This window comes from Pelecanus crispus, chromosome 2 (assembly GCF_030463565.1).
Source record: "Pelecanus crispus isolate bPelCri1 chromosome 2, bPelCri1.pri, whole genome shotgun sequence".
Classification (NCBI taxonomy): domain Eukaryota; kingdom Metazoa; phylum Chordata; class Aves; order Pelecaniformes; family Pelecanidae; genus Pelecanus; species Pelecanus crispus.
In genome coordinates, this window is record NC_134644.1 from 51,431,894 (window position 1) to 51,720,251 (window position 288,358).

The 288,358-nt window shown below is 40.6% G+C and overlaps 1 protein-coding gene across 1 annotated transcript; it reads right to left on the reverse strand.

Annotated features, from left to right (window-relative positions):
- Nucleotides 1–6,890: 6,890 nt before the first annotated feature.
- MYRIP (myosin VIIA and Rab interacting protein) lies at nucleotides 6,891–232,021 on the reverse strand. Its single transcript, XM_075705727.1, is given in 19 exon segments — nucleotides 6,891–6,923; nucleotides 7,622–7,740; nucleotides 8,569–8,629; nucleotides 8,725–8,829; nucleotides 10,533–10,694; nucleotides 15,360–15,554; nucleotides 20,855–20,917; nucleotides 28,120–28,141; nucleotides 28,143–28,213; nucleotides 29,422–29,655; nucleotides 37,809–38,458; nucleotides 43,204–43,381; nucleotides 56,040–56,189; nucleotides 57,782–57,862; nucleotides 58,184–58,281; nucleotides 58,902–58,982; nucleotides 60,653–60,789; nucleotides 131,830–132,051; nucleotides 231,912–232,021. Coding segments are annotated over 19 exon segments (2,772 nt in total).
- Between the last annotated feature and the right edge of the window lie 56,337 nt (nucleotides 232,022–288,358).

The window sequence follows — 288,358 nt, forward strand, 5'->3', positions numbered from 1 at the left end:
GGCCATACAGAGGGCCACACAGAAAGTCAGCAGCAAGCTCAGGGCAAGGACTTGCATGTCCTGTGAAGCCGTGCCAGGGGCTTTCACTGTTGGTGAGAAAACACTCAAGTTGCAAGAGTTACCTCAGCAGATGGCTCACTGCATAGCCTTTGCCTTCAAACAGGAATACCCAGGACATCCCCAGCATCAGTGTTTCACAGAACTTAGTCATGAAATGGCTCTGATGGACAGGAACACACTGTTACAGTTGACACCTTCCTTCACCTTGACAGCTTTAACTCATATGTGTTCCCCGTGTTCGCTTTTCTCCTCACAGCCTTCCTACCGCCGCTCCATCATGTGGCATCCGATCTCGTGGACACCACGTGCCCAGTGGTCACCCAAGCACTTAAAGCTGGTCACTGTCTACGTGCTGGTGCTCTTGGTATCGCTCAGCTTTGCTTCAGGACAGAGCAGGCCATTTAAACACCAGATAGACAACAGAAGTAAGTCTGAGTCTCACCTGATGTAATGCGATGGCCTCCCATATGGTGACCCCACGGTCTCTGGTGCACTGAGGGATCAGGGTTGGGCTGTCAGGCAAAGTTCAGCAGCAAATCCATGTCAGTGTTTCTATGGTAAAATAGGGGTGTGGGGTCCTGTACTTCCATTTACACTTGTAAGAGCACATACAGAACTTAATCTCCTTCTCACAGCCCTTAATTAGCCAGGGGAAATAGTGTAATTTTTGATAAATACCAGAGGAGACACTAATGTATGAAAGACTGACAAAGAAAATGTAAGGCAGTATACCTTGAATATGTAAGTATCAAATTTTCAGCTGTGTTCTGTAGACCTGGGGTAGTTCACAACTACTTCTATAGAGTAACAAGGAAGCAAGGGCCAGAAGCTTAAGTTCACTTTACAGATATCTTCATTTCTGTCTGGAACCACAACTTGTCTGAAAGGCAAAATACAAGTGATGGAAGTGGCTCCTTTCAGAGACTCTGTGAGGAACTGAGGCTGGCCAGGTGAGGGACAATACCATATGTCCCAAGTAAAAGCTAACACACTGTCCCAAAGATTTTTGAGAAAATCTTTATCAGGAAATCTCATCTTCCGTCAAGGGGCAAAGGTGGATAATTGTACATGGAGTGGGAGAGAGGTGGGTGTGGGGAGTAAGGCACATGGGCTCTCCATGGCACACCTTCCCCCTTTCAGAAAGAATTAGGGATGTGGGGTTTTTAGTACCCAGGTGAAAAAAAATGAAATCACCTGCATTTTGGTGGGCAGGAGGGGTGTTAAATACTGTGTGGAAACACTTACAGAGAAGTTCACAGCCAAAGTGGATTTTTTATTTTCTCTCTTCAAGCATCAAAATGCACAGGGAAAAATCCTACTGCCTTGCCCGAGACTTTCATATGACTTGTATGATATATAACACACTTAAATTGAAATTTATTCCTGTTCTTGACATTCATCTGGCTTTGGAATGATTTGGCATTTCCTTTGGGTGGCATCATCTCCAGTGCTTTGTAGAGTTTCCCTGTTGCTGTATCTTAGTCTTTTAATACAACTACATCCCTCTCCACACCTGCTCTAAAACTTGACTAGACTAGAAAAATAAGTCATGTGTACTTCAGATGCATTAAAAGAAAAAAGTCACCCATGAAAACAACTTCCTAAGTGAAGAAGAATTAGTTTTTTATGTTTACCTCTCACATAGGAACCCCCTCTGTAATCCAGTGGCTTTGTTGGTCTGTAGAGATACCGTACCTGGTGCATACAGCAGAAATGGAGGCTGGACAGTAGGACCTTCAGGACTTTAGCTAAGAGAGGACAGTTTAAAAGTGGTGGTACAGGGAGCGACTATGGTCTTCCTGGATGTAGGCTGCATCGTAACCTTTTCCAGGGTTCGGATCAGTTTTAAAGTACGCTGTGCCCTCCTGAATTGATGGGTAGTTGGAATTGCAGGTTGCAGCCCAGATGGATGAAAATTAATTTTGCATCTGAACCCTCTTCCTTTGGGCTCTACACATGGCAGGTGACCCTCAAAGGAACTAGAAAGTTGTGTGTCTGGCTGCAGCCTTTCCCCTTGTGTTTTTTTCCTGGGCTACAAATAAGCCATATAACACCCTCAAGATGTTCAGGAAATGCTGCCTTTAAGTACAGTGGTAGATGCTTCATTGGCTGCTTTGAATTCCAGGTCCTGAGATTGATCCTTTTTGGTACGTGGGCCGTGGTGTTCGCCCCATTGGTCGGTTCGGGAAGAGGCAGCTGAGAAGCGGCCGTGGCAGCCTGAGGCCTGTGAGCAGGCACCTGGATTTCATCTTGAACGCTTTGTGGGAGCAAAAAGTGTTGGACACACAAGACCATGACTGGTGATCCCCATTCCCCGAGGCGGTGACCCACGCTCTGCTCTTTGAATTCCACCCTCCCCTGCACCTCTGACCTCCAGTTCTGCTTTTGCCTAGCAATCCCACGCTGCTCTTCTTTCTGCTCCTTGTGCACGTTCCTTCAAAAAGAAACATATACAGGTGCAGGTAAAAGACAATGCATGGACACTAGCACCGAGTGCAACCATAGCTTATAAAAATGTTTCTTTGTCTTACCTCCCCACCAATCCCTTGATGCTGTTCACTGTAACGTTAGGTTTATCCGAAAACCACACAGCTTTTGTGCTGGGATTTAAACTCTGCAGTGCTAAGCATATCATGAAGCCTTCCTGTCACATTTCAAAGTCAATGGCTGTTGATATGTAAAAATAAAAAGCAATGGTTGGAAGAAAGAAAAAAGGCTCTCACTAATTTTTAATGTACTGGCATTAATGGCATGAAATGCTGGTGCTCTGTGCGTAGTTTTTATATAGATTCTTAACATCCACTCATAGGAATGTAGCCCTGAACTACCCACTGCCTCTTTATGATTCTTCCTGTATGGCTGGAGAGATAAATTAATGAACAAAAAGGAGCTCCTATCAAAGATAAGTATTTTTTCCCTGTTGAAGAAAAAAAAAAAAATTGCCTAATTAAACTCTTCAGAGTAGTTTTGTGCCTACTGCATGTAATCATGCACCATTATCCAAAAGGGGTAAGAGCCTAAACTAGCCGATTCCCTTTAAAACAACGTTGTCGTTTGTAAGTACATTAGCTGATCAAGCTAAAGTCACTCTGTGAGGATCACAAGCAATGTACCATCTACTGCATTAGTCCACATCAATAAGCCTGGGGCTGTGGCTCAATACTCATGTTTGCCATGGTAATTAACTCTGTTATATTCATAAGAAGTAAGATTTACAATATGTTTAATCTTGATTAATAACTATTTCCAGCAGTAATATTCAAATGCAGTTTAATCTATGGTTTATATCTCAAAAAGGTAGTTTACAATTTAGCTAATAACTGACAGTTAAATCCAGGCCATGAGTCATTCTGCAAAAGACAAATTAGAATGAACTTGCATTTCTAGTTGTGCTTTGTTAAAATTACTACTAAAAGTTAATACTGATTGAATTAATCACTGCAGATAATTTAACCCTTTTTTTCCTCTTTGCGAATGGTTTGTCAGCAAGGAGTGGAATTTTATTATAATAAGGTATATAATACTCCTGTTTATAATACAACATATAACACCCAAAGTGCTACTTAAAACATGCCAGTTTAAATGAATGCTCTCATGGTGGAGAAAATATGCTGATAAAGAAGTATTTTGATCAGCATTCATGCAGTATGAGACTTTGGACTAAGATTATCAGCAGGGTTCTTCCTCAGTTTGTCATTTTGTAGCGATCCCAGTGAGAGTTACAGAAATTCTGCCTGAGAAATTCTGTTTGAGCTGGTATTTTGCCCAATGGACTTGACAGCTTGGAGAAGACTAACCATCAAATGTTCATAAGAGGATCCCTCCCACCCCAGCCCCAGTGGAAAAAGTCTGAACCGAGTGCATTAAAGCGTATCCCTCAGCTAACCAAGGTGACTGCAGAGTTGCAAGTCTCCTGGGTTTAACGGGGGACGGGTCGTTTGTGGACAGGTAGTACCTGAGCTCTGCGTGCGGCAGCGTGTTCTGCTCGCCTCCTGGCCGAAGTGCACATAAATCCAAACAACAGAGAAGAACTTTTGGTTTTTCTTTATGAATCAAGTCCTTGAAAAGGCATTCTTTTCATAAATCGCTTTTACTCTTTTATAATTTCTCTTGACAATAATTCTCGGTGAGTATGCAGATAACAACAACAAGGCAAGCTTAATATTCACTCAGACTTAATCAAATAGATCATATAGTCTTCATTTTACCCATTAAAATATTTTCATTTATAAAAATTAATCTAAATATAAATATTAACACTAAAGATTGAAATCACTTGATGACAAAATAATTCTTTGTGTGCTATAACGTATACTTTTATGATTTTTTTTTAAAACAGTAAATTATATCTTTGCACGTATTTGGCACAATAAACATTTGTAAAAATTCAAATGCCTTATAGCAGGTGGGATTTTTTTTTCTTTTTTTTTTTTTTTTTTTGCAATGCCTACACAGTACACATTTTTCTGTCAAAGAAGACTGAATATTTTAACATTGTAACACGATAATAGTTGCTTTTCATGCCTCTTAAGGAAAACAATCTATTCCAAACTTTGTTGGCTTGTTTAAATCACACTAACAGAACAAAAGCCAAAGAGTTATTCTATTAAAATTAGTAATTTCTGTATTGATATTACATACACAATATTAGTTATTATTTATTAGACGAATATGTAGACCAACCAGCATTAATGACATTTCATAACACGCATACCTGCATAAACCAGAACCTGGGAATGTATTGTATACATACACGAGAACAGTCAAGGAAGGGGGAGGAGACTGGATAACAACAAAAATTACTAGGCATCCTACTCTGTTTAATCTCCTTTACTGGATCGCATATATAAATAAAATCTGTTTTATATATATATTTATCTATTAAACAGAGTGGGCCAAATTCTGCCCTCACATCTGTGCAAACTAATTCCAGAGAACTAGTATTGTGTGAGAGTAAAAGAAGGCATAATTTCACGCAGAATAAACACATCGGGTCAGATCTCGGGCAGATGGAAATTTCCTTGAAAGGATGGAGTGATGCTTATGTATTCTAGGTGGGAAGATGGTTGTGTTCATTCCAAGGGTTCCTTACATGCAGCTGGACATCAGTTTACTGACAAGCTCGATGTCAAACGTGGGTGGCTGATTTGCAACTGGCACTGTTTTTCCAACCATCCCATCCAGCCATTCCTTACCTTCCCCACCTGCCGCCCTAAATCCAGCCTAGCCAGGAAATTTACCCAATTTTGCTCATATTTGCCCAGCCATAGACATTTCATGGCCTGGCGCCCCAGGGGACTGCTTTCCTGCCCCACGGCAGGCGATGTGCAGCACTCTGCTAGCGGGTGTTCGCTGGGAGCACAGGGAAAGGAGCAGCTCTCCCCCTTCCCTGCTACCCACTGCTCTCGGGAGAGCTCACCGCTCCTTAATGCTGAGGGGGAACTTGCCAGCCCATGCCCTCCTTCATAGCACGTTTCACATCAATCCAGTCTGCATTTGGGTACCTGCTTCTGCACTTTGCGTGGAAGAGAAGGGATTCACTGGCTTATCACCTCCTCTAACTACCTCCTTTCTATTCTTCAGAGCAAAATGTACCACAAATCCTCCCTAAAAAAGGTGAGAGGCACACCCCGTAAGCAGCATCTTCCCTCCTGGGCATCTGCTCAAGGGCCTTCCAGTTTGGCTCACCTTTCAAAGGTCTCAAGAAGTGAAAGAAAAAATTTTACTATTCACAATCCAGTTCAGAGTGGTCTAATGGTAGTGGGGTGCACATGGCAGCAGTGACAGACCCCAGCTACTCCATGCTGGCTACAGACTAGTAAAGGAAGAGATGTCTGGGCTCCGCTTTCCCCCTCCTCGGAAAAGCCAGGAAGCTGCAGAAGGAAATCTCTTACAGGCTGCAGCCACCCCACTACCACCAGCCAGTCAGCAGAGATCTCATCCACAATGCTTTTACTTTCTTTTTCCAATCTTAAAGATTTGGTCAGAATTTATTCTGAACTACAGCATGGTTGGACACCACCAAGCAGACAATGCTACCAAGAAGAACGAGACATACAAAGGTGTGGGTTTCACAGCAGCGTTCAGATATTTCCAGGCGCCAGGATTGTAACTCAGGAGACATCTGGTCCACGTGTGCTGCCACCAATTCACGGTTCAACACGACATCCACGTTTCCCCTGCTGCCAAGAGCAAGATACCTAGCTCTGGAGCTAGAACATTAACTCTGCCAAATGTACCCTCAGTGAACAGAGGAGTCTGCACATCGCCTCTCCTCCTACAAACCCTGTCAAAACTTCCACTGACTCACTGGGAGCAGAGCTAGGTACGCCGATTCTCCACCCCCACCATGCAGCAGAAAAGCAGCACACACTGCACAGAGTTGTTCTTATTGCTCAACAAGATGGATGCCTACGTGAATAGTAAGAGGCCAGCAAATATGGATCACAGGTCTGCCTTGTTCTTTCTTTTTGTATGAAATATTGTGATCGACTGAGTCTACAAAAACATACTGCAGTTTAAAGACGACATACTTTAGTACAATCAATGGGGAGAAAAAGTGCATCTTAAAATGTGGAGCCTTGCTTTTGAAACTCAGCATCCTTTCTAGAGTCTTGTGAGAACTTTAAGGCAGAGTTTCCTTTAGCAGACCACAATGCTGAAGACTTGGACAGCTTTCTCAGTGAGGTATCCAAACGAAGCCCTATAACTGAGGCATTGTGGGTTCTTGAGGGTCCATTTTCAGCTGGACATACACAATGGCTGTTAAGTAAAGGCACTCTAGTGTACAGCCTTAGGCAGTGTGTTATTGGCAGTAGGGAAGCGTAAGTTTAGTACATCACAGCAGATCCTATAGCAGGTTCCTAGAACAGAGAGGGACAGGAAAGAAAAAAAACATGAGCAAAACACAAAACAAGCTTGCTGAAGCTTCTAGGGAGCCAGGTCCTTCCCCTTCTCAACTCCCTGCCTATTTTGCACATATCTAGTGTCAGACTGCTTCAGGAGAGTCAGCTTTTTTCCTTTTCCTTCTACAGCTGCTCTAGAAGAAATGATTGACAGCTGTATGGTGAAGCCTATTTGTTCAAACCCTGCAGAGCCAATCCATGGCCGATCTACCCCTTAAATTCCACTTAGGTAACCTTTGAACATTTCTCAAAAATTAGTGAGATTCAAGGTGACTCTCACCTGCCGAGTTACAGTGTGCAGCTGGTTCTGTAAGGGTCTGGTTCAGAAGTCTGAATTGCAGGGGACCACTAATTTTTTTTTTTTTTTTTCCCTCCAAATAAGGGTAGCACATTCCTGGAGACCTGACAGCCAGAATACATTCACACAAGCTGACATTCAGGACTGCACAGCTGCTATACTATGGCATATAGACAGATGGCTTCCAAGGACACTGGTCATATTTGTTCAGAGCTGCCTCAGCAGTCTCTATTCTTTTTCCTCAAACTATTAAGAGGAGTTTTGTGAAGATGCTGAAATATAGGTGCCTACACAGATATTGCTATCTCTCTATTTACTGCTTTTAACGGCAGTTTAAAAACATTTGTTATGAGTTTACCATTAAGTCCTTGGCAGTGCTTTTCCTCTCTTTAATTCTTTGTGTTAGAGATCCTTGAAGCATGAAGTTTCTGTTAAACGTTCTGACAGTGGTAATTGGAGAACCATCTATTTTTTCACCTGGGAAAAATACAAAAAGGGAGATTTTTCACATAACAGATTGAAGTAGATGTAACAACACTCCTGAAGAGTCACAGCTTCTAGAGAGATAAAACTTCTCCTAAGACATATGAGGAAAGCTGGATTTAATTTAAATGAAAAACAGCAGGCTGTGATAGCCCAGATTTATTAAAGTCTGAGGCCATGTCAATCAGTGGAATTACACAAGAGTAAAACAAGAGTAATGCAAGAGTAATGCAAGGTGAAACAGGCCCTAGCACTGTCAGAGATAATGCACTATGGGGTTAAAAAAAAAAGAGAAAAGATGAAAGAAAAAAGGCATTTTATTTTATAAAGCCAATTCACAGCCATACCCTAACATAGCAGGAACATCACTGAGCCACATCATATGGAATGAAATCAGCAGATACAGGCTTTAAGAAAGCAACGGTGGGTTGTGGGGGCTGGCAACTGGCTTTTGGTAGTTAAACACTGTGACTGCTTGGGCCTCACAGCCTAATCCCAGGCGTGCCAGGGTAGCAGTGTCCCTGCTGCAGGACAAATATTCAGCATTTATCATTTGCTTTTCCCAGCCTTCTGCTTCTGCTCCTACTAATTTGCCACTGTCACAACTTCCACGGAAAGAGAAAGTGGTGATGCTTTTTAATGTGACAAATAGGTATTTTCTGTAATGCAAGTACAATGGGAAATGAGGAGGGTGGACATATTTAGGCTTTCTCTGTTCGTTTTATAACTTAATCTTTCCCCTACTTTGCTGAACTGTACATTATATTGAAGCTTATAAAGAGAGACTCTCTCTCTGTACGGTGTGTAACAACTTAAGAGCACCTTTTATTGGTGGAGCTGGAAGTTTTCTCCTCTGCTGTCTTGATGTGTCTATTGTATGCATCTGTAAACAACACACATGCGTTACTCAACTCCATTACAGAAAAAGAGGTAAGATTTCCCCAATGTATTTTTGAATACTACATAATATTCTGGCACCTGGTTTGTTTGCTTTTGATCCCGTTTCCTTGTCAGGCGAACACATGGAGCCACGTTCAAGCCTGCAACAGTGAGAGCTGATATTCTGCTCTCAATATCTGAAATCTTCAAAGAAAATAAGAGAGAGAGACAGACAGATGGGGAGGGGGACAAAAAGAAGTTTTAAAATTACTGTGGAAGCCACTACTAAAATATATCCCTCCCCCAGTCAAATTCTCTTTAATCAAAAAATATAAACAGATGGCTAACTTCTTCAGCAATTCTGACACTTTCCTGTATTCTTTAGTCCTGATGTTAAAAGGGGCTTAATTTATTAGTAAAGATAGAGTAAAAGAACAATCCAACCTACCATGTGACTCCAAGGAAGAGGCATTTTATTCCTTTTGAGGAAAAAAAGAAAGGAGGAGAGAAAACCTCCATCTGCCATCTCCCAGTTACCTTTAGCTGCATAATTCCAAGTTCATTCAAGCTGAGTTTTTCAAAGGCTACATTCAAAGAATGACCTTGTGGGACATATTTCCTAATTCAAAATTAATTTCATGCACATGCAAAGTACATCCTCTGCCACAAAATCTAAACATTTGATCTTAAATATTTATAATTTAAGTGTATATGTATGTTAAACACAAACACACATAAATGCAGGTACACACTATATAAAAACACTCAATGGAAAACAAATTGCTAGGAAAAACAAAAGTCCAAGAAAGCAAACATCTGGGGGGAAAGCAGGCTGATGTTGAGACTAGCAGAAACAAACGCTGCCAAAAGGGAAAGAAGTGTCAGAGAAGTCAGAAATATAACCTGACTCCTGATGCACAATGACACCTGAAACTGTTTGCTCTGCGGAAGACCTTCAGTTGGCCTCTTTGCCATCCTCCTTGCACAGCTTAGGCTTCTCTCCTCCTCACATCTCACCCCCATTAACATATTTACTGTAAAATAATGACCGAAGCCAACAAAACGTCACTGCCAGATTGTCATCTAGTGCAGCAGTGGACTTCTGACATCAGAGAGATGTCAGACTCTCAGATCTTTGCTCAGTCCTAAATCAAGCTTGCTACTGCTGAGTAAAATAACTAGGTACTTCCCATTAAAGCCTGGCACAGGCAGGTCAGAGTGCCTTGCTTGGTCAGTGAAATCATTGGCAGTGAGTTGCTAGCAGTGCTGTCCCCTTGAGGTCTGGCAGCGTTACCTCGTTCAGCTTTTACCACCAGATCACAATGTTCTCTTCTGAGCCCCTGACTTTCTGGAGCCCACCAGAGAGACACTAGATTGCAGCCCACAAGAGCAATTGCCTTTTGGCTGGGACGTGCGTGGCTAAATCCCAAGGCAGGCTTGCAAGTGCTAGGCTCTGTGCTTGGCTCAGCATCTGGCTGCTCTTGGCCTTTTTCGGTAGAATGGTACCGACACTGGCTTCTTTTAGAAAGTGCTTTACAATCTGCTGATTAGATAAACTGCCTAAGACTGTATTTGCAGTCTGACCACAGCCATGTATGTGACACAGAGTGTCCATGTGAGCTGCGCGGCAGCAAGGAGCAGGTTCAGTAGTAGGATTGCAGTAACAGGCTGTTGCACTCCCATGCCCGAAATCAAGTTGGGGGAAGAAACAAATACAGTACATCTGGCTGGGCTGAGTTACGCATCTCAGTTAAGCTTTGCTCAGCTCCTGTGATGCAGTCAGCATCCTTGGATCATCAGTCCACTGCGGTACAAAAGAATATCGAAAGTAAGCGTGCGCGGACAAAAGGCAAGCGCTAGGCAAGGCAGTGTGAAACCTGCAGGTAGGGAGGAGCCACTGTCCTCACCTGAAGCTCTGCATGATGAACTTGGGCGGCTGCTGTGGCCACCTGATCCTCCAGATCGGCCAGCTCAGATTCTGCTGTAACACTGTTGATCTTGCGTGCGGCGTCCTCCAGGTTGGTCAGCTGCCCCTCCAGCCCGTACACTGTTCCGGCTGTCAAGTACACCTGCAGTGCCAAGGCAGGGAGAGGGGTCAGTGATTTCCATTTTGTGGGCACGGAGTTTTGAGCAGACTGCATCTTCCATGATGCCTTTGAGCCTCCCTCCTTGCTAACCCACTACAGGGAGACTTACCTGGCAGAGGAAAGTCATGGGGGAATAATCTGAAAACACACATCCACAAAGAGAAGGGAGGCGTGAGGTGGCTGAACTCCGAATTTCATAGGTGCTACAATGGTATTCCAAACCAGATTTGTTCCAGATTCACCAGCAAAAAAAAAACCAAACCCTGAAAAGTTTGCTTTTTTATTTTTGATATTCAATTGCATAACAAACCCCCTGAAGTCTACAAGGGGAAGCCAACAGATCACACCTCATATAAAGCTGTGTTTATTGAAACACGCCTAATGCCTTCTGGCAATCAAAACTCTGCAAAAATAACTGTTCAGCAGCATATGGTTATTAACTTCTTATAGAGTAACTGTGCTTACATGTACAAGACAGTTTTCCATCACATCCTGCTCTCACTCAAATATACAGCAGCCAAAACCTTCCCAACTCCTGGTTCTTTGGAGTGAATCTGTGGAGGGTCGATAGACTTATCTGGGCCACATAAGAGAGCATAACAGACTTTACCATTTAGAGATCTTCCCTAAAACCAAACAACTTTTAATATTTTTACCCACCTATGATACCTCTGATAACTGCAGGTAAAGGTTTCATTTCCCATTCAGCTCCTTGGAGCAATAATTCATGATACACTGTGTTTTATGTGTTTATTTTACTTCACAAAGAAATCTAAGGTATACGACTGGATGGAAGTCTCTGGTTTATAGAAAAGGGTCATTTTCAAGCATTAGCTTTTGACATCAGTGCTTAAAATTGTGCAGAGTCATGTGAAAATACTGCACCTTCTGCCTGTTTACGAGGTAGCCAAGAGACTGTTTCCATGAGGCTGGTAACAGCACAGTGGAAATGAAATATATATTCTGATTTTCCCCATTGGCAGCCTCACTCACTCTAATAGCAGTAAAGACTGTGGTGCTGCAAAACTAGCATGAATTAAACATTTCTGTGGCTGACTTCATGGTTCAAGGAGCAAGCAAACAGGATCTGATCCTTGAGTAGATATGTTCACTTCATACCTGTTTTCCACTCAGGTCATTCTATCTGCCCACAATTCCTAGATTATGCAGTCCTTTGACATAACAGTTATTCAAATAATTTCTGGCCATGCTGTGACTTTATGGATCAAAAGTGGTGGACAATGACTAGATTAAAATGTAAGTGTTTACTTTTCATTATTTTTTATTTTATTATTGTTTCTTAATTGCTTGCAATAGTTTTTTTTTTCCTTTGTATCAGTTGTTTCAAAGCATAAATATATATATTTTTTTCATGTATGTGACTTTGCTAAGAAACAAATTCTCTACATCTTGTATGAACTGCATCTTCTAAGACCACAGTCTAACTGCAGGCATGAAATCTTTGAAAAATGTACCTAGAACAAATAAGTGATCTCATTTAACATCTTTGCTGAAGTACTTGGAGACACAGGTGGACCATAAAGTTAACATGCTGATTTAAATAGAAATGCTCCTGCTTTTGTGGGTTTTAATTATTCTTTCCATTCATTTAAATGATACATCTTTGTGGTGCAATATGCCACAGCCACTTCTTATTAAAAGGTGATTTTTTTTTTATTTCCCCATCATGTCTAAAAACTCAGAGAAAGAAGAAAAAGGAACATTATGAACACAAACATCTTTAGAAATGTAAAGAAAAGATGCATTTAAATGCTGTGCCAAAATTCTCTGCACAGTAAGTTGTACTCTTCAAGAGGGGGAAAAAAATCTAAAGAAAATAGGACTGACAAAAATGTGGGAAGGGAAGATCATCAATGTTTTTGTCCTACATTTAAGTTTTACTTTTATTGAACGTTTTCCAGATAGATCTAAATAAAAGATTTTTCTAAAGAATATTCTCTTTACCTGAACAATTGTTGTGCTTCCAAACAGCAGTGGGATACCTGTAGGTTTCCACTATGTTGTGCCTTTATGCATACATTCACGTTCAAATTGTGGAGACATTATACTACCATTTAGGTACGCACAGCTTCCACTAAAACCCACCCGACCTCATGCTGGTACAGGTAGCCCTACATTCTCCCCACTGATGCATGCACAGTCCCCAAAATGCTACAGAGAGCAAAAATTAACAAAATATCTATATATAACCAGATCCTCTTCCAAAATTTGCTGCAAAGAGGATGTGCTGCATGCAGATATGCCCCCAGCTGCACTGGGAAAAGTTACGGATTCTTGGATTTCTAAAGGCTCTTTAACTCTGCTATGGAGCGTGGTGGTGAAATCTTGAAACCATGAAGTTTTGCCACCTACTTCAAAACCTGTGTGGGGCAGAGAAAGATGTAGTGTGGGGACACGGCAAGGCTGAGCTGGGTACCTTATGAATATGCAGGGGAATTAAGAGAAGCTAAATCAGGGATATGCTGCAAGGAGGGCAACGCCACAGCAAGAAATGCTCTGCCTCAGCGCCCAGTCTCTGCTCAATGAGAAACGCTCGGCCCAAATGAATGACTAGGGGCCATGGCACCACAGATGCCGAAGCTCCACAAGGACAGGAGAGATTGGCAGAGTGTAATTGGGGAAAAAAAACACACCTCGGATAGTTTACAACACAGTTCTCCACAGAAAAAATGTGGGAGGAACTCTCCACAAATTGCTCTTTGTCCTTCTAAGGAATTTCTTAGTTTTTCTAAAGACATGGTCCAGTTTGGACTTGGATTTTCCTTCTGTATTCACTATCCCGACAAATGCATTCTGCGGTGCATGGAGCTAGGATGCTTCAGTATTTCACAGGGGAAAAAAGTCTCCATCAACCTACTTCTATTATTCTGAAAAAAATTAATCAAACTAAACTTGAAGTTGTTGCGGGAGTGCATGTGTTGCGTAAGAATGAAATGGATGCCATGGTAGGTGGCATGAGGAGGGCACTTTGCTCGCCACAGGCTCAGGTTATACCCTTCTCCGGGCACTAGAGCAGCAGCTGCTGTGGGAAGCCTTTACCATTCTGCAGAGGGCAATAGCTGAGCGGCCACACGTCCAGCATCTCCTGGACACATCCTCCTGTCCTGCCCTCCCAGCCGCACTGGGGAGGACTCCCAAGCCTATATTGCTTTTTTGTTTTGAGTTCCCCCGCCCCAGAGAGGAGCTGGGAGCACAGCCGCTGTGTGGAGAGCTCCATGGCAGGGCAGGCTCAGGTGGCTGTGATGCCCCATGATGGAGGGCAGGAGATGATGGAGGATGGATGATGGAGGACAGTGTGTGGAAGCAAGGAGGAGCAGGAACACCTCAGCTGGCACAGCGGGATGCCTGGGAAGGCTGAGCAGAGGTGGGAAGGAGAGGTTCGGAGGTCTGGTTATGATCAGGAGCTGGTTGGGGAGGAGTGAAGGTGCTCTGGGGTGGGTTGGAGGGCATCCTGTTGGTGTGGGCAGGGGGAAAGCTCTGAGATGGAAAAGGTTTTGGAGCAGATGATGTTAGGAGGGGTAGGATCTAGCTTGGGAACCTCCGAACCGAAGGAGGGCTGGGAGTTTTGAGCTCAGAAAAGGTATGGTGAGAGCAACCAGGGAGCTGCGGGACTGGTGGGAGGGCTCTGGAGTAGGACAGGCCCAGTGCCAGGACTGGCTGTTATTGCCATGGATTCTCTGCCCCTCAGTCCCTAGCCTGGGGCTGCTGTGGAAGTGCATTTCTGTGGAGGAAACTCATTTTATCCCCCAAGAAGAGATTCTGTCTGAAAATTTTCTGGGGCTAAAGAAAACAAGGATCTCTTTTCTTGAATTGATCAGGATGTTATAATGGGACAGCCCAGATTCCAATGAGATCTTTAAGAGCCCCTAATGAAGGGAAAAATCACTGAAATATAATCAGTTAAATGTGGGAAGAAGAGCAAATCGAAAGTTACAAGTGTACCAACTCCATTAAGTGGATGCATAAAAATTTCCAATGAGTAGTTACTTCCCTCTGTGATTCAGCATTACACTTTTCCTTGCAAATGACAGGTACTCATGAAAACGATGGGTGATTCGGACATGGCCAAACAGAAATGTTTGTTTAATTTGGCTTCTCTAGCCTCCTCTTTTTACCAGTGCAGCAGGCAGCTCTGGCTCCCTGGGTGCTCAGCGCAGTATGCTGGGGAAGTGTGGGTAGAGGAAGAGCTCCTCCACTTTTTCTCCATGTGCCTGGGGACATGCTTTCCCCTGCCCATCTTTACAATAACGAGGCTGTGCTGGGATTTGGAGACATGTGGTTTCAGCAAGGTATGGCGCAGCTGCGCAGCCACAGAGGTTTAGAGGGCTTAAGTTAACTTTTGAGGTAGGGATTCTAAAATTAGTTGTAAAACCCAACACATCCAATTCGCCCCCCTCCCCAAAATGTTTTAAAGCACACATTAAAAAAAATCCCTCAGCAACACAGCTGAGTACTCCTTTGAAATAGGATTTTTTGTTCTGTTTGTGTATTTGTTTAATAATCCAGAATTAATTCTGAACATCCACTCATGCTGCCTACACCCTTTCCCTTTCCAGTTGGCACACACACACATATGTACACTCACTCACTCACGTGACACTTCCACATACTGATTTATGTTCTTACGCTTTCTTCCAGCGTGGTGAGCTGCTCATCGAGCCTGACGGGGTCCGTCCCCAGCGGGAACGTCCCTCTTCCTCTGTCCTGAACATCAGCTGGGAAATCGCAGGGATCAGTGGATTCTGCTATCAGTTCTTCAGTGGCATTGATGACTTTCAGGACCTCTGTAGATATGTTGCAGAGAGAGACAGCAGAGTACTTCTGTTTTGTTACAAGAGTAGACAGAGAAAACAACAGCATTAAATTAGCACAGTGGGGTAATATGTAAAATCACCTTGCTAATAGCTGCAGCTATAGCCATGCTAAAACAATATACCTGGCTAACTGCTGTGAACAGACACAAGAACTGCGTGATGAAATTGGAATCTGCTTCTCTTTTTCTCCATCCCTTTTTCACATATGCACACTGCTAGAGTACGCAAAATAACACACACGCAATTCCTCCACAACATGATTTCTACTGGAGGGATGGTCCAAATTGTGTCACAGAGGAGCACACAAATATCCAGCTTTAAAATCCAAGTGAGCTAGATAAGGCTATTTTTGCAATAGCATTTTCAACAGGTTTTAAAACACAATCTTCCTCTTTGGGTAATGGTAAACAGATGTGGAATGTCTTCATTTCCACAGGAGCTATCGCATTGCAGCTGCAAACACAGGAGAGCAATCTTCAGCAGTCCTATCAGGATGGCAGTTTACGAAGATGTTTGCTATAGATTATAAGATAGCCCCAAAAAACAAAGGTTGAGCCTATAAGCATGTAATCACTTGTATCCTGTTTTTTTTTTTTTAAATTTAAATTTACCTTTAATATTTATAAAATAAATTACATCAAATATCAAGGAAAAGCATGCAGTTTTATCCCCCCCTTTTTTTTACACAACTGTAAGCCTTTTTATCAGTGTTCCTGATTAACTATCCTGATTCTGATGATTCTCACAGAGCTCTAGGCTTCAGGACAACTCCTTTGATGGCAATAAAATTTCACCTGACATACCATCAAGCTCAACATCCAAACCATATAGCTTGGAGATGGAGCCAAAGCTTGTTGAATCCAATACAAATACTGTCACTGAATTTAGTGTTGCATTGCCAAAAAGAAAGTGTGGGAGGTTTAGACCTAAATTTATTTCATTCCTCACACCTGCAAATACTTATGCATGTGAATTAGGGACCCACCCATCTGTAAATTTTTCCACAAACAAAATATCCAAGGATCAGAACTGAGGAAACAGTCTTTGGATTCTATATAGTAAATTCTATAGTACAGAAGAGTATACCTGATTAAAAATGTCTCTGTGTTATGCAAACGTTGTATTAATCAGTATGTCAGCTGGCCTCCTAGGCAGGATATAGGAGAAATAACATCCCTTTGCTTCACACAAACTCTGGTGGGTTTAACTGGAAAACCTCTTTTATTATCTATTTCCTGTAATTAGCTGTTCATTTTTATGTTAGATAAGACTTTTACTGAAAAACTACTTTTTTAGCAGTGTGTACTCAATTGTTGTATATCAATACATTAAGACATCTTTAGCACTGTTATGTCTCCGAATTACAAAAAATAATTAGATACATGAGATTAAAGAGAAGGAGAACAAAGCAAATACAGTATGCTACAGCACAGAGATCTTTAGCTTGTTAGGGCAGCCAACACAGTCCTGAACAAGTAGGCCTAGGACTCTCTAACTGGGAACAAATACTTGAACCCCATAAATAGCCTACTGTTTTTTCCATTTATTTTCACAAGTGCCAATTAGGTTAAAAACAGATCAATAATTTTATAGGACAGAAGAGGAAATCAATGTTACTTTGTTTTATTATTTGCTTTTACAAGTACCTAATTCTTATTCTATTCTGTGAGTAGTGAGCAAAAAAGGATAAAGGCCAGACACTACATTTTCTTCATCATCTTCACTGATGTATGTTCTCCATTTCAAGAACTGTAGCCTCACTTCAGTGTTCATTATTTCTTAAATTTTTTATTATCCTTTGTAGCTAATGATGGATTTCCAAAAAAGATTAAATTAAATTAGAAAAAGGTGTTCTTATACCAGAATATGAGAATCCATATTGGCATTTATTACAGACCAATTACTGCAAAACAGGGTTTTTGGTTTTTGTTTTCCTGGTAAAGTGTTCTGTGATAGGAAGCTTTAGGAAATCAAGATTTTCAGTAAAATACCCTAGCGTCTCGATATGTAATGGATAGGGCAAGAAAAGTTCAACTAAAAGGAAATGTGATTTCTAGCTTTTCTAGAATTTTGAGGTAAGTTTAGTGGCAGCTGCTGTTTGACTTTTAAAACCAAAGATTTGCCTCACATTAAATGTTGCACAAGGCAGCTAGATGGATGTTCATAAAGTGTTTGCATCAATGAACATATCTTGATCCTAGCCTGCAGGTATCTAGCCAGACATAGGAGTTGCAACATCAAAGATTTTCTTTAAGCTTGTGAAACATCTGCTTTTATAGTATAACAAGGATACAGCACTAGAGTTTAAACACCGTAAAGAAATGCATGGCAAGCAAAAGTGGTTTTCCTTACAGTATATCTGAAGAGTTGATCTCCCAAAACCTAAGAGCACAAGCGATATTTCAATGTATTTAAATCTAAACTTTGTGAAGGTTTTCTCCTAAAGGATATTTAGAACTCAGCTTTCCCCTGCGCTGCGTTTCACAGAGAAGTAAGAGGAGATTAATGTCTGCCCGAGGGAGACATAAAATCAACATGTGGAGAGTTTGGGGTTTCTCAATTAATGTTTTTGCATACATTTCTACCTCTTTTTTGAGCAGCTGTCAAAAGCTGTTCAAACAGCTGATGTTCTAAAACAGCCAGTTTGCAAACCTAGTGGGTTACTCTAGATATAATTATTTAATGTATAAAAGGGAAAAAAAAGAAAAAAGAAAAAAAAGAAAAAAGAAAAAAAGGGGTGGGGGGGAAGACAAAGTGTCCTGGAGTTTTAGTGCTTCACAACCCTCTCCCCTCCCCAACCACCCACATCAAACTTAGGAGTTACGAGGTTCTATAAGTCACCTAAATTCACAGACACACGCACACCAAGATCATCCTGGTAGGTAGACATTTCAAATTGCTATAAAGATCTCCTGGCTGTCTAATTTATCTTGCCCTTGCAGGAAAGGTCATTGTTAACACCTACAAGTGATTCAGAGAGACAGCTATCATGCCATGATGAAGTCTCTCCCATCTGTCTTGTCAAGCAAGTCAAACAACTAATATGGATGTGATAGACGCAGAAAGCAATCTCTATTACAAATATTTAGCACAGAAAAGCTAAGGGCAACCATTCTTCTCAAAACACTGGGATGCATTCTGATTTCGACTGTGCTTCCCTGCTTCTGGATTAACACTACCCCTCCCAAATGAAATTATAGAATCATAGAATTGTCTAGGTTGGAAAAGACCTTTAAGATCATCCAGGCCAACCATTAACCTACACTACCAAGTCCACACTAAACCAATCAAGGGTAGACTAGACTAAACCATGTCCCGAAGTGCCACATCTACCCGTTTTTTGAACACTTCCAGGGATGTTGACTCCACCACCTCTCTGGGATCAATGCAGCTGATCAAAATTTGAATGTCTGTACTGGTTATGAGAATCTAATTTTTTACTGAATTTCAGATTAAGAGGTTAATGAAACGAAGAAAACATGCATTTATCCTCCTTATGATAATTAATGTCCATGCTCACAAATACATTAAAGACACAGTCAAAAGGAGATGCTCAATTTCTCAAGTTCTTTGTGGAAGAATTTTCAACCAAAACCAAAACCCAAACCTGCCTCCTCATCTCCCCACCCCATGGGAGTTGATTGTACAGCTTTGAGAAGGCCCTGAAAAGCCCACCAACAGTCCATTTCCTTCACAGGCAAGGAAGATCTGGGACGCTGGCCAAGTCACAGTGTGGGAGGAACAGAGCCATCAATGCCGAACCATCAATGGCAGTCGTCAACCCTGACCTTCAAAAGATCTTTTGGCCTAAAAGTGAGCCCTAACCACTCATTACCACAAAGACTGGGAAAGCAAGCTAAAATTCACCTTGATATTTGATGGAAGACAAGTATACTATGATAAACTATGGTATTAAGGAATTACTCTGCTGTGCAAATTTAAGACTTCCTTCCTTGACCTTAACATCAATATCTTCATTTATGGGCACTCATTTAGAAAAAGAAAGCTAAATTATCTTACAGAATGAGCTATTATTCTACTGAAATTCTCCAAAGTATGACACAGAGAAATACAGTCTGTCTTTTTGATGGTGGTAGGTAATTCTGAATATTAGATTTTTAATAACAAATTCAATCCACTGTCCTAATGTAGTTACAGATGTTGTTCCTAATAACACCTGTAACTAATTCTAAACTTGTAATGCCTCATTTCCAGAGACAAGTTGTCTATAATCATGAGAAAAGAAGTGATTTTCCAAGAGGTGAAATATTATGGTCCAAGTTGGAAATGGAAATATTTAAATCTTAAAATCTGCACAGGATTCTGTAAGAGTATCTATAATGGACACAGGCTGATGACATTGCACAAATGGAAAAATATTTTTTCTTTAAAATAATCCCTGATATTTTTACTAAAGAAAACCAAAATGATTAAAAGGTGATTAAAATTCATAGCACAAAATTTAACTTTGAGAGTAAGGAAAAAGAAGTTGTTGAGAGGAGGAGTTTTTGCTGAATTAAGCATCAACTTTTGACACAAAAAAGTGATTCTTATTTTATGACTGAGAGAATGCTACAGAATTAATTTGCTTACCACTATATATGACATACTAAAAATAGCACGTATTGTAAAATACAAGATAAGTATATATTTGCTCAGGGAATAAAATGAAAGTCTGGTTTAGTATCTGATTCTCATAAGCTGAGACTCAAATAGCACAGAATATGAAGCCTCTTTCCATCTAGATCAATGATAAGCAATAGACACTATCAGCAATGTGAGAAAGTGCCTACTCACTATGTACAATCTGTATAATGAATTAAGGGTTTTGTTTATTTTTTTAAATTGGGAGCTTAGAAAGGTTTTGAAAACCACTATGGTCAGAAACTGCTAAAAATCTTATTGCTGAAATGAAATTCTAAATTTTTTTCCTTCCAGATTTATTAGTATAGATGAGTACCTGACAATAGGAAGATCATACACCTTATCTTTGTCTTCTGTTCTTCTTTACTTGATAAAACCAAATTCTCATCACAAAGCCAAATAAAAGAGTCAGTCTGCTCCATGTCTACTTCATGCTCATCACTCCCATCATAACACTGGGCTAGCTGTGATTATAAAATAATTTTCTGCAATGATTATTGATTTTGGCCAAAAGGTCTGATTTTTCAGGCCTGATATTTCCAGGAAAACATTTTGAGTTTGGGAATTTTGCTTGGGAAATGTGGAAACCCTCAATGTCACTTTATAGCATCTCTTACTATGTAAGAGATGTAAGAAGACACAGACAAAACAAAGTATTCTCACCTGCTGCAATACAGTGGATAAAAACTGCAACTTTACATGAAGATCAAAAGCCTTTTGTTTTTCCTAGATAGTGGGAAAGGGGTTAAATAAAAAGTCAGAAAAGTTATGTTAACAGCTACAGAGGTTAACATTTATATAGGTTCAGATTTAAAGAGAACTTTAGGATGAACAGCAAGGACAAAGAAACTAGCAAATATAAAATACCATAAAATTTAGATTTTACATTTATTGCTAAAATATTTAAAATAAAGCAATACCTACTTTTTTTTTTTGTGGGATTTAGAATAAGAGATCTCATTAAGACAGATACTGCAAATGACACATCATTTTTTATAAAATTAAACAGATGGGAAATACTGATTTCCGCCATCACAAAAAAAGCAGCACTAGCAATAGAAAAATAATTTTGCAGCAGTGTTAAGAAAAAGAAAAGCCAGCAATCTTCAGTCTTTGGGTCTACATGATTGCAATTTTGACACTGTGAGTGTTTCTAGTTACAAAAAGGTCTGTACCTCACTTATGCCACAGTCAGATGCTCATGTCAGCAACACCTGGGCTGAGTTAAGACATCTTGTGCCAAATCGCTTCCTACTGTTTGCTGCTGTCCCTCTCCTGGACTTCACTGTCCCCAAATGAACATGTAAAGTCCTTCATACTGCCACCCTCCAGTGTCAAGTCAGTAGGCTTACCTTAATCCCCCTAATTTACTCAGGTCTATTTAAACTAAACTGACTGCTTTTGCCTTGAAGTAATGACACAACCACAGTTACCCTGTTGGCTGTGCTGTGACAGAAGTACCATCCAGCTGAGGAGCAGCATTTGCTCGAAACTCTTCTAGCTAGATCTGAAAGAGCTCACCTGTCACTGCCAAGTCTCTGGGCTGCTTACAAAAGAACACAAGAAAATAGTAACTCTTTTGTTACAGTCTATTTTCCCCCCATTTTGTTCCAGCAGCTTACATTAATCTTCACTGATTTTCTATAACTGTATCTGTAAAATGGCTTTTACATTGTCTTCCTAAGCAAATAAATCTTTGGTGATCAGACAACTGAAGGAGATGCACATTGCACGCACGCTGGACAGAGCTGGCTTGGGCATGTATGCACATAAGGATCAAATCTGAGACTGTGAGAATCTTGTTTACACAGGTGCTGCATTCCCCATGTGAAGCCAGCTGAAATCTCACCTATTCTGCACTTCTCCAGGTAGATTCAACAGGGCTTTGGTTTAGTTGCTTTAACACAGGCAGACAAGGTGCAGTTTGAAACAGCTTGAAGTATCTGAGGATTTTCAAACAACGCTGTCAGATATCACACGGACCTGGGAGATGCACGTTTCCTCTGGACTAGCAGGTTAAGGCCCTGTGGCCCTGGTACGCTAGGGCATCTCAGATGGACTATCTATATCCATACTTATGTAACTGTATTGAGCCCAGAAAGTGCCAGAAGTAGAGGAACACAAACATCACTGCCCACTTTTGATAACTTTTTAAAAATAAGTGTTTATGGTCTCAAAGCAACTATTCTGCTTGAGACTGAAGACTCAGATTTTGACAAAATAAACTTAGGATCAATTTAATTTTCCATACTAAAGACCAATAAATAATAGTAAATACATGGCAGAAATCTCTTGAATGGGATTTTTTTCCAGCAAACTACTTAACCCTCAGTTTAAAACTGAACATATATTTGACTGCTTTGTTGAACTGAGCACTTAAAACTTTGGAACCATTAGCCCAATGTGAAGATTAAAGTCTCATACCTCTTTTAGAAGAAGCCGCTGTTTCACCTTCCTTAACCAAAATCTTTTTTTCTCTGAAAATCCTATGCATAGATTGTCTGCAGTTCATAAACCTTAAAGATTACTTTTTGCAATGTTGCCCACACTCAGTTTTCAATCCTGGACTTTGGAAGACTGCCCAGATAATTAGCATCATAATAAAAGCCATGATCCACCAAACCATAAGAATTATTCTGAGCATCTTGCATACAAAAATGTGAAACAACAGACACACAAATATCTTCTGAGTTGGTAACCCATGAAGATGTTATTGTATTACGCTGTTCAGTTTTATTAGCATAGTAGTAGCAATGTAGTAAAGCTACTATACTTATGCTATTACATTTTCTTGCTTAAGTGAGCCATAGGGTTCTGGCTCCTTTAGAAACTTTTACTCAGTCATTTCTAAAGTCTTCAGGCATATGAAGCTGGATGGCAGTTTCCTATTAAACCTTACCTGGACCAACACATCAACCAAAATACCCGGGAGTTCCTCAGCAATGTTGTCAGTTCAGGAAGTTGCAAGATAACGATCACAAAACCTACTGCATCATCTTCTGTGAGGACGGTGCATGCTCCAGCACAAATGATTTACAGAAACCCAGCCACCAGGAGGACACAGGCTCTCTCTCGTTATTATAGCACTACTGTTACAACATCGCAGCCATCCCTACCGTCATGCTTTGACAGGTCTGTGATACACAGGAGGGATTCACTGCCATGTGCACGTCCAATGCCATTCTTCAGCTCCATCAAGGCTGCGAGCATATTTCTCTCCAGCGACCAAGCCCCATGAGCCTTCCCTTGCCTGACCTCCCTCACTGAGCCCTGGCCACCCTCTCCATGACCAGCCCAGGCATAACCACCAGCATACACCACACCAGGGAGCTGGCGGTCTCTTCTCCTGCAGTAACATGCACCCACATCCACAGCTACTGGCTCTTCCTTTTGCTAATGAGAGGTGCCAGGCAGATTTTCTAACAAGTGTCAATCTCATTATACCAGTAGTCAAAAAGTGCTAATTTACCTGGTGAATAATGTAAGATGTACTGTCTTGAAACAAAGAATATAGGCCTCTGGCACAAATACACATGAAGATCATGCTTTTAGCACATACTTTCCCCAAAATAAAGCTTTATAATACCTAAGATGAATAAAATATTTCCAGAGAATGAAGGCATAAATATTTTATGGAAAGAGTATTTATGCTGTTATTCATACTGTCAAGAAACTTGGGAGGTTTCACTTAAGGAACAGGATCCCACTGTGCTACTTAACAAACTTACTAACAGGTTGTCATTCAGAAAAGAGTTATTGTGTGCCTAGTCATGTAATAACGTCAACAGAAAACAGCAGGATTTAAATAAAGCTACTAAGCCTCAGTTGTAAGATTCTCTGAGCAGAAGTAAATGCATAAAGGGATTGAAAGAAATTCCTGAAGCACACAGCACATTGCATCAAGCTAACGCAAAGAAGAGAGAAACTCAGTTGCTACTGAAGTTTAACTCATTTGCTCATTTGCATATCTAAAGCAAGGAGGAATACAAAGTAGGAGACAAAAAGAGAAACACAAGCATGGTTTTAACAGCTATTTCAGTTTTTATGCTATGTGGGGCAATTTGCAAAAATGGCAGGGGCTATTCTGTTTTTTAAACGGTATCTCTATAGTTTCTGATAAAGTGGTCACAGTGATAGACTGCATTCAAAATGCAGTCTCATTAGGCACTGCTGAAATTGCCTTCTAGAATGTAATTCTGGGCTATACCATGAAATATAGACCCAGCCTATTCATCTTCATGAAAGCATTAAAAGAGAAGGAGAAAGGATAGAGGAGAGCAAGAGCTAAATACAACCCATTTACCATGCTTGCCACTCTCAGGATCAGTATCATTAAGATACTTGCAAGGGGATTTACATTTTGCTTTTTCTTTCAGTATTTCATTAGGGTTTAGTGGGGGTGAAGCATAAAAAAAAAAAAGAGCAAGGCAGAAAGAACTGTGCAAATGACTGTGCTAGTACAAGATGCTTCACTAACACAACAGTGGCACAACGTGATTTTTGGTTTGTTCACACCTGAAGTCTAGAGGGGCTGAAGACTAACTCTAGCCTGAGCATAGAGGACTCCATGGCCTTTCATTGCACTGCTGAGATAAGCAGTCTTTTCAGGGGTCTGCATATCCCTGAAAAACCATGAACTACTACTGTAGCTTAATAAGCACAAAATATTGTCTATAAAAACAAGCCTGCTGTAGCATTATGTTTGTTTTAGAGAACTATGAATCTCCACAAGCCCATTTTAGGCAATCACAGACTCAGAAATGTTGAAAATGATTGTGCTGAAGGTATAAGAGGATTTAAGTCTAAGGCATAAAATTAACTTGTGTTAATTAATACCCACCTAAATCCTCAAGTATCCCACATGAACTAAAATAACTCACAAGTCATCATTTTCAAACTTGTATCTTAAAGGCAGTCATACAACTCAAGAGCTTAGCTTGAGGTGAGAACTGAGAACACATAAATGCCCAATGTCAGCTAACTCCCCACTCAAGACATGCCAATTCTTGCCATTGCTACAGATCTGAATATACTGAACACCCTTTTAAAAGCATCAGCTCGACATGTGATTATATGAGATTCCCAGCTTCCATTAAAAACCGAAGTCCAGATTTTGAAAGGTGCAGACATGTGGAAGTCAGATTTTCATGAATGCCAGGTATTTAATTTCCTGTGAGTCAATAAGCAATACGTGTTTTTTTGAATCTTATTCTACAGTCAAGTGTACTGTAACTAGAAATTCCCTGTGATTTAAGGTTGCTAACGTGTTCGAGAATAGGCTTGAGAATAGAAGACTACAGGCTAAGACAGACAAGCAACATGGCTAAAATATAAGCAAGATGGCTAAAATGCAGTATTTAATTTGTGTTCAGGAGCTCAAAGCAGATTGTAGGCACTTAAGCTCTCATTTCAGTTGCCCAGAATTAGTGCTTCTGTATACCTAATTTGAAACTTGACGCCCAGATCAGAAGTCTGGGTCTCTGGCCGAGAATGTTAAGTGCCAGTCTGAAAGATCTGTAATTCCCTACATATGCATTCTCCAAAAATCAGGCTTCTTAGAGACAGCATATTGGGACATCTGGCTTTTAAGGCACCAGAAATTACTGGTTTCCTGAAAATACATTTTCTATGCTTGTCTCCATTGAGACACACCATATATTAATCTTAAAGTTTGAGACACACCATCTATTAATCTTAAAGTTATTGCATGTTTTATGAGTTTAGCTAGGTCTTTGTATTTTAGGTTACCATAGCCACAATTGGTATTATACACTGTCATCTTCAGTATTTCATTGTAAGATGTTGGCTAGCCACCTTTCCAAAGAGAAAGCACGCATCAGAAGATTTTAAATCACCTTTAAGGACAACTGTCAAGAATAAGAATGAAAGCAGCCTGCTTGTTTCTCAACAGCTGGAGCAAGTTTCGCTATCAATTCCGCTGAAGTCATGACCATGAATAGTACTGGGATATTTTGGTTTCTTTATTATAGACAGAAAGAATATATACTGCAACCATGAATGACAGACTTTTTTTTCATCCAAAACCAATAAAGAATTAGGAACTCCAAGCATTCCCATTTTACTGAACATGGTATGTCTTTTATTTTTTTAAACTTAAGGAAATTTTACTGAGGGGAAAAAAAAATTAATCTTTGCATTATTTGAAATAACTGACATACAAATGTTAAAGAAATAATAAAATCAGAGGAGGAAAAAACAACTAATATTACTTTGTAGAAGCATGCAGATGAGTAAGAACACCACAAAACATACACCTGCCATTTTCTGTGCTCAGTTCACCATATAGGAACATTTCAGAAAGTCTTATTCACAGCCTTTAATTCTGGACTTTAATTGCATCATGTTATACCCTAGCCAGCCTATATACCCTGTTGAATGATTTGATATTGCTGATTTGTCTTTGTAAACCAAAGACAAGCTAAACTGAATGCTGCTAACAAGCACTGGCAATAGAGCTTTTATTTGATTTCCTTAGAAAGGCTGTGTGTACATCATTTGCATACATGATGATGAAGGTACTTACACTGCTGTGTAGTCCATGGCTAAATAACTCAGAATCAGAGACTCACAGAATACTTCAGTTTGGAAAGGACCTCTGGATATCGCCTGGTCAAACCCTTCTGCTCAAAGCAGGGTCAACTAGATCAGGTTTGCCCAGGGGTGTGTCCAGTCAAATTTTGATTATCTCCAAGGATGTAGACTCTAGTATCTCTCTGGGAAACCTAATCCAGCATTTGACCACCTTCACAGTGAAAAAGCTTTTATGTTTAGATGGAATTTCTTGTATTTCAGTTTGTGCCCACTGCTTCTTGTCCTGTCACTGGGCACGGGTGAGAAGAGTCTGATTGTCACTTCTTTATTTCCCACCTCAAACACCCCCCAGCATCCCCATGAGGTATTTATACACATTGAAGAGATCCTCCCCAAGCCTTCTCTTCTGTAGGCTAGATAATTCTAGCGCTGTCAGCCTCTCCTCATATGACAGATGTCCCAATCTTTTAATCATTTCTGTGGCCGCTCACTAGACTTACTTCAGCATGTCCATGTGTCTCTTGTACTGGGGAGCCCAGAACAGGACGCAGCACTCCAGAAGTGGCCTCAGCAGTATTGAATAGAGGTGAATAATCACCTCCCTTTGTCTGTTGGATGCTGGTGGCCGCCTTTTCTTTTTCTTTTCTTTTTCTTTTCTTTTTCTTTTCTTTTCCTTTTCTTTTCCTTTTCTTTTCCTTTTCTTTTCCTTTTCTTTTCCTTTTCTTTTGTGCATGTGCACATTGCTGGCTTATGTTCAACTTGGTATCCACCAGGACCCCTATGTCATTTTCTGCCAAGCTGTTTCCCAGCCAGATAGCCTCCAGCTGGTATGGGCACATGGGGTAAGTGCAGGACTTTGCATTTCCCTTTGTTGAGCTTCATGAGGTTCTGTCAGCCCATTTTTCCAGCCTGTCAAGATCTTCTGAATGACAACAGAACCATCTCATGTATCAACTGCTCCTCCAAATTTAGGGTACACCCTGTCTCATTGTCTCTGTCAATAGTGAAAATGTTAAACAGTACTGGTCCCAGTATTGACCGCTGGGGTACACCACTACTGACTGGCCTACAGCTAGGTTTCGAGCCTCTGATTGCAACCCTTTTGGCCTAGCAATTCAGGCAATTTTCAGTCCACCTCACTGTCTTACTTGCTCAATTTGTCTGTGAGGATGTTATGTAAGACAGTGTTGAAAGCCTTGTTAAAATCGAAATAAACAATATTCAGTGCTCTGAATGCCTCAGATTACCATGATCTTTCAAAGATGAACACGAATGGCCTCACAATGACATGGGCCAGCTCCCTCAGCTCTTGTGAGTACATCCCCATTGGGTGCCATGCACCTGTGTATGTCCCATTTGCTGAAATATTTGCTAACCTGATCCTCCTCCACCAAGGGTCTCTTCTCTGCTCCAGACTTTCCCATAGGTCTCAGGGGCCTGGGATTCTTGAGGGCAAATCTTACCCGTAAACTGAGGTGAAAACAATGTTGTGCAACTTAGCCTTTTCCATGTCCTGTATCACCAGGCTACTGCTGTAGTGAGCTCCGCTTTCCCTCATCTGTCTTTTGCTGCTGATGTATCTGTAGAAGCCTTTCTTATTTCCCTTTGTGTCCCTCACCAGGTTCAACTCCAGGTAGGCACTGGCTTTCCTGACACCATTCCTGCACACTTGGACAGTGTCCTATTGTCCACCTGGGCCACTTGATCCTGCTTCCACTTCCTGGTGTATTAGTTCTTCATAGCATTTGAACAAAACACCTTTCAAATGATGAAGAATAGATTTCCTTTAGAGACTTGTCCACACCCCCTGTCAAAGCTGAGCTGCTGTGCAGACAAGACCCCAAGAGGTGAGTCCAGACACAAAGCAAGCAAGAATGAGCCTAAGTGGATGTAAGGGATAAGAGTGCTTGACTGGCAAGGGGCAGTGCTGGGCTTCCACAGCACAAAAATTCAAGCACACCACATGATCTGAAGAGAAATTCAGAGGTAGAAAGGGAAGAGGGCAGGTGGTAAGTCCTGTGGAGTGAAAATGAAATCAGACATCTCATTGTAAGGGTGAAATGGCACAAATGGAAGATCTCATACATTATCAGAACTGACACTGGATTTCAGTTTCACTACAATGTGTTACTACTCACAGAGGCCTATTAGCTGACAGAGGAACAGTGTTGGAAAGCTTTAAAGCAGCACAAAATGTTCCAATAGAGAGGCAAAAGAAAAGCCTATGACATCAGAATGAACTGCATGATACTAAAAACAGGGGAGCAGGGACTGAAAAAAACATTTAAACCAACTGGTTAGCAAGGGGGAAAAAAGGAGAAAAAGCTATGTTTTTAAATAAAAAACATAAAAGCTGATTCTCAGTCAGCATAAACTGACATAATTCCATTAATATCAGTCACAGGTTTATTACACAAGCTAAGTTCACTGCTTTGAATTGATGCTGTAGGCTCACAGGAAGGAACACACACCTTAATTGAAGTTTTACTTGCGCAAGGGTTGCAGGCTCAGACCCAGTGTAAAGAATCATAAATCGTTTAGGTTGGAAAAGACCTTTAAGATCATCCAGTCCAACCATTAACCTAACACTACCAAGAAACGACCTCAGATTTTTTTAAGCAACTATGTTTAATTTTCTAACCAAAAGTTTCTCTTTCTGCTTTACAATGACCACTTACCTTCTTTAACTCTTCCTGAATAGTTCTGCCATTTTCCTCTGAGGACAAACTCTCCTTTTGGTTTTCAGGGTCTGTTCTAGGTTCTGACTCTTGTTCTTCACCAGAAGATGTTTCCTTGTCACTCATTTTAGCAGCGAGCTGAAATAACCTGGATTTAAGCTCCTCTTCCATAAGGTCAGGCTTGATGTTATGATCCTCACTGCTTATATCTGTTTCTGACAAATCATCAAAATCCTACAAAGAAATTAGAAGAACAGTATAATTACTGTATAGGTACAGAAAGGAAAACAAATAGCTTCCTAGAAAAGTATAGGTATGATCACTCTGCAGGGAAGCTAGAAAGAAAGCACAATAAGTGGGCTGATAAAAAAAATACCATGTCTTTACAGAGGGACGCCAGTAAACCCACACCTGTTGGATTATAGTTATCATTCCTGCTTACTTTTATATTATGTAAAAAGAAACTATCAAAATCATTATGTATCTGTGCGCACCTAATGAAATAAAAGCCTAAATGGCATTTCCCATTCCCAGCACTGCACTGCCATCACTCTCGGGCATGATGCAGGTAAAGAAAGTGAAGTGTGGGAATGAAATAACTTGTGACCTGGCAGTTGTGTCCAGGTTTCGGTTGAAAGCTGCGCTTGAGTTCCCTGACTGCTGGTCTTGAGCATTATCTGTGTTTTTTTTAAAGACTACTGGAAACGAGTTTTGAAAAATCTCTCTTTTATTACAAGATGGTGCTTAAGATTTTCAGCTTTCCTAGTGACTATTTACATAGGTGAGTCCTCTACAGTGACAATTATTTTCCAAGCACCAACCTCCATGGAACAAGTTCAATCTTTAGGAAAACGTTCTTTTCTTACTCTTGGATCCTTAAAGGTGGGAAGTACTCAGAGGCTCAGTTAAGTACGGTGGGTGTTACAGACTCAACTGTGACAAGTGCCTTACTTTGGAGGCTGAACAGAAGAAAAGCAAAATCCTTTTGCAGGTCTGTTTAGCTGGGTGCCTGCACAAATTTAATAATGTGGAAAGGGGGCTTTTTTTTTTTGTCAGCCCTTGCAGGAGATTTCCTGAAAACATCTGATGGTTATGCCAAAAACTAATGTCCAGATACATACCAACTTATTTTCTGGATCTGTGCTGTCTGATAAAGACCCAATTTCCCCTGATTTCCACTACAGTCCATCTCTCAGAGCAACTCACTCCACCTATAGTGTTAATGTCCTTCTAGAAATGCTCTTCTCTCCCTGCTGACTGCTAAGAGAGAGCTTGGAATAATTAGACACTTTGTTTAGTGCTTCAGTCAAGTGCATAAAGTAAGGTGGAATTAGGTGGTTTTAAAAGCGATGAAGTCTTTGAAATGGAGCATAATCGTGACAAAATCACCTGGAAGGAAGCTATAAAGAATGCAGCCTGGGACCCAGAAGCAGTAGGCACATTGCAGCGGGGTCTAAGAGGATGATCTGGAGCAATTCTTAGATGGGAAATCATTGCTATTTGCCTTACTTTCTCCTACCAGACACTGCTGCAGAGACTAAAAGCTGTGTTCTCTCCACCATTCATTTGGAAATACATAAACAGGAAATTTGCTTTGCACAGCTACTCTCTCTGGAGCCGCAGAAGCAGTATTTATGGATAGATCAATTACCTCCAGTTCTCACGGGAAACGTTAACTCTGACAACTCTTTCACAAACCCTACCTGCCAAACTCCTCTTAATGGATTGACACATCATGTTTATAATGTCATTCCTCATCTCTCATACCGTAAACTGTACTGTAGCATCTAGCACTTTTACAGCTTTCTGGACAATTTTTGTTTGCAGTTACCTGTGAGTCAATTACACAACTAAATTATTGCTTTCTAGCTCATCTTCAGGATGCAGAAGGTCCTTTTAGAAAATCAGGATTTGAAAATACATGACTAGCTACAATAGAAGGGGAACCACGGGCTTATGCTGAAATTTGTTCTTTTCCCAAACAATCAGCTTTTGCAGAATCAAAAGCCTTTTCTGCCAAATGAATTTCCAAGCTGTTCTGAATAAGACTGAGAACAAGATATCAAATCAGTGTGTTTCCACTTTAGTTTTATAATATGTTATGATATGCTTTCATATACATTTAGAAGACTGGTGTCATTTCACCTTTTTAATTAAAAATCTGTATTTATCATAATGGTGCTTCCTCAAACTGTAACCAGAGATTTTTTTTCAGACATATCCTGCATGCCATTCAACAACTCATTACTACCCTTGCCCAACAATATGCTAATGAAAAATACTCACATATCGCTAAACTACTATAAAAAAATCTGAAAGTTGTTGCTGAGTCAATCAGTTCATCAATTTGTACCCAGGAGAGAAACAATCATAGTTTATGGGATTTACAGGATAGAAAGCATGGCTAAGCTGCGCACTCATATTTTAGGAGAATACAGTTTAGTGGAGATACATCTCATTAACCTTGAGCTATTTACAGTTAGGTATCGAAGCTAATTACTAGAATCCCTCTTTACTTGAGTTACCTCCATTTATTTAATAGAACCCTCCAAAAACCTATTCTCGTCTACAAAAACATGTGGTTTAGGATTACAAGGCTTGCTAGTGAGCTCTGCCAGCTCTGCACCAGGGGTGTGGGCTTCCTCTAGCAGTGTCTAGGCAGGAAGAGTACAGTTTACCCTGGGGTCGAGCCTGCAAGGAAGAGAAGAAAATCCTATTCTATGCAGACATTTGAGCAGATCAAGCCTGTAGAGACAAAAGCTTGCTATTCTTGTTTAAATAAGCTGACAAATATGTGTGTAAAATCTAGTGGAGCAGTGAGGGAGGCTGGCAGTCCAGACGGGCAAGTGTTCCCATGTTTCCACCTCATTGCTGTACCATGAAGTACTGACAGTCTTCATTGTGCAGCAAGACATGCGTGAACCCTCTGGGGGCTTCTTACATAGAACTGCTTAGCTCTAACTGCTTAGCAGCTATATTGGAGTAGCAATACACACACCCTTGTGGAAAGCAGCACCAGTTAACTTAAAGAATCCATGGTGACAACAGCAGAATCACAACTCCTCTTGATCCTGAAAAAATACCAGTCTTCCTAGGATCACACAAGGCAGCACCTTTTAGGTTGATCTCTACTGCCTCTATCCAAAGCTCAGCGAAATCCCATAGAGCCCTCCAGCTGACTTCCCATGTATTTCAGAGGAAGGCCTGGCAGGACAATGTTGCTAAGTTGCCCAGCTTCAGCAGGAGAAAAAATTGAGGATGTAGTTTTATGAAGCAAGGTGAGCTAACATAAAACCCTAGTGCCACTGAAAAAGAGTCATCCTGCACCTTCCTGTCCTTTACTCAGTTGTAATGAGTTGTGTAGGCTCGGCAAAGAGGTCCAAATGTGTGCCAGAGATGACACGGGAGAGATATTGGACCATGCTGGAGGAAGGTGGAGGGAAGGCAGGAAGGCAGACAGGAAGGAGGCATTCCTGTTTTGGCAGCAGCAAGCTGCTATGTTCCCTTAGCCACACATTACTGAAATGTTCCCAATTCTAGCTTATGCTTTAACACATATAAAAGAATTTTCCTAACTCATTAGCTGGGAAATGTAAAGAGCTTTTTGCTACATTTGCCAGCACAGGTGAAATCCAGGAGCTGCCTTGGCATCCCTAGGGTTATATTCCACGTTAGCTAAATTTGTGTTACAAATACACATCCCTTCTTGGGGGAGGACTCGCCTTGAGGGTACTGATATTATTACAGCTGCATTCAGGTATGTCTATTATCCTCCTTTTTGCTTTCCAACCTGCTTACAATGAGCAGGTGGAGTATTTACATTTGCAAGAGCTCTTAGTTCCTTTTTACACGCAGAGATAATGATATCCTATAACGCTACACTTTGTGGTGTTTGTTACTGGTAGGCTGCTTGGCTTGTGTGTTGAGCTTTTCAGATGGTGGCAGTGAACTATTTGCGAGGAGATAATATCTCTTTCATGGATTAACAGATTAAAAAAATGCATTAGAAGCCATGACAACAATAAAAAATAATAAATAGATTGAAAGGTACTATTATTGTTATTTATTTAATAGATGCTATCTTAAACTTCATTATTCTTTACTGTTCACACTTTGGCTCTATCTGGTAAGCTTAATGACATATTTGTGTTCATATAAATCATTGTGTAAATTCCCATTTGCATCTTTCAGCAGCATATAATACTAACATCTGCAAACAAGAATTGAAGGGCCACCGCTTTACCTGAAAACAGCTTCAGTGAGGGGCTGGCAGACTAACACAGCCACAAACCCAGTCTCACTAAAAGAAAATCAAGCGTTTCTAATGCAAGCGTTAAGTCCTTCAGCAGACAATGAACTAGGAAATACACCCTTCCTCATACACACTGTCCAAATCTTTGCGTGCAAATGGCTTATAATTCAATGTAATCCTAGCGAACAACAAAAAGCCCCAAAATAAAGCAAGCAAGCAAAGTACAGGCTTGGAGGCTCCAGAACCAAATCCATGTTAGGGTATAAACTCTTGAAAGAAAGCTCCATTCATATAGGAAATAAAAAATCAGAAACCACAGTTTTTAGGAGAAGACACAAATGGTGAGGTTTGCAGACAGTTTCTCAGCGAGAGCCCATGTAATTTCAGGGCAGCTATTTTCAATAAATACATCCCAAGTGCCATGCTGTGGGGACTGGCACTCTGACAGCACTCACCCCATACCTGGCTGCAGGGCAGGAGGGCACAGGTGAGGTCTCCTGATCAAAGAAGCAAATGAGGACACTTTCTTCACTTGAAGCAAGTAAGCAACTCCACTTCCCATCAGAAATATAAGAATTGCAGCTACACTAAGCAACATCTCCTCCTCTCAAAATGATAATGAAAGCCAATGTATCCATATTATTAATAATAACAACAGAAATTATTAATAATATTATTAATAATAATGAAAGCAGACAGAAATTGGTGGTTTGAGTGGCAATTTCTTGGAAAAAGTTACAATTTGAAAAATAATTATCCTTAAAAGCAAGGTTGCACTTCCCAATTCAGGTTTCCTCAGGAATATAACTCTTCTGTACTACATAAGCAATTGGGTTATCAGAAATTTATTACAGTAGAACATCAGTTTTATCAGGACAGTTTTTATGTCCCTCTGTACTTGCTTAATGACCGTGTTTACAGCACTTCTACAGGCAACCCAGTGAAGCAGGTTGTTCTTTTACCTGTCATAAAGTGACAAAAATTCTCCCCAAATACAGTATATCTTGATACCTGTTTTCAGGTTTCCCTTTTTAAGTCACTCCAGACTTCATACAATGAATTCTCTCTCAGTCACAAAGTCAGTGTTCCAGTGTTGAGTCTAAAGTCAGTTTTGACTGACTTTTGAATGCCACAGCATTATCCTAATCTAGGTACTGGATCTTGATTAAAAAAATACCTAATTTTTAATAGAAATGCAGTTGTGAGTTATGAAATGACTGCAATTGTTCCAGAATGTTACTGCTTACAATTCTCTAGACTTGGAGCAGGGAGAGAGGAAAGGGCCTGCTTCCATTTCACTGTGAGTCTCAGAGCAGCAAACCAGAAAATGACCTGTACTATTCGAAAACTAAAAAAGAAAACCCAACTTAACATAATGGTTAACAAATTATCATGTTATTATTACAATGCAGTGAAATAAGGTTATTATTACAATGCAATAAAATCAGGAAAAAGTACGTTTCTTCACTGCCATTTACATATGGTCAGTTGTTCAGTGTCTAATGTCTAGATGCAACATGGTTTAGAAAGGCATTTTGTATGGTTTCTGTAAATTCTGTATAACCTCAGCATGTGAAAATCTGACTGATTTAAGACCCCACAATGAAGCTTCCTTAAGTTTACACTGTCTGCAGTTCTCCATGCACCTACACTATCATTTTGTACAAACTGTTTACATGTAGGGTGCACTCTGCTGCAGCCTCAACCATTTTACCAAGATCAATACATTACTTTGGGGATTACATGAAACCCTGACATCCCTTTAATCTCATTTTTCTAAGCAATATAAATTATGTCTGGCTAATTTATTTTCATACCTCAAATCATATTCCTTATGCTCATGACCATTGTAATTGCTTCCTAGAATTGTTTAGCGGTGCAACATCCTTGCTATAAATTATAGTAGCCAATCCATTCGTGCTCCCAGCAGTGCTTGTGTACCAGAGGCTGCAGTAACAGTTCTCCAAATGTGGGCACCAGCTGTCAAATCAGCCACCAGTGTGTGTGTGTCCAAACACAAACTAAATGTATGCAAACCCACCCATACATAAACCTCCTAGTGAGAATTTCATTGCTTTGAAAACAGTAGCGTGATCTGGAGGCAGTGTGCCTCTGCCTGCCCCACTGTGGCTGAGGGAGCAAGAGAGCAGGAACAGTGTCTTTTAGCCTAAAGGGGAAACACAAAAGGGAGAACGGGTCAGAATCCCAAACCTTGCATTTGAGCGCAACGGAGAGGTAGAAGCAGCACTTAAGAGACAAAGCAACTCACAAGAGAGTTGGCAAGAACTATCACTTTCTGCACCAGCTTGCACTTTGAAGCATGCACTAAGCTGCTGAAGGATGCCATCACATTATGTCTGGAAGCACCCTGCCTTTCTGACCTCCACTGGATGCATGTGGGGGAGGTTTATATCAGATCTTAGGTAAAATGTCTTCACTGAAAGGGTTTTCAAGCTTTGGAACAGGTTGCCCAGGGAAGTGGTTGAGTCACCATCTCTGGAGGTATTTAAAAGACCTGTAGATGTGGTGCTTGGGGACATGCTTTAGTGGTGGACTTGGCAGTATTAGGTTTATGGTTGGACTCAATGATCTTAAAAGGTCTTTTCCAACCTAAATGATTCTATGATTCTATAACATCTCCAGGATCTTCCCTGTGAGCTCTGATTCTCTATACTCCATGGAGCAGTCGTAACTAGAAAGCCACAATATGAATACGGACACACATAGAACGTGCACAAATACACAAAGCCAGAAAGGGAAACAGAGAAATCTGTGTACAAAATATGGTCTTTGTGCAGTCCCTGGAAAGTCCTGTAATTCTGCCTGATGTTCTTAGAAGTCATTAATGGCCACTGATGTGTTGTTAGAGCACATTATCATACATAAATCCCCTTTAACAACTGTAGATATAAATGTATGAGGACATGAGTACAAATGAATCGGTACAAAACACCCACACCTGTCTCCTAAAAGCATATGGAATAGATACAGAGTTAACAATAGTTTACCCAGCATTAAAAACCTGCTCAAATCCTAGCATCCTAATCTTGATTTATGATCAGCTGTACTGATGTCTTTCTATGGGAAGTAAAGGCTAGTAGCATAAGCAAAGAAAAACAATTCCAAGCATCCTAAAATTTCTCAGATGGCTTTAAAGACTGGATCAGGTTGCTTGCAGTCAGAGGCATAGGGAGAAGACAGCACTTAGCTCCTTGCTTCAAGCTTACCATTACTGCAGCAATGATGCAGCTACAGGATTTGAGAGGGGTAGGACATGGGAAATGGAACAGGGTAAGGGGTCAGTATTCTCCTCATCCAGCTGAGTCATCAGTTAGAAGTGTGCTTGTATTGCTAAAAAAGTTTTGGGGGACAAATGGATTTCTTACATAATATCAGTCCCAGGCCTGGACAAACTCCAAACAGACTTCTTTGCTTTCTGGCTACCCCACACTGGTTGTTTAAAAGAAATGTTTGTGCTTTGCTGTCTTCAAGTTGTATGATCAGTTTTCCAAGTTTGAGCTGTTAAGTTCTGTTTGGTTTGGTTTTCTTTTTTTTAATCCAATGACAAATTATTTAAATGGAAGTAGTTTGTAAACATTTACCCTAACACACCAGAACTCATAATCAAGCGACTAATTAAAAGCAGACATCACTTGGACCATATTTCAAAACCAGCCCTTTCTGAATTTCTGCTGCTCATTAGCTTTATCCCTTATCAGGACATTTGCAAACAGCACACAGAAGATTCCCAGGCATACGAGTAATTTCTTATTCCAAGAACAAAGGAGTTAAAAAAAAAAAAACCACAACACAACAGAACAGGTGATTACTCAATACTTGTTAGCTGTTGGCAAATCCTGACTTTTTTTTTTTTTTTTAAAGAGCACTGTATTTTACAGCCTTAACAATGTCACTGGTCAGATGGAAGTGGCATATTTGAGAAAGAGGCAAAGCCTCTTCATGGTGTATGTAACACTTTACCTTTGCTTCTTCTCAGTTATGAGGCATGAGGAGGATAAATCTTGCAAGAACGTTCCACCTCCCACTCACAATTCACATGTTATTGCCAGTATAGCTTAATTAGCTTTGCCCACATCTTTTTGAGATTGCACTCAGTAAGCTCAAACACAATTACCTGACTTAAATTCATCTGGTTGGTTTTTGTGCGATTTTTTCCTTCACATAATTCTTCAGAAATTGCTTTGCTCTTCCTCCATCTTCTTGATCTCTTTTCTAAATCATAATGGACTTCTTCAGTCTCACTGCTGTCTGAATACGCCAAGCTGGTTGCCTGTGGATTGAAATTTACATCCAGCTCTCCGTGGAAATGTTTTTTTTCCATTCTGGGCATATCACTTTGAGTTCTGCTTTGTAACCAGAGAAGTTTGCTAGGTCCTTTAGCTTCCTGGGAAGAGTTTACTGAAGATGTTTCAGAATCGGAGAGCAGTGTCTCAGTATTGGTGTATAACCCAGAGGAAGGGGAGGTCACTGCCTGATACTGATCATTGCCATAAACCCATTCAGTACCATATTGGGAATTGGTATAATAGAAATCGTCTGGTAATTGCCGAGGTCTCCGACGCAGCTTGTTCAAGGCCACATTCCAGTCGTAGTCATCCTCGCTGTCTGAGCCCATCTCATCATAGGCAGACACAACGCTGGATTCGTTCTCCAAAGCTTCGAATACTTGACTCTTTGGTTTGGCAAGCATTCGAGGACGAGGCAAAGTGACATTCTGCAAAGCTACCCAGTTTCCATCAGTGCTTTGAAAAACAGAAGGTGGATCTGTGAAAACAAAACAATTATCGCTACGTGATCACAGTGTGAAAGGCTCATTTTACTTGCCCAGTGTGTGATCAACAGGCCACAAATTGGAGGGTTCAACAAAACTAATGAACAAATGCAAGTGTTGATGCTACATTCTCTCATGTTGTGAGCCATGCTGCTGTACTTCTAATCAGAAGCCACCACTTAAAGTCACGGTGATGACTATTTAAAATGTGAGAGTACTCAGACCAAGGCCTTTTTCTAAAAGAATTATTAGGAAGGGCTGAGAGAACATCAGTACACAGACATGTATGAATCCTGTGTTTTGTAAATGTCTTTGATTCTGTGTGCAGTTCTGGTCCCCCATCTTGAGAAGTAAAGATTGAAAAAGGATCAGAGAAGAGCAACAAAGGTTGCACAAGGCTCTGAAACAGCTTCCATTCAAGGAATGATTAAGTAAGCCACAGCTCTGCCATCTGGAGGAGAGAACACTGAGAGGATACATGCTAAAAGAGATGGGGGAATCTCTTCCAACCTACCTACTAGAGGGCATCAAGTGAAACTAGTGAAATCAAGGTTCAAAACAAACAAAAGAAAGAAGTGGGATGCAATGGGTACCAGACCTGTGGAGCTTCTTGCCTAAGGGTGTTATGGATGCTAGAAATTAATCTGGGATAAACCAGAGACAGCTATGGACAGGGAAGAGAAATCCACTGAGGTTTACTAAACACAGAAAAACATTTCTAGCTGAGGTAGTCATTAAGCTGAAAGTTCTGGAGGTTCAGAGCCTACTCAGAGGCAGCATGAAAAATACTTGCTTTCTCCTAATCTTTCCTAGGCTCTTGTTTATGGTTATGGTTGCTGCTGTTGTTGTATCTTAGACTGAATGAGCTTTTTTGTCTGACCCAAGCACTGCTGCTCTTGTATTCTTACACTTTTTCAGAGTATGTTTTACAACTCTGACAGAAAAAAAAAAAAGCCACAAATATGGTCAAAAAGTGCTGTATAACTCACAGAATTGCATTTCTTCTAAATTTAGATTCCATTTCCAATCAAACCTGAAAAGTCCCTTCATAGGAAATGTGAATGTGTGATTACTCTACCTCTCACAGCAGCTGAATAAATATATAATGTCATGGATTTACACAGTAATCTCAGCTTACTGAATGAACTTTTCAGCCTTACAGATTCCTTCTGTGGGTTCAAATTTGCCATTTCCAGAAAACTGTAGAAATACTTATTATAAACTATTAGTTTTCTAAAACTGTAAACAGAACATCACTATTTAAAAATGAAAGTAGTACAGTCTGGATAGTGTTGTAGATGATACTCCAGCATCTTGCATTACATGATTACAAACACTTAGAGCTCAAGAAGATGACTTTTTCCCTGGAATTATTCATAAAGAACATAAGTATGCAGTAAGAAGGTGTGCTCAGTTTTGAAAAAAAAAGTCTGTGGTACACTACCACCAACAAAACACCCCTACAAAAAAGAAACAACAATTAAATGGTAATTAAACTTAGGAGCTATGCAAGATTTAGAACAGTTTTTGTGTTTGTTACTCATTTGAGTCCTTTTGGCTTGTTTTTACTTCCTAAATCTCATGCCAATTCAGAGTACTTTAGAAAATACATCATTGAAGTAATTCTTAGTCCTGCTTAAAAAGAAATCAAAATAGTAATAGTTTTCTTGTAGCAGTGACCAGCCGAGGATATAACTGAAGTCAGGTTTATAGGGAGAACTAAAAACTATTGTAACAGCTGATTTTGGAGAAAAAAAAGAATACAAGCTACCAACCATAAGGAACTTTGTTCACTTTTTCCAACTATGCTCACTAATCTAAGTATAGGGTTCTCTTGAGAGAAAGAGGACATTTCCTTAAAAACACTGTTCCTTCAAACAAAGCAAACAGCTCTGCAAGATATAAATCTCCAACAGGAATTGAATTCAGCTGCACCACATTACACAAACATAATGCAGTGGAATGCCACTATATACTTTTTTCTCTCCCAAACCATATGGTTTCGTTTAGCATACCTTGTTTTGTTTAGCAACAACACATAAGAATCTGCCAAACATCCTCAGTTAACTGAAGTAAAGGGCAGGATAGTAGTTGATTACATCTTAGAGGGTAAGCAGAGTGGAAAGGAAAGCCACTTATATTCAGAAAGCTGAATTCAGTTCTATCCCAGCTTCAAGTAATATCAAATGCTCCCTTCCCGATTTTCCAAAACAAGGTCACTTACTTGAAAGAATGGATGTTGCACACAATTCTTTGGGTATACACTATAATTTATCCATGTGAAAATGAAAATAGATTTAAGAAGTCTCATTGTGAAACTATTGGTAAAGGGGAAAAAAGCACTAATTCATGATTTGGCTCTCGAGTCATCATTTAAACCAGTGCAAACTGTAATCAAAATAAATTGTGAACTGCTTTCTGGCTACATGACTAAAAAGCCCACTGATTTTACCACTCCAAACTCTTGGTTGAGATTTCTTTTGTTTTCTGTATCGTAACACAGAGCTGCTTACTACTGTATAGGTGAGATCATATTTACACAAATTAGCACAATCAGGTATTTACTATAAGCTCAATAGGCACCACAATTTCATCACAAATGTGGTTCTTAGATGAAAGAAGCAGAAAAAAAATCCTCTGAGTAGAGCACCTGAAAGGAAACTGGGTCAATTTGTCATTCTGCTATGGTTAAGCAATTGTTAAGTACTAAATTGCTGAACAGCTGAATTCAATAGGATTGAAGTGGGTTCTTAAATTTAAGCACCCAATTAACTACTTTACTGAAAATAGGCCTTCCACTAAAATGCCCAGGAGAACAACACTTCTGACAGGGGTTTGAATGAGCAGTTCAGAAAGTAATTCATACTTAGTTTTATTACTACTTTACTATTACTTTCTTTCTGGGGGGAGAAGGGGTATTGACACTGCCTAATTTTCAGTCTCCCAGGTTATCAACTGGCATTACAGATAAACGAATTGAATTGATGGGCAGCCCCCATCCCTGGTCCCCACTACACCCAAACACATATTTTGGCTGCTTCTGCTTGCCAGCATCTAGCGAGCCAGCTGTGGGAGTTACAGCACCAGTAAACTCACCCTACAAAAGAGAAGTTTTCTGCTTGTTTAGCTTCATGATTTGCTACAGGGGTCGGATGGGCTCTACAGCTGTCACAAGAAAAGGAGTGTCCTGGTTTCAGCTGGGATAGAGTTAACTTTCTTCCTAGTAGCTGTCATAATGCTGTGTTTTGCATTTAGCATGAGAATAATGCTGATAACACACTGATGTTTTAGTTATTGCTATGTAGTGCTTACACTAGTCAAGGACTTTTCAACCTCTTATGCCCTGCCAGCAAGAAGCTGGCAGGGGGCACAGCCAGGATAGTTGACCCAAACTCACCAAAGGGATATTCCATACCATATGATGTCATGCTCAGTATATAAGCTGGGAGGAGTTGGCTGGGGGGCAGTGATTGCTGCTCGGGGACTGGCTGGGCATCGGTTAGCAGGTGGTGAGCAATAGCATGATGCATCACTTGTTTTGTAATATTATTACTATTGTTATTATTAATACTACTACTATTGTTTCTTTATTTTATTTTAATGATTAAACTGTCCTCATCTCAACCCATGAGTTTTCTCACCTACTCTTCCGATTCACTCCCCCATCCCACTGGGGCAGGGGGAGTGAGCGAGCGGCTGCGTGGTGCTTATTTGCTAGCTAGGGTTAAACCACGACAAGCAGGAACAAGCAGACTCTGTCATGAGAGGACAACAGCAGCAGATATGTTAGCTTTGCTTTTCCCTGCCACCTAGAGCCAGGGACTACTGCTGCAGTGAGCAGTTCAGCCCTTCCCCTTGTGCAGCTGTAGGAATGAAAACTAACCAACTCTTCTGTGTAGCAGTTGCCTGGTGCTACACTCTTGTAGCCTCATGAACACTACAGCCAGAACAAGAGAGGCAGTGGAAATGGGACCCCCCAAGAGCAGGAACCACCTTCTTCAATGACAGCCTGTACTTATGTCATCTTGAAGTAAGCAGGGAATTGCATTCTATCCCAGGCTGCTGATTCAGGAATGGGGCTGACTTGGGAAGCTACTCACTGTCCATATTCACATTCATACCTAATGCATGGAAAAACAGAGGACATGGATCTAGGGAAACTGCTGGTCTGTGAAGTCCCTACTCATACAGCTTCCTCAAACTTGTGTGGAAGCAGCAGTTAGTAGGGTTGTACAGAACGCTGTATTGGTGAATTCAATGGAGTTGATAATAAAGGTGCAAGGGGGAATTGTAAATGTGAATTATTTCACTGGTTCGCCACACAACCTCATGAACAGTTAACTTGCGCAACAGAAGGGAGGCTATGGGCAGCTGCAAACTCCTTCAACTGGAGGAGAGATAGCCAGGTAACAAAGCAGGGCACTTATGTTTTAGAAGCTCTGAAATATATCCAAATTAGGTGCCTGATGTTTCCTAGAAGTCCAAAATCAACTCCCCAAAGGCCCACATTTTGAATCTTTTCTTGGGGGGGGAGAGGGGGAGAAGGTAAGAGAAGCAATAACACAGCCCAATGAAATCGTGACACTCAGTATCACCAAATAGACATTTTTATGTGTGACCCTTGCAAGCACAGAGGTCAGCATAAATTTCCTTTAGAAGATCCTTGTTTTAAGTCGTATTTATTCCATATGTGAGTGAGAGCCAAAAAAAGAATCATATTCGTACTAGAAATATTTACTTGTTTCATTTAGCCTGTCCACACTTTTCCAGCTGGGTAATGCAGAGAGCTTGCGTTCCTTCTGTTTCCTGAAATGTCCTTTTTGCTGCCTCCAAAGAGCCTCAGTCACAGATGATACAGGGTCAAGTCCTTTACTGGGCATATCTTCACTAGCCAGGGAGAATGCAGACTGAGACCTCTGTGGGAATAAAAATCACAAGAGCATAATTTAAAAATAGAAATACTTAATTATCAAACCCTTTACTGTAATTAGTACGAGTATTCAGTTACCCATGGAAGTGTGGAATCTGCTAGCATCCAGAAATGGAATTTAACGTGTTCAAAAGAATTGTTTCAGTGCTAGATTGCTTATTTATGTGCATTTCTGATGCTATGCAAGGAGGCAGGAAATTGTTTATACTACCACGAACCAGATGGAAAGAAATAATTACGGTGAAGTTGTTAGGAATGTGCTTGGTGAGGACTGGTATCTAACTGCTTCGACTCAAACTAGCCAGAAAGTGATCCCATTGTGGTGAGACATGATGATCTATTGTTGGCTCAACAGGCCATCTGGTGTAACAATTTGCAGAAGTTAAAAATTAAAAAAAAGGAAACAAACAGCCTGTTCCCCAGAAATAGATGTGCAACACAACTGATTTTAATGCAGAATTCTTTTGCTTGCTAGGACATACATACCACACAATATGCTGGGCAGTTCTATGCAGTCTTGCTAATGAAGTCAACATAGCCTACAACTGCATATCTCGTTGTTTCCAGGAGGGTCACACTTCAAGTCACAATGAGGTAAAAAACACTGTTGTGATCGTTAATGAGCCCTGAGTACTAGTGAGGGGAAGGCACTTTCCTTTGGATCTACATAAATAGATCAGACATTTTAGTTTTGACTTAGGCACTGGGGTCAGTTACAGAAGTCACATTTAAATTCAGCCAGATTTAAAAAAAACTGTGAAAGTTGGTAGTGTCCTGCTGATTTCAGGAGAACTCACTCTTACATATCAAATCACATATGTAATTCTAGAAACAAGGCTACAGCAGCTTGAGTGAAGCTTTAACATCTGGCTGACACTATTTTGCTGCAGCACAATTTTTTTTTTAATTAATAACTTTGCTTTTGATGACAGTATGTGCTTAGGCAGCTTGAACGGCAAAAGAGATCACTTTTTCAAATGACAATTAGCTTTCTTCCCATAACTTTTTACCACTCAAAACCTCTGTCTTGACCTTTATAACAGAGTTGGTAAAAGACTGCCTGTATATGCCAGGGTTTTGTTAAGAAGTACGCTTTCAAGTGGCTCAGCTTCTTTACACAGGCCAAACTGGCACTCTCAAATCTTTGTACAAATTACAAATAATTAACTAAAACTTTTAATCTCGAAAGGGCCAGTCTTTGTCTGCATCAGAGCTCTGCTTTGCACTGGTGCAGATGAGGTAAAGGGTAACTTGACTTTCAGCTATTTTCAAGTCCCTTCAATTCCCAGGACAGCATAAGCATTGCTGGGAGTCCTGTGGCTTGAAAGCAACACTTACACCACTTTTCTGGCTGCACCTCCTTCCATCTGAAATGCTCCTGTGTGGGACCCGGGTACCATGCCAGAAGATTTAATTACTTGCAAATCTTCCCGTGTCCTTGGCTCAGCAGTGTGATTTCATAACAGATTCAGTAAAAAGAAACACAACTGACCACCAGGGTTTAGTTTGGCTTCTAAACTCTGGAGAAAAAGCCAGAATTATTGCCCTAGAATCAAATATTTTCTGTAACTGCAATGACCGCATAACTTGGTTAGTCCTGTCCACGCAAAGACACAGGTCCTAACATGATGTGTTGGAGTGTTCCCTTTCAAATTCAGTGACATGAACTACTAAAAATAAGCTCATAGTACTGTATAATTTTATTATAGGGAATCTTTCAGATGAGTCACTTTCACAAACCAGCTATATTCAAGTATATATTTAAGCTGTTTCAAACCTCAAACTAGATCTTCAACTGATCAAGATCACCTGAATCCTCCTTAACTCCCTAACCCTGTAAAAGGGTTAATAAATTAACACAATACAGACAGGTACATAAATTGCTTTGCTATAGGAATTTGCTCATTAACTTTTATTTCATCCTGCCAGGATATATGGAGAATATAAACAATTCTGTCACAAATTCGCAGCCTGAACTATGACAAGTTTCAACTGTGCTGTGGCTCACTTCACTTCATTGTAAAGCAAGAACTACCAAACTTCCCATTCATACAATAAATTAGGTCCAGTTCACATCTGCCATATTCTCTGACAGCTTTGTGTTACAGCTGTTACGTACTGAAAGCAGCAAGGTGTGGCTGTCACTGTTTTCACAGTACCAAGAATATTCCCTCAGGGCACATTCTTTTTCCATGTATATGGCAAACACAGACAGATAAGAAATGCTGAAGAACCCAGAAGAAGGAATATCCTACAGTTGAATCACTACTAGCTATTTTGCCTTATTACTTAAAGAACTGAATCTTAAGAAGAAAAAAACAATCACGAAAAACTCAAGTAGTCTGTTTAATAATAACCTGGGCTCAGATAATGAAAGTAACATGTTTTTTCTTATTATGTAAAATCTGTAGGTTTGACAACTTTTCTGGTGTTTTGTTTAAATGGCAGCTTCTCACCTGCCCACTCGCTGTTTCATAAACATCACAGTAAAGGCTGCATCGCAGTGATGGCAGTGTCTGCACTTAGCTCTCGACTAACCTGAGACCCGCCAGCAGCTTAGCCCTGGCAATGCACAACTTGGCACGGGCTGTGAAACCCACTGAAGGAGCTCAGCAAATCCTGCCCTCAGACCTGTGCTTCTGCAGCAACGCTGCTACTAGCACTGCCTGAGCAATTTAAAGGTAGCTCAGGTGCATCTACAATACAGGGCAGATATATCTTTCAGAAGGACTAGAAGATACACAACGGTTTGAAGGATTTAAAAAGAAGATAAGCATGAAGGGCCTGATAGACAAAAAGCACCGAAAAACAAGGAAGCACAGAAAAGAAAGTAGACACAGTCCCATGTGGTATAGCAGCCTAGGATCTCAAATAAGCTTATCCAAACAAGCTTATCTAAAACAAGCTGGTTCTTTTAAAGTGTGCAGAAGCTTTTGAGTCAGGTCAGGGGGAAACTGCTCTCCACAGTTTCTGCCAACTCTCTGAGGAGAGCATGAAATTGGTATTATGCAGGAACTACTGCTAATTCCCAGGAAAACCCTTCCACATGCAGCAAGGGAAAAAGGTTTTGGTGCCTCCAAAGCTTGGCTTGAGGCCATCCTCATCCTTTTTTTACACTTCATGTGCATTTTTGATAAAATCGGTCTTGGACTGCTCTGCTAGAGGTACCACCTTTTCTCACTGAAGATGGTTCAATGTCACAGAAGGCTGAAGGAGAGAAAAGTAATGCCAAGCTAAAATAGCTTGACTGCACCTCTGCATTCAGATCCTGAAAAAGGACAAAATTATGCTACTGGAAGAGACTGTTGAACTAGCACTCTTCACTACTGTAGTTCTTGTATCTGGAGAGATTTAAAATTATCAAGAAGTGACAGCATTCGAGTAAGTTCCAATTAAGAAGAATACATAAAAGTAGGGGATTAGGTTATTTCTTGTTCTGAAAGTTAGTTTTAGATAGGGATGGAAGGACAGATAGTATAATTGTGTTTTACTCAGACAGGTATGGGTGGAAAGAAAGTGTAAATTCATCCCTGATAGCAGTTCAAATCACTGGTAACACTGATAACGATACAAAAAAGGAATGTCAATAGCCAAGCCTGGTGTTGGAATAGGACAGAAGCATATCCTGGCATGAGAACAAATCAGTCTACGTTGGCATTAACATGGCCGTTTTTTTCAGAGCACAAAAGCAAACGTTTGTCCACAAGTTTATCTCCAATCAGTTACTGGCCTGACTGATGACTCTATCTGAAAAGCAAATGACTCAAGACTTCCTTTTGTTGCTTTTGCAATTAAGAGCACACTAGAAAGTTAGTTAGTTGTTGCAAGGTTACACAGCAAAAGCTCTAATCTTGGCTGGCACCACTAACTCAACAGCTCTACAGCTGTAGCATGGGCTACAAACCTACGTACGTGCCTGCCCATGCTGCTGACTTTGCTGCCATGCTTACCTGTGGCAGGCAGCAGAAGTACACATTGCTGTGCTGCATTCATGCCTCCCTTCCTCACAGAGGTAACAGCCCATTTGTAGATCCACAGAGGACATTTTTTCCTTGTGGACATTTACATAGGAAGCAAAACACTGAACATAAGGCAACAGGATTAAGAAGCCTACCTGGGGGCTGGTACTCCATGTAGTTTCCCTCTGCATGGATGCAGGGAAGTCCTGGAGGTAAGGCCAGCTACCCTGATAGGCTCTTGGATCGGTTCGCATTGGCACAAGGGATATTTACCAACCAAATGGAGGAGTCATGGCCCTGAATCTTTACCAATTGCCTACAAACTTGGACAGCAACAAGATCTCAGGGCAGTAGAACCAATCCAGTCCATTTTCCAAAAGTATCCAAATAATACACCAGCCTAAGTACGATTTTCAAAAGGAGGCAGGAATGTAGGAGCTTTGGTCCTGATTTATAAAGATACAAGAGGTCAAGAATATGCTTCGATCCCAGCTAAAGCTACCGGCACCTTTTCTAACGAGAAGTTCTGGTTCCTCAGCAAAAACCCCTGTCAGCCAGGTGCTATTTCAGGTATATTTATTTGTGATTAATTACAAGGCTGCCCTGTATGCTTGCAGTCAGACACTAAGGTACTGCCAACTGTTAGTTTCTGCAATAAATTAGTACATCAGCAGATGGCATTGCAACCCAACAGGTCATTTGCTATGTTCACTGCACACACTCCTCGGAGGCATGTGCTGCATACCAGATTGCTGTGCAGTACAGCATAGATAGCAAAATATAGTTACAGTACTGACAAGCATTTCCAAACACTTCAGTTAGATGAGTTCCCCACCAAATCCTGCCTACTGGCATCTGCTGTGAGACGTTTGTTTCAAAAAGAAATTCCAAACACATTATTATTTTCTTTTTTTTTTTTTTTTTTTTTTTTTACCCCTCTTCAGGGGATTTCTGCTGCATAATGTCTGGATGGAGAAAACTCAGCCTTCATCTTGTACTGGGCTAGCACTAAAAGGAATCATTTCTGTATGTACAGTCCTGTTTCATTGCTGGCCTTCAAAAAAAAAAAAAAAGACAATGTGGTTTCTGAAGATTAAAGAAGGAAGGAGTGAATAAAAAGTAATCGCATACAATGTCTCCTATTACTTAATAAATATAAATATTCCATCTGCTGTCTATAACAATTTACAAGTTCATGCTTCTGAGCACCGAATAAATAAAAACAAGTAATGAAAAGCAAGAACAAGTTTCTATAAAACATGCTTGTGAATATTGAGTCTAATGTTGATAATCTATGGATTCTTTACCTTGAATAACTCTCTTAAATGTATGCATATTGTTTAGAGAGACAATATAAATATTTTGCTCTACATTCTTCTTCAGAAGATGAAAGAGTATGGTAATTCCTCTTTCTTCTAAAGAGAAGCCAAAGTGGTAATTCAAAATAGATCCCAAAAGCAACTGACTGAACTCTACAAAGGGTATCCTAGATCACACATGTTCTTCTCCTCACTTCCCTCCTATTTCACCCTATTTCTTCGGTCTGGTTTAACTTTGATGATTACCTTGTTTATTCAGGGAAGCAGCCTAGAATTGACAGCACAAACACAGATGACTTGGACGCAACCTCAACCGCCCCCTCTCCTAACGCACAAATTCTACAGCTGTGCCAGCTAGCAGTGCAGCAAAACCCCTTGCCTGCTTCTCATCTGGGCTCTATGAAAACAACCAACGCACAGACAGAACCAGCAGGTCCCACCCACCTGAGCAAATACAGTAGCAATCCCTAAGCATCAACAGCTAATGCATCCTTTGGTAAGTCAACTCCCACACCGGGAAGGAGACAGTATGAGCTTGCGAAGGGTGCCACTCTGCCACAGCCTATTTATCCCTGGGAAGAGATTTTCTCTCTGCTCAAATGTATGCAGTCCAGACATTTAGCAGTGGGAGTGAAATACCAAGGGTTTCAAGCATCTGTTCCTTAGTTAATCTTGTATGTGGCAAAGTATCTGTTAACAACCCTACGGCTTCTGAAAAGGGGCAAGAACAGGCAGATGAATGGGAGATTTTCACACTCAATTGAAAGAAAACTCCCTTCTTTGTGCCCTGACCTAAACCCTCCTTAGCATATCCCAGCTAGCAGGGCAAATCCTTGAATAACAGACTGGGAAAAAGCAAAGATGACTACTCCCGCTCCTGCAAAAGCCTTCAAGCTTCCAGGGTCTGCCCAAGCTGGCTTGTTCACTGGTGACACAGACATAGCCCAGCTGCACTTCAGGTGGGTTTGCCATCCTTCTACCAGCCTCTCAGGCAGCTGATCCCCTTAAAAGCACTGTTCCTTAAAAGTAGGACAAAGATAACGCTCAGTTAATCAGGAATGGGTCCGTCAACAGTACAAATTGCACAGCTGTGTAATAATATGTAGAGCCACATTAGGATGTGCATTTATTTTGGTTCAGTTTGGATTAGCTGACCTTGAGGATCTGGAGATGGGTTGCAAGAGAGAGAGGCAGGAGGTTATTCCCCAACAAACCCATTGCTGCTGAGCATGCAAGTAGCTCTACGCATCACCACGCAGAAGTATAATCCACAGTCTTTCAGGGACTTTCCCTCCCCGCCCCCCAAATAATAAGCAGGCCCCACATGTGAAAATGCTATTGCTTTGGATGCAAGGGATTTGCAAGGAATTTGTAAGCTAGTGATAAGTGATACTGAAATATTGGTCCCAGAAGATGAGTATAAACATCCTTTTATTGTACTTATGGGGCTAACAATTTAGGAAAGTGTTAGGAGCGTAAGATAGCATGGTTCAATCGTTGTAATGGATTTATGTGAACTGTTACGTGCTTTGACAGGAATAGAGGGAAGATGTACCAATGCGACTGTAATCTAAGCAGTGCCTTTACAGGTACCCTTGTTTGTTTAGCTGTTACTATTTCGCACATGTTCCCCCATGGCCCATTCTTTTTCCCTCCTCCCGAACTTGAAATATTCTATTACATTTCTTTAAAAATTAAACAACAAAAACTGGGGAGATGCTTCCCAGTTGCGCAACACCTTTCATTTGAAGATGCTGAGAGCTCAGTTAGTATCCTGTGATGACAATATTACTATATTATTTACAGATGAGAAAGCTGACCAATTGCAAAGGCCAGATCCCTGTTCTGGTGTAGGGCAATATATTTCTAAGTTGCTACTAGTGTACCCTACTGGGAGAATGCATGTGTATAAAGGGGTAGGGGAAAGAGGTGAACTGGCATTTTCATCTCAAGTCTAACTGCAGCCTCACACATAAACTCACCTTTTTTTCAAGAGAATACTCTTTAATGAACATGATTACTCTATTTTCATTAATTTCTAGGTTGCTCAGTGCCCCATGCAACCTTTCATGTCCCATTCTGACCCTCATATACAAAGCTGCACTCAGTAGTGCACTCGCCCATCAGAGCGAATCACTGCATCTCCTACTCAAACACCCATTTGACAGAGGAAGCCTCAAGCATTCTGTGTTTATTTGCTTCTTGCTGTGACAATATACACCCTGATTTCACCTAAAAATAAAGTAAGATTTTTCAGGCAGCCTATCTCTGAGCATCACAGGTTTTAAGTTAGACCTCAAAGCCTTGTGATGCCCAGCAGTGTATTAGGATAGCATCTTTAAAACAAAATAAAGCTGAAGGAACAACATATGATCTGCATTCTACGGAAAATAACTTTATAGAATGACCATCCTTCTCTGTCCTCTCCCCTACTCCCTTTCATGCTTTAAATCCTATCCTGGCTTGCTGGCAGTAAGTGTAATTCAACTGCATTTAGCCCTGCATGGGCTTGATCATATATCTAGCACCCAAAACTGTCTTGGATGTTTGTCAAGTGCATGAATAGTACTATGAAACGAAGAATCAGTAATCTTCTGCTAGTGATACATCTCAAACAGATTTAAACTACACAAACAACTTTAAAAGGACAATGCTGTCATGTTTAGTCTTGTGCTGATTATTTAACCACCTGAAACCTTAAAAAGTGGTACTAATTGCTGAGTCAGAATTGCAAAAGCAGTTGTATCCTATCCTGCTGCTGCAGTGGAAGGAGGGAAATCAATCAGATTATTATGGACAGGGCCATCTTGATCTGAAATGCATGAAGTATCATATAGCCAGGTAACTCCAGATCACTTTTGCACTGAGACTACAATTTTACACCTGCAAACTCAGCAGATGACAGCAAGATTTGTAACCTGCACAGTACTTAGAGAAAGTTGGAACATCTCATAATAAATATGAATTTAAAAAAGACCCATTATTTTCTAAAGTACCAAGTGCTTTTCCATCTCAAAGTGCACTGTTCTTTCCCAGTCTGTGCAGAGAAGATGGTGCTGCAGTTGGCTGCTTCTGGAAGGAAACAAGACAGTAAATAACCCATCAGGATCCAGCTGACAGGCTTCTGGATAAATGCTCACCTGCCACATTGGAAGTAGGTCCCAGCAACACACTCTGTGCACCCTTCTGATTACAGCTCATGTACAAAAGCTAAAAGCTCCATCTTCCCTATAACATGACATATTTATTAATTACATATAAATATGATGTTTCTGATACAGAGTTGTTGACAGGTAAGAACTGATGTCAGCTGGCATCAACTTCCTACAGTGCTATGCTTCCCTCATCTGAAGCAGCTCTCCCACTGTGTTGTGTGATTCCTAAACAGGATTCCTCCTCAAAAAGGTTTTCTTCAAATATTTGTTTGGGACAAACCTACAAAGGTATAGAGCACCTGCAAAACCTCCAGGGATTTCCTAAGCAATGTTGGACCTCAGGCTTGTGGAACCTCTTTAGAACAAATCAAAGGGAAAAAAAAACCCACAAAAAAAAAAAAAAAAAAAAAACACAAAACTGTCAATACACCGTGGACCTTATAATTAGCTTAACCAGTAAATTTCTGCTTCCCTTGAGGTGCATCATAATGTGTATTTAATGATATCCTCCTTTTCCCTATATCCCTAGCTGTTTTATATGCTATAAATTATGGATGAGTTTCTGTTTATATATGCAATCTTTTAGCTGTAAAATAAAGACCACTAATACAGCACTTAGAACACACCAGGATGCCTGCACTCCATCAATGTTTAAATGGGTAAAATATGCCAACTGGTTGTTTGCTCTCACTGGCAGTGATGTATGGGAGGGAAATGGACTGAGAGAGCAGAGAAGCATCCGCCCATTGCTCTAAGCTCCTCCTATCCCAACATCATACAGCCTTTGCTCATTGGTAATGAGAAACAGATGGTGCCATCCATCTCTTTTTATGAGATGGGGAAATAAAACATTCAGCCTTGTATCGCTATTTTTAGCATGGGCAACGGATCTCAAAGATCTAAGAGGAAAAAAAGGAAAAGACAGTATCTATAGCTACTACCACACCATTGTACTGAATTTAAAGAATCAATAATATATTTCAGGGAGATACCGTGTGTGTGTGTGTATGTTCCTTAATACGAAGATCAATAGATTTTGCTCCAATGAAGCAGGTCTCATGAAGTTGGTCTCTTGGCACTGTGCTGTCCCCAGCTTACACAGCTCAGGTTCTCTGCATACAGCATTTACTTCATACTACAAAGAGGCATGAGCAGGGAGGTAATGCAGGGCTTCCAGAGCCCACTGTTTCTGGCTGATAGGGATGAGCTACACACAAATAGCTGCGACTAAAAGAAAAATCACTTGGCAGGTATAACCACACAGTTATATCTGGGGTTATTACAGCTCCCCCTACCCCCCCGTAAGCAAGTGACTTTGGTAATAAAATGCAATGCAATAATAAACATGGGTTTCTAAAGGCCAGTGTTACAGCATGCAACTGCCCTAAGTAACTGAATGTTACTAGCTTTATTGTGCAAGTGAAACCACATGTATTATCTTCTACACAAAAGACAAATAAAAATATTTGCTCTAAGATAAATTTCCAGTTTTAAATTAGGAAATCCTAACTGCCTTAACATTTACTATCCTTACCTCCCTTTCCTCTGCATGTCTGTCTTTCTGTCAATTATGTTTCTTTTTCCTTTTTATTTAATCTATCCTGCTTCTGCTTGCTTCAAATACTAATTTGTTTGCCAGGTAACAAATAAAGTGTTAAACAGAGGAAGCTCTACATAATCCTTATTGGAAAACAGGTTCATGTACATAACTCTAAACTAGTAACAGCCAACTTGGGTAGCTTTGATAGAAAACTATGCACACTTTTTTTTTTTTTTTCTTCCCTTGGGGTTGTTGTGGACAGAGTCTGTCTACAAAAACCTTGGTTACACTAGGAACATCTGCCCTAATAAATCTGTTGCAAAAGCCTCCTTGTTAGCTGTAGCATGTACTAGTAAGAAAGGGGTTTTACTGTTTCAGGCAGATCTCTGCTCAAGCTCTCCTCAACACACACAGCTCAACGGTAGGATGTGTACACAAATCAAGAGTTTGGCTTTTTTTGGTCAGCATAATGTCATCAGTTAGGAAATACGAAAACTTCACTTACTGCAGTGGAGCCCATGAAGATTTGCTGTTACAAGCTTGGACTCAAAAGTTCCAAAATCCACCTGGGAGGGAGTAAGGAGGTTTGTCTGGAAAGGGCATATGGCCGTAGGGCCTCTCTGCCAGCTTCCATAGAAGCTAGGTTTTGTTTTGGAAAGAAAAATATACCATAATTCTTTTGGCAGAAAAGGTAACTTGCTCAAATGATATACAGATGAGAAACTCATGCAGTTTAGTCCTCCAAATTTGCTGACAGATGCATGCTTACCATTTGTAGCTGAATGAAAGCAAAGTTGAATGGAAAGCAAGCTCAGGAAAAGGAATTCTGGTTGTTCCACCGCTGCTGATGAGAATCAAGCAGTCTGTAACTGCTCCACGTTTGCTCTGCACAAATTGCTTTTCAGTACGCTTTCCAGCCTTTGTTAGAGCTTCTATGACTTTATTTCTGTTAGCCTAATAGGCTAACATAACTGCAACTACATTAGCCACAGCAGCAACTGGAGCTATGCTACCTTTCCAAGGGTGTCTAGTTATACTAGGAAAATTCTCATCTATTCAAAGCAAAGAAAAAATAAAGACATGCACACTTAAAAGGACAAAAAAACCTCAATAAAACAACCCTTGCAAAGCAAAAGGCAGAAACTGAATTTATGGGAGGGGTGAGAGAATCCAGACCAGATGGCCAAATTCATTTGTGTCCCTTAACACACTGTGGGAAGACAATTGGACCAAACGGTGACAAATGTGGTGAAAGACCCCGTAAAAAGTCCTTATAAAGCACTGTACACATCTGGATCTCTAGTACTGAGTGATGGCTGCAGAACTTTTGAAGCTGTTCGTTGCGGCTTTTCTCACCTTAGCGTGACATTTCTGCTACTCCAGTTTTTCCCACAAAGTCTACTATTTCTCAAACCAATGAGCCTCCCTCTGGCAAAAATCTGGGGCTCAAACTTGTTAGTTCAGAACAGAATTTCAAAATCTGTTGAGTACAAGCTTAATTCTCCAAATGCAGAACAACAGGATTCTGGTGTAGTAACTGAAGATTTGAACACCATGTTCCCCTAGGTCCTGTCCTTAAACTCCAGAAAGAAAACTTAGTTGAGTCAGACACAAAATTAACTCTCCCTCTGCTGGCTCTTATGTTCCACAAGCAAGTTGCCTAGGAGCTACAGAGCAAAGTGCTTAAACACGCTCACCCTGACTTGCGATCACTTGCTTAACAGCAGCAGCTTAAAGGCATTACTCCTTCAATTTAGAAATAGGTGGGGGGGCGAGAATGTGAGTCTGCATCTCAGCAATTCTGGCCCACTGTCTTATATTCTGGAATAAATCTATTTTCACTGGCAGTGTAAGCTAGCAAACTTAGCTGGGGACTAAGGCACAGCACATGTTCAATTTTGGTGGCTCTACCCAGTGGAGGAGAGGTGGTTACTGGCACAGTAGCAGGACACTTGGGAGCAGCAGCTTAAACCACTGTATCAAAATGCACTGCAATTCATCTGTTACTGTCCTCACTCTCCGATTGTGAAACAGCCTATCCAAGCCTATAGCTTATTTTCACTTCTTTTCGCTTGCCGCACCTCTTAAAATGTTACTAATGCAGCTTGTCAGATTTTCTTCAGCTTTATAGCAGGAGCTAAAGGCATTGTGCTGAGAAACAAGTGAAAGAACGAGGAAATACTCTTTAGTGTTAAGACATAAATGGTCCTCTACAGCTGGGTTTACTTTTTTGTTGTTTGTGGTGGCTGTTTTCTTTAAGATGGCTACCGAGAAAAAAAAAATTACAGAAATCTAACATTGCACAGAAGAAAATATAACATTCACCAAAATTCCAAATAAAAGCTAAGTGAGCATAAAAACTGTTTTAAGGAATAAACACCCAGGCATTGAGACCTGTCAGCATTCAAATCAAGCAGTAAGATTGCTTGTATTACAAACTTAGTCCTCCCCAATACACTCACCAATACAACATAATGTCTGTGATGTACTTCCATGGCCCATGATGTGCTAGTAAAGCATGCAACTAATGGAGATTTTCCAGACACAGGTTTAATGCTTGCTCTCTGCAAGTCTCTACATACCATTCCAGGCAGTAAGTATACTTATCCATGGTTTCAATCTTCCAGTTTTGTGCAGCAGAAAACATCAGTAGTTGTGCTAAGTCACTCACCCATAAGGTGTAGGACCCCCTGCGGCTCCCTGGAAAAGTCAGCATACTCTGATCTGAGACAGCAACAGATGCCAGGCCACTGCTCCTGGATGGTGGCCATTCAAAGTCAGCCTCAGCCTGCTCAGTTTTGTTTTTCTGCTTCTTTATAATCTGTAAGGCAGGGGGACAAGGGGTGGGAGAGGAGAATAAAAGGGTGCTTGGAAAATACTGTCTGAGCTGTATGGAGAAAAACTACATTAACCCTATCTCAAGGCAAACTGCCTAGGAAGAACATTTGAGTTTCCCTTTGCTTTTGCTCCAGTTCATGCGAGGATGATTCTGACAACTTGCATGCATTTCTCCTCATCTGAAGTCACTCTGCTCACAAATGCATAAGCATCGATACAATAAATCATAATCAATGCCTGTAGGAACATCAGAGATGAATTAAATAAACATGAAAACCCGTTCCTACAGTAACACTTTAACCATCAGCAACATCTAAGTGTAAAGTATTTTCTCAAACAAGAATTTTTGCGAAGAAACATAAAATACTGGGTATAAGGGGAATTTCAAAGGCTCCCATGACATCTAGACACATTTCTACTGAAAACAGAGGTCTTAGGTGTCTAGGCACTATTTTTGTTTTTGAAAATCTACACCATCTTAAGAGAGACAGAAGATCATATAGACTACCTGTCTCCCTACACTGACAGATTATATCCTGCTACACTTCATTTCCACAACTTTTCTGATTCCGATTTAAAGTATCTACAGAGTATTATTCTATGGCATAAAAGATCTTGTTAAGCAGCTTTTGACAAAAGTGGTGGCAATTCAAGCTTGCCTGAGACAGGCTCTGGACTATCAAAGATCCAATAAGCAGAATTAATCTTCTAACATCCCTATTAAAAACCAAGGCAGATTATTTTCCATTGAGCTACTGCTCTTCTGGCTTTTCTTGATAGCCTTATAAAAAACACATTCTTCTTCAGGTGTATGATCCATACATTGTTAAATGTCACATCCCATATACAGACGTGGTAATTAGCTTAGTTCACATGAGTGACAAGGGAGACTAACTTAGCAGAGTGGCTACTTTACTGATCACAGGAGCCAGCATTCTGTTCATGCTCGTCTTGCCTTGCTCCAGACTGTCCAGACAAACTCAAAGGGTATTTGTTCCCACTAGCCCTCCATTTCTGTGACCGTGCCAACCGTGAGCTTTGCAGGGAAAAGAACAAGCTTTCCAGAAAAAGCCACTTAAATTAGACACGCAGAGAGTTCTGTGATTTTTTTGGATGTCTTTCTCACAACGTCATTAACAGAATTCTATTTTAATGATCAATGTTTTCTTTGTATGTGTTGCAGATGCAGGGTTCAGTAGAGTTGGTATGGTCAAGAGCCACACTTTACGTTGGAAAACTTTATGCCTTTTGGGAAGTGAAGTACAGATGTACAATTCCATTGAGCAGGTATCTCCTCTTCCAAACAAGGATATCACAGACCTGAGGGAGTGATACCTCCAAGCTCTAAGGCTGTAGCCATCAGTTTAAGCACTGCATTAAGCTTATTTATAAATTGGTCTCTCTGTCAGATGTAGCTGATTAAGCCCATATGATGATGGTTGAAGTTGTAACTTGTCATTTACTCTTCTTTCTACATTGGTGTCATCCTTTTTGCTGTTAGCAGAGTCAAAGCTCACCAGACTAAAGGTTTGTGTTTTGGCTATTATACAAGCTAGGGAAAAACGCATCCCATACCTTCTGCACGATGGTTGTGGCTAGCTCTTCTATGAGGTCCTCCTTGTGCTCCTGCAAGTAACAAGCCTCGTTCTGCTTGTCCTGCATGAAAATGGATATCTGTAGTTGCTAAAATCACACAAAAACAGCCTTTCCATAGAAATGGTATAGGTCAGAAAATGGGTAATATGCCGTATTGGCACTGTGGGAAGAAATTACAGGTACTTACAATGAATGCCACCTTCTGAAATGCAACATGCAAGTTCATAAAACCCACACCCAACTCTTTAGGTATGGCATGAGATAGTCACTACTTCTGTATGTTTTCTTTGGTATCTACTTGGTTTTGTACCACTACCCAAATTAAAAGAAACACAATTGTTCTATTTAAATTAATACTTCTTTTTTTTTTTTAAATTTTACCAGGCTATCACTGTAGGTCTCTGCCTTAGAAATAGCTTCTTCCACTGCTTCCTCTGCAACACGTAAGGCCACAGCAAGGGTATCCATCATGCTGTGTCCTAGGTGAAGAATAAGAAAAACCACCATGTTCTTTATAGGTGTACATTTTGCATAATGAGCTCCAAAATTCAGACTCATATTCGGGACATATATTCAAATCTTAGGTTGTTCATGACAAAGTTCATTTCCTCAATCCATAATTATGCACAGTAAAATAAACACCTTAAGACAGAGAAAGTTGTCTCAATCTCTATGTTACTTCTTAAATGTAAATATTAAATACAATAAATCACAGTATTTTTATGTTTCTTATTTTAGAATCCAGCAAAATAGTTAGGAGGAAATCATAGGAAGAAAATTTGTAAACTTCCTATTAACACCAACAGAATATAAGAAAGAGAATTAAAAAAATATAAAAGCATAGGAAAGGAAATGGGAGAGAAGTAAAAAAAAAAAAAAGAACCTTACGAAAATCACACTAGAATAAGCCTGTATTAGCTGTAATACTGAAACAAGATATCCCAGCATGGTACAGAAAGGATTTTTAGTATCTTGCTAAATGTTTCAGCTAAAAGATTGTTGGATCTGTGAACAAGACTTACCAGCACTCTAGGCTATCTGCCCTGTAATTCAAAGTGTAAGGACTGTGTTTTAATCAAACAAGTTTTTAGCAGCATACCTTCTGTCTGTCGGTAGAATGTAGAGTCACTGCCACAAATGCTTCCTTCATTTTCAAAGCTTCCTTCAAAAAAACCTCCTTCTGCTCAAAAAAGACAGTACCATGCGTTAGTATAAGAAGTACCCATTAACAGCAGAGGCATTATTAGATTAGAATATTCACTCAAGATACCGTGGCACTACATACAAAGAGGGATAACCAGAAAATTCCTCCTACCTTTTGTATAAACCATGACTGCAGCAGCTTTTGTACAAAACATGACTGCTTTTACACAAAAGACACCTCATTCATTTTGGATGGAGAAAACTATTCATACAGTAAAAGAGAGAGTAAAAGAAGCTACTAGATATAAAACTTACATGGTAGGAATTAAGTACTGGGAATTTGCCTTTAGTGTGACATTTGGGGTTGAAATAGATTCTACATTTTAAAGGGCAATGCTGTATAAATAAGGCAAAACCCAGACACATATACTAGTATTTATCTTCAAAGGGAACAAAAGGTTTACCTAACAGTCACACGGAGAGTAGAAGAAAGTTAGCAATGACATTTAGACTCAAAGGCCTTCCTTAGAAAGGTCTCACAGAGAGTGCACATGCCACTGCAACTCATCATTACACTGTTCACACCTCCATTCAAGGACAAATTCAGTGAGACTATGGCTTAAGTAAATGCAACACATCATAGTAAAGTTCTGAAGGATCCATCCCCACAATTTTTAATTCCATTGTCTCACGTCTGCCCTCACTGACATGGATTTTCTTGTCTTTATACATATTTGTTCTCAACTGTTAGGGAATCTTCTCTAGAAAAATTAATTTGATACAGAGAAAACAAAAAGACTAATAAATCAGAATTTAATGCATAGGTTGCTTCTCCCTAGAAGCTTTTATGCCAATATTCATAAGAAACACCTAAAATTTTCATTCAGGACTAGAGAGTCCACTTGCCATCCTATATAACTCAGAAAAAGACAAAGTAAAGACTATAGAAAAATTACAGTCTCTGTATAAATTTCAAAAGAATTACCTTAGGAAAGTATCTGGTCCAATAAATCCAAAGACATTGCAAACATTCAACTAGCTGTGTTTTGAGTAATTTGCTAAAGTTACCAGTATGACACCAAATGCTACTTCTAACCCATTTTGTATCTCCAATTACTCTTATGGGGCGATGGATTGTAACACCATAGTTAATGGAGAATTGTGTCTTTTCATTTAAAAGGGTGATGCCAATATTTAATCAGCATTTCTTAACCATTTACAAACATCAATACAAAAATAAGATGTGGCCAGTTTCAGATCCTTACACATGCAAAACTTTAAGTGAGGACAATCTAAGTTTTGATCAACTTGGATACTGAATGTATCCCATGTTAACCAAATTGTGCTTCAAACACTATGGAAATGTGCTCCAAGGCCAAGTGTTGAATGTAAAATTATTTTCTCATTCATTGACTACTCAGAACTGTGATAAATTTTGGAACATGGGCTAGAATACAAACTGCAATTTACTTTACAGACTGAAGATAACAGTTGTTCTGTATCACTGGCATAATTAAGATTAAACATTCTTTGAATTCTTAAACAGCTCTCTAGACACTTCATGTCTTTTTTCTCTCCACTGAGGTATTTCTTTTTAAAAAAAAAGCCTTAAAAAATCTTTTTTTGAAATAATCTCAGAATTTCCATTGTCTCAGCTTGTGTGTTAAAGTAGATAAACTAAAAAGAAATCAACACAGCTGTTCTTACCTGTTACATCAGGACAAACTCCGCTCTCCAGTCTATGCTTCTTGTATAAGTTCTTCAGGACTTTGGCACTTCCAAAACACTTAAACCGGCTTTTGACATTATTATAGTACCAATCCAGAGACTGGGTCCTTAGGAGCCTAAAACAGAAAAATAAACTACAGATTTGGAATGATTCTACAATAAACAAACGTAAACAGTTTACCATCCTTTTTTATAAAAAAGGATCTTTTAGGCCTCAGAGCATAAACATATTCATTTCTGAATACTACTTTACTGCTTGTACTTTGCAAGTGTCAGGTACACTGAGCGGGGAAAAAAAAAAGTAACTCACAAGCAAATATCTGCTTCACATTACTCAAGGTTTTATTTGGTTTTGCTACTACCAGAAGAGGTGCTCTGCCCTTTTACATTATAACGCCAACACTACAGCCTTTTGAAAAATACAAACAAGCCTTGGAACAGCACAGGAAGGTTTTAAAAATAGCCTTTATTTACGCAGATTTACAGATAATGTAAGAAGATTAGCCCATTAATGCACCACATAAAATAACACTTTCATAAAAATAGATCACTGATTTATTTGGGAAAACCAATAGAGTAGACAAAGCCTAATCAGAGGACTTCAAAGTAGAATGAGCAAAGAACAGTCGGCAGACAACCTTTTTGGGGGGGGAAAGACTCACAACTGCAGTTTGCTTTCCTACTTTCAACAGTAAGCATCACTGATGTCAATAATTCACCCTTACAGAATTGTCCCCAGAGCACATAAACTTTTATAAAGCCATGAGATACTGTCAAGCTCTGTATTCTTTTCCGCATGGCAGAGGGCTCTTGCTCCACCTGTTACTTCAGCAGTGGGTGATAGACAACCTACACCATATTCCTCAGCAACACAACCACAAGTTACTGCAGGATAACCCACAGTGAACCCATACATTGCCTACCGAAGGTGTCACTGGAAAGGGGGATCCTAGGGGCCCACCTATAAATTAAAGCTGACTTACCCCAAAGCCTCCAGGAAGGAGAAATAAGTCTGAGCTAGTGAACATGAACTAATTCCGAGTGTTTGCTTCCCTATCTGAGCTCATTTGTTCCTTTGCACCAAGATTTTAGAAACCAAAAGGCTGAGGTTAGTGCCTGGTGTCAATATATGAACCCCTAAAGAAATGATCTTACTATCAGGAGTGCTGGACTCTCAGCACTTCCAGACTTGAAGACATTCAGATGATTTAATTCCATTTTTTAAACCTGGGGTTGTGGGTGAAAAGCAAAAGATGATGAAAGCCCTGCTGTAACCTTCAGATTTTCCTTCAGGGACTCCAGACTTTTCTTTATAAAGTGAAAAGCAAGTGACAATCTACAATTTTTGTTTAACATACACCATTTCATAAGCAAATAAAATCTCACCTATTGAGAGACTAGCAATGTAGTTCTTACTTGGCACTGAACCTCGGGAGATACTTGATAACAAATAAATACGGTGAGCCTGGGGTTTCACCTAAGTGCTTCTAGTACAGCTCCAGATATCCTGAGTTTCAATATATTGCTAAAAAGGAATATCTACTTCCCGTAAAGCAGAACATCATGATATAGTCCACTTCTCTGTCACCACTGGAAAGTGTTTAGTAGCAAACACCAGCAGTGGGAAATTAAAAATAAAAATCAATGAAGCCTATCATATTCAAACTGTGAACTCTTTAAAGTTACGTTAGTTGCTCTACTGAAGACAAAAACTGAAGAAAACACACATACTGGAAGAGAAGCATATTTTTTTCTGTATGCTGTGTCAGTGATTAGATGCAGGAGAGATGTTTACAGATAATTTAAGAGTATTAGCCCTTTACTATCTGTTTGCACAGTAATATCCCAAGCCTAACTATGGTTCCCTGGAGGCTGATTAGTTCCAATATTCACCACTCTACAAATATCACTAATATGTGACAAGGACAAAAATCCTTTTTTTTTTTTGAAAATGTCCTTACACATGGTGCACAGATGACTGACATCTGATCAAGCACAAGTGGCTGGTGATAGAGCATGAGCAATGGGAAGCATACCTAGGTCTGGCTGTGAAGTACAGGATTTCTGAGTTCCTGTAATGCTGCCACCAAGAAATCTGTCCTGATGCCTGTCCAAGTCCTGACCCGCTGACCAGGGCTTGGCTGCTGACACAGTGATGAATCTGTGAACAGAGGCAAACTTTTCTCCCAAACCTGCAATTCTTTGGCATTTTTAGAACCTGCCTTATTTCGTGGGCTGGAACCATTTGCTCTCATGGAAACTGCTTCAGAAAGGAACAAACACTATGTCTTCTGCTTGCTGAATTTGATTCGCTTTTGTCCACTGACTTTCTACAGGTGCTGCGAGTGTAAGATTTCAGTCAATAGCATGGAGTCACAATCATTATGATGGATAAAACTAAGTCTGCATGACTGGGTTACAAGCAGCTTAGCAGGAGGTATTGGCTAGGAAGGATGCTCTTCTGCCCAGTGAACACATTATTCTCCACACTGTCCGCAAGATAGCACTGTCACCGCTGGTGGACTCACAGTACTGTGAGTCCTCAAATACATTGCTTTAGGGCTTTCAAGATCCTTACCAACTACCTTAGCACGTTTACCAAGCAACCTCAGCACCACTAGCTCAAAATGCTAAACTTGTCATCTTGAAAGCCAAGTAGACCCAGTTCTTAATATTCAGACTGAGTGACAAGGTACCAAAAGCAGAAAGCCACCTATCTCATTGGACAAACTGTGTGAGTTAAGATAGTCAGTTATGAATGCTGACCTGGCAACTTGGGAAAAATGAGAGATGGGACCCACTGCAAGCCTGCTTCCCCATCTTTTTCCCCATATTACCATGGTTTTCTGGTTCTGATCAATACCGTTTCTGTAAAAACAGAAACCTAACAGCACTGATTTTTTTAATGAGGCGAGACGTTGCTTTGCAACTCGCACAATTTTAGAGACAGGCTTTGTATTTGTAATGATAACATTTTCCGTATGTGAACTTTGGAAGAGTCAAAATGACAGATTATACATCTCAAAGCAACAATGAAAGAAGAGATGCTTGCCTCTTTGTACTAACTAATCTGGTGTAAACACAAGGATTGGGATTTTTTAAAAAAATTTCCTCATTGCTGCAGGATTAACACTTTGTGAGTAATCTAATAATCTCATGCTTCTCTCCTGTGTTGGAGAGCTACCAACAACTCCAAATCTACGCCTCTGCCCTGCACACATTTTATAGCAGATTACAATGCCTCCTCTAAAGCTTTTCAGCCTCTTAACTTTCAAATAAGTCACAATGTCCCTGCTGATTCCTCCAGGGGAGAAAGGATAGAAGAGCATAGTTCTCTTATACATACTAAAATAAAGGACCCACTCAAACCAGATATAAGAGCATTTTTGCCTTATTTCAAAATCCTTTAATGTTGACCTGTATTTTAAAGCCATATTCTGCAAAAGCAGTCCATGAGTCCAGAATAATGAAAGACTATGACAGTGCTAGCATTGAATTGTTAAAATGAAACAGTTCCCTTATTACCTCTAATAGAAAGTATGCAAGTTCTCTCTGTGAAATGAAAGTTCACACTTAAAGGATATTGGTTGTATGCATTTTAAAGCAGCAGGAACGGTTGACGCCATTTCTCCCTCTTTCCATGCCGTAAAGACTGCTATGTCTTTATTGCTAAATAGCCTTAAACGCTAAGGACATTATTTATGCTATATAATATTGCCATGGAGTTGAGTTACATTTTGATGTGCTTTTGGCAGAGGGGAATACTGTGATTTTAAAATTCTGCCTTATTAGAAAGCGTGAAAGCTAGGCAGACAGTTTTCATTTAATAACATTAAAACTTGCACAAGTATTATAAAGCCCCAGTCATTTTTTTAATGCAGCAATGTGTTTGCCTTAATCAAGTAGCACCATAAGAGCAATAGATAAGCCCATTAAAATCTTTACAAGCAGTTTTCAGTACACTTCTCACTTGCAGCAACCAAATACTCAATTTTTAGCCTTCTGAGAAAAAGAAGTAAACCAGCTGTGCTGGGGAGTGGGGACATGAACCATCCCTCTCATTATTAGTGATGATTACAAGGAGATCATGTGAAAGACACCACTCATGCATGATGACAAGTATTCACTATTCAGTACAGAGGAGGCTGTTTAGTGACTGATTTACCACTTGAATTTTTTTTTCTTCTAAAAAGTTGTGAGGTTTTTCTTGGTCTAAAGTCAACATAAAGCTTCTGCAATAAATTTTCTTCAAAAGGTAGTACCAACTTAATGTTTGTGACCTTAATCTCTACTCATACCGCAAGCTGAACTACAAGGAAGCATTTTATAACAACATCTTTTCCATGAACTTTGTTTTCTCCCACAAGAACAACTTGTCACTTACAGAAGCTAGACTGCAGCTCAGTAAGTCAGGAGGCGCTTCTGGAAATCTGAACTTACATTATTTAAATATCAGAGTGAATACATAATCACTTGGAGTTTCCTTGCTGTTGACTTGCATTGGAAACTGAAGACTCCTTTTCAGCTTTCCACTGCTACCTTAGCGCACCTTCCATAGCTTTGTGCCAACAGCCAGGCCAGTAAACTCTTCTAGCCCCTCAATCTGACTCCAAAATCAGAGCCACAAGCTTCACCTGCACATCAACAACTCTTTGTACAAATGGTTATGCCAGACAATTCGCATTTCTGAGCTCACCTCCATAAATATATATTGTGAAATGTTAGACATGAGTTTCATGCCATCCGTGCTAGAGCCTCTTATGTTCACTCGAGGTGGAGGCATGCCCTGGTGCCCCAGCTGCCAGCTGAGCCTCTTGAGGCTGATTCCCCTCCCCTCATCCATAACCTTTGCCATCTTTCTACTGGAATGATGGGAACCATGCTATAAGCTAAATGACACTATCTATTGCCTCTCTGCAGCCCCACTGATTCTGTCAATGGTCCACAATGTGTTAAGATACTGGAAATCTGATTTTATGACCCTTAAGTACATAATAGTGTAATAATCAGAGTAATAGCTTGAAATATAATGTTTATACTTCCTTTTGACAGGAAAAGGTGCTTCTTCAAATACTCATTTATTCTTTTTAAATGTGTTAAACTCATTCCCACCCCCCCCCAATTAGTCCAGCATTACCACTGCATTTACTAGTAGCAGACTTATGAGTTGGTTGCAACTTTCATTGTAAACTCAATTTTTCAGGGTTTTATAACTTAGTTGCGAGATGTTCCCCATGGTTCTTACTTTGTAAAACAGGAAATAATAAAAAGGACCCAGTAGCAGACCCACTAAAGTAATGTCCATCATAAAAAAGGTCTTCATTAAACAGCTGCTTAATATTCTTGAATGGGCATCAGCACTACTTAGCCCTGAAATGCAGACATTAAGCAGCAATTTCTCAGACAACTGATGATCAGCTAACAACCAATCAAGCTCACTAGAAACCAAATAAAACAGTTGCTGAAAATAACTTTTTATCTGGGGAAAAAAAGAAGAAGAAAAAAAAAAAGGCTTTGGAAATAGTTACCCTGTGCTTCTCCTACTGAGCCCATGTCCTAGTTTAACATCCAACCTCAGGTCACTCGAGATCTGCATTTGGCAATTGACTAGCTTAACTCAGGAAGAGAGCTGCTTTACAATTCTTGGACCTTTTCACTTTTGTGGATGTGACAATTTTTTTAAATTAAGTAATGAAAATTTAAAAAGCCAAACAAACCCACCTCTGAAATACAGGACTATCCACAGATCAGAACTGCTGCTCTGTGGGAGACTCCAAAACACAACGCAACCACACCAAACTGAAGAAATATTAGAAGTTTAAATTTTCAGTGGAAAAGCAACATTGATGCTTAGTTTTCAGTCTTTCAAAGCACTCCCAAGGCTCCTTGAACTGCCCGGAGGCTCAGCATGAGTGAAAAGATGGAGGGGTTGGGAGCCAGGGGAAGCCTGCCTGCTGAGCTGCGCCAGAGCTGGGACACCGGTGGACAGGACCCCTCCAAAGCCCAACCTTCTTAGCCACGCTGCTGGGCAGGAGGCAGAGGCATGCTGCAGTTAAATATTCTTGTCTTTAACCACGATCCTCCCCCACAGGCAGGTGACCGGTGCTGTAGGATGGACACCCTTGAAGCCCTGTCCCTCCTGAGATGCTGGACATCCATCACCCTCCGGCTGCAGTGGCGCCATGTTAATGCATCAGTCCTCTGGGAAGCTCCAGCTAATCCAGATTATGCCGTCTCAGGCACACTGTCTGTCACAGGCCCCCTTGACATGGGCTCTCTTTCCCTGTGCTGGCCTCACACAGAATACGAAGCTCAAGGCCCCTGTTTCCATTTCTCAGGCACTGAGTGGCCTCAGCCTGGTGCCCAAAGAAACAATTAAGATTTAGCCTGTCACTTCTTATTTACTCAGTTTTAGAGTAAAATTGCTTCAAACTCAGCATCCTGAAATATTCCTTCTCTGCCAATAGCAATATTTGCTTTTTCCCCTGGGCTGATATTTTAGAGCTTGTAATATACTGTTCTTCATAAATTGTTGAATTAAAGTATTTCCGTTCCTTTCAGTTTCAGTGAAATCAAACATACTTCCAGGTTCAAGAATGCAACTTCACCTTCATTCCCTTCAGGATGAATCATTACTATAGCACACAAACACTGTACACATCAATATCCTGCCAACACTCAGTTTGCTAAAAATCAGACTTTAAAAAAAAAAAAAAAATTTTGAGGTAGTTCAGCGCCCTGAAGCCCTGAACAGGAACTTCTGTACATCAGCCTTTGGCCAAGCTCGTGTCATTCCAAGATGGGACTTATATTTCCCTGATTCTTTTGCACATATCCCCTGCCTGTGAAAGGCAGTTGTTCACACCTCAAGAACAACAGCTCCTAAACATTCAGCCCAAAAGGCCACTGTTAACTCTTTGTGACGCTTCCTTCCCAAGCTTTAAGTTGAAATCCTCTAACGGCATTCTGCGGATCACCTATCACTTAAGAAGCGTTGCTCCAGAAAACTTCTTCCTCCAGTTGCCCACAGCAGAGGGTTGCACCTAGATTACACTGTGACATGTGAAAGCACAGCACACTGGCCTGTGCAGGTGCATCACAGGAAAGGCTACAGCAGCGCACAACAAATGCTACCCTCAGCGGTCAGCAAAATCCAAGTAACAGCAGAGGAGAGACCATCTCCAGTCAAAGCATCTACCCCAAAATGAAAACTGTCCAACCCAGCGAAGACATCATCTGTCTTTCCCACAAGTGGAACAAAACAACTCCCCATGTCCCTCACAGTGAAATCATGACTTTCCTGTGCCAGGAGAAATGAACCTGGCGCAGTAATCGCACTGCAGTCTACAGTATGTCAATTATTCAGAGAGCTCAACCTACAGTATTCTACTATATAAGGCATTTCCTAAAAATATGCATCCTCTCAGCCATTCACTGAGAAATTCAATGCCCTAGTTTTGGCCTTTAAATGCCAACATGGAGCAACACACAAGAAATAACAAATTAAAGTTAGCACAGAGGAAAACAAGGAATTTCTTTTTTCTCAAAAGACAGCTGTATGTGCCACCCCCAAATTTGCTTACTCTGTCTCCTTTACCTTTGAAACCAGCAGTTGCCAAGTTAGATGTAGGAGGAAGACAGAGTAGGTTTTATACAGAAAACCTAGATATACTTTCTGAAAGGAAGAAAGCTAACAAGTTTACCTGATCCTGATTATTGAGGGAAGTATTAAAGCATCTACCACCTGGGCCCTTTAAACCAAGCCTCAGTGACTTTCCAAAGGGAGATGCCAAGGATTGCTCACTGCAGCACGTGCCAAAGCACAAGAATCACTTGCTGCATTATGCAGCAGGCCACAGTAAGTGATTGTAACCCTCCATTAAAATATTTTACTGGCTCATAAAAATAAGATCATGAGCCATACTACTTCAAATAAAAGGTTCACCTAGCCTCTTGCTCTGTCTCTGGCCATCAGCATGTGCTAGGGAAGAGATGACAGGAAAGGTGCAAGTGTGGAGTGACCCTGCCTCCGACACACTCTGTACTTGTCAGCTCAGGACTCCGCGTTTGACATTACAACAGACCATCCTCAAAGGACACTCTTTGACAGACTCATCTTCCATGAATTTGGCTATACCTAACCTAAATCTAGGTGTACTTTTGGCCTCCTCAAAGCTCTCTGATGATAGAGTCCACAGCTACAAGCTACAGATGCATTTGTGACCCACGCTCCCAGTGGTAGCTTGATTATCTAATCTACACTAAAATAAACCCTGAAATTGTTGATCTTTAAACATATAATTTAATTATTAGAAAGTATATGTATGTAAGAAATCAGGAGTAAAACATCTGCCTCAGCCTTTTTGAAAACAAGAATGGAGAAGGTACAGGTGTCCCTCTCAAGAAAATAACAGACTAACTGATGCTTTATTGAAAAAAAGAAATAAAGAAAAAAGAAAGATCAGTTGCAATTTGTAACCCCTTGTCCTGGTTTTGGCTGCGATAGAGTTAATTTTCTTCCTAGGAGCAGGCATAGTGCTGTGTTTTGGATTTAGTAGGAGAAGAATGTTGATAACACGCATGTTTTTAGTTGTTGCTAAGTACTGCTTATGCTAGTCCAGGACTTTTCAGCTTCCCATGCTCTGCCAGGTGCACAAGAAACTGGGAGGGGGCACAGCCAGAACAGTTGATCCAAACTGACCAAAGGGCTATTCCATACCATATGATGTCATGCTCAGTATAGAAACTGGGAGGGGTTGGCCAGGGAGCAGTGATCGCTGCTCGGGAACTGTCTGGGTATCGGTCGGTGGGTGGTGAGCAACTGCATTGTGCATCACTTGCTTTGTATATTATTATTGTTATTATCATTATTATATTGTTATCATTATCATTACTATTTTACTTTATTTCAATTATTAAATTGTTCTTATCTCAACCCAGGAGTGTTTCTCACTCTCACTTCTCTGATTCTCTCCCCCATCCCATCGGGGTAGGGGGAGTGAGCGAGCGGCTGCGTGGTGCTTAGTTGCTGGCTGGGGCTAAACCACGACACCCCTATACCAGCAAAGCAACATTCCTTGGAGATCACATCTAGACTGCAAATAAACATTTGCATACATTTGCGGACAGACATTACATGGAATGATTAAACATTGGCCATAATGCAGTGACAAATAACTTGGTGGGTATGGATCGGGTCTGCTCAGTGGTATATTGGGATCTTCCAGAACCAACAAGTTGAGCCAAAGTCAAGCCCATGAAACACAAGAGGTCTAGACCTGAGGTGAACACACCTGTAAACTCGGCTGATGTACCACTGATGGCTCCTGTAACCCAGTCAGAGAATTTACACCCTCAGACTCTCCCTGAGAAATGCCAGACCTGACATACTACCTTTGGTTCAGATTTATACCCTTTTGCCATTTATACCCACCCATGCTGCCATCTAACAATAGATTTTCACTTACCCAGCACTATGTGCATAATCCTCCATCACATCCTCCTTCCTTTTTGGCAGTCATCTGCACACTTAACATACTTTTCCTATGAAGCTATTTGGGTCTTCTCTGAATTTTATTGTCTTCCAGTTACATATCCCAGAATTATAGAGGTTCCTTTGACAGAGGCTGTCGTGGTTTAGCCCCAGCCAGCAACTAAGCACCACGCAGCTGCTCGCTCACTCCCCCTGCCCCAGTGGGATGAGGGAGAGAATCAGAGGAGTAAGAGTGAGAAACACTCCTGGGTTGAGATAAGAACAGTTTAATAGTTGAAAGAAAGTAAAATAGTAATGATAATAATAACAATAGAATAATAATAGTAATAATAATATATAAAGCAAGTGATGCACAATGCAGTTGCTCACCACCCGCTGACCGATACCCAGACAGTTCCCGAGCAGCGATCGCTGCTCCCCGGCCAACCCCTCCCAGTTTATATACTGAGCATGATGTCATATGGTATGGAATAGCCCTTTGGTCAGTTTGGATCAACTGTTCTGGCTGTGCCCCCTCCCAGTTTCTTGTGCACCTGGCAGAGTATGGGAAGCTGAAAAGTCCTTGACTAGCATAAGCAGTACTTAGCAACAACTAAAACATCAGTGTGTTATCAGCATTCTTCTCATACTAAATCCAAACCACAGCACTATACCATCTACTAGGAATAAAATTAACTCTATCCCAGCCAAAACCAGGACAGAGGCTTACTGCAACAAGACACATCCCTTTTAAGATTTCTACAAAGGATAAGATTTGAACAAATGGTGGCTGGACGTAGGTCAGGTTCAGTGGTTTTTGCACATCATCCCGAGTTAATCTTCTCATATGAAAATGGTCAGGCTAAAAAAGTTTTCTGGCTTGACCTGGGCACAAAGCCTTCATTCTGGTTTGTGAATGAAGGCTATGAGTGAGTTTGGTGAGCATCATTGTCAGGTCTGTTCCCCACAGAGAATGTGTCCTGCAGCAGGTGAGGAAAACTCTGAGACAATAGTGGGTATAACTGGAGTTATGGTTTGACCCTCCAGTAGGAAAACACACATAAGAGTGGAACATGTCAGCATTTAACTGAGCTATTTTGCCCTGTATTTTCCCTGTGAGGCTGTATGTCAGGAACCCCTGGCTCACGAATGAATGCATATTTGGCATATTAACCCAACCCGCTGCCCCCAGGAAACATGTTGTGTTTTAGGGTAACTCAAGTGAAAATATGGATTTTGCAGCAGTTATAAAAGTAAATTTTTAAAAAGAAGAGGGTTTTCAAACCCAGTGCTCCACTGTAATTTAGCTGACTGTAAACACCAGGGGTGAAATCACAACTGCAGAGAGTTAACAGCAGTTAAAGCAATGACCTAAGAAGGGGCAGGACCTCTCTTCAGGCATCTACCAGCAGTAAAAGTTGTGAGCAGCCTTATCCAATACAGCTCCTGACAGTATCTCAGCAAGAGCTAATAAGCTTTTGCCATAACAACATATTTATAAGGATGTTTGCCATGTCTTACAGCCATTAGTGAATATTCTTTCTCCATTTTTGCTTTGTGAGGTGAGCCTCAGTTGACTGATGCTTATTTATGCAGAGCTGACTTCTGGAACCTAAAAGTTCAAAAGGCTGCATTGCAGGGGAGATTGCAGTACAAGTTACTGCTGCTTCAAGCCACTTTGGCAGATCCTTAGGCCATGAAAAAAATGGGATCACATAGGTGCTCCCCTTGCCCCCACACATGATGAGCAATACCTAGATGACCCCCAGCAGATATACAGCCAGCCTGTTCTTGTGATGGCCGATGCCGCAGAGCTCCCCCGGCCATCCACTCCGGTGTTTTCCTATCCTGATGTTGAAAGGTTTTCTTAACATTTAAGCTGAATTGCCCTTGTTTCTATTTAAACAAGACAGTTTAAGAAGTTTCCTCTTTTCCTTTTGCTTTTTTTTTAAAGGCTAAATAATCCTGTTTCATCCCAGATCATGTTTTCTAGCCATCTGATCATTTCCACTGTTTTTTTTCTGGGGCAAGGAAAAAAAGACTCAGGTAGTCTATATCTTTGTTTAAATACAGATCCCAGAGCTGGTAATTTGAGGGCTTACCAGTACTCTTTCAAGAAAGCCAGATGTAACTGTTGGGATACAACTTAGCACAGCGCAGACCCTGTAGATGAGATCTCACCAAAAGCACCAGATACGCCATGGTGATATTGAATATGGGCAACACAATGCTGTGAGTCACACATCTGTCAAAGTCTTGCTGAGACTCGCAGCATAGAAACTGCCAACTCTTCAAAAAGAGCCTGTCGAGCTAAGTCAACGGTATTTCACTCCACCTTTTCTTTAAACCGAGAATTTCATGGATGCCACTTTCAGAAATGAGGTTTACAGTATATCTCCTTGCTAGCGGGCAGATATACCAATGGGCTAAAATGTCACTTTTGTGTGAGAAATCTAGACACTCAGCTGTTACACCTTCTTATCAACCAGAAAATAACTCTCTCGGATAAGACAATCATGAAGCCTGTCATTCACCTTATGGTCCTATCTGTACCAATTCTACCCCACCTGCACAAAAAGCCCATCTCTCTCCATTTTACTTCTGCTTTCATTTCTAGGTTGGTGTGTAACAAGCCCCAGACTTTACTGCAGCCAGCGTGGATCATTCAGTGGCCAAAAATGGTTGGTAGTCCTCATCTCAATGGTGTAAATGGAACCCAAAAACTTGTCACCCTCTTTTCTCAGCCCTTCTAGGTGCTTCATTTAATGCCTGGAAATCACTTCCCCACCACACTGCCAAGTATTTTCCCCTCAAGCCTTTCATTAAAATGCCTATCTTTACACAGCTGATTAATACAACCTGTCAACCTAGATGAAAATGAAATGAGCAGCTATTGGATATTTGAAATCAAATCAAAACAAGTCCAAATCCAAATGCCTGTGTAAAAGCTGGAGCACTTGGACATTGCCGAACTGGAATGTTCCACATGTTCACTTTAAAGTGCTTTGTATGAAGATATTTTAAGTCACAGGATATGTTTATGACATTTGCATATGATCTATAGGATTTATTTTATGATGTAAAAATCATAAATACACAAATAAAAATATCACCACTGAAACAAATCTTTCCCCCTTAAGCAAAAGTAAATATTTTTATCTGAATACCTTTTTCCCCAGAATTTTCACTTCATGTAAAATTTGGGGTTTTTTTTTTTTGTATCTTAATTTGCAGTAAAATACATTTTCAGTATCTCAGTATTGTCCAAAGGGAAGAAATTCCATATCCTGGTCATCTGGTACTAGACAGTTTTTCAGGCAAATCGTTAAGAATTAATTGATACTGTATCATCAGTAAATTTATGATACTCACATGCACACAACATGCTGAAGCAAAATACAAATAAACATGAATCAAAGCAAGTTGTTATAGCTACACTGAACATGGATATACTGTCTTTTACTGTCATATTTGTTTCTACTTGCTACAATACCTCAATGTAATTTTTTTTTCAGATTTCTGAAAGACGACAGGCAAAAAGAAGAAAAATCCACACTGACAGTACCTCAAAATGAATACATCCTGCTGTTTTTCTTAAGAAACAACAACAGCAAGAGATATTCATAAATTCTCAATTGGAGAGGCATTCATTTCCTGCTGTGCTATTACTACGAGTTTATCCTTTGCACCTACCCACTGAAGCGAAGGAAAATTCATATAGAAACCTCATGTAAATAAACTTCAGAATGCAGAGAGCAACATCAAAACACTCTCAGGAACATTTGGTCATTGAACTTTGCGTTCCTGTTAATGAAACAAAAGTATTTGCAGTCAAAATACAACTGAACATAAATGGCTATGAATAAATGCACTGTTCACCCACATGAGAAATGTTTTCCATTACCACAGCAGATACCAAATGAAACAACAGAACATAAAGCCACTTTGATCAGTTATTCAAATTACCTAAGTGAAGGCTTTTCTTTCTGGAAACTTCATTTTTAATCCACAGATTCTTGAAAAACAGCTGAACAACAAAAAAAAGTGAGGTTGATGAAGCATAAAAATTTCACAAAAGAGATACAAACTCTGCTACATCAGAAAAAAATACCAGAGGATAAACCATGCAAATTAATTCTGTAATCCTGATTAGAAAAATACGCAAGGCTTTTAATATAAAGCTCAAGAACGTCAAAAAGACAACAATCCTCTGCTTTAAGGTCTCTTTCTGTTCTTCTATCGGGAGAAAGCTGTGAACAAACAGCTGCAAAATGCCAGTAAAGATGAGAAGAATCATCACCACGTACAATCAAAGAGAAAGTTGGGCTCATTTCAAGATTATTTAAAAAAAGAACGGGAAAAAAAAAAAGAAAAAGGAATTCAAACAAGCCAAAACCCTTAAAACTTTGCTGGGGAGCGAAGAGATGCGACTTCAGTTCCCATCTTTCATACTGGTTATCTCACCCTGTAAGCCCAACTTCTGCTAAACTAGGCTGCACCGCTTTCTTCTGGGAGCCGTGCACACAGCAACTCCACCACCCCCTTTCTGAGATGACACGTATTTGTAGCTTTGCGACTCCACAAGCCACAGAACAGCTTAAGAAACACGTTGTTCAGCCGGAGGCACCGAAGTGTTATCTAGCAGAAGTATGACACCTCCAAATCCAAGTCCCATGCATCCCTAGCTGGGAGGTGTAAGGAAAGTATTTCCTTGCCACCCACCCACCCGTCATGGTAGGAGGAGGAGTGAGACAGAGTGATGCTGTACTCCCCAGACAGCAAACTACCCGGACATGGTTTGGACATTTATCCCGCAGTTAAAGCAAGACTGCTTTGAATTACAGTGCAAAATGGGCTAGATGGGGAATAGCTGGCCAGCCCCAGAAGGTTGGCTCAGTCAACCACTGCACCTCAGCAGCTCTTCCCAGCACGGACCAAGGGCAAATAAGGACTGGGTGGGGGTATCTGATGCTGTGCAACATTACCCTCTGCTGCTGTGTGCAAGCGAGCCTCCTAAGTTCCTTACCATTCTATTTCTGCTTTTGCAGAAAACGAGTGTTCTGTATGTTGTACTACTTGTGAGCGGAGCTCTCTTTGATTAAGCCTTTAAAACACATAGGGCATGCTTTTTTTTCCCTCCTTTTTTTCATAATTTGTTTTTTCAAACCACTTTTATAGGCACTGCATTTAAAATGCACATTTTTTGCCTGGTGGGTTTTTCCCTGTTGCACAGGAAATATTTTTAGTTGGAAGCTTTATTGTACAAGCTGTCCAGCAGTCTGACAAAAGCTAAATTCCAGCTTATGGCTGAAAACCGTAGGAAAAATTCCAAAGCCTTTACAAATTATACAAATGAGACTTTAATCCCAGCTGGCCTCACTAACGGGGGCTCTACATCTGGGCACACACACAAATGTACTTTTCATATGGATTTTCAGCTATTTGAATAATGAAAAATAGAAAAAAACCCACAACTCTATTTTTGTAAATACTTGTATCACAATAATAAAAACCAAACAGTCCTGCAAGCACAGATTAGCCAGACTGCCAGAGAAATACAGTTGTTTCTCAAAACCAGTCCTGTGCAGAGCTCTTAGGTAAAATTGATCTGCTGTCCAGAGGAGGATTCACTTCTCTAACAAACAGAAAGCTTCAAAACCACTCAATCCTCCTGTCTTCTCCAGGGCAAGCTTATTCTCATCTGCACAAGGGAGGGGGTATCCTTGTAGTGCCACCCAGTTGTGATAAGATGCATGTGTGTGATATCAGCAAGTTTGACCAAGAGCAATCAAGAAAAATGGAAAGAACTAGAAGAAACTGTGTATGAACAGGAGAGATGAAAACAGGGAGAGCTGCAAAGCTACCTGGTCATGCACACAGAGATGACAGTGTGCAATGGGTCTTTGAGATCCTCAGTGCTGGCTTGCAACTGCTGGCAGCGAGTGGAGTGCAAACATCACAGCCCTTCTCAGCTACGTCCACAATGCTCATTCGAGAAGAGCCGCTACTTCACTGACAGAAGAAACGCATGCTGAGGATTTTTGAGTTCCCATTAGACTGGGATGAAAATATAGTAGCCAAAGGATGGATGTTACTTGACTGAGGTGTCTCTTCCTGCTTTAATTGCATGAGCTGTCACTACCACAGCTTTTTATGTTTGGTTAAGGCAAACCCACAGAGGCAATTTTTTAAGAATAAGGAAATCAGGTTCTATCTAACATTTCTCCAACTGTGCTGCTTAGGCCCTAAGGGAATAAAGGGATTTAATGCAGACCCGCTGCATACACTCTTGTAGTTTCACCTGACAGTGGCAGAGCAGGTCCCATTGCAGTAACAGGAGGCATCTTTACTCAGACATCCCTTCTGTGTGCGGCGATCACAGGGAGAGACAGGGCCAACACAAGCTATTTGTCATTTCTGAGACATCGTTTACTCTCACTTCTCACCGAAGCGGAGGGAATGTAGGTCTCTTCTCAAGCAGAACACCTCCCATAAAGAAGAGAAACTTGACGACATTTGCGGGAAGCAATCCCAGCTACTAGGACTCCCAGCTGAGCAGGCTGGTTGTACTGTGAACTGCTGGCTGCTAACACGGCTCACAGTGCAGGCTGCCAAACGGCTACTGAGCCTGAGTGGATCGGAGACAGATGGAGGGTGGGGGTGTCTATCTATCCTGTGCATCTAAGGTGGATGCCTTAAAGAACAAATTAAAATGTTCCTTCTCTCTGCACGTACACAGGACTGTTGTCAGAGGGCTGTAGGTAACTCTCATGCTGCTCCTGCCCCCTTTTCTTGCCATTCTCTTTTCCTCTGTTCTTCATTTTCCTTAGGAAAGCATGAAGGAGAGATAAAAGATTTGCTCGCATTGCTGAAGACAAATTTGGAGAGTATTGGGGCAGGCAGGCAGTAGAAGGCAGCGTATTAAGAATGTCCTCAGTGTCTCTGTGCTGCTCCATTAACGTACTGACCTTCTTCTAGGAGGTCAGTCTACAAGAAATCACCAGTCCTTGTCCAGCAGATCCAGGGATATGAAAAAGCCTATTACATATAATGCGAAAATATTATCACATAGCCTATGCAATTCTGTATTTGCCCCGTTACAAAGACAGTGCAGGTGCTAAACTTATTTCCATTACATACATAACCATGGGAAAATGCCCATTTTTTAAGGATGGTGTTATGGATAGTGCAAACATATTTTCAACCAAAATAAGTTAGAAATTATTTCAGACCCAGAGAAACATTAAAAGAATCATGCAATTGAGACACAGAACAGATCAGTCTCCAAGAAGACAGAGTAGTCTATATGGAGTCAGACAGATACATTAAATCTGGTAATTGTGTAATGGGAAGTGGAATGATAAAAACAATTACCTCTTCTTGATATGAAACAAACAAAAAAAAAATGTATACTGACTACTGAAGGGTGTTTACCCTCAACTTTTCTTTTAGCTATGATGAACTTTCATTAAAAAAATACTCCTTCTCATTTTCTTCAGAAGTTCATTTTTTAAAAGGAGTAGAGACCCCAGGAGCAGAAACACCAGGGAAGGAGCAAAGCCAAACAAAAATCGGAGGGAAAAAATCTGACTTCAGTTTCAGGATGGGAAAAAAAAAAATCATTCTTCTCTCCCAGCCCCTCAAAATAAGAGGTTGTACCAATATAAAGCATTAACAGTATCAACTTACTTTCAGCATATTAAGAAAAATAATAAAAGGATCTACATTCGTGGACATTTGACTCCTAGGATGAATCATACCCTGAATAATGACAGGTTAGTACTGCTGCTTTAAAATATTTGGGTTTTATACATCTAATCCATCTACAGTATTAGTTAAATAAGACAACCTGAGATGATAATATTAAATACTCTGCAAACTGCAACTATGGGATTATTTATTGAGTATACCTAAAATAAAAACACAGGTGGTGAAAAAAGATTTTCCAGAAGTCTAGGATCAGAGTTAAAAACAAGAACTTCTTTAATAAATAGTAACATAAGTATTTTTCAGATCAGAGCCAACTACCAATTCCTGTGATACAATCTATGATCCAACTCCTAATTTTTTGTCAGATTAACTTTTTAAGGGACAAAGTGCCATAATTCTATGGTAGGCGAAGAAGCTAATAAAACTATTTTACATATATCCTATTTCGTGCTTCATTTTTATATGGATTTTTACTATTCTTTCCAATCAGTAAGTATATACCATATATCACAGTTATTTAAAACCTATTAGCTCATTGACAATAATGCCACTGTCCTAAAGCAATTAAAATCTTTGAAAGGAAGCCGACTAAAATCTCAGCAAGTAAATAAAAGAAATGGCCAAATATCCATTTCACAGGTGAAAAACGGAGGCACCAAAAGACTTGCTTCCAGGTACTTTGGAAATCTAGCATGTTGAGAAAGGAATTCAGATATCTTGACTCTAAAGCCTGTGTTTTTGACTCAAGCTGACCCCTCTCCCCTCTGAGGCATTCAACATTTGTCTTAAAGCTCTGTTTTCACATCTGCAATTTGTTCAAATTAAGTGTTTTAGATTAAATACTTGTGTTGAAGAGAAAAGGAAACCAGCACTCTCAAAAATCTTTACAAATGAAGAACCGTGAGCGAGATCAAAGGGTCGAATAAGGCAGCATGACAATGCATGCAACCCTCTTCCAAATCCACTAGACAAGCAGCATATCTGAACTTGTAAACAGCCTGTAGCCAAGGATTTTGCAGATTGTTTTGTTGAGATATACAGCAAGAATTATAAAGGGCTGACTACATGACAACAGATGCAAATCTTGAAAAGCGATCATCTGCATTACGTCTATTTTAGCACTGCTTCTACTACAACAGCTACACTGCTTTGCTCAGAAATGTATCAGAAATAAGACATCACATTTTACAGCCAATGAGCCACAAACACATCCTATATCTCAGCCAACTCCTGCTATACAAACCCCTTTATGCAAGCCTGCACTCCCTGAGGCCCAAACACTGGCTTTATTCTCAGAGGATTTGGGATAACACAGAAACCTACATGCCCACACCTATGGGCTTCTCCAGTTTCTCAGACTGCCTCATTCAGAAAAGACCATCATTGCTCAAGAGCGCAATTAGCAACAGGGCAACATCTTTTTAGAAGTATTTTTGCCCACTATGATCAAAAATGCTCCACATTTATGGAGACATCATAGCAGCAGGAGTCAGGTCAGCCTAGCTGAATGCTTTTAGTTATATTCCCTGTGTTTCATAAACAAGACCATCAATCCAAGTTTGGGCCTATTGAAAGCTATTGAAACCTAGACTAACGGGAAAGCTCCACAAAGTAGGAGATTGCAGAAGAAAAAGGAACTGCTTCCTACCCTGATACCACTTTCAGATCCAGTGTCACCTCTGAATCCACCTGTAGCATGTTATTTTCAGTAAAAGCTTTTATAACAGTCTTTGATCCTATTAGAAAATAATACATGCACAAATTGCTGCATATGCTTGACAGCCAAATGCATCCTCCACTATACAAGTAAAAACATACTCAGAAAATTAACATCAGGGCTCTGATTTAACCTTCATATTAATATGCAAATTCGGAACAAATCAGCCACTGTAAGCCATTGGTCAATACATGGGGATATTAGGATAGAAAGGCCACTAAGAAAAAGCAAATGATGGTACAGACACCGTCATATTGGGCCATACAGTACAGAAAGGGCTTGAAATATCTACCCTCACTCTAAACAGTCTAACTTTTTCAGATACCCATATCTATGCTACAAGGCACAGGGAGGGAGCATACAGCCACACAGCACAACACACAAGCATTTGTTGTACAGAACCACAGGACTGTAGTAGGTCCATGTACGCTGCTTTGGAGCTACAGAAGTCTTGCATTCAAGACTCCTCTCCTTGCCAAGCCAATCTACTGCCACCATTATCACAACACTTCAGCTGGGTTATGTCAAAATTACCCATCACTTGGGGTCCACGCTTATTGGTTACTTAGCACAACGATGAATCTTAATTGGTAGAGAACCATGTTTTTTCATGGAGACGCTCATTTCTGTTAACCAAACCTCAGAGAGCAAGGGAGCAATATGTTGCTGCCTTTGGAATTGAGTCACTTCAGTAGGAGGACAGGAAGGATGAAGAGACTACTGCAAACTTTTTTCAACATTTAAGTCTTCAAACACATCATAACCCAACTTGTATGGATGCCAGCCACTTCTTTTGGCAGACTGCATGATGTCTTGTTGTATTCTACAGCCAATTTGTTGACTCTAATTAGCAATTTGGGAATAGAGTAAGAAGAAAAGAGAAATAAAAAATTGAGTGCACAGTGCCAGTTACTATAGCAGGACACACACTCTTTCATTATCATTTTTTTTTAATGTAGCTGAACATAGGCTGCATCCAGCTGTTTCTTCAAAACCAGCCATGGGTGTGAGTAGCTACACATTATATTTGACTCCGGTTGGGTAAATACTTTCTCTCCTTTCCATGTAAATGTCACTTGTGATTTCCTGGGTGGACTCCAACATGCAGCCTAGCAGCTGAAACCAGATGTCAAGGAACACACAGGGTTTTAATGTTTCTTACTATCTCTTATACTTTATGTTTCAACTGTTTGGTATCTCCAAATTATTTAGTCCCAAAAAGCACTGGAGAACACTACCATACATAAGCCAGCTATGCAATGTGGCTTAAAACATAGATCAAATCCAAGCTCACCAAGTTTCAGGATATTCAGTTTGCTCCTCTAAAAAAAACTTATATTCTAGGTTTTTCACCTTTTTTTCTAGTAACAAATGAAACAAACTGGTGGTGTCAACACACTAAATAACCATAAAAGATACTTGCACAGCCACTATATTCTCTCACACGAACCACCACATTTATGTTACTACGGTCTCTGACACGAACCACCAAAGCATTTACACCAAACATACCTAGGATCCCACAGATTTTGACAGATTAATTTTTTAAAGTAAGAAAATAAGTGGCGAAAGAGAAAAGACTGTGACGATTAAGCAAAGAAAAGACAAGAAGTGTGACTGTCTACTTTTTTCTGTTGTACCCAGCCCTCTTTTAGGGATCCTTAGACACAAAGTCACAGCAGTAGATGTAATCTTTTCTAGGGTTTGCTATAGACTATCCATAAGCCTTCCTTCACAAACAGGTCTTTTGGGCCCTTATGCCCAAATTCTCCTATGATTCTACTTCGAGAAATTATTTTTTCTCACAGACAGAAAACTGATAGCTCATCACCTCTCTTCAGCCATATAGCTGGATGCAGGGACTTGCACTGCCTGCAAACGGCCGTTTTGTCTGAAAGGGAAGAAACAGTCAAAGTCATGTAAGATCCTCAGCTGGCCTTTACTTCAATTAAATGAACTTTCAGCTTGCAGCTACGACTCTCACCTGAGGCCTTCCCCAAGCACTGCCTGCCTGGGCTCAGGCAGCATTTCACTGCGGGAGTAGCAGCAGGCTCCATGATCTCTCATGGCTCCATGGATGCACCTGCCTCTCTTTGAGTCTTCAGGTGCAAGATCTGGGTACCCCTTCCCTTTGTGAGCTATGGCTACAGAGCCATGGTATTAAGGAAAAGCAGCCTCCCCTCTCCTGTATGTATCAGAGGTAGTATGTGCCTTATAGGAGATAACGCAAAAGGAAGTCTTCTTTCAGATGTTTTTGAAGTGCATTTTGCAACCTCTGTTCCCTTTACAGATGATGGGGCTGTGGGGTGGCAATCCCAGAAGTATGAATCAATGCACCTAAGAAAGATGGAAAAAGCACTGTGGTACAAACATCCATCCCAAAAGAGTTTCTGATCATCTTCACCATGGTCAATAGCGACATCTACACCTTCCCCAACGTCCTTCCACCCTTCCTCCTTGCTGTCTTCCCTGTCTAATGCCACACTACTCTGACACATAAAAAAATACAAATAGAACAACTCTCCCTACTTCTGCCACTGCCTTTCCTCTTTTCTCAAAACTCATGGTTTTTGTTTTTGGTAAAGACAGCTGCCATCACAGCTGTTGTTGCTGGCTGAGTACAGAGCACTTCAGTGGCACAGGTGGCTACGAGACACCCATCCCTGCTGGAGCAATTTTTCATCCTTTCTTTCTCAACAAAAGCAGGTCTATCTTAAATAGCTGCCTTTAAAAGAAAAGGAGGGTGGGGCAAAAACTTGCAATGGCTTTGGTGAGAATTGCCGTTGAAATGTCACAAACAGCCGTGAGAGTGCTCACATGGCACTGATGACACATTAAAAACCACAGAGAATGCACAAGTAATAAGAAGTTTAATTATGCTCTTTATAGTAACTGTTCAAGTTTGTATTTTGAAAATACTGTAAATTCCTAGTGAGAGATGACATTTGATTTTGAAACATTAACTCAGGACAGTTAGGCATGAATATTTGGCTGCTAAGTCATTTGTATCTCTTTCAGGAAGAAAGACTTCCCAAGGGGCATGATATTTATATTGAAACATTGAAATTTACATGATCGCAGTAGGATTAGATACAGAATACTCACAAATCTTGAGCAATTAGAGAGACTATACAATTACTCAGTACAGAGTTTCTCTCTTTCCTCATAACTTTTCCCTTCACCCTCTCCTAATATTCCTGTTAGGGCAATAGCCTGAGCAGAACATGGTAGCACTTCAGCCAGGCACAGGCTAGTGCATCCGCTGGCCACTGCAGCTGCACCTCTTGGGCTAGTTCCCAGATTTTTGGCATGCCCAGCAGGTGACAGGCAGTGGCTGGCCAGTGTACAGAAACTAGGCAGTGATCAGATGGTCTGTCTAAACAGGTAGGCTGCCCATTTTGGCCATCAAGTCTAGACTTGAGTCCAATATGCTCAACAGCTCTTGCTGAACCTGCCAGCCAAACAGGTTGCAAACGCAGCAAGAGTTGTGGTCTTATGGTGGGTAGAAGATAGAGGACACAAGGCAGTACTGGAGGTATAAACACAGGGAAGAGTGGTAGATTCAACCCAAACTGGCTTGCTTTTGCTTGTTGTGCAACCCTGCTCTAAAAGATAGGGCAAACCAAGCTGTACATTTTTACTATTTGTCAGTGTCACCACAAGCTACTGCGATGTATTAGAGCTACTGCAAAAGATGGGAAAATAACAAACAACCCTTCCCCTAGGGAGAAAACACAGCAAGTGTCACTAACAATCACCTAAGTCTTTGGAAATTTTGCATGCCTCTATGTGCCTGTTCTAAAAGCTCTGGTACTACGTGAAAACCTTAGCTTTGTTTGGGCGATAACGAAGAAAATGGGTTCACTATACAAACAAGATCCGAAAGTCTGACTCAAGGGGTGAAAAAACCCACTCTGAATGATCTGCATTATTTTCTGCACCTCTTGGGATTTCCTTAAAGGCTCGACTTATAATGGTTGATGCTTCCACCTGGACCTAGTTCCAGTCCTGACAGCGAGACTAACACGCTCTTACTCATGGGCAGGTATTGTGGTAAAAGTGTAATACAGCTTCTAGAGACAAAGTGTTAGAGGGGCTAGAAAAGAGGTTTGGGTTCACCTGTGCTCCACTTCTTCCTTCATCCCCTCACCATCCTTGATCTAATTCTTTTGCAGTTCAGCTCAGAAAGGGATGTCCAAAAATCCCAAATCCTCCCTCAAAGCAAAATCCCCATTTGAAGCCTTATTTCTGTGTTTTACACCCACTATGCCAAATTCACATCAACACTTTAGCCCACCAACACCCAAGCCTAGCAAGCCCTAGTATAATTAAATGCCGCCTCCCACCTTGGCTTCAGCAGCTGATTCTTCTATGTCTGCCTGGCTCTCGCTTCGCATTTACTGATGCTCCCCTTACCTATCAAATTTCAAAGCAAATTTAAAAATGCAAAAGTTACCTGATTCCAGAAAGTTTCCTCTACTTAAAGACCCACCCAAATTGTTCCACCGAAGGCTTAAGGTCTTGGACAATAACCGACAGCTTGCTGTTGGCACTTAGTATGATTGCATGAGAGTTAACGGACGGTGGTGGCCAAGGAAACCAGCCACCCACTGCCCACATCAGACTGCCTGACGTGCCTGCTGGAACAGAATGCCCCCCACTGTCAGCGTGTTGGTAGTGATCTTGAGAAATGCAGGGGAAAAAAAAAAATCTAGTGCAGGTAGCAAAGAACAAAATAGATTTTATGTAAGTGTAGTCCAACAGTGCGCCAAGTTAAAATGGTCAGGAAAGTTGAAAGGGTAAAAAGCTGCTGAAACTTCTTCCTCGTCCTTTTGAAAGAAAGGTGGATGGACTGCACTTGGTACAGCACTGAATCTGCCAACTGTAACATGTTTGAAACATTATACAACCTGCAGATTTATGTGGATGAAGGTATTTCAGAAGGTTACGTAGAATTAGCATCTTTGAGAAGCTCTTTATATATACATACCCTATGAATACTTGCAGGAAGAGAACTATTGTGGGAAACAATATGCGTATCTATTTAGTTAAACAAGAAGTCAGAGAGGAGTATCGCAGAGACAGATAGACTAATGATTGCCTCAGTTTGTTAAATATCATTTCCATGCTTTATGTCAAAGTTCAGCCAGACAGTTCAGAATAGCATTAGGACCATTATTATTTCATGATACTTGATAAGAAGTGGTTTGTATCAGCAGCTTCTGAAATTAATTTCTAAATTATCAGCTGACTCCCTTGTATAATTTGTCAGGCACTTGTGCTTTCAATAATTAATAGATAAACCAAGGTACAGTGGCTAGACCTTAAGATACAAACTAGGATTCTTTTTTATATGCAGGCCCAAGGAAGGTTAATGAGGCATAAATATACGGTATGTAAAACTAGAAATGTTCTGTGTTACAGACAGCCCTCTGCCCCAGACACTAAAAGACTGCAAATATATGTAAGAGAGAATATTGAAGGGGTTTATACTTAACATGTACCTTAGGATTAAGAAACACGACCACAAGACTGCACGCACCTACATCTCACATATTTGAGTTAGCCCTAGAATGCTTTTTCAGACTAATTTGGTTTCAGATATAGGAAAAATGAAAGGAGTAAGCAAAATTTTGTAGAGGAGTATAACAGACAACTTTTTCTCTACTCCACTTACTACATTTTCATTGCTATCAGAATTTAAGAATTTGCCAGTTTATGGAAGTTATTTATAGGCAAAAATGAAATATTTAATTTGAAGTAGGATGACTGCACTACTGAAGAAAATTTCAAAGCATTTGTTCTGAAGATGCTTCTTACAACAGGTATAAACCTCTGCTCTGTAAGAGACAAGAGGCATTCAGAAATGAACCTACAAGATTTCCATAGAAGAAAAATCATGTCTTTAAAATCTTCTGATATAGTCGTTGTCCTTTAAAATATTTCCAATACCAAATTTGTTCATGTCTTGCTATTCACAAAGCTTGGCTAGCTGAAGTAGATGGGTCAGTTTTATTTTTGGATATAGCTGGTTTCTAGAATCCTTAGGATTTATGTCCAAAATGAGCAGGTACTTTTCTTTATTAGAAAGTACCATAGAATGTCAGGATGAAGACATGCTCCAATAAAAAAAGTTACATATAGGTTTATCCTCTTTATTCTACATGAACATCTTTGTTAGCACTGACACTATTTCAAATTTATCTTGGTGTTATTATGATCAGAACTGGATTACTGGAACTGCATGATATTCCCCTGCCTCGGTAGCTGTGAGAAGATACTGCCATAGGTGTAAAATTCACTTAGACTTTTATTGGAGTCTTTGATGAGTAATAATGCACAAAAAGCTGTTGCATAGGAAGGGAAAAGTGATCACCAAATCACAAATTCCAAAGGCTGCCAGTAATGCAAGTCCCAGAGAGGGACTTTCTCCAGAAAACGTGCTGAAATCTATGTTGGGCGGCAGCAGCTACTTCGAAAAGCACTTAGACCAGCAATAGAGGTACATGACTATTATTACTCTTTATAGTAATATCAGTAACCCAGAAATAAGAGTGATGGCTATCCTTAGAGCTTTCAGTACAACAAGATCTAATGAATTCTTTATCATTTAGCACAGCACCTTCTTTTTACTGTAAGAACATCCCTTTAAAAAGTCTTCACTAGCAGTTAACACTAATCTTCAACTTAGGAACAAGATAGGCAACATGAACAGTGGAGCATTTTAAGATGACTTTCCTGTTTCAGATAAAGTTGCCTTTGTACCAAAGTGATGATGCTTGTTCTCCCTTGGTCTCAGGTGCACCACTTCTCCCTTTTAGCCTCAGGCTTGCCTGTTCTTCTCTTTTGCTCCCTTTTGCTTTTACAACCACTAGACCTGAGTTCCCCTGAGGACCCTGTTCACTGCAGCTACCAGCCAGTGCAATACAGAAAGGGCTGCTGCCTGTGTACCTGGGCACCTCAGTGCTAGAAGCAAACTAGCCCAATGCCTGCAGAAGCAGCGGCATCTCTGACTTCAGGAAAACTCGCCCACCAGACAGAGCTGATGCACGGCTCCTGGAAGCCCGGGATCCCTGACGATCAGGCACCCTCAGTGCTGCTGATGGGCCAGCTGGCCTGAACCAGGGCAAGATGCCAGCAGGTCTGCAAATTCCACCAGGAAAAACCACAAGTGCTCCAGCAGATATTTTCTGCCCCTTAGCAAATACTCTCCAGACCTGGAGTACCATGGGGAGACAACACAAACAACAGCTTCTTCCTTTTAACTTTGCTCATGCTGTCCATCGAGAGGGCATAACAAGAAGTGCGTTTTATTTCAGATATAAAAGCTAGTGGCCTAACTTGACCATCAAGCTTTCAGCTGTAGTACTTAAACATTGGTATCATTGTTTGTGGAGGACTGTTCCTACAAAACCAAAAAATATGAATTCATTCACACACAGAGCATAGAAGTATAGTTTACACTACAGGACATCAGGCAGAAGTTGAAGCAGGGACAGGTATCCTGGGAAGAGTACAGGGAAGCTGCCTGGTTGTGTAGGGATGGGGTCAGGAAGGCCAAGGCACGGCTGGAGCTGAATTTGGCAAGGGATGTAAACAATAACAAGAACAGCTTCTACAGGTATGTCAACCAAAAAAGGAAGGTTAAAGAAAGTGTACCCCCCCCGATGAACAAGAATGCCGACCTAGTATCAACAGACGAGGAGAAGGCTGAGGTACTCAACAACTTCTTTGCCTCAGTCTTCACCGGCAACCTCTTTCCTCACCCCTCCCGAGTCGATGGACCGCAAGATGGGGACCATGGGGTAAAGCCCCCCCCACTGTAAGAGAAGATCAGGTTTGAGACCACCTGAGGAAACTCAATGTACACAAGTCTATGGGACCTGATAAGACGCATCCCAGAGTCCTGAGGGAATTGGCTGATGTAGTTGCCAAGCCACTCTCCATGATATTTGAAAAGTCACGGCAGCCAGGTGAAGTCCCTGCGGACCGGAAGAAGGGAAATATTGTGCCCATTTTTAAAAAGGGAAGAAAGGAGGACCCTGGGAACTACCGACCTGTCAGCCTCACCTCTGTGCCTGGGGAGATCATGGAGCAGATCTTCCTAGAAGCTATGCTCAAGCACACAGAGGATAGGGAAGTGATTCAAGACAGCCAGCACAGATTCACCAAGGGCAAGTCCTGCCTGACCAGCCTAGTGGCTTTCTATGGTGTGACTGCATCAGTGGACAAGGGAAAAGCAATGGATGTCGTCTATCTGGACTTCTGTAAAGTGTTCGACACAGTCCCCCACAGCATCCTTCTCTCTAAATTGGGGAGATACGGATTTGATGGGTGGACTGTTCAGTGGATAAGGAATTGGTTGGATGGTCACATCCAGAGGGTCGTGGTCAATGGCTTGATGTCCACATGGAGACCAGTGTCAAGTGGAGTCCCTCAGGGGTCTGTACTGGGACCAGTGCTGTTTAACATCTTCACCAGTGACATAGACAGTGGGATTGAGTGCACCCTCAGCAAGTTTGCAGACAACACCAAGCTGAGTGGTGCTGTTGACACACCAGAAGGATGAGATGTCATCCAAAGGGACCTGGACAAGCTGGAGAGGTGGGCCTCTGTGAACCTCATGAGGTTCAACAAGGCCAGGTGCAAGGTCCTGCACCTGGATGGGGCAAGCCCCAATATCAATACAGGCTGGGGGATGAAGGGATTGAGAGCAGCCCTGTGGAGGAGGACTTGGGGGTACTGGTGGATGAAAAGCTGGACATGAGCCAACCATGTGCTCTTGCAGCCCAGAAAGCCAACCGTATCCTGGGCTGCATCAAAAGAAGCGTGGCCAGCAGGTCGAGGGAGGTGATTCTGCCCCTCTGCTCTGCTCTGGGGAGACCTCACCTGGAGTACTGCATCCAGCTCTGGGGCCCTCAGCACAAGAAGGACATGGACCTGTTGGAGCAGGTCCAGAGGAGGGCCACAAAAATGATCCGAGGGCTGGAGCACCTCTCCTGTGAGGGCAGGCTGAGGGAGTTGGGGTGGTTCAGCCTGGAGAAGAGAACGCTGCGAGGAGACCTTATTGTGGCCTTTCAGTACTTAAAGGGGGCCTATAGGAAAGATGGGGAGAATCTTTTTAGCAAGGCCTGTTGTGACAGGACAAGGAGTAACGGTTTTAAACTAAAGGAGGACAGATTTAGACTGGATATAAGGAAGAAATTTTTTACAGTGAGGGCAGTGAGGCACTGGAACAGGTTGCCCAGAGAGGTAGTGGAGGCCCCATCCCTAGAAACATTCAAGGTCAGGTTGGACGGGGCTCTGAGCAACCTGATGTAGTTAAAGCTGTCCCTGCTCCCTGCAGCAGGGTTGGACTAGATGACCTCCAAAGGTCCCTTCCAACCCAAAGCATTCTATGATTCTATGAATCCTCCGGGAGCCAGAGTTCCCATAAAGTCATAGAATCATAGAATCATTTAGGTTGGAAAAGACCTTTAAGATCATCCAGGCCAACCATTAACCTACACTACCAAGTCTACACTAAACCAATCAAGGGTAGACTAGACTAAACCATGTCCCACAGTGCCACATCTACCTGTTTTTTGAACACTTCCAGGGATGGTGACTCCACCACCTCTCTGGGCAGCCTGTTCCAATGCTTGACTACCCTTTCCGTAAAGAAATTTTTCCTAATTTCCAGCCTAAACTTCCCCTGGTGCAGCTTGAGCCCATTTTCTCTCGTCCTATCATTAACTATTCGGGAGAAGAGACCAACACCCACCTCACTACTACCTCCTTTCAGGTAGTTGTAGAGAGCAATAAGGTCTCCCCTCAGCCTCCTCTCCTCTAGGCTAAACAACCCCACTTCCCTCAGCCACTCCTCATAAGGCCTGTGCTCCAGACCCTTCACCAGCCTTGTTGCCCTTCTTTGAACACACTCCAGCACCTCAATGTCTTTCCTGTACTGAGGGGCCCAAAACTGGACACAGTATTCCAGGTGCGGCCTCACCAGCGCCGAGTACAGGGGGACAATCACCTCCCTGCTCCTGCTGGCCACACTATTCCTCATACAAGCCAGGATGCTGTTGGCCTTCTTGGCCACCTGGGCACGCTGCTGGCTCATGTTCAGCTGGCTGTTGACCAACACCCCCAGGTCCTTTTCAGCCAGGCAGCTTTCCAGCCACTCTTCCCCAAGCCTGTAGTGTTGCATGGGGTTGTTGTGACTGAAGTGCAGGACCCAGCACTTGGCCTTGTTTGAACTTCATACAGTTGGCCTTGGCCCATCGGTCCAGCCTGTCCAGGTCCCTCTGCAGGGCCATCCTACCCTTGAACAGATTGACACTCCCACCCAACTTGGTGTCGTCTGCAAACTTACTGAGGGTGCACTCAATCCCCTCATCCAGATCATCGATAAAGATATTAAACAAGGCTGGCCCCAAAACAGAGCCCTGGGGAACACCACTCGTGACCGGCCACCAACTGGACTTAACTCCATTTATCACAACTCTCTGGGCTTGGCCACCCAGCCAGTTTTTTACCCAGTGAAGACTACGCCCATCCAAGCCATGAGCTGCCAGCTTCCCAAGGAGAATGCTGTGGGAGACTGTGCCAAAGGCTTTGCTAAAGTCCAGGTAAATGACATCCGCAGCCTTTCCTTCATCTACCAGGCGGGTCACCAGGTCATAAAAGGAGATCAGGTTGGTCAAGCAGGACCTGCCTTTCATGAATCCATGCTGGCTGGGCCTGATCCCCTGGTTGATCTGCACTTGCCTCATGAGAGAGGAGAGATTCTGGGTTACAAATGCTACCTAGTGCTTCGGCAGCAACACAGCTAGTCCCAAATGGCCAGTGTCATCCAGGACTCACACTTAAATCTCACAGAAATACTTAAAAGACAGAGATGCTGAAAGGTAATAAATATTTGGGTTTATATTCACCAGTGTCCTCAAAAAATGGTGCACAAAAAGGGTTTTCTATGAGATTAGCAACATCAGCACAGGTGGGAAACCTAATCTCATCTCAGTTTCTTGACTTGTGCATTGACATGCACAAATACTTTCATGGTAATGCTGCTGATGTAATAGATCTATAAGTGTGTGGTCATGAAGCTGAAAGGGGTACGAAGACATTGCTCACATCCACACATCTGTGCCAAACAGGACAACACATCACCAACCACAGTGGCACCGCAGGTCACTATTGCACAGGGAGAAGGAAACCCGCGTTCCTTCCATGTATACCCAGTCATCTGACATTTGCCAAAAAAAGTGTCCCAGCAGGTGCTAACAGAGGGAAGAAGCAGAGAAGCTTGTACCCACGTGTGACCCTCTGTCTCGCGAACATTGTGTCACCTCTGTGGGAGCCTGGCCAAGTCATTCACCAGCTCTGTATTACTGCTGTCGTAACAGGGGAAGGAGGGGGCAGACAAGCAAATCCACTAAAAATGAGTCAGAGTCTTTATCAAATGACTCAGAGTAACAAGTGAATAACAGGGATTATGAAAGTACAGACACTGTTGTGTGCGGCCATTCATATGACTTGTATTCCCCAGTGACGCAAGAAGCAAATGAACTGAGGACTATTGACAATGTACGATTCCTATCTTGCTGCCTGCAATACAATTTAGAGGATGCTTCCAGAAATAAGCTGAACCAGAGATAAAAAGTGACATGAGACAGCTGGGAAAGAAAGAGAAACAGACTAAGTTGATTTCCGCGCCCCCCCCCCCCCCCCCCCCCAGAGAAATGGAAACAAACCGATTGCTAAAGGCTTATCAAATGGGGCTCATTCTTCTAGTGGTACTGCTTATATCCCTGGAGAAATGGAGAAGTTTTCTGCATGACTAAGGCTGTCCGGAAGCATAGCTCCTCAAAGACACACATGCATCACCTGACACTACGGAGCATCTTTCTCCACCAGCCAGACATGGGCTGGCATGAATATCAAGTGGAACCCAGGCCAGTACTTTACACAGACCCTGAGGTAACTACACAAAACTAAATCACTATTATTCCTCCTAACAGTGCAGCAGGTAAATGGGATGAAGTCCTGGGGTCTGGCACGAGGATTTAGGGGCTGTTTTACATCCCAGAACATCACCCAGTCTCTATGCCAGGAGAACACCAATACTGACAATGCCCAAGGCTTTCGCAGCACTTTTTGATCTATCTGCAGATCTGGAAGCTTGCTGTGCAAGTGTCCAAAATCTTACCTCCATTTTACAGATTGGATAAAAAAAGTGTTAAGCACAGAGAACAGTGTTTCAGTAGGAGGTAAAATCTCTTGTGCATGGGGCACACAAGTGAAATGGTCACTCACTGGTCACACCAAAAGAATCAAATCCATCTTCCAACATGGAACAGAACAAGCCCTATGAAGCAGCATCATGCATCACTGACATACATAAAACCTGTGGCACCTACTTTGCCTCTGGATGGAAACTTCTTCAGGAATGGATGGTGCTACTTTCACTGACCTTGATTTTCCATCAGAAGTTAGGAAGGAAGGGAGGGTTTTAAGTGCACACAATCTCCTAGCTTACTTTGCATGAACCCCTCTGTGGGACAACCCCAGAAAGAACTGTGCTTTGAATGCAAGAATTCCAATGAACTATGTGTTACACTGGTAAAATACTGGTAGATTTAGTATTTTCTAGTATGAGACAATACTAAATGAATGCCTTAACCTTTCCCCCAAAAGGTAACTTTTTTGATAAAGTTCATGAGCACTGTTAGCCATTAGAGATCTCCTAGTCATTGCTAAAAGCCTATTTAATTAACTCCATTTTGCCCAGCTAAACACCTCCTGTAACTTAGGCATTCTTAATCTCTTCATTGTACTCCAGATAACAGAAAGGAAACCTAAGATCCGATAGACTATTTACCAAAATGTTCTTCTCATCTGGCTTCACACATTTTGATAGATATTCTTTTTCATAAAATGTTTGTGATTAATTTGTTATTTCATGAGTCTAAACAGAGGACATATCAGTTTTCTAAGTCGCTCTTCCCCAAAAGAGATGCTACTTTTCATTAAGAAACGATGACAGCTAAAGTACAGCAAAAGCTATAGCAGCAGCTTGAATGATACTGAAAAGGCAACAAGTATGCCAAGCTCATTAGAAGCATTATCATAAGAAAATTAAAAATAACTCTTTCTCTGGCCTAATGACAGAATCACATTTGCTTATAAACTGCAAATCTTAGTATCCATCCCTGATGTGATATTAAAACCAGCAACACTCCTCCCTCCCAAAAAACACCCACAGGCTTACAGACTGACCCAGCAGATGGAGTTTCTAGACCCTGCCCTCTCTTTTAACTGGGGCTAATTAAAACACCACCACCACTTCTTTCTTCTTACATTAATTACATAAAAGATTATGAAATACTGTGATACAGAGGCCATACAAATATCTGAAACAGAATCTGTATTCATTCCCACTTCTCTTTAAACCTTCTTCTTGTGATTTGGTTTTGTAGCCAACATTATTAGTAACAGGAAAATCTCAGCCTCAGCTTTCTCCCCAAATCCACTTGTTTGCTACAGAATTTGCCTGAGCTGTCTTACTGCTTCTGTAACACTTCCAGTCTGAGTTACTGAGCTTCTGTAACTCTGGATCAAGTAGGATCATTAGCTCTGCAGTATCTGAAGAATGCTAAATCTTGGAAACTGGGCAGGAAAACAGACAAATACCTCACCAGTTCCCATGCATGTTTTAAAGTCAATCAACATATTACAGGTTTCCCACACTGGAGCTGTTTGGGAGTTACAAATGGGTCTCCTGAATCCACAAGCGCTACATAGCGGGTCAGGATTTCTTCTGAATTACCCAAACACCTTGTAACAGCACCGTGACACGCCACAAGGATCTGTTCAAGAGCGCTTCATAACTTCATGCAACTTGAGTGCATTTGAATCAATATTCCTGATACAACAGCACAGGACTAGCTTTAAGCGCCATTTACTTCGCTTCACATTTCCTTCATTCCTCATGTTTAGTCACTTCTGTCTCTCTTCAGAATGATTTATTCTCAGGCATATTTAAAGGGTATTAACCTATGCTTCCAGAAAGCAAATGTGCTCGTAAATTGTTTCACAGAACAAAAATCACTTTTGTCAGTTACTAACTCTTCCTTCTCTGAATTACTCTCTAGAGTTCGCTGGCCTCTGCATGCAGCAAAATTGGAAGCTGTTGCTAAAGCAATTTTTGAAATCACTTCCTCTAGCAAAGTGTTAGCAAAAAAACCCCCACCAAAACACCTAAGCCCCAACTTTCTCTGTCCTGAGCTATCACCAAGGAAAAGCACTAAAATCACACCACACTGACATAATACTACAGAAAATCACAGAAGAATACCAACACATGTAATAGCCTATTTCCCTTATCACCACTGGGATATTGGTTCTTCTTGACCTCAAGAAAAAAAGATTGTGAATCCACAAACCACATCCCAGAGACTTTCAGAGTAATGCCTCAGATCGCACTCGCTCATCTTTGTCAGTGTGATGAGCTCATACTCTGAGCTGAAATGCCTATGGGCATTAATAACGCGAAAATCTATAGAAAACTATATACTGACATAGGAAATTTAGAAACAACCTTTAAATAAGCTTTCCTTTGGACAAATTCTACTTTTTATTTGAAATTAAGTTTTCTTCATTCCCAGGATTCCAAAATGGTCATCTTATATTTCAATTCAATTAGGACAATTTTTTTAGATAATACTTTTTAAAATGCAAAAAATATTTTTTCAGGTATTGAAAAAGAGTAATTTGTCATTACTGTCAAGTGCTTTGGGGTTTCTCTGTTCAATTTTTTCTTACTGAACCTTTCCTCTTCTACCATTTCTTCTGATGACCTATTTTTACCATGCTACCCTATGCTATCAGAAAAGTGAGGAAGTGAAGATTTAAAATAAAATTGTTCATGAAGGGCAAATGCCTTTACAAATCTCCTTGTGTTCTGAAGGTTCTCTTTGTCACCCAGTTTTCTGCAGTTAGGTTTTCACTTTGAAAGCGCAACTGTGATTTCTTCTTCATAAAAGGTACATACTGTTCAGTTGTTCTCACAAATGTGTTTTGGAGGTAGGTGAAGTAACATCTAATTCCCTACTATAGCCTCTCAGGTTTCTTTTAACTTTGCAGTTGAAGATCTGCATTTAAACTTTTCAAACTTTCTTCTTTTTTTTTTTTAAAAAAAACCCCTTTGAACAGAAGGCAAGTAAACTATAAGCCATGATCAAATAGCGTCACAACAAATTCCTTGTGTTTTTTCAGGGAAACAAAGGCCTTTCCAGTAGTCACTGACTGTTCAGAGACTTGTAGCATTTGGCTGTCAGACATACTTCCCATTATTTGCTCCAGACTAGCTTCCTAGGAGACTAATGGACATTGGTTGCTGTAGCCTCCCCTTTGAAATTCAAACCCTACTTGTAACCCCTGACTATTTCAGACTTATTTTTAATCTCTTTTCAGGACCCAGCAGAATCACAAACCTTCTAGTCTCCGGACAAAGAGTTTGGTGACTTTGCATTACCCTGTACAGAAGCTAAAAATACAACTTTAGGAGAACTCAAACTCAACTTTTCACACAGTCAGTTGCCATTTTAGTGCATTTTGCTTCTATTAAGAGATCAGACCATTTTTCAAACATCCCAATAGCCTGCACGAACAAGATTAGGATCACTTTGACTAAGTGACCTTAGTAGGAACTAGATGGGACCCTAATGATGGGCAGCAGCAGCAACTCGTGGATTATTCAGGAGGCAACTGGAGACTTTCTGTCATCTGCAGAGTAACTCAGTGACAGCCAGCTCTGAGAAACACAAGTCTCTTGTCTTATTGTACAACGTCGTATCTGAGCAGCTCCATTCAAGTGTTGGCCAGAGCAGACCATACTCTTCAGGGTGCCTGATCAGAAATGAACAAATGGGGCAGTGTGATGGGAGCTGAGCTTTATGGCTGCAAAGGGAAAGATGACACACTGAAAGAAATAATTTTTCATTGTTCATACAGATCACCAAGCCGTGAATTAAATGTGTCCAAATTACAAAAAAAGCCAAACCAAACCAAAACCAACAACAAAAATGCCAAACAAAAACAACCCCCCCAAAGAGCATCACATTCAATACTCTATGGAAAAACTCTGGTCAATGGGTAGTAGAATAACAAAAAAGTTAAAGAGAACAAATGGAAATATAAAATTAGTCCTGCATATAGCTGGTATGCCTTCATTTAAAACGCATTAGTCTCTTTTCATAGTTCTGGAGAAAGGAATCAGAACACATAAATATGCACTGCCAATGTTATGAAAAGATCTAGATATGTGAACGTAAATAAATGAATAAAATGTGCATGTACACACGCACAAATAATACCTTCATACATACAGTTGATATAGATCAGAAACATATTTAGAAACTGGAGAGATCTTACCCGGGTGTCTAAAGCAATTCAAGTTGTAACAGGCCTACAGAAAGAGACTGTGAGAAGTGGACCAGCTCTTACCTTGCACTGAGGGATAATGAGAATTACTAAAAAAGAGAGTTATACATGGTACACAGATGGTGGAATGGGCAAACTTTATCCACTGAAAAAGCTACAGATAAATCACTGAGATTATCTGTGAAACAGAACAGTAAAAAAAATGTGTCAGACTGAAGGTTTTTGATGAAAAACCCAATTAGCATGTGGAAGGATTTTTTTGCCACAAAGCATAATCTGCAGCCAGAAGTTCATAAAAAGAGCTGCACAGGTAATAAGAACCATGCTTGCATGTGATACTTGGACTTCAACAAACCCATAGTCTAGAAACTGCCGTGTTTCACAACCTGAAGACCATTAACTGGCAATGGTGCCGTAGGTTGAGCATGTTGATGCGGTGGTGCTTGGTCCTGGTCTCCTGGAGAGAAGGGGACCCCGGGAAGCCCATCCAGGCCAGGGGCAGCCCCGTGGAGGGGCACAGCCGGGGATGCAGGCAGCAAGCTCCCCAGGGCAGCGCTGAACGCTGGTGAGGAAGGAGCGAGGTGCCGTGTCAAAAGGCAACAGCCACTTGCCAAGATGTGGCCTGCTGCTTTTTACATCTCAAGCGCAGCAAGGGAATGGGAAATTTTTATATTAGGCTAAAAAGCATAAAAAAGCTGATCCACTGCAGAGGTTAGTTCATTCCCCACTATGTGTGCTGGCTCAAGGGCAGGCTAGGATCTGAGCACCACAGCTGAGAGGCAGCTGCAGGATTTTGTCTGCTTTTTTTAAAAAAAAAAATAATTTTTTTTTTTTTACTTTTCCGCAGAGTTGGCACGTTGACCAACTCCGAGCACTGTAATAATCAGCTATCCATGTCTCAAGGGGAAACTTTCCCTTTAGTTAAGATGTAGACAATTAACAAATGACAGACTTCAAGTTTATTCTTTTCCGAGAGACCAACAATTTATCATTAGAGTAATATTTTGTAGGCCAAAGTGGAGGTTGGATAATTCAATAATTGTAATTAGACTTATGTGGCTGCTTTCATTAAAAGGATAAATATACTAAAATGCAGTTTACTTTTTTTTTTCATGTTAAAACAACTAATACAAATTTAAAGGAAAAAATTTCTGCATTGATAAACTGGGGGTTGAGGGAAGGGGCAGGAAAACATAGGCTGCATTTAAAGTAGGATGAAGCAGTAATATTTGACATGTTGGATATTACCAACCAGAACCTCATCAGGAATAAGCTAGGGTCAATTTAATGAGTTTGATGAAGCTTGTGTCCAGAAAGTAGCCTGAATTACATGCAGGCAGCATCAGGCATGAAAAGGCAGCATTATCTCTAATTCTGAACAATGATTTCTTCCAGGGAAGCCCAACTTACATTGCAATGGTGGGGAATACTATTACCCACTTTTACAAAAGGGAAAACCAGGACACAGGGGACTAAAGTAGATGCAAGCAAGATTTTACAGTTGCAAAATTAACAGACCCTGTTTAGCAGCCTGTTATCAGCTCAATCAAGTTGCTTCCTACTACTTTTCATGTTTTATTTTAACTGTGATTTTAATCTAGCTGGGTTCTTTAATTAAAAAACTAAAATTGAATATCCACAAATCTTTATAACTGGAAAGAGAGAGACTTTTTCCTTGAACAGAACTGCTACTGGTTTACACACATTTCATGGTCAGAGGATATTGGAAAAATTCAAGACTAATGATAATTAGTGCCATATCTTTCCCAGAATTTTTTACTCTGCCTTGGTGATTGAATGAATTTTACATTTTTGTTGTAAGGGATCCTTGTTTTTATTAATACTTGGACACTGAGGACATGCAATTATATGGTACTTGTTTCCTGCTCAGGAGCCTTGTATAGCAACAAAGATTTCTGAGCTATGCTTGTGATAAAAATCATTAATTCTTACAGAATTCATTTTTTTCAGTGTCCAAAGGAAATTAGCTGCTCATTGTTACTTCCGTTTCATGCAAAAACTGCCTGGAAAAAACAAATAAACAAAATCAAAATCCCTCCATTTACCAAAGGAAAGCTCTTTAGAGGGATCGGAGTGACTAGAAACATAGTGCCTAAAAATATGAAGCCTAGTTATTCTGCCAAAGTGAAGGAAATGTCAGCAGGGTCATTGAGACTGCAAAATGAAAATCCATTTTCATGTCATTCTATTAAGTATTTTTACCTTTTCATCTACCTAGCCACACGTTGCAGCTGGAATACAGCCCTCAACAGGCACTTTATGGTGCAAATGGTAAACACTTGCACTTCTGAATGTAGTGGAGTTTTGCCATGGACTGTGATGATGTAAAATGAAGCCATTAATAGGAATGTCAGATACAATGGCACATTTCTGGCTGTCATCAACCTCATCCTAACAGTAACTAGCAAAATGACAGAAATATTTTTGACTTTTCGTTTATGATTAACTCTTCTTACATTATGAAACAGTCTATTGCAACAGATCAAGGCACTGTCAAAACGCGTTTGTGACTAATCAGTAAGTTATATTGCACCTAAGCTCTGTGCAGGAGGGACCTTTGTGTTCTGTATCATTCATAAACTTAACTGGAGCAATGCAACAAAGCTAATTGTATTCTTGGCACCATTCTTCAGTGAGTGCTGGGAAGTGCTTATTCTCCATGTCTTCAAATTTATTATCCAGCTCTTATAAATGAAATTAATTAACAGGTGTTCATCTTGTCAACTATTGGGAAATGGCTATAATGCATGAAATAAGGTTTCATATCTAGCCAGCTGGATGGGTTGTTCTCCTACATTTTGCACCATCACAATGACTGCTATTCCTGGTCTTTTTCTCATTCATATATATATATACACACACACATATATGTAAAGAGGTAAAAGTAGGAATGAATTGTATTTCATTGTATGAACACACACAAAATAGTCTGCTCTTTGTATGAATGGACAATGAGCATCTTCTAATATACATTAGAAATTATTCTTGTATTTTTTAACTTGTTTGTGTACAGTGAAAAGACTGTTTTATCAGTTGGAGAAATACTGGAGAACCCCACTGAAAGTAGAATAGAAAATGGACTTTAAAGTTTGCCATCGTATAAACATTTTGTCCCTGACAAGAATCCACCAGTTTACAAAGGTGTACACTGGAATATGGCCGTCTTTTTTCCCTATTGAGGCTTTTGGTTGTTCAGTGCTTTCCTGAATGGGAGAGCATACAAAAAGCCCAAAATATTTCTGATATTTCTTTCTAGATAACAGCAATGTGTTTAAATGTGTTCTAACGTGTTCAAACATCACTTCCAATTCAGTATCTTTAAAAAAGCACCTCTGTCATTTGCTATTTTACCAGTATTCAAACATTATTTATATCAGTAACTGTCTTTGAAATATAATTCCAGGATGGGGTAACTTTGTGTCAATTTTAAGGTTTCCAAGCAGGTATTCTTTCTTTAGATTCAAATGAATTTTTCCTAAATTAATGCATAAGCCACAAACCCACCTCTGTTTTTTGTAATTCCTTGATAATAATATGATGATCACTGGATAACAGAGATTGTTACTGGGAAACTAATCATAATGAGTAACTTTTGAGAGTTTATAATTGAGCGTGAGAGTTTGTAATTCCAGACTTTACCTTCCTCCTGGTTGAAGGCAGGGCAGGAGCAGGGCCAGTAGTCCAGATTCCCCTCTGGAGGGAAATATCAGCACTTGGAACTGAAAACCCTGTAGTCCTTCCCTCTCCTCACTGGGCTTCTTCAGAAATTATACCCAAAAGCCTGCCAAGATCTTTAAGGCTCCCCAAGAGTAAAGGCTCAGCAAGGAAAGCTTTATACAGGAAACAGAGACCAGGTTCAACCACCCCTCAGAAGATGGCAGGGAATGGCATGGCAACAGAGACCTGACCACGGGGCCGTTATGCTTTGTATGCAACTGAATGTGAAGGACAGGCTCCTAAAAGTCACTGAATGGCCACCCAGACACTGAGGGGGGAAGAAAGGAGTGCTCAGCACACGGCAGAGCTGAGCCCCAAAGACACCTGCCCACACCCTGCACCACAGGGAACTTCTAAGGCATTTTGAGGGCAAATCTGTGCTCGTAACTTACCAGCAATTGAATCTGGACCCTTTGTTTTCCATATTATGCAGCTTTATCTTTGCCTCCCCCCCCATAGCACTGCACATCCCCTTTTGTTCTTTATGGCATCTAACGTTCCCCTGACAACTCAGACATTCAGAAAGCATGTCAACGAATACAATTAAAACATCTGAAATCTGGTGCACATGTTGCCCTGCACCTGCAGAGCTACTCGTAAAAATGCAACAAAGGCAACATCTTCAGTTGTACCTGCTGCTACATCCTTGTATTTGGTTTCTTGTTTGAGAGATTTTCAATATACAACCACATATTGTGCAAACCACAAAAGTCAGAAGAATGCTCTGGTGGGTGTGCCAAATATTATTTTACTAAAAACTTGGGGAAGAGGGCGAAGGAGGAGTTCCTGGCTGGCAGGTTGTTCCAAAATCCCATATCTTGCCTGTGGCTCCCACCCAGCAGCCGAAAATTCATATGGACAAACAAGTGGACCTTCAAGCAGCCCCTCTGCTGCTAACGTGGGCATACAAGGATATGGCTGGTTTCCTGGTCTCTCCCTCAGCCTTCCTCTTTTGCTGCACACTCTCCAGCAGCTCATGCACATTCTTCCATTAGAAGGGCCCCCCCTTCTAATTGCAGAAGCGTTAGCAGGGATGGGAGAAATTTCTCATTAGCCTCCTGGCAAAGGAGGGAGTCGGGTCAGAATTGTTTTCCCAAACTGGATATTAAGGGAGGAAACTCCACAGAAATTTTTTTATTATAAGAAGACCCAGGGATAGGGTCTTTTTAATACCAAGAAATCTTTGCAGCTACTTTTTCTGCTGACAGCCAGAGCTATGGTGTCTGTTACATCCAGATTTACAAATAACTACCAGTTATTCACAGAGCTCTATTTTCTATGAACAGTACAGAGCGAGACTGACGGGCACAGACAGTAGATCATCTCCATACCACAGACAGCAGAGAGAGGAACAACTCAACAGCAACAACAAGCTCAAGGTACAGTCTCTAACAGCATGCCCTGCATCAGTTTTAATTGATTATACTTGCGAGAGAGACATTACATCCTTTAAAGCTGTGTTTATAGAAGAGCAGGAATATGTTTCACAGTGACCCGAGACAGTCAGTTACTCGAGTATGCCTAACTTCTTTTTTTGCTGTCCATCCTACAACAAAAATAAATATCCAAGATTTTGAAGCTGCTGCAGCTGGCAAGACAGAACACAGAAGAGAATTATCCTCCCATTACCTATGCTTAAGTATATGCAGTGTAATAACGTTTCAGCTTCTGCTCACTTCAGAAGTTGTGATTCCCCTTACATTAGTGGGATAACATATCACTGTTCCATCGTCACAACACAGATGCTGTGATGCATCTGGTGAGACTTCACATTGATGCTTGTAAACCCTGTGTTATGACTGCAGCAATAGAAAACAGTGTTTAATGTTAATGCTGCTTTCCTGGAATACAGTTAAAAGGCATTAAGAGAGAACATCTCTAGGAGCACTACCGAATCTTTGTCAAAACACTGTCAAGACAAAAAAAATATGCAATGCTGAAGGAAATGTGTCCTATCTCGGTTACAAAGAACACTGTGGATCATCAAAGCAGATCATTAAATCAATCAGTAGTTTACTTCACATCAGTGAGCTCTCAGCATATCTATGCTGAGTCCAGGGAAACTACTGCTATGGTTGTGTCCGCTTCCTTATGCAGCCACACAGCACTGCATTGCTTGGGATTTCAGCAGTGCCAGTAAACATTGAGTAAACATTTGTATTTACTCACAAATTTAAGTAGTAAAACTATTTTATTCATGTAAGCCTCTCCATTGCCCAATTTCTTTTTTTTAGTCTGTGTTTTGGGACTAAGCTACATCAAAACATCTTTTAAAGTCACTATAAATGTAAGGATAAATCAAAACATCTTTAGGAAAAAACAAAGCTCCCCCTAGCTAATCCAGATAAATATTGTGCAGAGATACATTTGTCACAAGTTCAAAAAACTGAAACTTAAAATTTTTGTCATGTTCGCTGCATCTCAGCATCCAATATTGAAAGCTACTCCCAATCCTGTGATTAAATCACACACTAATGTTATGAACTGAAAGAACTGCATTGCAAGGACAGCGAGGCACAACACAAGGAATGAAGTCATCTCATTGTAATAACATGCATGACAAAGATATGGTTACCATCACTACAAATGATAAGAAACAAAGCAATAAGCAGATTTACCTGGAGTAGTTACTGTGTTCTATTCCTGATCTGTTTCATACTCCTTTTCAGGATAAACACCCCTAAAGTGTATTTCCCACTTTGTACTAGTATTTTATTCACGACATGTGTGTTCTTCATTATTAAGTGAAGAACTGTAAGGTTTTCAGATGGAAGACAGGGGTTGGGGGGAACAGAAATCCCCCCATTCCCAGCTCTCACAACTGAACTCTTATGATGCAGGTGGACAGAAGGATTCTGCTGAAGGGAAGGCGCAGTGTATGCAGCTCCTCTCAGCAGCGCTTCTCTCCCCAGCAAATGCAGCTCGCTCGCGGTGGAACAGCCTGCAGTAGAATAACAAGAGAATTTCTCAAGTGCTAGTGTAAGCGAAGGAGGGGGTGTGAGGGAAAGCAAGGAAAGAAAATGCTCGGGAAGCTGCTTCTGTCTTCAGCTACGGCACGCTGTATGTCCCTCTTTCACTGGGGTCTTGTGAGGATAGGCACACCAAAGATTTTAAGGCTCTGAGATACTATGCGAGATCTAACACAGTTGGCTAAAATAACCAAGGTTAGGGAATGCAAAGTATTAAGTTTCCAATAGCAACATCACCACCTCCCTGTTGTAGCTCCTGTAACGTGATGTACATTTTGAGACAAACAGCAATATTGTGCGAGATAACATCTTTGGCCTGAAATCTTGCAAAACTGCAAAATCAGTCTCGCTCTACTACCCCTCCTCAAGACTCATTTGCCACTTTTAAAATTTTGTTTGATTTTACAGATACCACTTTCCCCACTGTATTCTTTAATATTTTCTGTCCTCTGATGGTGAACAAACAACTGAGATGTTAACCCTTGCAGGTGCTTACACAGCTCTGTTTACAGCCCATTACTGGACGGTAACTTAAGTGACCATACAGGTGAGAAACTATTTTGCGTGTACAAACCACCAGCAAACCTACACAGCGCACATGCTAGAAATAAAGAGAAAATCTGGCTTTTTTCAGATCTTTATAATGCTCATCCACCTATCATGCAACCAGAGTGTAGAAGACCTGCCTGAGCCTCACGCTTTGTGCACGAGGGCTATGTATCTGGCATCCCCTCCTGCAGCTCCCCGGCAGCTCCAGCGGCTGAGCGGATGTTTAGTGTGCAGCGCTGGCACTTCCCTCTGGTCCTGTGTGCCACTTCCCTGGGGCTGGATCCTAGGCATCTTCTGTGTGTAATCTCACGGTTAGCCCCAGCACATGACTGCAAATGGCACCTTTTGCATTAAACAACAGGAGCTGAAATGTTTGTTCTCATAAATATACTGCTAACAGATGGCAGATTTTTTTTTTTTTAAAAAGACTTCTAACTTAAATTATTACAGCCTCTTGTCCTTGCTGACTTTGTCAGCTCTGAGTGATATGAACCCAGTTCTCCCTCACCCACCATTTTAAAACAACAATATTATTTACAATTAGTATTTTTTTTAAAAGCATTGTTCTGTTAATAGTATTGACAATGTTATAGTAATGACTACACTTTGTAATCTAGTAATAACAGCTCAGAGAACTTTCTCTCAGGGAGCATTTTCATCCCCGTGTGGTTTATATATGCTAATTCCTATGCAAATTAAGAACCCACTGACACATCCTATTATAATACTTGCCCATTTTCTACATGTATTTGGTGAAATCATCACATTCATATTATGCTTTGGAAGAAGAACACATCCCAGCCCGTATCATTGCTAGGACAAGCGATGAGATATGGATCCATCATGGGAGTGTATCCTCCACTCTGGGAGGTGGGTGTTTACTATCACTAAAATGGCATGGTCAGTGGGTGGCAGCAGGTTATCATTTCTTTCCTACATTACGTAATTAGGACTGTCAATCCCAGCCTTTTAAAAACTCAGAGTTTAAGAAAAAGAACAAACACGTATTTTTATTTATTGCTTCAGTATTCTAGCCTTTAAGATTCATATTTTTCTGTTCTAAAGAGCTGAGCACCACAACTATTTTTAAAAGGGAAGCCTGAGCTTTCCATCACTGTGGAAACTGAAGCTTCAAGGGAAATCACGACAAGATCCGTAATAAAATCATGACTGCCAGCAATCTCACATAGCATGTGAAGAAGAAACCCCTTAACAACATCATGTTGTCACTAAATACAAACTGCTGACAACTTACCAGGAAAGAACAGCAAGTAATGCAAGCTAGACCATGAGTGCCATGTTAGTGTACAACGGAGCCCGGCTGGGACACTTCTGGATGGGAAAGGGGAAGGGACTCGTGTTTGTGAGGGGAGGGAGACACAAACGTCAGCCCAACAGGCAGTGCCATATGTACTGCACTGACAGTGCCTGCTCCTGGTGAGAGCTGTATCAAAAAGGCAAACACAGTTGCTGAAAAACTTTCAGGAAAGCACTCCCTCAAGGCTGAATGCAGAGACCCCTGACAAGTCAGGATTGGGAAAATCAACACGTTGAACAACACTTGTGTGAGTCCTGATCTAAGCCCTGGAGATGTGATGGGTCTGACACATCAAAAAGAGGAGAGCCTTGTCATTACAGCTCCCTGTTGTACATTGTTAACACAAGGGCCAGGAACGTCCATCCCTTTGTGAAAATTAGGCTCCTCGGATCTGTATATCAGAGATAAGTGGTAAAACTGATGTGAATCACTATTGTTACAGGGCTAGAGACCCCAAGGCCTCCAACGAAACCCAGGGAACTGTACAAACAAGAGGCATTCCTTGCTGAGGGGAGCTAATCATCTAAATGAAAAAGACAGGCAGGGAGTTGGAGGGGAAGCAGAAGCACGCAGAGGTGAAAGCGATTTGCCCAAGGCCACACAGCCAGTTGGCGGGCAAACCAAAAATAGAGGCTGACCCCCTTGATTGTCAGCCCATTGTTCTCTCCACTAGACTGAATCTCCCATGGTGGATGTGATGTTAAATTGGTATTTCTGTTTTGCTGCTGTCATTTTTAAAAATAAAGCATGACAGCAATGTCTCTGTACTGAGCTGCTGTAACTGAGGCCACACAAGCACCTTTAGAAACAATACTGTGGAGAACTTTTGCTAAGAGAAGAAAGCAAGGCCCCTGGACACAGGGTCTGGAGAGCACATCCTGATTACCAGCTACTCCTCTGACATTAAAGACAAGGGTCACTGCAGCTTTGAAGGCTCTCAGCATCAACGCCTTTACCAGTGCAAACCCTGGACAAGAAGTGCAGCTGAAGAATGCAGCTAAGGGCAGATGCCAGTAGGAATTGAGAAAGGATCTGGCCCTGCAGAAGTGTTAACAGCACAAGAGGATTTAGGATCGTAAGGGTGTATGCAGTAGCTCTCAACCTGGCAGGGTAAATTCTCCTGTGCAGAACTCGGTGCTGCCAAACATGGGCTATTGCTGATGACTGATCAAGGTCCTGGCTTCTCTGTGCACCACTCCAGGATGCAGGACACTTGTCCTTTTAAAGCACAGGTTTTCATGCCCTTAAATGTCACTTTAAAATGCCATAAAGTTTTCCCAAAGACCAAAATCTATGTCTATAAAGGCTGCACCAGTGCTACTTCAGGCATCACAAATGCAAAACAAGTCTTCCACCAGTGTGTACCTGAAGCAGTTTTTCAGAAAACCCTAACGAGCATATGACATAGTGCTTGGAGGCCTCTGCAGGAAGAATGTCTCCATCCTTGCAGATATTAAAACCTTGACTGGATATGTTTCTGGAAAACCTGCTCTAGCTGACTCTGCTTGAGGAATGGGGCTGCACAAGATGACCCAACAGGTTGCTTCCAATCTCAATGATTCTGTGATTTGCCGGTGCTTCAGTACACAAGCAGCGCAGTTTGCTTGCAATGACCAAACTACAATCACTGCAGGTGTATGCAAGTATCTCACCGTGGTTTCTTGGTATGCTTTCTCTCCTTCTGCCACCAGCAGATGACATCAAATTAAAGATTTTAATGCTAGTCTTAAGACTTAATTGTGACAAGTAATTAATTCCTTAATAAGCAGTGCTAATTCACCTTTATATCTTGTGTCCTTTTAAGAGCTGCTGTGCATATTCCACTGCTTCTAAATTTTGGCATGCGAACTGCACTCATTCACCTCATTCCCACTAAAAGTCAAAATGCAGAAATTAACTCAAATTGAAGGCAAGTATGTAACTGTGACTTCATTATAGAAAGCAGAGGATACTACTTTAACAGATGCAATCATGTCTGGCACCAGAGCCAATGAAATTTGTGAAACGAGAGCAAAACAATGCAATTTTTAAAGATATTGCAATCTACTATTAATACAGGAAAAATACAGACTCATATTCAGAAACTGAAATGCAGAATACCATACTTTAAGTGAAGGAAGGAAAATATCTTAAATACTTCATTTACCAATGTTAAATGCATTGTGACTTTCTTAAGCAATAAGCTGACAGATTTCAAATGCATTATTAAATAAAGATATTTAGAACTTGCTCCTGTCTTGGGAAAAAAGGGTAGGAAAACTATTTTTCTGTAGTAGCAAAAATTTCACTATTCCTAGACTGACTTGATCAAGAAACTAGTAATTCTACATGTCTGTAATATGGATTTCTATCTCTTTCTAGAATATCCAAATACAATACATATTTGAAGGTAGATGGTAGAAGCTGTTTCATAATTCCACATATCCCATTTGCAATACTATCTGGGAATGGAGTCCTTTTCAATAATACAGGAAGACACAGAATAACGTCAGAAGTTCAATTATACAAAACAATTATGCATATAATAAACTATAATTTCTTCAATGAAATGAGCTACAGATGAAGATTTTACAGAATTGTATGCACAGGCTGTTCTTTATTTGAGGAAGACCTGCATCTTTCCATATATTTGGGTAATATCTATTAGTTCATGGGTGCTGTTAGAAAATAATAATAGAACAAATATCACCTGTAGCAACTTCTTTCATGAGAATCCTCTTCTCATTTAAAACAACAAGAGGATTAAGAAGAATCACTTTACTGGAAAAAATAAATTTCTTGTGTGTGTAGCTACCCACTCCATACTCAATATTTCTGAATACAAGTTCTGGAGCTATGCTTGACTGTACTTTTTAAAATTAAATACATGAAAATTCCTAAACATATACAAAGGACTTGATAAGGTTTTAGAGAAATTAGTTCTGCTAACTTAAAAGCAGTACTTATAAAATTACTTCGAACCCCTCTACTTCTGAACTACCATCCTGAAACAGCAGTTTCTGGGGGCTGGGAATTAGGATGGGGAGACTGGAGAAGGGATATGGGACTTCCTATTACCACAGCAACCCAAACATTGTGAATTCTCATTTCTTGTTTGGATGTTATCTATTTAAGACCAACATCTACAAGCAAATCACCAAGATTCATACCTGAACTTTGTTTGACAGCAGCAGAAAGAAGATCCCCCCAGCTGAAGGGTTTTTTTTTTTCCCCTCAAAGAATCTGACTATATTTAAAAAGAATGCATCTGACAAGCTAAAATATTGACTACTTTATTTTGATTACAGTGTTGGTATAGGAACTGGTCTTAAGATTCAACAGTCAGACACTAAAACCTGTGGCTATGGCAACCCTGGCTTCCTGTTGCATTCCTTACAGCACAGTGATATTTCAGAACGCAACATTGTCGAAACAGAGTTAAAAAAAGCAATCTCAGGAAATTTATGTAGTGTAATTGCCTGGAGCAAAAAATTAATAAACCCTAGTAAGGTGGCAAAGTTCAAAAAAAATGAGGATTTATAAAACAGCTTAAGTTCATACCACAGATCAACAGTAAAGTAAGAAAACTGAAGTTGCGGTTTCCCTCCTGCATGCTCTGAAGTCCACCACATACTTAAGTTGCACATGGATTTCAGTTCAGTATAGTTCAAATCCTGACAGTTTGCCACTTTCAGGTCAATACTGTTGTGTAACCAAAGAAGGCAAGTGAGAGACTTACCACAAAAAAAAACCCCAAACCCACCCACAACTAAATTTTGGTTCTCTTACCCTACAAAGCAGACTACTGCGGCTAGTTTATTAGAAGAGTTAGCACAGGAATGAGCATACATGCTCACATGAAAATATACTTCTTTAGGATCTCCAAATACGCAGTACTATGTTGGAATAGTAGTTTCCAGCAAAACAAAAATACAGTTACTCTAGGCACAAACCCAACCTGACAGCAAGATAGCAGAAATTTGGATTAAGATTTCACAGTACTAATTCCAAGACATTTTTAACATAGCTCAGTATACTACGTTCTAGGTGAACTGTTTTGCCCAGTATCATAGGAAATTATTAAAAAGGTGATCACAACTGTATATTCTTCTACTAGAAGAAGAGAACATATGCAAGAAGCTGTAAATTTGCATACTTTCCTCTACACAAAGTCCTGTGTAAGAACTACTCATAGCCGTTCTGTTGTATGCTTCCAATAAAATTAAGTGCAACACCCTTGAGGACAGCAGACTGTAAAACCTTTCATAGGAAATAAGAACCACAGATAGGAAAGTCGCTCATGCAAACAAAAGGCTCTTATATCAGATAACTTGTCCTAAGTAAGAGAAAGAACCACCTCGCTTCTAAACTCAGCACAGAAAGGCAACTTTCTAACTCGCAATTAGAATCAGAGCAACCAAAGGGAAAGACAGTGAAGGACAGAAATATGGTGGATAAATGCCCATGGTTTACAGATCATTCAAATTAAGTTTTTCTTTCCCCCAATAACCTGCAGATCTTAGCAATTGGTATTTTAAAAAAAAAATACATTAAGGTAACTGAGGTTTCTTCTCCCAAAAGAAGTATCAGATGCAAAGGAATGGTGCAACAACTTAAAACAGATTTTAACAATGTTGCAGTTCCCATCTGTGTTTGTTCTGGTAGAACAATGCAAGGCACTTAAGAAAATAACTTGCTCTTCTAGGTGCAATATTTAAAGAGGCCTCTGAGAAACTGAATTAAAGGCTTTTCTTTATACATCTCTAAAACTGCAGGCCTCCTTTGCAATTAAATTATGAAATCCAATGGCTCCAAAATAATCAACAAACATGCCTGCACGTTGAAGAAGTACCCATCAGACATCATGTCTGATCATTATTTAAAATGCTCATATGTTGCACATATATTGCATCAAAATCACTCCGTTGGGCCTGGAAATAGTATAAATATCCATTTATGCAGGACATGTTTCATTAAGTAATGCTGACATGAAGCTTCCATAATTTATGAAAAGGGTTTTGGCATGTGTATGCAACCATTTTTTTAAAAACTACATTTTATATATATAAAAATACATATATATAGATATTTATTAAATTATTACATAATGGTACTATAAACATGAAAAAAGAAAACCCTGTTAATATATTTTCACATTAGGGTAGTATCAATCTTGTGCTCTTTAATTAAATTTCCTTAGAAAAAGATTATTACAACTGGTAACCTGGACAGTAAAATTTGAAGAGAAGTTGGCAATACTTTTAATTAAATCTTCAATATGGTCCACTGTTTCCAATGTCACCTTTAAAGTCAGAAAAGGCGATCTCTCCCACTACTAAATTTTCCCTTTCGTGGTTAACGCTTAATTGATCATCAGAAGCAGTAAAAGGATCTTGAGTTCAGCCTGGCTTGCAATGACAAGAGAAGCCATGCTCACATTGTTGAATAATCCATGCTGGAACAGCCCCCAGCTCTATGTTAATTAAGGTTATAACTTGATTTTCAGGATCTAAAGGAAACTTCCACAGGGGGCTAGCAGGAAGGAAGCAAACCACCCTCCAGACCTGAAGGAAGCCAGCACTACAATTTGCTATTGCATATCACACAGTATTTCTGCAGCAAGTCTGTCTATTACAGCCGTACCATGCCTGACAATAAAAACCTAAGTATGAGCAGATACCCTGCCGCACGCAGAAAAGCCTGCAGTCTGGCAACATGTGCAACAATCTACGAGACAAAAACTAAATTTGCTGATCTACCAAAGCCTTGATGGATGTTCCTAACTGGAGCATGTGGGTGGCTCCACTGCAGCAAGGCACTCCAAGCTTTCAAGTAGGCTGTGGCCGAACGAGCAGCATCAGGTCTTCGTGCCTCACAGACCAGTGCTGCAGATAGGAGACTATTTTTTATAGCTGTATATAAACGCACCTTCAATGGAAAAGAAAACCTTCACACCAGCATTAAAAAAAAAGTATTTTGACCCATTCCTTTACAGATGAGAAACATGGATGTTTTCATAGAGCACATCTTACAACCCTGAATAAATCTCTGATCCCCACTATGTGAATGGAAACTAGGGAAAAAAGTGCTCATAACTGAAATAAGGCTCTTGCTTCCTGCTGTTTCCAAGCACCTGCTGGTGTCTTAATGCTTTTTCAGCAAATGAAACTGCATTGCAAAAACTGGCAGAATTACAGTAGAAAGTAATACGGCTGCAAGGCAGTATAACACCCTTATGTGGTGGCTCCTTTCCTGAAACCAGCTAGTTAAGGGTAGGGAAAGATACATATACCCTATAATGCAATTAGCTTCTAAGCACAAAAGGGGTACAATGATCACAAAAAGATTTATCAGCATCACCTATGAAAATACACAGTAAGAAATGAAACTACTAATCAGTGGTAGGAAGTGTATTCCTATTAAGTTAGCTAATTACATGGTTGTCAGGAGGTGGGCAGGCAAGGTCTGAAGCATACTGTAAACTGGCTTATAATTTACTGTTACTCTTAAGATTACCTGACACATCTCCATCTGTTGTTCATTACTTTGATAAACTTGAACTCCTCTGAATTAAGTGTGTTGTGCTGGGGATTTGCCTTACATTAAATATTTTGAAAAAAATATCAAAGTTGTTCCACAATTTCTAAGGATGAGGCTAAAGAACAACATGCTTTTCACGTATTTGAACGCATTTATCTTGTGATCTTTTCTCTGAGATGCTTCGCTCTTGAATGTGGTGGAGGACAACTACTGAAACAGACACAGGAAAGTTTGTGCATCTCCATGAAAAAACACAAAATTTGGCAAAAGTATGTGATTTGAGAAACCACAGTGAAGTTTACAGAGATTTAGCAGAGTGATGTGAATTTGCTAACACACTGTATATAAAAAAAATCTGCTCACTAAATGCTCACTAAAGCACACACTCTTGCAAATGCAGGAGCAGAGCCCCAGTCATCTGCTGTTGACAGATCTCTGAGAAACGAACTGACAAAGCATCCCGCTTTCCTCTCACACTGCCTCCCAAAGGGTAACCACCTGCTACTCCTCTTGCCTCGAGTGCCAAAGACCTGCAAGGTTCGCTGAAACGTGCTGACCTTGCTGAACATGCACACAGGTCTCAGTCTAGTTGCACATGGGGAAGACTGGTTTGGGTTTGTTTTTTTCTTTGCAGAAGGAATGCAGAGGCGTGACTCCTGTGCAGGAATATAAGCTGTGTCTCCAGGGCAATTTTTGGCTTATTGACCACATTACTCGCAGCTTCTGAAACAAATGAAGCAAGTGCTTCAGCATCTTCTTTCACTCCTGCAGCAGGACCACAATAAGGCAGATGTGCTGTGGACAAACCAGTAAGATCACAGATTGAAATAAATTCATAATGCACATGTCTGAGTTATCCCTTCACAGCCGTCTTAATCATTGTGATGCATACATTTCATGTGCTCACCATTGCACCTTAAATGCACTTTAAATATCTTTGTGTATCACTGAGATACGTAGAGCATTAGATCGTCTTTAACCAATCCCAGTGATTTTCTTTTTGTAGCCCTCAAGCTTCTACAGAATGTTTAAAATATTTTTAAGAAATTGAAAATCAAAAAAGACAATTAGATCACTATTGATGCAAAGAATAAATGTACTGTATTAGCTGATAAAACATTATGTCAGTAAAAATACCCAACACCACTACAATCGACCTGAACTGTATCTTTTCTCAATAATAACCAACTCTTCTATTTCAAGGTAAAGCTAGTGAAAGGGAAAACAGAAAAGTGAAATGTTACCATGGAAATGTTTGACACCAAAGACAAATGGAAGGTCTCTAGGAAAACGGCTCAAGTTTTAAATAGCAGGTATCCAGTGTAAGCACAAAAGCATAAAGCAAGCAATCACTCTGGAGAGTACGTGTTACATTTTTCTTTGCATACAGTTACTTGCCTGTTCATTTGCCTTTGGTTTTCTCAGTACTTGGACTACCATTTGCAAGCTGGAATTCCTAGTATTTTTATTGGGAAATAAACTGTTGAAATTATCTCCAAAAATGTGGGATTTTTTTCCCCCCATTATAATTTCAACACTTGGTTTTAATTTTTAAGCATTTTTCAATCCAGCATTGCAGTTGAGAGTCTGCAGCAGTAAACTCATGTAAAATAGATTTGTAAATTTGTGCCAGCTATCCCAAACCCAGCAAACTAAAAGCTCAACTTACATCTTAAACAGATGCAGCTACATTAAGGTACATAACTGCAAAGCAGAACTACTCAAACAACTAAAAGCAATAACAATCATAGCCTGTAATTCTACAAGGTTCGCAATCTCAGCTTAGGTTTTAAAGATTTTTAAAGAACATTTTTCATTCCCAGTCATACTGTACCTTGACACAGCAAAAGCTGTAGTTCATTTGGGAATGCAACATGAATATACTGATACTGAACACCGCAGGGATAGTTTAAAGTCAGTGTCTTCTCCAGAAAGGGCTTATCTTTAGCCCCTTTAAGAGATCAATGAGTAAGGCGTATTTTAAAAGAAGACTGTCCTGCTGAATGTGAGAGTATGTGGAAGTTGTTTTGAGACAAAGGGATTTTATGAGTTTGTGACAGTGAAACATTATGTTTTAATTCCCTGCTAAGAAAGAAACTTTCAATTATAAAGAACAGCAGAAAAATTATGACCTAAGAGTAAATTCTTCAAATACACCAAAAGGTTTCAGTCATTTAGTGAAATGGGAAGTCTGAACAGCCTGCCCTGTTCTGTCATTATGCTGTGTTATGGACAGAAATTATTTTGAAATTAGATTAAACTCAAATTAATCAAGATACTTACAAAATTTTCAGAATATTTACTTCAACCCCCTAAATATATTTGTTAATCCTGGGAGTAATATGAAGTATCCCTCTTGTGAAGTATCTCTCTTGTGAAGCTCTGCTTTAAATATTAAATTCATTTTAACTTCAATTATGGAAGCACAAACAGCACTGGCATAATAACATCAAGTAACATTTGACAGATGATGTTAGTGAATATTTATTTACATAAACTAAACCAGGACCACATGATCCCATTAGACATATGCATGCTGACTCTGAAAGGCAGACTTGGTTTTAGTGTGGTTTTTCCTCCTTCTCACAGCACCACTATGGATTTTTAACTATTCCAAATTAGCGTTTCTTGTGCCCTTCTTGTAACGAGGCCAAACAGATTGTAAATAGACAGAAAAGCCATTTGGACATGGTGCTTTTATACACAACTAAATTCTTGGCATCAAATGAAACACAGAAACTGAAAGGACTTCTTGCAGAGGCTTTGTCTAAACCAGCTAAAACGCCGTCAGTATTTTGTAATCTTTCAATGTAAACTTATGAGAACAGAAGTGGAGGAAAATAACCAAAAATTGTGATAATATTGTAATAGTAGAAAGCTAGGCAACTCAACCTCATGGGAGGAGCTTATTATCTCTTGGAAAAAAATATTTTTCTATTGCAAACCCACACAGACTAACTTAGCAATCTGTTTTTTTAAAACAAAAAAGGAAACAAAGCAGGATCATACAGCTCCCTGTCATAGGAAAAAACAAAGCTCATTTAAGTCTTGATGTCACCTTGAATTAATTTATTTTAGACCCATGGCAATATCCCATGACTGCAGGTTTTTTTAATTATTAGGCATAAAAGCAGCAGTCTTAATAAATCCCAACAGTAAAGATAATGGCAGAACCATTTTACAATCTGCAGACTCTCAGAGGCAGTAACTGCTACATTTACTCTGAGGATAATGTTCAGATCGGAGATGAATCTGTAGAAGCATCTTGAGACAATTATTCAGCAAGAATTAAAAGCAAACAGACCTGTGAGATTTGTGTCTGAAAGGAGGAAGCCTTTCTGCACTGGAAACGGCACTCTGCCAGCGCAGAGGCTCTGAAGATTTGCTGCATGGGTTTTGGAACCACAGAACATTTTACTCCATCTAGGAAGATGGTGCACTAGCAAAAGCTAGTCATTCTAAATGAGGAGAGGGCAGGATTTTCCGCTCGTCATATATATGTCAAATAGGGAAAAAAGCCAAGCAACCAATATGTTGCTGTTCCGATGGGATTAAGAAAAGTCACATCACAGAGAAGCAATAAAGATATTTAGCACCTGGTTCACCACTCCAACTCTCTTCAGATTTGTCAGAATCTTTGCTACCACAGGGAGAAGACATTTTTAGCTAGAGGAAACCTTCACCAAAGCATGGTAGGGCAGTTATGCTTTCCAGCTTGGCTTAACAGAAACTTCCCACTACTGAGGAAATTCTAACTAACACAGAGTTCCAGTTAAGAGCATTCTTTTAAGAAGCTAATTCTTTCCCACCACATATTGTGTTTTTTTCTTGCAAAACATAAATAATGATTCCATCTATACTGCTTAAATAACAATTTTCTCAGCACACAGAGCACCTCTGCAGAATGATCCAGATCCTACCAATGGAGGGCATCATTTGGTTTGCTACATGCTGGTTTTATCTTCTGTAGTTTATAACAATGGAAGTTGTAACATGCAGGACAAAACACTTAGGATGTATGTAAGCTCACTATATTTCTACAATCCCTGCTAAAAGGAAATGACCTATAGAATCTCAATTCTCACTTATATTAAGCTCTTATTCCTGCCCCTGGTCCCCCAGATGCATCTCCTTTGTAAACTTCATCTGCTGGTCCCCAGAGAAAGGACAGGAGGTGCTGCTGTTTGTATTACTACGTCCATAGCTGCTTCCATGAAGAGGATTTGCTATGATTTAAGAAATCGCATCACAACGGACCAGGTTACTTGTGAAAAATCTCACTAGAAGAGAACTTGTACAGTTTATTATATCAGCTGTCTGATTTCAGCCAAATCAGGTACCCTCAGATACAAATCTTAATGAGTCTGTTAATTAGGATGTATGATAATCCCAATCTATGTGATAACTAGGAGAAGCCGCATTTTTAGATTTTTCTCTCACTATTAAATAAATTATTAAAACCATGAACACTAGTATCTAAAAACAGCTACTACGGAGGAGGTGTTTCCCTTCACTAAATGCAAGGCTTTATTTTTTTTTTAATTTTTTTTTTTCCTGATCAAGGTTTCCCATCTGCTATGTTATCAACCAAGAGAATTTGCCAGAGAGCTCTCCTCACATTTCACTTGACAATCATTTGGACAGGACAGGCCAGTTTTCCCCCAGGCATCTCTCAGGTTCAATTGCACTGCCTTGACCGTAGAAAAAACCACACCCCTGCAGTAACAGCAGTAATGATCAACTTTTAAAAGTCTATGGTTTTTTGGGTCTGATGGCAGAAACCCCAGATCTGTCTCCCCACCACCCCACCATTTCCCCATGTTATAGCACACAGGGAAGCAAATTCTGAGTCATCTTGATGCCCTTCTGACTGTGGACCTACCTTTGGGGTTACCCCACCCTTCAGCAAAACAGAGTAAAACACTCTTCTGCTTTGGAAAACCCTTCTTCAAACTCATATTCTGGCCAAGAACAGGCAGGCTGCAGAACACACATGGACACACAGTAAGGCTAACAGAGACAAGTAGACTGGTGATACCCTACTTTTGACAGATGAGATGAGATGAGATTCTGGACTGATCCTTACAGAGGATTCAAGAGGAGAAAAGCTTTAAACGTCACACCCAGTTAACTGGATGCCATCTCTGTAGTTCCTTATTAAGACACAGTAAGATTATCAGAGCCTGGAGCCTTCCAAAACACTGATTTCCCATATGGAGCCTGTCACATCCATGTCTTTTATTCAGACACTCCAGGTCTGTACAACCTCAAGTAAAAGAAATAATTAGACAAAGTCCACATGAACACACTTAATCAAGGTAGGGATTATGTCTCATAATGGAGAAAAAAAGGGAAAGGCAGGGTGACCTTCTCAACACCAGATGGTGAGCAAGTTATGAGTAGGAAGCAGAACCCAGGTCTGCCTCCTACTTCCTCACCTGATGAATTCTGTCACCCACAGAGTAATAAAAAAATTTACTCCCTCCATGCACTATAACACCCCACCCCCCATCTACAAGCCCTTATATATATCTGTTATATAAGACATGGAGAGTCATGGAGGAAACACTCTTTTCCTCCATAGCAGGATCTGTGTATCAATTTTCTACCTTTAAATATACACTAAAGATATGTTTTGATTTGAAGTTCTTCTACACTTCATAAACCATCCAGTCATTTGAAATGCACAGAATTAGCATCAGCAATCATCCAGGAAAATGGAAGTATCCAAATAATTTTGGAAGCTACAGTGATGCCTTTATAACCTAAATGAAAAGTGTGCACATATCAGACAGCTCATAAGATTCAGCACAATTCAGAAGCCATTGCCTGGCTTTGCCATCAGATTGCATACATTCACTTTCTAATTTAAAAAGTAATTCTGACAACTAACACTTTTCAGCTTACATAATGCTGGGACAGCAACTTTCGTTGTGGTACAGAAAGGTTATAAGGATGTACAGTGTATTTATGTGCCTTTTAAAAAATGGAGCAGTATATTTGAACTGAGAGAAGCAGAATCTTTGCGTGACAAGAATTAACAAAGCCCATGTAAAGGCCAAACTGCATACTGGAAGGCATCCATTTATAAGCAGCGAGAAAGTTTAGGAGTGGTGCTGATCTCTATTTGCCTTCTGGTAGCACCCATCAGCTGTACCCGAGATTTGGACAGAATTTACAGGCGGTCCTACCCTTAGAACCTCTATACTGAAACATAAAGGAATTGCCATCATTGCCTATTATATTTCACCAAAAAGGAACTGGGGCATGCAAAGTTTAATACAGCTGCCCTTAGACAGAGATGATCTGAAGGAAAGCTGGAAGCTAAGTCCTGACTTTCAGAATTTTGAGGCAGCAATTTCCTCACATGACTCTCTAATATCAGTAACTGGTGCATCTGAACAACTGCAGCTGTGGGATGGACACTGCCAAAATCAGTGCAAGCCTTCAAGAGTTGACATATATGCTCATTTAACACAATGCTCAGTATCCCTTTGAAAGTCAGCAGATTTAAATAAAGCACTCGAAAGAGCCTGCAGGGCTGGAGTCCTGGCAATCTCAGATCAAAGAGGATTTCTGTCCTGAAACTTCTTCCTTAACTTTTTTTCACATCCAGATTATTCTAGATGCTATTACTGTAGCTAGTTCATGCTGATCACCTGGGAACTTTATTTGGCATCCATTAATCCTACTATCAAAAGTGAGCTGTTACTAAAACCAAGTATCACAAAAGTGATATTATCACTACAGTGAGCTCACTGAAGTGAACAGTTTTGAATTCACTGCTGCATTTTTCTCAGGCTCTTATTTGCAAAGAAAAACCATGAAAAAAATTTGAGTATTCAACTTCTAGGTTATCTACAGTCACCTAGATTGCACAGGGACCAGGCCAAGTGCCGGGTCCTGCACTTCGGTCACAACAACCCCATGCAACGCTACAGGCTTGGGGAGGAGTGGCTGGAAAGTTGCCTGGCTGAAAAGGACCTGGGGGTGTTGGTAGATAGCCGGCTGAACATGAGCCAGCAGTGTGCCCAGGTGGCCAAGAAGGCCAACAGCATCCTGGCTTGTATCAGGAATGCTGTGGCCAGCAGGAGCAGGGAGGTGATTGTCCCCCTGTACTTGGCGCTGGTGAGGCCGCACCTCGAATACTGTGTCCAGTTTTGGGCCCCTCAATACAAGAAAGACATTGAGGTGCTGGAGCGTGTTCAGAGACGGGCAACGAAGCTGGTGAAAGGTCTGGAGAACAAGTCTTATGAGGAGCGGCTGAGGGAACTGGGGTTGTTTAGCCTGGAAAAGAGGAGGCTGAGGGGAGACCTTATCGCTCTCTACAACTACCTGAAAGGAGGTTGTAGTGAGGTGGGTGTTGGTCTCTTCTCCCACGTAGCTAGCGATAGCACGAGAGGAAATGGGCTCAAGCTGCGCCAGGGGAGGTTTAGGCTGGAAATTAGGAAAAATTTCTTTACAGAAAGGGTGGTCAAGCATTGGAACAGGCTGCCCAGAGAGGTAGTGGAGTCACCATCCCTGGAAGTGTTCAAAAAACAGGTAGATGTGGCACTTCGGGATATGGTTTAGTCTAGTCTACCCTTGATTGGTTTAGGTGGGCTTGGTAGTGTAGGTTAATGGTTGGCCTGGATGATCTTAAAGGTCTTTTCCAACCTAGACGATTCTATGATTCTATGATTCTAGGGTGTATGGCCAGGGGAAGGCTCTGGGGGTCAAACCGCTGCCCATAACCACCTCGTGGGAGGATTTAGGGAAGGAAGCACCAGACTCTCCTCAGAGGTGCCCAGGGAGTGACAAGAGGCTGTGGATGCAAGTGAGGACATGGGAAATCCTGATTAGACACATGGAACACTCTTCCATCATGAAGGTGGTCAAACACTGGGAGAGGGGCCCTGAAAGGCTGCAGGATTTGCATCCTTGAAGGACTTCAAAACCTAACTAGAAAAGCTCCAAGTAACACGCTGCTCCTGGTCCTGCTTAGAGAAGGGGACCAGGCTGGAGACCTCCAGGGATCCCGTCCAGCATGAATTATTCTGTGACCTTGCTGACGGAGACCATACCAAGGAGCAGGCGTATATGCAACGGTAGCTGCGTCCCACACCTGCTAACAGCTTTCAAGCTGGTTCAGCTTCCAGCAGTGCTGCCTTTGCCAGCCCTGCACAACCTGCTGTGAATCACTCGCTCTGTTTCACCTCAGACCTCCCTTGTCACCAGGGAGGTGCCCACTGCTTGGGGGGAGCCCCAGCCGCTACAGCCCCCGGGAGCAGGTGGCTGGCACAGCACCCTGACATGTGAGGAGGAATAAATCATGTAATTTTTCTGGCTGACTGTCCTTTTTTTTTTAGCTATGGAGCTGGAGGTCTGGTTTTGCTAGGACTAATTATATTAAGCACTGGAATATGGTAGTGTATGGTGCATGTGAGGCAGGTATCTGTCAAGCAATTTGCAAATTATATACTGGAAGTGTTGTTTAAGGTCCTGAACGTTACCCTCCAGTGTTACTAATCCTTTATGCAGATACATGCTGTTGAATTGCCAGTTGGGAATTACAATGACACGTTACATGACTAATTTTTCAAACTATAATCATGCTATTCCCCCCACCCTCCTCCTTCTACTTTTCCTGTCAATCTCCTTTCACTCTATTTTGTTGCTGTTTCCCTTGCCAGAACCACCTTCTTTGGTATCAAGTGGAAAACTCTGAAAGTGGAGAATACGGTATTTAAATGTACTGCACAGAACAGATTCAGAGAACTACACTTTCACAGGTCTCAAACCCAACCCTCGCTACCCAAACTCTATATAATACTGCTTGAAAAGCTGGTGTTTCCCAAGAATATTAAATCTCTAATTATAATTTCCCTGATGAGAAAAATAACCACTATTGCCACACTATGTTTAGGAGTAACAGAGACACTTGTTAAGTATGTTTTCTGTGTGAGTTGTCTACTTTCTATACTCGGAGAAAGTTTCAGGGAGCAACATTCATACAGACACGTTCTAAAATATTAACCTCAAATTCCCTTACATCCAATAGCCCTTTGACCCTAGAAGCAAAACACAAGAAGGGATTTTGACATAGGTCACAGAGCCTAAGGCTCAAAGGCACCAGTTGCAACAGCTGGGTTTTTAAACATGTAACACAATTACTTTACCCCCAAAATGAATGGCTCAGGATTTCCAAAGCACAGGACATAGAGGCATTCAAAATGTAGTTCACAGTGGGCACTTCTTCACAGTACAACACTACAGTTTTTTCTCCCTCAGGAGAATTTCCAAAAGCATTTTTGATCATAAATATGCACTGCCATTGCAGACAGAGGTCTGGCTACTGGTGAGTTTGCAGGATTGGGGAAGCAAGTAATAAATTTCTTCCTTGCCTCTAACAGCTATTAATTCACTTCTTATCTCGCCAGAGACTTAAAGTGCTTTTGACAATTGCAACTACCTGAGATATGGAGAACCTAAAAAGTCTGCTAGGTTACAAAGACCTGCAAACACATCAGTAAGACAAAATTACAACTGTGACTACTGATGCAATTTCTACCATCCTTTACGCTGATGTCCTCTATTGCACAAGAATTCATTCAAGTTTCCATACTCCAAGCACTATTCTACAAGCCACTACATTGACCAGCCAGGAAAAAACATGAATGCAAAGCAAATCTATCATCAGCAAATTGAAGACAATGTGAACCATGGTGTGTTCATTACCCTATTAACCTCACATACAATCTCAGAGTGTGACAGATGATGGAAAATAGTATTTCTCAATTAAATGAACAAACTCTTTCATTCACCACTAATTATCTGTTGGGAGCTTCATGAAAAGAGAAGGAAGGCTCTCACAAGCTGGGGCCCGGAGAAGTACCCCTCAGTCTTCACATTAATGGGCAGAAACAGAGATGAAACCTAAAAGAACAAGTATTGACATCTGACTCCCACATATTGCCAAGAGACATCACTCACCAAATTACAACAACAAGCTTTACAGCATATTAAATTTCAAATCAAAATGCTCAGGGCAGGCAGTATTACAGATCCAGCAGCAAAGGCCACCTCATTATCTTAGAAAGATTGCTTCCCCATAGTGAAAGTATTCAGCCAAGGAAGCAAGACCACCTGGTCACAGAACAGCCCCTGAACAATGGGACTAACAAAACCACTTCAGAAAAGTGCTAGCAACTGCCTGTTGGCATCCAACAAGAGACAAAAGTCAAATTGTAAAACCATACCATGGTCATTCCCAGAAACATATAGGATTTTTAAATATTTTGGGGGGCTATGGGGAGAACAAAAGACGTATTTGGTATGATTCTGAGGAAAGGTTCAACTTCAGCTCCCATGTTTCAGGCAACTGAACTGTGATCTCTCAACAGGCTCCTTTTCTGAATTACCATGTTGGGCCTCATCATTTTCCAGTCAAAGCAAGTATATACTTGTAAAGAACTTCCATTTTTACTACAGCAGCTTTCTGATGAAAACATTTTATCAAAGTAATTCCCAAGCACACTATAAATCCAATACTAATCTGAAAATGAACAGGAAGCTTTCTTTTGCTATGATCAAACAGCACTTTCAAATCATTCACAACTTCTGCAATCAAAAGTGTTTTGGTTTTAGGCAGCTTTTATTTAGGCAGTATGTCAAAATTCGATCTTCATTTCTGAAGCTGTTTCTGCAAAAAAAGATACAACAACCTGAAATGAATGGAGATACAAACTAGGTCACAGATGGTTTTCCCCCTACGTTAACATGATTTTATTTGTGGATACAAAATAAATACAAGAGTTGTCTATTAGCTACCAAGCTAAAATGAACAAGATGTTTGCCTGGACAGCTGTAGCAAAAGATGCAGGTGTGATGTAGGATAGGAAAGCACATGAAACATACTTCCTGTACAGGTAACTCTGGCAGGCATTACCACTTATTTCATGATCCACAAGTGTAGTGTCATATTTTGAAAGCTGAGGGGGCGGAAGATGCAAGAAGTATAATTTACTCTCTAGCCAGACTCCAGCAGTGCTCATCTGGAGTAAGACTTCACAAAAACCTAGGTGCAGAAAAGATATGTTACTACCAAAAAGTACAAGAAAGCCATATACTTAACTCTGCACACAAATATAGAAAACCTTGTATTTGACAGAAAGACAGGGCAATTGCTTTTTCCACCTTCCTTTTCCCCCAAGTCACAGAAGCAGGATGAGTTACTGCCTGATGAAATATGTAAATGTATGATCTCACAGATTCTTATTGAAGATACCAAGCAGTAAGTGCTTCACTAGCAACTTCATGTGAGAGGTGGGTCTGAAGAATAAGACCATAGAGGGACTTACTTATTGATGTGGTTAAGCTTTTTAAAAATGACAAATTAAATTTTCACTTTAACTTCTTTGGTAACGTAAGAACCTTTTAAGAGGGTGGTAGTATAGTAATATTATAGAATAGTAATTCCTGATTGCAAAGTGCATTAGCTAGAAGAAAGACACATTTGTTTATTCCCAATCACATCTAGTGGCTACAAGTCTGGAGGACTTTCAATTTTATCACCAAGAAAAAAACCCTTGTGCTAACCACAGCATTTACAATGCTTCTAAGGGTACCCACACATAATTGGGCAGCTGTTCACGGTTAACAGGATAAATCTTTTTGGGGAAAAAAGCACTTGAGGAGGCACAGAGGGTCTTTGATCCATAGGAAGTGGGATAAAAATAATATGATTTGGCAAAAAAAATCTGAATTATTTGTGGACTGTAGAAATAGTCTTTATATACAGCTTATAATGACAGAGGGGCATACAATACAGGTATAAAAAGTCTTCTCTCCTTGTGAGGAATGTATGGGAGCTAAACCTCTGTGGTGCTTAGCAGTTATGCTGCACTCCTAAGGTGGGAAAAGTCTCTTCCTTCACTGCACAGACCTCCCCTCTTGATGTGCAGTTCCTCAAATTCACAGCGGGCCCCACCAAACATTATGAACTCAGCACCTTCAAGGTCAGACTTCCCAATTCCCAACAACAAAGAGCATGCACACAGCGTGTCCCTTTGGGACTGGCAGAGTACAGGCCAGAAGCTGACTTCACTCTTGGAGGTGGCAATGTCAGCGTCAGCTGGAGCAAGTGACTGATTTCTGTACTTCATCAAAGCTTGATGGTTGCACAAATACAGCAGGAGAAAACCTGAAGACTCAGCAAATGCCAAAATAAACATGTATCAAGCCAATTAGCAATCTTTCATTACTGATAATTAAAAAATGTTCAATGGTACACCTACGTGAAATGGCACTCTGCTCTGTTTAAAGGCTACCTTAAGAGTGTTAGCCACAGCATGACTTTTTGCTTTATTACATGCGTTTTATGATGGGAAAAAAGTAATAGAGCACAATAAGACTTAACAAGTGAAATATGATTTTCCCTCTTAAAAGTAATTAGCAGAGTTGCCATTTAATAGAGACCAGAAAAAGAAATTCTAATGCAATGATACACAGAGATACGCTGACTTGACCCAAAAATCAAACATCTGATCTAGATGAGAAGTTGTGGAAAACTCTGCTTACACAAATTTTTTTTATTCAAAATAAAAATCAATGGATTTAGTTTTAAAAATTCACTTTTTTCAAAAGGGACTTTTGCAGGTACTAATTCAATGTTGTTTGAAATGAAAAAAATTTAACAGCTTTTTCAGATTAATGTGTTTTGAAAAACATTTCCCAAACAACATTATGCTAAGAGGATTTTAGAAACCCAACCCAGAAGGGAAAAACACAAATCAGAAATCAGCCTCTGTCGGGCAAGTAAACATACAGTGGTCCTGAAGCGGACGAGAAAAGGCTGATTCTAGCTGGACCTGAGGGATGTCCCAGCACGTTCCAAGGCCAGCAGATTGTCCAATGCTGCCACATGAGCTTGGAAGGGAGATGGCAGGGGCTGAAATGCCTGGGCAGCAAACATCTCCTCCTGAATGTTACAGTTCAGCCTGATTGAATAGCTCCTGCTCTGAAGCACAGTGTCTTGCATTTCAGCTAATGTTAATACAGAACAGAGCTAAAATACTCTCCCTTCTCAGAAAACCAAAAAGAGCTTGTGACCTTCTGCAGGTGATCAGAGATCACCCAAAAGCAGGCAGCAGTACCAGCTGGAGAGAAAAAGTGGACCAAACATGGGATAATCAGAGGGGTTTATTAGATTCCAAAACTGCCCAGACATGCTGGGTTTATTACCATCATCAGTCCTAACGGTTGCCTCAGTTCACTCCTAAGTTTTCTGTAGGAGAGGTGTTGTCAGACAGGCAGACCTCATCCTCTCTGTCAACCAAAAGAACTCCATCACAACACACAGGAATGATCAGTGTACTTCGACTGTATAGGTCCAGGAACAACTTTCTCAACTGGCAGGTGTGTGAAAACGTCAAATCATTGGCAAGGCAGTATGAAAGGAAAGAGTAAGAATCACTTTCTTCTCCAGAAAAAAACACAGCAGATTAAACATCTGATACATTTTAAAAATAAGAATAGCAATACTACTGATACTAAGAATTAGTTGGAATGGACTTGCTTTAGGTGGAATTGCTGTATAAGGGATGCATAAATTTGACATTATACTGAAAAATAGGAGAGGTACAAGGCATTATTGAGTCAACCACCCAGGAATCAGAATGACAGGCTGCTTTTTGACATGATATAACTTTTTTTTCCCCCTCATTGTTGGAGGAAAGTCTCGGCTTGCAACCCTTTACTACTTCACATATTTGTAAATTTGAGCCCTCTAATTACATATTGCCATCTCTTGTTCTCTCTTGGTCAACCACCATGAACCGTACATCTTCCCTGACTGCCACCAACCCAAAGTAGGGGCTGTCACGGCCCACAGCCCTCCAAGTCTGCTCCTGCAACTGTAGTCAGTGACAGGGTGCAGAGGATGTGAAGTCCCAGTTACAGAATTGATGCAAGGGAAATTCTTCCCTAAACTCTGCTTGATACTTAAGATTTCATATTTCAGCTACTCCAAGGGGTGATGTTCTCCCTTGCCACTTAAGTGCCCACACTTGAAGAATCCTGTGTATTTTTAGTTAGCTTTCAATTTGACACTTTCACTGAAAGTCCCTCAGCTTTTGTAATACTGAAAGGCTAAATAAGTCCGATCTATAATTTGTGTGCTGCTTATTATGTGGAAAAACTGTGTTACATCCTTTCATATTCCCCTCCTCCCAGTTCAGCAGTCCCAATATTTTTGCACACTATTTAAATAACATCTATTCCTACTAGGGAAGAGATTTGGTAACTTCTGTTACTATGATTTACAGAAGGTAGGTGGGGCCAAACACAGGCAAACATTTCTTTATTAACACTGAAAATAAAGCTGTGATATTCTATCCTCATTCATTCTCTACAAGAATCCAAGCACTTACTTTTCTGTGCCATTGCAACACACAAAGCAAAGGTTTTAACCATGCTGACTACAGCAAAACTTCTGTAACAGTACATTAATAATACTTAGCACTTTACAGCCATAGCACTTAACTTTTCAACCACTGACCTCCAAGAGCTCAGCATCATTAAATCCATTCTGCACATGGGGAAACCTGAGACATGGAAACTTCCCCAAGGTCACTTGACAATCAGGTGAAGAGCTGCAACTGGAATCCAGAGCTCCTAAAACACAGATTAGTCCTCCAGGCACTCAACCACACGCTCACTTCCAAGGCTACTCAAAGCTAGAAAAGACTGCCCAATTAGCACTTGTGTTAGCTGTTTTAATAGACCTCTCTTTCCTACTCCCCTCTTCAACCCCATTTTTAGACACTTTTCTTAAAGCTGAGTGCAGCATTGCAGTCTGCTGCGTGTTATGCAAGTACAGCTTTATTCTGTCTAGCAGAATCAAAATTCTTCACAGTGCATACTTCAGAAATAATTAAGACAGATCAGAATAGCAAAAACCCCAGCAGAGATCAACCTGCCAAAGCAACCAGTTTGCACATTTCTCTCTCCCCCTCTCCAGCTAGGGAACAACTGCATAAACCAAAGAATGTTCCTGGCTCTTGTGCAAAATCCAAGTTATTCCCCTTGCTCTTCATGGGTACAGTAAGCAAAAGGGTATGGTGTCTGTGATGCTTAAGCATGGTAAGGAGATGGAAATCAAGAGACAGGATACAAACCAGAGAGATAATGGTGGGAGAAGGAGGTGGAAGAAAATTGGAATAGAGCAGCAGGCATTTTTGGAAGGAATTGTATCAATTTCTACAAGTACGTACAGCTGAGGAAAATAATTTTCACTGCTATTTACTTAAAATTAGTAAGTCCCTTAAGTACCATATGAATGGGATCATTCAGAGGACTTTTAAAAAAGCAGAACAAGACCCATATGGGTCCAGTGAAGACAACATGGCAGAGCTAAAATTTTATCTTTTCTGCTATGCCACACAGCAAGTGAATGTTCCTATTCAATTCTATCTCAGAAGGAAAAACACATTTCCTGGTATTTACATGATAAAGTCACAGCTTCTAAGTTCTGAAGAAGTTCTCTCTAATGTCAGGCAAAGACCTTGGACAGCAGAAATACGCAATTCTCACAAAGGTATACACAAAGCTCCAGGCTGTGGCTGAGGCAGACTATCTAAAAAGATATTTCAGCTTCCTTTTACCAGATGGTTTAGCTTGCTTGAAAGCAAAACAAGATTGCTAAGCAGCATTATACCTTCATTAGCTTTCCACAACTAAGTCCTGAAACCAACTGTTTTGTTACAGCTGAATGAATCAACAAACAAATACAAGGTTCAGTTATTACTTCATTTTCTTAAGTACCATCCCAGGGCTTTGCCAAATTTTGGTGTTTTGGTTTTTTTTTCCCCCCAGTAGAGATTGTAAAGAGTTTTACACTAAAATGTACATCAGCTAAGCAGAAGGGATGTATCCTTTGGCAGGCTAAAATCACATCTACCATCAACTTTATCATGTTTCCACGAAAATATGCTCCGTTCTGCTGACATTAAAGCACATTTCCTTGAATGGGCCCTCCAAACAAAACCATCTGAAATATAAAGATTTTATTTAGGACTGTTCCTGGGGCTGGCAAAGCTCCAGTCTATTTGAAGGGTGTTCTGTCTGCCCGCTGAGCCTAGATTTTTATTTTCTGTTGCAATTTTCATGTTATCACAAGCATTGCTCCACTTTTACATTTGCATTAATCCCAATACATGCTAGTCAGAGACCAATGTACTGGACACTGCAGATAGACTAGACCTTAAGAAATTTTCCTCAAGTCTCACTAATGTACATTTTAAAAAAAAATCTAATGCATATCTAATTAATCTAATTCTAATTAATTTTGAAAGTTCTAGTAAGTCAATTACATTTGCTAACTGGTGCAAATTGTTAGAGTCTAGTTAGAACCCTGCCTTTCAACTGGGCACCACAATAAACTCAAAAGTAAAAGTAAAGAACATTCAAAAATAACTCTGGATTGAGAGTCTATGAAGATAAATTATATTCTCCTGCTTTCTATTTTTCAAAGCAGCAGTCAAATTGGGAGTATGAAAACTAAAACCAAAGAGCAGTTCTCTTAAACATTCGAATAAATCCATGCAGCAAACAACCAGTGTGACAATTTTTGGCACACATTTTGAGCCACTCAGAACACTACTTTGACTGCACAAAGTCATTAGTTAACATCATTAAGGAGAAAAGGAGCAGTGCCTGGATCTCTGTCTCTTAATAACTGCCATTGGCAAAGGACCATCAACAACAAAGCAGCTCTTATGAAGCAGAATAATGACTTTCTGCAGACCAGAAGATGCTCCCTTACTCACAGCCTGGCTCAGGGGAGCTAAGCAAGAAGCTACTAGGTGATGAACTGTCATCATTTGAGCAAGAGTTTTGAGAACAAATGAGAGAACCACAGCCGATGGATGTGAAGGCATGAAAGGATTAGGTGTCCATGCTCCCCCTCACAACAAAGACCTTCTGATATGCAGATGGCGAGACCAGAAGGAGGGAACCAAGAACGCAGGGGGATTCATGCACGATAGTCATGAAAAGCTGAGGTGGACATCCAGATGTTTGTGTACGTTATTTTGGATGGGTCTGTATATACCCCTCCTACAGTCCAGAAGTAAAATGTGATTGGTTTAGAAAACCTGCAAAACTATACATTTTAATGGCTTACACTAATGCCTTTTTTTAGTACAAGTGTTAAACAGGAAAGCAGAGTATCACTAGCAGAGTGTTCTGGGATATGGCTCCTTGGGGGTTGGAAAAGAAAAGTGGTCTCAAACAAATGGAAAGCATGCCCTATTTCTAACAAATGAGCAAAGAACCCCCCTGTCCGTCATCAGAATTGTTAACCCAGAGGGCAAAGAAATTGTGCCTAGAATCTACTTAGTCAAGAGGACTCAAGAGGTACAGACCTCAGCAAGTTGCCTGAACACATTGTCTTATGGGTGTCTAACAAGGAGACACTGTACAAAGCTTTGTAAGAAAAGGAAATGTACTATAAACAGATTGAAAACTTGAAATTACTAGTATACAATTTTATCATAAGATACTTTGAAATTAAGTAGAAACACATATGAGAGAAAAAAAACTGTTAATAACAGCATCCAGAGATAAATCTAAGCCAAAATGCATTAGGAGAATGTGCGCTAAATCTTGAAAATTGGGAAATTGAAGGAAGATTCTCCAGTTCGTCATAAGATCTATATAGACATTGCTGTAAATACATTTCTGAGCGTTGAGATTCTATACTGAGCTGAATCTTCTAACTTTTAAAAGATGCATTGTAACAGGAGACACGCTTTAAAAGAGTTCAAACACCAAAATTTTCATTGGCTTATTGATGAGTTTACTGCTTTTGGAAGAAGCAGAGACTAACTTTTTGACCCAATTTTCTACAAATGTTCTATGTTTCAAATGCTGACCTGTGTATTTGCTCTCTGCTAAATGTTAATGTAGATCTCTGCCTTGGAAGATGAAAACCAACTTCCACAGAACAGGTATCTCCACTAGGGTCATGACTTGAGAGACTAACTCAACATGACAGATTTTCTTCAGTGTCAAGATCACCTCGGTGAAGGAATCTACCAGGAGACTATTTACAGCCCTCAAAAGTTGATGCCACTCTTTTGGAGGAAGATAATGGGAAATAAGACAGTCTAAAGAAAAGATACAGCTCCCAGAAGGTTTTTAAATCCTCCATCGAACCCAAGTGACATTTATGCAAGGTATTGTTTTCCGAAAAATTTTAACCACCCCCATGTCATTGGTTCCGATTCCCACATCATACAGGAACTTTTCAGAATTTTCACAGGTGCATATAAACAAAATGTGTCTTCATAATTCACCTAAGAGTCTCAAACTCTAATGTATTAGGTGAACCATCTTTACAAAAATTTATACTGAGGATGCTTTATAGCCTTTTGTACAGCAAGAAACTGCTTCATCAGAGAACTGGATGACATATTCTAAATACATACTAGAAATAAAACTCAGGATTATTCGAGCACTGCTCTAGAGCAGAGCCGAAGAGCACATGCATCATTATACAAAGTCTGAACTGTATATGTTTATACTTTTCCAATTCAACGAAACTCTTTCTGCACAGCAGAGAATTACAACATTGACTCTTGTAGAATTAAGCAAAAACATATAGGGAGGGGGAGAAAAAAAGGAGAACAACCTGAAAATGCAGTCCTCTCAGATATTTCTAGCTCACTATCTATTGTGCAGTAAGATGTGCAGACAAGCAGCAGCTAAACAGAGAACCACCTCCACTACTTGTGCTATCTTATTAAAGGAAAACATAAAAGACATAAGAAGAGGAGCTGGGGAGGAGTGGGAGAGCACAGTCCATGCTCCATTGGAGCGGTAAGTCACTGAGAAAGCGACAGGAACTCACAACAGACTGTGGTGTTTCCCCCTGTGTTTTTCCCTGGAAGAAATACTGACTGATAGTTTAAAACAAAAAAACACACCACCCCCCAAAACCAAAAAAGCCCCCACCAAACCAAAACACCTCAGCAGGCCCTGAGGAATCCCAGCCCCTGCTTCCCCTACAGGGATTTGTAAGTCGCACAGTCAAATCAATAGACCAGATCATAAAATGATTAGCAGCAGTATTAGTTAATTTATTCACTGAAAAATAACTTCAAGCTGTGTCTCAGGTCTCATAAATAAAGAAGATGTTTATAATTGAGTTACAGGTGGGTGACTCTGAGGGCTGCACAGGATTGTGGGAAAAGCACTGACTTCAAGGGTCAGAAATAGCATTTTTATAATACAGCTACGGATTTTTCTTCTGAAATTAAATTCTTCTGAGACTTTTTTTGTGGAGTCAGCAAAAACTATGTTAAGTGCAGTTCATCAGCATCTACAAGCCTGGCTGCCTGTTCTGCTGCCCGCATGGGTGAACTCAGGAGAAGTGGAAGAAAGAGGTGTAGTATGAAACGGTCGAATGACTAAATTAGAAACAAGCACTGGCTCCACAGTTCTCTGTGTTGCTGGAAAATATACTCCTATTGTTCTTCTGCCTCCTCAACTGGGGGAAAGGGTGGGTGTGTAGGTTTTCGAGGTAAAAGGCAGAGAAGGAACAGGTGCCCTGAAGAATACAACCTCCTTTGGGTTCAAAGGTTGGCATTCGGAAACACAGCATCATCTATCTCGGACCCCTATGATCTTAAGGCCGTGTGTCAAAGGGCACACACTTAATTCACAGATAGTATGTGAAAGCTTAAATTTCAAGTGGGTGTTGATGGGAAACAAGTGGAAGCAATGAGTCTTTGGTGAGCACAGGAATATCGTACAGCATTGGAAAGGGACTCAGCACTTGTCTTCATCCTGTGTTCCCCACTGAAGGGGAAGACAAAGAATAAACAGCCATCTTTGTCATGTTTGCTCAGCAGCTTCAGTCACCAACATTCAAAGTTAAACTATGAAGAACGGAGTTATTTCATTCACCCTTCTTGTCAGAGTAAAAAGGCCTTGGTCAGTGCTACATTACGACAGTTAAGGCTGCTTTTGGAACCTGGCCTGCAATGCTGACAAGAAGGACTATCACAGCCACTATCCAAGGAATGGCCCTTTTGCTGCTGTTATGTGTTTGCTTGAATTCGCTTGGTTTTTCTGGTGTTATCTTTAAACGCTGTGGCTCTGTTAGCCTCAGAAGGGTGAGACAGTAAATCCCTGATACCCTCTGCAAATAGCAGCCTGGCAGCATTTTCTTAACAGATGTTAAGAATTATAACAGGTTGCACTGCTATTTTGTCTGGTTATTTGCCAAAGTAAGCCCAAAGCATCCTGACCAATAAGCTGGCATTTAGAAAAGCACTCCAAAACACAGTCACAGCTGGATGATCTATTCACCAATATTCTTCCTTCCACTCCCCACCCATCAGTGGGATTTGCTGCAAAATGATTAACTGCCTTACCACCATCTGCGCTCAGGTTCCATTAGTAACCCATGCATTTCAGGAGATCCCAGCCCTGCTCAAGCTAAGTCCAATTACTGCTTGCTGATTCATCAGTCCAGCTAAGCAAGCCTGGAAAATGCAACAGGTAACCAAACACTCTTGGAACAAATTAACCTCTACAAAAACCAGGCACATCACACCTCAGGAACAAATCAACCCCTACATAAACAGGTACTTCATGTCCTATCCTGCCAGTGTTAACTACTGACAAATACAGGGAAAAGCTCAGGTGAGGCCACACTTGCTCTACACAGGTTGCTGAACAATAGGCTCTTACCTTGCTTGCTCGCAGACACTGCAAATCCAAGCCTTCTCCTTCTTCTGGTAAGAACTGCAGCTCTTGCAGATGTTGTACTTGCAGTCTTGGCACTGTCGCTTGCTGTTGATAAGAAATGTGAAAGGGGAACAGCAGCGAATACAGCAGTGCTCGTTGAACTTCTGCTGTTTGGAAAGGATGCTGCACTTGTTACCCTCTTCATCCAACTTCTGCTTCATTTCACTGGAAGGAAAAGCAAAAGAACAAGAACATAAACAAAATTTCAATGGGAAATCTCTTCGCCTTTCTCTTCTTTGCACATCTTCATGTAATACTCTTCAAATAACTTTTACAGGTGTGAAATAAATGTCAGAAATGCATATTCGAAATCCAGAATTCAGAAGCAAAAGCTCGCACATTCCCTGGAGTCACCCATAGCCGATCCATTTAAACTCTGAGTCACAAACCAGGGCAAACAATCTCCCTTCACTCAGTTGCAGCAAGACAATTCTCAGGAGAGCCAGGCTGCTGCTCCAGGTACTCCAGCTGTGCAAAGCCAGTGTCATTTGAGAATTCAGGGCTGCTTTCAGAACACTTTACAAATCAAAAATCAGTCTATTAAAGTCAAAAGGCTTGGTGCACAGTAATAAAAAAATCCTTCTGATCAACAGTTTTGAAAATGGAAGTGCTAAGTTTGCTTTGTTCTGACCCATGGGGTCATATTATTCATAATAGCTCCAATTTGTCAAGGAAGGTTAATCACATACTTCATTTCAGAGAGATTTGGGTGTTTTACTAGTTAGGACCAATACTGAGCCAACTGTCCATGAAAGTGTTTGCAGACCCCCTAAAGTTTTCTGTATTCCAGCAGAAGAGCTTATTTATTACATAAAATAAAATAAATTGTGTGTGTGGTATTCAGTAATTTACTATCCTCCATTTCCCAGTGCTTTCAATATTTTACAAATTAGGCAATATATTCCACGATATGGGTAACAAAAAACATCCAAAAGGAACAGTTGTGTAAGTAGACAAGCCTGCAAACTCATCACACAATTGCTGGCTTGTACAACTAGGATATACATTAAGAAGGGAAAAAAAAAAAATTAGGATTCATGAAAAACATGTTAAATGAAAGCTTATAAAACAGTGTGCACATACATGTATTCATTCTTTCCATCACTCAGAATTAGTAGTGCCTACCTTACTATTTCCAATTGCTGATAAGAACCACTTATAAGACTACAGTAGCACAAATGTCTAAACAAAATTTAAAGGTACCACAAGAGATAGCCTAAGCTGCAGGAAGACAGTCATGACATGCTGACTTACACTTAAATTAATACTTAAATATCTTGCTACAGGAAAAATACACTTATTGCATACTTATTCAGGAACTCAACCAAGATCATCTATAAGCATCATCATGAGCCAAGCCTGGAATGTTAAAAAAGACTCACATTACTGGGCTATACATCTTCTTATTTGCCATTTCTGCTTCAGATTCATAACTCAAAATAAAAACAGCCTATTTTATGAAAGTCTGACAGGCCAATTCTAAACCTCAAGTCTAAAAGGCAATTAAGGTGGTGATGTACAGCATATAATTTTGAACTTGCACATACATCATATTTAACCATATTCTAGATACACACCTTTTATAAATTTAAAACTTCAAAACAATATATGTTTCTGCTGTTTGTGCCCTGTACGAAGGTTTGGCTATATCTAAGACCAGCTGTTCAAACCCAAGTAAATACTTTTTGGAGTTTCAAGTAAATAATCTTTCTTTATGATTTTTGTCCAGATGGCAAAACTTCATTGTTTTTCCACATTTTTACAGAATGTTAAAGATGGAAAACGTAAGAGATTATCATGCAGGAGAGGAAATGTCTGAATTATGCAACTCAAACTGGCTTCCTCGTGTAAACTGATAGAGACTAAATGGGATGGTTAGACTAGTTTGTCTTATCCCCATTCCTCCCTCCTACTGTGGTACCACATGGACAATCTTTCTAGGGGAACAGGAGAAGCGAGGTGTTGCCATGTCACTCCTCCATCCACAGCACGCATCCTGCTCTGCAGCAATGGAGTGAGACAGAGCAATGCTTCTGCACAGGAGGTCAGGCAGAACCCCGGGTCCCAGGACAGAAGCTGGTGATGGTGAGGGCTATACGATACAAGGAAGACTTCACTTCAAGGAAGTGTCAGCAGCCCAAGATGCTGCAATCTTTGCTTCAGGCTGGGGACCCCAGGCAGCAGATGCTGGCCTCCCCATAAGATAAGAACAGCTAAGGAGTTGAGGTCAGGAGGAGCAGTGAAAGAAGAGATTTTTGTCCTCACGCAGCTCTATTATGTCCCTGTCGTGGTTTAGCCCCAGCCAGCAACTAAGCACCACGCAGCCGCTCGCTCACTCCCCCTACCCCGATGGGATGGGGGAGAGAATCGGAGGAGTAAGAGTGAGAAACACTCCTGGGTTGAGATAAGAACAGTTTAATAATTGAAATAAAGTAAAATAGTAATGCTAATAGTAACAGTATAATAATGATAATAATAATAATGATACACAAAGCAAGTGATGCACAATGCAATTGCTCACCACCCACCGACCGATACCCAGACAGTTCCCGAGCAGCGATCGCTGCTCCCCGGCCACCCCCCCCCCCCAGTTTATATACTGAGCATGACATCATATGGTATGGAATAGCCCTTTGGTCAGTTTGGATCAACTATTCTGGCTGTGCCCCCTCCCAATTTCTTGTGCGCCTGGCAGAGCATGGGAAGCTGAAAAAGTCCTTGACTAGCATAAGCAGTACTTAGCAACAACTAAAACATCGGTGTGTTATCAACATTCTTCTCCTACTAAATCCAAAACACAGCACTATGCCTGCTGCTAGGAAGAAAATTAACTCTATCCCAGCCGAAACCAGGACAGTCCCAGAATTAGCAACACTGGTATTTGGTAGTATCAGCCTGCACACTCAACATTGGCATGCTCAATGGAATTTTGAACCGTCATTAGGGCTCTTATGCATGATAGCAAGATAAACCACAGAAGCAAAGCCACCTATTGAAGGACTACAATAATGCTCACACAGTATGAAAACAGCCAGTTTCGTTCACAATAGAGCTAATAAAGCCTGATACCTAGAAAAAGCTGAGCACACACTGAAGCCTTTTCATCAATCCAGGCATTAATTACATCTCTCTCCTCTATTTGGCTGCCAGCATTCATTACAGTGGTAGAACCTTAATATCATTAAGACATCTGCCTCACTGTTAAATAGGACTAAAATTGGCCAATGGATTCAAAAAGTCAATAGGATAGTGTTGGACAGGCTGGCAGAGAGAGAGGGGATGACAGAAAAACCCTCGTTTCCACAGGAAACCAGGCAGAACAGAAAAGAAAGCAATGCACGTGCCTCGATGGCTGTAACAAATTAAGGCCCTCATGCACTACCTGCCAAAGGGTATTCTAGTTTCTATCAGGAGTCAAATGGAAAAAGGGACTGTCAACAAGACTTGTCAGCTGAAGCTGAAAGACTACTCTCCACACTCTTTCCTTGGAAGTAAAACATGGGTTTTATGAAGGCGAAACACTGCACAACACTGATAGGCAACTGAATCTGCCTGGTTTGAGGGAAATTGCATAGTCAAAGGGAAAAGTAGGCTCTGGTTTACTCCCAGCAATACTGAGAAAACCTCACTGGTGCATGACTTCAGCTGGATGATTACTGTAAGCAGGATGATTAATGTGAGCTCCAATATCAATACACTGAGAAAGTCTGTAGCTGGAATTCAGGAGGTACAAGTTGAAGGTTGAGGCATCCCGAGTTGGAAAGTCTCACACTTTACCCTCAGGATGTTCAAATGGCTTGGTGCAAGAAGATTGTAACAATGGTCTAGGAGCACAGTCAACAACACTGATTCTCTCATAACAGTGCAACTCACTTCCAAAACGATGACTGTCACCTGTGCAGGAGCCGACTTTTTCTAAGAGGCAGGTCGAACCACATGGCCATCACAAACGTTCCCCCTTCCTCCCCATGCAACACCGTTTCCCTCAAAAAAACACAGATGAGGGGGATGGCACAGAGAAAAGAGGGAGAAAGTGTGTGCACTCATGTGCACTTACTTCTCCCAGCATTACATTATGTTCCCTCCTTGGGGAGGTATTTATAGGTATACATATAATATGTGTGCAAATAAAAAAACCAACAAAAAAAGACTCTGCACAAAAAATTTCCCTTTTGGGGAAAGGACTGAAGAGTGGGAACCACAAATGACAGCATTTATTCACATCACTTAAGTCACAACTGATGGTGCTCAGCTATTATGGTTATGTGTAACACAGTAATAAGCATCTGCAGAGAAGAGAACTCCTCATGTTTGAATGAATCTAAGATTGGATTTCATTTCCTTTTTCAAGTGGCTGCATTTCACTGATTGCCTATAAATACAAAAGAAGCAAAGAATACTCAATGGATACCCAACGTGTCTGTCACCAAGACTAATTCTGTCAAAGAACTTTTTACTGAACTGTAAGTTCCAAAATATACAGATGCATATTTAGATTTTTCTAGAGGCTTGTATGTATTTATCTGCAACAGTGTGCATAATAAATATGTAATTAATTTCAGTTAACATTTTGGGTGATAGACTCCTGGCATGTAATCCCATACAAAGATTACCATTAAGTTATTTACAAATATTCACTGAAGCACAGAGCAGGACAGAAGCATAACCAAGCAGCCAAGGCACTCACGAGGCTAGGACACCTTACTTTAGTCTTGCCTTAGGAAACATTTAGGTATTACACAAACAGCGCTACATCACTGATGGTTAGCACACTCCTCGGGGAGGTGGGAGATGAGGTGAGGGTGTGCCCAGTAGGTTTGTTCAAGAGCCCAGTTTTGGGAAGACTCTCCAATTAACCCATAAAAGCAAGCTCACACAGAGGCATTTATGGGAAAGCAATAGGACCACTACCACTGGCAGCAGCAGGGACAGTCCTTTGGAAAGGATGCAACATGTCAGCTAGTCAGCTACAACGCAGCACGCTAAGCTCCAAAACAGCGTCTGAATAAGCAAGTCTGTCTGCCAGACTCTCCAAAACCTGTGTCTCTGCTCTTCTCCGAGAGAACATCTCCAACTAGCGGGCTGTAGCCAGCTTATGCTCACCTCACACCAGTCTCCATTTCAGTCTGGCACCTGCCAGTTTAAAGGCAAAGTCCAGCTGGTGAGGTTCCCATTTGCTCTGTTGCTTTCTTGGGTGATGGATAAATACATTTTTTTCCTACTGTTTAACCACCATTTATCTTCCCCAATAGAGTAGCAGTTAAATCTATTCTAGTTGCCTGCACAGGAAAAGAGGAAAATAGAGGGACAATGTTCCTAGGAGTTACAAAAAAAAAAATCCCATTTCCTTCACATCACTCCCTCCTGCTGAACAGAGGAGCAGCACTTTGACCACAAGTTATCAAAGACAGGTAGAAACTTTCTCCTTCAGTACTACAGATGAGGGCTTCTGTTTCCAGTCCTCTTAATTCAAATTATATCTATTTCATAAAAAAAGCTACCTTTTATCCACCTGGCATTGGAGCCTTTTGTCCTTCAAAGACTAGTGGGCGGGCAGCATACACTGCAAAGTGCTGTTCTTAGTGGGAGGGGGAGGAGTGTTCTGCTCAGCTGCATAACTGATTGTCTCTCTTTGCGTTTGTTTGCACTATCTCACCTGTCCGACTAGATTCAGAGTGGTCCATGAAGACCACCAATTTGTCTTAAAAGTGGTTTTAATCTTAGTTTGACCACTGTTAAGAGCCTTAAGACACTTTTTCCCCTCCACAGAAGAGAATGCCTTCAGACGCTCTTCCGACCAGGTGCCCTTCATACTCACCTACACGTACAAGCTACTGCAACATTTTGCTTAGCACGAGATCTGGATTTCTACATAGTCTGGGGAGCAGGTGAACAAGTTCTGATGTACCTGTTCCCAGCCTTTCAGACAAGCCATTTTCACCAGATGCACCTCGTGTTTTTCCACTCCCACAGTCAGTCCAAGCCTGGTCTGGCCCCTTAGAATACAGACATCAGCTGAAAATACAAGCTCCACCAATGCCCTCTAAGCTACAATGTTGGAGGACAAAGGGCTTTTCCTATTCAGAGGCCGAAGTGTACACAGTATTCCCATCTCTGCTCTCCTTAGACCTGCCAGATGTGCACTAGATGCTGGGGTGGGAGTAAAGTTCCTTTGATCTGTGCAGAACCTGACAGTCTCTTACTCCTTGGCTACTAGCACAATGAGGAAAAGTCACAGGCTGACTGTGACTGAAATTTTTCTCCCATTCACATGTTTTCAATTTGATGTTCAGGGTCCCAAACTGTGATTACTAGAAGAGGTTACCACCTCTGCCCTTGCTTCCTCTCTCCTTCTCCTGACCTCCTCGACCCCCAGAAGCGGACCAAGCAGGTTAGTGCAATGCTGCTAAATTTAGGGAAAACACTCACTGGAAGGTTTACAGCCCCTCTCTGATCCCTGCCCAGGAGTTAACTAGCCAGAGCTGCCAAGGAGAGCTGCTCATCATTTCATCCCTTCCATGCTCCCTATGCCACAAAGTGTGGCACAATGCAAATAGTGATGAAGCTATATGCTGACAGGGTCATATACTTTTCCCCACCCCCTGCTATATACAGTAAGAATGAAATTCTCCCAGCAGGCATATGCCTCCATCATTATTTACTCCCTAAAGGTTCAGTCCTCATTTCTTTTAGCTGCCTCTTCTTCTCAGGCAGTTTGTTCTTCTCCATCAGGGCACCTAACACAACTCTCTAGGCCCAGGCAGTGCTACACCATCATCATGCACACCTTTTGCTTGTCTTATGTCTTTGCTAAATCGTGCCTGGTGAAACTCTACTTGCCTCTTTTTAAAGAAGTAGAGCACACATAGTACTGTATCCCTTTACAGAAAATGCCAAGTTAATTAATTACCTTAAAATGACGTTTTTTTTCCTAGGTTCCTATCAACACAGTCACAATTGTGCCTCGTGCTATGTTTAACACTTAGTGCATCTATTAGTATTCGACACATTGCTGGTGCTGTCAAAAAGCCATGCTAGTACACATGCAAACACACTGCTTGCAGTTGGGGACCATTCGAGGAACACACGTCACTTTAATCTGTGCAGAGAGGTATCGATCCAGCAGCAGTAGCTGACTTACAGGGAGGATTACACAGCAGGGAGTGCACAAAAAAAAAAAAAAAAAAAAAAAAGAGTAACATCAAAAAAATCCCCAAAGCAAAACACAAAGTCTTCAGAGGGAGACAGAGGGATGGGACACCTCATCATTCAAGCAATAAGAGGCTCATAAATACTTATGAGTAAGTCACTTTTATCAAAAATCAGGAAGATGAATATTTCACAGTCCAATTACTCCAACTGTAGTTGCATTCTTTTATCTAAGATCTTACTAGCATCTCTTCAGGGTTTTTTCTCTTCAGCTTTTCATTTCTATAAAATTAAATGTCTTTAAAATTAGTGGGCATTCCTGTCAAATCTCGCTTTTTAATTTTTCTTTCCTTCTCTTCAAAAGTAGGAGCAAACACTGATGGTGCTGCATATACGCTAACTGATGATCTTGTCCCATTAAATTCTTTACAACTGTTGTCAAAGTCTTGCTCTTTTGTTGCTTAACTCAAAAGGCCTATGATGACATCTGAATGTGACTACTGTGCATTCAGACCTAACACTATGTCCATAGCATGCACCACATGGCTATCAATGGTATGAACCCGATCAAGGAAACAGTAACAGAAGCGGACATATGAAAGGTGAGCTGACTGGCATGCAACTTCAATGCCATCAGATGTCTCATCAGATAGCAGAGTATTTAGGAGCTTAGGAAAACTTGTGTTTAGTTAAGGTTAAGTGAGGTACAAGAATAAAAACCTATTTCAGTATTTTTTTTAAACAAGCCTTTGCAACAACGTGGAGACTAAATGGACTTCATATCACCCTACTGACATAACTCACCTGCCTCGACTGATGTTCCATGGAGTTGAACAAATTAACACTAAAAGACAGATGTATACCCTACCTTTAAAAAATACAGTTATCCTTATACAACCCGAGACAGCACTGTAAGAAATAATCAGTTACCTGCATTAAAAAATATCAAGGAATCTGGGGACAATCTCTTTCTAAAATCAAGGAAATCCAGCCAACTCTGTTGTGGTTTTGGGTTTTGTTTGGGTTTTGGTTTTTTTTTTTTTTTTAACATTTGCAAACACTTCTGATAATGGGAAAAGAATTGCATTGACACCTTCATATTTCTTAAATACCATAAAATGAATCTTGGGAAGACCAACCTGTGGAAGCTTTGTGTTAATCGTGGTTGAAACAGTTAAACTGCTGACAGAACTAGAAAAATGCCAGCATACTCAACGCTTACCTTTGTCTAAAAAACACATATCAGGCACTGCATTTGCTAGAGAGAGAACAGATTCATTCAGCACCAAGATACGTTGTGGTTCACTTGCCCCAGACCAGTACCTTGCTTGTAGTACCAGGCTCTATCCTAATCTGTTAACAATGACATGCTCAGGTGAAGCAATTTCACAAAGAATGATTTGTGCTGTGTTACTTTATAGACACTGTGCTAGTGGCTCTTAAGGGAAGCTTCCTTTCCCATTGCTGGCACAAGCACTGTCAATCAGTGTCTATCATCAGTTGGAAATGACTGACATGTCAGAGTGTACATAAATGAAATAAATAATATACTGGTATTATTTTAAATTCCTTCTTCTCACTTTGTAAACTCGTAAATTGTCAAGAGACATTGCATTTAGCCCCCTTTTTTTTTTTGTCATATTGGATATCACAGCAGCACAGACTGTGCACCACATTTAACTGATAGGCTGTGAAATCTTCTGTGGGCAAGTAGAGCAGCAAAGGAGAAGCAGGTCTTGAATTATAGAGCAGATATTTTGGGGAGCTCTGGGGACATTGAAAATCTCCACATGAAAGCTGTAAGGATCTTTTCCAAGAAGCAGTGCTGCAAGTATGGACTCCTTTGCCCTTCCGTTCTAATACTGCCACATGGAACACATGAAAATAAATCTGGGTTTTAACATACTTTTTCCCTCACTCTCCTTTCTCATCTGCCTTCCTATCTCAGTTAGAGACTGCTCTGCAGCCAGGTAGGGTGTTCTGAGGTGAAATACTTCACCACTACTGGGGACAAGCACTTCTGCTGCAGGTGCAGGACCTTCTGGTTAAATCCTGGGTTTAACTGAACCATCGAGAAGGGCCAAAAGGTGTGCTTCCATGGTGGACATCAACCGCAAGTGATGATAAGCTAAAAAGTCTTCTCGCTTTCTCCCTATTACATCCATACTGCACCACTGACCATTACTAGCGGAGCCTATGCATCCAGCCAGTTTTCATCCACTTTATAATTTCACTTGTATATGCCATAGCCCCACAATGGGACTACATAACGGTAAGCTTTGATCAATATTTATGTTAGCATTTTGTGACACCTTCCTCTTAGATTACAAGCATGTAATACTTTTATGTTGTACTACCCTATCAAACATCTTAACAACCCAGCAAAACATCATTAAGTTTTACCACCTTTCTTATATGCCTTCCCTGACTTCTTCCTTCCCACATGTGATAGTGATTTATAGTTATATATACATTTGCTACATTCCCCTCTATCTCATTTCCTCTCAATAAATGTCATTTTGCTCCCCCTGAAGCATACTTCTCACTGCCTCTCTGGTATCTTTCTATAACCGATATGTCAATGTTTCTTGCCTCTTTTTTAGATAATTTTAGTAGAATTTTATCTTTCAATGTCCTTTCCAAATAATTTCCAGAAATATCAAGAAGTCTATAGAATTAAGCTGAATCAACACCATTGGTAACTACTTACCACAAGTAGTTTATTTGACCTGATAAACTCCACAGCCTGACAGCTTTCTATTCAATACCATCTGCGAAGGGTTATCCTACACATTAAGCAGCCAAAGTGTAGTTCTAAAAGTCTCTCTAATACGTTATTTCTGTATCAGTCAGTCTCTATTTACCACTTTGCAGCTCAGAACAGTGCATTTTGTCACATATTTAAGCCTGTCCTTTTTCTCCTTGTTGTACCAAGTGGGGGAAAAATAAAGGTTAACATAATTAATTCTCAGGTGCATGTAATTTTAAAGGGATGAAAACTGAATTCCTGGCCATATTGATCAACTTTCTCCGAGTATTTCATTGCGTATTCATGACCAGTAGAAAAGCAAAGTATTCATCAAACACTAGTCCACTCATAGCATTTATCTGCACTCCCTCCTCCCATTTGTCACACTCTATGCCTCTCCCCATGCCTCTCTCATTGGAGAATTTCAAGTTTCTCCCATCAGGTCCAGACTTTCAGTACCAGGTCATCTGAAGTTAATGATGTCTTTTATGCCTTTTGGTCGTACCTGAAGAATGATAAATACAGACAAGCATTCTTAAGGATAGAGTATTGTTCAATTGAAAGAGACCAAAAATATTTACTGAAAATATTTTTTAAATGTACGTACTCCTCCATCATACTTATGCGCAACACATTCTTTGCATCACTGGTGGCATCTGTGAGTCTACCTTTCTTAGATACCCAATTTTATGCCTGTATCAACTTGAAAAAAGTTTCCTTTTAGAAACTCCTACTACATTAAACAGTTCTTCTCCCAGTGTTCCGTTCACAATGCCATCTGGCTTGACCTTATAAAACACAATTCATAGCCTGGCTAGTGTACAGCAGGAGAGTAACTCAAACATTAGCTCTGAAAATCTCCGAAACATTCACTATGAGTCATCTGCCCTCTTCCTGGTTGGACTTCAAGCAACAGACCTACAAAGATTTGCACAAAACGGTGTTGTTACTGAGTTACTATTATTTACTTCCCTTATCATGAGAACACTAGGGGAGTCTTCCTTGACCCTTCCCACAGAACACACAGCAGAATAAACAAGAGCAGGGAGCAGAATAAACAGCAGAGCTTGCTAAGGAAGCAGGTTTCACAGCCTGACATGTCATAGCATCAGAGGATTTTGTGTGTGCTGTTAGAAAAAAAAAGCACAAAGGCGTTCATCCCACTTTGCATACAGACAAGACGAGTAATGCTTCATAGATGAGGGCCTTCCACCTGATGAGGCTGGCTTTCAAAATCTGCCTGTCCTGACCATTGCCTTCCCAGGAGAGCGGCTGCCACTCCACAGCCCAGGTGGGACAGGAACGCTGGGAGAGCCATGTCTTCCACAAGCATGGGCAATGCAGCACAGACAAATCTGCACTGTGTCCTCCCACACCGTCGTCCACTGAGTATTTCTCCACTTACGGCAATAACTACAGAAGCCCTAACATGCCACATGAAGAAAGCAGAAGGTGTTACCAAATGGTCTAGGCCATTCTGGTAACAGGGGGTTGTTTCAGGTGAAACTCCTATATAGTCCTAGGAAGCACACCAGGCTTATACTAAGGTGACCAAAAAAACAACAAAAAAAAAGAGCCTCAAAGCAAGAGGTTTCCTTGCCAACTGCATCACTTACCTCTGTATTTTCAACAGGTCTGTATATACATAGCTCCTAAAGTCCACTTCCCTAGTCTAGCTCCTCTTCATGCTGCCAATGCTCCTAACATACAGTGAGTACTCTTCTTAGATATTCTACATATACTCTGCAATTCAAGTAGCTTAAAAATTGCAAGCCCTGCAATTCCAATCAATCAACATAATATGGGCCAAGAAATAGCAGGTCGATATTTTTTGTAAATTTAAGCCTATAAGCAATTATTTTCTTAAGTATAGAAATTGTTTGCAATATCCATGTAGGTTTTTGTTTGTTTGTTTTAAAGACATAGACTTGTAATCTTAAAATTACCACATACCTCTGTTGTACACAAGGCAGTATTTTGGCAGGCAAGAGAATCTGTTTTCACAGAATGCGTTTTATATTTAACATGAAATGTTACCCCGGTGTGTTTCATATCAACAATATTAACACCTTCTGGAAGCAGTATCATGTCCCTTATTACAAACCAGAAGAAATCTCTGCAAAAGGGCAGGAAAATAATCGACAGCACCTCAACCTCCCTGTTCAAACACACATACTTAAGGTAGTCTTTTAAAAGGTACTGGCATATACTATTGCTATAGTAACACCAGTTTTTAACAAAGACACAATCTTCATTTAACACTTATACAATACTACCGATATTTCCCAGTTAATGTTCTTAACTTATTCCAGAAGCTTTTTTATTATGGGAATGTTTCTGCAAATTTAACAACGTACTGACATTTTAACATATAAAGGAATATACAGTAATGGAATGAAAGGAAATCAGTGAGCAACCACAAAAAGTATAAAAAGCTAATAATTTGGAATTTATTTAGAAAATAATGGTCTTTATTTTGTAGCTGTGACTGTAAGTGCAGCTATTTAGCTTTACTCTGCGTGTGTGTGAGCATGCATATGTACACATATAGATAAACTGCATTATTCAATATCCCTTGCAAGTGAAGGCTGGGAATCTCACCCAACTTAGTACTGTCCATACCCCATCCCCATGGAAACATAGTACTAAGCACTGTCCTTGAAAAGGCAATTCAGCTATAGAAGAGGAAACACAGCCACGTTAACAGACTAGTAGGATATTAAGGAACTACCGATAAATTAAAGTTCTCTTGTGCAGAAGGGATACACACAGCTCTGTGTATCCCAATAATTGTTTCTCAGCCCTTAACAGTATGCCTCACCCAGAACACAGAAGGGTACGTACAGTGAACTTTCCCAGAGCAGAGCAAGGATGCAGGGGAACATCAGAAACCTGCATTTTTCATTCAGTCCATGTGTGCCCTCTGCTTCTTCCCAATTAGGCATCTATCAATCTGAAGTACAGCGAATGTACTTCAGTAGGATGTTTTTGGTGAATGGTAAAACAATTGAAATAACCCAGAAGCTTTTGAAAAATGGAAATTCATCTAATCCAACAACTAGAATTCACTAGAATATTTTCAGAAAGATAATTAGGTAGTAAATATTTGGAAAAGACAGAATGGTTCTTCAACATTCTTTACCATTTTTAAAATTATGTGGTTTGAATTTTTAAAATGTCAAGTTTTGTTCTGACTTTTTCCTAATAAAAGAGTTGCAAATACTGTTATTCAGTTCTTCTGCGGATACTGCCATTCATGTTATCTGATGCCTTTCTTCCCTTCTCTCTCATGCATTTTCTCTCTCCAAAAGCAGCAGATGGAAGAGATCTCCCTTGTGTAGAGTTTATGGCACAGTCAGACCCCAGACTTGTTCATGTACTTTGTGCAAACCCTCTGGCTATGCCTGTATTCACGGATAATTCTGCACACCAAGAGTAGATCAGTAGACTGAACTAGGCAGTGCTGAAGGCCTGCACCTATACAGTACGTGCTTCAGCAGGTTTGCTTCAGGGAAGTCAGTCTGATTCCAGCTATTCCCATCTTGCACACAGTTTGAACCTGTCTCAAGGCATGATTCATTGGGTCAGAAACGTACCTGTTCAGTGGGGGGAGTTTATAACCAAAGAGGGCACATTGGTGAGCACCTGGAGATGAGCTTTGGCTTAGTTTCTTCCAGAAGGAATCTAGCTTGTGCGCACCAAAACCAACCTGTGATGTAAACCATGGTGTGATAAATGAGGATGAGTAGGTTTGCTCCAAAACTGCACTACTGCTCTAAACTGAAATGCTAACAATAAATGCAGTCATAGACAACTAGAGGAGTCCCTCTCAACACAGTTATCTGCAGTAGGTCATTTTTCATTAACAGGTCTATAACAGCACTGTCTACTGAGTTTGCAAAACCATTCTGATACCTGCAACATGCATAGCCACGGCTCACATGCAGCTAAGTTTCATACGTTTCTACATCTACCTTGCTCACAGTTAAGAGATGCACGATGTTGATTTATAAAGATACATAAGAAGCAAGAAGCAGTTTCTGATTAGGAATCCTTTCCCTTAAAAAAAAAAAAATCAGTGGTGCACAAGACTTGTGCATGGGCTTTTGACAATATTCTTTGAAACAGCATTAGAGTATCATACACCTACTTGATGTGTTAAGACATATCCTGGATTGCTATACTTAAAATTTGCCTTTATAAAGCACTACCAATAAGATCCTAATTTGCACCCATCAGTGTGAAATACCTTTGAACATAACTGATCTAATTCTCCATAGCATTGCATCAGTTCATGCCAGTGTCAGTCCACAAATCCCATCACCACTGTGGTACAGTAAGACGGATGGGGTAATGGAACAAGGAGCCAAAAGCTACACCTATTGTAGCTACAGCCTGAAACACTACCAGAAGACGGTCAGACTGTCAGCTTTTATTCAGTAGTAGAAAATGGTTACAGAGTAACCCAGGGATTCTCTCAGGAAAAAACACAGTTATTTTCTCAGACTTTTCTGCTGCCTTGCAGATTCTGTGCTTCAGTCAAATCCTCCTTCCTTCACCACACTTCCAAATGAAACCAAAGCTCTACCAAGCCACTTACCTCTTTGGTTAAGGTAGCTTGGACTTACATTCCAGGCTCAGCTACTGGACTGACAGTCTGCAGGCAGAGGACTGCCAGCAGATAATCCTCTCCTAAACCCCTCTCTATAGAGTTGCACTGATGTACCATCACCTGAATTACAGATCAAATCTGCTTCTGATGTGTGACTGTCAGTGTTTTAAAATTAATACATCAAAAGGAGAATTGTTGGTTTAAAAGTAACAATTTATTCTCAAACCAAACATTTATTGTCAAGGAAAAAAAAAAAGGGAATGTGAAACACTAATCTTTCAAAATAACCAGAATACAAAAGCATTGGCATCTCCATAAATGCAGGACTACAAAACTCACATAATTAAGTGGCCACAAGGGATTATCTCTACAACTGAAATACCTGTTGATTTATAACAAATAATGAAATGTATTTAATTAAAATTCAAGTGGAGGAAGCTCCTCCAATGGGAACTACAACAATATAATTTATATTAATTCAATGACTAAAAAAATCTAGTGCTTACAAAATAAAGATTTCTTTTTAATAAATTAATTGCTCATTTTAGTTTTACACATTTAGTTGCAAATATGTGAAAAGACTAAGGAGTGACCAACTCGATGCTCAGAGGGTAAAAGAAATACAAGTGGAGACCTCCTTCAAAGCAGTCCTAAAAAAGCGTAGTTAACCAAGATTTTACTGCTTAGAAAAAGGAGAAGGCGGAACTATGTTTTCCATAAATATTCCCTAACTGTGGAGGTGCTTTCCACCTGAAACGTGTCTCTGTCTCAGCAGTGTCATTTGGGTGCAGAAGGGTCAAAGCTTAGCAAAGCACAATTTCCTGCACAATCTTATGTTAAAAAAAGGGAGAGAAAGGAAGCCTCTTTTATTAAAAAGTGATGGTTATGTCAAGGTAGCACAACATCCAGTGACACAATACAGACTCCTCCTGTAACGAGGACGCCCCAAACAAACAAAAGGGTTGTTGGGGTAAGGGCACTTGCACTTCGGTTCCAAGTTGGATGCACGCAGGGATGCTGTCTTGATGCTCCCTTACAGCATCAGAACGGAGTAAATATTCTTCCCTTCCAGCCCTATAAACACTTTAATTTTTTTTCCCCCCATTCCTTTCCACAGAAAGCAAAGCAATCACAACTCATTTTTTTGTTTGTTCACTTCTGTAGTGCGCCACACTTTTTACAGCTTTTACACTTTTATGTATTTTCTGGCTATAGCACAAACATCCTGGAATAGGTGCAAGTTAAAGTCAGTTCACAAAATATGACATAGAGGGTCAAAGGTAGGCCACAAGAACGAAAAGCCAAGCAGTTATCCCCACAAGCAGGGACAAAAGAAGCATGCAAGAGTTAGTTGTTGGCAAATCAACAGCCACTTGCATTCAGTCAAGAGTAAGAAAAATACAGGCAAACATTGAGATAGCAAGATGATGGTTTTCTTCACATATGGGGCTATACAACTTTTTTACCCAGTTCTGTACTATGCTTCTAGACATCTTTCAAACCACTGTTCTAGGACAAGGGTACAAATTTCAGTTACTACAGCGGTATGCATGTCTGACATAAAAAGGAAGCATTCTAGCACTTACAGCAAAACACAAAAATCCCCTAAAACATCTTGATTGACAGCCAATTATTTTTACTGAGAAAAACAATTGCACAAATTCTTGTCTAAAGCAAAAAGCTAATTACATATAGTATTTTTGAGAGCTCTAAAACACAAACTGGAACGCACCAATACTTATAATCAAGGACTCTCTTCCTTAAGCAGAAAAATGAGAAGCTTTAGAGGAATTCAGTACACTGGTTATATCTATGTAACTACAAAAGCAGAGAAAACAAAAGCTCAGGGTACAATCAACAGTTTATAAATCAAAGCAAAGCTTTACTTCAAAAAAAGAGGCAGGCTTGAGAAGAGCTGTTGTTTTATAAAAAACATTATTTGAAATCACCAAGCAATTAAAGCAAAGCATTTCTCTTTCTGCTGTATGGGCAAAGCATATACAGGCTGTAAAACTCATAATCAATGATGGAGAAGGCTGTTTCATCTGAAATATTTCCCCCTTGCAGGAAATACTGAAGTTACAAAGATCCCCTTGATTGCAGCTCAGTTCATTTTGTGAACAGTGCCACCACAGAGTCTGTGTCCAAGAAGCACTTAAACCACACTACAACATACGGTTAAGCTTCCCAGCTCACTTAAAAAGTTGAGTTTGTCTCTAACTTTGCAGAAATACCAGCTCAGACCTCAAGGCTTGTGTTCTAGCATGGGAAGTTAGAAAGACCAGACATCGTGTTTATCATGTCATCAACTCCAGCACCTAAACTTATGTGAAGAAGTTAAACCACCAAAGAAGTTACTCTGCCAAGCCTTCTGCTCTCCGACCCTTCTGCAGCTTTTTTTGAGAGCTCTCCTAATTTCTTTTCGTTCTTCCATTTCATTGATGATGAAGAAGGTATCTTCTGCCAACTGAAAATCTCCATGAAGGCCATCAGAAGGCCTTCAAAAATAAACAGAGACCATTATTCATGTTCCTCAGTGTTATTTGTCTGCTGAGAGAGATCAAGGAAGCCAGATATCTGCTAAAAAGGCTTTATAGAAATTCATAGGCTGTGTGGATTCGTCTCTTAAGATTCAGCATCACTAAATGCGCAAAGGAAATGCAATAGCTTTATGGCACGTTCATACACATGTATGTATAGTCATGTACAAAAAAAAGAAGAGTAGCTCAGGAATAAAATACTAGCTTGCCTAACAACAGGACACTGTACAAGGCCAGGACTCTCAAAATATGATGTATAATGATGCCCAACAGAGAGGAACATGTATTTGATGCCTAGCCTTCATCAGTAAATCCATATCTTAGTAGTTCTGGAGTAGCATTTGGATGGCAAACTGAGAGATACCCTGCTGAGCTTACTGGAGTTAAAATGCTAGATTTGTAATGGAGGTATGAAGTCAAGAGGAATTAAGGAATTAAAAAAAGGGTTAACTATGGGCATAATCTGTGCTCCTCTTCCTCTAATACCAGTAAAATCGTGTCTCCAGAAGTTTTCACACCCAGAATCACCAGAAATTCTGACCCTAATCAATAGGTTGCTGAAAATGAGAAATGAGCCTAACATGCCCTCGAAACATGAACTTGAGTCTAAGCAACGTGGTACTGCTACTACAATTACACAAACCAAAGGCCAGACAGACCAAAAGATCTGATGCTGCAGGTAGCTCTATTTTACATGATGTTGTATAACAGGGAAGCAGCTGAATGAAGCACAGTTTTGTCAAGCCCTTGTTAGTTAGTTAGAATACAATTAAATTAGAGCCACTACAGCATCTGTCTTGCATGTAGACATGAACCACGATGACTTCAGGCAACATGACCAGACATACAGGAAATTAGGCACTGCCTATGAAACTAGCCCTGAGAACCCATAAAAACAGTTGGCTGACTTGTTCATGTTAAGCACAGTGATGCTGCAGCCCCTTATGATCAGCACCGAAGTCAGCTAGGTGCAAAGCAAGCCAGATCCACAAGTTAAAGAGATTTTTGAACACTGCAAGCAGTGAGACATTATACAGAGGAAAAAAAAAAAAAAAGGATGCATGAGTGAAGGAAAGTTTTTAAGCTTATAGGAGATGTCATGGAAATAATTACAGAGGCCCAAGCTGTGAGGTAAACCATGGTCCTTCACCTACAATAGCTTGGCTGAAAAGTACAACAAACACATCAGTGATCTGCATCATGTGTGTAACACGGATGCTAAGAAAAGGCAAGTATCCAGCGTCAGTGGGCTTACATACCCACTTTGGCTTTGCCTCTGCAACACGTTGCCAGGTTATTGCCATTGTCAAAAGGTACCTTGCAGGCCCTGTCCTGAGAAAACCCATGTTCTTGATGACAAACAAATGCTTCGCAAACTGAATACAACTCCAGGAAGGATGCGGTAGATGCAGATGTATCCTAGGGTAGCCAAATGCCTTGGAGCAGCCTTGTAAACAAACAGCAGGCAAACTCTGCTGTCTCAGATTAAGCAGGGACACTTCAAAAGAAAAGAAAGGGATGACTCATTGATCTCACAATTACCACTCCTGCATGAATCTGAAACCTCACATGGGACAGAGCACCATCAGTTACACCCAGTAGCTAGAAAATAAATAGACTAAGCTCAAATAACACTCAGTAAATATATAATTATAATGATACTGTAAAAGCAAGCAGCAGTTTCAGAGATTTGTTGGTTGTACAGTGTCAAACTAGACCCCAGAACACAAGCAAGCAAAGCAACAAAAAAACCCAGTATAAACATTAGGTTTGGTCATCTGCACTCTCTGTTCAGTATGAGTTTTTAAAAATTACATTCTGAATGTTTTCCATCTAGGTAGGTCTAAAAGAAAAAGCTCATCAAATAAAATACAAATGCTCAACTCTTACTGGAGTGTTATTTTCTTCATTAATATTAAAATAACCAATTCTTACTCAAATCTTTGTTATTTACTCATTGCCATATCTGTCAAGATGAATACTGACAGGTATACAGATATATGTGAATATCAAATCATACCTTTATATGCACTGCATATAACTTGAGCTGGATAATTAAGATCAGAGTTTTGGCTCCTTAGTTATGGTATGCAGAATGACAGGTGCTTTAAAGGAGCTTGGTTTTTAGTGATGGCTTAGCCCTTCTTGAAAATCAGGTCCCTTAAATGTCTGTCTGTCTCTCTCTCCACATACCTCTATGGTGGGTTGACCCTGGCTGGATGCCAGGTGCCCACCAAAGCTGCTCTATCACTCCCCTCCTCAGCTGGACAGAGGAGAGAAAATAGAAGGAAAGGCTTGTGGGTTGAGATAAGGACAGGGAGAGATCACTCAGCAATTACTGTCATGGGCAAAACAGACTCAACTCAGGGACATTAATTTTATCAGTTACCAATCAAATCAGAGTAGGGTAATGAGAAATAAACCCAAATCTTAAAAACATGTTCCCTCCACCCCTCTCTTCTGACCAGGCTCAACTTCACTCACAATTTTCTCTACTTCCTCCCCCCGAGCAGCATGGGGGGACGGGGAATGGGGGTTGTGGTCAGTTCATCACACGTTGTCTCTGCTGCTCCTTCCTCCTCAGGGGAGGACTCCTCACACTCTTCCCTTGCTCCAGCGTGGGGCCCTTCCCATGGGAGACAGTCCACCACAAACTTCTCCAATGTGGGTCCTTTCACAGGCTACAGTTCTTCACAAACTGCTCCAGTGTGGGTCTCTTCCATGGGGTGCAGTCCTTCAGGAGCAAATTGCTCCAGCACCAGCTCCCTGCAGGGTCACAAGTCCTGCCAGCAAACCTGCCCCAGCGTGGGCTCCTCTCTCTCCATGGGTCCACAGGTCCTGCCAGGAGCCTGCTCCAGCGTGGGCTTCCCATGGGGTCACAGCCTCCTTCAGGCACACCCACCTGCTCCGGCGTGGGGTCTTCCCCGAGCTGCAGGTGGATATCTGCTCCACCATGGACCTCCATGGGCTGCAGGGGCACAACCTGCCTCACCATGGTCTTCACCACAGGCTGCAGGGATGTCAGCTCAGGTGCCTGGAGCACCTCCTCCCCCTCCTTCTTCACTGACCTTGGTGTCTGCAGAGTCGCTCCTCTCACATATTCTCACTCCTTTCTCCGGCTGCAGTTGCTGTTGTGCAGCAACATTTCCGCCTTCTTAAATATATCATCACAGAGACGCTACCACTGTTGCTGATGGGCTCGGCCTTGGCCAGCAGCGGGTCTGTTTTGGAGCCGGCTGCCATTGGCTCTATCGGACATAGGGGAAGCTTCTAGCAGCTTTTCACAGAAGCCACCCCTGTAGCCCCCCACTACCAAAACCTGGCCATGCAAACCCATTACAACCTCAAATTTGAGAGATCCAAAAGCATAGATCAAGTAGAGCTTTTTACCCTGTATTGTTAATTGGTAAAACATCAGCTTTTGTCACACCTCATTAAAATGGGTTATATTCAACACACTATATTTTACCCAGAATATTTGCCCTTTTTTTCTACTTAAAAGTACACTACAAAAATCCAAGTAAAAGAAAATGCTGCACTGAAGTAAACAGATTTCTTTAAACTGCCTCTACTGTGCATAGCTGAGAAGTTTCTTCAGAATCTTTTCAAAAGGCTTCAATGACTTCCAACTTCTTCAAAATCCTTAATGATAAAATATTTATTTACAACAGGGTAGAAATCCCCAGATTTATTATTTAATCAGAAGAACATAAAGGGAAGTTTATAGAAGATCAAAGAAATACAGATGCAGTAAGAAAAGCAGTAAGCTATGTAAATTGGATAAACATTTTAAAATATGCATTCTATGCCTGTAACTTTTGTGTGTATCCAATTATAATAACCAAAATCCCAACCAAACCCCTGAAAGCATGCAAGTATTTTATCTATGGAAGTCTTATGAGTTGTTCAGCAGAGCACAAGTGACTCAGATTTTGACTTCCTCGTTTACCCTACTTAAAAAAAAAGTCAATAAAAACAAAATCATGTCATCTAAATTAAATTAGGGCCCCAATCCTCACATCTAAGATTGATGGGGGCTTTGTCCTTCACTGAAATAAGGCCATAATTCAAGCCATTTAGCATAACCCGCAACACTTTGGTCTGAAAGCAGCTGACCTAAGATGAGTGGTGTCAGCACCTACTCGGGTACCTTAGTATTACACAGCACATTAGATATGGCAAGCACAACAGAATCTGCTACTTGGAAGAAACGAAAGAAGGTGAGAGTAATCGCATTTATTTTAATTAGCAAGCTGTGTATTTCTAAGATGTCTCTGGCGTCTCAGTGCCAATTATCCCGGTGAAAGGGATAACCTCTGATAGTTTTAGTTATCTGCTGAGACATGTATTTCAAAGAATGTGACTCCTTGTCTTGCATGATTGAAAACAGACCCTGAGTAAGCTTGTTAGGCTTCCTGTGTAAAACACTGATAACACCTCCATGCCAAGATAACTCAAGGAACCGGTTTCATGGCATTCCAAGGCCAAAAAGATTGATGAGCTAATTAAATGGCCATAAATGGACAAAGGAAGCCCAAAAGTTCAACTAGCGGACAAGTGAAGAAGACTATTGGAGACCACCAGAGGACCCCCGAAAAACACCAAAGAGGGCAATTATGCATGTGGATTGGGCATTTGCATATGATAATGAACTCATGTTTATGTATATGAATTCTTAGAAATCCTATGAATATGTATAACTTGATAGTATAAAATCTCTGAAAGTTTGCCAAATCGTTGCAGCACTCATGGTGGAACGATCCCCAGTGCTGCCCAGTGCTGTAATAAAGAATGCCTGCTTAATAGTAACTTTGTTGCTATTCAGTTTTATTTCGGGAACTTTCTGAAGACTCCGTTTCCTCTTACGGAGAGGTTCGGACTTTGAAGAATAGTATCTGCGAATTTTTGTATCACCGGTGTGTACTATTCTATCAAGCCATTGAAAATGTATTTTTCGGGGTAATTGTATAACTGAGAAGCTAAAGCTATGTAACTTCCCTTTAAGTCAGTGAAAATATTGCCCTCCAGCACTGGGGGATATCTTTCTCCAGCTTGGACACACGTTCATATTAAAACACACTATTTAAGGTTCAACATTTTACTCCAGGATACTCTTCCCACAGCACCAACATTTTACTTGATTAACTGCCTTGTAGTGTCTTTTACTTTCCTTCATTGCCCTGCACGCTTGCACGTCATCAGCTAACAGTATATATGCCACAATACTGCTGAAAGAAACAACTTGCCACTCCAAAACACCCCTACCATTAATTATAACAGTACAAAAGCAAGTGTCCAAACTAAGTTTCATTCTTTGTTTCCGCAACAGGACCAAATCACAGCAAAGCATCAAATCTGCCTTTAGAACCAGATATTTGGCTAAATAACCTTTTACTCCCCTATTACTTTGCATTACAAATCCTTGTGACAGCATAGAGCCTTAACGGGGAGGGGCAGGGGCATCACGTTGAATTCTCACTCAGAAGAATGCTCCTTCCACTAGATCTGATGTGAGGAAAATTTCACAGCGATACATTACTGGTCTCAAAAATATTCCTCTAAAAGATCAAGGGGACACTGTGTCTTCCCAAAGACCGAGGCATGCAGCCTCCTGTTGTCTCTCCCTTCACAAGAACAAGTGGAACTTTATGGGAGAAGCTGCTTTAACTGTTATTTCTGTTATTTCTCCATATTATGGCTACTAGCTATTATTGTTGCCTTTAACTAGTAGATTTTGGTAGTAGATTTTGTTATACTAATGAAATATGGTCCTATGCCTTTAAGTAGTAGAACTTGTTATACTAATGAAATATAGTCCTTGAGTAGCAGTGAAGTAATGCATATTCTGATACACTGATAAAATGTAAGAAGGAAGGGAGGATGGCTAAGCAGCTGGTTGCTGACCTTCAAAGATAAGGGGATGGTAGAACATGGCATGCACAAAATAGGAGAAACTGGGTAAGAGGTAATTCGGGCAGGGGGAGATCGTGACCACTGACCCGATTAAGGACTGAAGCAAGTACCCCCCCCCCCCCCCCCCGCTCCCCCTGCACAAGCGCAGTGAATTAAAAAGACACTGTAGCTTTAAAGACTATGCGAGTAAACTGTTAACCAAGGAAGATGAGCAACCGAAGACAGGTTAATGATTATGTATTAGAAAGGTGTGGAGATTGTATATTCAATGTATAAATAAGGGAATAGAATCTGAACTTGGTGTGCTTCATTTGTGGAATTCTTCCACCTTGCACCCTGTGCAGAATAAAGCTATAGCTCCTTTCAAAACCGTTTTTGGTTTCGGGAGCTTTATTTCCAGGTAACATTATGTCTCTTTCCTCTTTTTCCCCTTGCTGTTTTTCTACCTTCTGCTAATGCAGCAATCCATCCCATAATGGATACAAGCACTGACTACACACACAACTGTTCTCATGTGGGGCTTTGTGCTGGCGCATCCAGAAAAGAAGTCATGGCAACTGCTGCATTTCTGAGAGCATCAATATCGCTTCAGAGATGCACGCCCAGGAATGTTTACTTCCTCTTACATTAGGCCAAACTGTACAGCAACAATTCCCACTTTGTCTCACATTTCCAGCTGTTGCTAGTAGAAAAGGAGCCATAAGGTGTCATTACAGCATTGCCCTCTGGAAATAAATTTCACCATTGCAAAATGCTCATTCACTCAAATATTGCTCAACACATACTGCCTCTGTTACATTTTTCACTCATATGAGGTGTTCTGGTTTCTGGCTGGGATAGAGTTAATTTTCTTCCTAGTAGCAGGCATAGTGCTGTGTTTTGGATTTTGGATGAGAAGAATGCTGATAACACACTGATGTTTTAGTTGTTGCTAAGTACTGCTTATGCTAGTCAAGGACTTTTCAGCTTCCCATGCTCTGCCAGGTGCACAAGAAACTGGGAGGGGGCACAGCCAGAATAGTTGATCCAAACTGACCAAAGGGCTATTCCATACCATATGACGTCATGCTCAGTATAGAAACTGGGGGGGTTGGCCGGGGAGCAGCAATCGCTGCTCAGGAACTGTCTGGGTATTGGTTGGCGGGTGGTGAGCAATTGCATTGTGCATCACTTGCTTTGTATATTATTACTATTATTATTATATTGTTACTATTATCATTACTATTTTACTTTATTTAAATTATTAAACTGTTCTTATCTCAACCCAGGAGTGTTTCTCACTCTCACTCCTCTGATTCTCTCCCCCATCCCACTGGGGCAGGGAGAGTGAGCGAGCGGCTGCATGGTGCTTAGTTGCTGGCTGGGGTTAAACAACAAGAATGAATTTTAAACCTGATTTCTAAGAATTATCCCACATTTCACATCATTAAGTAGCAGCAAGATTGTGGCTTGCTTTTTTTTTTTTTTTGAGAACAGAAATTAATTTTGGACTCCACAAAATTGTTGGGTTTTTTTTTAATTTCCAATTATCTTTTCCAGCAAAATTCCCATTATTATTCTCATAATTAAAAATCATCTGCCCTCCTTAAGGCTTTCCATCAGTCTGCTGAGTGTGAGTGCATTGCTTTTTATGGACTCCAGAGCACCTGGTATTGTTAATTGCCTGCCAGAGACCAAAGAATTCATCATCATATTGCAAAGGTGTCAGATCCCCCAGCATAGTAATTTACTGTATATATTAAAAAAAAAATAATCAATATGCTCCTGCAATAAACCACACCTTTTCCATGCCAGCCCAAACCCATTCTTCTAAAGCAGGTGACATATAGACTACTTACTGTACATTGTGCTCTTGCTGCTGTTATTCAGTAATGTTATCATTTTCTCCCTTCCTCTGGTTGTCTAAATCTCTCTCAGAATTAGGATTTTCATGTGTATTGAGCTTGAGAGACTTTTAAACTACTTAAACCTCAATTTTTCTAACTTACTTTTAGTGGACTGTTTAAACAACAGCTAACAATTTATCTCAACAACTTCTTCATTTAGCCTTCACTTAAAAACCCAATCTCAGAATTAAATTTCACCCATCTTATTCTTTTGAAATACACATGATCAAAACCTGCTGTCAGCATTACAATAGTTTGTGAAGGTTGCATCCCAGGCTGTCTGTAACAGACTTTGAAGCTTACACATACCTTCATTCTCCCTCACTCTGATCAGGGTACCCTGCCCTGCCTATTCTTTGTATTGCTGCTTTTTTTTTTTTTTCATTTTGGTTTTTTTTTTTTCCTTTTTTTTCTTCCATATTTCCATTGAGTGACTAACAGCAGTGAAGTGATGGACTTCAGCCTTGGAAAGTAAACTCCAAAATGCACTATGGTCCATGTAGCACTTGGGTTATATATCTGACCAGATAAGCAGGAGTTACTGGAACAAAAAAGGTTTATTTGTAACTTCCTTCCCTGCTCCTGTCTATGGAAATAGTCATCATCTTTAAAGAGTGAAAGTTGCTATTGTATGGAGGATTTGTAACACAGAATTTTGTTGCTTGTCTTTTTGTTCGAAAATCCTGTTAAATCTGAACCTCAGGATTATTTGGAAAATGAATTCCCTAGCCTAACCATGCAAAAATAATTGGATTTGTTTAGTGTAAATTTGATGATGGTACATGTGGTATCAAAAGGAACTGCAAGAGCACTTAAGCCTATGCCACATAGTATCTTCTGTACTTTCACTGTGTCCTCTCTTGTCTCTCCTGTAAGGCAAAGTCTTTCACTCTCATGTTTCTTTTAACAAGAAAGCTGCTAATGAAAGCTCTCATAATTACCTATTAGCTCCTTTTCTGATCAGAAACAATGACTATTTTAGGCAAGAAGGAAACTTCAATTTGCACAGTGGAATTACGAGACCATCGGCATTATCTTCCATCACAGTTCTGGCATCCTCCAGTACTTACTTTGCACAGGTACAATTTTTACTGAGGCATCTTCCCACCTATTTCCCATGAGTTTTCAAACTCAATACAGCGGACCTGGCTAGGTTCCTCTATCCAGGTGGCATTGCCCAGCATTTGTGAAAGGCACAAAAAGAAGAAAAAAGAAAAAAAATAATTCCAATCCACTCAGAGCTTGAAATAAAACCTTTACCTGTATCCTTGCAGACGCCTTTGACTTCACCTAATCTAAATCCTTCTGTTCCTTCTGAACATCTTGCCATTCATTTCCAAATAATCGTTTAATAAGCTAAAGAAATCCTTTAATATGAAGCCCCACATGCCTCTAGCCAAAGCTGAAAATTCACCGTTTGTTCCTATTCCTTAATTTCAGCTGCAGTTTCTAATCTATAACAACTCTTTATTTTTAACCTCCTGATAACATCATGACATTTTCTTCATTTTTTTAATGGGATTTTTTTCAGAAGCTTTTGGAAATCAAAAGAAATTAATCCTACGGAGTTAGGCAGAGCAAATAGCAAAATGAGTCAAGACTAGAAACTTACTCTGGCACTTGGAGTTTGATATAAATGATAAATGTTATGCTTATTGTTTTTTAAAATATTTTAACAAACACTAATGGATTTATTGAAGTTGCAACACAATTTTGCATTTCGTTAATAATACAATCCTCCAGAGCACTGGTTTTGTTCTTTCTTCATTTGCTAAATGATGACAACATTTACCCAACTCCTTTGTAAGACACCATCACACATACAAGTGAAAAGCTCTATGAGATATATGTAATTGATGCCTTTTAATTTTTTTCTTTGTTGCTAGAGATAATGGCATTACAAATTTGAAAATGTACTTTAATTTAAATGTAAGGTGATTCCAAATGTATTATAATTTCTTATTTTATTAATGGCTAACATAACAAATAGCTAAAAACATTTTTATTACATTAGCAAAACAACAGCATTCAAATACACTTCAAAACAACAAAAATATACACAAAACACTGCAGCTTGTAGAAAATCAGCTGAATTCCATAACACAAAGTGTTTTGCTGGAAATGACGATGAGATTATCTTCTGAACCATGAACAGCCTTGTCACATGTTCTTTTGTTCAAATTATTCAGACATGCCTAAAAATTTTATCTCCCTCAAAAATCAAAGATAAACTTTTCCTGTGCACATTTAAACTTCTATAGGAGAAAATGTTGCCATTGAAACTATTTTTAAAACTTACTTTACTGAAGCTTCATTTTGTGGCTCTGTGTAGCCCTAAATAAAAAATTTGCTGCTTATATAAACTATTTGTGATTTTTCATGAACCCTTTCAACCTTCAGTAAGCAAAACCAGCTATCAACATTTGAATAAAGAAGCAGGATAAAAATGCTTTAATAGTCTTCAGGAATGGCTGAAATTACCTTCCCAAATGTAACAACATGAACCATAAACTGGGCCCAAATTTTTCAGGCCGGTGCACAGTAAGAAGAATTGTATATCTTTGCAAAACCTTGCTGAAGTCAGTAAAAGGCTCCAGCTGGATCCAAAAGTCCTTCAGGTGAGGCTGAGCCTGAGACACAAAGGCTCATACTAAAATGCAACACTGCTTAATTGTACGCTGATTTCACTAACACATTTTCTATGATGGATTGCATTCTCCCTACCAAAACATTTGCATAGACCTTAAGGCTGGCAGGTATGTTTGTTGCTTTTCTGAAAATTAAGAAAACAAAAAATTATTTCTTCTTAGAATAGCTCAGTGGTTAGAAGCTATAGGAAAGCTCATGACTTCATAGGTAGAAGGGGAAAAAAAAATTAAGCAATAAGAGATACGAGTTGGTTTCTAAGTTGTAATTGAGTGGTGTTACCATTGATCCTGGAGCTAAAGCCTAGAGAGGGGAGCAGCAAGAGGGATGGGGAAAGGAGGTATTTAATGAGAGCAAGAGTTTGTGAAGTTACCTGTTTTGGTAACACAGACTGCATGCCCTAAAAGCCTTGGTGTAACAGCCAAGTCTGTTTAGCACTGGTAAAGAGGTGTAAGTAAAGGTGTGGCAACTGAATTGTATTAATTACCAAGGTAAGACATGATGGTAAGAGCTTTTCCAAGCGGCAGAAACCAGAATAGTTTCATTAGCTTCATGTTTAATTAGATGTCAAAATGATGGAGAGGGAGAAAAATCATTTGCATGGTTAAATGGAGGTTAAAATAATCAACCAGTCTTTGCCTAACCATGAGCTGATGGGACATTAGCACTATTAGGCATGAGTTAGTGGTTATGAATGCAGCATAGAAACAGTGGAATAATACGAAGGCAGGGCTTATTGCTGCACCTTGCTTACCGCACTATGTTTGCTAAACTGCAATGTAAAAATCATGAAATTCCTCTGTGTGGCAGAATTCACACAACTATACCAAACAGGTCAAATGACTTACAGGTATTTCTGAAAAAGACAGTTCAAACCAAACACCTGTAGCTCAGCTAGCTTAATTCACACTGCTGAATGAGTATTCTCGATACAGTGTTTGGAAAATTTCTGACTGATGTCACTGATCCATCTCTGCTTCAGCTCAGGACACTTCCAAGCATTTGGTCCAAACAGGTGTGCCTGTTGTCTTTCCCTGCTTGGCAGTTTTCAGACACTGTGTAAAGAGGGCAGCATCTTCACTCCCGGCCACACAGAACCCTCTTTACGGCTGGCATGCTGCTTTGCCGCCTTGTCACTAAGGATCAGAAGTTTCTGTGCAACTTTTCTCAGACTTGATCATTTCATTATTTATTCTTTTTCCAGAGTAGTAAAGCCACGTTTTTTAAAGGAAATCCACTAATAACCTCATACTAAGGAAAGTGATAATTTATTCCTATTTTTCTCCTTGCCCCATTTCTTAAAAATCAGTAATTAATCCACAAAATACATTCCCTTTTATTGCTCAACAGCTTCACTTCCTCAAGAGCCTCCATTGAGTGAACTCATTGAAAACCTTTTAAATCCAAGTGTAGTACTGCAACTTGCTCACCCTAATTCACATGCTTCTTGGCTCCTTGAAGGCCCTCTGCTCGATTTGCAAGGAGTGACTTTGCTCTCCAAAATCATGTTGATTCCTCCCCAGTATTCATGGTGTGAGTATGACTGGTTTCTTTATCAACTTTGTCATTTATTCAGTATAGAAGTCAGCCTTCCTGGTGTGCAGTTTCCCTGTTCCTGCATCCCCTTTTAGACATCAGCATCACATATCAAATCTGTCCATTTTCCTGATACCAGGAACCTGTGAGCATTGCCATCTGGTCCTGGAGACTAATTTCTCTTCTTTTTACTGATTTAGTCTAAAACTTACTCTTGACACTTCCAATTAAGGCAGCCCTCACACAGTGAGAGACTGATGTGAAAACTCCCCTAAACTGTTCCCAAAAAAAAGACAATGCAAAAAAATGTATTTTGCAGTCATTAATTGACTTTATCTTCCTGGAGTGCTCCTTTTCCATCCTCCTCTTTAGATAGCACATTTGGTCAAAGACTCTCCAGAAAGCTTCCTCCTCCTGATACCTCTGCACAAAATTTTGTTGTTTTCTTTTTTTTTTTTTTTTAGTTACTCTTCCTCCATCTGAGAGCTTCAGCTGTCCTAATTCACTGGCAAGTTCTGTCACCCATGTTACAGAAAACCAAAGGAAGTGATCAAATTGATCTGCTAGGCATTCCACAGGGAAACTTCACTTTCATTTCAAATCCTAGTAATAGCCTACTTTCTCTCCTTCCCTACACATTTTGATGACCAAAAAAACAGTTAACACTAACAGCATCCTTATTGCCATCTGAATTGATACAAATGGGATAGTTTATACCTCCAAAGCATCGTTTCAGCTTTTCTGCAAATTCAGCGAACATGACTGAATTGGTTTGGTTCTAACAATTTTTTCCAAGGCTTTCTCCATAAAGCAGCTCAATTTGTTTTCCTTGTAAAAGTATAAACTACTGAAGCTGTGGCCAAATGTTTTGTTCAGATTTTCAAAATCAAAGGCGATATGCCTGCAGGAAATTCTTCTTCTATGAAAATAATCACATTCCAATAAAACACCAAAAGTATTTCAGAAATAAGTAATCTACTATCACTGACTTGCAGAAGGGCACCACCACCTACCTACACAGGAGGTTTCAAATCACTGGAATAAAATATGACCTTATATTCATGCAACATCCTGAAGTCTTCCAGAGCTGATGATAAGATGAATAACAGCAATAATGAATGATGTGCTGCTATTTTTTCATTACTGAGTAATTCACCTTAGAAGTCATTAGGCAATTTCAGATTGTTTAAAATGAGATGCTGAGCTGCTGCTGCTATTTTTTTTTTTAAGCTTCAGATTCCTGACTTCAGCCTGTAGTTATGCAATACTGTAAAAGCAGATCCCTCTGGTTTCCAAGAATAGTTTTACTGAGTATACAATTAACTAAGAAAGAACCCAGGGGTTCTGCAAATGACATACTGCTGTTTATTGTTTATTATTTCTCCCGTAAACCTGATTATTTCACCAATAAACCTTATTAACTGAGGTACCGTACAACACCAAGAAAATAAAGACTGCAAGTAATACTTTGCTTGTGCACTGTAATGTTCTGCTACATTACCTGCTGCAGAAAATTAAATTATATGCTTACTTTATGAATCTTCTCACCTGCCAACACTGGAAAGAAGGCTGTTGTATTGAAGAAGTTCATTTATATCAGAGGTTATCATTAAGCACAGATTGGCAAAAGATACTGCAGTTACCATTTTATTGGCTTTCATTAGCAAAAGAAAAGAGCAAGAAAATATATTACTACTAAGTATTCTATGACTTAATTCAGTAACATTTACTCTGCTTTTTGAGCTTGCAAGTAGGCAACATAAACATTTAATTTAATCTAATTGTCAAAGTAGTCAATGTAAATTCAGTTACAGTATCAGTTTCCATTAAGCCAATCCGTTACATTTTGGACAGATTTACTGTAATGCTATAGGAGATTTCACCACCAGAAGGGATTGAGAAAGCTCTCCTAGAAAACCTCCAACGGCCCTACAGTGCACACAGCAGCTCAAACAGGGAAGAAGCCGGGAGCCTTTTTCAAGCGATGCTAGTTCTCAGAGAAAACCCTCAGACCACCTTGGATCTACCTGATCTTCATTCAGACAAAAAACTGAAAAGCAAGGTTAAAATACAAACAGGTCTATCCTTCCTGAGCCTAAGCTCCTCCATCTCATGCCAATCAAAGTGAGCCCCCGTATGCCAAGGAACACTTGGCAAGCAAGCCTACAGGTAGTTTTGTTGTTACTTGGATCTCTATTTGTTCTGTGCAGGAATTATCAACTTCCATCACTTTTGCAAAACAGAGGTACTGAGAAGAATGATGGTTTCCATATCTTCCTCAAAAGGACTCTGTTTAAAAATTCACTTATAATGGTAAAGCAAACAAAAAAGGTAAATTAACCACCCTAGCACTGTGATAGAACCAATATAAAATTCTTCTATGATAACAAAATGTATCATATCAGAAATCTAGATGTTTTAATTGTGAACGACTGTGTAATCTTACAAAAAGAAGGCAGAAAACTAGAAGAGTCACATGCAGCACAGCAGGGCAGAACTGCTCCATTTGATCAGTATGGAAAATTACATGAATGCCAGAATAAAGACTGGCCAAATAAAGCATCATCCAAGAAGTTGTAAGTTTTGTGGTGGTTTTTTTTGTTTGTTTTGGTTTGGGGTTTTTTTGTTTGTTTTTTTTTTTTACGAAACCAGTTTACTCACATCTTCTTTCTAAACTGATAGATCTTTAAGGAATTAGCATCTGAGGAATGCTAGGATATGGCACTCCATCAGTGCAAATGGAAACTATTTCTCAACCACATTTTTGAATTTTTCATTTTTAAAAGATCAGGTTTCAAGTGTGTAATAAACAGCTCCACCTACTGTCCCAGAAGCAAGGAAAACATTTCCCAAATCTTCATTTCCAGGCTGCAGCAAGTACAATAGATCTCTTACAACCCCCTTCCACCCTGTCCCTTTGTAATGACGGGCTTATGTCTGAAAAAAACCTTAGTATCAAAGCAAAAACAAGAATAGAATCAGTCACGTAATATCTCACTCTGAAGTTCTTCAGATCTCGTTTAGGCAGCTGAAGGTCCATCCCAGTCAGAAAAAGCATAAGAAAACCACTGAGATGCAGACCCTCCCACTCAGCTCCTAACACAAGAGAAGGGCAAGATGCTCCCCAGCAGGTCCTGGTTTCTTGATGTCTTGCACGAATAGCTGCTGTGTCACTGCCAGTGTCTGTCTCCCAGTGAGAAAAACACATCTGACTGAAAAACACTAAAGCACTACGTAGGCCAAATCAAAGCTTGACACAATCTGTTGTAGATTTTTTTCTGAATTTTGAACATGCAAGCTTCTTGAGTGCAAGAGAGAGTATATCCAGAACCAGGAAAAGACAGCCAGCTTGAGCTCAGATCTTCTGCATGACATGTGCAGCAATGCTGTACCAAGCCCTCCCAAATCAAGAGGCAAAATTTAATTGATCAGTTCCTACGGTCTTACAGTGGCTCAGCTGTTTTGATGCACTGGTTGGACTTCTATCACACCAGCTTTTCTGAGTGAAACTCTCCTTTTAAATATATCAGTTATAAATGGAGAATTAAAGGCTGTACTCCATTTCCTCTCAAGCATCAGAAAAATATTCAAGTGCTACAGTGATGTGGTACTCAAAAACACAACTTGTGATCTTTGAGACTGTGCCCCAAACTATGGTTTGTAATTCACAAGATTCTTCAAAGGATCTCCAAGTAGGGAAAAATAAGTTTATTTAACTCAATGTTTTAAAAACAGAAAGTTTCCTATTTTAGAGTAACCAGTAACTTAATATATACAAAATTAACCCAGATACTACTTAGATGCTCTACAGGACAGACAGATTTCTTATAGTCCAAACGAAACAAGTATAGACCACCCATAACTCCTACTCTAATCAGCGGGCTGTAAGCACCTTTGAAAAAACAGAGCTACTAACAGGCTCGTGAAAAAAAGCAAAGCATAACTTGCTTCCCAAATAGCTGGCCGGACATCATGAGACTGCTCTATTGCAGTGCCCTGGCAGCGTTCATCACCAGCTATCACCCAAAGGTAGGATAATGCCACTAGATTTATAACTACTACCAGCTGTTTGAACTTAATGTGGTTTAAGATGGCAAAAATACCCTTCATGCAGAAAAAAAAAAAATATTCAGGACGTTTTTATGGAGTTTTTGTTTGTTTTGTTTTTAAATCCCATAAGACTATGATGATTTAAATAAATTACACTGAAGTTAATTTTGCTGAGAGTAACTTTTACCCACATGACAGCCAACTGGCACGACAAGTCTTATCAAGTGATCATCATGCACCTACTAAAGGGAAGAGTTGTGCTGGGAATCTGAGAGTAACCCAGCTTAATTTGCTTTCACCAGGTGACACTGAAATAATGATGTTTCAGGAGAGAGGTGTGCAGAGCACACACAGGGGTGTGCAGAGTCACAGTAGCAGCATACGGCTTGCTTTCAAATGGTCCTGCTGCCTTCCCCCAAAGCCTCGGGTTGGATCATCAGTCACACTACTTTACTCTGATTTTCAGTGCTTCTATAAATGTCATCTGCCAAATTTGAAGTCATCAAATGCAAGGCTTACAGCCCAGAAAGCAAACCTGCAATGAATCTGCCAAGATCCTTATCCTAACAATCTTTCTCTGTCTCACTCTGACTAGAGTCTGCTTTAGCTCCTAAATTTAGGATCTGTCACTGTTATCAAGTAGATGGCACTACAAGCTTTGGCTGAGTAACACTGGGGTGCACACTTGGTAATTCCAATAGCAGCACAGCTAAGAAGGATGCATAAACTAATACAACACAACCTAATTCCTTTAGGAAAAAGCAGCAACACCTTACCCTTTGCAAGGGAAGCTAGGCAGCTGGGTAAGTGCAGTTACTGGCAGCACACTGTTGCCAAAACTTTCAAAAACAGAAGCCGCAAGTTTAAGACTGTAATTTTTCATAAATGTACACCTATTCAATAAATACAAAAAGTTTTGCCATGAGGAGGAATTTTTATTAAATACCTGGTATAACATCTTTGTCCTTAATTATCAGGATAGCACATGGGAACGTGTCCATTCCAAGGAAGTTAACGACTTTTCCCCTTTCCCAGCAGTGAAATCACAGCTGGCTGAAGCCTGGCTTCACCTCAGGCAGCCACAAGGACTGTCCTACCTTAAGTTATGCCTTGCCAGGACAGCACTCCCCTTGCCTGCTATTATCATAGAATTGTTTAGGTTTGAAAAGACTTTGAAGATCACCAAGTCCAACCGCTAACCTAACACTGCCAAGTCCACCACTACAGCATGTCCCCAAGCACCACATCTACAGGTCTTTTAAATACCTCCAGAGATGGGGACTCAGCCACTTCCCTGGGCAGCCTGTTCCAATGCTTGACAACCCTTTCAGGGAAGACATTTTTCCTAAGATGCAGCAAATTGAGCACTGAAAAATAATTAATTTAACAACTCATCTTTAAGGAAGCAGAACAGGATTCAGACATTTGCTATTTGGACTGAGACTTTTACAGAGGAGATCTCCAAGTCACTGCACATGTGATCAAGTTTCCTTAATGTGTGCCATGAATCTATAAACTTATTGCCTCTGCTACAGCAGAGTAAGCAAATGGACTGTCCTCCTTTAGGAAAGTACAGTCAGAAAACACTCAAGACCCATGAGCACACTGTATGAGTGTCCAGCAAGAAAGTTCACACATCCTGTCTCTTACAGTCCTTTGAACCCTGTGATAAATGCAATCCCAGGCAAAGCTTTAGCACCACTGTAATAAAAGCATCCATTGCAATTACAACTAGTGCTAGTAATCTTATGCTTTGCATGCCTCTCTGAATACATTGGGTCAATCCTCATTTTGTTCTTTCTTATGGGTAACTAGGTAAATCCTGTATTTCTCTAGATAGATAAAATGCAAAATACTTTAAAATCCTGGCAAACACTAAGTGTCTAAAAGTCAGTGAAACCTATGGACTGACTCACACAACATACAAAAAAAATTTAATGTATTATTTCCTCTATTTTTTGTCATGTCCTCTTTTGCTCAGTACAATAAAGCAACTCAGTAAAGGTGCATTAATGCTGAATTCAGGTTGGTGTTCTATGAGAGATTTTAATATAATTTTATCAGAAACAACAAACTATCATATTCTGAAACAGGTTTAGAATTTACATCTACTATAGACTTTTATTCTCATATATTGTAACATGATTAACTGCATAATTCTAACATTCTCAAAACATGTAACAATATATCATAAGACAAAAAAATGTGGGGGAATAGAGAATACATACACAGCACCAAGAACAATGTGCATAAAATAACTTGGTTCGTTATTGGCATCTTTATTATGAAAAGAAACAATGAAAGATCTGTTGTACTAAAAAAGTAGCAGTAGCTGTTCAGATGTCAAGCCTTAAGGGCTCCATATGTCTTAGCACCTCAAAATCCTGAGTTTATTAAATTCCAGAGGGGGAAAAAAAGTTCATAGCAGAAATCAAAGTCATGCCTTTGTCTTCTTTTTTAAAACAAACAACCCAAGAACAAAACCACCTGCAAGTGGGAAGACCACTCTGGCTGCATCTAGACATGCATCCTAAGAAGGGTCAGAGTACAGGCTAACCAAATGTCCAGATTAGGTCCATTAGAGCATGAGGGTGAGTTTTTCTAGGTTTCCTCAATACAAGAATCACTCCCGATTCAGAAAAAGCACAACTCCTCTCCCCCAATGCCTTAGATATGCAATGGCGATACTTTAGAACATGTTAAGGAAATTAAATTCACTTAGACCAATACACAGGCACAATAGGGATTTGGGCCATTAGAGATTATTTTTCTTTTTTTATTTTTGTATAAAATAGCAGATACTTTAAATACCAGCACAACTCTAAACTTTCAAAAAAGTCTGTATTGTGATACAGTGGAGATACTCAGTGGGTATGCACTGCTGAAAACTCGTATAAACAGCCAGTTGACAACAACCATCATTAGGTTCTTGGCCTGGAGCAGATGGACTAACTGCACAGGAAAGGCCAGTCCACAAATTACCAACAGTCTCCACGCCTAATGATCACTGATATTACAAATTTATAACATACCATGATACAATCATGATTTACACTAAGATGTAAGCACACTGATAAGACAGTATGTTTCAGAATACAGTGAAATACTGCTTGTACTTCACAAATTAAAGAAAAGATCGGGCATGGTTCTGTTTCTCACAGAGGTTAGATGAGAAAACACTGCCACTTATTTGGTACTAGATACCTTAAAACATCATTTGGCTAATTTTCAGTATCAAGACATTTTACTACCTGGAGCCTTGGCTGCAGTTACCTGCAAACTCGGTTGCTGCAGATGCATTAAGAATAAAAACATAACGCGAAACAAAAGAGACTAAATTAAACATTTCCTTAAGTGTTCATAGATCTTTGTATTTCATTAAACTAAACTCTAAGCTTTTGTGGCTGACAGACAAAAGGATATTAATTACAAAAAGTATGTAGTTATGGTCAAAATTTGGTATTGTTTTTTTCGCCAAGTAATATGGCCACACAGTATCTGGGCACCTTGTATTCACCCACTTTTTTTTTTTTTTTTTTAATTAAAAGAGATTTTATACAAAATTCAGAACAAGGCATTTCAAACAACTTTTTAATACTAATTCTTGCAGTCATCTTCAGTGTCCTACTAAAGAACAGGTGACTAAAAAGTGCTTTGAGCAACAGAAGCAAAGATCGACACAGCTGAGATGTCTGTCTTGGTGTTTCACATGACACATTGGGACAGAGAAATTTCTGGGTTTTGAGGACATATGTGTCCAGTGGCCAGTCACCCTAGGTTATACAGGAAGAGTTATGGTAAATTGGGCAGGGAAGGGTCTACATGAGATCATTTAGTTCATACATCCCCCCAGAGGAGAATCATTCACATCTATATAGCTCCTAAATGAATATTTTCTTATTCTTAATCACTTGCAGAAATGGAGATCCTACAGTCTTTGTGGGTAAGCACTGCAAGGTCTCACTACCCTCAGTGTTTAAGGGTGCTTCCCAATGTGTACCCTCACTCCAATTTAAACCCATTAATTTATATCTTATCGCCAGCTGTTTAGCCTCTCTCATTCCAAGAATCTTTTTACTTATTCGGTCTATGCAGCACATCTCAGCCTGAATGCGTTAGCCTGCAGGACCTTTGAAGTACAATGCCTCCAAAGTAGTTCAGACTCATTCTTTGGTGCATACTACATTTATTTCACCTAAGTGAGGTTTCTCTGTGTTACAGAGCTGCTGTTCAATAAGCATTCAGGCTAACAGCTATAGGAGCTGTACAACTACTGAAGGACAGCTCCCACACCTTTCAAAGTACATCAGAAATGTTCAAATGGGCAGACTGTAAGACGACATGGGAAGACCACACATGCTCATGTTTTCTAATTCAATACACTTTGACCTTCCTTCTTTTCATGTGACTGTTAGGGATAATTCATCCTTTTCTGAGGAGTTCATACACCTTACCAAGTGTCAGCCAAAACAAGCTTTATATTTAGGAACTAAAGCAACAGCTCGTATGGTATGTCTTATGTTGATACACTGAATTAAGTTTGATTGGGGAACTATCCACTTTCTGTAAGCGTTACAATCAGGTCCACAACACACAAACCTTACCACATGGCACCCTTTTTTTCTCCCCCACCCCACGAAGTCCACAATGGAAAGGGAAATGCACAATAGTTCGAGTCCACTTATGGTGCATCCAAAGGCTAGCAGTACAGGATAAACATTGTAATGAGGTTGGAATTAGGACAGTTTAACCTCTTTGACTCAAGCATACATTGTACACACATCCACCAGCTTAACAAGGCTAATCTTTACAAAGGAAGACAGGCATGGACATGAGATAGTCTACTAAAAATTAATGTGATACTTTTCACAAAATGAAGAACTACATAAAGTATTTTGAAATCCCAAATCTTTCTGTAACTAGACTTCATTACTTCTGCTATTCTACTACATCAACCATGAAATTAGCCTTTTTCCTGTTTTTATGTACTCTAAGGATGTTGCTTTGTACTATGCACCCTACTGACTCACTCATTTGATCATCTTTTGAGCACAGAATGAAAACATTCCCTGAGTAGATCACACAAATAGGATTATTCTGAGGCAAATTCATCCAAGCTGAAACCACAAGATGTGTAAGAGAAGAGGTCACAGAATGCTCTACTTAAAAGAGAAGGCACACGCAAAAGCTTTCCTCTAAATAGAAAGCAGTTTAGGGTTAACAAAATGGGTAAGATCACCCACAAGGCATTGAAATCTGCTCCAGAAATGAATGCCAGGTGAAAATAGGTAACACTGAAACACTACATTTTAAGTCAGTGATGTGGTATCCATCTTACAGTCATGGAGTCCTCACAGCTACCTTCACTCTTAGTCACAAATAATAGCTCAAGATCTCTTTAAAGCCTTGAGTTCTTGTTCAAATTTATCAGATTTTCAGGAGACACTGTAGTATCTTAACTAATTAAAACCAGCAATGAAAATGCATCCACATTATGTTACTACATTCATCCAACATCTCTGTCATGGTTTAGCCCCAGCCAGCAACTAAGCACCACGCAGCCGCTCGCTCACTCCCCCTGCCCCGATGGGATGGGGGAGAGAATCGGAAGAGTGAGAGTGAGAAACACTCCTGGGTTGAGATAAGAACAGTTTAATAACCGAAATAAAATAAAGATAGTAGTAGTAATAATAATAATAATAACAATATAATAGTAATAATAATATACAAAGCAAGTGATGCACAATGCAATTGCTCACCACCCGCCAACCAATACCCAGACAGCTCCCAAGCAGCGATTGCTGCTCCTCGGCCAACCCCCCCAGTTTCTATACTGAGCATGACGTCATATGGTATGGAATAGCCCTTTGGTCAGTTTGGATCAACTATTCTGGCTGTGCCCCCTCCCAGTTTCTTGTGCACCTGGCAGAGCATGGGAAGCTGAAAAGTCCTTGACTAGCATAAGCAGTACTTAGCAACAACTAAAACATCAGTGTGTTATCAGCATTCTTCTCATCCAAAATCCAAAACACAGCACTATGCCTGCTACTAGGATGAAAATTAACTCTATCCCAGCCAAAACCAGGACAATCTCAAAATGTCTTTAGTGGAGGGATCATCTTTTGCTCTGTCCTGACCAGGGATTGATGAGTAAATGAATAAACAAAGGCATAATTCACAGGTGTTTACAACATAGATGATTCTGAAAGAAGTAGCACAATTACAGTACCCCACAAATTTTAATGTAATACAAAAGTAAACAGCCTTGCAATAAGTTATGATGTGCATGGACTGAAGCAACATCTTTCCACTCGCACAGTTCTGGCAAAAAAACCTGAAAACTCTTATTAAAAATAATCAAAATACAGAATGGCAAAGCATCAGAAATACAGGAGATCTACAATAGGAAGTTACAATGAATTTACACTTTATTTTAGAAGACATTTCCTCAGCTAGCTGACTGGGTTCACATTACTTTTTTACATTGAACTAAAATTTCCCAAGAAGGATTCTTATTTTCATCCTGATCTGACATTGCAACACAGAGCACAACTTTGGCAGGATTTTTTGTATCACACCAACATTGAATTAGGCTTTAACATTTGGGTAGATGAAGAAAGTCGGTCTTCGATTCTTTGAAATTCATGCTTCCCTGTATTCTCTTTTTCCTCTAGAGCTTGAATAAAACCTGCTTTGAAAGTCTTAATGCTGCCTGAATTTTTATCATACAGCAAACTACACAACATAAATCAAAACAAAGTATCTTCTGCTTTTGATAGAGGTAAAACATCCAACAATAAAGTGGCAAAGATTAAATGCTTTTTCTTTGCTTCTTACATATCTACATCCATAATTACTCATGACAGCTTCAGTTAACTGAATTTCAACAAAGAAGGTCAAATCATAAAAGCCTAATTAATTTTACAAATACTCAGCAGAATAAACTAAAATTTCCCTGGGGAGTTAGAGAACCTGAAATGACTAATTAAGAACAAGAATAAGACGGGGTGGCTTAAATTTATGGAATTTTTGCATGCATTTTCATTCTTATCCAAACTGGCTGGAACCCACTTTAAATATTTCATTGAGTTCTAGCTACAACGTAAACCAGGAGTGTTGAAAGATCACAGAGAAATTATGATTTTTCCCCACTTCATTTATCTTCACTTCCGAGTCAAGGAAACTCATTATTTCATCTGTGTTGATATATAGGACAGAGTAGGACAGCTAGTGGGTTTCACCAACATTCAGTTTTCTAGTTTTACAATACAAGGAGTTTACTTCTATTACAGCTTCCAGAAACAAACACCTATATGAAATTTAGACCCTTTTGAAGTGAAAAAACAGGAAAGGAATATACTAGAAAGCCACAGATTCATTTAAATTTTATTCTGAAAAATAATCTGGCCGATTTCAAGATACTCATTTTCTGCTTTCATCCAAAACTCATGAAAGAAAGTGTATCTGTAACATGCATTGGTATGGTATGTTCAAAGCACACACCAGTACATACAAAATTCTAGCCATCCTGAATACAGAGAAAAGCTTGGGGGAAAAACAAATCTTATCAGAAACCTAAAGTGATAAAATCCTCAATGCAAGTTACAAAAATAGTCACACTTATATTTTACTGCAGAATTGCATGGTTCATGATGTTCAACATTTCAGGCCAGCTACATCAATTGCATCTTTTGATATTGTCTGCCAGTGTATAAAGTGAGATAAAAAACACAAGATACAGTCAGCAGCCACCTGTTTCAAAGTGAGAGTGAATAGCATTACACAATATATATAGTTCTGCTCTGTATGTAAAGGACATGATACCCTGTGGACACAAACTGTTCTAGCCAGAGGCAGACAGTACAGTAATTATAATTAACTGCATTTTTTCCACTGGATGGATTTCTACACACATCACCCCCAACAAAAAGAAAATCTATTTTAATACAACAGAATAAATACCATGTCTTAGAAGCAGGGTAAAACGCTACTGCTTAAATAATAGCAGAGATTGGAACATACTGTGGGAATTTTTGCTGGGTTTTTTTGCTTTAGAAAAACCCTATATTATTTTACATATCCCTCAAATATAGATCTCAGCACAAAGATACGTATGTCTAGGCTCCACACCACCACTGAAAATACATTATATATTAAATAATCACAGTAAGAGTGTCAGTAAAAAACCCTAACAAACCAGCATGCCCTCCTTTTATAAGCATGTAGACATTTTTCATCATCTTTAAAACAGTGTAAGCCGTAGCAAATCATTCACAAGTGCACAGATTACTCATAATATCCAGATATACCCATATACAAAAATTACTTTTGAAATTACACATTGCTTTTTGCAACTCTTAAACTTGCAGTCACTTGCTGAATGACCTTGGAAAACTTAGCGTAACAAATCTGGTCATGCCATTATGAGACAAACATACAGCTCCATGAACTCCGAGTACATGGATGATGTTGTCATACAGGAATAAACAGAATCTCTCAAATTCGATTACATAAAGCACTTCTTGTAAGCTTCAAATTTCTTTCATTTCAAGTTGCTTCAACAAAAAATGAAGTCCCATTTTATTACCAACAACCACTTTGTGGATCATCTCCCTACCACCACCAAGACAAAACAATGCATTTTGAAGAAATATGTTTTACTTTTAACATACAGAAATAAGCCTTAGGGTTTGCATTAATCATCTCCCAGACACAGTTTCACAGTGTTCTTTTATTAAATCTCACAAGCATCATTTTTTTCTGAAAAAAATGTACTTTTATTAAAGGCATCCTCTTTTAATAAAAATACACTCAAACCCTTGTTTTCTGGCTATTTGGGGCTGACAAACACAAACAGCGCTTGTCACTTCCATGCAAATTAGTAAAGAATCAACAGCATCTGGGCAAGGAATATACATCTCGTAGAAATAAACCCCTAGCTATTACTTATTTAAAGGACCATTAAAATTAGTCTATTTATATAATCAGTCAGTGAGTCAAAAAAATATCTTAAGCTACATTTATGAAGACACAGAAGTGTGGAAATTTACCTGACTGGATAACAAAAATGTAAGGCTTTCCTGACAGTCCCCTTAAATTCATATACTAGAATGCTGCTTAGAGATGCAGAAGTGCATTTAATCATCTTTGATGATGGCATGAATTTTTCTCCAGTATCAAGTGAGACAGCAGTCAGTTTAGAGACTCAGAATGGACAAAAATTAGAAAAGGGACCCAGCTGGGTCAGTGTTCAAGGTGATACCGACAACAGTGTCCAGGCTGAGATGCCTCAGTGCAGGATATTTAGCCCTGCTCCCACAGGGTGTCTTGGCTAGCTTTTCTGATGCCTGTTCCTTCCAGATGTGCACAAGAGACCCTCTCTTGTGAGACAGCTGAATCATTTTTCAGTGTTGAAGAGGTCACCCAGTCATCTTCCGAAGTCCTTCTTGAATACATTTGGGCTTCAATCACATCACCTTTCTTAACCTTAGTCTCCTTCTATGAAATAGGGACAGGAGCACTTTTCTTCCTCACCTTGGCCATTAAGGCAATGAACAGTAAAGGCTGCTCAGGTTCTCCAATGCTACAGTGACACAGACTGTGTCTTTCTCAAGTAAGGCAGGAGACACCCCACTCAGCCACATCTCACAGACTAAAAACTGCATCAGAGGCAAGACAGAACCTAAAATGACTTTGATTCCATCAGTGTATGTGTTTGCTTTTAATTGTAAAATAGAAAACCTGATTAAAATATTCTGGATCAAAAGCAAGGTGGCAAAATTCCCTAATATATAGATAGTAAAGACAGTAACTTTTTAATTTTCCTGATCTTTTGTTGTGTTTAGTGGTAGCATATATGCTCTTTGCTCCACCACGTTCTATTAATATGGAAAGGCTGATTCTGCATTGACTTGCTTAATAGTAGAGCTTTGTGCAATCAAAATAAAGTACTGTTGCTGTGTTTTGCTTTATCACTGAACACTTCAGGGTTTTTATCCTTTTGAACACATTATGTACATGCACATAAACTGGGAGGAATGCTCAACAGTTCAACATGGAATACCATTCACTGACACCTACATATCAAGCATCTTTGATTTTTCATGGAAATCTTCCATCCCCTGCATCATGAATAATAGAACTTTTCAGCATGCAATATTAACCTACTTACCTTTGCTAACCAATGTAGCAGAAAAAAAGATCACAGAGTTAGCATACTGCTAACTACATTAAATACTCAGTACCCTTATACTCCACAAAAACGATGAAGCATTATCACTGTCATTAGCCCATTTAAGTTTTACTCAAAGCGTGCTGAGCTTCATGCAGATGTTATCTTAATAAGGCAAACATGATAATTTGAATTTGGGATGTTGCATGTTTTAAAAGTTTTACTTGGGGGGTGGTGGTGGAATAGGGGTTTCCATTATGTTCAATAGTATGTTCTCATATAGTTTAGATTATGATTACACTTCAGCTTTTTTGTTGTGTTTAGACAGCATAGTCTGCAAAGAAAACTTAGCTCTATGTTGCCATTCTTTTAATAATTGTGGAAAGAGCTGGCTTGGAAGATGTTAACACTTGCATACAGTCAACGTAAGCAAAGACAACACGTAAGTGATGTCATATGGACTTTTCCATATGACTAGGTCCAAATTAATCTTAAAATCCTAAGTTAATGTAACATCTGCTCAGCTTGGGAGATCTCCCTTTAAACATTCCTGAAATATCTACCAACAGTGCTGACCGCCCTGGAAAGGGGAAAACAGAGACAAGGTAATGTATAGGTCCTAGATAATACAAGAATTAATTCAGTTGTAAAAAAGGAAGCCAAAGACCCTTCTAGGACTGCAGTTTGATTTCTCCATTTGCCATTAACAAATCTTTTGCTTCCTTCAACAGAAAATACCCAAAATACTTAATTATTCAGAATTTATTAACATCCTGAACTCAAGAAAAAAAGCTATGGAAATGTAATTATGTATATTCAACAGTGCTGACCTACTAGGTACATAATATGCATTTTTAAATATTGCTTAACTACAATTCCATTCTCTTGGGTAATCACAAAAAAAACATGAAAAACACACATCTGAAATACTTACCTGAGAGAATAGAATTAGAAACTTTAATCACAATGTTGCACATTCTTTACAACATTTTTTTAGTTATCCTATTGCCCCTCTCCCCTACAGTTAACCACCATAAGCCTTTGCCATTTAGGGAGCAACAGTCAAAATATCAAGTTCTGAAACTGAAGTTTAATAATTTTTTTTTATACTTGTTTTGATTTTCTGATTCACAAAGCTGGGTCACACTCCAATCTGTCCAGAAAGGCCTGTGTGAAACTACCTACTATACCATACAATATTCATACCTGTTATTAAATAATGCACATTCTGTTGGCTTTAAAAACATGTCCAATATGGGGAGTCTAGTATATCAATATTTTTTATTAGACTTTGATACATCCTCAACTATGGTTTCTGCCTTGTTTTCTCAGCCCTAGGCGTACAAAAGCATGCTGTAGCTCAACCTTCAAGCCAAAGTTAAACTCCATTCTTTCCTTCAAAGTTCTCATAAGGAATACTCATAAGAAAAGGAAGAGCAATCATTAGAGAGATAGATGAAAACACCCCAAACTGGTTCCAGGCAGGGAAGGCAAGGAAGCAGGCGCAGAGCAGCTGGGCAGAGCTGCTCCTAGAATCACAGAATCATAGAATCATTTAGGTTGGAAAAGACCTTTAAGATCATCAAGTCCAACCATTAACCTAACATTACCAAGTCCACCACTAAACCAATTAAGGGGAGAGTAGCAATTTCATGTTTCCTGGCTTGGTGGCTGGATTATTTTTTAATGAAAGTAAAAACTAGGAATCATTAAGGTTGGAAAGGACCTCTAAGATCATCAGTCCAACCATCAACCCAACACCATCATGCCCACTAAACCACATCCCAAAGTGCCATGTCTACCCGTTTTTTGAACTCTTCCAGGGATGGGGACTCCACCACCTCTCTGGGCAGCCTGTTCCAATGCTTGACTACCCTCTCCATGAAGAAATTTTTCCTAATATCCAACCTAAACCTCCCCTGGCGCAGTTGGAGCCCATTTCCTCTCATCCTATCGCTAACTACTTGGGAGAAGAGACCAACACCCACCTCACTACAACCTCCTTTCAGGTAGTTGCAGAGAGCAATAAGGTCTCCCCTCAGCCTCCTCTTCTCCAGACTGAACAACCCCAGTTCCCTCAGCCACTCCTCATAACACCTGTGCTCCGGACCCTTCACCAGCTTCGTTGCCCGCCTCTGAACACGCTCCAGCACCTCAATGTCTTTCTTGTATTGAGGGCCCAAAACTGGACACAGTATTCGAGGTGCGGCCTCACCAGTGCCGAGTACAGGGGCACAATCACCTCCCTGCTCCTGCTGGCCACACTATTCCTGATACAAGCCAGGATGCTGTTGGCCTTCTTGGCCACCTGGGCACACTGCTGGCTCATGTTCAGCCGGCTGTCAACCAGCACCCCCAGGTCCTTTTCAGCCAGGCAGCTTTCCAGCCACTCTTCCCCTTGCCTGATTCCTCCAATCCCTCAAGGCCGAGCACATTCTGGGGCAGGCAAAAGGAGAAAATGCTGAGACTACCGGCCAAGAGCTTCTGCTTATGGCATGAGAAGACACTTTGTGCTCCCCAACAGATCAGCCATTGTTTGGCAACTGTCCTGGAGCCTTGGCTGGCTCAAGTGATGGATCACAAGGCTGTAAAAGCAGCTTAAGTAGCCTTTATGTTTTGGCTGTTTTCAGCTGTCTAGATCTAAGGGATGGCGGTGTGTGTATTAGACATGAGCTGGTTTTCCTCAGCAAGAGCCATGCACACAGTAACAGTCTCTCCCCTAGAAAAAGGGGAGTGTGCGACCTGGCTTGGGGGCTAACAGCTTAAATAATGCCTAAACGCCAAGCAAGGGCTCAGTGAGCAATGAGGCAGACTAAGCAGGCAGCCCCACGGAAGTCACTGCTGCAGTAGCCCAAGCAAAAGCCCTGTGCTCATGGCCAAGCTCCCTGGCCAATGCTGCTACAGCTGCCAGGCTCTGCCCCCTTTCTCATGTGGGGGGCAACATCCTGCTGGACTCTGGACCAAGCACGCAGCACTGGGTTCTCTCCCAAGGTCTGCCAGCAGACTTCATCCCCAAGGCACATTGGGCAGTACTGCTACTCAGATATGCTAGACAGTAACGAGAAGCAGAATGAAGATCTGACCAAGAATCCATAGCATAACTGCCTCATACCCAGAAAAACAGAAGAGAGAGTAAGCCCTTATTCCCATCCCGACACAAACTTATTAATGCAGTATAGCGAGTGTTCCTGACTAGCTAGCCAACAGCAACGAGGTTTCTCTCCAAATGAGACACCACATTAAAATTTAGACCACCCAATTCTGTTGCTTTATGAAGAAATCTGGTAGGCTAACATAGCTTCATTCTGCTTTTCCTGAGGATTTTCAGCATCCAGTCTGTTTTGCACAGCTTACAATGTGTGTTATCTCTGGCACTGAGACCTTTTACAACTAGGGTTATACTGTACTAGGCACACTACAAATGTAGAGTAAAAAACATTAACTGTGCCAGTAATTGGTCCTGTGTGCTCTGCCTGGTTAGGCAAAGGACTGAGAAACAAAGAGGAGAACTAACTTGCCAAGACTCACACAACTACTTGGTCACAGAGCTCACAATGTTCTCCCAGAACCAAAGCTGCCTTGTTTCTGGGTCACACTGTCCCCCTCTCACAGAGATTATCTTCCCTGAGGAAGGCGCATTATAAATGAAATAGGTGCACAGAACACAAGCCCTGCAAGCACTTTAAAGCCTAGCAGTATTTGGCAAGCAGTCATGATCCTGTGGCCCCGATAATTTTTTTCCCTAATGAAAAAAGTTTATTTTAACTTCTGCCTGTGTCCTTATCTCTAAATTTAATGAGGAAGCGGATCCTTTTCTACTGTTTTCCAAGTCTCTTTGATCTTATGATTACGCATGTGCTGGTTGCTTGCCATTATATAGAGTCTGAATAATGTATATTGATGCTAGATAGCTCCAAGTACACTATGTACCCAGGATTAAAGAGCAGCTACTCTTTCTGTAACGAAAATCTTAAGTGGTTCAAAAATCTTGGGAAGGAGAGGAGGGACACATAAAGCTGTCTTGTGGTGATTCCATGCTTGATCCATGCCTGCACAGCCCTAAATCACATGGGGATGCACAGGGAAAAAACAAGCAAACAAGAATTAAGACAAAAAAGTGAATACCACTGCCCTGGAGCCCATCTCCTTTTGCATCATGTCCAGTTTGGAGGTACCCCCCAAATGTGAGATGTACTGTTGTAATTTTGATGTCTCCCCCTATATTATGATAGTTGAAAAATAAGCCAGAAAAGTAGAAAGGATGGTGGGTTTGGGGGGTGCAGTTATTTTATTTTGGTTTGGGTTTTTTTGTTTGTTGTTTGGTTTTGGTTCTGTTTTTTAAAACTTTTGCCATTATTTAATTTGTACTCCGTTCTGCAAACAGTCCAGGACCTAGCCTAAGTACTTGCTGTAACTGTAAGAATAGGCAGGAACTGGCAAGAAATCAGTAAGGTCATGTCATTCTCACAGCAGTTTATGCTCTTCTAAGCCTAAGAGTGAAATACCCACAGCTTCACAAACTAGACACACAACCTTACAGAAATCACTTCAGGAGACACTGAAAATTAATCACATTTGTATTTAAAACACTTGGGTGGCTGGGTATCAGCTTTGTCTTGACAAATCATGGTGCTTAATTCCTCAGCACCAGTGACCGCAGGTACTCTGTAGATGTCTACACTTGGGCTGCCACATTGACACTGCTACTGCAAAACAAGCCTTATTCGGCTACCAGCTGCAGCACCCTAATTAGCACAATGCCTGCAACAACTCCAATATGGAATAATTCTTTACATAATACATATGTACATATATATATACATACAAATCCATGCATGCAAGTGACCCAAAGATCACCAAATTAGAAGTATGCTGCTTTCAATTTTAAGCAGCTGCTGTGGACCACGCAGACGGACCAACAGACCTTACCAAACACATACCTCATTCACTTGCTGATCTCCTCCATGGCTCACAGGGAAGGATGCTGAGGGAGGATGGAGGGCCTTGCCATTCACAGGCCTGAACCCATGCAGCTTACCACTGCACTTCAGTGCAAGACATTTTCAACCTTAATGAACAAAATCAGCTCCTGTCTTTACCTCTGCACCCGTAACAAAACTGAAATTTCCTGATGCCTTTCTCTTTTAAGGAATTCTGCCCCTTTTGGCTTTGCCATATTTATTTGCTAGCTCATCTTTTCCCTTGTACCACACGCATCTGAAGAGATGTGATACAAATCTACTGTCACTGAATATATCTATATACCAGGACATATGGCAAAGTAATAAGAAATATTCACTACCTTTTATTCAACCCATTATTCACCCTACACTCACTTCAGACTTGCATTAAATTGGTTTTTTTTTCTCTAAATCGAGCTGATGGTACCCCCACTGATGTGGTCCAATGGTCTTTAAGGGAAAGCTACTATACAACAAATACGGACTAATAAATTCCCCTTTATTAGCACTGCAGCTATTGATCTCAGAATTAAGTTAAAACCCTGATAATATTTAACTTTCTAGTAACATCAAAATTAGATTCTTCTCCTCCCTACCCACATTAATATGAATACTTCGTACAGCTCAAGTGCTGCTCCATTTACAACAAAACCTGAAGGATACCATAATAGTGTTAAACAGTTTTGGGGGAAGATTTTAAACAAACCATGTTGCTAGAATTAGAAGGCATTACAATAATACTGTTTTCTAAATTATTAATGTAAATGTTCAACATAACTTGGGCCTTTGCCCATTGTAATTCTATATCACAAAGCAAGGACACAAAAACATTTAAGGGCACTGTTGGACCTATTTTGGCACAAGTTTGCAAAAATAATCAAAGAGGGGTTTTTATTATTACTTAAAGGTTGACAAAATGTTTTCTGATTTTTCTTTTTCTACGGTCAATAAGACAGTTGGGGGGGCAGGTGTGTACAACACATTTCCATGCTACTTGACCCAGACAAAGCTGTATTACCCAGACTTATAAAAATTTGAAAATGACTACTGGGGGGGGTGGGGTGGGTGTGGAATATCTGCAGCTAAAACAGGCACTAGCTCTAAAAGGAATAAATTTTGGAATTCTTTCACCTTTAACAACCTTTACACCACTACGGTCCTTTTTATGTTTCATAGCTCACCAATAAATTCAGAACACAGAACAAATTGAAATAGTAAACATTAATTTTCAAAATACCAATTATTCCACTATCATGGGAGTTAGATTAAAATATTTTATATGATAATATAAAGGGAAAAATGCTACGGCCAAAAATTCAAAGGAAATTCTACCACCAACTTTTACATTCTAAGCTTGGCTGTGTCTCATTTGCTTTTACATCCATAATGTACCAGGTCTCTAAAGGATGCTTATTTGTGATGCTTTCATTAGGAAGGGTACAAATTTAGACACACTAGAAATCTAAGATTCAGGATATGCACAATTCCACAAGCAAGTGGTGCTATTCAGGACCTTGAAATGAAAGCAGTATGTAAAAACAGATCTGAAACACAGACAGGCAAAACGGGCTATTTCTGTGAACAATCTGTGCTGTAACATCTCTGTACACATATACACATGTTTAAAGTGGTAGAAAAAACACTTTTTGGCCTACTTACTGAAAGAATTTATTATTAATACTTCTGAAGAGCAAAGAACAGCATCATTATTATAGTAACACATCTCTCGGCTGCATATTTTGCACTCTGTTCCACACTGCGGAGAACACAATACCTTGTAAATAGATGTTTCAGAATGATTACACAGAGAAAGGACAACCTGCCAGCTTGCACTAAAACTCAGACACCAGAGGTAGTGACCTGCACTATAGAAAGCTCCTGTGTGACAAGAAGTCACTTCTTGTCTTCTGGCCTTTAGACCCCACTTCTACCCCCAATTTTACCTGGCTATCATATAGTCTCAGGGATGCATAAAAGGTTACACAGACTAAAGATTCAAGTATGCAGATGCTACTGTAATTAAAGATTAAGTAAATGCTAAAATGAAAGAGATACATAGAAAATCTTGCTGTTTATCAAAGACTGTAAAGCCTTAATAGAAAACAAGAAAAAGTGTAATGCAGTCACAGGAACAGGTGCTAGAACACAGAGGAGCTAAGTCCCTGCACAAATAGCATGCAGCCAGCTCGTGACACTCAAAACCAATATTCCCTCATTTCCAGATCAGGCCTATATACAATGATTCAAACTGTCTTCCTTGAACCACAGCAGTCTCCAGCAAGACACCTATCATCTTCAGCCAGATGGGAAAACAGACTTCTGAGCTTAGCAAAAAGCAAGGCTGCTGCAAGTATAGAAAATCACTCTTACTTCCTGAGGGTATCAGTGTTAAAAGTGCCAGTTGTAAGGAGTCATTTAGACACAAACGGGGTTGCATAATGTTATTATGTAGGGAACCTGACGTAAATAACTATTAATTAAATCATACAGATGAGTAGAATTGTGCTTGCAGGCAAGCTAGCTTTTCCCGACTTGTAATTAACTAAAATATTATTGAATAAACACTGCAGAAACAAAATTATCTGGGTTTGCTGCTGCCATGTCTTCTTAGTCATAAAGGTGATACTTCAAAATTACATCATATTAATAAGGAGTATGGTGATATAGGAAGAAATCACCTGTTGCAAAGGCAACCATATTGGCTTGCAGTAAAAGTTACAAACTATACTGGATCCATCCAAGACACAAAGATGTCAAAAATCAGTAGACACAGAACTTTATTTTCTAAATTTGAGTTAAAGGGACTACAAAGAAATCATCCAGGTCTTCAAACTTTGTCATAGTGGAATACATAGAGCTCTTTAATTCACAGCAGGAGACAAATGCAGCTTCAGAAGAAAGCTGCCTCTGCAGGACCTCTCAAGGGATTTGAAATAGTTTGCATCAAATGCAAATTTAATAAATTATGCAAGGATGCAACCCAAGCACACTCATTCTTTAATCTGCATGTAACTGTTAACACAACTCAGTGGGAAAAGGATGGAAGGATTTCATGCTTTTTGGCTACCAACATCGTGAAGGAAGGCAAAGTGGAGGAATGCTGTCCAGGCTGGTATTACAAGTCATCTATTGTTACACAAACTTGACTATCACACCCAGAAAAAAAGATTTTGAAGCCTAGTTGTAGACTGAGGCAAGGTAACTCCTCCTCTATCCAGAAATCCCTGAAGAGTTTTTGAAAGGAAAAAGAAGCACATATAACACTGGGAAGGATGGAATTCACCCTTTGTGAGCAAATCTGACCTTTAATAACATAAAGAGAATGTACGGATATATTGGATACTGTTTGGGAAGTATTAGAAACAAGTACAACTTAGAAAAATAAGTGGATAGAATTTGATGACACAATTTAAGAAACAAAGTCTACAGTACATTTAAAAACAGCATCTCATTTAACTACCCATAACACAAGAGAACTTGGCACCTGCCTGTTGTTTAGTAACATTCTTCTTGCTAATTTTGGTGTTAAGAGGACTACATAGCCCATATGATCTGGGCTCCCATCTTTAATGTATTCAGAGGTGCTCTGAAGATGAGGAGACAATGAATGCTAATTCTGTTTTGGAGGGTCAGATTTTAGTTAGATAAACGTGGTGATGTGATCGCCAATACGCACTGCCTGCAATGGCAGGGACCCCCAATGTCAGTGGAGCACTGCCTTACATCAACTTCAACTAGCCAAACTGCACCGTCAGGCTTGGCCCTTTGAAGGCATTTAAACATTTAACTCAAGGAAATCCATGGAAGTAAAGAATTCAAATACCTCCAAAAGGTGTGGGACCAACTGATTTCCTCCAGGCTCACTCAGTGAAGCCTATACGGAAAACTCCAATTCAACTCCAGTCACAGGATTTTACATCTTTTCTGTGCGAACACTGGTGCAAACCAGGCTGGATAAAGCTGATGTAGGGACTGAGGATTTTTTGGTCAGAGTGAGGAAGATGGGAAGGGGGAATTACTTTAGTTCATAGGGCCTCCCATACTACCTCACTAAATAATTCCACATCTCACCCATTTGAGTGAACGGGGTGATGTAGATTAGTCAGTCAGTTTTATAAAGAACAGACTTTAATAGCAGGCAACTCTTCTAACGGAAAAAAGAAACTGTGGCAACAGTTTCTCATTATTTTACTATGTCTTATTTAAGTTCAATCAACCTACTCCAAAATCTAACCTCATCAGCTACCCTCATGTAACTTAAATTAACTGCATCTGCCAGAAAAAGCAGTTTTTACAAGATTTTGTTACAGCAAGAACAAACTCTGACCTTTTCAGTGATCTTCAAAATAGCTTCTTCAAAAAAGCCTCTTAATGAAAATCTTTCAAGCTAGGTATTTAGATGGCCTTTATAAAAACATTAAAAATAAAAACAAATTAATTTGTGCTGTGTAGTCTTGACATAACAAATGCAGATGCAAAACTGACTAACTATAGACAAAGAGGAGCTGTCAATGGACCACTCAAAATGGAAAGATGTACCAAGTGGCACTGCAAGCTATTCCAGCCAGTCTTAATTAATGAAGTTGAAGAAAGAATATGCTTATTTGCAGATGACAAAGGCAGTCAGAAGAAACTCAAAATGATAGAGATTATTGGTAAATTGCCTGAAAAGAAACCTCTGTGAAATTCAGTAAGGGACAAATCCAAGGTTGAAGACTTACACAGAGAGAATCAACTATGCAAACACAGGATGAAGACAGTGGTGGAGCAGTAGTGCTTTAAGGATGAATTCTCCCTGGAAAGTATCAAAAGCTGAGTATAAGGCAATAGTGTTTTCAATACTATTGCAAAAAAATAAAGCATTGACAGCATAACAGCCTGAAAAACACCTGAAATCATCCCGCCAACCTGCTCTACATGGATAAGGTCTTAGCTCGGTTCAGTAGACCAGGGTTAGGTGCTGTTTTTCAGTAATATAGGCACCAACTGAATAGAGTCAGCAGCAGCAACAAGAATGATCTGAAATCTAGCAATAAAGAATATAAGAAAGAAAGTCTACTGAATAAAAATTAAGCCTAGAAAAAAGGCTGATTTCCTAAGGTCCCTTCTGCATCTCTTCATCTTTTTTTAAAATGAAAGGTTCACAATATGTATGGGATGGTTTTAAAAGGCTGAAAGTGAGGGAATAAAGAAGAAATAAGCAGATTGGGGGAGGGAGGGGAAACCAGAACAAACAAACCAGATGAAGGAAATTAAGAAGGATCCTGATTCAAGGAGACTGTCACCTGCCAATAACCTTTTCCTGTTTAAAAATGGGAATGTTTTCACATTAACTCCTTTCGTAACAGCTGTGGTAGCTGCAGCATGTAGACACAGACAAGGCCTTCTAGCCCCCAACTTTCAAAATGTATTGTGAAATAAGCATGATCATTCCTTAATAACAGGTCCATTGCTTTAGAATGCATTGCTCTTCAGAATTAAAAATTGCACATCCAAACACATCTCATCACAATTTCTTTTTTCTCAGGTACATGCTGAAAGTTTATCATTTTTCAAGGTGAAGAAAATGGAATTGTGGAATAAATGTAGCTGCTCCCTCTCCTGTCTTTTCATAGGCAAGGAAGGAATCAAGCAGCACTCACAGAGTTAAGGTATCTGAAGGACTTTTCCCCTAACAGCACATCAGCCATATGCTGACATCTACACCCGGGTAGTTTTCTCTTCTATCTTTCAAACTTACCCACTGAAGTAAAGCCTTCATCTTACTTCAAAAATTAGCAGTTGAGCATCCAAGCTTTAGAACTGTGTATAGTGAGGAAAAAGAGTGAGCAGATATGAAAAATAAATTGTCTTACTACTATAGGCAATGTTTCACACTGAGGCAAACTGAGAAATGATTGGTAAATTTTGTCCAGTTTGCTGTCTCTGTGAATGGCAATGCCAACCCTTGGGAGCCCTTCACAAAAACTGGATACAATAAAAACGAAATTTGTATTTACTTTTGAGAAGTAACTGCTATTTTGAAATGGCAACATAAAAACTTTATTACTAACATTTCACAATACTTTAAATGCAGAGACATTGCAAACTAATAGGAGCAGAGTCTTCCTTAGACCAGACACAAGATTTTTCTGTTTTTCAATAATCACACTGTATAACTTCAATGCATTTTTCTTTCATTTCAGAGGGTTTGCATTCAGTATTCTGAAGTGACACAAGGTACAGTTGACCAACTTCAGATAACACTCCTGGACAGTCTAATTCAGAATATTTTAAACATTATACTCTGAACCCTTTAGAATACATCCAGATGCCAAAACATGCATGACTTCTAGGATGACTGGACTCATCACTAAAGATTCTTTCACAGTAGTTTGTGAATTATTACAGTATTTCCTTCAGTTAACTTAATAATCATGTGTTTGCAGATGGATAAAGAATCAAATTCATTTAGATGTACTTTTTCCACCTTGTTCACTGTTCTCTTTGTAGTAATAAAAAGCTATCCCTACTTTAATCGAGATAAATGAACCATAATTTACTACTAGAGCACGTTACAGGTGTGAGAAAATACATAGAAAAAGTTTCATTACATACTGAAAAACCAAATAAAAAGTGAATTCAAATTGTCAGACTAGTCTTTAATTTTCAATGGAAGAGCTGTATTTGGAAATTTGTATTTTGGTGCATTTTGTCTTTGTAGTCTGCAAAGATCAAACAGCCTCACATAAATAACCTAGTTAATGTAATGAAAACAATCATACTTAATTAGAAGAATTCAACTGAGACACAGCAGCAGACTTACCCTGGAAGAGGCACATTCTGGAAAGTGTCTAGGCTTAACTCTGATTAATCAAATAATAAAAATTCAGCACACCACAATAATAAGTCTTTGCTATTTAATCTTTCTCTCTTGCACTATTCTCTAATGAGCAACACTGAAAGTCTCCCTTGAAAATACCAGAGACTAAAGCATATCCATTTGGAAGCTATTGCTTTTGTGCACAATAAGGAGTTTCTTTGTGGAATAAACTATTTCACTTGAACTTCTTTATTCCCACAAGCCTTTTTCCTTAATAAATTAACCACCTACACACACACAATTTCTAGTCATTGCTTTCAGTGTTTTGAAAGCCTGATGGCACAAGCAAAACCAACCTCCATGCTCTTACTTTCTTACTTTTTCCAACACAACTGCCAAGCATTTAATCAGCAAAAACGCATGTGCATCCCTGCATTCAGTGCATCCCTGCATTCAGTGCATCCCTGCATTCAGTGCATCCCTGCATTCAGTGCCTCATATATTACAAATTTGTCCACAGTGGTATATTTTTTTCATGCTGGAATAGTCAAAATGCTGGATGAGAATCTTTTCTCTCTCTCTGCATGGCTAAAGCCCAAACCAAGTGAGGGCTGCAGTCTGCTGAAGCCTCTGGAATCAGCAACAACAACAAAAATACTGGTATCTATACTAATTTCGAAGAGTTAGAAAGACACTGTTCTCTCTAGGATCTGTGCATTCACATTTGTAATGCAAGAGTATACTGGCAACTGATGCTTAAAGAAGAGAAAAAAGAAAAAGGAAGAAATGGGGCAGGGGGATTGTCCTCAAAACCAGCACTTTGACATTTGCTTCTGTGAAAGGAACATTAATTTTACAGTTTATAAGAAAGGTTTAATCACTGAAAAATTATTATTAACTTTTTAATAAATTGATGGTAAGATATTAAAGGAGTATAAATATTTTGTGGACAGTTATTGGAAGGGCATAATAGTGTTTTACAGGCCCATAAGTTCCATAATCACCAAATTATAAGCAGCCATAAACCAGACATTTAGCTCAAGTCAAAAAATATACCCACAGCATGGATGACAAGCTACATGTAACAAAAGCACCAAGCCTCTAGACCTTTATCAGAAAGCACAGAAGACAGAACAGGTAGGCCATGTAACAAATACAGAAGCTATCAGCATCTTGGACCCATACTTATCGCAGGAAACTTGTCAGAGAAAATTCCTATCCAATGTCTGGGAGTCAGACACCCAGTGGGCAGAGAGCAAAGTGATAAATTCATAATAGTCCAGTGAAGCCAAAGGAAAACATTCACTCCTGACAGGTCTGGCTATCAGCACAATCCTGAACTGGACAAATCGTAGCTGTGCCTGTCAGCCCTAAGAGGAAGGGTGATCTCCAGCTGCTTCCCACGCACCACTCCAAGGAAAAACAAGTAAGACAAGACAAGACTTGATCTGGAGATGACCAAAATAAGGGGATTAATACAACAGACATGAAATGCAGTACACAAACCAGTGTCTTGCAAATTTCAAGCCCTTTTAGGAACACGAGCAATCAAAACAACCAGTACCTCTGATTCAGCGCAGTACGCCAGGCTGCATTGGAAGGAAAAAGAGAAGTACATTTGCTATAGGACAGGGAATGTGTAAGAAATTAAGTTTGGCATAACTGGCAGAGTTACAACAGGAATCAAATCTCAGTTAATCATAAGGGACACTATTGTTGAAGACTTTGAAAATGAAGGACAAGGAATCTGACTTGGGCAAGTCAGAAAAAAGCAAGCTGATGAAGGAAGTGACAAGCCAAGTGAGCAGCTGAAAGCTTGAAGCATGTGAGGCAACAAGCATGGAGACTGGACAGATGAAAATCATAATCATGGCACAGCTTACAGATCTGAAGGCAGACAGAAAAGAAAGATCAGGTGTGGCAACTCAACCAGCTGATATCACATGCCTGTATCTTTTGATACAACCCAGAAACGAGGACCTACAAGTACTAGTCAAGGATGACACTCAGGTTACAGGTTCAAAGTGATGGGCTGGATGATGGGTTAATCCTCTGCAATGAAAAAGGTAGAAGAGGCAGGGCAAGCAAAGTTTAGGGGCACTATTTTAGCTACAAATAGGTAGTTAGAGTCCCATAAGGTTTTTGGTTGTTTTTTAGAGAGATGGGCTGGAGGTTGAGTTTGATCCGAAAAAGAGAGGTCCAGGGTAGATTGATCAACTCATTACCAGTAAAAAGACAATGGTCCTACAGTAAGACATATAGTATCAAAGATCAAGAAACAGATCTTGTAGGATGTGCAAGAAAAGATGGAACCAGTACTCAAAAAAGAGAAATCCTCCAAAGCAAGTGCTAAAACAGACAATAGGAAAAGAAAATGAAAACAGTTGCTCTCGACTTTGTTAAGATTTCAAGAAAAGAAGAAATTTCTCTGGTTCTGAAGACTACTGTGATGGCAAAGAGGTAGTTTGATTAGTTGGGGGTGGGGGGTGTCACTCAATGGTAGCCCTGTAGTTCTGCTATTTAAATTCTTTTTTCCACATTTTACTGCATTCTTAATATATAGCAGACTTTTAGAGTGAACATATTCAGCACTATAACTGAAAGCTATTGGGGCAGGAGAACAGGGTAAAAGGACGCTTTTTTGGTAGCTAGACAGAGCTGAGGGAAAGCTGGAGCTTTTTGCAGTAGTGAGATGTAGAAAGTATTATGAAGCCAAAGAATGAACACAACTAATACCCCAATCTATCAAACGATGAAACAGCTAAAAGATTCCACAATAATTAATCAACTTCTCAGCTGAAGACTTGAGAACCTTTGTATAGGTAATATAAGTAATGACCATATGACAGTGTCACCCTATAATAATAAAAAAAAAAGCACATAACCCTAAAATGTACTAGAAGCTCCACATTTGAACCTTTCTACTTGATTTTAAAAAAGAAGAAAACAAACCCACCAAACAAAATAAAACCCAAAAAAGTTTAAAATACAAGCAAGAGGCACAAAAAGTATAGCATTAAAAAGCTTTCTCTCTTTTTTGAAGATTTTAGTTGTAGCACTGAAAGCCAATTTTAACCCTGAATTTTTCCTGTGTGTCTTGATCATGCCAATTAACATTTTTATCAGATTAAAACATGTGTAAGAGGCATTTGCAAGAATACATTTCGGTAACAAAGTAATAGTTATAAGAAAGGGTTGGCAAAAGCAAAAAATCTTCATTAATGCTTAAAAGGAAAAAAAGCTCATCTCCCATCCAAATGATGGCTGATTGTTGAATCCTAAACTTTGTTTGATTGTTGATCCTAAAAATAATAGGCACCAGGATATCTATAATGAGGAGCACAAGGCCAAGAGATCTCTAAAACAACATATATCCTTGAGTGTCAAAAAACCCCTTTACTCCTCTTTTACCAGCCATCAAGATCCACTAATTAGTGTCCCTTAAGTGAACCAACTAATTATAATATGAAAACCACACCTCTGTTAGAAGAGCTACCCACCTCCAAAGGGAGACCCCTACCCACTGAGCACATGGAGTGATTTTAAAGGGAGCTATGTCTTTAAATCAAAGCAAAAGTAGAAATAACCAATGACTAACAAGTAGGCATTAACAGCAGGTGTAGTGATTTTGTTTCACTGTATAAATATGTGAAGCAAGGATAACAGGGTGTGCTAGCTTTGTGGAATTACCACCTAGCACCCATCTCTGCACACAAATGGAATAAAGCAAGTATCTCGACTCAGTGTGTGAATTGGCTCTTGCACACCAGCTGAAGAACCCATCTTTGGGACAACACAAACAACTGGTCTTTTTTTAAGTTATGAATAATAATGAACAGGACATTTTATTTATGAATAATAAGAGGCAGGACAGCTTTACAGTTGACATTACTGGAGAAGCTCTGTTCAAGCAAGCTACATGAAAAATTAATCCTCCCTAAACATACCTCATTTAATACATCCATTTATACATTACATTAAACAAGCATGCACAGATCTCTGAGCTTGTGCTCATACCGTATCTCAGCTACAGAAAGATTCAGGGCAAAGAAAATGCTCAGAGGCAATCTGAGTGGGTTTGACTGCTGTCTGACCACAAATTTGCAAAAATAAACATACTTTGTAGGAGTCAGAGAATAATTAAGTGTCCAGATGCCCATTCAGTTCTTACCCTCTGGCAAGCTTGATCACTCCCATGCCATGTGCTACATGGGCACACTTCCACAGAGCTCGAGGCTAGGACCAACAACTCACTGCAAGACAGGCCGCTGAGCAGAGGGCAACTACTTTGTCATTGCCAATTATATTTAAATTTGAACTTGTGATCTCAAGGTGAAAAGCTTCATATCCTGTCATCAGTGCATTGAAATTATTTAGTTCTTTAAACATAGAAACACTAATGTAAATAGCAAAGGCTGGTGAAAAAAATTGTGGAGGAAGGGGTCTGTAAAGTCATTGACATGAAATTTGATGCACTGTAACATACCTTTCAGTTATTCTGTTCCTCTGTGGCTGATAGTCTTGTGATATCTGCTGCTTTCACTGTAGAGTAATACAGATGATGTATGCATCCTGTCTTTTTCAGCTCAAAAGATTAAAAAGCAAATACGCCTCATTTTACTAACTATCACAAAGTACAATCCTGCCCAATTAAAGTGAGATTTTTTTTTTTTTTAAAAACAACTGTACGGCTTTATTACTGGCAATTTAATTATTTGTCACTAGTTTCATTCTTAAAGAGTGACAAATCTATGTGTTATTCTAAAGTACTATGTTTTGCAATTAATTTTAATGAGACAGTGTTCCTAATTATAAAATGTTTTATGTAATTAAATCCCCAGAATAAGCAAACATGACATACATACACTCACATCTGTATGTTACTGTCTTTTATATTACCATAGTACACGCAACAATATTACAGTAGGATGTCACCTTTTAATTTTGTGCTGTTCCATTATACTCATCTACAGTATAACACCATGTAGCTACTTACCACTGCTGCTTGGCTTTTACTACAGTGGCTCTCAAATTCAAAACACAGCACTTTTCAGACTGGGTTGCAAATTCCTCTTATGCTCTATCATTACTTACTACTCTATCAATACTGTGCAATAAACACTATTGCCTTTAGGCACTACCACAAGCACAGCAATTACAGAAACATTTGTGTATTACAGAATCACAGCATGGCTGAAGTTCGAAAGGACCTCTGGAGGTCATCTGGTCAAACCCCTCTGCTCAAGCAGGGCCACCTACAGTCCACTGCCCAGGACCATGTCCAGGCAGCTTTTGAATATCTCCAAGGAGGGAAACCCTGCAACCTTCCTGGGCAACCTGTGCCAGTTCTTGATCACCCCTGTGGTAAAGAGGTGTTTCCTGATGTTAAGGGGGAACCTCCCGTGTTTCAGTTTGTGCCCATTGCCTCTGGTCCTGTCACTGGACACCACTGGAAAGAGCCTGGCTCTTTGCACCCTCCCTTCAGGTATTTATATAAATCGATAAGATGCCCCTGAGTCTTTTCTTCTCCAGGCTGAACCATCCCAGATCTCCCAGCCTTTCCCTCATAGGAGAGATGCTCTGGTCCCTTCATCATCTTAGTGGCCCTTTGCTGGACTCTCTCCAGTATGTCCATCTCTCTCTTGTACCAGGGAGCCCAGAACTGGACCCAGCACTCCAGGTGTGGCCTCACCAGTGCTGAGGGGAAGGATCACCTCTCTTGACCTGCTGACAATACATTGTCTAATGCAGCCCAGGATGCCACTAGTTTTCTTTGCAGCAAGGGCACATTGCTGGCTCATGTTCAGCTTGGTGTCCTCCAGGTTCTTTTCTGCCAAGCTGCTTTCCAACTAGGCAGCCCCCAACATATACTGGTGCATGGGGTTGCTCCTCCCCAGGTGCAGGACTTTGCACTTCCCCTTGGTGAACTATATGTCTACTACAAGAAAAGTATGCATGAAGAACATGGATTCTATTATTTTGTTTTGAAGTCCTACAGAGCCATCTTGACCACGCACAAAAATTTAATTTAATTTAATAAGTTACTTCCACCATGAAAATTTAACAGTAGCCTTTCAGCTAAATAGAACTGAAGAATAAACAGTATAATTTAATACCATGCTTAATTAACATTTTTTTTTCCTCATTAGAACCTTAGAATGCATTATGGAACAGTCATACATTATCTATTACTTTGTAATATAAGATCATACACTTCTCTAGATAGATAAACAGAAAAATTACATTGTTTGTCTGATGTGTCTAAGGAATAACTAAGAAAACAGAATGGCATTGCTTCTAGTTCAAAAACCAACATGATTAGTGTAAGTTATGCCTATACATATAAAATTTCTTCTGTATGGATGAAATGCTGAAATTAGCCTCTTTGTTCCTAATTTTAAAATTTAGAATGTTTCTTTATCTCAGCAAAAATCAGGAGAAGACTCAGAGAGACCAGCAAATTTCTGCCAACAGCATCAATGGTGAGCCACAGGATATGAAGGATAAATGTGTGCAAATACAAAGAAACTTAACAGCATCACTGTGTGCTGAAGAGGCACTTCTTAACAGAGTAAACCCAAGACTGGCTGTGTCGAAGAGCATCTGAATCCTCTTATCCACGAGAAACAATCTGAATCTGCCTGCATTTACTAGATTATTACAAGATGGTTTTCTCACACCGCAGAATTTTTAATATGGCTTGAGCCTGTTAGCGAGTTTCAAGCAAATGTAAGACAGAGGTAAAGTCTCAAGATTGCATCAAGTCCTGCCATTAGGTGACTAGAAGGGTTAGACTCCAACAGAGAGAGCATTAGTTCTGTTCAGCCAAAGGGGAAAGCTCAGCTATTCTGCTGCTGGTTTGGTAATGGTTGGCAGGCCCGTCAGCAGGAACACCCCAGCACCCAAACAGCCTGGGCCAGCTTCCCTGGCACTGCTCCTTGTCCAGGAGCCATGGGGAGGTAGGTGGGGACCTAGAGTTGCTGGGCTGGAGAGGACACAAAGCGGGCTGTCACTGTTCACAGAGCAGTTTCTATACACTCCGGTGTGATTTTATGGGAGATTGTTTTAATGCTATTTTTAACTCCGTATCCAAAATAGTACTGAATGAACTGGAGTAAATGGAAGCAAAAACCAGGGCAGAGCCTCAGAAAACATTCACCTTGGCCTTCCATTACAGTAGGCAGTGCTGTGTTTTTGCTCTCCCAACCACATTGGCCCCAACCACAAGGCAGAGAGGGGTTACTGCTGCTCAAAGCAGCACAAAATTCATTGTATTATAAATCACACTACCTATATATACACACACTCCCTTTCCTAGCACAACAGTCAAAGGCTTGAGTAACCAGCCAGGAACCAAACAGCTCACATGAGCTGATTTTCCCTATGGCATGTGTCCACACGCAGAAAAATGCATGTTCCCTTTGGAGAAGTATTCATCCCAAGGAAAAAAGCAAGCTTGCAAATCTCCAAAACGGACTAGTAAAAGACTAGTTACTGTTAGCAACCTTCCACAAACTTTGTAGATTGCAAAGTCATGTCCCCCACACACACACACGGAGCCCTGGCTCCAGCATAGGAAGTACCATTGTGGGGTTTGTTTTTTTTTTTTTTGAATGAGACACTGCCTCCCTGCTTAGCCTCATTTGACCCTCAATGCAGTAAAAACTGCAGCCTGGGGGCAGGGCGGGGGGAGGGAACTGTTCATTACAGTACACACTGCATAGTAAAAAAAAAAAATCCAAATTATTTCGAGTCAATAGCAGTCCAAATGCACTGACTCAACTAAGAAAGTAATAAGAAACAAACCAGAAGCTTTGATTTTCATAAGGACCATGGACAATACCAGGACATTGCAGAAAACAAGTGATTTGCATTCATTAAACAGCAAAATACTAATGAATTAGCTACTGTAAACCTGGGATAAATTTTTCCTGTTAACTTTTAAAACAAATGGAACCCGGTCAGAATTTGTCAAGCAAATTCTAATACCCACTCTTTAAAATTGACACTAATGAATTTCAACAATTACTGTGCAAACAGCTTTCTTTTTTCTTTTTTTGTAAACAGCATTTTGCATGCTGCAGTACTAAATCAATTTACAAGAAAACACTCTTATCTAAAAGGGCTTTTCATTGTATGTTCTACTATTCATGTCCGTATTTTGTCATCGAAATACTCCTACTAGATATTTCACAACCTGCAGGACACATGCTTAAAACACATTCCAAGAATACATCCCTCTTTGTGCTTATCCCCTCTTTGCAATTTTCTTTCATTCCCATAATTTAGGCCGCTCTAATTTATGCTACCCCAGCTATGAGAGCACCACCCAATTCTCTAAATACTGCCACTGTAGGGAGATCGTGCATTAATTGCTGGGCCAACTAAACCAGGCCAGCAGGGTAATGGAAGGCCCATTTAGCACAGGCAGCTACATAACTCAACACATCAGAGCTAAACCAGCTGACTCACATGAGTTGTTTTACTGGAAATATACACATATTTGTGAGAGTTGCAACAGAAGCCACAAGTATTTGCTTGGAGAATGCTGGTTACCAGAGATAAATTCACTACCTACACTTCAGTGATCTTAGGGAAAATCCCAACCTTACGAGAGAGCATCTATTGGTGATACCTCAAAGGAAAGTCACAGGATTTTTTTTTTCCCCCCTTCTCCTTGAAGGGCAAGAGAAGGGGCTCACAGCTACCAGCATCAGCTAAATCCTGAAAGAGGAGATGTCTCATTCCCCACTCAATGCTACCCTCTTTACAGCTTTTGTTTAAAGAAGCATAAGCTAGCTAACCAAGACCGTTTCCTCTGTGCAACACTGCTGCAAGTCAGCAACTCAAGGCACTACTGAAATCAGTGTTTTAAGCAGCCTACAGATGATACAAACTCAAGTCTTGGCAAGCAGAGGTTAAGGAGGGTACATGCTGCCCGCTTGCCTTTAGCACTGAGCATTGGCTGCAGAAACAGACGCTGTTCCTGGTCTTTGTCCTTCCTTTCCATATGTTCCTCTTGCGGGGTGTCTAAGAGCTGGACTGTGCTCCAACAGCAGCAATGGCCATGCCACCCCCGATCCCTAATTTCTCCTCCTTTCCTCTAAAAGCATTAGTTAGTATGCCTGCAATATTTTAGCCCAAAAATTTTAATTATGATACAGAAATAACTAGATGTCATTATCACAACAAAAAATTAGTTCTGGAATTAACTGTATTCTTTTGTTGGGTTTCTTCCTTCTTTTTAAAAGAAAAAAAAAAGTTACATAGATTTCTTTTTTCCCCAACCAGTGACTGGTTACTTTGTTAAATGAAAGTCCGAATACTGAGGCCTTAGTCTACTTGATCACAACCAAATCTTGCAGCACTATAAAATAGTGCTAGATACCTTTCCTTTTTGTATCCCATTCGTTCAATTTAAATTCAGCACAACATAATACCACCGAATCCCAAAGGTGAAGTCTTTGAAGTCTTGAAGAAGGGGCACTCAATGAACTTACTGGAAAATCATTACAATTCTTGGCCTTGCAGTGCACAAAACCAATGCTTTCTAATATCCAAAACTAGACCACTACAGCCAGTACAACACTAAACCCAACTCAGGAGAACCTAAAATTCATATTGTAGCTCAGGCAAGCAAACACTTAAATGCAATTGTTTTACTCGTGTGCAAACATGTAGCAGAGCTGGGCAAGGAAAGGCATTTCTACACTGGAGAAAATTCCCAAATTTGTTCTGGCCCCAGTGCGAAATGAAAATCAGAAATTTCAACTTATCCACTGAAGGGAGGGAAAAAGAGTACATCTGAAGGACAGGTCTACCATTGCCGGCCCTGAAAAATTACACTTGGCAGTACCCCTGACAGTTAGATTGCTGAGGACAGGAGATGGAAACACATGCCAGAAAGGTGCTTATCTCTTGAGACAGAGAGATAAGAGAAGAACGGTACCCTGTACCATCAGACCTGTACCAACACCCAGTGCTCCCTGAGGTACGTAACAATTTGGAAGCTTTATAGAATTCCAGCTAAAGACCATCAGTATTCACCAACCAGGTCTAGCCAAATTATCTTGATCCTGAAATAAAGTTAAAGGATGATAAAAAGTAAAATATCTTGTCCTAGAACTGACAGTGTCTTTCCAAACTAAAATTTGAGTTAAGCATTAGCGCACTTTGTTCTCCTTTAGAAAAAGGAGACAAAGTTGCTCCATTATTTATATTTAATCAATCATTTAAAGACACACGCTGTGTCTATTTATAATTCCAATGTTTAAAACTAAATATAGTGCACTGATTGCTTCTTGTCTTTTTTAAGTACCACACAGTAATGTCTGCGAGGTTGGGGGCGGGGAGGGGCGCAGCATGGAAATTCAATAGATCTATAAACTCAGAACCCAAGTGGCTTTTAATTGCAGATGGTGATGCTGACTGGTAGTTAACAGGACTTCCAGTCTCGGTTTGTTTCCACTGGGGTCTGTCGTGGTTTAGCCCCAGCCAGCAACTAAGCACCATGCAGCTGCTCGCTCACTCCCCCTACCCCAATGGGATGGGGGAGAGAATCGGAGGAGTAAGAGTGAGAAACACTCCTGGGTTGAGATAAGAACAGTTTAATAATTGAAATAAAGTAAAATAGTAATGATAATAGTAACAATAAAACAGTAATATACAAAGCAAGTGATGCACAATGCAATTGCTCACCACCCGCTGACCAATACCCAGACAGTCCCCGAGCAGCAATCGCTGCTCCCCAGCCAGTCCCCCCCCCCCAGTTTCTATACTGAGCATGACGTCATATGGTATGGAATAGCCCTTTGGTCAGTTTGGATCAACTATTCTGGCTGTGCCCCCTCCCAGTTTCTTGTGCACCTGGCAGAGCATGGGAAGCTGAAAAGTCCTTGACTAGCATAAGCAGTACTTAGCAACAACTAAAACATCGGTGTGTTATCAACATTCTTCTCATTCTAAATCCAAAACACAGCACTGTGCCTGCTACTAGGAAGAAAATTAACTCTATCCCAGGTAAAACCAGGACAGGTCTGACCCCTCCAGTGGTCTACAAGTACAGTATAGTGCAGGAGAGCAAAAAGGAAGCCCCCAAGGAGCACACAAAGATGGGGAGGAAAAGAAAGGATAATCAGGGAGAGACTGTAATACCATGTTCGTAGCCAGCTGATGCCAGATGCTTCTTTCTCCTCTTACTCCCTCAGTTTTAACAATACTTCTACCTTCAGCCTTTTTGCAGAGGAGTATTTCCTCTCAGCTGTACTATCAGAAAAGGGATGTCTGTCATCCCACCTTTGTGATAACAGCAGCAGATACGGTTCCCTATTTCCAGGAAGATTTTTGAAGAAAATGCTGGAGCTCCTACTTACATTTGGGATACTACTGCCACAAAGGGGAACAGCTAGTGACAAACAATGCAGAAGCAAGTTTTCTGCTGGACAAGACTGCTTCAAGGCTGTCTCTAGCTGCTGATGTGGACAGCATGCCTCTGCTCAGCCCACCAGACCTTTCTCTTCATGGTCTCTTCCCCAGAGCCCTCCATACATCTCTTGAGTCTGTGAAGGTACTGGGAACTCGCTTCTTTCGGGGCAGAAGAAAGCAGGCTCACCTTTCCGACACCACCACACAGTTCCAGCATGGCTGCTGTGCCCTCTCCAAACACACGGGCATCCACTTTCTCCATCAGTACCATTTCCAGCTGCTACCTGTTCCTTTCCACACCTTCATAAGAACAATTCCTGCACTAATTAAAAGGCACAGAACAATTTCTTATTCTCACACTTCACACGTTACAAACTCACTGACCTCCCCATAGGTTCATCGCAGTAAAAAGTGAATACAATCCAATCCATGCTGTTTGACATGTAACACTCATACACACACACACACCCGGCATCCTGAATGCGTTAACTACTGAAAGAAATAAGCATACCAATGGTTGGGGCAGGGGGAGAAAGCCCCAGTTAAGATCACTTTTGCAAACAACTCAAATCCTGGCCCCACTCTAAAAATTTATTGAAAGCCACAGCAATCACAGGGAACTTTTAAACAGCCTCACTGTTCACTAAGCCTGCTCTCCAAATAAGAACCAGATACAGTGAAATGAAAGCAAACAACAAATAAAACTAAACAAGACACTAGAAGTTCCATGTCTCAATTGAAAGTATCAGCAAAAATAAGCCTGCCTTTTCTAATTGAGTCATTACTTTAAGAGCACTGCTAGAATCCATTTTTGCCTTAGTCAAAGCACCCTCACATCCAGATGATCATCTCAGGCCATCTGCACCCTGAGATCATAAAACAGGAGCTCATCTGTATGTTGGGCATGTAAAAGCATTACTGATCTCCTGATAACCTTAACAGGATATAAAGACTTGTTAGATAAAAGCAGGTAACTAAATACTGAGGTGAGGTTGTACATGCCTGGCAGTTCTACACATCCAGCATGACAGTGCCCATCTCACAGAGGCGTTCACCGTTCTTCCTGAGAGGTGATGGAAGACCCTAAATTCCCTTTAAGGGGTTATGCCCATCCAATTTAATTGGAAAAGGTGGATTTCAGACCACAAGGTCACCAACCAGTTGCTCTCAATACAGTGGCCTTGTACCAAAACACTGCTTTAACACCCCCTGTTCTGGTCCTTCCTTTTCAGCCCTCCTGAAGCAGTGCATGTTATTTGTTATATCCTCGAGTCACCCTCCTGATGACTACATCCCCATCATTATCTGCAGCAATTACTGCCACTCAAGCAGCTCCTACTCCAAGGCACAGTCCATGCAGTGTTCAAGGTATGAGCAGACCACAACAGAGAAAGTCAATGCTACAAGAAATGAAGTTACACTAAAATGGGGGGGGTCACACTTGAGGGACGACGGGGGGGCAAGGAGAGAATGACTTAAATCCATAAATTTCTTCTCTCAAACTGTAAGACTGCTTATTTGACTTAATATTCTATGTATTTTTCCAAATATTGTTGTCAGCTGCTTATAACTTCATAAGGATTTTGTAAACTAAGAGTTACTGCTGGTATCACTTTCCAACCTGAGAAATATGGGTAACTACGATGATCTGCGACTGAGTGAAAGGGTCAAGTCATTTCCTAGTTGAAATTTTCTTTATTTCTCAGTGAGGTAAGCAACAATTGGAGGAAGGAAATGCTTAGGCACAACATTTCAGAAGTCAGAAGCTGTCCTCATAAGGCAGAAGAACAGTACAATTGAAAACCAGGAAAACCACATATAATTATAGTCAAAAAGCTGAAAACATTGCGGGGGAACACACCAAAACATTAACAGTCTAGAAGACTGACAAAATACCAGAAACAACTAGAACAAACTGAGGTATATAAGCAGAAAAAGTAGAAAAAGCAACTTAATTGAAATCTGACAGGGCATCAAAACACTAGGATCAAGGGACATATTGAGTATTGAAATGGTCTGTTTTTTTCTTTTAGGAAATAAGTATGTCAGATTTTAACTTAAAAAAAGGAGAAACAAAAGAAATTTGCAGTCCTTGTTTTGAACAGCATTCATGTTTAATGAATATACTTTGGCAAGCCAGCGGGCTATCTGTTCAAATCAGCGGTTCATTAAACAAGACTACTTTAATTGTTCTTAAATTACCACTGCTTCATTTACATATTAAAAAGATTTAACAGTGGAGAGCATTATTGTTTCCAGACTATTTGAAAGATTACAGGGCATATATTGAAGGTTTTAGTAACAGCAGAATAAAAATAAATATGAACCAGTTCAGTCTTATTTACAAAAAAAAGGTTTAACTGCAAGACTTGGTAATGTTAGGTTAATGGTTGGACTGGATGATCTTAAAGGTCTTTTCCAACCTAAACAATTCTATGATTCTATGATTCTAAGGTGTTCACAAACATTAAGGAGAGAGCAAATCCTTCTGCCATTTGAAACGGTAACAGTTTTTGTGTCTGGTATAAAGGCTAGATGATTCAAACACACACACCTCTGCTTACTAGTAGGTCTCCTTTAATTCTCTTTCAAAGTAGACTCTTCGTATTCTCTAACAGGCATGTCAACTAAGCTGTCTTTCCATTTCCTTCTCTTCTTTAGCTCCCCAGCAACTAATTGCTACCTGCTTTAGCAACTAATTAATCTAACAATATTGCAGTAAATATCCACCAAAATACTTAAAACTGAAATGACCACTTGGAAATATACTGAAGTCATGCTACGCAAAAAGCAAAACAACATCAAATGGAGACAGTCCAGACTTCAGACTAGACTGTGGCTTTTCTCAAGGAAAAGCTGCAAACCAAGCAAAAGGCATTTGAGCTTTTACCAGCCCACAGCTAGCCATAAATATGGATGTGATAATTTGGTACATGCTGTACAAAGTTGTACAGCATTTTACAATTATGCATATTAAGAACATGCAGACTTCATCAATAACTAGGCCACATATTTGGAAATAGGGCTTATCGGTTTAAATCTTTGTAAAACATAAAAGGTAAAGTCTACAAAAAACAAGATTACGGTAAAATACATTATTGGCACAACAGCTGCCACAGATTAAAAAACAGTGAAACAATTGGGCCTTTGACACAAACACATTGATCTGCAATGCCTACGCTGTCATGGAGAGCAAGGAGTCATCAGAAGAACCAGGTACAGATGCAAGAAAATCTGCTTTCAAAAGAAATGCTTTTCCTTTGTTTAAACTACGCAACTATACAAAATTTATATGACTATTTAACCCATGGTCATTTCCACAACCTGGTTGCTTGAGCAGCCAGTGCAGCAGGGGAGGTGAAGAGGGAAGGCATGTTTTTTGGACACACTGTGCTTTCTGCAGACTACTCTGCTTTTAATAACTGCGCCTCTTGGTGTAATAAACAGTATTCCCTCTTTCTACAAACCTTATCTTTTTTTTTCTGTAGACAATTTTGACTACACTGCCTGTACAATCAGGTTAAGGACTTTAAAGGAAGAGAGTCTTTGGTGTGTTCATTCATTTGCTCTTTTTAAACAACCTGTTTCCTCCCTATTCAACCATGTACTCTAACTCACATCATTAATGCAATAGTGCAAACAAAAGTCTATATTCACATTCCTTACTCCACTCAGTATTTTAAAAACCTATTTGATCTACCCCTATACAGCTGGGGTTTTTTCCCAAGCTGGAAAGTTTTAGTCCTCAGACAGAAAATATTCCATGCCTTTGATCAAACATGACAACTGTTGCTGTACATTTACTACTGCTATAATATTTCAAAGATAACTATAATGTTAGGGAAGTGCATATAGTATTGAGAAGTGGATGTCATATTTTTTGACATTTGCACAAGTCATATTGTCTGATTTGTTCTCTATTCCTTCACTAGTATATTGTCAACATCCCTTTAGATTCAGTAGTTCAGTACCACTGAGTACTGAACCAATTCTTAAGACATTATCTGTAAGTCCTTCTTTAATGGCAAGAGCTAATTTACTAATTTAAAGGTAAAGGTTTTTTTCCTCTTCACCATGTACATCACTTGGTACTTAAAGTTTAACCTCACCTGCATTTAATTACTGAAACCACAAGGTCCCTCAGAAGTCTTCATACTTGCTTCTGATTCACAGGAATTTTTTTTCATAATGAAAAAGTGACAACATATTACAACCTTCTGTCTAATATTTCAATACAGGAAACACTCTTGATTTCTTCAGACACGAACTCCAATAAAAAAAAAAATCTTTAACTTAGCTGTGCTGCAACCACATTATCCACTAGTAATGCCCCCTTTTAATCCTAATAATTATGAGCTTTGCTAACTCCCTGGCAAACTTGTTTCTCGCTTATGTATTTATTGTTATAATTAGCTGTTACGCACCTACAAATTTGGCTTTGAAATTTTTTTTGTGGTTTTACCTTTAAAATGTCAGAGTTTACATTCTTTTCTATTTTCTTCAGTGGATACTGCTTTCAATTTTTGAAGGATGTCTTTATTTCTAACAGATCTTTCATTCTGCTTTTTGATGCTTTTTTTTTTTTTCTCTTCATCTTTTCAGACTTTTTCCTTTAACTGGTGGGACACATTTACTTGAGCCACTACCTTTCAACATTATTCTTCCTGACTCCAAGCACCCTCCCTTTTAGCTGTTCCTTTTTGGTTTTTGTTAAATTAAAATTCTTTTTGCAACTCAAAACACTAGACAAGACAAAAGTAAAGCACAGGAGGTACAGCAGTGTGCCACCACCTCCTCTGCTGAAATTGCTCTGCAAACACAAAAAGGTCTTCCTATTCAGCAGCTATCGTTACTCAGTCTCAGCCAAGAGACACATAAGAGCTAGTCCAAAAAGTAAAAAGTTTTAAAAACTATTCAGTTAGTGACATAACTATGAAGACAAAACTTGCTTAGTCTTACCACTGAATGCAAGTTAAACATAACTGTGTGCTTATAACACAACAATTCCAGGATTACATATGGACTTGACTTCACATGCAAAGGGTTTCTATGCTTAATTAAGATAGATTACTGGAAGTCTCAAGCGTTTTCTTTCTTTTTTCTCCCCAAAAGAATTTTATGTTGTGTTCCTCTACAGTTAAGTTTGCTAAGTCATCCCCTCTAAAGACCAGAATAAACTTCTGAAATTATTATAGAATGGGAGTCACTGGGTGGAAAAAACAAACAAACAAGCAAGCCAAACATACATAGGCTGGGTACTGTTTTGCTAAATTAGGTAAAACATGTAAGACCATTTTCTACACTCTAATAGTTTACTTATTTATTAAAGGTTTGTAACCATATACATATTGCTATTACTTAATTCTCCATTTTTATGCAAATATGACTTGGTAATGTTAGGTTAACGGTTAAAGGTCTTAAAGGTCTTTTCCAACCTAAACGATTCCATGAAATACGGAATTTGAAAGAGTCTAGCTTATTCACCCTTCTTACTGCCACTTCTTCAGTGATCTCTAGGGCTCAGCCTTGACACAAACTCCATCCTGATACTTGTCTAGCATAAATAGTTCTGTTAAATCATAAGAGACTGAGCTCCCGAAAGACAGTTCCTCTGACACTCAGTAGAACACAACTGCTTTTCTGCCGAGAAAAGACAGATGACATAAGTTTAAAAAACCAGTAGTTTCAATATAGAAACACAGCTTGTTTGCAAGAAATAACCAAATGTTGCAATGAACTCTTCCCCTTGCCCCAGCTCTGGCTTGGACTTATCCACAGACTGCAGTCCCTTAGGGGCATACCTGCTCCAAGTGGAGCCTTAGCTATGAGCCACAGCCTCTCCAGGGGTATCCCTGCTGCGGCTTAGACTTACCCACAGCCACTCTGAGGGGCATCTGTTCCAGCACGGCCTTCTCCATGGGCCACAATGCCTTCAGAGATATACCTGCTCCAGCATGGCCTTCTCCATGGGCCACAATGCCTTCAGAGATATACCTGCTCCAGCATGGCCTTCTCCATGGGCCACAATGCCTTCAGAGATATACCTGCTCCAGCGTGGCCTTACCCACAGCCTCTTCAGAAGTAAACCTGCTCCAACATGGCCTTACCCATGGCTGCAGTCCCTCCAGGGGAGTACCTGCTCTGTCATGGGCTCATCCATGGCCACCCGCTTTGAGGTGCTCCTGCATGACCTCATGCACAGCCACTCATGCTTCAAGGTGTACCTGCTGCAGCATGGACTTATCCACAGCCAGAGATGCTTCGAGGTGTACCTTCTCTAGCATGGACTTATCCTTGGGCCACAATCCCTTCAGAGGTATACCTGCTGTGGCACAGACATAACCACGGCCACAGGTGCTTCAGGGTGTCCTGCTCCCACGTGGACTCATCCACAGCCACAGTCCCTTTGACTTGAGTTGACACTGGAGTTCCAGCCTGTCCAGTACAGCAGCACAGAAACAGCAGCGATGCCCTGGCCATCTGCCAGCCCAGGCGCATCGCCATTGCTCTTATCAAAATGTTCCCAGGCACAGCGGAGTAAGATAAGCAGTGAAGCAGTGCAGCAAGCAGAGAAAGCAAAAAGCAGCCACTAACGAGAACTAGACTCTAATACATAGTAAGGCAAGCAAGCCCGATGGCAAGCACGGGAGCCTGTCAATTAATAGCTAAACAGCAATAACAGCTATAAATTTGATCTAGCACATTCCAATCAAATCTGTCATTATCTCGAACCCTTCGAGCCCCACATCAGGCACCAATAAAAAGGACTGTTGTGGTTTAACCCCAGTTGGCAACTAAGCACCATACAGCTGCTCACTCACTCCCCCCTGGTGGGATGGGGAAGAGAATTGGAATGGTAAAAGTGAGAAAACTCATGGGTTGAGATAAAGGCAGTTTAATAGGTAAAGCAAAAGCCATGCACACAAGCAAAGCAAAACAAGTTCATTCCCCACCTCCCATTGGCAGGCAGGTGTTCAGCCATCTCCAGGAAAGCAGAGCCCTGTCATGCGTAACAGTTACTTGGGAAGACAAACGCCCTAATACTAAACGTTCTCCCCGCTTCCTCCTCCTTCTTCCCCCAGCTTAATATGCTGAGCAAGATGCCAAATGGTGTGGAATATTGCTTTGGTCAGCTGGGGTCAGCTGTCCCAGCTGTGTCCCCTCCCAACTCCTTGTGCACCCCCAGCCTACTCACTGGTGGGGTGGGGTGAGAAGCAGCAAAGGCCTTGGCTCTCTGCAAACACTGCTCAGCAATGAAAACATCCCTGTATTATCAACACTGTTTTCAGCACAAGTCCAAAACACAGCCCCATACCAGCTACTATGAAGGAAATTAACTCTATCCCAGCCAAAACCAGGGCATCAAACCAACAAACAACTCTACCAAATCCAAACTCACAGAACATATTTTCATTTTCTTTCAATAATAGCTTTTGCAATAGGTCTTTCAGACACTACACATCAGTATTTCAGGATGACTTGCTGCAAGTCAGCCTTGTGTAAGTGATTATTTACATTTTGAGAAAATTGATTATATGCAGTTGAAGCAAGCTGCTTGAGCTAAAAAGCTGGGGTTCAATAAATGAAAAAGCGCCAGTATGACTGACTTGCTAATGTTAGAGTAACATATGCCTAAGGTACCTTTACAACATCTTTTAAAATTCTGTTCCCTATAAATAAAAATGTAATAACTAGCAACAATTAATTAGGCTTAAACCCAAATTGTATTAACATTCTGAATCGTGAATATTTTTCACAGCTGGTTGCTGTGAAGAGGATTGTATTGTCATATGCAGAGGATTAGGATGTCACGTTGAAATTGATCAGAAGTAGACAGATTTATAAGAACCACTGATCCTGCTTTTATTTGAAGGACATGAGTATATTTTTTCATACACTTTCCAGAATGCAGTAGCAGGAATCTTATATAGTAAATATTTTATTACTGATTCTTTTTTAATAAAAATTTCAAAAAGTACAGAACAAAACACAAATAGAGGATAACAAGGACATACCACTATTCTGAAAGGCTCAGAAAGCCAAACTTACTGAATCTTACATCTGCAATAAGCTCACTGCAAGTTCACATGAGGCTGTGCTTTGCCTGCAAAGATGTGCCTTGATTTATCCTCATGTAACAGTATACCAGAGCAAATTGAACCAGTACAAGACCTCTTCCACACCTATCCTTAGAAGTACAATTAAAAAGAAACAAGCATTCACCTCAATGGAAAGCACACTCATACCTCTCTGCCTACAACAGAGCTAGTCCCCAAGAAACTGCGCAAACATGAAGGTTCTAGTTCAAAAGGGCCAAGTAGTTTAGGTTGATTAGAGTTTTGCTCCACCTTGTCTTCTCAAAGCTATTTAGAAGTTTGTTACTAGAAACACTTTCAGAAATGGACTTTTTTGTGTCTTTACAATATGAAAACTTAAATATAAAAACCTTTGGAGACTAGACATATGTTGGAAAGTACTGAGGCCTGCTTGCCTCATCCCACACTCTCCTCCTCCCCACCCCTCTACTTAATACATTTTTCTTTGAAATTAAGTCCTCCGTAAAGGAGAAAAGGGCAAATTGAGTCTGGCAGCTTTCCTTTTTCCTCAGTCGTTTTCATATGTAACGCAATTACTTATTAAGTAAAGTAGCATCTTTCCTCAAGGACCCCCTCCCCATATCATCACTCCTGAAAAGTCAGCCTGCCTGCATACCCACACAGGAGCTGCATCATGTCAGTGGGTCCGGCTTTCCAGAGATGCACAACACAGGTCGTTCCTCTGACACCTTATGGGACTGGCTGGTATTCTGTCCTCTGAAGAGAAGAAAACAAAGCCCTACAGGAGACGGAGACATAGCTAATGGATGACATAATTCACCTACAGCAATCATGCACAAAACATTAGACCTTGAAACAAATGGGGTGTTCAGAATACCTGTAAGAAACTGTCCAGTTCTGTGCTCCCAGTACCAGAGAGAGATGGACATACTGAAGAGAGTCCAGCAAAGGGCCACTAAGACTATTACGGAACCAGAGCATCTCTTCTATGAGGAAACGCTGAGAGAGCTAGGACTGTTCAGCCTGGAGAAAAGAAGGCTTGGGGGGACCTCCTCAATGTGTATAAAATGCCCGAAGGGAAGGCACACAGAGGATGGAGCCAGGCTCTTTCCAGTGGTGCCCAGTGACAGGACCAGAGGCGATGGGCACAAACTGAAACACAGGAGGTTCCCCCTTAACATCAGGAAACACCTCTTTACCACAGGGGTGATCAAGAACTGGCACAGGTTGCCCAGGAAGGTTGCAGGGTTTCCCTCCTTGGAGATATTCAAAAGCTGTCTGGACATGGTCCCAGGCAATGGACTGTAGGTGGCCCTGCTTGAGCAGAGGGGGGTTGGACAAGATGACCTCCAGAGGTCCCTTCCAACCCCTCAACCATGCTATGATTCTGTGAACATCAGCTGAGTAAGAAAGTGCCATCGCAATTTATCTTTTTCAGAATAAACTGCACTCTAAATTGCACATGCTGTTCAAACTTCAGCAATCTTATTAAATGCTGAGCTGTAGTTCTCATCAACACAGTGTTCTTTAGAACCTGTCTCAATATGTACAGATTGGGAAAATTCTTAAGAAGTATCACTATTGGATCAATACTTTAATTAAAATGGATGAACTTATGTTTCAGAATTACTTTTAGCAGTAATAAGGCAACAAATCTCCACTTTCTTACTATGCTTTGATATTAATATATCACAGTAGTTAATAAGCCTCTAGCAAGGTTAATTAATAAGGTAATACCAATGGAATATGAAATTCTCATGGGACAATTGTTACCCACGGTAAAAATAGAGGAGAACAAGAAGAGACATCCATCAACAACTAAAGGGTAGGCAAAGACTGGGTTGTTTTCAAAATGAGACCCTGAACTGGACAAGCACCGTGCAGAGACAAAGCTTTAATACAGTATTCTAAAGCATCATCTAATACAGTAACTCTAATGCATCAATTTGCATGTTAAACTGCATCTGAATGGAACTATCCATCTCAAGTGTGCAGTTTTAAATATCATTAGGTTTTCCCCATTGTAAATTTAAAGTCATCAATTATTAACCTTTTATGGAATAAAAATCTGGAAACAAATATATGAAAGCGTATTCCCTGATGCCCCTAGGCATTCAATCAAAACTTTTGGAACAGCCCCACAGCAGTTCTAGTGGATGGCTTCACGTGAAATGAATCACTAATTCAGTTTGACTACTCAAAACATGTTGCTTAGGCTCAAACCCACCAGCTCAATTATCCATCTCAATTTCTACAGGATACAATACTCTACAAGTGCTCTCTGATCATAATAACCAAGATTTTTGGGAAAAAATATAAACATTTTTGAAACCACAGATTATATGCAACTCTTACAGTTTTGCACCCCTCCTGAACAAGGTAGCATTACAGAATCCATCTCTTCACTGAGCTGGTGCCATACACCTGATCTGCTGTGCAAGTACTGTGTGCTTTCAACTGTCAGCAAGAGAATTAGAGCTAGGGACACTTAGTACTTCTCTGAATCAATCTGTTAATGAGACAGGACTAGGTAGCATCCCTGGCTTCATTTACTGAGCATAATGCATAGAAAAGATAATGGTGAGAAAATTCTTCCCACCAATTAAATTTATTTTTACTTCCAATTAAAAACAAATAAGAACTTCATTGAAAAAAGTAGCATCACACAATGTCACACTTGCACAGTTAAGCAAGTGTCAGGAAATACATGAGTTTATACAGAATGTGTCATAAATTAATTCTACATTAGGACTCAGCTTTTAATTACATTATCTCATGCTACAGCTTCAAGATGCTACTGAGATCTCCACTGATATACAGAGTCTTGATGACCTTCAGGATATTTTTGACTGCTGAATCAGATACTTCCGGTATGAAGCTTTCCTTATTTTCCAAGCTGTTGTCAGAAGCCATTGCTATCAGAAGCCTGTTGGAACTCTACTATAGGGCAGAGCACTATAAATATATATACAACCACCAAGATACCAGCTTTGCTTACAAGAGAAGTGCTCCCAGCACTCATTAGTTTAAAAACGTAGTCTGAGCCTGAAGTAAACGTCTCCCAAAAGGGCCTGAGAAAGAAACTTGGACCTCTCAAGCTGGATAGCCACCTCATGCTGCCTTCATTTACGTTTCTGGATGTTTGCCAAAATACAGAAGGAAGAAGGACAAAAGCCATTTTTTATTATGGAAAGGCTCTAGTTAAAAAAATTTAAAAAAAAAATCCAACCCAGTTAACCTAACACAAAGGGAAAACCTATAATATCAGAGTTATTGTTCATGATCAGTGCCTCAGGAACATGAAGAACCTGAACCTAATAAATGAGGGGTTTTTTCTATGTTATCTGAAGAGCATTATCTTTATTAAAACTAATCTAGCCTATATGAATAATACATGCCAGCTTGACAGACCAAAAGAACAGTTATTCACTGCAAAATTACTTCTAGGAGAAAAAAAAAAGGCACATTTTTACTCAACAGATCTGCTGCCTGATACTTTCAGTCAGAAAGATATCCATTCACTCTCATATATCAAAAAAGGCCAAAAAACATAACTTATTCTTGACTAGTCAGCCTTGCTAAGAAGAAGCACAAGCCACCATGATATGCTTCTGCTGCCAGAGCTATTCTTCACACACTGGGAGTGGTGCAGCCATTATTGCCCCAGCTAATCCAATGCACAAGGAAAGTGGGTTTCTGCAGGACACTGTACTCACATGGACCATCACCTGCGTATTCCTACCACATAAGCAAGAGACCAAGGATGCTGTGAAATGAGACAGAGATCAGAGGGAACACAAAATGAGGCTTGACTTGAGGTCTAGAAACCGATTTATCCACAACCAAGAAGGCAGGAGGTTCAATACTTGAAAACAATGGGAAATTAAACCCACTCAGTGCACAGGCGGCTGGCAGCAACACCCAAAGCAACTCCCTTGGGAGCTGTATCACAAACAGGGCTGTTGTTGCATTTTCACAAGGGGCTTCACAACCTGACCAAAAAAAAAAGGTTGAGGAAACCCAGATAAGCTAAACGTTCATTATTCCTGTGGCCTCCATGTAACAAGGCTGAAGTTTTAAAAAAGGTCAGATAATAGTGCTACTGGATGTGTACGAAGGTTAAATGCCTATCAAATAAATAGCTGTTCCTCTGCCTGCTATGAACTACTGCAGCACTCACTTCAGTTTACTAGAAAGAATACAAATTATTTTGACAGTCTTTGCTATGCTTTAAAGTGTTTCCCAAACATTAAAGAATTAAAGGTTCAAAACTTAGTGGAAAACTATGAAGAAAATCCAAAATTCATGTCCTCCATCTATTGTTCAGCAACAGCTGCTATTCAAACTCTGGATTCTAATTATGTTTTATAGAGTTACTCATACCAAGGCCAGCAGCTTTGCAGAGAACCTGTCCCAAGCAGAGTTTAAAGGAACAACATATATACTTATGGACAAGCTGTCACTTGTGATGTATCTGTTCTGAAAGCAGGATCTGAATGCTTCAGGTTCACAAGCATCAGTTAAAAGCTACATGTCAAACCCAGAGAACATCATACTTGAAAGCTATTAGCTGAGGGTGGAGGCTGTTAGACATAGAAGATCAGGCACACCTGGAAGCGTTAAGATTTTATCAGTATTTTGGAGCAAACAATGGTGGAAACCAGTTGGGAGTGAACCTGTGGGTATGTGCCAGCAACTAACTTCAATTCTTAGTAACAAGATCAAAAACATAATAAACAACAACATACTAAACAGAAGCACAAAGAACATGAAGCTTGAATATTTTTTTATATGTACATACCACTTCCTTTTTGAAATCATCACAGTTAATATATGGTAAAGGACAAGTTCAATGCAATGACCAACTCCAGCTATGAAAAGTCCAACAAAAATCTCATGCAGATCAGAAATATCTATGCATAAAAATGCTCCCCAAAAGACAGTGTCTTAGAATTTCAGACTTCTTTATAACACACCGTAAAGGATATGATTCTAAGACTGGCTTCTTTTAGCATTTTCATCATTCAGAAAACAAGACAGCATGTTGATGAAAGAAAGGTTAAAAGTGAAAAAATATTATTCAATACACAAATTCTTGAATGAGATGATATAAGAAATCATCATGATAAAAAAAAAAGAACTAAAGAGGACAGCAGAACAGACACCATAAAACGATATTCAGTTTGAGGTTGGTCTTAATACCCTGCACACCCCCTGCCAAAACCCCACTCAAAACCTTCACACCTTTGCATGATTATTACCCCAACTTTGTTGTCCCATTTCTTCTAGCTGTTAGCACCAATATTAAGTGTGTCAAAGTTAAGACACACAGGATGTTCCAGAGGGATAAATCTGTATGCAACACTAATCTGACTTGCCTTGTTTTCTCTAGTGCAGCCTAACACAGGAAACCTTCTTTGTCCTTCTTCGCTCATTATCTCAAAGAAACTGTTCTGCCTTGACAACCTCTCTCTTTCTGCCAGGAGCCTCCATTCCAACATTTATTTATTTATTTTCTTAACAAAATATCCTTAATTTGGAGGGTGGTAATGCAAACAGAAAATACTTGTTTATATATTATTTCATTAAAACAAAAACAGAGCTGATAGCTTATTGAAATAATTCTTTAATACATAAAAAAAGAAAAACCTCAAGTTTAAATCACTGGACCCATTGTTATAATGTACAAACAGCACCAGCCAGGGCAGCAACAATAGTCCTCTTATGCTCTGCTGAGAAGGTCGCATACAGGATTAAAGCTAACAAATCTCCATGGGTGCATGGTTCCAGAGAGCTTGCACCTTCAAGATTAAACCTTTGGCTTTTATTAATACTACAAAGAGCAAGAACAAACCCCTGTTAAACCAGATATACAAGCTTATTTCAAGAAATGCCAAAGTTCTAACTCAAATTCATTAAGCTAAAAAAAAAAAACCAAAAAAAAACCAAACCACACTACACACTCTCAGGAAGGCTGAGGCTGCAGCCCAGGTCACCATACCCAGCTAATCCCTTGCCAAGTAAAGGTCTCTGCCCAGCTACAGTCTTTGTACCCATAGAACCATGTTGGTTTCCTCAGGTCAAGTTATGTGCTCAGCTAAGCTTGCAAGTCATGGAAGTAAGAGCAATTACACTAACATTTCAGAAGTGTGAAGGCTGCATTTGTCCTGTGAAATACTGTATTCCAGTGACTATAAAACTCTCCCAGAACACTTTTCACAGGAAAAGGCACTATCAGAAATCTGGTTTAAAAATCAGTTGTGGGGGAAGGAAAACAAACAGCACACTCAACTCCGATTAAGCTTATTTCCCCAAAACAAAGAAACCTTTCTGAACTCCCTCTGACCAACGCCTCTGTCACCTATGGTCGCTTGGGTACTATTAAATCCATTACAAGGGATTTTATAGAACCTAAATAACCCTGACAGATCCTGCATTTATCCCTGGCAGGTATGCGTGAATCACGTTTCAAAAAAAAAAAAAAAAAAAAGGCCACTGTAACACATTTGGCAGCTTAATATATTGGAACCAATTATCACTGCACTATTTCAGTTCTGAGAAGTTCACCAAATTAAAAGACTTTCCTGATACGCTGTAAAGGTCTGTCCTTCCAGCTGAATGAGTAACTTACAGCTGTGTCATAAAGTTAATTATATTAAAGCAATCAACATAAGTCTGCATATACTGATTACAATAATAAACACTTTTAAAAACGATCAGCCATGTTTTAGTGTTTACATTCAGAAGAGCCAAGTTCACTTTTATTAGATAAGGAATAGATTATTTAAGACTGTGACAGGTTTCAAGTTCTACAAGAACAAGACGAGACAAATACAAAATGGGAAACTTACATTATATGTTTCTGAAAGATGACAGAAAGACTCCTAAAAAGAAAAGTCCTACTTGCCTAAAGACAAGTCCAATAATGTACAGCTCCAAATACTCCATTGTAACTAGAGGTCTTTGAGAAATTATTTACTGGAAGGTGGGTTATACTTTTAATACCTGGGTTGGCAATACTGAGTGATTTAACTTCTCCCTTACATACAATTACAGTGAAACAGCATTTACACAAAAGCAGTTAGTTCTCTATCACAAGGCCCTTTCTTGTAGGCACTCTGCACATATTTTTGTTAGGACTGCATCTATGCTGGAACACAGTAAGACACACAACAGATCTGCTTGACTCCAGAAATGACCTAGTCCTGTTTGTACTGCCTAGGAGCCAATAAGCCCTGCATGGACAGATACGCCCCTTTCAGCCGTGGGACTGTAAGTTGGCTTGGTAGGACCTGGTACTACTCCGTGGCCTTACTGATTGCAATCTCTGCTACCTTTACTGCCCAGAGCAGGTGTTCCCTAAGCAAGAGGTACAAACAAAAGCATGCTGATGGGCTTAAAGATTACAAGCCACATCTTCCAGTCAATGCAACAGATGCATTGGTCTGTAGGGAAAAAGAAAAGGAAGGAGGAGCCTGGAAGGAGGTCAGAGCATCTGACAGTCAATGCTAGAAAGGCCTCTCTTCTACAAGTGTTCTCAACCTCGCACCACTAGGCAGAGACAGGTGGGAGACAAGCAAGCTCTCCTACCCCTTCATTATTGGGAATCATCTACCCAAATTGTCTATGATCTTCCACTCTCTTCCATTCAGAGTTAATGAAACGATACCAGACCAGCTGGCAAGAAGTACAGGAAGACAGAACTGAGTGAATGGAGCTCTGATTTGTCCCTGGAACAGTGTCTTGGCCCAGGAGGTTGGTCCCTCTCCTCTTTTTGTCAAGCTGGAAAACCGGCCATGGCAATGCTTCAAGAACATTCAAGTAGATGCCTGTCCCCTGCCAAAGCAGTCAGGGGCTTTTAGCTACTATCTATTGAGTTTTAAACCATTTCTTTTATATAAGCAGATAAACTTACTCAAATATTCATTTGCTGGTGAGGATAAAGACTTTAGCCATCTAAAGTTCCCTTCAGATGAGCAATAAAGCTTTTACATTATTATCTCCTAGATAGGTAAGTACCCTTATAGATATATTTAACAGGGGACAACGGCTACACAGAATGTTGAACAGCTGCCTCAGTGTCAGATGCCAATACAATGACTATACTGCATTGCTGTTTGGTAAGTAAATAAAAAACAAATTTGTTGTCAAATTTATTAGCAAAGAAGTATAGCAGACTGGAGATACAAACACTACATTTGCACAAAGCATGAAACAGAGGAGAATGCAGTATTATCATCCTTATAGACCAGGGAAAGAGGGAAGAGGAAAAAGGAAGGAGGAGCACATTCTCCTTTGGTCTACAAAAACAGGAAGAAGGGAGGAAAAAAATTGCACTTCCTCCTCCTTTTACTACTTCACAAACCCAAATATAGGATAATTAATTTTTATAGCCTAAATTTAATCAAACAGTAAAAATGTATTATATGGTCAAATGAGAAATTGCTACAGAATATAAATTCTTTCACAGACACTTTTAACTAAGTCAGCACTTGCAACTTTTTCTACAGCAATTTACTGCACAATGCATAGACAAATATTTCATTATGTATTGCAAGTAATAGCAATCACAGTATAAATTGTGAACCATGAAAAACAAAAACTAGATTTTACATATTTGCTTACCAAATCCTTGTGATGAGCCCAGAAATAAAAACAAAAAGCCTCATTGAAAGTATTTACAGTAGAATCTGGAATGTCATATGGGTCTTGTCTTTTTTGTTTGTTTCTTGCACAAGACAAACATTAGCAAAGTCCTTCAAAGCCTACTTCACTGTTACCATTTTAATAACAAATTCACCTTTTGCAACAAAAGCTAATGACAACTTATCCATCAATGCTAGTGGAAACCAGCTAAAGTAGGGGAAATCTGAGTATTGTCCACTATATGCATGTCAGCAATCAACTAAAATCAGCCTTTCAAGGGACAACGTAGTTCTTTATCGCTAACATTCAAGTGACAATTGTAAACGGATGGGCAAAAGACAAATAGCTAAAGATGTAGGTCTGTAAAGAAAGCTAAAGCCTTTCATATGAAAGGTTCATTTTAGCTAACAGACACAGAAATGGTCTTTGATTTGCATCAAACCCATGGAAACTAAAAACATTAAGACACTTGTAAGTAACAAGGCTTTGTAATTTTTGTAAATACATTTACAATTTATTATAAATAAAAGGCTCAGTATGCCTAAAATTTTAACTTTTGAAGTGTTAGTACATCAGGGGTGGGTTTGTGGGATGATGGTTCCAGAAATACTAACTTGAACTGAAACACAACTTTGTCTATTTTTTTTTTAGTTGCAGACTCTCTCCCAGTGAGTATTCAGTCATACTTGTTTGATGAAAATCAGTATAACTTCTTATTCCTCAGAAGCCCTGAAGACACAACACTGCTAAATTGAAACACAGATGGTTTTATTACTTTTTGTGCAATATTTTACAAAAAAATCTAATTACTCACAATCATGCAACCCTACCAGTGATGAAAAGGCTGCACAAGCAATACTTCCCATCTCACCAGTGCTGCAGGGACTTTAAAAGGGCAGTAAGGCATGAAATTGAAAGAACTCAACTTTTGCAGCAGCGGTCAAGTTTGCAGTTAGTATTAAGGGGATAGAGAATGCATTTGATAAGACAACACCAAGAAACAGTAAATATGGGACTTCAAATAAGCATTTTTACATTTAAGCTTTTTGAACTAGGTGTATATTAAATGGTCTCATTCAGCCGAATAGGATCATGCCTGCTGCACCTTACTAAATCACAGTCAGTCAAAGGCTGTGAAGCTACCTCCCTCTCTTCCCCAAGGCAGGACAGAGATTTGGGAGTCTATTCTGGCATCACAGAGAAGAGCTTCAAGACCCCTTCTCATACCATCTATGCAGGCACAGAGACACTCATTTCAGCGAGATGATCGCAACTTTTCTCCCCCTACGACATGCTTCATGAGCCAAGGAAGACGCGGGATACTAAGAGTACCACAACACAAGCCTAGTGCCAGCTGAGACCTTCCCAGCGTAAGGGCACAGTTCCTAAGGCCACAGTGCTCTACACCAACAGCCAGGATTGCTGCAATGCTGATGGCAACTGGGTTCTGGTCCTCAGGAAACATCAGGCTTTTCTGCTTTTAATGGCAGCTGCTCATCATACAAATTCCCTCTCAGAGGGCCACTGTGCTAGGCTCCCCTTCCAGTCAGCTTTTGGGGTCATTCCACCAGATTTCACAAAATGTGGAGAGCAAATGGACATCCTGCCAAATAATTCCTGCCAGGAAACAACATCAGCTTTTTAATAATCTATCATCAGGGCTAAGCATGAGCTTTGTTTAAAAATAATTTTTTCATTGCCTTTTCTGACATCAATAACAGAGAGAGTTAATTATATAACCCAAAGGTTCTGTAATAAACACCGCTGTGTGTTTTATTATGGCCATAGAAATAATTTACTGTCTCAAACTCCAAACCTCTGACAATATGTCCAATCTTCTAAATATTTGCTTATCCATTAAAGCAAACCTTAAATATTTTTCTAGGAAGCATATTATGTGTGATCTAACCAAATGAGTCAGTAAATAACAGCAACATTCAAATATAACTACTCCTAACCCATGACATATTTTCTAATCACAAATATCTGTAAAGGATGGGTTTTTTTTCCCCCAAGATTGGCAGCATATAGAAAGATACAGTATTTGTGATTTCTGTCACCCAATTTCTGACTGCTTCATGAAAGCTAATATCCATTAGCATCTCTATGGCAAGACGTTTCAGTCTCAAGTTTTGCTACATTAGGCACCTGCAATGTTAGGTGGGAGATAGGACCAGATTCCCAAAATGCAAAGACTTAAATACGTATGTTTCTTGGAGTTGTAGTGCCTCACTGTTTGGTTTTTACTATTCAGAAAGACAGAGACCAAGTCTTGATTTTAAATCCTCCGTGCTAACTGCTGTTATGTAAAACAAAAGCATTTGTGAGTGAAGAAAGAAATCTATAATACTGAAGAGAAGTTTTATCCATGCAAAGCCAACTGAGCTAGATTCATAAACCATACTAGAGGCAGCCAAATGATGAGAACATAAACAGGATAAAGGGAACATCAGCCTTTGATTTCACCAGATAACTGTGACTTCTGTGATATTCTTTCTTCTTCCCTCCTCTTTTCCCAATCTCCCTTGTCTCAGATGACCCCAATCACCATTACAAAGTGTTGTATAATGCTGAAGCAAACTAATCAAAGGAAAATACCACCACACTAAGCAAGTTAAATGTGGAGACACCAAAGATATGCCTGAAATGCTCTGCCAAATTTCTGAGATTACTCTTCTGCAGTAAACATTGGTATTAGAAGATTTTTATACTGAATGAAAAAAGCATCACAGCTGTTTCCAAAATGCCTGCCTGTTTGCATACACTACAGTTAATGTACTGCTGATTTACTCATCATATTAATGGTAATTAATGCTAATGTTAATAATTGCGCTAAAGCAGCAATGCCTGCAATACCAAGATAACATATACATTTAAGATCATAATTTCTGCTCAAAGGGATGACATCAGACAGCCACATTCTCCTTTTGCAACATTATCCTCTTTGCTAATTTATTCAAAGTATGTGTTGTTTGGCCAGGACTGTTTGCGTAGAAGAACATTTTAATGTAGACACCTGGTCAATAGTCTGCAAGACTGCTTAACTGCTGAATCTCAACAGTTCCAATTGCCATTTCTAGCAGGAGTCACTACTACTTCCAAGGTGTACCTTACTTAACACAGCCATTGTAAACATGGGACTGAGGGAAATTTTAAAAACAACCTACATTATCATAAAAAGTGCCAACGCTTTCAACTTAACCAGGGAAATGTAGGCCAAAACAGAGTACTCCTGAAAAGTACACAAAGCGAATTTCAGTTTTCAGGTGATGACGGAGTTGCTGTCCTTTCTTTTATGAAACTGAGCCCTAAGTTGATTAAATGGGATGCTGCATCTTTTTACATTACCCAAGGGCAGAAAGGCTTTGCTCTAGAGTGCCTGGAACTGCTTCCTCAATTGATTGAAGACAAATTAAATTTGAGCGAACTGCTGGCCAGGAGAACACTTCTTGGTCATCATAGACTGTGCTAAGGACTAGAATAATATTTTGGTTGATTAGAAAGAAAAAAATTGATCCTTCTTGTGCTACTAATATGTATTTTCTGTCCGCATTTTTATCCAGAATGCAACAAGATAAAAATACCAGCCTGGAACTAAATTAAGAGTTTGGCAAGTGTAAAGGATTTAAAGGCTATTCCTCCTTAGAACCACTACAAAACATTAAAACCACCTTCCAGCAGTTACTTACAGACAACTGATGTAATCTAAGCCAGGAAAACCTGTCACAACTGGCTGACACAACTGCCATCCAAAAGACTCTCTGGTTTTATACGATTCCAAACACATGAATGTTAATTCAGGCTAAGCATCTAGCCTCTCTGAAACTGGGCCACTTAGAGGTTCTAGGCTAGTTTTTCAAATCTTAAGTTTGTATCTTTGGAGAGCTCTAAGTCTAGCCTGTATTAATGGCAAATATGAAGGGACATGTTCAACTTGTTATAAACCTCTTATTCCCAAGGCTGCTTTTCCTCTAATTTCTCACCTGCTCTGTCACTCTGAAAGCATACTTTGCCAGTGTGGTTGTGCTGATTAGTATTCTATTATATAATATACTACTAGTATATTATAATATACTAATAGTATTATAAATAACTTCATATAATAATAATAAAAAAAAAATCAAAGTTTACAGAGAAAAATAAATGAAAGTCCAGATGGCAGAAGGTAAAACAATGATCAGGCTACTGTACTTTGCCTGCTCAGACACAGACAGTTCATCAGTCCTGGACTGATAAACTGCTTAAGAGCTCCTTTTTGAACTTAAAGCCACTCAGTTTTACACAGATTCACCACCTACCATAGAACAACTGTCAGTTCACAGATCGTACTGGCTAACTAGATTTTATCTCAGCATTAAAGAACTGTTCTCAAGAACCGGAACGTGTAAAATAAAGGGACAAATTACAAATTCACAGTAATTTTAATTTACAGTAAAATTAAATTTTTCTTTACCTAGATGACCAATTAGCTATATATGAAACACAAATTCACATTCTACTCATGTGCTAAATGCAGCTACCTGTAATAATATAATAGTGATAAATCAACAGGCAATATTTATGAGGTATATAGAAACTTCAAATGGTATCTTATGGCACGAAATAGATTTCTTCACTAGTGACAACATTATTTAGATTACAGTCTCCTATCTAACAAGAGATAGCCCATACCTGTCATACAAGTATTTGAGTATTTTTGTATTAGTCCACAATCCGTTAAAATAAAGTTTTCAAAAGACAGAATCACAGGTGACATCTTGCCATCAACTGAAGCGACATCAACTGAAAAGACAGGTACATTCTTTTGTGTGACCGAGGTAATGGAAGATGGCCACAGGATTACCTCCAGGATGACTGACAGCCTAGATGCTGTTACAACAAACCCTATAAAATTAATCATATTTTCAACATTCCTACTAGAAGCAAACAAGTGTCTTCATTTTCTTAAACAGGAAAATAAAAGTCAAAACAGAAGCAAGACACTCATCACCTCCTGCAGGTTCAAGAACTATATAAAAACCATAGGACCACAGTGGCAATACTAAGGAACTGCCCTCCTGTTAATGACAGGTCTTCTGTCACAATACAATGGTCCCCTCCCTCCTAGTGTTATGCTCAGAGCAAAACCGGGAAGTCCATCACGCATTGATGAAAACCAAGTGGAGAAAAAGGAGGAGATGCCGCCAGCACATAATCAGCCACCCTCACTGACAAATGCTACAGTAGCCAAGAGAAACATTAGGCACTCTTTTGTTAAGTCTCACCCAAAGTGTTTCTGAACAGCAGAAAAATTGGATTAAATCCCTGCCACCTCCAACAGGCTTCTCTTTTAATTGCTTCTCAATTTAAAGTTCTTTTGATTGAGATGCAAACATTGAGTTCTGTGCTGTTTCCAAATGATTTCATTTCCAATACGCTTCACAAAAACTAGGTAATTTCAGAACATCCTTTCAAGCTGGAAGTGCTGCAGAAACACTACACCATTTGCAGCCTATATCCTCCAGTATTTACTAGCCAAATTATAATCCAAACCGTATCAAGAACCACACTTAATTTGCCATAAGGCTGTATTAGGTTTGCAACTTTGTAATACACTGAAGAACTGCATTAATGAAGACTTACTATGATTCTCTAAAATACTAATCCTGTTGTAAACAACCTTTGTAGAGACATTTATATATTTTTGTCCATGGAGTCTGGATAGCAGTCAACAGTAATAGTCAAATTATTTTACCCATTCTAAATTTTATTAAGTACCATAGAGCAAAAAGAAAAAAGAAAGTATGTTTGAGTTCAGCTGCTTTCAGGAGAACTTTAAGTCACAACTAGAAGGAGAATTAAAGGATTAAAGCAATAAAGGAAGAGAGACATAAGCAAATATATTGACCAATTATAATTCATTCCAATAAAAAATTCTCTTGTGTGCAGTTCAAAGACTTGCTCTAACATCAGACACAGAGCCGAATATACACCAACTGCAAATAAAGGCAACAGCAGATTAACAACTTACCCTGTAACAACAATTACAGTGAAAAGTATGACTCTGTAGTAACTGCCTATATGTTAGTTCCTTCCCCTAAGCAAACATGAAGCTCCTTACCATACACCTCAAGGGTAAATTATAATTGGCTCACATTTATCATACGGTAGGACCATGTACTTAGGTAGCACCCATTACCGCAACACGTTGTGGTATATTAACTTGCATACCACCCTCAGCTGAGATACAGCTGATAATTTTTGCATGCCTAAAATATTACAAATGCAAAACTTTAACATGTTAATTTATACTACTACTCCTTTTTTAAATTATTTTCACAAAGGTAACAAAAGCAAATCCATTTTATTTCACACATGCAACCAACAAGTGTTAGAAAGTGTTACAGTTAGAAAGTATCTCCAAAGACATTTCTGAAACAACACTTTGGAAGCATTGAAACAGTGTTTTGACATCTTTGGAATTCTCCCACACATGCATACCCCTTTTTCCTTTAGCTGAAAATGTTCACCAATTTAATTTACAAAGAAAAATGATGAGAATTTTGCCATTTGTGAAACAAAGATCAGCTATCTCTAACATACACCTCTTAACTCAGTCAGCACCATTCCCTTCCAAAAGTTCTCTGGCAGTCCTTTGAACTCACCATAAACACAGAACATGCTTATAAACACTAAATATTGAGCTCCCCTCTAGCTACACATTGTGACATTTCTGGAAAGCAAGCAGATCATAGTTTGCAATGGTTCATTTTGGAATGAGGTAGAATGGTAAAGCATCCGTCACTAGTTTTATTAAACCTTAACTTACAAAGTAGCTATCTTTCCATGAACTTCTTATGACACAGGTTACTGGACTCAGGACAGACTTCTAAGAACTGGTATCCAATTTAGCACAGCTCATTCCTCTGGCACAGCTTTAAGTAGGAAGCTGCACATGACAATTAAGAGTTCTAAAGAACCAGAAGGCTGAGGTGTTAGGTGAATACAAACTCACCACAGCAATTTGTTAAGGTTCATTTTCACCTCTGCTGATTCAATAGTTTGAGACTGATCCTGCGGCACACTCCCTAAGCTTCAGCATAGCGAACAAAATGCTCATTTTACTCCTTCTAAAACAGTGGCCTTACCTTCTCTAAGTGCTCCTTCCACACACTGAACATTTATTTGCCATGTGGATTCTGACACGCTTTCAGTTCTTCAGAAAGGAAATATCAGCAAGTATTTAAAATGCACCTTTTTATAATTAAAAACACAGACTAAGTAGGAGACAGCTCCAAACTCATTTCGGTCCACAAAGGAAACTCAGCTTCATGGCAGCCCTCTTCCACTCTGCCACCTTCCCGTGCCACTACTTACAGCTGTTCTTGGTCCTAACCTCAACTGAGGGCACAGGAACTGGCCACAGGAAAGACCAAAGAGACTTCATTGTCTATGAAGAACACAGAGAATGGAAATTCTATAAGTAGCCAAAGGCAAAAACTATCCCTTGATTCACCAACAATACTTCCTCTTGAAAGAAAAACATCAGCAAATCCAATTTCCAGTCAATATTATTTTCCTTAAATCTAGTATCTTTGAAATATTATAATACTTTTTAAGAATGGTTACTGCTTTGTACGTAGAAGCAGAAGACTCTTCCTTTCACAGACATGAGTGTTTCTTAAATGTGTACTTTTAAACTTCCATAATGCATGTTTCTGAAAAAAGTATTAACAAGTCAAATTTCAAATCTAAATGACAAGTCATATTTCAGATTGATAAACTGATGAGCAGTATCTCTTATTTTCTTGAAAACCAAAAGGTGAGTATATTTAACATAGGAAGTCATACAGCTTCACACAGATCCGTCCAGATTGATGCAGCCAAGGACAGGTCTACAGCATGTTGCTATAGAAACTTGCAGTAAAACCGTTCCCTTCTGGCATAACACCCCCCCCCACACACACACATTTTAAATACAACACTTCTTCCAAAACTGTAAGACTTGACACATATTGTTTACAGCTTCATGAATGTTGTATGGAAATGCATTTAGAGCATCCCTGCACTATAAAATCTAATGTGAAGAATAAACCCTGAATAAGTTACATTATGCAGCCCTTCTTTTCATGTTTATTTACATGTTTTACCATAACTTGGGAAAGTACTACTAATTGTACTACTGTAGTAACACCTGAATAGAGAAACCAAAACTTAAGGTAGACTTAAGCTTGCATAGGTAATAACTGCAAGTTGGTACAAGATCTTGACTTGTAAAATTACCTAAGCAGGGTAAAACACACACTCCTCCAATAAAGCCATAGGTTTCATCCAGCATATACACAGACCTTTTAATCACTTCTTTAACTGCAGCAATCCCTAACTGACTTCAAGCACTACAGTAACAGCTGATAGCTGTCATAAAAACAAGCCCATGAAGTTAAGAGTATCCAGGAGGTGGGTGTCCCAGTGCACAGTATTTGTTTGGCTTTTCCAGCTTTGGATTTAATCAATACTTCCCAGGTACAGATAACTTGTTGAGACCTTTCTCCTCTGGAGCAAGACCCTGAAATTCAACTGTCCAGGACCTGACACTTGTGCTGTTTCACATTCTTCCCAGCAACTTAAATTGGTTCCTGGAAAGTCACCTCTGCAGGCACTATTGCTTTCAGTTTTCATCTTCAGAAGCATCAGATTCTGAATCAGACACTTATCATTCCCCTTTCAAAAAACCTTAATCTTTACTTTAGATAGCACAATACATACACTGACCCATCCATTTCACACATATCTCAAACTCCCTGGTTACTCAAAAAAAAGGCTAAGCACCTCATAAGAAAATCTATTCTCCTGCTCTCCAGCACCCCATCTCATTTAATGTCCATGAGGATGTCCAAACTCTCCACCTTCCTACTAACAAAACAAGTTTTCTTTACCAAAAGGCTGAATGTTTCAGTGATTACCTGCTAGATGATGGGTTTTTCTCTCAGGCTAATTATTAACCCAGCAGTGCTTACATGAGACTAGAAAATTATCATTTTTTTGTTCATATATTTGCATTTTAGTCCAGTACAGCGATAAAGAGATAATAGACACACAGTAGATGCGCTCAGCTTTCAATGTGGTGTTTTCCCAGATCTAGCTAACCTCTACAGAATCAACAACTCTGAATTCACAGGGCAATGGGGGACAGAACTCAAGAGGTCCATGTGGTTCATCCTCATGCCCAAGGCAAGATCCAGAAACTGATGGCATTCAGATAAAGCCTCAAATACCCTGTAACCCAAATACCCTCAAATTTCCCCACTAACCTCTTCCCTCAGCAGATTCCCTCTATCAACCCATGAATATCTGTACATTTTTCCCATGAACTATTCGCTCTATCAACCCATGAATATCTGTACATTTTTCCCATGAACTAACAACACTGAGCTTTAATAAAGAGGTTTTTGGTAAATTAATAGAGAGTAACATATTTAACAAGATTAGTATCTTGTTTCTTCAGAAAAAAGTTCAAGCACTTTCTCTGCAAAAGGCATTTAAGATTTAACATTTTCAGCAACTATTTTCAGCATGACTAAATAGTACAGACAGGAGTCCATGCCCAAGAGAACATCCCTTGCCCGCACTGCGGGGCTAGTCAGGTGAGAGACTGAGACTCCTACAAGTCATGTGTAACAGCTTAGACTCTTCATACACAAGATATCAGAGATTAAATATTGATTTTACATTGTAGCTATTCATTATCACTAGGCACACTCACTCCTTTTAGCTGAACTATGGCCATTAATTTGATTAGTCATAACTCACGATGAAGACCAAATTACCACAAAAAAGCCTGCAGTAAGTTTTATAACATCTCTGCAGCATCATACTGCTTCCTTTAAATACTTACCCACAGGTCATGCAAGTTTGGCACCATGTATGTGGACTGTACTTCAGCTACACCTCCCATGGCCTGTCCAATATTGAAAATGTTAGCTGCAGACATTTCTTTCTATACAAATTTCTCTAATATTCCCTAAAATTAGGCTTTTTCTTTTTGCACCTTTTCATAAGCATCATCTTTTATGTTTCTTCATGCTTGGTTCACCAGCATTTCCTCTCAGTTGCAACTGCATTTGTAAATACATTTTTAAAAAGCCGAAACTCATATCTGGAATTGCCTGTATTAAAACACTTGGCATAAAATCCAAGAATGACAGTTTTGGGAATAAGGTCAAATTTGCCAAATAACTTGTTGAGAAGTTCCATCCATGCTTTTCCTATAGCATCTATATGGCAGTCAAATAACAAGGACAGTCATAGTGGGTTCTCATTATAGACACAAGCATGCACAAGCAAGATGCACAGAACTGGTTTTAGAGGATCTAAGCATAAGCTGCTCTTTGGAAGTACCCTGGCATTTTTTCCTCTTCTAGGCAGAAAAAATTTGGACCCAACCCTATAACTTAAACAGCTGAAAGTTCTTTGCTTCTAATGCCAGGTTCTTTCCAGTGCCCTGATTTCCCTCCTGTAAAGCATAAACTAGATCCTACCCTCTTGTCAACTGCAATCACTTATAGGTGGAGTAGGGACCAACGCTGAGTTAGCAGAAACTACGCACTAACTTTGCACCAGGACCCTGTGGTGCTAGGGCAGGGAGTTTTGGGCAAATCATAGAAAGGAGGACTCCAAATTAAACACTGTTGCACTGCACACGAAGTAGGATGCTGTATCATTGCTGAGATACCTACTTCCTTGCCTAACCCCAAACACAGCATTATTTGACAGCAAGCAGCACAGCACACTTGGATCAATGTTTCTTGAAATTAGTGACAGTTTCTAAATGCGTTTTAAAGTGCATCCTTACTGACTCTGCAGGGAAAAAAAAACCCAACCCACCACATTAGCTATGTGGTTTTCATGCAGAATTCATCCAGGTCACTATCTTATTTTTTGATAAGCGACTTATCCTGACCCGAGGACACAGCTAAGGGATAGCTGTTAAAACATTAAACACTGCTGTTGAGAGGGCTACACAGTAGCAGTGTAAAGCACCTAGTACACAGATGAAGTTAGTGACAACTCTTAATCCTGACAGCCTGCATGAGCTCGGAAACAGGTTTCTTTGCATCTTGGAACATTATGTAACAAAATTGGTGATAATCTATAAATAAAGATGTCTTGCTCTTAATCTTGTTAATGAAGCCTTACTTCCAGGAAACAGCGGTACTGCCCTAGATGTGTTTTAAACCTTTTTTATAAGCCAAAGCAGTAGCAAAATAACATTAAGTTGCAGTTATGATTCTGATGAATCATTCATTGCACTCAAAATTAAGTTTAGACAGATGAGTGCTAAACTTATGACAGCTCAGCAGAGCCTTGTACTGGAGAAGCGTGCAGCTGTGCTAATGTGGGAATCGCAAAGAGTACCTTTCTCAGAGAAGGAGTAAACCACTCTAAGACCTTTTATCACAGGTAAGAGAATATGTGTGTCAGGACAGCCCATAAAGAAGCGCTAGCCATTCTCCTTAGCAGCGTGGCCTTACTCTCAAGCCTCACTGGCAGAAGCAGGGATATGAAGTCGCATGTTACAGCCTCCTTCTCTGGATCCCTTGAGGAGTTAATGAGCAGGCACAGGAACCAGAACAGTGCCCACCTCCTACAAAAAAAAAAAAAAATCAGACTAATGGACAGGAATGCTCCTTGTGCTCTCACCACACTGTTCATCAGGTGACGGGCAGGCAGGCTGACCTTATGAAATCACTTTGAGCAGTAAGGTATTGATCGGAAGTTCATCTGCTGGAACTCTGAAGCCTGTGGAGACGAGACCAATCTCCTGTCCCTTCCTCACTAGGAAAACAGCTTTAAAATGACTTTGTTTGGAGGCGAGAAGACAGACTGCATTTTTTGGTTGCTTTTGTTTGTTTTAAGGTATTTGATACAAGCCTGCCAAAGCGTCAAACTGGTTTCTGGGTTTTGTCAGGTATCAGAATTTGTTTCTTAAGAAGCCTCTTCACAAGTCTACTTATGCTGCAATGGGCTACGATGCAAAAGGAGCAGAAAGAAGAGAGCAGGCAAAAGCAACTTTCTTAATTTACAATGTTTCATCATCTTCTACACAAGGCTCTACTATAATCCCTTACCAATTCTTTGGCTAAAAGAAAATTAGAATCACCAGAGTGGAGAGGGCTCTCCAGTGAGCACACACACATCTCATTTTTTCTGCAAATAAAGCACTGCTGGAGATTTGATCATGAATCACTGTAAAGTTGTCTTTACTGCAACTGCAAACGCGACTACATAAAGACAGCAAACCTGATATTCACCAACCCAGCTATGAAAGACACAGCGTCAGACAAAACATGGTGATGTTTCTGCCTGTGGGCAGTCAGCTCTCAACACTTCCTTTGTGCTGTTCTAGTGACCCCACATAACTATATTAAGTGATTACCGTGTTATGATCACATGTCCATGTGGTACCAGAATGTCAGTAATTTTTCCTTGTAAATACATTTTCCCAGGTGATTAAGAGCAGTGGTTTAAACAAAAGAGAACTATGTTCCCTACAAGGAAACATTTTTCATCCCTGCCCAATGCCAGTTTCTAAGGTTTATCACTAGAATACCACCACACAAATGGCTGATTCAGCATTCACCATGATGATGAAAACTTTTGATAGCCAACAGTTATAGGAAGATGGTGTAAGTCATTTAGGCCACAGCCTCCTAAGGCAAAGTAGCTGCTGACAGGTAAAGCATCTGCTTGCTGAGCCCTTTCTATGCCTGCTCCCTTTCCCACCCTTTAACTTTTCTCCCTTGCAGTCATTCTGAATGTTACATTCAGAATCAGAACAGCCATCTTTTAACCTGTCCACATGGCTAAAACGTAACAGGTTGAGAACATCTACCACAATAAGATGACCCATCGTTTTTTTCCTGTAAAATGATAATTTCACTTATTTAATACACCCTGACTTCTCAGCATTCCTGACATGAAACAGATGGACAAGCATGTTTATAAATACAGTGGTAACTGTAAAAACAAAACCAAAGGTGGAACTGATTTTGCCCACAGCAGGCGAATAAACAGTTGCAGGTTTAGACAGTCTGGAAAACTGAATACACAGGCAGTAAATGGAAACAAAAGGCAGCAATCTCTTTTACACATCTGTTTATGTAAAGAGGCCTATCTCACAAACACACATGTGGCCTTGTAAGCTCTTGTAAGCTCTCCTCTGCCATTTCTTTAAAAGAATTTAAAAAAAAAAACCCCAAACCTAAAAACCACAAACTGCAGATATGACGAAGACATTATACACAGCAAAATGTTGTAAGCTCAACCCTCAAAAGTCCAATCTTCCCCATTGCTGGCATTCTGCAGATGCATGAGGTCTGAAATTCAAGATTAAGAACATAAATTTGTCCACGAGAAAACAAACCATTATGGTGTCCAGTCAACTTGCTGTAAAAGCCAGCTATTATTATTAGTGTCCCAGTATCCCAGAGACAGCCTACAGAGCTTCTGTGGCAGAGGTGACGTACACAAGGCTGTGCTACCGCAGCCGAGTCCTGAGCACACACGCCAAGCAACTCAAACCAATCACTTTCCTAATTATGCCAGATCTGCCTGGTTTGCCTACTTCAACTGATTCACAGAAAATCAAGCCCATCTATTTACAAGCCTGTGTTATAATTTTAGCCTCAATGACTCTGGATGATTACACTAACACTGGAGTAAATAAAAACATAACACTACTGCCAAAGAACAGAACCAACACATAATCAAAATAGAAAGATTATGGGAGAACAAGCAACAAAGAACAGTAAATATTATTAATCTGATATCAGGCTGAGAGCCATAGCAAAAAAAGAAGCTGAACCGATATGAAGTAGTAAGGCATAATAAATCAACCACACTAATCACTAATTATTTACATATGGTTATCTTATTGTTATCTTACTATTTTTAGCCAACTGATTTTTTTTCACAGAATGTATAAGAGCAGCCTGTCTGATAACACTAGCATAAAGTTGGGAGAAAGATTTAAATTAGAGAACCACTGCTAAAAATTCTCACTGCAGAGAGATTCAAAACAGCTTTGCAGCAGAAAATGCACATGATCAGTATGACTTTTCTCCACGCATTCATTACGTCATTTTGTTTACAGAATATAGAAAAATAAATTAATATGTAACAAACACATTGTTATGTTAGACATTGGTATGTTAGCTCTTAAAGAGTTACCATTTTACTTTACTACCTTAAAAATGTTTATTAGGAGTGAATATAAACCTCATTTCTTGTAGTATGTTACTTAACTCTTCAGCTTCTGCTAACAAAGCAAAATTGAAGCCATCAACCACTTACAGTTTTCTTAGCTTTCATTGTTCTCCTGATACAGTGGAAATCCGTCATATACTACCTTAAGTAGTTCTTGATCTTTAGAAATAATTGCTACCAATGGGAATAATCCCAGAGAGATCTGTGAAACAGCTACTTAAATCCTTGGGGGAAAAAACACCCCAAAAATAAAACTATCTATGGTATGAAGAATTATACAGAAACCCTATTTTAAGAAAGTATCACACGCGAAAGCTTCAACTGTTCCATCCAAAGACTAATGTTGCCACCTAGAATTAACTACAGGAAGAAAAAAAAAAACCCTACCTTCAGATATAACTTGGTTTTGAATTCATTAACAGCAGTCTAATATATAAAATATATGTTCAAGTTTTTTCTCTTAAAAAAAATGTTACAAAGCTTGACAATACTCCTGAAGTGAAACTATACTGTAGACTTTGCCGGTTGATAACTTTCTAAAAACAAATGCAATAGAGCCAAGAACATCAAAGCAGACAAAAGAACTAATCTGCTTTCTTACAGGGTGAAAAGTCTAACCTATAGCAAGGTCTAAGTTTCTTATACGATTACATTTACTATTATGTAGTAACACAAAAAGATGTGTTGCTACATCCTTCCTTTTAACTCTGCATTTTGTAAAAAAAAAAAAAAAAAAAAAAACAAAAAAAACCAAAAAAAAAAACACCACACAAAAAAACCCCCAAAAAACCAAAACACCACAAACCACAAAACCAAAACCACACACAAAAAACCCAAACAAACCAATCCCCCCAGCCCCCAAAACCTACACCACCACATGAGTAGCCCAATGGGAAAAAAAGAAAGAAAAAAAAAAAAAAGAAAGAGTCATAGCTTTTAAATCAGAAGTAAGCTTTGAACATCACTGACAATCTTTAAGGTCATTAAAATTACTTAAATTCGTATCTTCAGTATCAGCCTACATTTCAGAACTTTGTTAGTATGGTTCATTATTTACAGCACTGTAACATACTTTAATACTTGTAAAAGGCATGAATTCCACTCAAGAGAAAAAAATTTACATACTCCTATATAAGCCGAGTTGAGTCCGTGCATTTCTCCTACCTTTCCAGTGTTTTATCTCCCTTCTCACACCAGTTTTCTAGCTGTGATCATTCAGTTATCAAGTCTCATGGACAATTTCAGCAGTGAAATAGTAAAACACAAACATCAGCGAAAAGTTCACCTATCCAGGCTCTCCGATCAGTTTTCTGTGGGCATGCTTTACATCCTTCCCCCTCCTCCTCTCACTATAGGAACTAGTTGCATAGAATAGGCAAGATGCCCCAGCACTTGCTAACTGTGATATGCTTGCTCCAGCAAGATACAACCAGTCACATAAAAAAGCCAGAGAAAGCCCCCGCACTCACCCTCCTTAAACTGCTTCTAGAATCTCTTGGCTTTGTTGTGAAAAACTACGAAAAATAACCAGTACAACCCACGGCAAAACTAAGGGGGGGGGGGGGGGGGGGGGGGGGGGGAAGAAAATCCGTGTGCCATCCTCATCTAGTCTTTCCTCCCTGTGGCAAGCTTGTTCTATCAACCCAAGTAAGAACTTGCACAGCATGCTAAAACCGAATTAGGCCTATGCCGCAAGCCTTTTTTCTTGTTCCTAATGTTCCAAGTAATTTCAGAAAATAGCAACAGAAAACTGACAGAGACAGGATTCCTCGCAGTTCCAATTGCACATAATATATATGCCTAGTTTTGTGTTTATTTCCGTAATCTTCCTTCTCTGTTGACTTCAGCTTGATGCTAAATGATAAAGAAACAGATAATATCTGTGATACCAGTAGTACAGTAAGAGAATGTGCATTTACCAACTATAGATAGAGACTTCAGACTATTCTAGAGAATAAATAATGATTTGTTCAAAGGAGGCAATAAAAAAAAAAATCAGACCTAATAATTCAAGGAAATATTGTTGAAACTACAAGAAAAATATTGCATCTACTAATTCAAGTGTCTGTCAGTAGTCCCCTTGTCACATATCGAAGTTCCTGGGCTGAGAAAGTTACCTTGCAACAAGTTCCACTTGTTTTCTTCTGGGTTGCTTCTGCTTGCAATCATTTTGTACACAAACTACTGAAAGCAAAGTTAACTTCTCAATACAAGGGATAATATGTCCCATTGATTATTCTGGGGGAAAGAGATGGGTTGAACTTCTTCACCTTCAGATGTTTCCATATATACAAAGCTTCTGAATAAAAGGAAGTGACTACAGCAAGCAAAAAAATTCTCTTAACATAAAATTCTGTTTCTGTTAAAGTCAACCACTACTTAGCCTCTATCCAGGCAACATACACCAATGATTTAGAGACCATAGTTGTGATTTAGGCCAGTATAGACTAAACACAGGAATTAAGTACTACTCAATAACTGAATTCATGTGGAGGAGTTTGGATGTTTGTTGCTTCTGTGATAGGAATGATTAGTAATGCACAGAATACCACGAAAAAGCTGTGTTCTCCGGTTTCCCCCAAAACTAGTTTGTAATAATGCAAAGAGATCAATATTTTTAATCATGTTTTTATTCTTACCTCAGCCTTTCTTCTTCTTTCTTACGAAGGCTGAAATCTCGCTGAACCACCTGGAGCACATGCTCTGCTTCTTCATCAGTCAAGCCAGAAAGATCCAGTTTTCTCCCCATTATGTACTCTGTCCTGGATATGAGTAACTATGAGGAATATCTGAAATCAGAAACAGAAAAAAAAAAATGCAAAATAAATTGAAAGCAGTGATATTTTTCCCAAGCATGTTGAAGTCACAGGCACATCTGCCCAATAAAGAGAAAGTTGCTGCCATAAAAATCAGAGAAGAATATCACAGAATCATAGAATCATTTAAGTTGGAAAAGACCCATAAGATCATCAAGTCCAACTGTGAACCTAACACTGCCAAGTCCACCACTAAACCGTGTCCCTAACCACCATGTCTACACATCTTTTGAACATCTCCAGGGATGGTGACTCAACCACTTCCCTGGGCAGCCTGTTCCAGTGCTTGATAACCCTTTCGGTGAAGAAATTTTTCCTAACAGCCAATCTAAACCTCCCCTGGCACAACTTGAATGATTCATTTCAGAATTATTTTTCAAGTCCATGCACCAAAAGCAAATCACCCCCAACTTAAAAAGAAATGCAAAAGATAAATTATTTGGGATATTAAATAATATTGAGGGAAAGCCTCAGTGTTGCCCTCAAGGAACACATTAAACTAAGGTGAAATCAGGTTTACACATTTCTTAAGATTTTATGCCATGAGTTTGCAAAACTGTTTGCGAAATGCAATCCCTGCGACTGTGTATGAACAGAGAACATGCTCTCCTGTAACGCTCAAAAATATTTTGTACTACCAACTAAGAAACCAGGAATTATTTTAAAACACCATAAAAAAAAGTAAGCATATACACTTCAAATGCATTTCCCAGAGTGACTGGGAAGATTTACATGTCACTACCACCACAATATCATTATTTTCCCCTTCTGTGAATGACAATGGAGGAGAAACAGCAGTAGTCAATGTTATGTGTGATTTGAAGGTACTAAAAGTTTTAACTAGAGCTTGGTCCATTTATTTCATTAATGAATTATCATCAATTTGTTCTAATTTATTTTCTCATGTTACTAATTTTGTTGAATTCTAGTAAATTCAGCTCTCTATTAATTTCTGCAATTTGATTTATGTAATTATTTGGGTAATCATAAAGATGTCCTTCTCCACATTAAGTTATGGTTTCAGAAACATCACACAGTTTTTGCAGCTCTGTTATAAGCTCTTAACAATGTATATAATAATTAAACACACAAAAGATCTTACATTTGGTTAGAGCATGGTGCTAATAACTCCAAGGTCACAAGTTCAATCCCTGCTTACTGCAGTGGGGTTGAGCTCGATGATCTCTCAAGGTCCCTTCCAACCCACAGCATTCTATGATTATAATGAAGAGGCAACTGTTACTGCCTCTTTATCCATGATGAGTGTCAAGTGAATGAGGCTATGTAAAACACATAAGCTAGTTCTGTCTCAAAAACACCTCTGAGCAACACTGCTATGGCATACAATTAAGTGCTCCAAATAGTATAGCAAGTAGAAGCATGGGGGCAGGGGAGGAATTCACCTTTATTTTCTAAACATAACAATTCATTTGTTACTTAGATGACGATGGGGGGTGTGGTTGGTTGGTTGGGTTTTGTTTGGTTTTCGTTAAGGTGTGGGTTTTTTTTTTTTTTTAAACCATATTTACCTTCCTCCATCTGGTTACAGTTCTTCAAACAGGGAAAAAAACCAACACATGAAAGGAGGGTATTTCTTATTTTTTCTATTTTGGTTAGGCTATCAATGAAGTTTAGAATACACTCTTTATTCAAGGAAACAACACTTCAACAAAAACAAGCAGATGGGATAGAAGCTTAGGTGAAATCAAGATGACAAGATCCCTCCAGTGCAACACATGCTGTCCTGGTTTTGGCTGGGATAGAGTTAATTTTCTTCCTAGTAGCAGGCATAGTGCTGTGTTTTGGATTTAGTAGGAGAAGAATGTTGATAACACACTGATGTTTTTAGTTGTTGCTGAGTACTGCTTATGCTAGTCAAGGACTTTTCAGCTTCCCATGCTCTGCCAGGTGCACAAGAAACTGGGAGGGGGCACAGCCAGAATAGTTGATCCAAACTGACCAAAGGGCTATTCCATACCACATGATGTCATGCTCAGTATAGAAACTGGGGGGGGGTTGGCCGGGGAGCAGCGATCGCTGCTCGGGGACTGGCTGGGTATTGGTCGGTGGGTGGTGAGCAATTGCATTGTGCATCACTTGCTTTGTATATTATTATCATCATCATTATTATTATATTGTTATTATTATCATTACTATTTTATTTTATTTCAGTTATTAAACTGTTCTTATCGCAACCCAGGAGTGTTTCTCACTCTTACTCCTCCAATTCTCTCCCACATCCCATCGGAGTAGGGGGAGTGAGCGAGCAGCTGCGTGGTGCTTAGTTGCTGGCTGGGGCTAAACCACGACACATGCTCACCATAGAGCTAACAAAGGTTGCAATGGAACAGGATGTTCTGGCTTGACTCTTTGGGTCTACTAAGGAAGCTGAACAGGAACATCAACAATGAGTTAGTACAGGCTATAAAAATATACTTCAAAATAAAATTATCCTGACTTTCGTAGAAAAAAGTGCCACAGAAACAAAGGACTGTATGTAGTCTTCACTAACCCCACTTCCAAGACCAAGAACGTATGTTAAAATTAAAGGTTTGCTAAAACATATTGAAGAGCAACTGGCAAGGTTTTTTTCCATCTCACATACACGCTAAATCTTCCCAAAATTTTCACCAGAATGTTAAGATTTTCCCCTGTCCCTTCATCCACAGTCCTTGTACCGAAGTCTCACTGGTCACAAGCAAGCATAAAAAATGGTGAGGTAGGGCTTACAGAGGTTACGCTCACAAGTTGTAGCTCAAAGACAGAACAAGTAGTGCCCTGGGACACGTTCTTCCCTTCAGGCTTTGGGATACTTGTTCAGCTCTTCCCATGCAAAGCACTCCAGTGCAAAGTCCTCTGACTTTCTAAAAGCATGGAAGAGCTTCACTACAGGAAAGCCGCATCCGCAGGGAAGTAAGCAGGATTTTTCCAATTATCTTTTTTCACAACCATGCACTTTATGGGAGAAACACAGGATATAAACTAAAAGGACATAAAACTATTTTAAGCAATTGTTGGAGCCAGTAGAGACACCTTCATGGTAGGGCTACGGTTGTCTGAGACACAAGAGAACGAAGATACTAAGAGATCAAAGATGCCATTCCAGTTGTTCTTGAGCATCAAGTTAACAACTGTAATTAACACTGTTGTAATAAGTTTTCCCTTCAGGTCTTCATCAAAATGTTTTTGGAAGCTTTGTCAAAATTAGTACTGTTTTTTCACACATACAACCTGTGGTCCATTGGTAAAGAAAATTATCCCTTTGATTCAGCTGCCACTGCCAATTGTGATATTAGGAGGGGGAAATTTACACCTAAATCTGGGGGTAAGTGGGCAGCCCCACTACCTCTGATTTTTTGGGGTCGGCAAAAACAATTTCAAGCATACGTATACTTTGGAAGCACCAGCGTCTTTAACTTTTGATTTTCATGTGGTTTATTTACCTACAAGACTCTCAGTCTGCATTCCAATACTACATTAACCGCCAAGGAACTTGTGTGTTTTTTCCCAGGAAATAATTTTGCATCACATTACTAAATCACTTCTGATCTGGGAGTATCATAGCAGTTTAAAAATATTTATAAACAATGCTCAAATGTCTTTTTTTCGGTAGATCCAGATTACGCATTTTGGAAATACACAATGGCAAATCCTCTCGAGGAAGTGTAACAAGTTACATTTTTAAAAAAAAAAAAGACAACAGAGTAGTTTCTCAGCCTAAAATAACTTCTGGCCTCAAGTGAAATAACTTACATGAGGCTGTTCAGATGTTTGCCTTCATGAGTAATACTACTTTGCTAAATCTCAAACTGAATACAAAATTTAAGCTTTCAGAGACATTACAAGGAATAATATCGTTCCCTAGAAAACTTTTGCTCAACAAATTAACACACTGTAACAGGAAAGCCTAGGCTTACAATACATGACTGGGTATTGTTTCAGTAATACTCTAATCTTAATACTTCTTACAGTCTGTTTTAAAATCTAATTAAAACCTCCACATCGAAAACATTTCTTGAATTTAACCTTTAAGGGGAAAAAAAAAAGGCAAAACCAAAAATGAAACCCCCAAAACAACCACAAAAACCCCACAGAACAGCAAGCAAATTAAATATTTTTTCAAGAGCTGGAAGCAATGCTTTTGAATTTTAAAACAGACAAGAGCATCAACACAAGAAATGAGGACAAGTAGGATATTTCCTAGTCACTCATATGATAGGTAAGCTGTTTGGACTTAGTCTCAGCAGAAGATTAGCATTACAGGAGGGTGGGGAGAAAGCCCACAAACTTTTTTTTCTTTTTAAAGTACCAACTAACATTTAAAACATTCTCTGCTTGACAAAGAGCCACATTATAAAGTTAATTATCCAAATGGTCACACTGAGTATTGTACGACATAGACATCTTTAATGCTGTAGAGAAGAAATCAGCACTAGCAAGGCTGCATTTGGAGTGCTGCATCCAGTTTGGGCTCCCCAGTACAAGAAACATTTGGACTTACTGGAGCAAGTCCAGCTTAAGGCCACAAAGATGATTAAGGGACCAGAGCATCTTTCACAAGAGGAGATGCTGGGAGCACTAGGACTGCTCAGCCTGGAGAAGAGAAGGCTGAGGGGGAGGTGCTGGGGTGCTATACAGTGTGTATCTGGAAGAGATCCCGCCAATACCCTGGCACTGAAAACAAGAATATCCTACAATTCTTTCCATTTCTGAGCAAATTTTTAATCGAGATTTCACCTGTTTCTGCAACACAGTATCATTTTTGCTTTAAAATGCTGCTCCTGTGCATTAATGAAATGTGATACTCAAGGAGCCAATATCACAAACTCCTTTGACCCAGCTATTTGCAACTGAAATATTTCATATAGAATACCTTTCCCTGACATACTCTCCGCTTTAGAGTCACCAAACTAAACACTAGAGCTTTTCTAATCTGTTCTGCTACTCCACCACTTCTAGTATTTTCCACGTAGAAAATCAAGAAGAAAAAAACTGCTAGTAATTATATCTTTGATTCTGTCACCAACCAACTCATCTTTACATCCTTCAGCAGTCTCTCAGGACCTAAATAATACTGCTCGATCTGTCTTGTCATTACAGTTTGGCATTTGACCAACTTTTGCAGAAGTCTTTTAGTACCTTAAGAAATTCTTTCTATAATCTTATTAGTGAACATTTTGCCCTTTTTAATCTTACAACAAGATAGTCATTTTTCTAAGCCAAAAAGGAAGAGAAGTGCTTTGTCCACAACACAGCTCCTTCACTACACCTCACATTGTAAAAAAAGTTTTGCTTATTGAACATCTGAAAGAAGTGATCACATTGCCAGCACAAGGTCATTATGCTAATTTTTTTAATGTAAATGGCACAATACATATCATATATAAATTATATAATGTCACACACTTTATTTGGTGACAAAATAAGGTCTGAGTGTTGAAAGTGTAAAGGGAATTCCTGTGTTTTGAATTACATCTACACACTTGAACAAAACAGACTTTAGCCAAAAGACAACATTTAAAGAACATCACTGTCCAAAGTCATTTCTTCTGCAGCTAGCACATCATTAAGCCTACAATGAGGCATAATTAACATCGGTCACAAATTCCTGAATCTTTTTTAAACTTCAAGGAAGTCTAGAAGCTGCAATAAAGAGCACTGTGGATATTCTTCCCTTTTGACTGGAAATAAACTAATGTCCCAAAATAACAAAAGGGAAAATACATTCATCAGAAACGCAAAGCTGCCTCTTCAGATGAGAAATTAAGCACAGCCCAACTGACTTCAACATGAGGACGTGTATCTGGTGTGCCACATTGGAAACGAGATGCAAGACAAAGATCTCAAAGAGGATGTTATTCTTTGTACCCACACCGATTTTGACTGAGATTTACTGCACATATTTCCTGGCCTATAACCAAAGCAGAAAATTATCTTCCTTTCAGCCTTGTACTAATTTTATGTGAGATTTGTTTAAAAAAACCAAACAGCTTCCAAGTTCCTGAACAAAGTTCGGTTTGTCTTACTAGGGGGTGTGGGGGGGTGAAGCAGCAGGCTTTTAAAAGAACCACGAAGTTTATTCAGTTCCTTCTGGGAGAAATGTTCCTTATTCATGCAAGTCATTACAATAATCATGTGTACTGCTTGTCTAGAAGAGTGCCAGGACATACTATAATAGGGGAAATTGTAAATCTTAAAGGTCAAAGGTTAGTACTGTGTTGTTTTATATTTTAACCTATTAAGGAAATAAATAGGAGTTTCACAGTCTTCTTGCTTCTGTATTTTACATTATTTTAAGTACTGAATATGAAACAGCAGAAGTAGAAATGCTCCATTAAAGTCACGTTTTATTAAAAAAGAATGGCATCTCTCGCCTAAGGATAGCACTCTCCCAGAGGCAGAACACAGCATATTAAACTGTTTCTAAAAAATAGAAGCTGTTTTATTTAAATAGCAAAAAAAGTTATTGTTACAGAAAAGACTACAGATTACACTGGAGGACTTAATTCTGTCCTCTACCTTTGACAGATTAAAAAAAGTCATATTAAAAAGAGAATCTTTTAAGAGAATCTTAATAATAAATCATGACCATTTTACACCTATGTATGAGGCCTGCAACTGATACACAAGTATAAATCCCAGTGGAAATTCAAAATGTGATATAAAAGGCAAATTCATTGACCACAATAATCATCTCCCTGGTAACAGTGAACTCCTAGAGGAAAGGCTTATCCAGAATTTGGCCCTTCAGCTGCCAAAGATCATAGGTCATCTGGCATATACTGTTAGCACATATTTCACTGCCAGTAGCCTTCTAGTTACCATATACTCTCATTTTACTGCAGTCTCATCTTCCATCATTTATGCTGAATTTAAGCAAATCATGTTCAGCTCTATTTTCTCTATTTAGTAGCAACTGTCTTATGGAAGAATGCGTAGTCAAGACGATGGGTCTGACAGTATTCTGACTGCGCGAGACTGACTGTTACTCTTCCTGAAATGAGGAAGACAGCTTGGAGAAAAAGACAAAATTGGAGCGGTAGTGCGCTGACACGCAGTTGTATCTTGGATGGTTGGCCTCTTTTCTATGCCTTCAATCTAAAGCATGAAATGCAGCTCATTACTGTAACAGACCATAAATAACCCCAAGGCGTATCACCACAGGTCAGGGAGAAAGCCAGCATGTGCACTCAGGGCATGCAAGGGATCCCGAAGAGCCCAACACAATCAGGAATTTGGACGTCTGTAAGCACGGGAGAGACTGCAAGGGCTGCCCTTTGGATGCTCAACTTGCAAAGTGAGGCTCAGAGCTTACTATTATGTACCCAGGCTCCCTGCACAGAGAGAACGACAGCCGCTGAACAGTTATGTCCCTTCTTCCACCTTCCCATCAAAACCCAAACCAGAACACACCTGGCAAATCAGTCTTCACACTGTACTTTCTAAGCTTGAGCCAGCACAAAGAAAATACTAAACAAAAAGCTCATTTGTATTCTTACCTCTCTCCTCAGTGTTAGCTCAAGAGTGAGGATTGCAAAAACACATTCACCCACCTGTGTTGCACTACACATGCCTCATCCTTCTCCTGAGACACCTGTCAGTCTCAGCATTTCGCAATCAATGGCCCTGAAATGAGCTACACAGATTAAAGGGAGATGAAAGAAACAGCAAATCCTTCTCTGTTCCTTCAAAGAATCGATGGCAGTTTCTATCTCATTTTACGAGGCAGACAGAGAAAGGAGCACTCACTTTATCTGTGTAATAGTCTAATATGTGCACCCAGAAAAAGGCTCAGGTTCAATGCCATGTTAAGCCTGGGAAGGCTCAAATATTTATCTCTGTCCTTGTGGAAGAGGATATAAAAGAACACAACTTGGGATATTCCTGTGCAGATCCCTATTTCAGATGCCAACATCCTGTTTTCTTGTATGGCCTGAAGAAGCTGAATGATACCAAAGGTCCACTACCGCATGATCTGTGGAGCAGCCTGTGACAAGTACGTGTTTTAAAATTAAATGCTTTCTCCAGTACCACACCAGTCACTATTTGTAAGAACAGCTATAGAAGAGCATCGTACAGATAAAATTCAACAAACTTAACCAAGAAAATATAGGTCCACCGAGATAACTCTTGCAAGTTCGAGACGCCAAAGCATTGCTACTGTGTAAAGTGGCAGTAAGGCTTCTCATCCAAGTTATTCATACCTTTAATCTGGGGAAGAAAACACTGAGAGAAAAGGTGAAGCTTTTGTAAAAACTCAAACAGCTCTGGAAGCACCACACATCATACATCTGCATATAAATTTAATTTTGCATTTTAATAATACAGGCAAAAGGGTTATGATAAATTAAGAATCTCATCACAACTTGAAAGCCATATTGTGATCAACCCATGCAAACTACAAAAGTAAACAGTTAAGTGGATTGCTTGACTGCTACCAAAACACCCATAATATAAAATCTAACCAATATGCAAACACACCACAGGCATACTTAAAATATCCTACACAATAAAATGGATTTTTCCCCCACAACATATGTTGCACTAGTTGATATCCTGCATCCCTCTTACTAGGTATCACTCATCAGCATATCCTTAAGTTTGAACAAAGAACTAACCTTTGGCTGGGGGAATCTTTCTGCAGGACTAGGACAGAGACAGAAATTCTATTTTTAGAGGTAACAAAATGCTTCCCACAGCAGTTGCCACAATGAGGCAGTATTCTCTAGTGCTGCCAGATGTGAAAACAATTTTAATACAGTAAATCACTGCTAATTCAAACCACTGACAGGAAACCCCACTGCAAATTACTGAGTTTTACAGATTAGCAAGTAAATGAACAAAATAAAAACCAAAAATAATTTCATAAGACTGTGCCTTCCACATTCACTCTGACACCTGGAAAGTGCTTCTAACCCTGATTTAAGCTAGAACAACCAAGAATCGTAAGAGATACAATAGTAAAGAGCGGCATCTGTAAAGCCACGTCCCATTTCACTGAGACTTGGTGATGAACTGTAATTGGTTGACAACTTATGCCCCATGCATGGAAAAAAGGGTTTCAGAAACAGGTTTTCTTTGAATTGTTTAGATAAGCATTTGTTAAGTGACATAAAACAAGAGTAAAATAGAGCCAGAGCTGTTGAAATCAAGCCAGAGCTGTAGAAAGCTTCTGAAAACCAAACTAGGAGCTGAGTTAATCTGTCAGGCAGGGGAGTTAATGGATTAGTTTGTTGACACTGGGACCTACTCTACACTGTGCTTAGAAGAGGCTCCGCTCTGGACCCGAGCTTGGCTACTTTTTTTTATACTGACACTGCACAACATGGAGATAATCTGAGCCCTGGCCAACAAACACAAACCTCCAGTTCTGGATCCCAAGTTTATACAAACAAGGAACATTTACATTCAAGCACAAGACAGTCAGGCACTTTCTAGAGTTCAAAGGCCAACTTCACTGTCAGGTTTCGACTGCTGGTTCACTCATATTTGGATCTAAACCAGAGCAGCCTCACATAATTTTAGCCCCATAAAATTTTAGTTTATACTAGGAAACCAAAGCAGTTCATTCTCTTACAGGTTTAGAGAATTAGCCAGCACAGACACCTTTTTGAGTCCAACAGAAACTATTGTTTGATCAACTTAATCAAGTTAAGCCACCATCTTTAGGAACTAGCTAGGACTCCTCTGTACCTTATCAGCTTCTTTTTTTAAAGCAGTTCCCTTTATCAGAGACCACTCCTGAAGATCAAAGTAGCATTACCAGTACACTGAAATAGCATGCTCCGTTGATGAGCCTACATGAAGAACACCAGCTTTACCAAGAAAATTCCTGTTTCTGGTCCTCTATATTAGCTTCTCCCAATTTTTAGATTTCCAGCATCCATTACAATAGGCCTCTGGACCTCAATACAACATTGACACCAACTTCCCCCCCCCAAATGAAAGCACAATCTTAGGTATTCTTCACCTACCACAACTACATAGATGACATATTTGCATGGAGGAGGTGCAGTTCACTTAATCATGCATGGAACCTGAGTGCACAGTATTTCATCCATTGATTTTCCTCTTTTTGACCTGCGATACTACCTTGGAGCAGGAATCGGAAGCCTCATCATTAAACATTAGAAGAAAGGTGGGGGGGGTGGAATAATCAGGCTGATCTTCCTCTAGAGGTGAACTGTTTTCTTCTCATTCAGGACTCAATCGATGACTTTTGTGCTCGCGGTGATTAACATATGGACAACTTTTGACACTGCCTTTTAGATCAAGCCTAACAGATTGTAAAAACCAACATGACCAGATTATACCTTTTGGAATCTTCCCAAAAGCTCTTTCAATTGTTTTTAAAACCTTGTGTTGCTCCAATTCACACACTATGGTTTAACTTAAATCCAGCTCATGGTCTGTCAAACAAATGTCAAAACACTTATGACAGCTAGATGCAAGCATTGAGATAACTTCCAGAAAGGTACACCAAGCAGTCCTGGGGATGAACACTGAGGGACAGAAGGATCAGTTCTCTTAAGGGGAAAAAAAGGAATCAACCTCTTGCAGGATTAACAATGGTTAGAAAAATAGGTACACTCTGCAACTGGAGGTATTTCAGGACAGTGTTAGCTGCATCTCTGTCAACAGTACTTAAATGATACGCTGAACATCCATGCCGTAGCAATTAATGATAATGGCACAAACCAGCACTTTTCTATTTGGATTGTCCTGTGACACAACATCCTGTTCATACAGCCCAGAAGGGACAAAAAAAACCACATTAAAGCAACCTTCTGTATCAGAAGTAATGCCTAATAAGCAAAGAACCTCTTCTCGTATTAGTTTCAAAAGAGATAAAACTTCTCATCACAAGAGCAGAACAGAAAATTTACTCCTCAAGTTGTAAACACGTTTTCCTTGCTTTCCTTTCCAGAAGGAAAACAACAGATTATGTACTGTCTTCCTCCAAGAACAGAAAGTTGGTTCACAAGAGCAGAGCCACATATTATTCTGCATGAAGGTGGGTGGAGGGTGCTGGGGAAGGGATTGTGTTGTTAGTAAAAAACCCCAAAGATTTCAGGCTGTTGCCTGGCTTCAAGACTCATTAAAGCCAGTGGGAATGCCATGGACTTTAATAGCCTTTGAATGAGGCTCTACACTTCAGATTGCCATCACAAGAAGAGACTACATCTCATTTTCTGGAGTAAATTACCTCAGCTCCCTATAAACAGACTCGAGCCAGAAACTGTGGCTGCATTAAGTCACTTATCCGTTTATTCTTCTCCATCAATAAGCAGCATATGTTGCAAGAAAGAGTCCAGAAAGAGAAGATTTTTGGAACTGCTGCACAGCAGAACTTGAGCTTGGGTCTTCAGCAGCAGGACAGGCTAGAGTTCCCTTCTCGCCTGCCTGCTGGCACCAGCAAAACTCAGGAAGACTACTTCATCGATTACCATGAGTCAACTTGAGACAATGCCATTGAAAGTGTCTCATCTTGAAGATTAATCTCCGCAGTGGTTAGCTCCTCCACTTCAATAGGTGGTATTTTATTTGGAGGCATACTTTGCCTTGAAGAATGCAAAATTAATTTCCTATGGTAATGCTTTATATCTTAAAACAGCCAGTAGATAGTAATAACTGCAATAATCTGAATACCAAACACCAATATTAGTTTTTCTTTTATGATCATCAGTTGATCAATAGGTAAATGAAGCACATAGGTAATAGGAAGTAACAAGTGATTTTGTTTCCTTTAGCCAGCTCAGGGACTAATGGGTCACTAAAAATTTCCAAGATAAAGGTTTTTGTTAGTGCAACCTTCTTAAAAAAAAAAAAAATTGCTCTGCTGTTGAAGTTTAATGCATATTGGCCTGGAAATTTAATGTGTTCCTATTCCCAGAATAGTATCCATCAGATCTAAAAATTTGTCATTGTTGCAATAATGCTGGTATTAGCTTTTGACCAGTCAAGCCACTGCGGTCCTCATACTCTGTTCATCTATGCTACAGCTTCTAGGTGATTCATTAAACTGCTTTCCAGTATATGCTTTTATTTATTTATTTTCAGGACATAGAATATCAAACATGATGTTTATTTTCTGAAAATGCAGTTTTAAAAAATGTAGCATGGCATTTTTCTACAAGATTGTTAAAAAAAAAAAAGAGGATAACACATTTCAACTGAAAGTTAAACAGCAAGCAGGTCATCATCACTAGTCTCTACCATACAAACGACAGATCTTACTAGTGTGCCAGACACATATAAGGGGTCTTCCTCTTTGGTTTCTATAAATTCACATAAAGATAGGCATCTTTGCCCAATCTCACAAAGAAGAGATAACATAAAACTAGACCATGGGTTGAAAACTTATGAAATTACACTGTATTTAGCCCTTCTACAACATTCCCTGTTTATGCCGTAGATAAAGGCCAAGTTTCTTCAGTAATTTGAGCAACAGTATGGTGTGCTTTGCTCCACACTGAAATATAGAAGTTGTCCTCCTCTTCCCTTAAGCCCAAAAAGCTTCTTTGAAAGTAAGCTGTTATAAATCTCTGAATGTAAGAAACTTGGGGCTGGTTTATTTTCTGGCTGTCAGTGGTTCACAGGTAAGCCAGAAGCCTTTATTATCTCTATCTAGTAAATAACCTAGGATCCAAAAGGAAGGTCAATAAAGCATTCCACAGGAAGGCTGGATCAGTCCGCTCAAACAAATGAATGGGGTTTCTCAAAGAGAAAAACTGTCCCTATGGTTTTCATGGAACTATTTTCAACTAGTTTCTTTCAACTTGTCCAACTTTCCAAGGGCAAGTTAAGATGGTTTACACTGCTAAACAGCAGTTTCCAGTCTGGTAACAATAGGGCATATTAATGTTGGCAGCAATACAAAGGAGTCACATTTTCATACAGATGTACTGTTTATGAACAATAGTGCATTTGGATATACAGCTTTTCTTCAGCATCACCCATACATAGTTTAGGGTTGTTTTTTTTTTTCCTTTGTTTAAGTACAAGTTCTTCAAGTGTTCTGTTTACTGCAACAATGAAGTGAGAAAGGTGAATTCCTATTGTATTCATACACTGGGCTACACCCTATATAATCCAAAAGCCTGGTTTAGCCATCAGTTGTAGCACACTCAGCTGTATTCATCAGGTTAGGGTAGAAGCAGGAAACCAACTCAGGAAAATAAACGAAAGGTTTAGCTTAGCTTTCTTGATCTTGTATCATTCCTAGACAGCACTAGTTCAGATGAAGACAATCTGTTAAAAAGCGTTAACCTGCCTGAAAGGCCAATTTTGTGCCACTCGAATCAGCAGCAGGTTCAAGATGCAAGTCCTGTCACAGGGGGCAGTGCTCTTCTTCAAGTATCTCCCACCCCGGCGGGGGCTACCGGGGTGGAATTGACTTCTGGGAGTTCTCACTAGCAATTAATGTATCACAGCTGCTGAAAATGATACTCTCCTGTTTGTAATTGCCATACGCATTGTACTAAGTTATCTGACAAATTCCACAGGAAGGCTACAGAACCGCCAAGTACGTATTTGGACACTTCGGCATAAAGCATCAGTAAATATGCTCCGATACAATCCGGTACCTAAGTAACGATGGGTAAGGCAGTAGCCTGAGAGATTACGTACAAGATACAGCACCTTCTGCTTTTTACACAGCTCTGTTCACTTTCTCAAGCTAGAAGTAAGCAGCAAACATTACTGTTCGACACTGAACTGCAGGTCAGTGGTCTCAATGCAGTTCACAGGGAACAGCTATCACCATTAATAAGCAACTATAAAAACCTGTCCAGCTCGATGACAGGTCCCTCAAAGTCAGAAAAAAACGTCTGGTAATACAAGAACTAAACTAACTTTCCCTCCTTTCTCTCTCTAGCCTTCTAGAAAAGGGCTATCAGAGGAACGACTAAAAGCCTCTATTGCCAAAATCCTTGCTGTGCCTATTCTAACAAACTCCAGGCTCCACAGCAAGACAGCTACCCACATTTTCAGCAACACAGGAAACAGTAAAATGGTAGGTATAACGCAGAACCCACCATTTGTCAAAATAGATTGCTAGATACAGTTAACATCCCTGCAGACACGCTTGAGGAGGGACGCACACGCACTCTAGGGCATTTTGCGATCTAATTTGGTTACGTTCGCCTAAAAGGTAACACAAACCCCAGCACAACACACGCTCCTACTTAATTAGATTCCCTAAGAGGAGTCAGCCCGAGCCATATGGTATTTTCCTCAGCAGTTACGATAAACTGACCTTGATACTAGGAAAACGCACGCTGCTTCTGTCTGAAGCATAAATTACAAGCGCGGAGCGGCGGGATGCTCCCGCGGAAGGGGGGCCAGAGGCAGCGCCACGCAGACCCCCCCCTACGCACCCCCCACCCCCGTGCTGGCGGGGAAGTTGATCAAGAGTTAAAAACTCCAATGATAATCATGACAGCGATAATAATAAAAGTACTGCAGTGCCGGCGCTTGAATAACCACGCTGCCAGCAGAACGCCACGAAGCTACTCAAGACATCTGGCCGGCAATTAAAGAGCCGAATATCGCGCCGCCGTGTGCCGTGTCCCCCCCACACCCACCCCCGCCGCCCCAAGCAGCCGGAGCCGCCGCGGAGGAGCGGCCCGCCTCGCCCCGGACGCCGCGCAGGGCGACGGCCCCTCAGGCGGCGGCGGCCCCTCAAGGCGGCGGCGGCGGCCCCTCAGGCGGCGGTGGCCCCTCAAGGCGGCGGCGGCGGCGGCCCCTCAAGGCGGCGGCGGCGGCGGCCCCTCAAGGCGGCGGCGGCCCCTCAAGGCGGCGGCGGCGGCGGCCCCTCAAGGCGGCGGCGGCGGCGGCCCCTCAAGGCGGCGGCGGCGGCGGCCCCTCAAGGCGGCGGCGGCCCCTCAGGCGGCGGCGGCGGCCGCCCGCCCCCTCAGGAGCCGGGCGCGGGGGGGACCCTCCGCCGGCCGAGCACCGACCACCCCCGACGGGGCGCTGCGGCGGGCGGCCCCGCAGCCGCGGCCCTGCCGCAGGCCCCCCCCTCACGGCCGCCGGTCGGCCCCGCGGCGGCGCTGCGGGTGACACCCCCCCCCACACACACCCCCGAGGGCCGCGCCCCCGGCCGTACTCACCCTCGGCCGAAGGCGAGGGCTGCACCAAAATGGCAGGCGGGCAGTAACTTCCCCACGCTCGGGGGACGGGCAGAGCCACCGGCGCTGGCTGCGCCCCGTCGCTCGCGCAGCGGAGGGGGCTGCGGCCGCCCCCGCGCTGGACCCCGGCCGGACACCTGCGCGCAGCCGCCGGGCACAGGTGCCCCGTTCCCGCTCCGCTCCGCGCCGGCCGACGCACGCCGAAAGCCCGCCGGCGCAGTCGCTGCCTCTTGCTGCTGCTGCTGCTGCTGCTGCTGCTGCTGCTGCTGCTGCTGCTGCTGCTGCTGCTGCCTCCCCTCCCCGCCGGACGCGCCGCCGGGTGCTGCTGCGGTGCCGGCGGCGGCAGCTCCCGCCGCTCCCCCGCCACGCACCGGCACCTGCCCGGGCGCCGCCGGCCAATCGGCGAGGAGGGGCCGGGCGAAGGGCGGGGCGGGGCGCGTGCCAGCGCCAGCCCGCGCGCCGGCGGGGAGGCGGGGGCGCGCCCGGGAACCGGGGGGGGCGCGCTGCCTTGCACCCCCCTCCCCCCCCCAGCCCCGCTCGCCCCTTAGGGGCTTGGTGCTCGCCCCTAAAGCGGTGCTGCGGGCCGGGCCGGGCCCCCTGACAGCAGCAGCGGGGCTCCGGTAACTCCGGCGAGTGCCGCGGGGCTGCCCGGCGCCGCCACACGCGGCCATGGCGGGGGAGCACCGGCGGCCCGCCCGCCCCCGGGGCGCCCGCCGCCAGGTACAGCGGAGAAGCCGATAGGTGCTGCCGTGGGTGCAGGCCGGCTGCGGGGGTGTCTTCCGAAAGGGAAAGAAAGGGGGGAGGAAGAAAGAAGAAAGAAAAAAAAAAAAAAAAAAAGAGGCCGGTTGGTGCAAACGGACGAGGATTACATCCATATGGATGCAGCGCAGCGGGGAATCATAAGGAAGGTGTGGCCTGGTCGGCCGTTCAAATCATCAGTGAGTCACCGCCGTAATGTGACCGTGCTTGTTATATGTCCCGTATCACCGCAGGCTGCGCCCTAGCAGGCTAATTACTTTTCCCCTAGTGTTATTTTTCATCCCTGGGTTTGGGGTTTGTTTGGTTTTTTTTTTTCATGCTTGTTTAACTTCTTTTTAAAATAGCTGCAGCTGTTCCCTGCAAGGTACGGTTCTATTTGATCTCAGTTGAAGTGCTTTGTCAAGACAGATGTATTCAATAGATCCTGGCAGGTTTTCAAGGAAAATATTTTCTAGGAGAATATTTTTGTTTACACTGATTTCGTGATATTACAAATACACTGGTTTATCAAACGTTTACTTCTACGCTAACCTACACTTGTCTATGTTAGTAAAATGGGTGCCGCTCTGTGAGGCAGACGCCACATTCGTTTCAAAAGTGTATGTAAAAAAACCCCCAACTTTAGGAAGTATTCTGCATCAAATATTATTTTGTATTTCCCAAACACACCTATAGGTAAATACATGTCTGCATATTTCCCAGACAGAAGAAACTTGTTACTTCTTTAAATAAAAACAAGAAAAAGAACCAGTCATTTTCAACAGCAACATTTTTCAAGAGCAACGTGAAGTTGCAACCAATCTGGAACTGACCAAAAGGAAAGGTCACTCGTCACCTGTATTTGAAGAGTAATCAATAACACACACTGAGCATTTTTAATAATTGAAAAAACATCTGGGTAGAAATCCCTCTCCAATCTTATACTTCTGGCTGAGTCCCTGAAAGAAGAACATGTTTTAAGATCGGCCATCAATATCAATTAGCTATAATGCTTATGATTACACAACTGTGAGATCAAACAGGTAAAACTCCACCCCCGCTCCGCACGCTCAAGCTAATAAGCTAATGTTGAGTTCAAGAGTAATGTTTCGCCCTTGCCTCAACATTGTGCAATCAGGTACACGGAGAGTTTATACCTTTCTCTCTAACATTTCCCATTCTTCTCCACTGGAGACAAAGCGTTGGACTCGAGGCTCTTTTGTTCCACACCAGTACAGTAATCAGTATGTTTTTACTCTGCTGTAATACTCCACGGGGAAGGTATTAACTTATGGCACACTTAAACCAGCCATTAACAACTGAAAGAGTGCAACTGAGAGAGGGGAAAGAGAAGAACAATGCACAAGTGAAGAAATATTGTAACGGCCTTATGGATAGTGTGCTGGACTTCTCTATTTGTCTGCATCTCTCTGCCTGTCGGGTGTCCTATTTGTCTTCATCTACCGGTTTTGGTGTCTCCCCTCAAAAGAAATCAACTCCTCTCTGCATGCGTAGCAAGTATTTTCTGATCGATGCCATTCACAGTAAAAAAAAAAAAAACCCTGACTAAAATCCTTTTTTCACCCCTATAGGCAAAATCATAAGGCACAGATGATTGAAACTGAGATATGCCAGGCCTTCCCTGGAAGCACATAAGACACAGCCATTAAATAATTAAAATAAATATCCAAATAAGGATGCAGAATAAAAAGAAGTCTCAGGTAGAGAAACTCTGCAACCAAAGATGAGACTCAAGTAAACAAAACGTGCCCAACCCCCTTCCCACCCAGCACCTGGCGATTGCACAGAGAAGCAGGGCACCGAGGGGTGCAAGGGATACTGGCAACAGTGAGATGGTCATCAGGGAAAGGGGAATGCCCTGTGTATCTACCTCCTTCCCTATAGCTCTGAAAATTCCCAGGCCTCCTTACGTTCATAAGACAGGTTGAACTGCAGGCCATGCAATCTTTCAGTGACAATAACCTCAGTGTGGGGAGAAGCAAAAAAGAAGTCAGACCACCAATATGCATCTGTAGCACAGCAACCATTCTGCCACATGGTGCTAAATAAGCTGTGGCATGGAAAAAGTCTTGTAAAAAAATAGCGGATCTAGTAATAACGGGGTGCAGGACAAGAAAATAGGTGTTTGATCGGTGGTGAGTTTCTCTTGTCACAACACAGCCTTTCTCATAACAAAAAAAGTCATCCAAACGTAGACTGAAATAAGCAGGCGGGTTTTGCTTGGAAAACTCGGCACTAAATCCAGCAGTGGCATAAGCTACACGTGGCTGCAGGGCTGTGGTGGCCAACAGGTGACTCCTGAGCCTGTCCCCAAGCTGCGCTGGGCGACCAGCCGGACGCACTTGTGCAAGGAGGACAGGGCAGGATGGGTGCTGGGGCCCTTGGGAGCCTGCCTGAGCCCGGCAGCGGGCAAGCCAGGTAGGGCGTCCCACCCTGCAATGAACGTCCCTCTGCCCTCAGCATCCATGGAATGGGGCTTGTGGCCATAAGGAAGATTTTTGGAGTGCAGTTCCTACGGTCAGGAGTTTTGGCCGTCTTTTGTATGGCATGCAATTGCCGCAAAACCTGCAAATAAGTTGGTGTGGGGGGAAAAAAAAATTGCACGGGTTTGGTGTCCCTCAGAGGACGTACAGTGGGATGCGGAGAGGAGGTGTTAGCCAGTGCACTCAGTCATGCTGGATGATATAAAGGGCTTTGTTGACAATCCCAGGAGGACTTTCTGAAGTTTGCTTTCCAAGTGTCCCATCCTTCTCGACCAAAGTAGGGCTTTTTAGTAAGGAAATTGGCTATGCAAATGTGGACAGTACCTGCTGGAAAGACACAAGTCACTCTGTTAGCCACAGGGGCCAATTAGGAATTTATTCCAGCCTATTGCTATTTCAGGGCAGAAAATAAAGACAGTAATAAGTAATTAAGTCTCTCTTGCTTTCAACAGATCTATTAAGACCTCAGAGTATTTCTACAAAATGTAGTGAACAATAATTTGATGGTAACAACTTAGAGGTCATTGTAACCTTTTACCTTAGGGTCTCAAAGAACTTCATAAATACAAATTATTTTATAAAGTGTGTATGCAAAACATGGAGTATTATGACGATTCAGTTAAACCAGTTGAGTAGTTTATAGCCCACAAGCAAATAGGAGAGAAGTGAAAGAGCTGAGAAGAATGGACAAAGTTTTAATAGTGTTTAATATGTACAGCACACAATGTGACATGGCATTTTGCCATGACTTTTCTTCAGAGATTTCAGCAGTCAGGTTCCCTGCCCTGCAAGCCTCACAGTGTAAGGAGGAGCTCTGACAAACGTTAAGTGTGAAAAGAGAAAAAGGAAAGCTGAGAGAAGACAGAATTAGGATTATATGCATATGTGAGTAAAGGAGACAGCTTGAAGAAGTTTTGCTATTTAAGTAGCAGCAGAACTTGAGCGAGCTAATGCTTTGAAAAGAAACAAACACACTGAAGTCTCACAACTGGGACGGAAACACCAGCAGACAAACTGTAACTGATGCAGTAAAAATGATTTGTTTCAACCAGTGGTGGGATGGCGGGAGGGGGTGCGTGTCTTTTTGTGCATGTGTGTGTGTGTGGTGTTTTCGTAGTTTGGTTTTGTTGGGGGGGGGGGGGTTGTGCTCAGTTAAAAGGTAGCAACAGGAATATGAGCTAGTAAAAGAGATGGTAGAGCAGAAAAAAAAAATGGTGGTAAGAGCTACCCATGATTACTGGGAAGAATGATCAGAATGGGAATAAAAGAATAAAAGCTTCAGAGGCAAATGTGATGCTGACCATACTGCTGTTACTGCAGATTTCCTCATTCATACATGGTGCACAAATGCAAGCTTGAAGGTGTCTGCAGAAGATGCTACATGCAGAGAAATGAAGGCTCTTTTACTGCTTTTCCCTTACGCCTGCCACCGAACGCATATGGGTGAAGACAAGATTCAATGCCTACATTTCTGCAAGTAAAAAGAAAATTCTTAAAAAGGTGTGGTGAGTTCTTCAGTTTCCCTGAAGAATGAACTTCATTTGTGACAGTGGCTGAAACACACAAGGCAAGTGTCCTTCATCCCCAGGGTTTGGTTTTTTTTTTTTATATCAATCTTTTTTTCCACTTAGTCCCACCTTTCATGCAATAACTCCCTCTTGCTCATCAATCCCAGGACAAGCAGCAGCAGGAGGAATGTGGTCCACTGAAGTTTTTCTTTAGAGTTTCATTTACGTCCTGTGCGAAGTGGCACTGAGGGTGTGGTAGAGTCTTTTATATGGTTCAGCACCGCTCTGTTCTTTACAAATTAAAAAAAAATAAGAAAAAGCTGCATGGTGCCCAGGGGAGGAATAAGAAAAAACATGCAAGTCTCCAGCTGAACAGGAAAATGCTCATATTAAGTCAGCTTCAACTTCACAGATTCAAGCAGTGAACAAACAGGAGCGAGTGTTGGTTTAGCTCATTCTCTTGTGTTCAGTGGTATTTTCTTTCAGTCTCGTTTGGTTTCTTTGTATCAGAATCAACACCTGGCTGTGACATTTTGGGCTTAAAACAAACCCATCTAAACCCACCTCGCCTGCAGTTGCTTCTAGAGTTAACTCTCTTCTTTTGGTTTTACTGGTTCAATTCTCTAGCACTGTCAGAAATTGTTCATTTGCTTCTAAACATAACTTTTACTTAACACCTCTGATGCCTAGAGCCAGACCACAGTCAAGTAGGTTGTTTTTCATAGAAAGACCCATTAAATGCTTTTCTTATTAAAATAAACTGAGCTTTTTCATTATTTGAAATTATTAAAAATTAAATTTTAGAAGCTGTCATCAACCCAACAGCCTTGGGCTAAAGCTGACAAATGACAGTGACGGTGTTAAGAGCTTCCCCCCTCCCCGTCCCTTATTATAACTCTGTACAGACAAACTATCCTCAGATGCAAAGAGTATACATTATATAATTCTCTGCTTATATTTTACAAGCAAAATCACAGCAATAATGTAACAAATCCTCATGAACAGTCTTAAAAAAACCCAGGCAGTACAAAACCAGTGAATTGCTTTAAGCAAGATTAGTCAAAATTAAAATACTTTATATTATCTTCTTATATTTTAGTTTACCCTGAATAAAGTAGTTTTCAGAAATTTTTTTTCTTTTTTAAAGAAACCCTAATCCTGATAGTAATTTCTGCATGGAAATGGGGTCAACCCAAAACCAGCTAAGCATAATTTTCCAGCCTTTTATTTGGGGGATATAGGATTTAATGACTTTTGAGACGCAGAGGAAAGGTGAGCTTGCTCACGATTTTCCCTTCCTGTTAGACCATTGCATGGAAAATGGTACATTTTCATCCACACAAGTGTTTACACATTTATGAAACTTTTATGCAGCCATCTTACATCTAAGTCCCTACTTCTGTGATATGCATCTGTTCAGAATCAGTACCACATTGTTGAGTTGAAAATGGATATTGTGAACAGCAAAAATGCCCCATGATGGTGGGGCAAGCTCTTTGCAAATTACAATCTAGTTCGTGAGCATGTCTGAGCCAGGGAAGCAGACCATATTAATTAGTTACACTGACTGGTAAGGTTTACCCAGGCGTAGCAGTAACGGATACTCCGAGATACTTGTCTCCACAATGCATTTAGCAGAGATGGACATTAAAATAAAAATTATTGAGCAAAAATTATTTCCATGATGACTCTTTCATCAAGGTAGTTTCTCTGTTGCCAAATGCAAAGCTTAGAGACAAATGCATAGCAGCAATAGCTATGGCAATTAAAAGAAGGTGGCCTGCCAGCACCCCTTTCCAGAAAAGAACTGAGTCAACGTATTATGAAAGTAGATGTGTCAGATGCTGGCACATCTAATCATATTATTGTTTGACATATTCTTGCACAACCTCTCACATGCCTTGATTATGCTCAGTACCCTTTGAGCTGTGCTCTGTACAAGCCCATAGAAAATACACTGTGCTTGTTTCAAAGAGCTTACTCCATGAATGCTCTAATTCCCCTCCCTGCATTTTCTATAATCGGTTTGTTCCTTGGTGTTTTCTCACACACAAAGTAAAATTCTTCTTATTTACCTTACCCCCAAAGGAGCATGGGGGTACTGGAGTAGGATTATATCTGTCACAAGCTGCCGAAATAACTGTGTGGTTTTATGCAAATCAAATCCTCCAGGGATTGTCCCAAATCCACACAAGTTTCTTTTTTGTGTATCTGCCTTGGGACCCCACATCAGCTGTTTTACGTTTCCATCTTGTTTAAAAGGTATTGTGTCTGACAGGACCATGTTACCTATTTCACCTTGGCTCGTCCTCGCTGAGGGCTGCCGGCATCGCACGGATGCACTCTTCTGCAAGACCAGGATCAGCCCTGCAAGGCCTATTCCTCACCTCCTTCTGCTCTGCCCAAATTAACAATATCTTACTGCATACTAGACTTCAGGAGTTTCTAATTTCTGTAATTCTTATGAGAACTGCCTTTCCAGTTTGGAAACTGGAGTATATCAGCCCTCCAGTAGACCAGCTGACATAACACCCTCTTTCTCTGCTCAGCTCTGAAACTCTCAGCTCTCAGACTAACAGGGTGTGTCACTCCAGACAAATATTTATACACCAAACTTCATTTCCTTATGCAAGTTCCTGGTGAATGTATAAAAACACAGTAACCTCAATTTAAAAACCTAAAATACCCACATCTATTAATTAAGAATCTGAGGGGAGAGACTGGTCTCTAATTGCACAGCTCAAATTGTTCATTTTCCTTTGGGTGCCAGTTATTATTGTTCTCCTCAGTGGCATCTCCGCTGTAGGCCGTGGGGTAATGAAGAAAGCTGAGTAAATAGTGCACGTAAGATATCTGTGAATCATTAACAAAGTCATTAAAACAATTATAGATGATTTGTATTGAAATAGGGTCTAGAATGTTAGTCGTCTTGTGCACAGGCAGTCTGCGGTACCAGGAATAGAAAGCTCTGCAGCCAAGTCTTAATCCAACAGTCTTTCTGCTAAAATGATCCTTTCTTTCCTGACGTCCACTTTGGAGGCCCTCAGTTGTTTTCTGGTGGCCGTTCTTACGAGGGCTTATTCTGATGCCTTGGCTGTTTGCTGATGAGACAGCTCCGAGAGAGGAAAGATGCCCATGATCCCCACGGCAGGGCTCAGCAGGGCTGATGGGCTGGTTGCCCTCAAAGGCAAGCGCTGGACCCTATCTGTAAAACAAATATAAAGTTGCAGATGGACATTTATTTACTTTAAATACACTTAGGCATGAGCATGACAGTCAACAGCCTTCCTGGGCAGGTGAGTCTTCCATGCGTCGGTACCAGCATGCTGCACACATGCTATCACATTCCCTGTAACAAGTTGCCGTTGTCTGGATCCTCCCTGTATACAAACCCACTTAGATCACGCCTCCATCAACATGTGCAATTAAGCTGTTACAGCCGTCACTGCTCAACGGCTTGATTTCTGGAACAGCAGATGGCCCACAACTCTTACTGGAAACTTCAGCCTTTTTTATTTCAGTGCTCCTGGTTCCATAACTTTATGTCCTCATGCCTGAAGAGTGAAGCTGGAGTGGTCCTGTGGTGGCATCTGAAAAGCAGTCCCACTCCTATTCCCATGCCTGGTGCAGAAGAGTGAGGAATCCTCTCTTCTTTAATTAAATGGCCTTCGGTGAAGGTCATCAATTTTTCTTTTTCTTTGAAAGTGCTACAGAATGCAATCCTTGAAAAAACAAACACACTATGATTATGTACTGCTGTGGTAGAAGACACAATAAGGTTTCCACAGCAACTATTAGTGGTGACCCAGTGTACATCATAAGTATTATGTGACTTCATTACTTCTAAACCATTCGATAGTCTATATTAAACAACGTTAACAGGAATAGATTCAGTTACAGTTTTAATACCAAATCCCAGTTGATATACTTGATGTAAATAGCTTTACTGCAAGGTATAATTCTTTCAAAAAAAAAAAAAACCAAAACCCAAACAGAACAGCAAATAAATTGTCAGGCCAGTGTTGCTGTAAGACTTTAGCTTTTATATGTGAGGTTCATTCCTTTCACTTGCAGCTATATTGCCCTTTATTGCAATTTAATCTTACCTCTACTGGATGCATAAATATATATTAAAAAAAATCTCCATATCAAGTACCAAACACCTGAAAAGCACTCCATCCTTGAAGGCGTTATCCAGGCTCTTTGCTTAGTGGAAGGGGGTATTTTGCCAATGGCGAACTGAAAGGGGAGTGCAAAGGGATATGCTGAGAAGATTCAGGATCCCTGTAGCCCCCAGACGTAGCTTTACCTGTGAAGTGAGGTTCTCTGAATGCAAGATGGTAAGAAGGTAAGGATGAATTCTTGATAAGGAGCAAGACAGAAATACGTAGGATTTTACCAGTTGCATGAATAATAAAAGTAAAATTCCATCAGCTTGTTGAGATAGTTCAGGAGCAGGACATTTGCACCAGCTTCTCTGGTCAGCTCTAGTACCCAAACATCCTTTCCTACTGACAGAGAAAATTATAAAAGACCAGATACACACACTCGTGGAAGCTGGTACTCAAGTCTAGGACAAATCTGGGGCTCAGGGAAGGGCAAAAGAGAAAGGACCTATTAAGTACATTGGTGGACTGTGTTCGATTGTTAATGGAGGGATCCATTCTCTTAATCTTCCCTGGAGCATTCAGTACTCTAGACCACAAAAAAATATAAAAGCATGCTGCTCTCTTCAACTTTTTCTTAATGTTTGATATGATTTGCATTTTAAAATAAATGCAGTCAGACCCAGACACTTTGCAGTGCATTCTACAGACACTACAGGAAGGAGAGAAAGAACTCCACATTGGAGATGTCAGTCACATCCTTTTCTACAAGAAAATAAGAAGAGACTGTGTGATGAGAACGATATCTGAATCTGTATCAGGGAGACTACATTTGAAACAGTGGCATCAACAAGGTGAACTCAGACAACCTCATTACTCTCTGGGTTTGATTACTTTGGTAGTTCTTCTCCTAACTGCCCATTCCTTGTCTTGCAGGGCATGAATGTGCAAATTATTCTACCTCTTTCTGCCTCTACTGTACCAAATATGTTATGGATGAGACCAATAATTTCAAGGCAGAAATAATTTCTTCAGGAAATATGGGCCAATCGCTTTACAAAATTTTTACGAGACTACATTTATTATTTTTCTAATTATTATGTTTTATTATTTTGAAGATTTTTTAATTATGTCCTGTGACATTACACCTTACACACCCATCCAGAAGATTAACTTGCTTGAGTTGCAGCAAGTATTTCATATGTGCAAATAGTTTCTTTTTACCTAGCTGAATATTCAAGTGTAGTTTTCAGCTACTGACTACTAAAACTCTGCTTCTTAAATTAAATCATCCTTTTTTCCCTGTCAGGATAGGAAAATATAACATATACCTACTATTCATTAGCTTTTTAATAAATGGAATAATAAAGGACATCAGCAAAGAACCCAGCAGCAAATGGAACAACTGCTCTTGCACTCTAACCATGGAGATAAATTGGACTTTTTTCCACAATAATTTTTCATGAAAACCATAAATTTATGTCTTTGGCCTGCTTTCTCCCTCTACTGGTCTGAAATAGAAACTTCCCTATAGGAAATTTCAAGACCTTCCATATTAAAATCTGACCTTTATTTTCAAAATACAGCAAAGAAAACACAATGCCCCTGGTGCTAATTCTCTGCGGTACTAATGAATCATGTGCCACTGTAGTTCATGGGCAAGGACGATAGACATCGTCAATGATCTGGCCATATTTATGCTATTTCTTCTTAAAATTTCAGCTTGAATAGTCATGTGATAGCATGAGAGTTAATCACAAACCCATGATTAATATGTCATCCTGAGCCTCATTCAAGTGATGAGCGTGAGTTACTCTTTGAAGTTTCCTCTCTGCTAAGCAAAATGGAACACATGAATGGAAAAAGGTGGGGGACAATTGCCATTTAAACACATCAAAATGGCAAGAACATCGCAAAGTCTCTGAGGTTGGGAGTTTCTCCCTCATGAGAAGCCAGCCTGGATGAAGGCTGCATTCAAATGATGTCGCTACTGTGTTCCTCCTCAGTCATGTTTCTCTCTCCTCAGGCAGCCACATAGTGAGCTGGTCCAGGAACTGGTCTGGCCAAAATCTGCCTTCCTGTATACCTCTTGAAAAATTATTTTTTAGCTGGCAGATTGCACTTCAGTCAGCTTAACATGAGAGTGAATCACAGCCTGATCACAGTTCTGACATCTCCAGGTTCTCTATTTTTCCTTAATATAGCCTTAATTTGACTTACCACACCTCTTATGCTCTCCTTCCAGAAGGAGCTGATCACTCTGTCCCTGGTTTGTCTTTACTTTGTGCTAAAAAGTGGCCTTTAACCTACAGCGCCAACACACAGCCGAGCACGAAGCCCGCCTGCGTGCTCTGCTGGATCAGGCAAGCTTGTATTCTCATGGGATGCAGGGGAACGGACTGGTACGGATCATGCTCAGATCAACATACCCTGGAAATCCATCTTCCTTGTGATCCCTGCCTCTAACCTACAGAAGAAATATTGATTTTCAGCATGACTCATTGACAAGTTTTTACCTCACTGTTTGCCACTGATGAAGGTTTGAGTTACTGTCTGCCTCTGTCCACAGCAAGAAAACCAGATGATCTCCTTCAGAGCTGAGCTCTCCAGAGGCCGGCGTAGGTGGCTGCTGCACCCCAGTGTGTAGCCACTCCATGGCACTGGGATGCTGAAGTTTGTATTCCTGGAGCAGGAATCCACTGCATTTGCACAAGCAGCGGATCAGGGAGAGCAGAGCCACAGGGGAAGTTTCCCAAGTCTGGGCACATCACAGAGCTGTTTGCATGGAGAGCACAGATTCCTTTCTGCACTGCAGGTTACTTTGCTTTTAGTGGTGCAACCTCAGCAAACCCAGTTATTCAGGGCCTATAAAATTAATGGCTTTTTTTTTTTTTCCTCAAACACAGCCTGGCAGCCTGCAGCTTTGAGTGCAGAAGAGGGGGGGAAAAAAAAGAGATTACCAAAAGTAAATGTAAAAAAACCCAGCTTGTAAGCACCATTAGGCTTGATGGCAATGTGAAATGTTTGCTGAGGAGCTCAGAGAGAAGGAAGAAGAGCAGATACTTGACAGTGTGTGAAAGTATGTAACCTTGCTGTCAAAGGAGAAAAGACTGTTATGATAGAAGAAAGAAGCCAAGCTCAGCGTCAAGGATGGCTGAGCAAGTGTTTAAAGCTAATCGCTATTTGGAAAGGTAGCCAGGAGTTGTGAGGCAGGGAAAAAACAGCAAAGGCCAAACCCACGTGGCCAAGGAAAGGAGAGAAATACTCTGGAAGCAACCCACAAGCAGCAGAATTATGTAGCAAGAGAGCGTGTCTTAATGGCAATATTTCACACACTCTTATTTGTGTGTCTTTCTGGCCTGTAAATAGAGACAAATGAGCAAAGGTACAAAGGGCGTCTGTCTCCCGGTTAGACTCTTGTCATATGTCATTGATGGTGAGGCACACATGAGAGGGCTCAGCCCATGCCACCACACTGGGATATGCACGCCTGCACCCCCCAGAGCACTGCTGCCACCCAGCTTCATCTCCCCTCCCCAACCAGCTCAGGCTGCTCCTACCCCAGCAACTGGGGGAAGCTGCCTAGGACCATCACAAGCTGCAAGCTGTGGTATTTCTCCCTTTAGCTGCAGTACTTAATGCATAGCCCCTGTGCAGCAGAACTGGGGCATGCAGCCCTCCTGCAGGAGAGCAGAGGAGACTGGGGGATTTTATAGCCCAGGCCTTGCACTCCCAAATGTAAGCTTCTGTTGCTGCATTAAAGAGAATTAATTAAACCTGAAGGACACCACACCCTCCTGGCCTCAGCCGAGCCAGAATCTCACCTCCCAGCTATATGGTGAAATGTACCCAGGCTGTCTGGGTTGAGTTAAAAATCATTATATGAGAGTTTCTTTGAAAACCATTACAAACCCCTGTGTTCTTTCTCACTGCTTGGTTTGATGAAGGCAACGACATGTCCTAACAAAATGCCCAGGCTGTACATGGAGACATTTAGCTTCTTGTTCCCTCTAATGCATTTGAGCTCACATTGTCCATCTCTGCATGCTAGGATGAAATGGGTGGGCAAGAAAGCAAGAGGAGCAGGCTCTGTTTCCTCCCAAATTCCCCCAAATGGAGCAGTTTCTCAGAAGGGGAAATAGTCTTCTGTGAGGAACAGACATGGCTCTGCCATGAGACAGGGTAAGAGAAACGAGGATTGCAGTGGGTGCCAAATCCTTCTTTACCCACACAGACAGCCAGGACAAGGCTTTGATTTCTCGGCAAGTGCCGGCTGCATTAAAGCTGCCGGTTGTGCTCAATGTACTCCCCGCGGTGCTTACATAGAGCAACTGGGCACCGTCTGCACAGAGATTATGAACAAAAACCACCGCCTGCCCTGGGTGTGGGTGCACACAGTGGGTCTGATCAGGAGCCAGCTGGGAGAGAAGGGAAATGCCACCAGAGCTGGCTGTGCCTGGGGAAGGGACATGCTGTGACCGGGAAGGGACAAGCTCAAGGTGTCTGTGGGAGTGAGGAGCCATGAGCTGCTAAGCCAGGGAGCAGAAATTGTGAGCACGGCTCAGAGGGGTCCCGAAAACCAGCCCTGGCACACAATAAAATGTACCCAGAGCTTCCCAATTAGAGACGTTTAATCCTGCCAGTTTAATATCCTCTTTGATTTCCAATGGCTGGAAGGTCCCACGTCCTCTCACCACCTTAACTTGTGATCACCATTTGGTAGCTCACCCTGGATAAACTCCTGTTTGCGCTGCACACCTCAGCCCTGGACCACCCGCAGCTCACTCCAGTGTTATTCCCGTTCAGCCATGGGTTTCAATGGCATCTGCAATGGCAAAAAAAAAAAAAAAAAAAAAAAAGTGTAAAAAAGCGGTGGATCAACTCCGTTACTCCTCACCATGTGCTCAGGCTGTAGAGCGGGTGCTGGCCCAAAGCCGCTCTTTGCAGGCCAGACCCTCCGTACTTCACGGGGCTGGTCCCGACCTCATCTTCTCAGCAGCTTCGGTGTGTTTCTGCCTCTCCTCTCTCAGCTTTCTCCAGCCCATCTTGCTTTGTGGAAATTTCCCTAACACAGTGCTGAGCAGAACTGCAAAGTCTTAAAAAAAAGAAAAGACAAGCTGGGGGAGGAGGAAATAAACCGATCCTGTTTCTGAGCATGGCTTAAAGCTGCTTGCCACCAGACCCTGACAGTGCTCATGTCATGTCTTCTGTCTGCTTACTTCTTGAATTCCCTCTACAAGTTATTCTAGTCAGAAGAAAAAAAAAGTGACAAGCAGCGCTGACATGTACGTGCTCTGAAGAGGGCAGGGGCGAAGTCCTCTGTGAGGTTTTAAAAATAGATGTGCTGCAAAGGGTACAGAAAGGTAGACCAAGAGTTTCTTTCCCTCCATGCGGCTTCTGTAGGCACTTTGAATGCTGGTAGTGTCACCACATGATTTACTGTATGTATTTACTAGGATGGCAGGGCTCACTGCTAGGCGACTGTCAAAATGCAAGGATTTCATGGTTTGGGATCATTATCTAATCCGCTCCTCCAACACAGCAAAAAGAAATCATACAGCTTTTGCCTTAATCACTTACACATTTTCCTGACATATTTGCAGTAGAAAAATTAACACATCATCAGTCACTGCAGATCAATCTGATGTATGACAGATTAAGAACTGGAAACACAGTGGGGGTATGTCTATGTTTGGCTGGGCATTTTCCCCTTTCAAATCATCCTTCTAAACTTCCTGGAAACTACTATAATATACACGAGTCTCATGGGTTTTTTGTCTCCCTCCTTAAAATAATAGGATTGGTGCACAATGTCACAAACTCTTTAACCAATCAAGCACACAATTAACAACCAATTTATGTGTTTTGTCTGCAATTTTCCTCAGTAGCAGCTTTAGTGGAGACTATTGCACAGTCTTGGCTTGGTTAGAAAGATCAGATTTGCCAAGACAGTTGCAATTAATTGAAAGTTATTCCTATTACCTCTAAGGGTTGCTGAGAAGAAATTTTATACTCGGCTCTTCCTACCAAGAAAAAGGCATTCATAATTATAAGGAGATGATATCCAATTCATTTAAATAAGTTTTTATCACAGGTTACTAGAAGGCTATACAAGGCCAATTAAATTTCTTACTGGCATTAAGACAGAGACAACTGTTGTGATAGAAATTCAATAGCATTATATTTTGATACTTACTTTGCAGTGAAAATACATCAGTGGAAAATGGAGAATACTCCAGTTACCAAATACTCAACTAATGCATACTAAAAATGAGAAATACACCCAGGAAATTTACTTTAAAAATACACACCGGACTCAGTAATTCTTCACAGTCAGCAGTGGATTATACTGAAAGGCAATTTTTATTTCAGCGCCTTAATCCTAGGCTACAAAATAAGAGCTAGTTTACTGAGAAGCTCCAACCAGTGCATGCATCGTGGAGACCAACAGCAATATTCTTCCTGGGACTTTGGTAGTCCTGCAGCAATTTACCCAGCACTGATGTTGGCTTACCTGCACACCACAGCCAACCCCAGATCTGGGTTTCTTTTAATGGATCTCTGATGTTTATATTACTTTTGTAAAGCAGCGGACATAGTAGGCCTGATTCCTACCCATGGATAGGTCCAGGGTATCAGCGGAGTTGACCTGGCTGAAGTAGGAAGAGATGTCTTCTACTTTGGTGCACCACACAGTCCCAGAAGAAACAAAGGAAGTTCCCTCACCTGCCTCATGTTAAAAAGGAATCACATCTTGGGGTGCTGGAGAACAGCATATGACATCTAGAAGATGAAATTAATTATTCCTATTATTAGTGCACAGAAAAATTAATATTTCATAAATCTTTTCAGGACATGTACAAAGACAGTCAAGATGTGTTTGCACTAACTGTAATGAAAGCCTCCCCCCACCCCCAACTACCAAAAATGAAATAACAATTCCAACAAAATATTCAGAGGAATGCAATTATCACCAGGAAAAAAAAAAAAAAAAAAAAAAAAAGACAGGTATTAGTCTCCAAATTCTGTTGTAATAGGACAGGGATTCCTTTCAACTCTGGAAACTTCAAACACCAGCTGGGAACAAAGCAAATGAATGTAGTGACGGCAACCCAGTCATCTTCTATTTACAGGGTGAAACGCTGGACATTATTTTTGCTCAGAGCCATTTACTCTCAAGAAGAAATAGCAGTACTGCACACCACAAGCCAGTACCATAATGAATCTGGAAAAGGAAATAAAATTACTGAATGCCTGGCTGAAGCCAGTGCTATTTATCCATTTTACATAAGCACTAAGAACAAAAACCCTTTCTAGCAACAATTCCTAGCTGAAATGCCTTCAACATCATGTTTTTTCCTAGCTACATCTGACTCTTGCTTTGCAGTATTCCTTGATAAAATTCTTGTTACTCACAGGCATTTTAATAACCAAATATTACTGAATATACTTTCTCTAAAATTGTGACAATGAATTCCCAGTTTAATCTATTATGCAGTTTATTTTTGCTGCAGGGACATACGTCCCTTTTATCTCTCTCCCAAGTCACACCTTTATAAATTTTCCTTTCTCTCCTTTACTCCTTCGAAGGAGCTTAACCACCCACAGGTTATATTTTTCCTGCAGGAGCACCAGTCTGCTGTTTGTTCAGTTGTGATTGATTCAATCTAAGCAGAGACCTTTTTCGTATAAGGAGATTTGCAGTCCTGCCAAAACTAAGCCCACAGCACAGGGTACAGTATCTCTCACCATGCCGCCACCTGCACTGTTCCCCTCTGTTCCTCTTAAGAGAGGATGCCCTTTGTGTGGAGGCATCAAGTGAGCGGGTTTGCATGGCTTTCCCCCACTAAAGTCACCTTTTAGCCCCTCCATCAGCGAGCCCTTTGGCAAAGCAGGACCTGCTTCTCACCTACTCTTTCTGTCCCTGTAGAGCAGAGAGGCATTTTCCAGCACTTAGGTTTTTCACCTAAAAGGTCCAGAGGAGTGATCACTGCACAGTCAGGCAAACAGCCTCTCCTCTGGGACCTCCACCTCTGCATTTCTCCTGGAACAACCTTTATAATGATGCACTGGCAAAGTTCCTCATGCAGATGTTACTTTGCTGCTAGGGTACATGAGATTAAGCATGTTCTTGGTAACACAACCTGTCAGTCTTAAATCATCTAGATTAAATAGATGTGTTTGTCCTCTCTGAAAGACACATGCAAATAAAGCTCCAGGAGGGGAAAAAAAACCCAAACCAACGGCCTTGTGCCAAGGCTTGAGGGGGCAGGGAGCATCTTTATCGCCTGGGATTGCTCCAGGCACACAGAGGCCCAAAGGAAGCCCCTTTCAAAACCACCGTGTTGCTGCTGCCCTGAGCAACTAGCAAGTCAGAGTGAGAATGGAGGAAGGTGCTTCATCTGCAGGAGCAGGGGCATTTTCTCAATCCCCTGCTCTCCGCTTTCCCTTTTACTCCAGAAGTGATGAATGGGGAGAGCAAAGGTCCAGGGCACAGGTGCTCAGGTGACATTCCCAAACCCATGGATATTTTCCCTGGCCCTGGGAAAACTTCTACTACTGCTAGATGGGTCAATGTGTTAAGTTTTGCTCTGGTTATTGATGGCCATTTAACTTTGCATATTCCAAAATTATAGGTTCTTTTATTGGAAGGATGCTGTAATCCAATAAACCTTTTCCCGTGTGTTTAGTGGCCATAAAAAGTGCTTTGCTACTAATCCTGCCTGCCCTATGTGGAGCAGAGACACGGCATAGGCAGCGGCAGTGAGAGCTTGCTCGTCCTGCCTGGCCACGTGCCCACCTCCATGGGGACACCTCTGGCTTCAACAGGGGTATTTCACTCCAGTGTCCATTTAATAGTGGCACACACCAAGGGAGGAGGTGAAGCTGAGGGTTTGCTCTTACCTGTAAAATCTCTCCCATGTATGTGAGAGACAGATTTCTAGTTTGTGTGATATGAGATCGTTCTTCAGAGCTCCTGGGGGCTCGAGGGCTCTGCAGGACCTGCAGACCTCTGACTGTTTACATGTGCCTTTTGTGGAGATGATGTGCTCGCTGACCACGCAGCGTACCTATAGATGCCTGTGTTAAAAGCTCCTTTATGCCATGTTTCACGTCTATATTGTTGTAGACAGAGGAAGCATCATAGGAAAAAGCTAGGGGTGGGAGAAAGCAAGGTTGTATTATTTCTGCCTTGAAGCAGACCTCAGAAACCCATCAGATGCTGTCTAGACCATGTGGAGATACGGTTTTGCTTATAACGGCAATTATCTAATGACCAGGTAGGTAACTAATACCTACCTACTTAGCATTGTAAGATTGTGTGATCTAACACCCATCATATTGATTTTGTAACTGATAGTGATAATATGCAGTTATTGTTTATATAATGAACAGTCTATGACCATAGAATAAAATTCAGCATTGAGAAGTACAGGCACAGGATGGTATCAGACATCCCAGGGCTATAAACAGCTCATTAACGGTCCATTACTGGACATCAGAGAAATGCAACCTTGGGAGTTGGGTATAACCAGCTCAGGGGATAACAACGAGAGGAAAGACCGTGTATCCAACATACATGGAAAACACCACAGACAGTAAATTTGGATGCAATGTAGATATGCAGGCCAATGAAGAAAGCGAAAGGTGCAGAGTGCATTAGTAAACATATAAAATCACCCCAACACAATGATCTTAAAGTGAGAAGGAAGAAACCATCATCAAGAACATATTCCTCCAGATGAAGGACCTGGCATGCTGAGATCTCACCATACATCTCCTCTCCAGATTGAAACTGTCAATGCTGACATCCAAACGGGCAGTGGGAAGATGCACATAACACCAGAGAGAAGAGCAGAAAGCTGGAATGTATTTCAGTTGGACAAATCTTTCTGTAACTGGGTGCAGCAAATTGGGAACAATTACCTGGTTTCATGGATCAGGAAAACAGATGCATGAAGCATTTTAAAATACTTGCTTGAAGTCGCAGGGGAAAGCCAGCTGTAGTAGAGTCAGGAAATATTTCTTATTCTTCTGAATGTCAGTCTTGTTCTTTACACGCGTGGGTTTTCCACCCCAGTCAGATAAAGTTTTGAATTCCCTCTGTTCCTAATAGCTTAAATTTTTCAACCTTTCTTCCTCCAAACTTCTCCCATCAACCTGAATTCCATGGGAGACCAGATACAGACTGAGATTTGGATGTGAGATGCTCCTTCTGCACTGGCTCATGTGGAAACCCGAAATCCAAATAGCCCATCTGCAAGTGAATCCAGATTTAGGTCAGACAACTGAAACAAGCCTTCCATTACAGTGTGCTTGAGAACATTTCTGTCACCTGGCTTCAAGTCCAACCAGCGTGCCAAGCAGTGCCTAGGAGTCAAGTAAATGAACTATGAAGAAGCAGAGACAGCTAACGATGTTCAGTATAAAAGCACCCCATCATGAAGTTAGTGCATTCAAATGACACAGCAGATGCAGGTAGCCCTCTACATTTTTAACTGACTGTTCACCTGTGATAGCTCTAACCACAGCTTCAGTCCTGGAGGACTTGCGGTTCCTGGCATCCCTTGAACTGTCAGGTGCCCACACAAGCCACTGCGTTGAAGTCGCTAGAAGGAATGGCAGGTGCTTCTGCCAGCGTGGTCCAAAACAGCACCCACACTTTGGGCTGATTGAACAGCACAGCTGTGCACAGTTGGGCGGGGGGTGTCAGGTGGAAGCCTTCCTGTGTACTGTCTCAAGGACTGCACACAGTAACCATCAGGGGCACAAGCTATTTGCTCTTCTCCCCCGGAGAGAAAATGGTGGCTCTGAAAGGCCAGAGAAAATCCCAGACCATGTCCTAGTTTGTCCATGCAGCAACCTCATGGCTGGAGGAGATGCAAGCAGTGCTTGTTGCCTGCCCAGTGGGAGATGCTGCACCCAACAGAGCACCTTCCTTCGGCCCTCCTTGCCCCAGGCTGTTTAGGGACCAGGGGTGTCTGGAGATGGGAGGATGTTTGGCCCCATATCTGGAGGTTTTGACTTAGGCTGAGATTTGCTGGATCACAGAGCATCCTCAAATGCATCACACTGTTATGTGTGCACATGAAACACGCCATTGTCATTGTCTCAGCTTTTGCACTGGGTCTACCTGGAGCAGCCGCCCTGTTCCTTCTGGAGGAGGAAGTTAGTGACCATGGTCAGAACTGGCCTTTTGGGGATCAAAGCTTATTCTCATTTGCTTTCTGTTGCATAAGTATGATTTCTTTTTGCAAGAGAAGAGCAGGAATGGTCACTACAAGTCTCACAATGTGAAGGCAGCCCAATGTAATAATCTGCCTCTCACACTCAAAACTCACTGTTCAGAGGGGCTATTCATGTCCTTACTTAATGGGGAACTAGGAAGAAGAGCTCAATCTATGGTTTCTACGGAAACAAATTCTTTATATAGCACCAGTGGACCCAAGTCTGTTCTAAACCCTAGAACCTGTAAGTTTGTCTGTATCAGGGCAGGCACCATTTTTTATTTGATTTGAGTGGACACGACATCCTCCATCTGTGCCAGAGCCTTTAATCTTAGCCTTAGCAACAAAATTTCTCATATTATTTTTCTCAAATGAAAGACATGATTTGTGCTCTCCTGTGCAAAGGAGAAAGAGGAGCTGATCGGCCCTAAAGAAGTCTTTATACTTCTGTAAAGTCACCCTCTATCATCACGTGAAGGGATTTATTAAATATTGTGCAACCACAAGCACAAAATATAGTGGGGGTGGCTTGGTGTCTCTCCCCAGACTGTGCAGAACTATTCTTTTACTCTTCCATCCTTCCCCCTACCTGCTCTTCAAAGTATTCCCCATTCCTGCAGATGGATCTGTCCATGCAAAAAAAATAACTCCCCCACCCTTTTTTTCCTTTATTCACATTCACAGCATTATAGAGAGATCAATTAAAAATGCCACTCTGCTCTGCCCACCCTGGCTTCTCACACCAGCAAGGTAATTTGACACACGCTTGGTGAAAGCTGAAAACTTGTCACGGACAAACTTCTACCCAAGTCTGGCAGTCTCAGTTGTAGCTAAACATCCAGAAGCCTGAATGCTAATCCAGGCCCTGGTAGTCAACAAAGTTATATCACAGACATATGATAGCGCACGTGCAACATTTCTCATACAACGCCTTCTTCCAGTAAACACTTCTTATAATATCTGGATGTTGTGCTGCCTGTTCTGCTTGGAAGAAAAGTGACTGCATATCAAAATTACATAGCGGACTAGGTTTCAGAAAGCTAACCAAAGGGCTTGGGTAGAAAATGGGTTGTTTTGCAGTAGCTTTTTCCTAGGTTATATTTCAAATCAGTTTTTATTTTAAGATAAATAGAAGACATAATTTCCCATTTTGCCAGTATAGGTTTTCAAGAATGACAGATTCATTATTTTAAGTGCTGAGAAATGAAGCTGTTTCACTTAAACCTTGCGATTTTTAGCAAAACTTGCAAAACCTAAATATTCATGCTGCTTTGAACTTCAAAAGTAATATTTACTTCATAAAAAAGCAGAAGAACAGGTGGCCCTGGCCTGGCCAGAGCTCTGACAAGCCCAGGGTCCTGTCTGACAGTGGCTGCTAGCAGATGCCTGAGAAAAGCTACAAGAAAAGAGCAAACATCTGGTGAGCCAAAAGACCTCAAGTCAGCTGTTTAGAAAGACCAATGAGTAGTTTTAAATATTTGTTTTTCTAAAGGGTAATAAAGAAGGGAGAGATATCAAACATGCTATTGTAACACAACAAAGGGTGCAGATTCATCATGCTGGGAGAAATAACAATGCTACTTGGAAAAATAGCATATCTGCACCCTGGTACAACTAGCAGATGCTTTAAAATTAAGCCTAGACTTAGGTTCAGCTGGGGTTATGACATCTTTATAGATTGCTTGCCAAATAAATATAAGGTTATGTATATGTTTCAAGCCAATCTTATTTTAAGTGCCCTGCTTTACCAAAACCATTTTAGGAATAAAGAAAGCAGCCCTCTGTTCCTCTAACCAGGTATCCCCCTGTCATGCTACAGAGTCCAACTCAATGGGACCACTCACAGGCTTGAAATGACAGGCGTTGCAAAGTGACAAAGATGCTCAGCATGGGTTGGCTTAGATTTCATGTCATTTTTTTCCCTCCCGCTGTCTCTCAGGTCTGTAATGATCTCATGTTCAATGGTTATGGATGTGCAGCATGTTACAGTTGATTAGAGAAACTAGACCCACCTATAGAAAGCTTGCTTTCCATAGCAGCTCCAAAAGCACCGCATGGTACCAGCAGTACAAGGCTCCAGTGCTTCAGGCCTGGCCCTCATGAGGAGATCATGGTGTCCACACCTCCCCTCCATCTCCCCCAAGTTATTTCAGTGGGAGTAACAGGGAAGTAGAAAAGAGCCCTCTTTGGTCAGTACAAATATCCCCCATTCCCCACAATGTGCATCTGTACACATTCAGGGTCTCCAGGCATTTGTACAGGAGAAACGGATTTTGGTTGCATAACATTTGCTGCAGAAAGTTGCACTTTTGGTTTGCAACAGCAGAAAAAAGAATGAAACGTTGCTTTGCATTTCTAATTTCCATGATTTAATGGAAATATTATATAACTTCAAATTCTAAAACTAGCTGTGGAAAACCTGAAATTATACTCCTGTTAAGCGAAATGCTCCGAACTACATTTTCCACCTGGAAGCTTTAATGAAGGAATAATGAAATCACTGTTCATAGACAACCACCCTGAAATCTCACATTAATATAAATTTACACATAGTGGTTAAGGATATTAAAACACTCACTAGGAGACAGAAAAAGGAAAGCCTTACAGTTTGGGAAAGAGCAGCACAGTAAAGACTGACCCATTCACGTCATTCCTCTTTTCTAGTTTATTCTAACAATTCCTAGAACTTAAAAAGGTGTGAGAAGTCTTTACTCAAAGGTGGGATAAAAAGCCAAAACCATTTCTGAAGCTGACTTTCCTCAGATGGGAAAATGAGAAGTTTTGAAATGTTCAGTCTTTAAAGATGGATGTTTCCACTTCTTTTTGTATCATGGACTTAACTTATACCTCCCCACAGATTTGGTACAATTCTTCAGTAGTGACTGCTTATAAAATTCTGAAAAAATCCCTGGACAAAGTCTTTAAAGTAAAAACTGTCCGCAGATAATTGCTATAATACTCTTCAGGAACAGGCAATTATTTTTTAAAAAATTAAATTTCAACTCATGGATTTATATAAAATATCACCATTTGTTCCAACCTGAATTTCCACACTGCATAACAAAATGTGGTCCTGGGATAGGCTGATAAATATATGTCAGCTTAGACAAAAATTTTAATATGGCAAAAAATAAACACTGGAAAGACGCTTGATTTGCTTAATTATCTATACTATATTTAGAATGTGTGTAAGGACTTTTTAGATTTTTCTGACCCCACTGAGATCTGACCACCTTTAATAATATGATACTTTAAGAAAAGAATATTCTCAGTTCCTTTTAGGTACCAGTGAAGTCAGAGTGGATGGCTGACCCTATAAATTTTGGATTCCTTGTCACACAGCGTGAGAAGTGGAAAGTTGTGAGGCTTTTCCTGGTCCTGAAAGGGCTGTTTCCTCTCCAGATACTTCTCTAATGATCTGTGAAGATAAATCAACTGGGACTCACAGCAATACTGCTGAAGAGCAAGCAGATCTTTTTCTTATGACTTGGCAAGGCTGGTTTAAACACCAGATGGATCAAAAATAATAATAATTGGAAGAAAAGCAGTATCTTCTTCCACTGGTCCCCCACAATCTTTTTTCTGTCTCACACACACCTACACTTTTCCAGTCACATGCTGAATGCCACTCTCAGTAGGGCTCTGGAGCACCAAGTGCTTCGCATGAAATATACCCAGTTATTTGCTCTGTCGTGATCCTTCCTTCACCGGCTGTAGTGAAGAGAGGGTGGTTTTATTTAGCTAGGTTACACAGAGCCTCTAACCTCCCCGGTGAGTCTCTAAGTGTTACTGGTACAACACATGGGATGGGCTGCAAAGCAGCGGCGGAAACCCTTACGATACGGAATGTGGACTGGCTCTGCTGTGCCCAGGCTCGCTGTCCCTACATCCGCTTTCTAGCTCCTCTGGCAAAGTCACGCTCACTTGAGCCCGGAGGGGTGAAGCTACTCTAATTGTGTCTGTCTTAAATAGCAAATCCTCTTCCAATCTGCCTATTTTTATAAATGTCACATTTTCTGTACGGCTGACCTTTTCCTTTCCCAAGTTTTCTATCTGACTTGGCGTGGGGAGAAATGAAGTCCAGGATTTGGAGGACGGCAATGCAGTAGCTCTGCGATGACATATGCTGTGGAAATGCAGCACAGCCACTCTTTTCAGGCTCCTGATTATAGGGCTGTATGGCGAGTACGTCTGGCAGAACAAGACAAGTGGATGGTACAATCAAAGACTGAGAGAAACGGGTGCAAACTGGCACATTAAATTGTTAAGTATCCTTTACAAAAGCTCACAGATCAGCTTATTGCAGGACCAGCCTGCTGACTAACAGAAATTTATCAAAACAGTGATTAAACACCCACAAACAAAACAAGCCACATGAATTTTTTTTCTTAATGGAAAATCTCTCGTCTACCGGCTCAAGCGTCACTTGAGTATTTCCCACAAGGATTTAAAGTGATGGAGCTGCTTGAAGCCTGTGGGTCATGGTATAGAGACCTCATTGCAGCTACATCTCCTGAGAGTTCTCCAGCATGCCCATGACCAAAAGAGAGCATCCTTGCACAGCACTAGTGTAAAGAGAGCACATCCAGTTTCAGAAAGCATCTGCAGTGAACAGAGCTAGACTGCAGACACCCAAAAGTCTCAACCGGACAGGCTCCATGGGGCAGTGGATCAGCATGTGGGTACATGGGTGGTGGTCATTTTGTGGACTAACCGTGTTGCTACCTGGCTGGTCTGTACGCTGGCTGCCCCTCCGAGGGTGTAAAGGAATTAATTACAGGAAAACAGCAGCGTTACTGCCCTTTTGGTCCACTAAAGACCATTTCCTCTGCAGTTAGAGAGCAGAAGTAGAGCAGACTTTTTTATTGCTTGAGCCCAGAGATAATAAACATACAGGCTAACCAATTCAATACCTTTAAGTGCTTTGTGTTTTTTTAAATTTAACACAAATGACTCTGAAGTTCCTCTTTGTCCCCACTACAGCAACAATCAGCTCCCAGCATTGCATGAAATATGCCTTTTCTCAAGCTGTGCTAAAACAGTTAAAAAATCATCACTGCTTAGGTAGTGATTTTGGACAATACCATTCTGGTATTTCCCTTGTGGATCAAGATGAATACATTCTCTAATGATTCCCCGAAGAAACTTCAAGTAGGGAAGCTATTCCTTAGCAAGCATGTCTGCTTATCAGGTAGTCCTCTGGCTTTTGTGCAGGAAATCAAGACACACAGAAACTGCACTTTTATTTGGGTCTGTGCAGTAAAAGTTGCAATGCTGGGATCTCAGACCATTCTTTCTATTCTTTCAGCCTCCACCACCACACGCCAAAACACGATCCCTGTTCCACCTTCCCGTTGTCATTTTCAAAGATACTGTCTTAATTTTGTTTTCCAAACCAGAGGTTACCACGAGAATAACAGCTTGTTAACTTTCATAGTGGCCCATAGCGTAAGTGATGGATTTTCTGAAGAGTTGATCTTGTAAGTTTACCAAATTCTGAGGTCTTTTTTCCCTAAGGCACCAACGGGAGTTAAAGGTTGATTTCCAACACCCCTGGATGCATGCCCAGAACCCTGGGCTGTTCGTACACCAGCAGTTCTGGAAATCAAGTATTTTACTTCCTTTGCCTTGATGTCAAGTGCCTGAAAACAAACAGCTTCTTTCTGGGAAGAATAGCATGTTTTTCTGGAAATGGAGCCACGCATTTTTTTCCACTTCCATTTGAGTGAAACACTGACTTGCATCCAAGTTTCAGAGTTGGGTTCCAGGTGGGATTTCCTACTGGTTTTGTTTCCTCTTTTGACAAGGTAACCCCCCACATAGCCACCCCCTCCCTTGGTATTTGGGCACCTTGTTGGCTCTTCTATCTCTTTTCCTTTCCTTGGAGCTGCTCAGCACTTGCAAACAGCCACAAAGCCGCCAGAACAAGGCTGCTCTTAGAGGCTTAAGGAGATAGAGAGAAATGCTTTTTTCTTCTATTAAAAGGGTGCCCTGTCAAGAAAGGGCTTTTCTAAAATAGCCACTTTTCTAAACTGTCACTCCGAACTAAAGGGAAAACTCCCGTGTCCGCGTTTGCTCTGCGTGCGCTGCAGCTAAGAAAGGCGAGGGCAGCCTCTGGCCATCTTCGCAGCCAGAGCAGCTGGCTCCAAGCCAGCGCGGCACGGCTGGAGACGGCCCAGGTGCCCTGGCAGTCCCGGGGCTCCTACGCTGCGGGTTGTTGGGGCTGCCCCCACTGTGGGAACGCAAGAGGCTCAGCTCTCCCGCAGCCTGCAAAAAAACAGAGGGGTATCCGAGAGACCTCCGAGACCAGCCCTCTTGCCCACGACATTACAGGAGTGACAAATCCTTGTTGCTGGAATATTTGCAAACACTCTCTTTTAGGCTACACTAGACATAAACAAGCACGGGAACAACCTCTTGGTTTTGCATAAGGCTGAAACCAGGCAGACATCAAAATGGCAACACATGTTTCTACAAAGAAGTTTAAGATCATCCCACATTTAGGTTTCCAAAATCCAAATTACATTTTTCTTGTTTGAAAATAGCCACACACAAATAATTCATAACTTGTCAAAAGAAGACATGAAAAGTAAAACATCATTACCATTAGGAAGCTGCTATCAGTATGCCACCATTCACATTACACCCCAACCACCAATCTGTCAGTCATCTGAACTCAGCCTGCATCAATCAGCCCTGAAGTCTGGCAGACAGAAATTGAGCCTAATGTTTAGTACAAGCAGGTATGGCCTTAAGGCTGTAATGCCAGTTGTTCAAAAGTCTTGACGATTTATTTTAAAATACTTCTTTTTTAAAAAAAACTTTTAAATGTGGTAAATTTCAACCATTCTGGCTAAAATTTTGAAGACTGCTCACCTGCAGAAAAGTAGGGAGGGTTTCAGCTCAAATTTCTCGTCCGTTCCCCTGAGGGATGCTAGGGGGAAATATTTTGATTTGTCTGTTACATTGAAAGTTTTAGTGTTTCTTGCTTTAGAGTAATGAAATGGTGAGAGAGGAGGTGCCCTCCTCTGTAAATGGTTTGTGCTGTCATTTTCCAATGAAAATGGATAGATAATTGATTTTGCCATGATAAGTATTTTTGGTTGCTTACTCTTTCTGGATATCATAACTTATCCACATTTATATTAAAAAAGGGCATATCAGAGAAAATGAGGACCTCGCAGAGGCACTCAGAGGTAAGGCAGTAAAAACATGTCCTTGCACATGGTGCATTAGCAGGCCTGATGGGTGTCTTTTGTGATGCTCCCCAATTGTGCAATCCCATTTTATAATAAAATACAATATCATGCAGTTTATTAACAAATTCAAGCAGAAGACTATATCCTGTAATTACATTTCAGACTCTGTGCATACATTACTTTCCTTTCCTGACAGCCCAGAGCTGTTCTCATTTTTTAATGCAAATGCTTTATGCTGCTGGCCAGTGACATATTCTCTTATCCTGTTTTTCTAAGAAAAGGAGGTATGAAATGGTCTTATCTGTCTGCGAGTGCCCACATAATTACTTTTAATCCAAAGGACAATTTCAACCTCAGGGAGGAGGAGATGCCTCAAAGCCTGTGAAAACACGTGGATGGGTGGAAGGGAGAGGGGCAGTGGAGCACATCCAGCGAAGGATGGAGGGGATCCGTCCTACACGCAGCCAGCACAGCCCACTGCCCTGGTGACACTTGCACAGCTCTGCCAAGACATGCAGGGGAAAACACAGGAGACAAAAGATCCAAATCTGTAGGAAAGCAGGCTTCCTTGTATCTGTTACTAACAGAACAGCTTAAATTGCCGTGGGGTAATCATCATGCTGCTGTAAAAGAAATTAATCAAAAGGGCATGCAAAGCTTTCTGAAGCCTTTGATTCTTACAGCTGTTTAAATCTAAGTGAATCATTCCTGTTTTCCATAAGTTATGCATTTTGATATGTGTGGTCTCATCCCTGGGCTTCAGTGAGAGCTGGCCACTCTTCAGCTAGCAGCCACAGACTGTATATAATCTTTTTTACTTTCTCTCAGGAGGTAGATGTCATCTCAGGAAAAAATATATAGGGACCTTAGAGGACTGAAAACTGGCCAGCAGAAATACAGCATTTGCAAAACTTGCTAGCTGAAGGAGGAAAAAAAAACCCCATAATCTGATTTCCAAGTCCTTGCTTTCTTTTCCCCCTCAGATGCTGGCAGCGAAAAAATCCTTTCTAGAGGAGGTAAGAGCTTGAGAAAATTAACAACAAGTGAGAGGCAGCATAAGAGGTAGTGCAAATATTTCTCGTTTTCTCAAGAATGAATAAAAAGCAAGGCAGAAAAGATGAAGTTATGAGATCTAGAATGAAAAACCCCTGCTTACAGCCAGCCACCAAAGACAGGACTGCTCGGTGTTATCCCAGCGTGCACCCTCCTGCCCCTGCTCCAACCCCATTTGGCTCCAGGGCTGGACGTGTACAGAAAAATGTTAAGTCAGGACCCACTTACGCCTGCTGGTAGGAACCAAGGTCCACAAGACCTGAGGGTCACTGGCTCCAGCCCTCTGCAAATATCGGCAACTCTGTACGGGGTGTTCGGCGCAGCCAGTCCCACGGCACTCCCAGGCACCACCATCCTCTCCTGCACATCTCTGAAGCATATCCTCACATCCTGATAACTAATTTAAGTACAAAGAACAGATTAAAAAGGCACAATGCTGTGGGCAGGGAGGATTTTTTTTTTTTTTTCTCAGCTTCATCCAGCAGTTGGCTGTATCAAAGCATGGAGGGAACAGCTAACTGGCACCTCCAAAACTCCAGTGCACTGTGTCCTGTAGCTCACATTTACCTCCAAGACTGGTGACAAAGGATGTTTCCTGCTTGCTCTGCATGGGCAATTCATACCACAGGTCTGGATTAGGTGCAAATCAACATCCCAGAGTAGATAAAATGCAAACATGTATCCATTTTTGTTACGCTACATCATCCTTGCAGCTCCTAAAACAAGAACTCATAATAAAATTAACTTCTGACAATGTGCTCAAGATGTCCCCTCCCTTGCTGTACTTGTATTTTGCTGTCACAGAACTTTCCTAAGCCAGAGAAACATTCAAATGATTGAAGAAATAACTCAAAAAGATTGTTTCAGGGTCAGGATATGGGCTATGTTGCAGATTATTAACCTGTGCCATCCCAAATTGCAGCATTACTTTTGACAGAGGCGATTAATTTTTAAATTCTTATTTGGATTAAATTGATACAAGGAACCTCTCTTGGTCAAGTACTGGAACATTATTTTTTGGTATTTCTGGAGAGTACCAAGGGAATTTTAGAATTATAGAATCATTGAATCATTTAAGTTGGAAAAGACCTTTAAGATCATCAAGTCCAACCATTAACCTAACACTACCAAGTCCACCACTAAACCAATTAAGGGTAGAATAATAATTTCATGTTTCCTGGCTTGGTGGCTGGATTATTTTTTAATGAAAGTAAAAACTAGGAATCATTAAGGTTGGAAAGGATCTCTAAGATCACCAGTCCAGCCATCAACCCAACACCACCATGCCCACTAAACCATGTCCCAAAGTGCTACGTCTACCTGTCTTTTGAACGCTTCCAGGGATGGTGACTCCACCACCTCTCTGGACAGCCTGTTCCAATGCTTGACCACTCTTTCCGTGGAGAAATTTCTCGTAATATCCAATCTAAACCTCCCCTGATGCAGCTTGAGGCCATTTCCTCTTGTCCTCTCGCTAGTTACTTGGGAGAAGAGAGCAACACCCACCTCACTACAACCTCCTGTCAGGTAGCTGTAGAGAGCAATAAGGTCTCCCCTCAGCCTCCCCTTCTTTAGGCTAAAAAACTCCAGTTCCCTCAGCCGCTCTTCATAAGACTTGCTCTCTCTTCTTTTGCTAGACATTGACAACAATAAAAAATTTGAAATATTGAATTGATAAAATATCTATGTTTTTTTTCTTTTTTAATTGCAATATTGCCCCTTCTGTTTCTACTGTGAATCTGCCCGTTTGAAAATTTCAGATACTGCATCTGCATCTCTCTTGAAAATATGTATTCCTTTTCTTTTTTTTTCCTTCTGCACCTGAAGTGGAAATAACTTCAGGAAAATGTGAAGAAAAGTCAGGAGCAATCACAGAAAATTGGCATGCATTTCATCCCATATATGTAAGAAGACTGGCAAAGTAGATGAGATGCAATTACACTGCAACTTTGCTTGCTGAGCTGGTGAAGGAATTGTTTTCTATAGCTCAGGCAGTACAGCAAGCGTTGCCCGCTCAGGCCACAGCATCATGGGATCCTGGGAGGTAGGAAGGGACCACCACAGGTCATCCAGTTCAACCTCCTGCCCAAAGCAGGGTCAACCATGGGATCACACCAGGAGGCTCAGGGCTTTAGCTGGTCAGGCCCTGAAAGCCTCCAAAGATGGAGATGGCATGACCTCTCTGGATAACCTACTCCAGCGCTGGGGTGGCAACTGCTGCTACCACAGGACTTGTATCAGTCACCTGCAACTCCTCCTCAGCTGTTCCCCACCTCATCACCCATGAAGCAGGGAGGGGTCCTGCTTCTGACCCACAATTTCTTGGCAGCCCACCTTCAGTCTAGCAGCCAACAACTTCTGGGGCCTGCCCTTGGTATCTGCTAACAGGAGGCAGGAGCCAGCTCCCTACCACTCTTAGCCACTCTTTCCTAGTGAGGGCCAAAAATAGGTCTGCCATCACAGAGAGAGATGTACCCTGTCTCCCCCAGATAACTCAAATTCCTGGTCTGGTGTTATGATGGGTGTTTTCTGTTCTTCCTCATCTGTGTCTTACCTACTTTGAGGTACTCCTCCTAATTTCTCAGTTCATATTTAAGAGTCGCCAGGCTTGAGTTCACAGTTAAATCCATCTTCTCTACAAACAAAAGTGCATTCAGGCAGCCTGGTGGGTGGGAGGGTGGGTCTTAACTACATAAAATCTGCTCTGCCCTCATGGTGCCAGGTGAGCTGGGAGAGAGAGCTGGGGTCTGTCTCCTCTTCTCAAGCTGAGCCATGGTCTTTCCCATGATACCCATGGGGTAGCAGAGCTCCTTCCCTGTAATGAAGAGTCCACTGCTATGACATGGCCATACTCTGAAATCCTTGCCTACAAGCAAAGCCTTACGACTTTATGAGAGGTTTTGGTAGCTTTCCCCACCACTGGTCCTTTGGGTCTCACACGTGGAGCACAAGACCCAGGATTTCTCCCAGCCCCTGCTACGACTCAGTTAACATTGTGTATTTATGCTGTGCTTCGAGGCAAAGGCTCCACTGCCCTGAAGCCCAGTGGGATGGCAGCTGCCAGTCATCTTGAGAGAAAAAGAGCCCTCCCACATGGCCACTTCCCAGACACATTATCAAAGCCTTCCCACGCGCTTAACTAATGAGCCAATTTTCACCTCTGCACCCATTATCGCAGGGCGGAAAAGTGATGTCACCCTGTGACACAACATGAAATACTTAGCTGAAGCAGAGCCTCCATCTCAGTTGCCTACGTCTACTGAGGTGGTAGCCTAAATTAGAGAAACTGCAGAATGCTTTTTCAGTATTAAACCAGCATGCTGAATCAGAGTGGGAACCTCAGCTTCTCACAGCTCAGAAGTGGATGTGCTTACCTCCTTACATTCCCCTCTGGGGCTAAAACAGGTGTTTCTTGCTAATGAAATTGCTGAGATTTAACATAATTTAGTATATACACGCACATACACAGAATTGAACAGGGCAGAAAAGCAGTAAAAAAAGTGTGATGACTCAAGAAAGAATTGCGATTTTTGAGACCAACTATTTCTAGGGCCCTTGCTCTGGTTTGGCTTTTCTCTTCTGCCTCCCTAGAAAGACTTGACCTCCTTCATTAAATCACATCAGATACCTTGAATTAGATAATAAAAATCTTAAACACCCCCAATATCTTGAAATTCTTGGTCTTCACATAAAGAACATTTGTTGGGTGCTGTTGTTTGGTCCCATTCAGATTTTGGCACCCTCTGGCCAGTTCATATTGTCCTGGGAGGCACATGTCAGGATAGCACAGCTAGCACAAACCTTCCTATTCTCCCTGCAGGGAAATTTCCTCATTAGGAGAGCATGCAGGCATGAGAAACAGGCCAGCCACCCCTGCTGGCTTTCATACCCATGAAACATGGGGATGTTTCTATCAACAGAGCTCTGGAGGAGCAATTTGAGATGCCCGGTTTTACTGTCACCTTCTATGGCCTAGAACACCAGGATATGCCTGACCGGTCCATGAAGGTACATGAGCATGGCATCAACACACACGGAAAAAATGACATGTTTAACTGCCAATCCCATCTCTTCATAATTCCAGAGCTGATTTAATAATCTGAGCCAATGGTTTCAGGGCCAAATTAAATGACAAAGGTGACAGAAGGGCCCATCGCCGCTTTCCTAAATAGCACAGATTGTTCTGACCTGTCACAGCAGATCAGGATGAAGGTTTTAGGTTAGCAAGATAGCCATAAAGATCAAATGGGGTTGAGGGTAGGGTAGAACTAATGTGTATTTAATCCCAGACACACTACTGTGACAAGATCTTTAAAATTCAATTCTTAAAGTTATTTGAGGTGGTTTTAGGGATGAAATGAGGGAGTAGCCATCAGACTCACATGGCTCCATCACCTTGCTCAGAGTCCTACACCAGCCTTCCTGCACCCAGAGCAGGAGCCAGGCAATGACCACAAGACTGGCAGCTGTCCCTTCTCTGCCCCATCTTGGCTGGTAGGAAGGTCCCTGGAGGGGCAGGATGACAACGTGGTCCCAGGGCACTGCTGACGCAGGAGGAGATAGAAGGATACCGTCATGCCAGGCCCATGGTCAACGCATGTTGCTCCTTCCACCTTCCACCTCACCAGATGCCATCTCACCAGTGATGCTGAGGAAACGTGGAAACTGAAAGGGAATGTGCAAGCTAAAAAAAAGTCAGGAAGAAAATGGTGTAGGAAATGCTGCTTCCCTTATTGGTACAATATTCAGGATACTGATTTAGGCTGTGTGTGTGCTAAGCTCAGGGTTAGGGCTGTTTTGTTTTGCCTCTGCAAAGCTGCCTTGCCCAGGGGACACATGGGCTGGACATCTCAGATCTTCCTGTGCTGCCTGATAGTCCTTTTACAAACCACTTTTCTTCTCTAACTCCAGCCAGTGCATCTTAATGTTTGGAGGAGGTTAACAAATAACAAATAATAATAAAAAGACTAATGTCAGTGTTTGGAAAACTGCTTCTGTGCCCACAAACAGTAACCTCAGCAGATCACTGAACAGGAGCTTTGCAATTATCCTCCAAACAAGACGAATCGAAATCGAAGGCACCAAGTTCAAATTCTCAGTGTGTCATATTTATGTAAATATCCAAATAAAATAATCATCACCAGTGTTCTGAGAGGTGAGGAGGAGTGGGATAGCTGGGGAAAGAGTGCTGGCAAGACATCTAGAAATCTCACAACCAGAAGCAGCAAACATCAAAGTGCCATGAGGAGGATGGATTTGGGTTCTCCAACTGCTTCATGTTTCATTGAACATGACATTTGTGCTTCAATGTTTTTGAGCAGTGGAGGCAAAGTTCCCCCTGGGCTAAAGGTTAAAGGAACCAATGGATGGAAAACTTCATTGCTAAAAGACAGAGCTTCTGAGATAGGTGCTGGGACTGCCCTAAGCCCAGTGGGCTGGACAAGGGGCAGGACACAAAATTAAGGCCTTCTGGAGTACTGCCTACTCAGATATTTAACTGAGCAAGCCTCTGGAGTTCTCTCTTGTTAATTTATCCCCACTCTTCTCCCATGCAGCTTCTGAGATATCCTCTTTTACGTTTTTTATGTTTCCCCACTTCTATGCAGTTTCCTTACTAGGGCCGCAACACTTAGCAAACACCTGGCGAACTGAATGGCCATGATTCAAATGCTTTGGAGCCATCTTTACCCAGGGAGAATTATCACAGACTCCTTTCCACCTTAGCAAAAGATTTGAGCAGAAACTTGCCCTTGGTTTTGGTCATTAAAGAAATAGGACACTTTTTCCTATGCAAGCAAAGTTGATCAATATCAGTTTTCTGGAGTTATGGTGTGCAGAATATAGCTCTGGAAGTCAGGTATGCTGATCCTGCCCTATGGAGGTTGCCTAAGAAGTCAGTTTAACCACACTTTGCTGCCCGGGAGTGCTGCTAATCTTGCCATTTCTGAGCCCCACTACAGAATTAACTACATTGACCTGTGTGAAAACATGTGGTAATGCAATTCAGTTCTGGAATCTCTGTGGCCAATTTACACATTTTCAAAATTAAGTTACCATCATTTAGCATCTATTTGTTTATGTCCCTGTGGGAAAGTTTTTATTAGTATAGGGTGAAGGTATTCATATTTTAAAGGCAAAAGAATAAATGACCCAACTAATAGTTCATAAAATGATCTTCCCAGCTTGCCTTGAATGATACTGCAAAAATAATATAATGAAAAAAACATTACAGGACCTTGATCAAATGTGATCCTTCAGGGCTAAGGAACCTCATTTTCCTGCATACAGGTACGGTTTACTCAGTCCTGCAGGATTTCATACCACATGAAGACATCAATATTTTCTCCAGAATTAAGCAGAGCAATTAAATAGCTATTCTACTGCTGCACCATGGAAAAATAGAGCTGGAAATGATAATTTCGTAGGGATATCTAGTCCATCCCTAATTAAGGATCAGCTAGACTTACAGTACACCTGCTATGTGTATGAATGCCTCCCTCTGCAACAACCCAAGTTGCTATAGGGGCACTGCCACACCTAGGTCAGGCTTAAAATTCCTTTACAAGTGGTTTCTCTCTTTGCAGGAATGTGAATTAAATTAATGAAGACCAAACCACTTCCCTTGTCAACCATTTGTTAAGGAACAGCAACAACAAAGTGGTTTAAAATGAGCAACCAAATTCACTCATGGGCAGTCTGAAGAAGCAGGTTTGCTTGCTTCTGAGGTCCCGATATTAAGCAAGCTGCTCTCCAGCCACAGCCAACTGGTGCACCCATAGACTTTAGAGGAATGTCAGTGCAATCTCTTTGAATGCTTCGAGATGAGACATATGGTGCCATGGGGAAGACGTAATAATGCAGAGAGAGAAAATGAGCAGATCCTCCAGAAGACTCCCTACCTGCTGTGACCAATATTGCTCTTTCAAAGTGCACACACATGGTGTGCAAAAGAGGCATCAACAGACATGCATAGATGTGTCACTGTACAGATGTGGTACAGAGCAAGACAATTTTAATGACTTGCTAGCGGTTTTTGACCAGGCCCAGTGAACAGACCCTTGTGCAGCAGTTTGTCAGTGGTGGGATGCCCTGTGGACAGAGGCAGCTGAAGCAGGCTTGGTCTGCTTGGTGCAGGTTGAATGCAGATAACCTAAATGCGTATGAGACTCAGAGAAAGAAATTCACCATTTATGAGTAGCAACCCTCTCTATAGCATAAAGCCTGGATGGACAGTTTTATAAAGTCTGATTGGTCAGTGATTTTACATTTATTTAGATAGACTGAGCTGCTAAAAAATAATAATTAAAAAAAAGATGCTGCAAAGCCAATGCCAAGTACCTCTAAAGACTTTATTTCATGCTTCTACCACTGTTAGGTGCTGGCACAGTGAGACTTTTACCCACTTGTGTCTTATGCGCTGAGGTTATTGTATCTTCACACTTCATAGAGTAGTTAAATTACTTTCCCAGGGTCACATCACTCATCTTTGTCAGAACTGAGACGAGAAGCCAGGTGTTCTCATTGCCACCCCAGACTCCAGGCTGTAATAGCTAGATTTTGTGTTTCCCTCTACTATACTAGCTTCTGCTAGGAGAAATGTAAGAGCACTTCATCCTGCATTATATGCAGGAAAGGAAACAGAAATTTGAATAGTTGCCATCTGCTGGAGTTCCTTTGATTTATTGCTTTCCAGCCTCAGCTGAAGATCAAACATGCTCTAGAGAGAAACATTTCCTTAGGTTGTTGTACTGTGTATATCTCTGCACAATGCTAAACTAAGTCACAAGGACATGAGCAGAGACCATTCCCTTTCTTCACCAGAATAATTTATACCTTTAATTCTGTAGTTACAACCAACCACCAAAAAGGTATTGTTGCCTCCATCCACTGGCAGCAATGTTTCATTCAACTAGCATCAAATTCTAAACTGAATGAAACAATTACGCTTTGTAGTTCCCTGTCTGGCTTATTGTATTTTCTCAGAAAGGAACTCACTATCCATTAAAAGCATACCCCTATCTTTCTTCAAAATGTCACACAGACAACAGTAATTTTATGCCATTTCACCCCATCTGTCTACATTTTCAGAAATAAGTTTTGCACCTCATGTATTTTCATTTCCTATCCAAGTCCAAAGCCATATAATTCTTCAGATAATTACTGCTACTCGTCCCTTCAGATTAAATAATTATTTTCCACGTCTATCTTGTCTCTTGTCCATGTCCATGTCTATCTTGTCCATGTCTCTTTATTTGTAGGTCTAATGTTGATTAAACACAAAGTACTATGCCACTGCTAATTTTACTTCAAAGAGGGATTTTCACACTGGGGCAAATAAAAAACCCAGCATCAATATCTATAGATAGAGTAATTTACTTTTCCATTAATTTTCTATATTCCCTCAGCCCCTTTGGTATTACTGGAGATCTTTGGTGTTTGAATTAACTCTATTCCTTTGCAACTAGATTCGTCTTTGGCTCAGATCCCAAGTACTGGTAGTAGCCAAGAGAGGTAGTTCACGGACCTAAAGGGCAGTTTCTGGCAGAGTCCTACCCAGAAGAGTAGTGTATGTCCTACCAAACAGGGAAAACAATTTCAGCAGTTGGATCAGGAAATATTCAAACATTATGCAGTTTATGTATGTTCTCTGTCAATCTAGAATGAAAAGAAAAAAAAATTACTCCCCAAACAAATAATTAGAGGTAGCAATAATAATAAAACTTACAAGAAGAATCTGTAAAAAGCCCTAAAAAAGTCCGTTTAATGCTTTGCCAGCTACTGTCCACAACCCCACTGTTTTTTTTCTTAAGTGCATGAAAAAAACAACATGTGGCACTACATCACCTGTGTGAGTGGTCAGTGTTTTCACCAGCATGAAAGAGAGCTCTCAGCCTTACAGCCTCAAGTTGCCTCTCTCAGCTCTCAGGCTTTGCGAGAGAATAACACTACCCTGCCCCTCTCAGCCTGCCTGGGTCATTGCCTAAGACCAAGGCAACCCAAAATAACCATCCTAAATGAAAGTGCCACATAATCCTAATACTGCAGATGGGTATAACAGAGAGCGAAAAGACTTAACCTCCGCCCGGAAGTTTCCTACATGCTTATCTGGCAGCTTTCCATCCTTTAGAAGAGACTTAGGGTGAGTCGGAGCTTCCAGGCATCGCAGCGCTGCCCTCCCTGTGTGCAAGCCTGTCCGCCAGTCCTTACCACCAGCTCCTCTCACCACCTCCTTGGCAGGGTCCCTCCATGCTCTTGCAAGCTGTGACTCCCCTACCTTCAGAAATAGGGTTACTCAGCCAGCTCTTGTGTTAGCCTCTAAGATACCAAAGAGGAGCGTGGCAGGAGGAGGGCTGACTTTTCTTGCCTCTGTACAGCCAGCCGGCCATGTCTTGAAGGGGAACCCTTTTTTCCTCACATTAAACATCTTTACAGCAATGAGACAAACAGGCAGAGCATTGATCCAACGTTACTTCCCATCTGACACACTGAGGAGCGCCATGCCAGATGGCCGTTTCACCAGGAACTGTGCCAATGCAGAGCACAAAGAGAGTTCCTGTCCTCAAATATGTCAAGAAATAGCACTGAGATGAAAGGATGTCAGTCCAGACAATAACGAATAAGCCTGGCACTCCAGCAGATGAACTGTCAGCAGTTTCAGGTATGTTAGGCATTTGTGGGCAGTACAGAAGGGAGATCTGCTTGCGTAGGGGTCTGAAAGATGATGCTGTTCATGGCTTTTAGGTGGCGCAAAGCAGTGCAGGCAACACCAAAAATGTCCCATGCTTGTCATCCTTAGTCAGGACAGCTAGGAAAGCTCAGGTCTTGATGCTTAAGACATGGAGCTAATGGAGACCTTTAAAATCAACGGCGAGTTTCCAAGTGAAACTCAGTGGACCTGAAGGAAAGTAGTCTAACTGCACACCATCCGACCCAGAATCTGAACCCCTGTATCCTTGGGTCCAACCACAGCTTCTGTCTTTTTCTCTTCACTCCAGTATCTCACTGCATTTCATTGTCTTTAGGGCAAAAATTGCCACATCATTTATGACAATTCTTACATCCCCTGTACTCTTAGGAGACCTGATTTATTGCATTAAATGCATTAATGAAATTTGAAACACAGTGCTTCTCACCACCAAAATCATGCCCTACAACAAGAATTAAACAACTCCAGAGGGAGCCTCAGGACAAAAATATTCAACCCAATCTTTCAATAAATACCCTACATGTTCTGTTCTTCCCTCTAAAATAATTTCAAGGCAGCAATGCCATCATACTGTGTTCAACCAAACATAGCAGTGACAAACCTATCTGGGGTAGGAAATAAACTTAAGAACCCAAGGCAAACTCTAGAAGATGTTCTTTCTTAGTCCTTGCCTTAAATTTCCATTTTCTCTGGCAGATTTAAACTTACTGTGAATGATTACAGCAACTTGGAGGCATTCAGTTGCTTCATCAGCGTTAAATTCCCGGGAGGAAATATGGCAGAACAACAGCAAGGATGAGGATATCATGCGGGTGACCAGCAGTGAGCTGTCCATGTCCCATGCGTACATGTTAATTTAAAATTCTGAAAGAAATTCTGATCAAAGCATTAATTGTTTGTGTTTTAAATATTATAATTAAGTCATTGCTTTTCATCTTCTGTGAAGTGGGAAGGTGTTGTCACTTCAAGCCTCTCTTGTTTTGTGCCAGAGATTTCTAGTAGACATGGATCTGGTATGTTAATGTTTGCATTTGTATTCACTCTGCAATCAGCTGAAACGTTCACCTCCTATGAATATTCAGTCAATAAAAATTCAGACAACATTTTTCACTTGCAGGGCAATAATTGCAATAATTTATTCACCAGAAGAGCTGAAATATATGTAGTTGAGCAAATATCTATCTATCTATCCATCTAGCTACTTGGACAACTTCTTTAACTGTGAATAAAACTTGTGAAAAACATCTTAAAGCATGTAATCTAGTGTGAACTTCTGTCAGGACTGGTAAAGGTGAAATACAGCAGAAGATAGCAGATAGGAGATACGCAAGCCATTAGAGACTCTACTTTACACTGGAAAGGAACCCAGAAATGCTATGTTTGTGCTTTAAATCTTACAAAAACATGAAAATTTGTAGCTAGAGATTAAAACAATGGAAAAGTGGTGGCAAATCATAGAGGACAGCTGAGTAACCTTGCAGTGGTACACAACAGGGAACAGCAAGTGCCTCTAGTGTGAGGTTCTGGCAAGCTGATGGTACCATACAGGGCTTTGGTTCCAAGGAAGGACCAGCTGTGTTTCCAGAACCTCTGTGCTCTGTGGGCACTAAAGGAGAGTACCTTTCATTGCAGGAGGATGCTTCAGGCTAGCTTTGCTAATATTGCTGCTGCAAGAATGTTAATCATCAGCTTAACCTTTCTCTGAGTACCACTGTCTGTGCTATCAGATTTTGGGGTCCACCCTAATGCTGCCCGCAGTTAGGAAGTCCTAACCTGCTCCCACAGCTCAACTCTGCAGCTGAACTGTCAGTATAACTTTAGTTCATGTTAGCAACCCATGGCTATCAGCAAAATCAAAAAAATTACACATCCTAAGATGTCATCATTCACTCTAATTTGACAAGGTGGATTTTCCCCCAGTGTAGCAGGCTGTCCAAAGCTTTCTGGAGGTCACCTGGAGCACTGGGAGCTGGTGTCCCTTGGGTGGAGTAAAAGGCAGAAGTACATGCTGATAAAGGAGCTGACAAAGCAGAAGCCAAATACAATTAATATGCATCAGAAAAGGCATTTCTAGGAGAGAGATAAAACTATTAATGCTACTGCACAAGCGATTGCTGCTGCCTCATCTAGGGTACAGTCCACATCCCTGGGCACTTTGAAATGTCTAAGAGAATTCAAACCAAGTTGGAATAAAACCTGTGAGGATAACAAGTGGAGACATTTTTATTGGGGATCTGAAAGATCTGGGCTAAACTGTCCCAGAAAAATGAAAGCTGGTGAAAAACATCCTAGCTGCTTTTCACATGGAGTTTGCCCAGCAAGAACAGTCTGGCACAGTTGCTTGCCATGCCAGGGGGCATGACACTGTGATCCCAGGGAGTCCCTTCCAGCCCTGTGTTCAAAGCATCATTGTTCTGGAGTGTCCATCTGAAGCAGCAACTCAGTGACAGAAATAATTAACTCCTCTTAAGAATAAGAAGATGAATGCCAACACTGAACCATGTTGGAAACACTTTCTTCTCAGAAGCTCAATGTTCTGTATGCAAAAGTCAGGGATTTCAAGGATAACACAAAAGATGCCGGGGGGAAAGGACTCCCCTGTTCCCCTCTGACTGCCTGTGTAGAGAGAAACCTTAAGTACAAAATCACAGAATAATGCATTATTCAGATACAAAATGCAGCTCCACTAATAAACTTTTTAACATCAAAGGGCAATGTTACCATTAGACTGCAAGCAAGTTGCTGTGATTACAGAGCAATTTTCTTGTGAGACAACTGACTTAAAAATAAATAAATAAATGCAAAGCGGTTTTCCAGGGTGGATGAGTTTGTTCCCTTTTTGCAAACCCTGTGGTGAATTCTAGCAGGACAGATGAAGACCAAACAAGAAGAAAAGGCATGCTTCTTAACTACCAGCTACAGCATGACCCCTCCATCTCCAAAGGGGCTGTAGCAGAGCATTAGGACATGTTCCTTGATTAGCAGAGGCATCCAGAGGTACCTACTGTTTGGTCCCGATTCTGCCATGTGTGAGTGCAATCTGGCAACACGCTGGTGGGATGGACCTACTCCAATCACATGCACGAGTCTCTTTGTG